The sequence below is a fragment of the Streptopelia decaocto genome (genome assembly GCF_964273445.1).
Source record: "Streptopelia decaocto genome assembly, chromosome: 7".
Lineage (NCBI taxonomy): Eukaryota > Metazoa > Chordata > Aves > Columbiformes > Columbidae > Streptopelia > Streptopelia decaocto.
In genome coordinates this window covers 65,040,424-65,328,781 of record NC_138661.1, presented here as the reverse complement: position 1 = coordinate 65,328,781, position 288,358 = coordinate 65,040,424, and the positions used below count along the sequence as shown (strand labels likewise).

Below are 288,358 nucleotides of genomic sequence, written 5' to 3'. Positions count from 1 at the left end.
TCCAGGTGCTCCAAGGGTGACCCAGCTGGTGTCCAGCTTTACGGGCAGGGAATAAAGCAGTGAGCACAGAAGGTAAAAGAGGCACTGCCATGCCAAAGATTTCTTCTGGACCCTGAAAAGGTTCTAGGAGCCATACGCACCACTGTAAAATTCACAGAATATAAGACAACTGTGACACCTTGAAATCACTGAGCAAAGAGCAATGAAACTAATTTACCTTGCTCATTATTCAGTCATGAGTCTGGCTGACGAGGTATCTCAAGGTATCTTACAAAAGAAAGATTTCATCAACTAGATTATCCTGCACCTTGAAATCACTGAGCAAGGAGTAATGAAATTAATTTACTTTGTTCGTTATCCAGTCACTAGTCTGGGTGACAAGGTATCTCCAGGTATCTCTTGTGTCCTCCCTAGAAACAGAGATTACATATGAAAAATGGATAGGTGTTGCTTTCTCATTGACATATAGAAGCTGATTTTATTTTTTAATAAAAATGCGGACTCTTTAAATGAGTATAAAAATATATATTATCAAGCCACATGAATTTCCCTCCTAAGTCCTCACACACAAAAAAGGGGAAAACACAATAGGCTCATTTCTAAACAAAGGGTTGTGCATTTTCCCATTTTAAACTGTTTATAAAAAACTAAAAACCAGTTAAACTATACTGAGAGAAACAAGGGCTTTCAATTCATCCATGCCCCTTCCTTCAAGCGTGCCTCTTACCATCTAAGAAAATCCCAAACAATAACAACAAACTAAAAAGCCCAAACTTTTGGCTAAGTTTCCAGCTGCTAATTTTGTCCTTCATGAGCTGCTATTGACAGTCTGAGGGAGGGATTGTTCCCAACTTTAAATAAAAAAGAAAAAGTAGAAGATGCAAAATATACTCCAAGTAACATCTGTGTTTTCTGATTTTATTAAAGCATTTTGTCTTTGTTATACAGAAATAACAAAACACTGAGCCCTTCCCATCAGTATTCATGATGTCTGCCTTTTCATACAAAACCCTCTGAAAGAAAATTCCCCCTGGAAGAAAAAAAAATACTTTCCTTATAAAAAAACAGATTGTGAGACAGATGATTGCATTGTTTAATCAAATTTCCATCTGAAAACTCTTTTCCTAGTTTTAGATTTAGCTCACCCAGTCAGGCACAGGCACTAGGAAACACGTGGAAGTATAAAGTAGCAGCTCCTCCATTTTATTATCTCCCTTGAGCTTTGCAATTGGCAAATGAAAAAGAAAGTGAGGAACAAAAGTAGGGGACATAAATTAAGCCCTGCTTTTTAAAGTTCAAACTGAATTTTCTTTAGTTTTCTACAGCTGTCAGATAAGCAGGGTAAAACCACTAACGCATGTTTAATATATAAAAAACTCATAATGTTCAGTAGTACGACCTCCATTGGAGACATTAGTTCAGGCCAGTGAACTTGGAGTAAGCCAAGTGTGGAAATGTGGAATTGGGCCAGTGACCCCCACCAGTGCCTGTCATATCTGCTGAAAGCAAACTTGTCAAATGTAGAAGGGGCAGAAGGAGGACAAGAGTATCCTTAAACCAGGGAGCAGCGACAAAGCAAAGATGCCCGTCATCTATTCACAGTTGTCTGTTGCTCAGTAATGGCTCTGGCCGTCTAGGGAACAAAAAGTCTGGTTATAGCCTCAACCTTTCAACCTTGGCCGGTCTGGGGGCCTTTCATTTCACAGGCTCCCCGAAGCTGATGAGTGATCATAAAGCTATGATATGCTCCATGCTGTTATCATCTCTTCAGATGTACTTGGTACCATGCAGAAGAGGAACAGAGCATTCCCAGGACTGCCGTAATAAAAGAGCCACTGTTCTTCCCCTTCAGCTACAAAAACAATCTTCAAAAACAGTTGATGGGTTGCATTGTTAGTATTTCCTTATAATTTTGGTTTTTACAAATCAAATCATTTAAAATACCTGCCTTACATCCCAACTAGTTTTAATTTACCTGTTGTATACTTGTCCTTGAGCTTTGGCTGTAGCCTGCTTGCTTTCTGCCCCCTTGGTTTCATATATTCACTTTTCTTCCTCAGAAAATCAAGATGCAACTGCAGGGAAAAATTCACCATGACCATGGGATTTCACAGACAGGGAACCAGTTAAACCCCCGTCATTGTCAACAGGAGACAGAGAACCTACACTGACATCGTAAAAATACCAAGAAATGTCTAGGATGTGTTAACCTCTCATATCAGCAAGCGTTGAAGACCTCACGAATTAATCACATTGCTGTGACTAAGCAGAAAAAGTGACACTTCTGCCTGCTTGGCAGCGCTTTGCCTCTGTTCAGTATGAGGATTCCAGCTTTCAACAAGCTCAGATGTCCCGCATTTTTTTCCAGGGATCAGGTGCCACAATTCTTGGACAGCACTGCACTGCAACATCTCCTCTCTTTGTTAGGAAAGTCTTGGAAAGCACAATAAATAATATCCACATATTTCTCCCCTTCACATCATCACATCCTTACATTCCTCCAATATTACTCTTCAGTGTTTATTTCCCCTTTTCAATACATTGCTTTTGTGACTCTTCTTCTGTATTTCTAATTCTCCTTTAGAATAAACATGTTGCAAGCAATATGTGGCGAGTGAATTACCTGAGATTCCCTCTTCAGCAACATATCAGTTGCTGCTCTTCTGTGACAGCAGATCCCTGGGGGCTGTTTTCACCTCTAACTCCTGTCACTTGTCCTACTGATCTAATCACATATCAGCAATTTTATCAGGTGTGAACGAGGAATACTGCAGTTCCGCTTTAACACAAGAAAGTCTGCTGGTGCTTACCATTTCCAGCTCAGAAATATCAAATTATTCTTTCTGTTCTGGGGTGGTCTATGCAAAATAAAGTTTGATTTCAAAAGAGCAGACATAATTTTATCCTCTTCAGTATTAATTCCTGCAGATCAGATGAGAAGCCTGTTGTTTGTTGCTTTACAAAGCCCTCTTTGAATATGTCCCCAGTATCTTACACCATTCTGTGCAGAATCCTTACATGTTTGGTTTTGATCACATTTCCTTATCCTAAAGATAAGTTATACTGTAATGATTTTTAGGCTTCTTGTGCCTATTTCCAGGTTAGGTATTTTTTATGAAAAAGATTAAAGATTTTCATTTAATTTCCCATTTTTGTTTATTCTATTGCATGAGAACTGGAAGTAAGTAAACTTGAGTGTTCTGTATGAACTCTACCAAAACACATATGTGCAGTATTTACAAACACAATCTTGAACAAAATACATACTGCCATGTGTATAACTTCCGGCTTCAGTCCCAGAAAGGTAGCTGAGGAAAAAAAAAGAGGGGAAAAAAATTAATCAGGTCAGTGTATTTAAGAATAGATTATCAATTAAGATTTCTACCTTAATTATCTGTATGTGAACGACCCCTCTTGAGAGAACTTCACATACTTGAGAGTAGCTGCAGTTCTGCATCTGTGCTGAACCCTCCTGCTGCGATATCTGAGGGCAAATGCTCAATTCTGCAGGAAACTGAGCTCCTCTACATCTATCGTGTCATTTAAGTGCGGTTACCTTTTCAATAAAATGTAGAGTCAAACACACAACAAAACCCTGCTATGACTGTAAATCAGTCATTAATTACCAGAGCAAGATTTTTGTAGTACAAAAATGGAGAGAAGTAATTTCATAGGTGCACAAGTGATATATTCCATATATACTACATTATTTCCCCACAGTAACCAAGTCTACTGAATGACAAAGAGGAAATAAGAGGTGAGCCCATCTAATGAATGTAATCTGTATTTTTAGGAAAAATCTGGGAATGTAATTATTGACAACCATTTTCCAAACATATGCTTTCAGGCAGGTCTGCTAACACTATTAGGAGGCTTAGTTTATTATTTTTTATTATTGTTATGTATATCATAGAATGGTTTGGGTTGGAAGGGACCGTGAAGATCATGTAGTTCCAATCTTTACCCAGACCTGGTTGCTCAGAGCCTTGTCCAATCGCTCTTGGACACTTCCAGGGATGGGGAATCCACAATTTCCCTGGTCAGCCTGTTCCACTGCCTCACCACCCTCATGGGGAAGAATTTCTCCTTCATACCCAATCTAAATCTACCCTCTTTCAGTTAAAGCTGCTATTTGTGTTTATTCTGAAGCTTACAGACAGTACTGAAAACATTTAGAGGATCCCAAAGCAGAAGACAACTGTTTGGAGAAGGCGGGTGTGACTGGCAATTGAAGCTGGAGAGTAGACTAAGCCAGATTTGGCCCTCAACTCAAACATAGCACCTGCATCTGTCTGCATGAATTTTTGGGGTACTAACCTGCCAGACACAAATACAAACTGAGAGTATAAGCAGAGCTGTGAAGACTGAGCTATCATATGGGCATAGGACTCAGACCAAGGAGACTTTACTGAAACATATCTAGGGTGATACACAGGGGTTGAGAACTGGCAGAACTGGAACAGATTGGAGAACATGGACCAAAAGAGAAGTTGCAAGATGGACAACCAGGAAATCAGCCCAACAACTGTAATGCAGTTCCCACCACAGCCAAGCTTGGAGGCTCCAGGCTGTTGATAAATAAATATCTCCAAACATGTTCCATGTGTGTGCGCACATGCTACAATTTGCTGTTCTGACCAGAATCTCTGCAGCTTGACTAGTCTATATGCTGTATTTAAAATTTGAAACCATGTTGGTGAACCTGTGGCTGCCTCAGAGGACAGCAGGTGGAAGATTTAATTATGTATATAGTTTGCTTTTTTTCAATGGAGGAGTTTACAAACTATCTTATGGAAACCTTCAAAATACAGAGGTGTTAAAAAGATGGCAAGATCAAGTTCTCAGAATTCAGAAAGACTGAAAAGTCAGAATTAAGGTTGACCACACAACCTTAACTGAACCCTCTGTATGAATGCATCTGAAAATCACCTACCCCATTGGCAAGCCTTTAGACCCCTCACTTATTCCTCACCTTCCAGCTGGTCAGGATGCAATCCTGAGTCTTCAGTGCTTAGGCCAAGCTCATTCCTGAGCGGGTCTTGTTTTGTCAACAGCCCTGTAGAAAAAACATGCAAGATCATGCTATTAAAGACTACATCATATTACCTCTACACAAGTGGAGACAATTGGTGTTCAACAGACAACTGAACTCAAGCCTGGCATTTCCTAAAGCCAGAAAGTTTGGGTCTGACATTTTATAGTTAAGACTGGATTTGTGTGTATAGCAACATAAATGCATATTCCACAGCTCTGTCAAGCTCTTTGGAGGGAGAGGATTCTTTGGCCACACAAGTTCCTGTCACACAGCTGGATACTGCGGAGTACTTGGCTCAATTTCACAAACTGTATGTGCATGTGCCCTTGTTCTCCTTCATTTTTTCCCTGGGACAGTGCAATTCGGAAGGTTTTGTGATGTTCTTTTAACAGATCACATTTCCCCACAATCTACCTCCCTTTAGATTTCTTTTCAGTTTGTTTTCTGCTTGTTATTTTGGGGGAATGAGGTCGGAAGTGCTTGTTTGTTTCTGAAGGGTTTGGCTAGGTTGGTTGCATACTTGACTCATTTCCCATTACCCTGATATTAAACATTCCTATAAACCCTAATGCCTTTTCCTATTATATTCCTAGCTCATTGACTCCACGTTTTTACTCTAGAAAATATGTCCTTTCTGTGCAACCTGTTTATCCTAAGATAAGACTTCATCAGTTTTTCTAGATGACCCTGTAGATAAGCATTTAAAATACAGGAAAAAATATCATAAATTCTCGGGGCTTCAACAAAATAAATGAAATTTGAAAGGCTTTTGACAGTGCCATTTTGTAATGACTCATATCTCAAAAGGGCTGCAATATTTGATTCACCATTGTCCCTAGCAAGAGTTACATAGTTCTTTTTTTCTTGCAAAGATATCTTTCTTGATTATTTTTAAGGTTTGATTTTTTATCTGGTTCAATGACAGTAATTCGAATATACTACTTTGGGTTTTTTTTAAGACATTTATAGGTCCATTTCAGTGTCAAATTTTCAAGACCTTTGCTTGCACATTGGTTTATCTTTGATGTTATATATTAACAAAAGGTAGTCAAACTTATTAGGTAAGATCAACAATATTTATCTGCAGTGCAGATGGGTTTGTATGGTCAGAGCTCCTCCACATATCATGACTAAGTCCTTGCTCTATCTGTTAACGTGTCAGCACCGGTCTGTGGTGTTCATTAAGAAAAATCCTACCCCTTAGGTGAAATTAGACCAGGTTGCTCAAAGCCCCGTCCAGCCTGGCCTTGGACACTTCCAGGGATGGGGCATCCACAGCTTCTCTGGCCAACCTATGCCAGGGCCTCACCACCCTTGCAATGAGGAATCTCATTCTGCACCTCTCTGCTTCTCCCCTGTACCACAAACGTGTATTTCATTAAACTACATAACATCCCTGTTTAATTACCCTTAGCAGACTAAAATTTGCCAGTTTCCATATGGCTGATTTGTTCAATCTGCCAGGTTTTTCATGATTTATTCGGGGGGGGGGGGGGGGAAAAATGGCAATTTACAAAAACAAATTCTTTGTTTCCTCACAGAAAGACTAATTTCTATTCTCTGAGCCAAAAAAAAAAAAAACCAACCCTAGAACCAAACAATATGCACAACAGAAGCAGATGTAGCTATTATAGTGTGGCCTGGTGCTTTGAGAAAAGGGACAGCATGAGTAAAATTAATGCATTAAAACATTTACTTCAATGCGTTTAACCTTTTCTACTTAACATCATTCATGTTATTCTTTCTAGTGTAAAAGAATTTAAACTTCTTCACCCTGGTTTCCTGGTCTGCCATCCCACCACCAGAACCCAGCAGTGTTATGTGTATAAAAAGGAAAATACTGGAAGTGCACATTTCTAAATATAATCAGCGGGAGCTTTCAGGTCATAAGCAACAATCTCTTGTTGTTGTCAAACTCAGCATTAAACCAATGGATCTATTTTGTATCAATACACTGTAATTGGTTTTCTGGATGACATCTCTACAGAATAATGCCAGGATCAGTAGTGAGTACCGGGGCTGTATTAGCAGAGCAAACATTGAGTTATTATGTCCCTTTCAGAGAGCACAAAAGTTACTCTAGCTTGAAGCCATATGGCCGAGAAGCATGTTGACATATCTCAGCAATAAAGGGTTATGTTACAGAAGGGCCCATGTCGAGAAGATCAGAAAAGCTGGATCGGCTACTTGACCAGTGTCACATCACTGAACCCGGCCTAAAGAGCTGGAACAAAAATGACATGAACTCATCTGCGACCACTGTCTAGGAGCGGAGACCTTTAACAATGGCAGCACCTGCCAGATCGCCGTCCTCCTCCCCAATAAAGTCACCAACAGCCCCCTCGCTGCTCCGTCATGTGCCTGGCACAAGGCCCCTATTGTTACCAGCCACTCTCACTCCAATAATTTCTCCTCTAAATGACACTGCACCACCACAGGTCATTTCAAGGGGGCTGAAAAGAAAGATTTTGCATCTGTTTTGAGTTGTAGGCACCAAGGGGGAGGGGGCTCAAAACCCCTTGATAGCTGGCAAATGGTAATAGCAAAATGTCTCTATTGTTTGTGTCTGAACAAACAACCATACTACATGAGAGTTTTTATTGTCCTCAAGGCAATCTGCCACGAATGCTCCCCTTTGCCCATATTCTACAAAGAGAGAGGGGAAAAAAAATCACCACAATAGTCACAGTTAGGAAACCTTAGTGAGAGTTTAATGACCAGCTACCAACTAATGGATGGTGAGTAACATATGGCAGAGCTTGGCCTCTTCACATATTGATTAAAAATAATTTAAAATTTAAAGCCAAGTTTGTTTGACGAGGTTCCAGCTTCTCAGCAGCCACTTAACAATCTGAATAAATCTGAAGGGGAAAAGCTTAAATTCTAACCCAAGGCAAAGCAGAACAAATTCATTGTCACATTACATAATTGAATCTGTTACATTCACCCAAGACTGACAGCCAACACTTGACGATTTTCTCCCTCTACCTAAAATATTTGCTGATGTAAACAGCAAAGCAATTCTTTATAATATTTGGTAACTTTTTTAGAGTGCCTTTATTAGATCCCCTTCATTAAACAAACATTAACCATAATCAAGAACTGTTTAGTCACATTCTAACTACATAATATTAATGCAAAAGAGTGATTCTATTCTCATGTCCTCAAAGCACCACTCGAGTTAAATGGTCATATTTTGATACACGTCTTTGTGTCCTTTTCTAGAGTGATGAATGTCAGAAGCTGCAGCACTTGAGATAACTGTTCTTACTGAATGGATTTAAATAAAGTCTAACTGGATTACTTTTTATTTGCTTTCAAAACCAGCTACACACACTAGAAAACAGACCAGATAACAACATAGAAATTACAGTACCTGTCTCTACCAAGAATCAGATGTGCAGATAAGAAGATTCCAAGCAAAAGAAAGGAACAAAAAAAATGTTGGTACTGATTTTTAATCGGTGATTATTTGGAAAAAGAAAAAGGGAAATGTCCCCTATAGCCCAGCTATACACACAGTAAGGATCTGGATAAAGACTTTGGATATTTGGCAACTGGCATAACTCAGAGGCTGAAGCACCATGGTGGTGTCGGGAGGTCTGTAACCTGCGCCCAATTCAGGCGCTGAACTGCTCCATAACCTTGGCCGTGTCACTTCGTCTCTGGCTTCTCTCCTACTCTTTTTGCAGTGACCGCTGTGAAATATTCTGATCTTTGCCAAGGCTCTACCTGTTAGTTCAACACTGAAGAGTTACAATAAAGAGGGTTCAGAGCTGAGACTTTCACTGGTCTTCGGCCCCACTGTGAACTTTTCCCTTATGTGACAAAGGCAAATGGCAGGCTTTAAAAAGCTAAAAAATTGTCTTTTGGGGAATGTTACAGCCCAAGTACTCCAGAGGATGCCATGGCCAACCTAAGTAGTGGTGAGGCCAAGTATCTGCAGGATATCCACAAGTTACTGTGGATCAGCTAAACTGGTGTAGACTGCAGTGTGCAGGGAGCAGAAATACTGAGAGTAGCACAGGTCTATTACGCCAGCACATTAGTCCATGACAGAACTTTGAAAGCAATTAAGGTACATCCTGATGGAGATAGACATAGAGTTCCTAAGCTGCCACAGGAGTTAAGAAGGACCTAACTTGTTTAAATGCTTATAAAAGAACAACAAAAAAACACTGGATACAAAACCAGTATCTTCAGTACTTATGCATGTGTCAAAATCCATCTATTAATAGTAGCCATGTATCATTAACTGTGGAGTGCTCCTCAGAGATAACAAAAATGATTGTTGCATTTTACTGGTTGCAAATCGGAATGCAGCGAGAGATTTTTCCAAGGCCACACAGGAAAATCTGTGTCAACATCAGGATTACAAGTGAGATCATCTGGCTTCCAGCTCCATAAAATCATCCTTCCTCTCAAAAAAAAAAAAAAAAGATACTTTTCTAATAATAAAAGCCGCTAGAGGAAGGGGTGGTCTTCTGGTTTTGTCTTTTAACTTCAGAAATATAAGGACTGATCAGCTCTGGTCCTCCCTGCATTTGGACTTCCAAGATGCTTCCTGAACACAACCAGTGCATGCTGAACACAGGAAAGAAGTTAACAGCTTCATTCTCATCACATTCCTTCCCCTTCGTGCTCCCAAACAGCAAGCAACATAAATTAGGATGTGAATCAATCTAATCCTTGGCACACCCAATTCTCTTTTAGGTATCTTTGTGGAATCTGACCACATCCCAGTCTTTAGTCTATTTTTCAAACCTACAAGGCAAGAAGTACCGCTCTCCATCAACTGATGGGGAAAAAAAGGTGTAGTCTAGTAACTTGGTAAAAATCAAACATGAGGGTGGGTTTTTGAAAGAAGTTTCCTAAACTGGGACTAGTGCTTTGGCTGTTGGATCCGCCTTCATCTCAAAATACTGAAGTTGGTAAGAGGGACTCTATGGGGATGTCAGGATCATCTTGTATTAACCCATGTCAGCCAAGCAGAAAACACCAAATGTATACAAATTTAGACTATTAACAATTAATTTTGGTATTTGTTGTATATTTGATAGATAATATGATATATTTGATTTTAATATTTATGACAACACAAGTGTGCCACATTGGCACAAACACACAACTACAGGACTGCAGCTGCCGTGGGAGCTTTCTAGCAGACCATGGGTATTGACTAAATGTCTACCAAAATGATTTTCATGACACTGTCAACCCAAACATTTCATAAATCTGGGATTATTACAACAGAATAAAACCGAAGAGCTTGTAGAATGTACATAAATGCCTTCCACATAAAACATGTGTAGAGCATCAAGTGTGCCATCATTTCTCCCCATGCAATTGTATATTGCCCATAAACATCAGAGTTTGTGTGTGCACAAATGAACTCTGAACTATTTTGCATTAAAGTTAATTAAAATGTCCTGTCTGAAGAAAAAAACAGTACAACCTGGCAGTGCATTTGGAAGCCATTATGGACGGTCCTTGTGCTCTGTTGTGGGGCACGTTGCAGCTGAAATAACCACGTATTAGCGCAAATGCGGAGGAGCAGAGAAATGCAAGATGCTGAAGAAGGGCAAGGGGAGGTGGAGGATAAGGGCTGTAGCCATCGCATTTCTCAAGGACCTTGGGTCTTTCTGCCAAACACTGGTATGCTATTTACATCACGGCAAATATTCTCCAAGAGGAAAGAAAAGCTGGATTAAGGAATCCTTGGTGAAAAGGTCCAATCCTGCAGCTTGCTGAGCCTAGGAAGATAAAAAAAGAGCTCAGCACTTCCCAGAGAAAGTCAGGGAAGCACAGGCATTTGCATAACATTTGTAAAAACTGCTTCTGCCGCAGATATTTTAGGGCCACGGAGGATTTCCTCCTCCCTTCCTTGCTCCCTTTCTCCCAGCAGGTCAAGCAGGAGTCTGCTGCCCTGAGCAATCTTTCTTAGCAATCTGATTAACATATGGACACACTCTGGCTTACTAAAAACAGGAAATCAATTTGAAAGGCAAGACAAATATTATTTGCTTTCTTCCCATCTGCTGTGATATGTGAACACGTCTGCTTTCAGCAGTGATACGGTGTTATTGATTTAGGATATTTATAGTGTATCTGCCCTTATCAGGCCAGCTATCAAAGCGCTGTAAGGAAAGGCTGTTTGACCCTACAGGCTATTTAAATATGTAGTTGCTTGAAAAAAAGTCAGATTTTCTTATTCGACTTGACAGCAATACTATTTCATGTCATGCCTAAAGATACCATTTCCTGCTCTGCCATCTACTTCTGTTTGATTGCAAGTCAAATTAAATGTAATTGTTCAAGGTCTCTCCTGTCTGCATGGTGACCCCAATGCATTTCCAGGCTACTGCTTTGACCCTCTGGGTCTGCAAAAAGCTGGTTTTCAGAGCACTATTGCCTTTTTAACCATAATCAGGCTGAGTCACTTTGCTAGATGGAGCACAGAAAGCCAGAGGACCCTTTCCCATAAGCACATGCTATCTTTTAAACAGATGAGTTTTAAGAAGTCTATATGTAAGTAAGCAAACTCAATCATTCTGGAGTGGCCGCAGATAACTATCTAAAAAGAGATAGCACGGTGTGCACCCACTGGCAGCCTGGGCTGAAATGTGAAATACTGGATTGCTGCTGTACGTATATAAGCAATATCTTTCATAATAATATTTCATTCAATCCATAATCACTTCTCAACGTTGCTCAGGCCTTACTAAAAAGCCCACAAGTTGTCAGGAGAGCTTGTTTTACAATGTAAAGGAAATTAATGAGAGCCTGTGCTGATATGTGGCTCCATAAAGCAATGTGAGGCTTTACCGAGGGACATGGTTCATACCCATCATAGTGTCTCACACAACTATAAGCTGAAATGTGCTCTAACTTAAGCAAGGGCTATGCTCACCTGGTCAAGAAGCAAACATAAAATGTTAAATATACATCCCATAAATACACATCAGCTTTAGGACACTCCATGCTTATAAGGAAATCCTCCAGGACCGGGCCATATTTTCCAAAACTTTTGCAAGCATGAATTCATGTCCAGGAAAACGAATTTTTCCTAATTTGCTGACCCTTCATGTCTCTCATATGGTTAATGGTTCATACCACTTGTTTTCCAAGATGCAGGTGAAAGTGTCTATATTCCCCCTTTCTTAACTCTTTCCACAAACTGTCAAGTGTTGCTATTCAATTTGTCTTCATCAACTCGGAATTATTATTTCAGACTCTTTGTAAATTCAGGCAGAAATCCACACTTTGGTTTCCTTCACATCAAAAACTTCTTGCCTTTCACCTACCAAGGCATCTTGCTGTCCCCTCATGCACAACAGCGTGTGAAGGATTTCAGTCTTTTCTAATAATAAGCGTAATTTACAACAAAAGTCGCAGAATTAATTTCAGGGTCAGGCAACCCTCATGTTTCAAAGGCTCTAATATTATCATGGGAACTGCTTCTCCTGACCGGAAGAAACATATAATAGGAAATCCTGACATCTGGAAGAGCACATCTGGCAACCATAATGTTTCCAAACTTGCTAAGAGTCCTTGTCAGCCTTTTACACCAAATTATTACCAACTTCCTTCTGTTGTTTCTTTACAAGGTGTGCTCATATCACTCACCTTCATCCCACTGAGCAGCATCAATTAAATAGTAATCACATGCTTATCTGTAAGCACGGTGAAACTTTTAAGATATTCCTGGTGCTGGTGAAAAGTCAAGAAGTTTACAGTCAGTTGCTTCTCAGTTGTTCGGAATTATATGGCCGTTGAAAATATCCAGTCCAAGCTAATAAAAAGAGCGTAGGAAGGAACATAAAATCTTCTGATTCAAGCCTTGTGCATAGCAACAAAACATACTGTTTTTGCTCCAAACGTTTACCAAAATAGGCCAAACTATAATGCTTTTTGGACTCTTATTTAATCAGGCTTTCTGTTAAGCCAAGTATGAAGTAGCACCTGAGACTGGATGTCCCTATGTCTGGCCCAACACTTTTTTTTTTCTAGATGGACTTAGTTGAGAGGATGGGAGTCATATTTACATTATTCTGTGCATCAACTAAAATGACAATAACTGCGTGATGCTGACTGTTGATTCACAGAGCCCTGAACTGGCTAAATGTTTGCTTTTCACTCTGCAATCCCAGGTAATTCTCTTCACACGTTACCTTCAAGTATCCGCGCACTGACATTCCAAGAAATACCAAAGATACTTTCCCCAGCTCGATGTGTGTTCCCTGTACAGACAGAGGGCATTTCACAGGAGTCGGTGGAACAGAAACATAAATAAACCCCGGTGCCCCGGTGAGGCCTCTGAACAGGAATGCCAAACACCCCCCCTGCTCTCTGTCACCGATACCTCCATCCCCATGGGTCACTGCTGGTGGCCACAGCTTTTAATCACGTGCTGGGCCTCCAATGATTTATCGCCCCTTAATAGTTTTTGTGTTGAAGATTCCCAGTTGGCAGCTCAGCTCCCCTTCCCCCCCACCATGTACCATTACCCAAGAGCATCAAAACCAAAGCAGGAAAACAGACTGTCCATGTGAGAGCAGAGTTAACTCTGTTTAAGAAAACTATCTGTTACTGACAGGTGCTTTTAGCAAATAATTAGTGGCACAATAAAAGATTTTAGGAATTATGCAAAGGTTATAAAGCTAAAGACTTGAAACCTAGCCCAGTGTTTCCAACAGACTGCGTGGCTCTCTGCCGTTTTCTGCGTACGCATTTAAAATCAGTCAGTCTTGTGATAAATTCTTGCTACGAGGTTCGGTTTAGTTTTCAGCCCCAAGTTGCTCCAGTGGAACTTCCAACTTATAGTGAACAGAAACACCGTGCACAGGAAAAATTCCAGCACTTATAGAGCGCCAGTACATAACCAAGATTTGTCTCATAGGAAACACTGATACACCATATTTCATCCACTTTTCCTGCACTTACCCCCACTTCAAAGCTGAGCTGCCTTTCCAATTCACAGAGCGGGATGTTGGCCGAACCATGGTTAAAGCAAGCTTCCTTAGTCCCAGTTTAAAAGCACTGTGACAGATCTAGACACGTCTCAGAAGCAGACTTTTTCCACTTGATCAGATTCATTGGGAAGAAATGGTGATGATTCCACTTCGAACAAAGAATAAACAACTTCAGTCTGTACCAAGGGATTCTTCCCACTCAGGTGGCAACAATCCCTGAGATGGTGGAGCTGGCAGTGACGAGGATAACGTTGGTCCATCTTCTTCTCCGTTGGATCCAAACAATCCATCTAAGCGCATTTTTCCCCAAAATAAAGCAGACACACTTAATTTGTGGGTTCTGAACACAGTTAACACACATTGTACACAGGAGCCACGTTAGTTTAGCCTTTGAACAGAGGAGTTTAACCATTTATTAGGATTTGTTCCAGTGGAAAAAAGATAAGCCCTTTATACGAATCAGTCATATTTCACTGCTGCCTCTCTTCCTTGCATATTTAACAGTGTTCAGTGGTTTAATCAAACACAAATAATACTAACAAGAGAAGAATAAGGCTGAAAAGTTAATAAAGTAATAAATTTCAGTGGCAAGCTTACACTCAGAAAACCTGCCAATAAATACCAAAAGGCAACAAAATCCAATGTGTCACTCAAGTATCTTGGAGGGGAATTATCTGGCATGAATGGAAGCTCTGCCATTACCCAGGCTGAGAAAACAGCTTCAGCAAGTCACACCTCCCCACCCAGCCCTCGGAAAACAGGGATGGAGACCTGTTCAGATCTCATCCCAGCATGGAGCTGTGATGGAACTGGGGACACATACTCATGTTAAGAGCTGAGAAATACATGCAGATGCTACATTTTAGGTATAGCTTTACCACCTGCCAACATTTTTAAGGTTCTTTACTTGCGTGCAGCAATTGTTATGCAGATAAAGTGTATTTTGATACATTTAAACATAATATCCATTGGTTTAGTTTCAATAACACTGAGCATCCATAGTCATACACAAAATCATGCTACTCTTGGTGACTACAATCTCTAAAAAAAGACTCTCTGTTATGTGTAATGTTATTATCTGTAAAACAATAATTCAGCATGTATCTAAAGACATCTAAATACAATCACGATTTAATTCATAAAAACAACATGCAATGCTACATTACAAACACTAGTGCCCATACACAACATATAACTTACCCAGGGAAAAAGGCAATCCACTCCTAAAACAGGATTACAATACAGGCTGCCTTCTCACATCCAGCATTTCTCATCACTGCTACATCAATTTACAGAGGAAGGGAAGGAGAATAATTCAACATGATTGTTCAAATCCATGGCTAGCACACGATATATAAATAGCATTTTTGCATTATGTCATACAACTACAATTGCCCTACATGGTAACAGGTCCTTAATAAATAGGTGTATGTGAGCCCTTATAAAGCAAACTGCTGCTTTCTTACAGTTTTACCACTTGCCATAGCCTGTGATAGAAGTGCTAAAAATCTAAAGCTAATACACAGGAGGTTTGTTTATTGCATTGTATGGACCAAAGAAGAATTTCCTGCATATGACACTGAAGGCTGAGTGTATGAAAATTCCTCCAAAGTCTGCAGAGAGCGTTGAACAGACCCTCCTCTGTATTAGCCTTTTTCTCACATGTCTGTGTTTCAAATTTCAACACAGCTGTGAAAGGGGAAAAAAAAAAGCAACACCAATAACCTTGCCAACTGGGCATTTAAATGTCAGAGACAAAGGGAAGTTTGGTCAGGAGATGAGTTTGCTGTGGGCAATGACTGTGTCAGACGGCCGACGACATCGCTCCCCGCGCTGTCTCCATCACGATTTTCCAGAACGGGATTACGGCGATGACAGATTCCATTCCAAAACTCCCAGGCAGCTCTTTACATAGATGTTCGCAGAACAAAAGCATTACACGAGATTTCCTCCCTCCGTCAAGCAGCATTTGATATTCTCTAATCCTCACCTTGGGAAAAACATTCGAGAAACATGCGGACGTGCTGAAATCACATGGGATGTCGGAGATAAAACTCATGAATTAAGGAACCTCTGTGGGGTGGAGAGGGCAGGGAAAGTAGGTTGTGTCTTTTATTTCCAAGAAGAGGACAAGGATACCCCCCAAACTGTGCACATCACCATCAAGTAGAATTGCTACACTCCCCATAGAATACTATTCTGGAGAATTCACGGGGCATATTGGAGTAGAAAAACACAAAAAGCATCAACATTACCTACTGTATTAGACGATTCTTCAGTAGCCAGAAAAAAAAGTGATGGAAAAATAATCAAAAATTTCTTCTACTTTCATCTTTTAAAAATTCAGTCCTCCAGTTGTACCAAATTTGGCCCGTAGCTGGTTGACTATGGAAGTGTAGGAAGTCACAGTGCTCAACATTTGGATGGAAGCTTTTATTTAAAATTAATAACCAACATTTTCATGCATTTTCACCAAAGCTGACCCAGTAGTTAAGAATGTATGTGTTCAATTCATCCAGTTCCCTTTTCTAACTCAATTATTTATTGACTTTTAACATTGGCTACAAGCTATTCAGTTAATATTTTTACTTTAATGGAAACTCAAGCTTATTTGTAGCTATTGCAAATAATATCATCTTAAATAACACCAGCTGCATCAATTGTCTGTAGTCTATAGCATTTATCCCATTTTCATGCTCTCTGTATTAGAAGAATGATCAGAAGCTAAAAGCAAATAAAACTAATAGCATGCATTCTTGTAGAGATACTGCTTTTTAAAACTACACTTAAAATGTTGTAGCTCTATCTTTTTCTCAGCCTTCCATACTCATATACCTCTCCATCAATATTCAGCTAATGGAAAATCAAAGTATGTTTAACAGGTGTTATTGTAAAGAAGCCTTAACACTTGAGACAACTTCTTCATGGTCATTATCTAAGTATGTCTTGCGGTTTGGAGCCACACTCGAAAGTTTAGATTTCTTACATAACCCACATGTTTCAGATATGAACTCACAGGAAAGCGCCTCCTAATTCAGAACTAGCAATTGATCCAGGTCAGTCTCTGCTTGTTGTATAATTTTTCTTTTGTCCCCTGTTGTATTCTGGGTGTATTCTGGTACTTCTGCACTGTGATGAAATTAATTCTACAGCTACTGTCATGCTGCCCACCCCAAGTGTCTCAGGCACCTTCTGCTTTGTTACAGTGATCCCCCCAAGCCCCCAAGATTTATCTGTGCAGACAACACAATTGTAATTCATCAAAAACTGCAAGGAACAACTGGGTGTATCAGAAAATATTTTACTTTTACCTGCAAGCAAAGGGTTGTAGAAAGAAAGTATTACACTACCTGGCATTAGCAGGCATGTCACTGCAAGCAAAAACAGTTTCACGTCTTGGGTAGTTTGAGACGCAGACAAATTCCATGACTGTCTTTTTCTTCTTGATGCCCTTGTATAATCCATCTTGAGCTAGGAAGTTTGCATTCCAGCAGAAGACTGGATTAAAAACCTAGACCAACAACAGTCAGCCATCAATCTTGAGGCCATCCATCCTATCTGCAACCATTTCTATCAGCCATTAGCGATTTAGTAAATCTAAGTCTCAAGTAAAGAGATCATCTTTCAAAGAGAATAAATGCTCAGTGCATATCCCCATTCATTCCTCCTATTCTTTTGCTAATTCCTATCTATTACTCCCTCAGCACTTGCACTGAAATCCCATGCTCATTGCTTCAATCATATTTATACACATTACTAAGCATGAGAAAAGAACTAATTGCTTTCTTTTTCCAGATACAATTTCCTAACAAAATTTGCGTGAATTTTCCAAAAATATCACAGATCAGAATGCAACAATTAATCACATCTTCAGTGTATATCTGTTACTACGTGCTTCGCAGTTATATTGATTTCTCCTTAACAGTATTCCTGAAGTGCAATGTGCACCAGGGATAGCAGCATTAAATACAGTCTCACTATAAGGGATCTTTTTCACTGCCAAAGGAGCGTAAAATGAGAGGTTAGTTAATATAAAAGGCCTTGTATTTGAAAAGGTACCTTTGCCTAAGATCCTCTTCTCTTCTTCAGAAATGTCCAGGTTGTTTTTTGTGTGTCTGAAAATGCTATAATTGCAAATACCTACATTTTACTAAGAAAACATTTCAAATTTGTGTTGACATTCTCTTTCTGCTATACTCTAGTTCTCAAACTATTCCATTCTGTGACCCGTTTTATCATCACAGACTATCTCTCCCAACAAGCCAGTGTCTCTACACACACACAACCCATAACATTAAAAAAAGCAAAATGCTCTTGGGCACCAAGAGCTTCTACCAAGGCAGCCATGCCAGTTGCATCTTCATCTGAATTACAGAAGTCTCAGGTTTACAATGAGGGTGGTGAGAGCCTGGCCCAGGTTGCCCAGAGAGGTGGTGGATGAACCATCGCTGGAGACATCCCAGGCCAGGCTGGACGGGGCTCTGAGCAACCTGAGCTGGAGACGATGTCCCTGCTCATGGCAGCGGTGGCACTAGATGAGCTTGGAAGGTCCCCTCCAACCCAAACTATTCTGTGATGATTCTATGATTTCAGGGTGTTTTTACCACCCCCTGCCTCTCCCCAGGCACCTCCCTGCTTCATCTAATGCCAAAAGCAGCCTCATCAACCAAGTTTCTTGCTGTGTTTGAGTCAGAATTGCAAAACTCAGCCTGGATTTCTGTTCTTCCATCAGTACGAACAGAATAAAGATACTATTACCCTTTCCTGTGCTGAGATGGCCTTCTTCAAGTCAACTGGTCATGAGCGCATCATACAATGCATGTGTTGAGAACATCAACACACAGTGTACATGCCCTGCTGTATTTCCAAAATCTATTAGTCAAGCTAATCATCTTAATTGTTTAGGTAAGAATTTCCAATTGTTAGCACTCCTCTGGGGTTTTCCCATTGGAATTCTTGTTCCTAAAGAGCAACAATAGACTAAAGAAACTTTCTTTACTTTGGGACTGGTAAGTACCTTTGTCACATTGTTTTCCTTTCTTTTCAGATAATAACAGGCTCTAAAAGGTTATTTCTTTTTTCAAGTACAATAAATTGGAAAACTTCATAATTTTCAGAGAACGCGCAACATTTATTTTAATTTGCTTATGTTTTTTCACTTAGTGCAATTGTTGAACGATTCCTCTAAATACACCCCAGAAGGCACCAGCAGTGCCAGGGATGGTACCCGGTTCTCATACACACTCCCTTGCCGTTCTGATTGCATCTTCTTTGCTCACAAGAGCAGAGATACCCAACTGCACACCCCCCGGCAGGCACAACAACCCTGGCTTCATCCTGCAATTCAGTTAACTGAGGTGCAGAACAACAATAAATCAAAATGCCTGAAGTTAATCACATCACAGTCAGAGCTCTAACCACATTTCTAAGGCATCAGGTTCACAACACTTTCTGTTAAAGCTAACAGATTACTTGAAATTGATTTCAATTTATGAAAAGTTAAACAGCATCTCTTGATCGAGCCCGTGAGAGATGCAGTTTTCGAAGTCAAGGGAAATATCTAACATCTAATCATATCAAGAGTCAAACCTTACAAACCGTTATTTAAATTCCTAATCTATGCAGTCATATTCTTCACCAGCAACAGTAATACTGGAGAAAAAAGTTATGTTATTTTAAGTTATCAATAATATAATAAAGCTTTTTTTTTAATATAACTTTTTCCGGCTAACCTTACTTTAAAAGCATTTTGTATGCAAAGCACGGGCCCAACTACATTGTTAGGAATTTAAGTGTGCTAGTACTGACAAATCACTGGTGCTTAACAGTTCTGCCTTAAAAATCATCCTAACTTGACTTCAGAACAGTGCAAAAAACTAAAGAAAGATTCTTAAGAGCTGGAAAATGACTTTTCTTTCCAAACTGGTCAGAGTATTGTACATCCATTGTACTTTTGAAAGCAAGGTGACTTGTGAAACTGGCAACTTTCCCATCCATAGCATCTTAGGGATGTTTATAGCACATGGTGTTTTAATTGCCCGATGACAAAATTATTTGGAAATAGATCAGTTTCACAAAGCATTTGCTTCAGATTTTAAACCAAAACCTATGAGGTTTGAATAACACTAATATTTGGACATAAGCCCAACAAAGCAACAGAAACATTAGGGACAGGTGTCCATAATCCATCACCCCAATGCATCCATGAACCATTCATGAGCTCAGGTGTTACTGGGGATTCAAACTGGCCCAGAACTGCCCAGGTGCTATAGACAGGCATCATGGGTGAACTTCATGGTCCCTCGTTATGGTTTGAAGTTTATTCTAGGCCATGTCTTCATAAGGGTGGTCTTCTTAAGGGAGTAGTGGCTACCAGAGACCAGCATTTCTTTTTTTGTGCTGAACAAAACCCCAGTAACTTCTAAATAACTACTGAGTTTAAACTATGGAGCTACTGAGCAAAGACAGAGTTACTCAAGAAATGTATTCCATCATTTTGCAGCCAAATTGCGATACTATAGTCTGACCTGCATAAGCTGGGCCACAGAACTTCACACTGTATGGAGGAATTCAGTAGAGTCTCTCCCTAAACCCACGGGACATTGAAAATATCTGAATGGGCTGTCTCCTGCCTTCTGAGTGAAGTTTGCCATCTTTGTTTCGATGTATAAAATCCTAAAATGGCTTTGAATACACCTACGTAAGGGACTGACCTTGTTGCATTCATAAATCTGGAGTCATCTTCTTTATAGAAACACTAATAAACATGAAGTTGTACACCAGCTTCTGCAGTTTCGGAATTTATGCCTCACTTTCTATAAGCACATACGTAGAGATAATCTAATCTGTTAACACACCCCCTCAAATTTCCTCTTAATATCCCACCTTTTTAACAGATAGTCAGGAAATTTGCCTAGCTTGCTGAATACCTTCAACACAGAGGGGGTAAAAAGGGAGAAAACATGTTAACAATTTCATTTTATTGCAGCTTTTTAATTGGGAAGCTCCTTCAATTTCTTAAGTTTCTGCTCATTTTGTTTTACTTTTTAATTGTCTTACCAGGTCATGTAGGTAACCTTACAAGACAAATTGAAGTTAAAAATAAGCAATAAACTTTCCTCAATACAGAGCACAATTTAGTCTCTTGATACTGTTTATACATTATCTTGTGTGCACAAGGCTAAATTTATGAGCTAATGGGGGTTTTTTTGTTGTTATTTTACAAAGCACATATATCATACGCTGTAGTTAATACACACACAAATCAAGACATCCGATCAAAGTCCTATTAACTGCACTTAACAATTAGCAAATGTTGGTCCTAATGAAAGTAAATCCTCTTATGAGTATGAACCTCAGTTACAGCAGGTGAAGATCTAACCTGTAGATAAGTCTTTTATAACTAATTGTATATAGAAAAAACACAGATTCCACTCCTAAACTGGGATTTCACTGGAATGCTATTGTGGAAAAGGATGTCTGTAGCCTTGTTTATCAGTTCAGTAGTGCTTGTAAGAAAAAAATGCACACATATTCTACAATGTACGTCACATCCTTACAAGGAACGAGGGCAGTCAGACACCCTGAAATATGGAATGTGCATTAACAAGCGTGGTCCATAAAATTTCAAAGCCTGAGATCTTTTCACAGCCTGATTTTTCCCATCTAGATTTCCACATTCCTGGTGTAACCCAATACAGGCACCGCAGGCTGAATGACAAACAGAGACTCTTTCAGGAAACCTTGAGAAAGTGGAGCCTCGGAATATTACAATTTGCTCTAACTATTCCACAGGTGACTGTTAAGACTGCATAGCCCATTTCTTCAACTCAGTAGAACACAGGCAGAAAAAGTGAGAATGAGACAGAACAAGCGACTAAAATGTCTATTAATGAACTATCACCATCCTCGAACAGTATATTTTACGGAAAATAAAAATACTTCAGTACTTTCAAATCCTGAAGAAACATTTTGGTAGACACATAATTTTAATAATATTGCTTTTGCATTAGGCGCATCAGTAAATTTTGCTGTAAAATGTGTTTAGAAATACCTGCAAACCATGAGAAGCGTGAAAGCATATTTCTACTCCTTGAATCCTATTCCTTCTATTTACCAGCTGAGTGCGTGCCAGCTATAGCTTATATGTATACACATTGCAGCCCCGGCCACTAGCAATGTGCATCCAACACGTACAAGCACTCAGAAAACATGAGTCTCGCCAGAGCAAGGCTCTCGGCAGCACTGAAACTGCATGAAAAGAGCCTAAAAAGATCGTAGCCAAAGCAAGTAACACCCTACCGGGGCCCTACAGACCATGAGACTGGTGATTCTCCAGGTCAAACCTGAGTGTGGAGTGGAGCATCTTCAGAGTTGTTCTTCTTTACATCAGCTGTCAGTGATGTAAAGAGCGGCTGCAGTTTTCAGGCATCATTGGGATGTTTACACCATACTCCCTTGTTTATAGCTTTGCGTCCTATGTAGGATAGGAACTCGTAAGGCAGGGTGACAGCAAAATATTGCTTTGCCAATAGACTGTCCTTCATGGTACAGATCCAGTAGACCAGTGCAAACTAACTACAGCATAGCCAAGAACCAGGGCCAGGATGACTAACAATGACCTCCCGAGCAGCCACAGTCCAAACAAAGGATTTTCAAACAAAATAATACATAATATCCCACAGTCACTACGTAGTGCCCATATTAGAGCTGGGAAAGCAAACTTCAGCTGGCAATATTTTCAATAGCTGTTGTGATCAAAAGAGGGAGTATGCAGTTCCCTATTTTACAAAACCTGTTGTGCTTTTTATTCAAAATTATCTGTTAAAAAGTACATGCAACCACATGGATTTGGGCAAAACACTGAACTGATCATACTTTCATCAGCTGTTATTCTTGCTTATGATGGGACAGCCAAATCAGACAGTATTGCCTCTGTTCTCTTACCACACAACTACGTGACACAAAAAGGAAAGACTTCAAGATGTCAGCTGAACAGTATTTTCCAGGCTGGATCTTTAGGCAGCCACAATCTGCACATTATTTTTAAGATTTTTGCTCCTTTCTGTGGTGAAAAAAAAAAAAAAACAACAAACCCAACTATCAGACTTTCTTTAGCATTCATTTAATTTTTGCTTGCACACAAATGGAGAAAACAGGTTCATTAATTATAAGACACCATGTATAGCTTCACATTCTTCACATACTCAAACAATGAGGTCAAAATGCTAAATGGCTTACCCAAAATTTTGATATTTAGTACAAACCATAGGTATGTCAATATTTGGTTTAATCTGGGAAATTATATCCTCTGTACTATAAAAAGTTGAATACAAAGAAGGAATATCTCATCCCTCCTAGGTACGTTGCTTCCTGTTCTGGATCAGAAATAATTCCACCACCGTCAGCAACACAACACTGTTATGAGAGGTTATTCATCTCTGGTGCATGTAACTGCCTAAAGTACAGCCTGTGTTATATAATGATTTCCACTGATGGAAGTAAATATCAGGAAGTAAATGCAAATTCAGAAGATCATATTTTTCAGCGATTTTGCTCCCACAAGGAATGCAATGAGCTATTATTTGCATGAGAACTGGCAGGATTTCCAGCTCTGCTCTAAATGACATCAGTGTAATCTGAAGACAGGGAAACAAAAAATATTCAAGGGAGGTTCGTCCCTTTCCATACACAGCACTAGAGCACAGCATTAATCCCAGCTTGTGAGGTATCTCCTGGAGATACACTTCCCATGCAGCTGAGGGAGAACTTGGCAGGAACCAGCGCCCCAGCTCTGCCAAAAAAAGGTTAATATTTAAAAGAAAACCACAAAAATTATCCTTTTACTCCACTTAATAACATCTTTCCCGCTTTTATCTAGAGACAGAGTTTAGCATAGCTAAAAATTCATAAGATTCACATGGGAAAATGTCAATCTCACATTTTAGCAAGACGGAGCAGAGATTTGGACTTGGTCTGCCAGATGCTAGGTGGCTGCGTAAAGGAGCATTAACCACTCCAGAGCCCCGAGGCACAGTTGTCCCACTTAAATTTCATGTAGGGATTAAGTACATTTTTCCCTCAAAAAAAAAAAAATATTTATCAGACCTTTTCCACCTTTTGCATTTGACAAATTAGTCTCCTCCTTTTCGAAAGCCTCTGGTGTCCAGAGACAAAAACTCTCACATTTTTATGCGTCATTTCAAAATGCAACTCGCTGCCCCAATCACTTACCTCCCGGTTTGATTCGCAAAGACACAACTTGTTTCCTGCACGTAGAGCTGCTGGTCCTGAGCTTTGCTCCCACAGAATGGCAAAGCTCAAAGGAAAGGAAGGCATTGCTTTATTTTCTACCTCTCTTGCTGATTACCCAGATGAGTCCTGTGAAAGGCCACTGGAAAAGATACTATAAAATTCATGCAATTCATTAGCAAAGAGCAGAGAAACACTGACTCCTTTGTAGTACTCTTTGGAGGCTCTAAACTTCAGCATCACAGCAAGTCATACAACAGGATCTCATGTTTTCAGAGCGCGAGGTATTAAAATAGAAATACTATTAAATGCATGGCTCGGCATAGAGGATCACCAGTCTGAATCACATCAGCAGTTCTGGCAACGATCATAATTGTGTTTAAGAGAGATCTTAGAGCTCCTAACACTGATCTTCGAAAAATGTTTTGAAGTAATAGAAAGAAATATTATCATGGGCTGTCCAACCTGTGCCACAGCCTGTAAATGGTAAATATGTATTTGTACATATACCAAAAGGTTATACATTTCAGAGTCATTATATACTGCTGAAGTTATCTTCTTGTTGATAATATTACAGTAACACTTATATAACAGAAACTGAATTCATCACCAATACTCATGCACTATTTTACACCAAAAGTAAGTTTAGCTGTCTTTATGGTGAAGAACTACACTTTGAATAACTCTGCACTTTTGGAATCTGGCCCAAAACCTCAAAAATTTTCTCAAATGAAACTATGTTAATAAAAATCCCAAATTCATCAGCACAGACGTTACACATACTCTTAGCTAGAGAAAAACATGAGTAAAATTTGGGAGAGATAAATTCCCCCAAACGCATCAGAAACGTGATAAGCACCTTTATTTTCACATTCAGCAAATCTTTTGCTGTCTTACTGAAGAATGATGATCATCTTTATATGATTCAAAATAAATTTGAAATAGCATTTTTTGAAGTAATCCACTACTTGAACGTTCCAAGTAATTCACACAAGCTATGAAAATGCCGCACATAACACCAGAATTTAAAAATCATCCATGATCACAGAAGTTGCCCAAACTGCCATGTGCACACACAAACTCCACCAGCAGCTGAAGATCAAGCCACAGAACAGGTGATACCACCATGTGGAGCCTTGACTGCTAAATGAGGTCAACTGACAGGCATTATTCTGAATTAGGAGGACAAAATGGAAAGAAGAGCCAAGGTTGGAGAAGCTGCTTTAGGAGGCTGAACAGCAGCATCATGGCCAAGCTCCTTTTGTGCTTGAAACAAAGAATTTGGCATCTGACCTCTCCCAGGAGAAACCCAAGCATCATCTCCAAAGTAGGCAGTGAAGCATGGAAGTGCACTATACACACAAGAAACAGATAAACTAATGCACAGTGGAAACACAGATAAATAACTGGACAGCTTTGAGAAACCCCCAAAGATTCATGCTATGAGAAACATTACTTATAGATCATATGAAAAGTTCTGAAATATCACTGAGACTGCTCCTATACCCCCAATTTCACAGCTCTGTCTTGCATCTTTGTACAATTTCTTGACCTACTTCTCCATAAGACGGAACTACAAGCCTGATTCTTCTATCAAGCAATGTTAATGTGGGTAGCACTTTGTACTACGCCCACATGTGGCCAAACAGGCCATTTATAGGATCATTTAGAATCATAGGATCATTTTGATTGGAAAAGACCTTTAAGACCATCGAGTCCAACCACTATATTTTAAAAGAGAATTTAATGAATATTCTTTCCCATTATTACAGCTGATAGAGGCCGAAGACTGGAAGCAAAGACGGAAGCATTCATTGCAGGCATACCCATTGCAATGAATGAATCTCAATTCATCAAGCTTAATCCAGAATGACTGTTTTTTCAAGCTAAATCCAGTAAACCGGACAGGTTGCCTTACAAACAGACAACTCCCCAAGTAGCTACTTTTCGTTTAGCAGATTTGTGCAGTAGGGAGTGTTTGCTTGTGCTGAAATGGTTAAAAACACATTGCTACAAGTGTGTATGTCCCATTTTAACCTTCATCCATTGAGTGCAAGTTGAGCATCTTTAGCTCTGAAAACCAGCTTGGGTACTTGAAATCTGAAAGAAACAGTATTTGAAGATCTGGATGCCTGCCTAAGTGAACGTATCAAGTCAATAAAATAGTCTGAGCAGAATTCCAAGTTGGTTCTAAGGTCGTGCCTTTGGCCCAGAAGGCCAGCAGAGAGCAAACAATAAAACTCCATTACCTTGGGCTCTGATGGAGCAGAATTCAAAACGGAAAACTTTCGAAAGTGACTGGATTTCCCACACCAATATTTTCAGTCATGGCTTCTTCTGTCAATTATATATGACCAATTGGAAGGCGGATGGAAAAGACCTAACTGACCTGAGGCTTCTAGCAAGGAATCCTGTCACACAGACTTTACATTTAAATTTCTCTTCACTGCCCTGTAAATGCTCACATGCAGACTGAGGAGAGGTAAGAAGGCTCTTTTTCCTTTTTTAAGTACAGTTGGCAGCAGATCCTACTCATGGTCAGTTGCTTGGCAACAAAACAAGTTTCTCTGGCTACAAAATAAATATTCCACATCTGAAATATTTGAGAAAACACTGTTTTTCCTAACTACATTCCATAGTACTTGGGCCATGGGGTTTCCCAGAATAGTCTAAAACGTTAACAGGGTTACACAAAGGACGACCTCCAATTAGAGACAGATACAGATATGTCCCCCTACACAACACTATTGACATATGCTTAAAATAGTATATTAAACCTATTCTATGATCTGTAGCTCACGTAAAGTAGTTTAACTGCCTAGGAACAAATTAGCAAACTGGATTCTGCGCCCTTTTAAATGTAGGCGTGGTGGGAGACATTTTGCAAGGATTAAAAACCTGGAAGTCGCTATATTCGGTCTGAGATGCATGCCAAAGAAAGCATGTCTAAAGAAAGAGCCAGCAAGGGCAGACATAAAATCAGATATCAACTACCAGAGGTGCAGAGGTGTGCGACTGGAAGTACCTGCTCTGGGATTGGTATAGAAAGGGTTAAATTAAAGTCATATGTCCTCAGGTAGTTCATCATCCTCGCTGCCATCTTCCTCTTCATCCTTTCAGTACTCACTGTTTTGCTGGGGCTTCTTCCAACCCTCTATAAGCATTTGTCCCACTGACCAGTTCTAAATAACGTAAAGGACAGGTTCATATTTTTCAGATGCAAAGGCAGAGTGTCCTGGACCTGTAAAGAAGAACCTGTAGAATCAGTAAACTCTGCACCATATCCCACCATGATCAACAGTAGATGTCTAAGAAGAGACTAAGAATAGAGCAAGCACACATTTATACTTCTTCAATATCCTCTTCAGATTTCAACATTCTGTAGCACAAGGATGTCCCGCATTGGTAGCCCTTGATGAATCCTTCTTCCATGAACTTGTCTTAATACAAACACGTGGGGAACTCGGAGAATTATTAACACATAAGGAAGTGTGTTAGTCTAGAAAACAGTAGTAATTATTTGGGGATTTTTTTTATAACCTAGTGGCAAATAAACAAATATTCTTAAAAGAAGAAAAGAGAGACTATCCACCTCATGAGTATCAGTTAGAAATTCTGATGAAGAGTTTTAATTAAGGTTGCCAGTTCTCAAAGGGGAGGTGGTCAGGAAAATGGTCTCTTAAGTCACATAGGCCAGTCCTAAGTTCAAGCACTACTTTAAATATGGGACCTGGGCTCCAAACTCACCTGGGCCTGGGATTTCGGCATGTACTACTGATATGCAGTCTAGGGATCTAAGACCAACATGCAAACCTCAAACCCTCCCTAAATGCTATGGATATCTCTATTCTACATCAAATTTTCCTTTTTTATTTCTTTTGCTTACACCCAGAGCACTTCCATTTCAGTGCTGGAAGCTCCACATCTATCACACACTCAAGCTTGAACTAGATCTAGAAACTAAGTGGTACTAGACATAGCTGGCCACTCATCTCAGGAGAAAAAGCTATTTCCCCTCCATTTTGTTACGCTCATTTGCCATGTAGTTTATTTTTTTTCCAAGGTATTCCAGCCATATTCAGCAGACAGGATGGATAGTGCTTGCTTAATGAGTTGTCATGTTTTCTTCATCATCAGTGCTTGGTCCCTTGTGCAAGAATAATTAATTTCCTCCTGAATGTCCTTTAATGTTTATGTCTTTTGCAGATGTTGATTAACATTTGTTATATACACGATATCTCATTTGGCAATAAGAAACCAAAGTACAGAAGACATACTCTTTTTGTATCTATTTATTTCAGACGTCGCAATTCAGATTCTCAGAATTTGAATTCTCAGTGTATCAGTTTATTTGTTAAACTGGTACTAGTTTATTTGTTAAACTGACAATCTGCAGCCGCTAGTGCTTGGCACATAGGCAAATTAGACCCAGGATCTCCAGGTAAGCAGCCAAAAAGCAAAGAAAACAAACTGCTAAGTGTTTTCATTTAGAACTTAATGACAGGCAAAGACAGAACTAATTTCCTCATCACTGCACTCAAAACTTCAGTCTTCATAAAGCTCTGTCTTTCATACTCCATCTTTCCATTTCTGGAACATTGAAAGCCTTGTTCCCACAAACTTCAATCCCAGAGTATTTCATCCTGCGCAATAATTCAGCAAAAGAACCTGTGGAAAAGCGCAGTTTAAGGCTGTATCATAATACGCTGGGAGCAGAACAAAAGTTACAGGTAAATTTCACTGTCTTAATCTCAGAGCTCAAATTCATCACACCCTGTAGATGCTCAGCATACAATGCTCCACTGGCACTTCTGTGTTTCACCTACAAAAGCAGAGGGTACAGATCCAGAGCACTTTATGCTGGAGGATGAGTTGTAGATGGATGGAAGAATTTTTGACAGTTAAGTTTCACAGAGATTTGCTCAGAGGCAAAAACCAATGAAGCCTGAGTCCCAGGACTCACAACAACATTTTAAAAATGAAAGAGGTCCAGCAGACATTTTATTCCTTTGACAGTTCCCTGGAGTTCTTGTCCCAGGTGCAATCACTTTGCTCAATAAGCCTTAGCCTCCCAACTTCAGCCTTATCATGCATTTCAAACTCCACTTTTGTCCTGTCTGTTGGTCCAAACTATTCTAATTTCATCCAGTCTGTCTTCTGCCTCAGCTTGGTGTTTAGTCAACCACTCACCCACTTCCATGAAGGTTTTGCTTTCAGCCCCTATCTAGAATCATAGAAAAATTTTGGTTGGAAGAGACCCTCAAGATCATTGGAGTCCAACTATAACCTAACTCTGGTAAAAACCATGTCCCTAAGAACCTCACCTCTTAAACACCTCCATGGATAGTGACTTCTCATAAGACCCCTCACCAGCTTCATTGCCCTCCTAAATATCCAGTATCCATGTCCTCACTGGCTGTTCTCATTTCAGCATCATTCCCTCCATCTTGCAGGTCTCCCTGCTACACATTTGTTCCTTACCCTGATATCCCGTTATTTCTCTGTCCCAGTCCCTTGGCCTGAACAGTCCTTGGCTGTCACCACAACCCAGTGGCTCCTGCCCACCTTCTTCATCTCTGTCGCTCATTCATGGCACCAACCTTACTACCTGGTGCCATCCAGCTCACCTATCATCAACTATGCATTGCCCACTTTCCCTCTCTACCTAAAACCCTCATTATAATTCCTTTTTTTTTTCCCCGCCTATTCCCTTATCCTCACCTCTCCACGTAAGATTTGGTCTTGTCCTCCTTGAATTTGAAGTAGGCAGTTAGGTAATTTCCTCCATGTGAACAAGAGTTATATATCCCTGACAGGGAAGAAGAAAGTCATCTCCCAGAATGGGACAACATCATCTTTTCAGAGCAAACTATTGCCAATAATATTTTAACATGGGTAAAACAATGTCTTTTTATCTAGTCTTGTTTTTGGAAGATGTTAAACCGCTCTGGCTGAAAATTGCTGAAGAGAATTCAGCCTGAGGCAGACACCTAATGCAACATGGAAAAATTTACTTTGAAAAGCTACTTTGACAAAGTCGTGAGCAGCTGAAAATAGGGCTTTAGGACTGGAACTGCCCGGCAGCCTTAGCAATAGGTGCTGTTCCTAGCCCTGATGCACTGAGAGTCAAAGGGCCACCCTACAAGCTCACCCACTTTGGTGACAATCAAGCATAAACCAACTGCATTTTATGGCCAAACTCTGGGTTCCTCTTAACATAACTGAGCCAAGATTCCTGCCATTTACTTGTCCAGCAATTTGATGCCTACATGAATCCCGATGGAGAGATGCTAACAATACTTTTCCGTATTGTATCTACTGGTTACAAGGTTTTCTCTGAGCCTCATTTTATGATGTGTCAGCTCACTGTAAACAGTTGGCAAAAAAGTCACTGGGCCCCCAGCTGCTCAGATTGCTTCTGCGAGAGAAAACATAATTGTAGCCTGACTTGTGTCTTCAGCTTCTATACTCTGAAATTGGCTGTAATGGACCTACCTAAAGTAATTAGACCACCTGTTGCAATGCCAGGTCCATTTAAGGGAGTCTTACTGCAGTTTGGTTTACGTGGTTTGACAGTAATTGTTTAAGTGGATGGCACTGAAAAAAAAAAAGTCATATTATTCTAATCAATTAATATAATCACATGCTCAGACCATGAGCTTATCTGTAGTTAGTCCTCCATACCATAAACAGTCCATAATGCCAACTTTTTGCACCTTACAGGATGTTGGACAGAAATTACATTTGCAGATGACAGGATATTTACAATCAATTGAGCTTTTAAAGCTCAGATTTTGAGGCCTGTAGAGGCAAATAAATAAATAAATAAATAAATAAATAAATATGAATAAATAAATATAAATGAATATATATATATAAAATTGGTTATACTGGTCACCACAAATTAACAGAGTCCTAACACATCAATGTAAATGTCATTTTGCAATTTCAGTTACTTAAGCAGCTAAATTTATCATTTTTCTTTCAGAACTACACAAGATTGAGCAGCTTAAAGTGGGAAAGGCTGCTATCATATTCAAATATTAACATTCCTATATGAAAATATAGGTGCACACACATACCTGTACACACATCCACACACATACCTGTATGTACTTAACTGCTGAGTGTGCATAGACAAAGTTCATAAACTCTCTACAACATTTATAAATTGATCTTAATATCACCTGCTAGGCAGAACTTCATTATAAAACCAGTCTTATGGAAGAGGAAATTCAAACACAGAAAGTTACTATAACCTTCCTAATGTCATCACAAAATAAGGAATAGTACTTATGCACTGACTCCTATACTTTTGTTCAAGTTGCTGCCTAACACCAAAACAAAGCATAATCCTATGAATGTATGAAACATACAGTTACACTATCACAGTAACAGTTCTGCATCCATACATCATACATTGGCCAGGACACTTACAATCAGTGTGAAATTCATATAACTAACTTAGGGTCCAAATCAAATTATTGAAATAGACAAATACCAAAAGAACCAGCCCACGGACAGCCCGTTCCCCATATCTGCAAATGTTAAAGGCGTTAACCCACAATTTCACTTGTACCATTTCTCATTACGTCCACATTTTTAAACAAATTATATGAAAACGACAGTCAAGTATGAATTACACATAGTTGAAATAAAGGATTAGAAGATTTTTTCCTAAAGGTACTATCAACTTATCTGCAAGCTTTGCTTTGCATTCAACAGCTAAGAATAGCAATGAGTAATTCAAAGAAAAAAAATGGTTTGCTGTGTCTATTTTTCCATTTACTTATTATCAAAAGTACGTGTGCACATCAAGCAGACATTTCACTTTCCCTTCGCGGTCTGCTGGCGTTGGGAAACAAAAAAATAGGACAGAATCATTATTAAAATTAAGAACCACCATTAAAATTAAGAACCACAGAACTGGACAAGGAAGTTAGTTGCATCCACATTTAATTTATTGTCATCTGGCTAGATCTCAAGTCAATGGCACACATGTTTAGGCATTGTAGACTGTTTTGTAGATTGACCATCCACCACAAATAAAATCTGAGACTGAAATCAATTGACCTGACATTTACCCTGCTCCACCACATAAGCACATACCACCTCTCATGGCTTCAAAAGACAAAGTGATAAGGGCTGATTAACAGTTACTAACAAGACACACCTGTAGGAGTGTGCAAGTCATGAATGGGCCAGAAAGTCTTTATGGGAATGCTGTTGTTTTTTGTAGAAAAAAAGAGTTCTTAAAAGTAGATGTTAAATTGAGTTGTATAAGCAGTAAGATTTTTGGATGTTTGACTTAGTATGATGTTCATTTGAAAGCAGAGAGTTCACTTGGAACCCATTATGTCCTTTTGCAAGATGAGTTAACCAAAAAATTCAATGTCACTATGACCCTGATGTCCTTCGATGTCCTAATAAGTTCCTTATCAAAGGCTAGAAATGAAGGTATTTTGCAGGGCTTTGGAGTCCAAACTCAGCACAGATCAGTTAAAATCATTCATTCAGTTCCACATCCAACTGATCAGGAGGAACCACAAGGAATTTGGTAACAAATGAGCCAATCAGGTAAAAAAATCCACTCCCGCGAGTCCAGAGCACAGCACATGGACGCTGAGCTGGGCCGGGGATCTTCAGCTTCACTGGGACATGGTCACTTGTTGCATCCAGGCAGCTGAGATCTTCACATACAGACCAGCAGTCAGTCCAATGGGCAGCAGGCTGTCCCATTTCACACATCAAGACTGGGCCACGGGCAGGTTTGTCTACCCAACAATAGGATTCCTTCCAGCTTGTCCAGATCATTCAATTGGCAAAAGTCCACAAGTCTGTTTCCAGCAACAAATTCATGCCCCAAGTTTGATAGGAAGTCATTCAACTCAATCAGTTGTCATTGTTTTTTTCCCCATTCTGTCAACATGAGGCTTTCGAAGAATCTTCACTCAGTTGCAACCTCAGCAGGTCATTTCTCTCTCATCAGATCCCAAGGTAAAATCTGCTCTAGCTCCATTTACCTTATCCAGTTCTCCCCATTGTCAATTTAAAAATGAACAAGCCTTTTGAAGTCTCTTAGTCCTCTTTTATTGCATCAGGAAACCTTCGGGACAGTTTATAATCTATATAAGCACTAAGACAGGACCACAAAATGAATCGTATTAATATAATTACAACCAGCAAACCCATCAAAAGGGCTGATTCCATATTTAAGCTAGAATAATGAGGTAATGCGAAAAAAATACTCTGGGAGATCTAATTATATAATGCAGCATTCAGTTCTGCACGGCCAGCCCAGCAATTCCTGTAACATTCCAATCAAAGTGATCTCACTAGCATGTGAGAGAAGAGTCCAGCTGACAGATTTGGGACATGTAACGTACTATTTAGTCAAGAGGCCCCATGTGCTATTCATAAAGAATTAACAACTCTTATATCGACAATGACAGTATTGTCAGAAGAACTTTGGAAGGGGGGGGAAAAAATCTCCATAAACTCCGTCTCTGTGAAGTTGGACTGGGTTTTTTTTGCCCCTTTTTTCCAATGCTGATGTAATCTCCAAACATCTCCAGCAGCAGCTGCTCGGCGAAACCAGGCACCTTCTCCCTAGTCCCTTTTCAGCAGCACACGCAGCACTTTCCAGCTCCCTCAAGACAATCAGGGCCTTTCTTTCACCAATTAGCTATCACTTCAAGAGCCCCGCGCTGTCCAACGAGCTCTTAAGAATGGTCTTTGCAGGAAAAAAAAAACACTGGAGAAGCTTTTTTTTTTTTGTTTCCTAGATGAATTAAAAGGGGAAGAAGGGGAGGGAGAAGGGGAAAAAAAAAAAAAGCACAACAAAAATCAGAACACAGAAGCTGCCCAAAATGCATCACTCATTTAGTACATCGATAAATGCAGAAATGTCCTCAAGAGCCAACGCTAGAGCAAGGCACACACAAAAAAACACCCATGCTTCGGCTTTCTTTAGGAGATAGTTTGTTTAGTTGAATATGTTAAACAGGTTTTATAGAAAGAAGGGCTCTTGTTGCAGCAATTCTCTGAGCTACGCGAACTAAAAGGGAAAGAAACTCTCCTGGAAGATTATGTTCTATTTCCTTATTTGGCTCTCCAAATGTAAAGCAGCATTATTTGAAGTAGACACTATAGGAAAGAACTGGGTTTAGCTCACTTTAAATATAGAAGGATTGATGAAATGAGTAATTACTGGAACTGCTAAGATCCTTTTGAGCTTACTCAACTAGCAAGCGCCTTTGCCCAGAAACCACACTTTCCATCTAAAAAGAAATCAAAGCCTGATTCAGAGACATAAAGCTCTGGGAATTTTACATTCTTTTTCCTTTAAAATCAGGGAATAGGTGCAGCAATACCTTGGCATCGCCATTGATGCCAAGTCCCTGTTAGAACAAGTACAAACTCTAGGACCCAGTTCAAGAAGAAAACAAGGAACTTTTATGGATGTTTAAATAATACCTGGACTGAGCCTGGACTTCAGCAACTGGACCTGGACAAATGGAGTTGTGAGGACAAAACCGTGGAGGATCAGCTGTAGATGGAACAACTTAGACAAGGTCCAACCAACAGCACTGTGTCAGAACTGCTTCCCTGATTTCCAAAACTCTGCATTAAACTAAATGCCATACCAAACTATTGTCAGTATTCTCTTACAGTACCGCTTTCTTGTCAAATTTGTCCTGATTGGGGTAACCTTGTGAGAGTCAATGTGTTGCCTTCTACAAGGACAACACAAATACATTTACATTACAATTTAAAAAAATAGTCTATTCCCTTTTATTGACTGTGTATCAGGAGCAAAGCGCCAGGCTCTGTAAACAGTTAAATGGCAAAGCAAATACTTTAAGGGGTTTCAGGAGTTTGTTCACACTAATGGGTGTTCTTAACTACTACAGGGATTTTTTTTTTTAAATGGAGTTGGAAAGTGTCAGAACTGATCAGGTTGCTTTAAGGGACAGAAAGTTTGATGTGTTACTATGTGTATTTATGAAGGAATGTGAATCAACTCAAATTCCTCCTCACAGGACGGCCCAACCAAGGGATGAGTACACACAATCAGGATTAAGAAGGAATTTTTGCAGTGGTGCACCAAACAATGAGTGTCTTTTCATACCTACAGACTTCAAAAGGTGCTGAGTTTTAAGGGACTACTCCTTTCAACTAGCAAAGACACTGCTGAAAAAAATGCAGCAGGCTGGAGAGAACAACTGTATATATGTATATATGTTACTTGGGCAACCTCCAGCTATAGGAAAAAGGATGCAAGGGACCCAAAAGATTTACCAGCTACCCCGAAGCAAGATCAGCTATGCCATTCCTGAGAGCTGTTTCTCTACCCTGTTGTTTGTTTTTTTAAGAGACCTACAACCACACAAATGAGAAGAAATAAAATCTGTCTCATCTGAAAGGGATTTAAGTAGGAAAAAGGGTTTGACACATCGTTCAGCAGCTCTATCTGCTACCATACAACCACTGTAAGCCCGCAGCCAGAGGCTCTACATTTCATACTTAGGCAACCAGCTCATTTTGTGGCTGTAATTTATTGGTTGAATCAATTATATCTGCCCTTTTTTCCAGAAAAGCGCATATCTGTATATCTGTCTCCTCTAGATGGATGCAATTGTTATACCTGAAATCTTTATCTTTTGTGACACCCATCTGCCCTTACCCTGGTGCAATCCTGCTGTCCATCCTCTATCAGGATTGCTGAAAACTCCCAGTAGGATTTTACGACGTCAAGAGCAGCTGATGGGACCGTCACATCATCCAGCACATCCTATGCCTTGGCCACCGGCTCCGGTTCAACCTGTCGGTGCTGAGAAGCCCCGTGGTTATTCAAGGCCCCATGAGGAACGAATCAGTGGCTCATTCCCATGCCAAGTGAACAGGTGTCTCCTCACAAGTGGTTTCTCCAGCGTTCCCCGAGAGGTGTCAAAGCCGGAACAGAAACCGCAACAACCCTGGTGCTGGGCTTAGCTTAGGACAAGCTGCCACAAAGCTGGGTCAGATCCCACCACGGCCGCCTGGTCAATGGAGGTTCTATGGCCCCACATGCCACGGCTGTCAGCTTGGCACTCCTCATCGTTATTTCCACAAAGGAATATTGCGTTTCAGTTCCTGAAGAGGGAAGGATGGTGCTTCCCTGCTTAGATTTCACTTCTTAGGAGAGATTTCCTCCTGTGGAAAATTAATGGCACAGCACAAGCAATGCAAACCTACGTGCCAGATGAAAATATTGTGTGGCTCTATTTTAGAAAATGCAGTTTAATAGACATACCTGTTCTTCTCTCCTTCGTAAAGTATTTTGAGACTGAGTTAAAGCACCATGTAAAGCCTCTATATTGCTAATTATTATTTAGGTTTTCCGAAATATACTTTTTCACACAACAGATGTTCCTCATGCCTGGCACCGTTTTCAATGATCTGCCTTTTCAAAGAATGCGTGCTGTATCACACAGGAAAACATCCTCTCTGTTCAGAGTTTATTTTATTAAAGTCTTTTTTCAACTAATCATCTCTCTAGAGAACAAGGGCATGATAGAACAGTATTTCCGACGGGTGATATTTTATTACTAACACATGTTTTCATCACATAACCAGCGTTATTACCCTCTTGTGGTATAAATATTTATTAAAATCCTCTAATTTGAATTGATTTCCAAGACAAATTCCATCTTCTTTCTTTTAAATTATCACATAATTAATTGTCCTGCTAATCAGTGCCCCTGGAAGAGTAGTTTAGCACAAAAAGGAAAAAACCCAACATATTATGCATACTTGTTGACCTTTAAAATGTAAGGCAACAGATTTCACATCTTATTTTCTAGTTCCAATCATAAAGCACTCCATCTCCTAACATGTCACTACATTCCTAAAATCTTAAAAATAAAGTGAATTTACAAGCAACAAAGCAGACAATACAACAATAATCATGAAACATCCACTCTTATCATCGGTTTCAAACATATCCAAATACAGAAATAAATTCAAATTTTAAAACAGGATATTTGACTTACTGGATTTGCAATGCATTCAGAAGTCAGGATACCTACAAAAGAAAACAGCAAAGAGTTGCAGGTCTCGGTGTGGCTAACAAGAAGTTCCCAGTTCACTGTTAAGCAAAGAAAGAAGAATTCAAGACCAGCACTTATCTCCCAGCATCATGTGCCTTCTGTAGTTATCAGAGGCAAAAAGGCACCTTGTTCCAGTTTACACACGTGAAATCTCCTGAACAAGCATTCTACATCACACTGAAAACAAAATAGTGCTTAAAAAGAGCTGGATCAAGGTATTCGTAGCTTTAGAGGACAAAACTGTGACATTCAAAGTCAATTCCTGCTTTGAATAACTGGTGATAATGTGCACGTATCAAGATCATTCAATGTTGCATTGAGTCAAAGGAAAGCAAACACCTGCCCCACTGGTTTTCCACTGGAAAATGCCCAGCAAATATACTCCTCCCACTACAGTCCCTTCAATATTTCCATCATCAAAAAAAAAACAAGGACAGAAACAAGACACTTCATTTATTACGTATTTCTTCTCTAAGAGAAACTTCAGGGTCCATAAAACCAGAAGTGTTTGTAAAACTCGAGCTCATCCTCAAAGGCCTCACAGTCAAAACTGCTATTTAAAAAACAGAGCACAGATCATATGCAAAACAATAATAAAAATGAGAGAAAAGCACTGGGAGAAATTAAACAAAACCTTATAAATCAGTCTTAAAAGCAATTACCTGAAGAGATCTGCATTTTTAAGACGACTTGATGAGTTATCACCTCCATATGCCCAGCAGTAAATAGCTTATTTCCCTTTCATTTATAGGAATTCCCTGTTAGGAGTGATCAGAACATGATTTAGAAGTAGCAGACTAGAGCACGCACATGCCATGATATTTAATAACATCAATTATTTAAAAGATTATTAATATCCAAGTCATCTACCTAATGGCAAAAGAACATAAAAATACATAAATATTTAGTTACTCAAAGGGAACATTCCTCACGTAAATATTTATAATTTATGTTACAATGTTCAGAATAGCTTCTTAACAAACAATTACTCTGTCTATTTCCATCTTTGGTTGTCAGAGACCCTACACAAATTAAGTCTTCACACTCAATTGCATCATTTTTTACTTGGGAAGAACCGCTGGATTTTTACTGGTGAAATTAAGGAATTATCACTGAATTCAATTGGACATAATGGATCTCACCATAACCCATCGTTTCTCGGTGCTCTCCTTTCATCAGTGATTGTTTGGTTGGTTGGGGTTTTTTCCTCACTGAATTAATAGAATTCACATCAGTCTAGTAGAGAATTTTATTATGATTATTTCTGACAAGAGTGTTTCAATCACAATGCCAGTTTTTCAAATCCAGAAAATTGGCAAAGCACGCTCCTGCTTTGATAAAATATTTGTCAAGAGCTGATTTTCAGATCAATAAAGTTCAGAATCAGAAGAAAACAGAAAGACAGATAATGGTCTTCAAAACATTATATAGTCAAGACAAGCTCTGTGGCCACCAAACTTTGGGCTCTTGTGACTTATAAACCTTGTTTCCAGCTCACTGTGTACAAAACCAGACTGTCATCCTTCATAAGTGATGGGAGGTAAATATTTCACATGCTGCACTGGCACAGCTGCAAATCTGATTTTTCTATTTAAAAATGCCATTACAATATCTGAAAGGTATATTTGAAATATTTCTTATAAAGGTTTACTTGGAAATTAACAGGATTTTGGAAACTTTAGAGATAGATGATCAAAAATATGCCTGCATTCAAAAAGATCCTTACTAAATACATGTGTAACTAGAAAAAAATAACTTTAAGTTTATTTAAGGCCATGCGAGTAACACTACATTATTGAACCTACCATATCATGCTAAATTACAAAATAATAATAATAATAATGGTGTGGGATTGCACAGCTTAGGCTTTATGCTTTGGCTTTGTCTCCATAATGGTTTGCTTTCTTAAGTCTCACTTGTTGTAGCCACAAAACACTCAATTTTCAATAAACACTGGCTGATCTGCCTATCTATTATTTTGGAGTTTTCCATATTCCCGTCTGAACTTTGCATCAGCGGCTTTGTGGCCGGACCCAAATCAGGGATTCAGCGGACTCTATTGTCTTTTGAACAAGTTTTTCATTCTACTAACAGGTTATCCCGCTTATTTTTAAAGTCTCTTTGCACACAAAAAGAAGGGGAGCTGGGGCAAAGAAGGAAAGAAAAGAGTCCATTTGAAAAAATTACACTGCTAGATTACAAGAGTTGAAAGCTGGTATGTAACTTTGCTCTGGGTGATCAAACCGCTAATCAGGAATGCTGTCAGGAACAGAATGGAATTCCAAATAAATTAGCCATGTCCGAGAAGCCAATACAACACAGGATTAAGGCTCACAAAGAAAACAAATTTATTCAGCCTACTTTATCAGAATTCTTAATAACGCGGACGAGTTTTTCTCATCGCAGTCTGAGCTTCCACTGGAACAGTGTGGAGAAGGAAAAATGAGTCACACTTCATAAATCTCCAACTTGTACAGACACCTAAAAATGTTACATAGAGCAAGGCACACAATACCATTAGATATAAACACATATGCACATCACAGTTACAATAGAAATGTACGTATTTATTCCTCCAAATGTATTTCCAATGCTTCTGACCAAAGACAAGACACTATACACTCCTGTGAAAATGTACAAAGCTGAAGGAAAAGGTTAGAACTGCACTGATCTCCACATCAAAATGAACTTCAATACCGTAGTATATCAACTGCTGAGTTAAATAGCCAACTGTGAAAATAAATCTCTCTCCTGCTTGACCATGCCATGCATCATACTTTTATTTATCAAGTATAATAAGAAAAATTCTTATGTGCACACATTGCAGTGAGGAACGCTGTGGTTGAGGTACTGTCTGCAACTCAAACGCATATTCTATTTTTGCTTCTGACAGCATCCCAGAGAAACTTTTCAGGGTAGTTTATGCCAAAATTGTAGGAACGCTAAAATGTGTGGTTAAGTTTTTGCATTTCCTTGAACTGGGATTTTAATCTTTATCAGACTGTTTTTCCTCCACCTATGAAACAGAGGTGGTAATAGGCTCTTACCTGTGCAGTCCATAGAAGACAGAATTATGGGTTTTGAAGCATTTTTGTAGAAGTAAAAAAAGGAGTAAAATCTAGGCATGTCCAGCAAAATTGCCCTTCGAGGGAAGTGCAAGTATCATCTTGGCTTCTGGAAAAAAAGTTAAAAAATAAATTTAAAAAAAGCATATTCTAACTTCAAGTCATTGTCTAGTACACTTATTAATTGGAAAATAAGGCACTGGAAATGGGACTGTCCGCATTACCATGACTCTGCCATGCTGCCTCGAGAATCCTGCACAGATTTCCTGTGATAAAATCCATCAGCAAACCACAAGTTGAGTGTTAGAGATTCATAGGTCTGGTGGTTCCCAGACTTGGCATTGCCCTGCTCTCCAGATGACCACCCAGCACCACCAATTTGATCAACACAAGTAGCATTAGGTATTTTCTAAAGATTTTCTAAAACGTTTTGTCCCAGACAACTGGGACTCCCTCTAAGACATGACTTGTGCCCCCTCTCCTTCCCATAATGAAACAAATCAAATGCTATTTATTATTATCATTGTATCCAGTATCTTATTCAAGCACAAAAGCACATATTTCTAACAACTGTGACTTCATACAAGTTTTTTTTTTGTCAAGTGTTTTTTCCTCCCTGTATGAAGATATTTGCACAAATATGGAAAGAAAAGCGTATGTCCCCAAATCGCCTTCTCTGTAAATGCATCTCCAGAGGGTGAGGGTTAAATGACACAAGCCATCAAGAACCATCAAGACACGGGACTGCACGGTTCTGTCCTCACCCCGACACCTCCATTAGAGGCACATAAATAACCATTTGATTTGAGCAAATTATTTTAGAGGAAATACAAGCTACGATGTTTTCCTCAGGAAAATAAACCAAGAAAGCAAAAAGCACACCCAGAAGTTTTCATAAAGACCGAGGAAAAGTGTTGATTTCAATTTTCGAAAGGGTCTCTTTAAATAGGAAAGAAATTTGTATTATTAACTACTGAAATGTTTTGATTCACAGAACAGCAGGAAAGACGTTTTTCCAGCTAAAACAATTTTCCAGCACTTTGGTACACGTTGACAAATAGCCCCGAATAACTTGAGACAACACTTGTGGCACGTGAACCACTGGTCTAGAAAACATTAATATTACCCTGTTCTACCTTCATCTGCCAAACAGCGTTGTGTATATTCTATATTAACGGACAAATCCTGTGCTCAAGCTGAGCACACGTGCAAGTGCTTGAAGAATTGGGGTGGATTTCGACATTTCCAGGAGAGAGACGCTGGATTTTGGGAGTGAAGAAAGGAGGGTGATTGCTGGCAATGAGCGGCGCTGCTCCATGCACTCACTCTTGGCTGATCATAGACTGATGAGATGTAATCTGGGTCACCACATTAAATATTTGGCTTCACAAAATAACGTCATAAATTATAGCTTGATCAGCAAGCGTGTTGCTCTTGTACCCTAAAAACAGTGTGTTTGAATTGCATCTGAGATTTTTTTATTCCTTTTAAAAACACAGAAAATAAGGCAAGTAGGTGAAAGGTAACTGTATCGCTTTACAGACACAAGCTACCCTCTGATTACAACTAATTAAGATATTCAGCAGCCTTAAAACAATACCTTTTTTTAATCAATGAACCCAGACGGCATTCACAGCTTTTTGCGATGACAAATGCCCTTTGAAAGAGTTAATAGGCAAAGGTTTGTACTGGCAATGAATAGGGCTACCTTTAATTGATCCAAGAGCCTTAGAGAGCCGTCTTATAGCATGATGATGTATTTGGGTTGCAAATAGGCCAAAATAAGCATAAAGAAAATCTGTAAGACCATGAGACCTTTCATTTTTTTCATCGCAGGGAGGGAAGTGGGGGGGACGGCTGGGGAAAATGAGAGAACTATGATGGGCTTATCTTTGTGCTCCGGCACTTAAAATAGATAAAACGGCAGAAATTTTGAGGAAAAGAGAGGAAGCGATCAGGCCAGAATTCTGAGAAGAAACGTCAGGATGCATGAAAATGTACAAAACAAGGCTTCTTCAGAAAAAAAAAAATTAATTAAAAAAGAGGAGATGACCTAATGGTATAAAGAAACATTGATTAAAGAAATACCCTGAGGGAGAAAGATACTCCATCAGCTTTAACAACATGGCCCTGCTTTCCCTCTAAACTCCTTAAGCGAGGAAGAAAAAAGACGCGTCTGGAGAAGAGGCAGTCACATGGATCCATTTATAATTTTCCCCCTCATTCTTTGTTCATCCTTCACACGGTTTTGTTCAAGATGTACAGGAAATTTGCACACAAGAAGCGGCTCACAAAATTAAAGATGATGGGTTAGTAGTTGCATTCTTCCCTGGGCAGCCAAAGAAGAAACAGAAACTCATTTTTATAAGCAACATAAGACTCATTTAGTAATATTTTTCTCTTTATGAGGCTGATTACGCACTCGTGTTACCTAATAATTAATTATGAAAAAAATCAGTCTACCCACACTGAAACCGGCCCTTCATTACAAAGCAAATTTTGGCAGAATCCCTTCCTCATTTAGCAAAAGCTGAACCAATTTCCTTGAACTTCCACAGGTGCAAAGTTTTTGCCAAGGTAGAATTTTTCTGGAAAGTCTGAGGTAAATCAGACAAGGAAATTCCTAGACTAAAAGACCATTTTAAAATGGAATTACTGTGTAAGCATATCATCAATAACTCGGGGGGGAGTCAAATAGAAAGTTGCTGGGGTCTGAGATTTTCTTAAAAGACAAATAGAGGAGTTAGAAAAACACACTTGACATCAGTCCTTAGAAAAAGCAGAGCAATAAAATATTGTGCTCCTATATATGCACACAGGTGCGTTAAGAAAAGTCGAGTCCACTTTCAATTTGGAACAAGGAACCGATAAACTCTTCTCAAATTCTGCTCATCCTACAGCCATAAACAAGTCATCATATAGCAGTAACTAAACAGCAATAAAAAAAACCCACAAAGTCTCCATTGCAGGTTTGGGTAAACATGAAGAAGAGACTGAATTTACCTCTCTAAGACAAGGGAGCTGAGATAGGATGCTCTGAACAACAATACGTTCCCATTAGGAATATTTGCCCCCTGCGAGGAGTTTTCACCTGTGGTACAAAGCTGTGAGGAAAATAAGAGATAAAAACCTTCTTGTCATAACTTCAAGACATTTTCCTAATTGGTTATTGGAAGCCCACATTGCCAAGCACCACAGAATTACAACCACAGCAAGGTGAGCACCAGCTGCACCCTACCCAAAAAACTCACTTCAAAAAGAACCTCATTTCATGGCACAAGCATCAATAGAGAAAGAGGAGAATTAAGACACACAGATAGTGGCAACATCTTAAGAAAAGTATATGCTGGGCTGTGCACAGCTTTACTTCTATGTACAGTCAAAATATTGTGCTGTGGTTTAAGTTGGTTTCATTTTTTAAAGAAAAATAATAATTTTAATAAAGTCTTCTCCTTGCTCTATGCACTTCCAGTTCAGACTGTTAGAATCTTCCTTTGTAATTCAAAGCCACTGTATCAGGTTATGTGTAAATTCTAGCTACTGTGAGTTTTCTAAAATAAAATTTAAAAAATAAAGTTAGTATATACAAGGATATATTTAAAGGGCAGCAAGTTATTGAATAACACTTCAAAATCAACTGTTTTTTGCGCATAGGACACCAGATAGGCTATCCATCTCAGTCACCCCAGCCACCACTGGTTTATAAAATAGAAAACTATCACATCACAAAATAACTGTGTCCAGTAGCTCACTATTTGACAGAAATAAGATAGTTCAGACTCTGCTATTACACTTGTAGCTGGTAGGGCTCAGGGAACGCAACTAGGATCTCCTCCAAAGGATAAAGTCTTCAAAGCTGGAGGCAAGGTGAACCCCAAGGGGGTATCTTTACATTAGCCCAGGAAAAATCAACATGTTGGTGTATCCTCTTTCTCTTATGCTCCACTGGACTGACTCTCATCATAAAACCTTCAGCAGCAAACCGTCCCCCAAGAAATGGTACAATCACCCTGTTTGTGGGACACTCCGTACCATTTGAGATCGTAATTCTACTGCTGCCCTGGTAGACAGCCTACAGAAAATACAGAAAAAAGGCCCATATTCAAATCCTGTTCATGCACATTCAGTTTCACTAGATAATACACTGGGAGAAAAGGGCACTTCGGTGCAAAATCTGAGTGATTTTCCTGAATCAAACTTAAAATTATACATCTGTTTACGGAGTGACACCCAACCTGGAAGTGTGCAGGAGCTGTTGACGAAAGGCACAGAGACAGAGCACGGCCAGGATGGCCACAAAGGAAAGACGACCACAGACTGCTGGAAATATGTAACTATTCATATATTTCCAAGGCTGTCAGACTCAAATTGTGAACTCAGCGAATAAAGCAGTGCCACACATTACTGAACATACGCGCATAATATGGTCTAATGGCAAAGTTCCTCTGCACATCAATTGATTGTCGTCATTAAGTTTACTCTGTGCATCCCTTCACAGGTTCACACTGACCACCAATGCCAAAATTGTAAGAATCCTATATAGATGAGCTGAGCTTAACTTTGACCATGCAAATACTATACTGATGAGGAACTGAAGCACAGAAAGTCTGAATAGAAATGAACCCAGATTTTCCAAGCAGCATCTATTTTACAGCTGCCTCCTAAAGCCAATAGCAATAACATCTTTTTGAAGTCGGTTCACAGTTTGCTCTTAAAGGAATGTTTCTGTATTTGGTTAATCTTCACCCTTGCATGCACGTGAACACGCACACACCTGGAACAGGTGAAATAGAGACTTAAAGGTGGAGGAAGATAATACATAAAGAGAAATAAATGGGTTTTCCAGTGCCAGAGGTGGCCTCAGCTTCAGAGACAGGATCAAACACTATTATATTTTGATCCTCAGACCGATGTTCAGACAATAGTTTCCCAGGTTCCTGACAAACTGAAATAACCCTAACTGCCCTGAGTATTTTATTTTTTATAAGGTAATCTCCAGCAAGCTTTACTTAAAAACTTGTTGAATATCTTTGCAAAATGAGCTGTTTAACTATGCTTTAACTACCCTATCATCTACAATCCCAGGCCCAAGCATAGCACACAGTGAAATAAAACCCACAACACTTTGCCGAAGTAGGCAGGAGGAGTTTCCACGCTGCAGCAGAAGCAGCAACAGGCGCAGATAAAGGAAGAGTATAAATCCTCAGCACCTTCACGCTGACAGAAACCTCACCCTAAAAGCTCCACGGATTCTCCTCAACTCGGTTGGGACAATAAGAAAGCAAATTTAATACTTTTTTTTTTCTAAATATCTTCCTCACAGCCCAACATCTTTGATGGAAATTGTTTAAAAGACTGAGATGGCATCAAGTCAGGGACAGCATAGAGGGAAATGTGTTTCCATCCAAGGGGGGACCATTAGTAGGAAGGTTAATAGCCCTGGGCGTGCGATCAAATTAAGGTTTGTGCCAGTTTCCCCCAGGGTTTCCCTTGCCACCACCAGCTCACCCTCATCTTCCTCCCAAAGACAGCTCTTAAACAGAAGCACAACAGCCTGCTGGGGAGAAACAGAAAGATAATCACATAATTAATTTAAACGGATAAAGTATGGAACAGGGGGAAGGAGGAAGCCTTTGAAGAGGTACAAACTTGCTGCACACGCAGCTTAAAAGACGGGGAGGGAGCAGGAATTCGGCCCTTCCCAACATGTGGATTGCAGCAGCGAGGCAGAACCCGAGGCTAAACAAGGCTGGAGTTTAGCATTCCGAGCACACAGCCCGGCGGAGTATGGGAAAGGGAGAGAGCAGCCCAAAGAGCTGGCGCCACGAACTGACGAGCAGAGCGCAAGTGATAAAGATTTACTGCGAGAGAGGAGGAAACAGTCCGCTGGCCCGATTAGAGCTGTGAATACCGAGTTGTTCAGGGAGGATTTTGCAGCTGACTGATCACAGGCTGTCGGAGCAGGCTTCGGACAACAGCTGCAAGGCTTGCTGGGCTGCGGAAACAAAGGGCGCCTAGCACGGTGCAAAGAAAGAGTTGACAGGTTGTTGTTAGCAGTGGCAAATGTGTGAGGTATGTCACTGTGTGCGAGACGGGGTGGGTTGGGTTGGTGGGGAAGAAGGAGGGCAAGAGGCACAGGCAGCACTCAAAAAATAATAATAATAATTAATATATATATATATATATATATATATATATATATATATATATATAAAATGAGGGGTTTTGGAGGGAGGGAGCAGAGACACAGGCTTGGTCAAAGCGTTTGCCTAAAATCAGGCCGGTGTTTGTAAGGAGGACAATCACAAGGTCTGTTTACCGCTGCCAAGATGAATTAGCCCATCGTCTCATTTATAGGACGAATCCGGTGGCACAGACTATAAGGTGCATGGCATTAAAGGGACTAATTAGACGATTCCGGCAAATCTGAATTAAGACCCTTTCTTTCTTTGAAAGCTGGAAAGCATTTCTCAGGACTCCAGTCAGATGGCTTAGGTTTTGTCGGGCTTTTCCTTTCAGTGCTGAGAAGGGATATCTCGTGCAATTCCCTAACTCACAAGGGTCTGCTCTCAATTCTGCTCGGAGCCTCAAGAACAGTTGTTAGGAAGCTGCTGGCATTTACATCATATCTAAAAAAGGTCCAAAGCAAAATCCCGGATTCTGCAGGAATTCAGCTCCCAGTCCAGGGACAAACTTTGCAGCTGGTCCCTCCTGTTACAGGGGGCTAAAGCAGAAGCCCACATGTGAACATACCTGAGCTAAGAGCCTACAGCTGAATTCTCACTCATACACATAAACAATCCAGGGTTTTTTCAAGAGCTGGCTTCCAATCTGACACCCACCCCCCTCTCCAAATACAAGGTCCGTAGCCAAATGCTTTTCCCAAGCAACACGGTGCTTTCTGGAGCCATGGTTCACTAAGCTTGGGAGCGCTGGGTAGGAATGTATCAATGAAACTCCAGAGATGATCAAAGGCAGAAGCTGGAACAGAGGAGAACTTACTTCCAAGCTCCCTGTTTGGCAAGCTGAGGATTCGGTTCTCGAAATCTGGCACAACCTTTTACTTGGATTGGGACAAAACCGAAATGTTAGGAACACCTCCGAAGCAGGGGTGCATGCTGTTTGCACACAACCACTATATTACAGTGGTCACTATTAAAATGTTTTACAAGCGGTTAAGGTTACCGTGGTGTTCACAGTGTACTAAGTGAAGGGAATACCATGAAAATCACAGAAACATCCAGCGCTGCAAGTATCAGATGTTTCGTAGTAATTAGTGACACTTTGTCAAGTATAGGCTCCTTGTTTTTTAGGTACGTATCTATCACTAACCAACAAATAAGAGACACTAAGAAACTGCAGTGCCCTTTATAGTATCCGATCAACTCCACAAACTAACCCTATTTTGATTTTTCTCTTCTAAATGGTCTCTGGGACCCAGTTAGCCCAGTCCCAATGGGCAGCACTTGATATGCTGTAAAGGGAATTCAGAACAAGAGGCATTTCAAGGCTTCTAACACAGCTCCATTCTCCCCAAATATTTAAAAAAATAAATAAATACCAGTGTGCAGAACACTCCATCTAGGGGTAGAAATGTAACCCAAAATCTCCTTAGCCTCTGCTTGGACATGTGTTAACCTCATTCCACTAGGACCGAGTGCATGAGAAATAATCAGACGCTTCACAGAGGTTCCAAATAGTTCTTCCTCAGTATGAGTCCATAGATTTTTGCTTTTTATTATTTTAAATACAGAGCTTCCAGCCTGAGTTTCCGCTTCGCAGTGATGAAGAACACAGGCACTGCTTTTCTATGTCTACTAGCAACCAGATTGTACTTCAAACTACAAATATTATCTTAGGAACAATTTATAATCCATTGTATACATATGCTGAAAATTTTCAGCTGAACAAGGGTGGCCAGTGAACTCAACTGAAAAGAATAATGAAATGCCTGAAGGGCTCTTTAGGTAACTATATTTTTGGATGTAATTAGGCTTCTACTAAAGTCAAAGCAAGGTCTGAATTGGGATTTGGAAGGGAGCAGAACTGGCTTGTGGCAGGGGCATACTTCTGAATGAGAAATTCTCTCTGTAGGTAGATAATTCAATATCATTTACGCTTAATATTAGCACATAGGATTTGTTCACCAAGTGTAGTTGAGAGCAGTGTGTACAGCTTAGAAGCTACAAATTCACGAGTTCAGGAAAAAAGAAAACAAAGAAGAAAATTGTAATAATGCCCAATAACTTTTTTTTCTCTTTAGAGAAAAAAGCAAACAAACCAAACCAGCAAGTATATCAGGCCCTTCTCTCTGCTTACATGTTTTCTTTATACAAATGGCTTTCAACTAAGAAGTCTGCGCTAACTTTCCTTAGCAAGCAATGGGTTACGGCTTGTCCATAGCGTTCCAGCTTCCCACTGCTCTTTGTCTCGCTGGTACAGAGAGGCTGGTGCAACACTTGCGAAAGCAATCAAATCACTTCCTACATTTGCTCTCCTTAAACACCTCCGTTTGATCACCTCCGCTCTCCCCGCCCAGCTGCAAAACCCCATAAACGCAAAGGTTCTAATTCCGTCAAGGCAAAGGTTCGGATACCCAAGACGCCGCTTTCATTTTTCAAATAGCAATCTGATTACCCGGTGAAATTGGCACACGCGCCCGGGTCCGCGGCGCCTTGGCGCTGCCCGGGCTCCCGGCTGGCAGTGATGGATGGGTCCCCCCTTCTCCCCGCTCCAGCCTCCCGGCCAACGCCGGTGACCACATAAGGAGAGCGCCTGGCAGCTGCGAGCCTGAGGTGCCAAGAGGCAGATTGTGTTCTGGGATCTGGGGCCAGGACCAGCATCCTGGCTCGGCTTTTGTCAAACCTTTTCCATGGCCTCTAGGTTGGCTCTGACGAAGCCTGTGGAAATGCCTGCAGGGAGCTGCTACAGAAGAGATTTAAGTCAAAATGTTTAATTTAGCTTCTAAAGTTCAGCAAATGTATATTGCCCTTCTTTTTTTCCCCACCCTGTAATTATACTCCTGCCACATTTAGGCAAAAATACAGTATTCATTCAACAATAGGAGGGCATTAACGGGTATGTCCGCACCACACATTGGGGCGAAGATCCCCACGCCAGCCTCAAATCACTTCGCTGCAGAACCAGGAGCGATGTAGCCGTGTTTGCTCGGTGTGACACACAAGCTAATTAACTATGTATGGTAGTAACAGAGCTTTACTGTTCCTGGCACTGACGCCAGTATCCCTGTGTGGTGATCTACCAGGCGTGCCAGCTTGCTCGGAGGTAACCTGAGGGCTCCCCGGGCTGACGTTGCCTTGCACTATAGAGATATATACATTTAGGAAAGCTCCAGGGACCTCTTTACATCATGTGAGAATGGTGAGGCTACAGATGTGCTCACAGTAAATCCGGACTGTTCTTCCTCCATCCCATCCACATTCTTTCCTTGCTCACAACGTGATGGTTACAGAGCATCTTTGAGTAATGTGCTCAGCAGCTTGAGCAGCATCTGTCACATGTGGTGCTCTCTGAATTTCTCACTTCCTCCTCCAGGGGCTAAAAGCTGGACAAAGATATTTTAAAGTATTTCTCAAACTTGCCTTTTTTGTTGTTGTTGTTTTTAGGGAAATTTGGGTCTTAGCCCATAAGTGAACTTCTTCGGACTATTTAGAAAGCCATTTTCAATTATTTCGATGTAGCAGATAACAACTTCCTCACAACAGGTTATTTTTTTTCCCCCATCTGGATTTTTTTTTATGATCTCCGAGAAACTAACTATCTTAAAAAAAAAAGTACAGGTAGCAAAGAACAGAGGTGCACTATGATCCCTGTAATACCAACGGGCTTTGGTGAAGGTACAAACAAAACTCAGCAACCTGCCAGCTATTCCTCTTTTGGAACCCCACCTCGGGCATACCAACGAGCTACTGGAGAGAATCAGTTATTTGCCCAGTCAGTTCCTCATGCAGATGGTAGTCCGGAAAACATCTGAGTGGACTCTGAACTGCACACAACGGAATATTTAGTCGAGTTTCATTGCTTGAACTTTACTTATGAGCACAGTTGTTTGTCACTGACGGAATTTTTCTTCTCTTTTTTTAACCAGGTATATTGACAGAGGTACTCAATGGGATCTCTGAGCTGTGGCTCTTAGATTATATTCAATTAAATTATCCTTATATCCTCATTTAAGAGCTTTAGCAGCTGGGCTGCCCTTACCAACGTTCACCTTGTTTAATATCTGCAGGTAGACAGGAAGCCTAAGGCCTTCTATTGATTTTCTAGATGACAAAGCTTAGTTATAATACCAAGAACCAACCTCAGAACCTGAGGACTTGCTCTTCAAATCTAATCACCCCAACTCTCAAAACTGACTACTCACAAGGCAGCAAACACAATGATAAATTTTAATGCATCTAAGCCTCAGACTTTCCATCGGTACAAACATATACAGCTGTGATGCAGCAACGTGGATGTAAAGTGTGATATCTGAGCGTGACATCTTTATGCCTTTGCCACAATTTTGTGTGGGTTACTTGAGGAGACATTTTCGACAAACACCACTAAATTCTACACAGACTGTACTGGTAACACATTTAAAATAGGGATTTAAGACAATGTGGGTGTTAACGGGACAATCTCATTACATCTAGTCAACCTGCTCATCTAATCTGTAAGAATGGGTCTGTCCATCAGAGCCTAATGAGCTGCCCTGGTGACTGCAGTGCCCTGCAGACACCTTCTGAAAAGCAAACACATCTTAATTCACAGATTTTAGACTACGTTCAAGAGATCCCTGGGAATCCTTGGGCTGATTCTAGGGCACCAGTGAAGGTAAAGTACACGCAGTATTTGTAGGCTTTGTAACATTATTCGGGGGTTTGTACCTCTGTATTTCAGTGATGTCCAAATGAAGGGCAAAAACCGCAGAGCTGCAGGTGACACACAGCCCTGTTGTCATCTTCAATATCTTCTGCAGGAACAGGGAACTCTGGTGGAAACGGGACTCGTACTCCTGGCTACGGGCCTGTAGGACACAAGGAAGAGTTATTTATCCAAAAGGGGCACATGTGCTTAACACTGGGCATGTGAATGTCCCGAACGCAGAAAAGCTGACATGCCAAAGTTAGCAACATCGCCGTAGCCAAGCTGTGCTGAGAGTTAAGCATGCACTTAAGAGCTTTGCTGGACGGCAGCCACTTACAGATGTGCAATCAGTGCAGAGACGTGTAGGCAGAGACTTCCTTTAATGGGTCCACTGAACTCTCTTCTTGAAGATACATACTTGGTTATTTTCATTAGCATATTTATAAACCGAAATATTCCTCTTCTGATTACATTTCAGGCATTATAGCACACGTATCACTTTGCCTGGAGTGCTTTGTTTACCGCATTTCTTAAAAATCTAGGGCCAGGCAAACAATTCAAAACCAAAAGAAAAAGCAACTGGAATCTGATAATACAGATGTCTCCTAATCCCTCTTCTCCTCTTGCTTCATCCTTGATGTGTTAGATTTGAAGATGCTGATAGATGCTTGTTTGCACATAATGATAACTACTAAGAGCAGCTTGATGAGTAAGAGGAGGGAAAGTGGGAGAAAAACAATAGGAAGGGCATTAAGGGCACTAAGTCACTCTTTCTGGGATGAGTATCAGGCATATGCTCGCTGCTCCAGTCACAGTGCAATCCAAGCTGTCCTGTGCCACTGCCAAAAACTGCAACAGGTGCCAAAAGATTACAGCATCGGTTAAATCCACTCAGCTCAGGGACTGATCCAAATCCCAGAAGCCAATGACCCTCTTTCCCCAGCCCTCAATTGTTTTCAAATAGTTCCCCCTCTTATTTCCAGTGTGATGCTGGGGGCTGGGGCACAAATAAATTCAGCTGCCAGGAGGCAATCCTCCGATTTCACCACCGCGAGTCTGGAGAGACGCCAAAGCCACATGAATATTTTATATTCACAACAATCAGAGACCTTCATTCACCGGGAACTATTTAAGAGAGTTTCTGGTCCCGTTCCCCCCAGCACGTTACAATGACAACTCCACGCCAGCAGCAGCCGCACGGCCTCAAGGTGCCAAGCTGGCACGGGTCCCTCTCTCGCAGCATTTGGCATCTCCAGCCTCTTGGCAAAGCCCCCAGCAGTTGTGCTTGGCCGCTTTGGGATCCGTCATGCGGTCCAGCCGCCGATAGCGCGGGAGGGCGCTGCGTCCTCGGGCACCGCCGCGCTCCGGCACCTGTCTCATCCGCAGGAATGCGCGCACATGGGGAGCGAGATCCCCGCACAAATCCGCCCGGACACCCCGAGCGCATGCTCCGTTTCTTACTGGAAATGATCATTTCCTCAGAATCATAAGTGCTTTTTTAATTATTATTGTTTTTTATTTCCCCCCACGTCCTCTTCCCCTTCACATATCCAGCCCTCAGAGGGTCCTACATCCTGCCATGCATTCCACATGTGGTGGAGGTTTGCTCTGTGAGCCAGGAATACAACAACATGGCCTTTTTTTTATATATACATATATATATAATGAAATCTCATATTTTACTGTGCTCCTATAAAGCCGTTTCTTTGTGAATGAGACCTTTTAATTCGTGACATTTTAACGATCTACAAATGTTTGGTATAGATGAAAGGAAATGATTATTTCCAGGTCACCTTGCAGTAATACTTTTTGATAGGCACCATAATTCCAATTAAATTGAGTAATAAGGGAGGGGGGGAAACCCTTCAAACATTTGAAGGGCCACTGAAACAGAGGGATTTTAAAAGAAAAACATAAAAACAAGCATACGTCATTCACCACAAGGCACAAAAATATCAGAGGAGCACAGATAAGAAAATTCAAAGCCCCTTTTCCACTGGAGACTAACAAAAAAATAAAAACAAAAATAAAATAAAATAAATAAAGGGCTTGTGACATGCAGAATGTCAGAGCATAACTCTGTGCCATGCAACATTGTAGTGAATGCAGCAGGTTTTGTTGCAGGATTGGGTCTGACTTGGTGTAAAAATGACCCAATGTAGTCTTGCAGACTTGTCAAATCCAAAACTACCTCCCGAAACTGAGCAGTGAGGCCTGGGGGGGTGTTGCAGAGAAGTGTGTGAGACTTTGCACCAACACCTCCCCAAATCTGTGCCTGTCCCAAATCGCTCCAGCCCACCCCACATCAGCAGGAACAGTGGCCTGCACTGATTCATCCCGGGCATTCCAACACTTTTGAGGGCGGTTATCTTCGGATCAGCCGCTCTCTAAAGCCTGCGAAATAAACTCAAGTCTTCGGTTGCTAAGCTCACAAAATACCCGCTATCGCTCGCCTCCGTGTACCCGTTTCACCCCAACTGGAACGGGCACGTAGAAGCCAGGACTCCTGTGTTCTACTTCAAGCCATACCCTTCACCTGTCACATTGGTTTTTGTTTTAGCATCACACTTACGGCCCACGGACACCAGCCAAGGCCTCCCTGTGCCAGGCAGAGCAGCGGTACAGACACAAACCCTGCTCGCTGCACGTAATTTTGCACCCATTGGTATTGCCATGTTTAGACATCTGGGGTTTTTTTTAAACAAAATAAAAATAAAACATACAAATAAAACATACAAATAAAACATACAAATAAAACATACAAATAAAACATACAAATAAAACATACAAATAAAACATACAAATAAAACATACAAATAAAACATACAAATAAAACATACAAATAAAACATACAAATAAAACATACAAATAAAACATACAAATAAAACATACAAATAAAACATACAAATAAAACATACAAATAAAACATACAAATAAAACATACAAATAAAACATACAAATAAAACATACAAATAAAACATACAAATAAAACATACAAATAAAACATACAAATAAAACATACAAATAAAACATACAAATAAAACATACAAATAAAACATACAAATAAAACATACAAATAAAACATACAAATAAAACATACAAATAAAACATACAAATAAAAAAATAAGATGGAGATGAAAGAAAAAAATTTAAAAGATAAATTTTAAAAAAAGAACAAATTTTAAAGAAAAAAAAAACACTAAAATTACGAGTTTGAGATCCTCATACTAAAACAAGGTTAAATAGAGCATCGCAATCAGATGGTCACTGGGACTGCCCACATATAAAATAATCTTGAAGTTACTTGAACAGGAGCTGGGATAAAGCATTTATGACATTACTCTCCTCATGGCCCACTCTGCCATCAGAAAAGTCACTTGTTTTGAGGGAGCTGGCTTTGGGTTTGGCTTGTTGGGGTGTTTTTCCTTCTTGAACTGTTCTTCACTATCTATTATCTATATTAAAAGCATCCTCTCTCTCACACCCCTCAAAACAGCTTTCCTCAGAACACCGGTGTGGCACACGAATGGACACTGGGACCATCACAAACTGAAGATCCAGCATCTCAAAGGCTTTCCTGGCCACAAACCAAACATTTCTGGAAGGGAAAAATATTTTCAGTATGCCATTTTCAGTAACAAATACAGTATATAACCGTTGGGAAGTAAGGAAATATCTCAACTTTAAATTGTCATTCAGTCACATATAAAAATGTTATTTTGGATATTTTTTTAGTGCTTTCTGTAATTACATTATTTCCCATTTATTACCTGGGCAATTGGTTTCATTGTGATTAAAGCACCTGGCTCTTGGAGCAAGGGAGAGGAAAAATAAGCACCAAATAAACATTTAAAGCTCTCTAGCAACATTCCTGGCATAGTTTTTCTGCAGAGTACACGGCACGTTCAGAACACATGATTTTGGAGGACAAAGATTTGATTGGCTTCACTGCTCAGTGTGGTCATCCCAGGTTCACGCCAAATAAACCCACCACGTCACATCGTCGTTTCTTTTCCGTCTCTGCACACACATACACTCTGAAAAGCAAGTTCCCAATTCCTGCACAAATTCAGGAGCTGCACGTGTGTTATATTATCTTCCCTTGAAAGTGATAACGTAAGGATATGTTGCTCTTGGCAGCAAAAGTGGGAACAAGTACGTACGGGACTTCAGGAGAGCCAAGAGAAGGACAAGAGCCGGGCAGGAGGATTTGTCTCCAACAGGTCCTTCTTTCTGCAGAAATGGCACCAGGAGCAGCCTCAGCTGGACCGAGCCCTGGAATCAATGCACCACACAGCACAGCTTATATAAAGTTATATGGAAGACCAACGAAAGCAAAAAAATATAATGTCAAAGTCAGAAAAGCCTCCAGTTTCAATTACATATACGCAAACCTCCTACACGAATAGACCTTGCCAGATGTTTCCTTATCATAATACACTTCCCCTTATCAACAGGACTAAATAAATACAACTTACCCAAATCAAATCCTGACCATTTCCCCATTTTAAACTTAGGTTTATGCACTTTTTTGGCGTGCAATCTAAAGCCAAGAGCTTCTTCACAAGAACACGCCTGACAGGGGCTTTTATTTTATTACTTTTTTCCCCCCAAAGAGTTCTTGTGCCATGACACAAGGGTAGAACACTGTTTTAAAGGGCTGCTGACTCCGGACAATTTATATGCTAATTTCAGAAGTGATTCCTCCTCCATTAAATAAGGAGCTAAGGAATGTTCCAAAGGTCTAGACAGACCACACCATTAACAGATTGGGTAAATCAACGCTAATACTGCCCACAGCGTGTCACGCTGTGTGAACTTTCTGCACTAAGTTTAGTTCCACGTGGTAACTCAGCTGACTGGCCAAAATATAAACTACACCAGCTCCCTAAATCCTCCCTGTGCCCATCTTGACCTTGGACTTGCCTTTAATATTAAACTTGAGGAAAAAAATGAATGGTCACACTTTTTTTTATGCAGGGTACATTCACAAATGGTTTATAAAGTGATAACAAATGATAAATAGATTATGAAAATGTTAAAAAAGTATCAACAATAAGGATAGCTGTCACACACCTAACGCTAAATGATATTTAGTAAAGTACAATACAGACAGATATATATTTTAGCCTGAACTCCATGAGTGTAAAGGCTCCATTTGGCAAACAATTCAAATATCTTCAAACTCTTCTGAGCACTGACAAATCCCGCAGTATTTATGAACAGTGTTCTGAGCCTATTCTTATTTTAAAGGACAAGTCAAATCTGGCTCCAAACTTAGACTCTGTACAAACAAGCTGTTATAAAGCCTTAGAATAACAGAAAGATTTCCAGTTTTTATTTTACTTCCAATAAAAATGATCTTTAAACAAATTCTCCTATGGCATATGTAATGCTAACAATGCAGAACTGAAAAACTCAAAATGAAACAAGCATCACTAAATCAAAATAGAAGGATCATAAAATACTACGATCAATTGAATTTTTAAAATTCCTTCCAGTTTTATATTTTAGTTTACCAGCTACTCTGCCAAAGCAAGGCATTGAGGCCAAGTGTGATGCTGAGTGGTTAGAAGTAATAATCTCACTAGTGATTAAATTGTGGTTTTAGAAATTAACTCAAATCAATGTCCAGAGTATTTACAGTATCTTGTGCATTATCATGGTGTGATAAGTTCTTGCAATGTCATTTATTTGTAAACTCTAAGGTACTAAATACTATGAGGTACCTTCACATGACAAAAATCTGATTTCTGTTGAAGAAGGAGCTTCCAATAGACTTTGTTTTCTTTTTCTTGCTGCTTAATTGTCTGAGGATTATACTAAACACAAGTAAATCACACAATGTCATAATTCCTTTCTTAACAGATACAGTCACATTTTGGGGACACAGAGTGGAATATTAAGTTAAAAGAGCACTGGGTAGGGATTCAATAATGGAACTTCCATTGAATGCCAAGGAATTGGATTAGGAATTCTGTTTATAGCGTGGGTGCTAGCAAACTCTTCAGCTCCCATCACACACACAGAGCCAAATGAAAAAATAACTCCAAATCCATCTCCAATCTGCATTAAAAAAAACTAATGTTTCATGTCCTCACTTTTTTCTGAGCACTTCAGTAAAGATGCTTAATACAAAGAGAATAGGCCTTTGTTTGCTTTGGTTTCTGAAACCCAAGAAAGTTCCCAACTCACCTGTTCTTTTTCCCCATCAATGAATGAGGAGGAAATGAATCAAAATTTCAAGGTTAGACTATAACGATTTTGAGATACCAAAACCACAAAGCCTCACACTCTCAATTTCTTTCGGAATTAGTAAACCTTGCCCAGAAAATAACGTCTCTGAAGAGGGACACAAAATGTTCACAGCTTTAAAAAAGGATTTTGGGGCCTCAGAAACCAAAGCTGTAGCTGGGCTCCGTGACATATGTCTGCTATTAATCACATGCATGCATGCGTACATACAAATATATGTATATATGTATAAACAACCTATACTTTTCAACATAAAAAGGAGTTATCTCCAGTCTGAGACCATTTAAAGGCCCAGACTCAGGACTGTCTACCCAATTTATTTACCTTTCTCCCCTCCTTTCTCAATTTCTTCTCCTCACCCTCATTCCATCATCTTTTATCTCCTGTGCAGGTTCAGCAAGCTGCTTTCCTTCACCAATCCACTTAAGGTATCTTCTGGGGACAAACAGCTTTAAAAAATAATAATAAATTAATATTATTTTATTATATCATTGCTTCTCTGTATATCCCTTTCCTCTTGCTGCCACCTTTTTAGATCACTGTTTCTTTACAACAGGGATTATTTACTGTTCTGTGTACCAATATAACACAGCCCTGGTCTTAACCAGCCTCTAGTCACCACCATAAGAAGATGAGAATAAAAAGAAACTGCCTTTGCCATAGGTAAATGCTCTCTAGAGTGCTGTCAACCATATTTATCCATCTTTGCAAAAGAAACCCCAGAAAGCGCATAACAAACACACCAAATGTCACAGAACCTAAATCTACAATTATTTTCAGAAACATCTATTTCAAATAAATTTTACACAATGAAAAGTAAGCATGTTTTTATGCTGGGCAACTCTGAAACATTAAGTCATGGTAGTAAATTTGTTTGTAGTCAGGTCTTGCTAATTTATCTTTTCAGGATACTTAGAAGTAATTCCTACCTGTTCAGAATCACTCCTTTCTCTTCATTGAGCTGCCTGGATACAATTAGTAAAACATTCAATTCGCAAAAACTATCCTATGAGAGACCATATTTGGATACAGAAGCATTTCAAAAGACTCATGAAGACACCCTGATAACCATGTTTCTGAACATGTTCAGCATTTGAATATTTTTTACTGGTAATTTTATAACAAAGATTTACTTAATTTTCTTAGTGTCAGAGTACACGGAAAACACAAAAAACTAGGTTCTCTGTATGTTCACAATTTGCTTTTAGGGTCAAAGAAAAAACCACAGTGAAATTGTCTGCTATTTCATAATACATCACATAGGCATGTGATGACCAAAGGCCACTGAAACCTATGGAAATCTTTCAAACTCTTCAGTGAACTTAGCATCAAGAACTAACTCCCTCTTCTGCAGAACAACTCAAAAGCAACTTCCCCACAGATTCTGAAAAGTAGTAGATGAATTTCTACCACTTTTAAGAAAGCAGGAACTCAGAATCCCAGGCTTCTAGTCAGGAAAAACTTACTGGGTCCCACTCTGAGATACCAAAAGGAGTTGTTTGCTTTCCCATGAAGCTCAAGTTTCCACGTCTGGCTACATTCTTAGAATACAAGGTCCTGTTTTTATCCCAACTCAGTAGGGCATGCAACAAGGAGAATGGAAGAACCTCCCTGAGTGTGCACTGAGCACTCAGCCACAGCTGCTGCAGAAAGAGACCCCGATTTTGGATCAAGATGGTCCATTATAGCCACCTCGTCTAAACATGAATTTCCAAAGGTCTGTGGGAAAGAGCCATAAACCCCTGATTTGTAATTGGGCCACCAGTTCACCACTGAACAAGGGTAAGGAGTCAGGACTTAAACAAAAACTTTCAAAATGCTGAAGAAGAAGTTCACATATTTCTTTGGGCACCTATGACCAAAATTTATCCAAAACACCCTAGACTATATTACAGAAGAACTCATGGTATTAATGCAACCACATGGATTAATGTCAGCTATTTACTACGTGCAGAGATAACTGTACCACTACCTGTCAACATTATAGGTGAATTTCAGCATAGATTCAAGCAAATTACAATGTTTACATTAAAGTTGTCCTGGGAAATCTCTTCCACCATGAGGACAGAACACATGCTTGGACACTGAGGCACTTCAAACTGCCAGATGCCACTAGTACTCACATGGTCACATGTAAATTGCTTTTCATCTCTATACAGAAATGCCACCTCAGAGTAACTCCATTTCACCTCAAAGTGCCCCAAAAATACACGAGTGCTTCGATAAATCGGGGTTACCTTCTGCAAAAATGGCAGGACACTCTTTTCTCTGTTTGCTCAAGAATTTGTGTAGAGTCTTTCCTAATTACGCAGTCTGAAAAACTAAAATGAACTTTCATTAGAACAGGCAAGTCACTGAGCCTAAAAATCACCCTTTGAAACATGCAAGGTTTGGATGCACTTTATTGGAATCCAAGGGAACCTTCAGGAATTCCTGCCAGTGTTTCTAGCAAATTTGACCTTTGGTTGCAGCCACCAAGGCTGTAGGGACCAGCTTGTGTTACAGATCCTCGTGCTATTTTGTTAACATGATGTTTTGACGTGTCCTAGAGATTTGACCTAGGATAGCATCCTTCACAACAGCCTGCAGAGCTACACGTGCGATTATCACCCACTGCAAATGATCAGATCTCTTGGACACAGGGATGATTAACTGGGAAGAAAGGGTGGTGACGAGAATGTCATTGCAAACTTGCAGGGAAAAAGAAAGTTTATCCATTTTCAGCGTGTAAAATAGGCACAGGACAACAGGGCACTGTGGTTTTCCTGCAGTCAGGTTGACAAATCCCTGAATGGGACAAAAATAGAAGCCAGAGGTAATTTGTTCCAAAAAGCTGGTAATTAACAAAGGGTTACAAAGCTGAGATTTAGAGAGCTAACCCCTCAAAGAGACAGAAGTTACACACAGTCTTCAAAAGGGCGTGAGACATCAGTACCAAAACACTCATAATGGACTTCTAATAAATAGCTTTATAAGTTTTTCCAGTATCAGCCTCTTTTTTAAACCACTGTCTTTGTCCAAAAGAAAATAAGAAAATTCTGCTACATATACTACAAACAAAAAAAATGGACAGCTCTCCCATTAGTCACCTTCATTTTATACCACCAATTCTCTTAAGCACCACAGACCGACATAAACCCAAAGTGGCTTCAAGTAACTGTCTACAGATTAAACACTCAGTGTTGTTTCTACCATCAGTTTCTCACTGATGACTGCGCTTTAGTGGCAAAGAAAGGTATTACAAGAGTTTGCACACTTAACCTTCAGTACCATAATTCCTATTATTTCCACCATAATTCCTATTATTTCCAGTCTACACCTTAATGTTCTGCAAAAGCACACAAAGCACAGAAGCAAATAATTAAATACTGCACGAGGGGACATTTTCCCCCTGTATGAATAAGCACAGAGCTGCGTGGATGCCACAGTTAACAAGGGAATCACTTCAGCTGATAAGAGAAAATGGCAGGAATGAGCTGAATTCACTACAGTTAAATCACTGCAGATACCATGAACAAGATTGTACATACATTGTAATAACCTCACAACATCAGGTCCAAATACATGGAATGAAGTCTCACTGTCATTTCCATCTTTCCCTGTTCTCTGTTTCATGCATTCCACTAGGCAGCTCGCTTCACTATAACATCTGCATCCTAATTGCTCCTTACCTGATGTGGTACCTTACAATTCTCACAGAAAGCACGTTACTTCATTACTGGGAGAGATGTGCTCTTTTTTACCCACCAAATCAGCGCTGGTGCCTCAAAGACTGTCCCCCCCCATGTCACCATGACAGTTGAGATCACCTGGAACATCTGCACTTGCTACAACATCCTGCCCTCCTGGTTTCAGAAACAGAGGCACAAACACACAGCCATGGGGTTTCACCACAAAGGATCGAGTCTGTGTACACTTGGTGAAGACTGAAATTGTGGAATTTGTTTTCTGCTTTGAGTTTTCTGGAGTTCACCTCCATGCAATGTCTTCTTGCTTGGAATGGGTGAGTAAAATGAAAGACAACAATAAGCTGACCTTCCTATACACTGATTTCATTCCACACATTGCTCCTTGCCTAATTTTGTAAGCTTTTCAGGGGACATCTGATATCTTTGTCAACTGATGCATTACCTTCTAATAACCCTTTCCAGCAGTAATAGATACAACTAAAATAATAACATAATTTTAGAGACATCTTTCTTTAAATAGTTCCCAACAGTACTCAAAACAGGGTGTAAAAGTAGGTTTTATTAAGCTCTGCAGGAGCCAAGAGTCCTTATTCCTTGCAGAGGCAACGTGCCACCAGTGAACAAGGGATTAATGCTCCCAGGCAGCCAGGAGATGCTGCTTCTTGCTGGTACAAGACAATAACTTTTGGAGATGCGGGAGCAAGCCCTGAATTCTGAGCACAGTGAGAACCTGGAACAGGGTAGTTGTTCTTCAGAGGCAACAGGACCTTGTTCCTATGGGTTGTGGGCCTTGGTTCCAGCAGGGAGTCCCAAATTCAGCCGAGTTCTGAACCCAACAGAAATCAGCGTAGTTCAGAAAAACTCAGTATCACAAGTCACTCTCAACACGATTCTCAAGCCAGACTGTGATGCCTGTAGAAGTCTGTGGGGCATCTTCTTATGCTTCCTTCAAGTTCCCTAAATGTGGGTATTTGACCCCAAGCTGCTTGTATGTTTATCTTCAAAATAAGAGCTGGCTTTGCAGCTCAGCATCACACACATTGTAGTTTTCAGCCCGTGCTTCTTGGCGGAGTGCTTCCACCATTAATTGTTAGTGGGACCTTCCAAACTCAGCAGGAATTACAAGCTGGTGGTGGAATACTTTTCTACAGTCACTCATTTTTTAAAATTTCTTATTCCCAAGCAAAGTAGCAAAAGAAAGATGTTAAATTCCTTTCAGTCACTGAATTAACATTCGCAGTGGTACTGCCCATAAAGCATTTGGTAGCGTTTCCATAAGGGTGATGGCAGAATGAGCAGTTAGAAGGTGAGATACTTACAATAGCAGCAACTCACAAAAAACCTCGCAAAAGCCAGCAAACAAACTTATAACTTCACAATGCGTATGATGAGAAAGAAACACGCAGGTTTGGACACACACGTGCTGCAATTCGTGTCCTCCTTAAGGCCATCACACATTCCTCTGTATGAACTACATAGCGAGCTGTACAGCATCAGCCCTCGCCAAGGCTGATGTTAAACACAAGACAAAACCAAATTTTCTCCCTCTTCACTGAAACAAACACACCCAAAATACAGTTAGCTTCTAGCCCCAAAAAAACGACCATCTTTTCAAAGTCCTTCAAGCACCGTCCACTTTATTCAGCAAAAAGACTCAATATTTACATTGTAGAATAAATACGGAGAGGTCAACTCCTTCCTAAAAGGATAATAAATACTAACTGTCCTGCTTCTCATACTTTCATTACAACTAATATACAAACAAATCACCAATTTTGGTGAAAGTGGGTCTTGCTGGCCACATTCACAGACCCATTTGATTCCTTCCAGCAGAAAAGTAATTTAGAACCATTACACAGCTTTATTCACACCGGCACCAAGTTATATATCTTGGGAACAAGCTTGAACAGTCAAGGGTATAGAATCTAATTTGGGAGATTTCAGTTACATTAATAGTAATCACATTAAAGCTATTTGCTACTCTATCACAGAGCTGAAAACTGCGACCCCACACAGAGACATATTTTTTATCTGCATGTGTGAATATACATTTATACACAATTCAAACAGATGGACCCAATTGCAGAGATATAGTGATTTCAAATTGGGTCCATCTTTTTGAAACATCCTGTATATTGCATATATATATATATACACACACACATATATACATATGTATATATGTGTGTGTATATATATGTATATATGTGTGTGTATATATATATATACACACACACACTCGTTTTCAGTTACCTGTATCAAAATCACACAGAATTACAGCCCTTTCTGCCCTTATTTGGTTGGGGTGCCGTGGTAAGTGGTAAATGCTCTGCTGCCACCTAATGACTTTTCCTGGTATTGCCCATTTCCTAAATCCATTTCCTCCCACTCACTAACTAACTAGGCAAAGAAAAAAAACATCAAGTGAAATTGAAGGCAGCACTTGGAGCTGAAGTGCTTTGCATACCTGTGGTCCCTTGCCCCTGTGGAACATGGGACATCGCCGCCTTTCTTCACCTGTATGCAAATGCCCCCTGTTCTTTTTATCGTTCTGCCAAGAGAAGCAAAAGTTTATCTGAATTCCCGGTCACAAAACCATCATTGTGCGCTGGCAGTTAATTTTTACGGGTTTACAATGTACTTGCCTTTATAGGAGAGATAATGCCAGCAAAGCACCGCAAACCTTTCACACAGCTGTTATGTTTTATAGTTGATCAAAGCATTGATTTCGCAGTATTATGTTAATGCCAGACACGCCGATTCCACTCAGGGACTGTTCAGTTGCTTTCTTTGGTCTCTTCACAAAGTGCAACTTGCTTTAGTCCTTACTACTACATCTAAATTAAGTTTGCAGTGATAGATAAACACAAGTGGTGGCCCATCAGGTTTAAGTGCAGAAGGGAAGGGCTGTTACTCATACCTTGATGTTCACCCCACCTACAATTAAGTCTTCATTTAAACACTTCAGTTCTCCTGATGTAAAACGCGGATTTAAAGAAATTCAAGGAACTAGATGTTCAGTTCTGAGGAATTTGTCCTGAATGCTTAGAGCAGCAAAATGTGCATCTGCTCAAATCAGCATTATTTAAAATTTGCAAGGCCAATATATACAATAAACTACTTTTAAAAAGTGGTTTGCGTTTTCAGTTATCAGCTTAAGACGGTATAAGAGACCCTGATGGGATGAATGCTCAGCTGAGAGCTTATTGTCACAGAGGAACCACAATTACAGGTTGAAAGGAAGACCAACAGTGCTTGATTTATTTTCACATTTGGTTATTATTCTTATTTTGGCACATAAGGTATATCAGGATGTCCTTGCCATCAGAATATACAGGTCAAAGAGTATACACTAAAAACCTAAATAAATCATTAACTCCTTTCCTGATAATTGTCTATGAGAAAATTCAAGCACTGAGTTAAAATTTAGAGGCTATTTTCAAAACATTTTGTCCACTGCTGCTCACTGGGGTTCTGAAAGACCAGAGATCGTTTGGAGACTCATTTAACTATATTTCATTCAGACAATGAAACTGGATTGGGCAGCTTGTAAGAAGTTTCACTTTCCTGCTCTTCCATTTTCGTACTTCAGGCATAAACGCAGAAATGTTCCAGATACAAACATTTTGGTACAGCAGATGTGTATTACAGATAATTCACTGCCTCAAAACATACCTTCTTACGTTTTGCCATAAAAAAACAACACTCGATTGTATTCCAAGCCCTTGATCCAGGCCCCTGCACTGAACTATGCTGAGAATGTTCCATTAAGTGCATCCAGAAGTGGTGACCATACAGTCCAATCTGCACGGCTGGAGGCTAAAAATGGGGTCTTGAACTCCCTCTGCTGGCTAAAATCAAAGTAGAGGATTTTTTTTTAAATCCTGTCATGCCAAAAATAATAATAATAATAATTTTAAGTATGCAGAAAGGAGCGGGGAAGCTCTGCAGGTGAGTCCTGCACAAATGATTTCCTTCTCATGCAAGAGAACACAAAGAGGATGGTATCTGTGGTGAGACAACCAAGATAATGAGAGGACCTTTACAGGAAAACGTGGGAGAACTGCTAACAGGAAAACCACTGTCATATTAGTAAATAAAGACATATTTGCCAAGGACCAAAATTACAACTTTATGTCAAATTTACTGGGGAGAATGGTCCGCTAGAGCTACCAAAGGGCAAATGTGAGGTTTGGGTTCAGTCCCCACTCCTGAGAGAAATCCTGGTGCCCAAATCCATCTGTCTCAGTTCCTTCTCTAGAAATCGTTTTTCACTTGTCTTCTTCCCTTCATCTATTAATATTTCAACTGCAAAAGAGGAGATTTCTGCCCCAAGGAGCTTACAGAGCAGACCTGGTGCCCCCCAGTGCCTTCTGTGGTGGGTCACATAACTCAGCTTTCTCAAACTTATTCCAAAAGCATTTTTAGAGCATTGTGTCTGACCCTCCACCATCTTCCACATTTCCATCATTTCTAAGTCACAAATTGTGTTTTCCGGTAAGTCTGTTCACACACTAACACGTTGGTGGCCACAGAAAATGTCCCTATAATGTAATGTAGCTGGCACAGATCTTATTAAATTCCTTCATATATGATGAAACTGCCTTCCTCCCAGTGGGATTCTTACACACACTGATGGATCACCACCTTTTTTTTATCTGAACCACCATCTTATCTATATGGGATTAAATTCAACCCTTCCTCATTCAGTAAACAAGATGTGGTTGTCCCCAAACTCCTACTCATGAATCTCTAGTGACAACTCCTCTCTGTGCACACCCAAAATCACACGCATGAAACTTTGGGGCAGAACTGATATAAGGTGCTCCAGATCTAAATTTTACAATGGCCACATATACAGTATAGGTGATTTTTATTAAAAAAAAAAAAAAAATAAAATTAAGCCTGAACCTTCAGCCCACAGTTCACTTTCCAATATCTGCGCAATTAGGAAGTACAGGAGCCTGCTTTACGGATCTCCGGAGGACTATACCAGGGTCACTCGGGAGACCAGAAAAAGAACCAAGGACTTTGGAAAACGTCAGAGGCAAAAGCTTAATAGTCACCGTGGAGGGTCTCAATCAAGCAGATGTTTCAAACGTGTGCCTAATTTCGAAGCGCTGAGTTTGACGGCTGGAGATATTACAGCGAGCACCAACCCAAGCCAGGGTTAAGGAGAAAAGGCCAAGTGGACAAAACAGGATGAAAAGCAAAGCACAAAACCCAATTTTTTCATGTGCACTATTAGCCTGTAATCTACCCTAGAGAGGCCCCAGCAAGTTAACTTCAGACCTCAGTTACAACATGTGGGCAATTTTATTGCCCAACAAAAAAAGTACATTAGACATTTATGATCTCGTTTCATTAAATTCTCCTACTTATGACGATCACTGTTGGGTGTGTATGTGTGCAAGGTTGATACAGAAATCTAGACTGTATTTGTATATTAACAAGACTAAAAGCTCACCTGCATGGCAGGTGTTGCTGCGGCCACATGCTTGGGTTATGGATTAACCAACTGCTATCGAAAACTGGGGTCTATCAAAGCAGGTGCTTTTCCTACTGATCTAGCTGAGGGCTCTGATTGAATTTCATCAGGAAATAATAGCTTTGCTTTCTTTGTGATTAGAGAGAGAGGTAACACCTTACTCAACATGGTGAAGCTTAAAGGACAATCTGCTCCTCTTATGGCCCCTTCTGCTGGCTACTTTGATCTAAGTTTTATTGTCTGGGTTTAACACCTTTACCTTTGATTTTACAGAGAGCTTCTTTAGAGCAGTTTTTCTATCCCAAGTAATTGTTCAAGTCTTTTCAGAGAAACCAGCAATTACCCAGGACGCTGGAAACTAAACACTTGTAGTTTTGGTGAAACACAAGCTTATTCTCACTGGTATTAAATACGTAAGGGAAGACACGCTAAAGACTCAAGTTTTACTTTCTAAGATCATTATTTAATAAAAAAGGGCACTGGAAAGAGCTCAGCACACTTTGTGTGGAACCAATTCATTCCTAAACGCAAGACGAGACCCAACATAACAGAATAATCCAGGCTGGACCGGCTTTCCTGCGCACCTCAGTAGGATGCTTGTTGTACAAGGTCACTGTTATGCTACCGCTACCCAGTTCAACGCTATAGTGTTACCGTTTTGCATCACACACAAAATCCTAATTCTTCTCTGGAAGCTGCACAGACCCCCACCTGATTTTAGCCAGAATCCTACACAATAACCCTGACTCGAAAACCAGGAGGGATTTTGGTTTTTATGCTTACCTGATGTGACAGGCTGTGTGACAGAACCCGTACAGTTTGACTCGGTAATTTCTGCATCCAGCCCAGCAACCTGTAGTCCTATCAGAGATTGTATTTCACACTACACAGACACACACCTGCTACACAACAGAACCTGGTCTCAAAAATGGTCACCATTTTTTATATTGACCTGAATTTCTCTTCTCTCCAATGCTGATGGGCCTTTGTCAGCAAGACCATGCAGGGCAATTGGTCTCTTGGACTGTCTTCCAAATTCAATACGCTGTTGCAATCGCCAGCTCTGAAAAGTCAGACCACTCACCTCAAACAACAAAATATAAGCAGTACAAAAGAATGTGAGCCTAGAGAGAAACTCGAGCATCCTTGGAGTTTCAGGTCTCAAACAAGTGCAAATTGGAGCTGTCAAATAACTGCTGTTTAGGATGGTCGTCCTGCATTTCTTTCCTTTATTTCTATACAGCTACAGTAGTACCTTAATTAGTGGGATCTAGTAGTTCATTTATATTTACTAAACTTTAAGCCTCCGATAATCCTGACTAAATATTTATAGATCAGATGGAAAATCATTAATAGTCTTCCCTCCTCTTTTGGTGAGGTGGGAACTAAATGGGGTTAGAAGTTTAGAGGTTCTGGGATTTTTCTGCTATTTTGAAACAAAGTAAACAAAAAAAGTTATGTACAAGAATAGGCAGTAGTAAAACTATAAACCAATTGATGTGGAAATGTCAACATCGTCTTATAAACATACAACTGAAGTTCACAGCTGTTGCAAAGGGGAAAAAAAAAGGTAATATTGGCTGTTAGCAAAGGCAGGGAGCAGGAACTGCAGGTTTTAGTCTTAACTCTCCCACGGATTTCAAGTTCGGCTGTGGGCAGATCACCAAATATCTCAGCTGATCAGCTACAAAAATAAGGACAGTAATTTTTTCCTATCCCAGCAGGATGTTTTCAGGAAAGTACTTGGGAGGCACTCAAATAATGCAATGATAGGGGCCATGAAAGTATCTGTACAGAACAAAGACAACACCTGCTCGACCGGCTTAATGGAAAAAAGATGGCTGAGACTGTTATAAGGGATTTTTAGCACTAAAGGACAAGCTGCAATTGTCTTCAAGTTACAGTTTGAAGTTTAAAAAGCCATCACCAAACCATTTTTATACAATTACTATGGAAAAAATCTAAGTATAGAACTAGATGTGAAAATTGATGCAAATAAACGACATAAATGGCTGGAATTGTAAGCCACAGAAGACATTTAAGTTTTCTCTTACAGTAGGTAACATGAATAATTCATGACAAAACTTCATTTTGCTACCTTTGGTAAACAAGTACATATATGACAGAGGTAACCATATACCATCACTTTTCCTCCAGAATTGCAATAATTTTAGTTCAGTAAGACAGCTTTTCAAAAACACACACTTATTATGCCTTGTGACTCCACTTTATACACAGTCTTGAAATTCTTCTCCTATTTTTTATAGGAGATAATGACAGGTGGCTCCTCCAGTCACTTGCTGTACACATCACTATGTATTTAGTACTTGAAGGCGGCCACCTCAGCTTCCAGGACTTTTCCTGAAAGTTTTGTCTCATTTTACGCTGGGAAAATAGTAGCTCTACAAATACAGAACAAAAATATTGAAGTACAGGATGAAATATGAGGTTTGCCACTAAGGAAATCTGAGGATCTGGTGTTTATTCCTGAACAGATTTCCCATGACCTAAACTTCTTATTTAGATATTTCATGATCTATTTTATCTTAAAAAAAAAAAAAGTGCTGGTATCCCTGGAGAATGCTGGAAAACCCAGTTCTGAAACGCATTAGCCCCTACTTCTACAAACTGATGAAGGATGCTAAGCATGCTTAAGTCTCTGGACCATCTCCTTTAGTCCCCATCAGAGTTAAGTGCTCAGTTCTCATTGAAAGGCTTCAGATCTGAATCTGCCTTAGATCCAGCAAAACATCAGACCGATTGCTATTAACATAATTCTCACAATTACCTTTTATAAGGCATTTTAGCTGCTCCTAGGAATTACACAGCGTCAGTCCCCTGGTAAATAACTTCTGAAATTGATTCACCCAACCAAATCTGGTGGATGATCTGAAGTGTCAAAGATACAAGTGTCACACATTTAGTGACAACTGGTAGCGAGTGGCACCGAGTGGAAAGATGAAGTTACCTGACTTGCCGGTGAGCAAACACAAACTGGGAGTAGGGCAGCTCGTTCCTCCTCTTGCCCAGAAAGGGAAGGGATGTAGAAATGAGATTAAAGGGAACCCAGCACAGAGAACTATGGGGAGACAGCGCAGGGAGCGGGGGATGCTCGTGGAGTCTCAGCAGAGCACACACACCAAAATCTCAGCTTGCTGTTCACAAGGGGAAGCCAAAGGATCACTTTTTTTTGCTATCCCTACTTGTAAAACACTTGCGTGCTGTTCACATTTGTAAGCCATTAGCAAGAACCAACAGCACATGCTGGAAGAACAAAAGCAAGGTTTGTTACAGCCGTGGGAATCGTGTCCAGTGAAACCAGAGAGAGGTGGGTGGGACAGGATCTCGGGGACCAGCTGAAGCATCACAGAGCAGGGGCAGGTTCACAAACATCCAAAGCTGTAGCAGGTGATTGTCAAACCCTTCCTAGGGGGACACTCAAGGGAAGGGGAGGCTGTGACCTCCCAGAGCACAGTTCGGAAGCATCCCTCACTTCTAGCAACCCCTTTTGCTGAAATCCAAACTACAATTTGTCCTACAATCAGCACACAACATCAACAATTTGCTCCTCTCGACCATTAACATCCTTGAATATCTTTTCTTTGCCTGAACAGATTATTTCACAGAATCACAGAACGATTAGGGCTGGAAGGGACCTCTGGAGATCATCTAGTCCAACCCACCTTATTTCCCTCAAAGTTCTTCTCAACTCACACCTTCCAATTTTCTCAAGACCTTTGTTACTGCCCTATAACAAATGCCTCCCCCCACCTGTTTATTTTAAAATGCAGGGCCCAAAATGGGAACAGTGGGGCCCAAAAGGAAGTACAATTACAAATCACAGCAAAGCAATTTTCTTTTGATCTCTTTCAGATGCTGCTGGCTCATTCCACTTATAGTAAACTATAAGACCTATATTTGTCTTCTTGCTCGCTATTATGTCCTTCTATATTTTGTGCTTATAAGCTGTAACAGTCCATATTTAGCTCTTAAATTTTCCTTCAATAATTTTGGCAATTTCCTCTAGTTTATCAGGGTCATTTTGAAAAAGGCTCCTATATAGTGAAGCGCTTACAGATGGAACAGAAATGAAGTCTTACCCTCTCATATATCCCCGCCAAATTATTTCTACCCAAAGTTTGCATAAGAAATGGCTCTGAATGTTCACAAAGACTGGAGAGCAAGTCAAAACCATTTGATTTGTGGAAAACTACCACTGGCTTTTAATTAGACAAAAAAAATCTAGTGAAAGAAAAAAAAAACATCACCACACATTAAAAAAAACAACCAACCAAACAGAAAAACACCTATTTTCCTGTTTTCAATAGAAACCCAAGACTGAAATGACTTCATCTGACTCAAGTGATGCTAAATAGCAGAAGGCCTGGTAACACTACCTAATGCTCATGATATATTGACAGGTGAAAAGCTAAACCATCTCACAAAGTAAAAAATGCCTTTCCCTCACATTTCAGAGGTAACAAAAGTTACTCTGGCTGCCCTATTTGTAGCTCTGACCTATACAAGCTTTTTAAGTTTCTTCATATTTAAATGTGGTTGGGAGGTTTATCATTGTGTTTCTACTGAAAGAATCAAGAACATTCAATCACCTCCACCTTCTCCCTCTATTCCTTAATCTTTAAGCAACACAAATTCATGGCAAATCAGGAAGGAAAAAACAAATATGAGGAATCTCAAATTAACCAATAGCCAGGTGATTAACACCCTCCTTCAGAAGCCAAAAACCTGAGGCTGATTTAATAATGCGAGATGATTCATATTCGCTTTGGCTTTCACATGCTCCACTTAAGCATCAGCAACAGCCATTGTCAGAGACACCAGAAAACTTTGGCCTTTAGCTTGACCCAAAATTGATTTTGTTCCGTTCTTAAAAAAAAACCATCTAAAACAGAATCTGTTTCTAAAGAATGCCATGGACAAAGAGTGCCACATGATGCGCAAAGTGTGTCCCCAGCCAAATGCTATGAGAATGTTTATTGCACCGATTGTTTCAGGTCAAAGAGATGAACAAATACCTAGTTTGCAGATGCGAAGACTGAAATGCAGATGGAAATCACGCTGCTCACCCTCCACGCTCAGTTCCAACCAAGTTTCGCCTTAAACATTAATATATCAAGTACCTACAGATGACGTTACATGCCTCTAAAGCTGGAGAATAACGGAGCAGAATACTTTAGGTCCTGCATTTTGAAAGCAGACTGTTGTGTCCCATCTCCACGTCACCTCTTCCATGGGCACAGCCTTCAACTAGTAGAGATAAAAGGAGCAGGGATGCTGAGCATGACAAATCAGTAGCAGGGGAACAGGAAAAACAAACCACAAGAAACATTCCAACATCCCAATTATTTTCATATTTTAAGAAGGAGAAGGAATTTTTAATGATGCAAACCTGAAGTTTTACCCAGTTACATACAATCATTTTCATGATTTATACAATTATTGCTTAAGACTTGTGGTCATTTACATCTTCCAGTACAAGTGACATCAGGTACCGCAATTTGGTATTAAATTCCAGCTATACTTTCAGTCATTTATGTGAAACAAGAACAGGACTAAGACTATTCCCTTCAAAAAGCATAATGGAGACATTCGTGATATTTATGATAATCCTACACCAACTTGCAGGTTGATAAGAACTGGCCACTTCATTTTTGGCAAGACAAAGCTACTTCTTCAAGCATCCAGAAAAGTGGAAAACCTTTTTCTTCTGTAAAAAGGTAAAACAGACTATTTAACCTCTTTTAATAAGTGCCAATAAACTGGTAACAGTGATGACATCCCACTAGAAGGAGTGGAAACCATCCTGATATAAAGCCATACTGCAAAAAACTAACTAAAATGTAGAAAAACTGTGTGCTGCTGCCTTTATCTAATTGCTATGATGTGTTTTCTAAGTGCATGACTGAAAATAAGCACGGTAGTGCCAACAAAACCAGTGCAAGTGAGTTACCGGGTAGATTATTCTGGAACACAGAGGCTGAACACAGACATGAGCACAGCTTAAGAGACAATAATATAATAAGAAAGCAAGAAACTAGGAGTAGCTCAGAGCTCAGCTCAGATTTGCTCTACACATATGCAATCTACAACACACATTGTTTCATAGCACAAGGAGAATATAAGCAGAAGATAAAGAAATAGACAAAAATCACTACGCAACTTCTGAACAGTGAGACAACAACGCAGAAATACGCTCTTGAGCTCAAAGGCACCATCATCCCAGAGACTTTTCTCTCCCTTATGAAGGACAACAGATGACAAAAGAGGAGAAAAAGCATACAGGATGGCTGCTGAGCACTTTGCAAAAATGGGGTTTTGTCTAAAAAAGGATCAAATAACTTCTAAATAGTCGCAGTGGTTTCTGACCAATATCTCGCCCAAGCTTTAGTCAATGTAGAGATGATCATATTGATGATCATGTTTATTTTGGTGACAAGTGTCTCAAGGACAAGGCAGCACCCCAAGGCTAGTTTCAGTTTTACAGATCAAAGTCATAGTTTGGATTGATTCTATTATTCAAAGTGATTTACCAGTTTTGTGACAAAGATTCACAGAGAAACACCTTTTTTAGAGGAATACTAAATTATAAAAAGCACGTGGACATGGCTTACTGTTAATTCTCCACTTTAGATTTGTGGACAAAATTATTCACCCCCAAATTATTGCCCAGGTGAAAGTTAGTGCTATATAGCATGTGGTCATCAAGCCAAAAAAGAATGATCTTGCAATACCGCTTGAGCACCTTCAATTCCCAGATTCAAATGAAAAATTGAAGTGTTCAGCATTTCAATTGTCCCATTTTTTTTATCTCCCCCTTTAATGGGAGACTCACAGCGATCACGGTGCTACATTCCAGCCAAAGTTCATTCCCCTCAGCTTTTCCATGGGATACAGTGTAGAACAGGACTTGGAAGAAAGCAAAAGGAAGAGGTTCACTCAAAAGCAACAAGAGAGTATTTACTCCAAAGGAGAGCTCGGTGTTACCACATTGAAAACCACGAGTGCAACTGCTCCACTCAGAGCTATAACTGCTCTCAAAGTGACCAGCATGATGCAACCAGCACAAACCTGAGGTCAAAAACAAAAGAAAAAGACAATGTGTGCAAAGCAGACACTCCCTGTTACTAAGCCGAACTTGATTGTGTTCTGAAGTGATTAACTCCTGAAAATTTGGTAAGATACGCTGGTGTTACATTTCAATAAAAATAGTGTTTCAACTCTCACTACAAAAAAAAAAAAAAACAACACAGGATTTTGCTCTTGTCCTGCTTAATCCGTTCATGAATTGCAGGGCACAGCCCTTGGCACACTCGCCTACCAGAAAAGGCAGTTCCATGTTCTTGTGCTGAAAAAAAAGGTAGCAGGCTTAGTGGTTAAAAAGTTCATGATTTAAAGTGCACCGTTGTTTTAAACACGCTTTCCCTTCTTAAAAGAAGAAAATAAAAAAATTCTGATGCTAAGTTTATAAAAATAACAGCTGCAATATTCCTCTAAAATTGCAACTTAAAATCAAGGCAAATGAGCAAGATTCAAATCTTTTTCAAAAAAAAAGATAGGAACCAAAAATAAAAAAAAACCTCTTTCTGCAGAGAATTGCCAAGCAAAACCTCTCGTGCTGTCCTACGATCCTCTCTCCTCACAGAAAATCCATTCAGTTTCTTCCAGCTGACAACCTCAAGAAAACAGAGGTCTAAATGAATCGGTCCTTCCCACCAGTCACCTACACAACTGCAGGTGTGGATGCTGGTGCAGCTTTTCCATCAACTCTTCCTCTGTAGGTTCTTCCAAAACATCTCTACAAAGAAAAAGCACGAGTCGTTAGGGGCAGCAAAGGGAACTTCTCAGCATTTGTTTTTGCAATGCACATACTGAGATGTAACGGGTTCTTGTTTCGAGAATGAAACGAGGAATTAAAGTTACAATAAGCTGATGCTCCCTAAAGATGCATCTACTTGCAAGCGATCCATCCTTTACAGATGTGTCATGGAAACCAGCAGCTGTTTTCCCATAAGAAGCAGGGAAGCAATTTCCTGCACACAGTACAATACAACCGAAGGTCAGTAGATTTGTTTTTCCTGAAGAAACTCCCAAATGAGAACATGTTCCCAGTGCTACTATTGAATATCCAATGTGCACCAGAAGTTCCACTTGTGTATGATCATCAAGTATCAACTCACCACCCACAATTTCATCATAAGCCAAGAACGTGCATCACTTTCCTCATCTTCCCTTTTCTTCTCTCTCTCAGCAGAGTCCTTTTTTCCCCCCACACACAACCCCAAAACTCCTTCTCCATCATGCCAGGGCCTAGCCTAAAAAGGTTAGGCTACCAAGTCAGCTTAAAACAGGCCTAACTAAAGCACTTTCTGAACTTATCCAGACTAACAGACGAAACAGTTTTCTTCAGAGGGAGGAAATAGAAGACGAGCCTTTTACCCTTTTGCAGCCAGAACATTTTCTTTAAAACAGATGAACATAAAAGACTAGATTGATTTTTAAGCCTAGTTCAGCTCACCTGAACATCAGTTCAACTGTCCTCTGGTATTCAATATCTGAAAGAGGCTCTCGATGACAGCGGCGGTCCCACTTGTGAATAAAGTTCTGGAATGTAAAAAAGGAACAAGGGGGGAAAAAAAATAAATAAAAAATAAAGGAATGAAATAACTTTCTTATCACACACTGAAAGATCAGCAGACAGCCCTGCTGTCTCCTACTCCTAGCAAGGACTGCCTCCCCGAGATAACTATGTGAACTACCCACACGGGTTCACCTGCTTTGAATTGTTTCCTCTTTAAAAACTCAGCGATATATAAACACACTCCTAATTCAGGCATCGCAGCTTAAACTCAGCTTCTGCTTTTGTCACGGTCCCTTATCCATTGTGAATATCCTAACAAATCAATACCTAGGGAGTAGGCAGACAGATTAGGCAAAAAAAAATAGGAGAAAAATAGTGATCTCTTGCTACAGAATGATACGTCTTTGCTCTTCCAAACTTGTGGTGAGCACAGAAAAGACCTCAAAGGATAATCCTCCAGCTAGAAAATAGTCTTTTCTAGAACACCCATAAGCAAGACTGAGGCTCAGCATGAGACTCACACCTAGGTTTCTGTCTAAAAGTGCTTCATTTTGCCTAAAGTAGTAAATTTTAGTTCTCAATGCAGTCAACAACAGGAGCATCCTCAAGAGAAGTTTTCATAGGTTTTAAGATGGGGTGAAGTGCTCTCTACCAGTACTCAGTTTCTTCCATGACTTATAAGACACATCTACAGTGATTAATCTGTAGTAGATGGCCATGATGAACATTCCATTCAACATCAAAATTTGGCGTTTGGATTTGTAGAGGAGTACGCAAACATGAGAAACCATGGGAACAACGTGTTCTTCACACCATTACTCAGGCATCTGCATTGCCACAGCTTCTTGGTAAAACTCTAGAGGATGATCTCTTCAAAATAAGTAATCAGTTCCACTCTTCTGGTGTGGAACCGAATATGGGTAATAATTCAAATTGGGGTAGGAAGAAAGACAAGACAACCAAATCAAATAAAAATGTAAATTATAAAGTGCTAACCTCACTTGGTGACCCATCAAAATGTAAAACACCTGCAGCTTGGATAACTAAAGTGGAAGTTAATTGCTAATGCACAAAAGACAAGCAATTTTATCATACTTTAAAAATGAGCTATAGTGACAAATGAACACACACAATGAAATGCAACCATATTTGTGACGATGTTGCAAATAAATTATACAACTGTCCAGGAAGAAGAAAATGCTTCCTCGACATCTCAGGGGAAGGAAGGGAAGGAGAAAAAGAAAGTACATACAAAGTCAACATTTTCTCCAAAAAAAGGTGTCAAGGTTCTTTTCATTACCCACACAAATCAGAACCCATTTTCAGGATACAATACCAAATAAACATACGCACTTCCTTACCTCTAGAAGTAAAGCTACGAAGAGATTAACCCAGATGACCGAGGAGATCAACCACCAGGCTACGAAATAGATCTTTGCCCACCTGCAGATCAGAGTAACACGCAACAGATAGGCAGTAAATAGCCTCAGCCTGAAAGCGACCAAAGAGAGCCATAGAAATCACATTTTTCCTTAAAATTTCCACTCTTCACCAGACCACGTTTAACATTTATCGCACACACCAGCCTGTAGAAGGGCATTCTACAACTTTACACGCTGGGTTAACTGGCCAAGGATCACTGGAACAGTTGAAGCCAGAGGCTATCCAGTTCATCCAAACGTGCCCATAAGGTAATTAAATACAAATGAATTATATGTCCAAGGTTTTAAGTCTATAATAAATTGTTCACCCACAGGGAAAATACAGAAACAGCTCAAAATTAATTACAGCGATTCACTAATACCTCAGAGAATGGCTCTACAGGAAGAGCCACCCACCCAATACTTGTTGCAAGTCTGTTTATAATCCACTTAAATAATTCACTTTTTTGGAACAAGACAACTACCAGGCCAGTTGCCAATCCCTTCTAAATGTGATCACAGATTCTGTGGCATCCACTAGACCAACCATCCAATTACACAAGGAGTTTATTCCCTATATACATGAAAGGTAAGGGGCACCCCTCTTAGTAGAATTGTGCTGTGTGTATAATCCCTACTCAGTTACCTTATAAACCAGCTTTATATAGGACTTTATCATTATTACTGCTACTTACGGACTTGAGTATCTTGAAAAGGCTTCCAAAAAGACTTGCCAGTTGTTCACCACCATCACGTCCCAGAGGGTCACCACTGCTGCCTAAATAACGGGAGTAAAACAGAAGTTGGATGGTTATTTCACACGTTTGAGCCTCAGAAAATCAGGGGAAGAGACAGAGAGGGAAAGAGGGACAGATCATCATTACTTACAGCAAAGTCATCAAAGTTGTTTGGCCAATATTCCAGCTGCTCGTAGGTCCCACACTTCAGAGTGCTGTTGTCATAGGTTGTATTGACAGCACTAAAAGAGAATTACAGGCTGATGCGAGTGTAGCTTTCTACGTACTTTACCTTAAACACAAAATTCTTCTGAAAGCCTTGTATTGAGTCAAGTATCTCACATGGGCAGAAAACAAGGGAAATAGTTTAAAATGTATTTAAGAATGTATTTCAAGCTACGGATAAGCATTCCTGCAATTTCAATATAGCAAGAAGAAAAAGAAGGAGCATTCCTGCAATTTCAATATAGCAAGAAGAAAAAGAAGGAGTAACAGATGAAAAAAACTCTGTGAGATTTAACATTAAAAGAAAGGTGGCTCCAAGAAGAAAATAAAGAAAACAAAACACAAACACATAATCAGAAAAAACCATAACCACAATGTTGGAGGTACCAAGTTGCAGATGCTTTTGGAAAAAACAGATTTATTTTCTGAGCAGTGATGTTTACCTGGTATTTCCCAAGGGAACAACAGCACCCTGAAATAGCATTATGCCAGTTATAGCAAATGCGTAGAAAACCACCTGGAAGAAACATTAGCAAGTGTTAGTTTTGAGTATTTCTGTCACTAAATATGCATTCCGTGTTAATTACATTGTTTTCTTATTAGGACCACAGCTACAGGTATTTCAGCAAGGACAACACCTGAAGCTATTACAGTGAAAATGCTTCACACTGTCTGTACTACTTAACTGTTTCCTCTTAATTTTGAAAACCCTATTTAAATTTCAGTTGTTAAAATGCATTAAATCAATTTGCTGTATGAACTGTTTTACTTTTCTGTGTCTCAGAGTGCTGATATTTAACCATTAACATGGCAGGAACGGGACTTCAAAAACAAAATCAAAAAATAACACCTGTAATTCCAAGGAATAATCAAAATATCTGAGGCATCTTTGCTAGATTCCATATTTCTGTATTTTGCCACAAAACAGACAAAAGAGGGAAGTCTGGGAGGAGTAGAAGAGAAACTGCTTAGACCTATGAACTTTGAACATGACTTGAATAAGCTGAGGCTGACATTCCACAGCCTGCCAGAAGATGGGGTATCTGCCTTGGCAATAAAGCATTAATTTTATTATTCGAAAAAGATATATCTAGCTAATTTCTCAGGCACCACATGATTTAATCAGTTACATTACTTTATCATCACATGTCCCAGTTTAACATTGGGAAGGATGTTTTGCATGAGCTGGTAAAGGAGTCAGGACTTCTCTGCACTGGAAGATCAGTGATGGGTTCCGTGTAGCCTCAAGTAAAAACAAATTAAATTGACCGAAGCAGCGAACACCATGGCACACTTGCTTCACAATAGGTGAGTAGCTCGGGGTAAATTGCATGCTAAATATATAGACTACAACAAGTTTTTACACAATATCTAATACACGGCGAATCTTTGCTCTCTAACCTTTACCTCAAATTAAGGTATCCTATAAAAACACAAACACAAACTACCCAGTCACTTATTTACTGGAAAGACACTGTCACTAAGTCAGAAACGCAAGAGCTGGGAAATGGAGGATTTATGTAATGGATATAACATGATGATCTATCCTTTAATCTCACGTTTACAGAGTAAATGCTCCACACAGACACACCTGAAACAGGACGGCAGAGGCTTTTATAAGTCAGGTCCAAAAGTGCCACCTCAAGAACTTCTCAACTCAAAACAATTTTAAAGTCGCTTTGTTATTTAATTTAACATAAGCAAGGCAGGACAAGGAAAAATAGGCTGCTTTTAGCATCAGATTAATTTTTATTTGAAACAAGAGTACCCAGCCTGAGACAAGCACTCGAGTGAGTTGCAAACAGCCTTTTACAGTCACTCCTAAAGGAAATGATAAATGAGTTACTGTCACTGTGTGCAGCCCATAGCAAAACAGGAGTTTGTTGTGGCTTTGCAAGAAAGTGCCTTGGAGAAGAAGCGGCTGATTGAGGTGAAACGCTATTGTTTGTGGTGAACCTTGTTCACTTTGTTGATGACATGCCCTTATTATACTGCTAAGCATAAGAAAGGAAATTACAGTCTTGCATCATGACTCACCACAAGGATTCCTGCAAAGGCTCTCAAGTTTTTTACCAGATCCAGCAATGTAGTAACAACCAAAGCCATGAACTAAAACAAAGCAGAATTTTATATGCACGACATTAATCTTACTTGCAATCTGTATCAAATTATTTTTACCAAAAGCACAAAGAAATACCAACCAGGAAAGTGTGCTACATCTAAATGCAGGATATCTTTTATATATGAACAATGCTGTAGTTCTTTTCATACACTGACATTATGGTAAGCTTTAAATATACACAGGCACTGTGACTTAAAGGGCTTTACGTCTAGTAAGGCTAGAACAGGAAAAACATCACAAGCAGCCCACAGCTCCAGAGTGACTGCTTCATTTCTAGTTTACGCTTTCCACTGACATTGTGACCTCCAATTACATCAGGTTATTATTTATTACTTATTGAAGTAAGTATTGAACGAAGTTCAATAAGTCCTGCACCTGACATTAACTCAGGCTTCACTTTCAAGTAAATCTAAGCACGGGATTATAACAAACAATCAAATAACTCAAAGCGATTTCAGATTCAAGTACACATGTTCTGGTGGAAATACCCATACCGGGAAGCAGAAAGAGGGATTAATGCCAAATAACCCTTTGCATGACTAAAATGCCAGGCAGTATCAAGCAAAAACAAGTCTATCACCTCCTGAATCAAAATTCTTCCAGGATATCGTATCTACTCGTCCAAATAAGATTAAAGCACTGCACAAGTTGCACAACTGTTTCTGGATGTGTTAGAATATTGGCATCAATTCCATTGACATCAACAGAACTCCCCCACCACCTCGACAGAGAAAACCAGCTAAAGAGACAGTGAGTTATTGTGTGCAATAGTCTGGACAGTTAGAACTGCGCTATAATCCCACTCAAATGCAAGAGAATTCCAATCTACCTCTTATTCTGAAAGGACTTAATAATGTACTTAATTTGATCAGCAAAGAAAACAGAAGAGTGGAGGGATAAACGCAAACCTTCATATTAGGAATAATCCGCAGGAACCTGAACACAATTAGCATGTTCCCCAATCGCACCATATCCCACAGGGATAATAAACCCATGAACTCGGGTCTCCTAGGAAAGAGGGAAGAAAAGAACAAATCAGGCAAATAGCTCATGACAAAGTTAAATCTGCTGGGCTGCAGGTAACTGTAAATTCCCCACAACTTTTGGTTAACATCCATGGTACATTAAAAGGGCAAAATCAACCCCAAATATAAGAAGTTAGATCAATAGTTAATGCCATTAGATTGTTAGCAATTAATATGCATATGCCAACCACTGCTTTTGAGTGACAGGAGTGCAAGTAGTGTTCAAAAATAAACCCATGTCAAGTCTAAGGTCCACCAGGTCTCTTCATAGATATTAGTGTAAATTAAGGAAACTTCTTGATGGCAACACAACAAATATCCTGAAAAATTAGGGAAAGCCAATGTCTTAAGAGTAAGCTCATATTAATAAATAGATAGATATCAGAATGTGTTATGAATCACCCCTGAAAGTAAGATGCAGGAAATCTTCCAGAAGTCCTTTGCTTTCCTTTTTTGTGTGGTAGCAGTTTCCAAATTTTAAGAGACAAAACAATGATTTGTATGTTTTTGATAACAAAAAAGATCAGGATAGTTATCCAATAACTGTTTGACCTTAATGAAAACAAAACACAATTGCTTGCTATGCCAGTACAGATAAATAGTTTAAGTCCATGGGAATTATTCTACTTAATTTTACAGCACAAAACTAAACTCAGACTTCAATCTACACACAGGGTTGAAGGAGCTTTGTCAGCTGTTTAGGAATTCATATAGTTGGGTTTATGGACAATCTGATACTGAAACACACTGGGTTAGTAGCTGGTTGTGTATGTTGTGCCAAATTCCCTCTCCTGCACCTTTAGTAAGCATAGGTCTGGTAAAATAATATTTTACAACAGATTACAAGTAAAATGCATCCTTCTCAGAACATCTAAACAGGAGTCTAAATTTTATGAAAGAAATGCGTATTGCATGGCCTCTAGTGACTACAAGGGTGAGAAATCCTACTGGGTTTGGTAAGCTAGGTAGTTACGTATGGTGCTGGCAATTATACAACAATGACAAACCTGCATACAAATGCGGGCAGATATTCACCTGACCCACCCCAGACACCGAGCAAAGTGCAACAGCTCGAGGAGATTACATACCAACCAGGATGAGGAAATCCGTACACAGCAAAAGTTGCTATCTCCAAAACCTTTAGTTACCGAAGAAAAAAAACACAAACAACACATCAAGCCCTTACTCTGTAATGCTGAGTTTCAAAAATTACATAAGTTTCTCGACAGGAAGCATTTTCAAGAGCTTTAAGCTGCTAATCTGACTCACTTTAAGGCTCTCAAATCATCATATTTGACTAAGTATTCCCCAAATGAATCCAATGTACACATATAATCCATCAGTGGCACATATAAGGATAGAGTGAATTACATTAACTATTAATTTGGCCTCATCTGCCATATGAGTTTCACGCTTTTACCAAATAATGACAATCATCTTCAGCCACTTTTTTTTTTTCTTTTAAATTCAACAAAGTGATTTTTAGCTACGTAACAGATCTCATGTAATTACAGCAAGACATGAATGTTTCCAAGTAACGTTAAAAAGGCTGCTTATAAGAAACCTCACCTTTCCCACCAATTTCAAGTCTGCCTCCAGAAAGGAGGCCCTAAGAGAACCACGTGCCACCAAAATGTTTAAGCCACTACAAATCACAACACTGGCTCGTGCTGTTTAACTCAACACATTAGTGTTGAATAAAAGGCAATTCCACTGGCTCTTGCCATTCCTGAACACCCCAGTCAATAAACCCAGCAATACAAAACTCAACAAAAAGCTTACCAGCAAAATTACAGTCAGAAGTCCGTCAAATCTATTGCTTGGGTATGACAAGTATCTGTTCAAGCCCATTGCTAAGATTTTCAGCAACATTTCCAGCAGGTAGTATAGAATGAAGAAGCAGTTGATAGCCTTCAGCCCCCAAAAATAGAAATAATTATTAGAATTATTGGCACCTCAGGGAACAGCAAGAACTGTAGGAACTGTCACAACTCACCCCCAGGAAGAAGTCGTCTCTTTCAGACGGCTGCTTATCTGCATCCATCACCAAAACCACCTTAAACAACAAGAACCATTTTATAAATCCACGGCCTTACTGATGCATAAATCAGATTTTCAAGCACATGAACAAAATAGAGTCCTTTATTCTTTGCAAAGACCTTTTCAAGCAGCTCAGAATAGATATTTTAAGGGCAAGTATTCTCTCTTAAGACCATGCAACTAAAACATGGGCATCTGCCATAAAAACTGGTCAACAGAACAGAGACTAAAGAACAAAAACAGAACTGAAGCTTGTAGCACAAGGGGAAAAAAATAATATATATATTTTACTTACACATATAGAAACAATGTTTGCCAGGGCTACAACATTCCCCAAGTAGCCAAAGTAGGGATGGCCAAAGGCAAACTGCAATTTCTGCATAAAATGGGATTGGTACTCTGGGCTGGGAGGATGCTGAAAAGAACACAAAGGGTTTGCTGAGACACCAGGCATAAGCATTTCAATAAACACACCCCATTTCAAGTCTCAGAAACAGACATTTTCAAAGCAAAACTTCAGGGCCACATGCTAATTTTGACATTTCGGTAGGAAGGTGTTTTCACGGTCTGGCTATTAGCAGCAAGAGATCATTTCTGATTAGCAAATGGATTGATGATTATGGCACAACAGAAGATAACGGCAAACAAGGGAGATAATCCAACCTCTCTCCAATGCTCCAAGCAGGTAAACCAAACACCACGCTACTAATTGTATACATTTCTTCCTCATTTCCTAACATTTAATCTCCCTTAAAAAATTCAGAAGTCTTAGTTAGATGCAAGAACATTTTCTAACTCTCAAAAAGTTTGATTTGTTTGTTTTCTTTCTTCATCCAAGTGGAGAATCCTGCCTTCTGCCCATCTTCATCTGAGCACTTAAACAATCCACATTTCATTCTTCATTCACAGACTGGAGCAAAGACTTTGCCTGAGTATATTAAGACTAATCTATGGTGGAGATGCATTGATTTAATAAAGGACTATCATGACAAGTCAAATCCCTTGCATTTCATCAAAAAAAATTTACTACAGAGGTACCCATTTCTCCACAGCACCTTTCAGAAAGTCTATGCTGGAAGTAACTCTTATTCTTTGTTACCTTGTAATGAATCTTCCTATTAAACACACACACAAAACCCTCATCTATTTTGTCTGGCCAAGTCTCTTAAAAATGCATTTTGTATATTTAACACTACCTGGCAATCCCAAACTAATGCTGTAAAAGCCCCCAGAGCAATGTAATTCATGACTTTAGGAGCCATCCAACTTAAAAACCAATGACACTCCATCACTCCTTGCATTCAACAAGCTGTGGAGTTTGTTTATACACTTCGTAGTGGAATTTTATCACTTATTTTTGCACGAAGCCCCACCCAACTTGTGACGCTTTACAAACGATTGCCAGATACATACTTGCTTAATGGCATCTTTGTCTAGTTCTTCAAAGAGCTTCTGGAACTGGGCGGCTGACAAGTGGTCACAGGAGCATATTTTGAGTGACTTTGCGTGAAAGAGAAGAAACATCCAGATCAAAACCTGCAATAAGTGCATCTTCAAACGGTGCCAAGACACTTATCTTAAGAGTTTAGGAAGAGAGGTGTAATACAACCTACACCAGGGTACTAGAGGGAGCTTCGCATTGCTTTGCTTTAACACAAAACTGCTGCGTGACCGGGATTTCTCTTGCCTTTTCCATTCTTCCCACTCTGGGATCACATGCTGCTTAAAAAGGAGCATGTTCTTTTGATATACTTGAATTTTTAGCCTCATCTAATATTGCCATTATTGAGCTGGGCCTCCCTTCACATTCTTAAAGCAAGCAGCATGAAGGAAGCTGAGCTGAAAGCTGCTATTCCTGGACCAGTGGTGTGATGAAGGAAATTTCAGCTTCCACAGTTGTGCCATCAGATGGTTTCATAGCCACCAACACAAAGAAAACGCAGTTCTTACTCTCATGATGGCTTGCTTGCAGCGAGAATCCATTTCAACCTTCTGCAGCACCCGTAGTAAGGCCCCAACACTGACGTAAGACCTATTTAAAAGAAAACAGGATTAGTCCTGAAACAAATAACAGTCTTGATGGCGAGAATGGGTGTTCCAAATCCATTCTGGCCTTTTTTTTTTTTAAGAGCAGATAAAATTAGAAGTAGAAATCAAGAAGAAACAGACCACATAAAAGTGCATTATAAACATCTAGTTAGAGAACAAAACAAAAAAAATGAACAAACGTTTTTCAACAAGGGATCCTCAGTAAACATAATAAACAAAACTACCAAAATCTTCTCTTTTCTCCTAGATAATTTACCGTTTCAACACTCTTCACTTACTGTTGTGCATTAGCAGGAGTGTCTTTCAGGGAGGAAAGCACTTCAAACGCAGCCCGGATTCCCAGTCGCCTCCTGAAGAGGGAGGATTGAACCGATTTCTGGACAGTAAAAACACCACAAAGGAGACAACTTACACTTGTTCAAAGGAAATCCAACTAGGTGATACTAATAAAACCTGCAATTATTTGCCCAGCCCGCAAGCCTCAGAAAAGGCTACATCTGTTCACCTACAATATTTTTTCAGGAAAGCAAGATATTGTTTTCTTTCTCCTACCGCTAAAGTCCCCATCATGAGCCACTAAGGTCTGGTCTAGATACTGGTTCCAACTACAGATACTCCACGGTTTAAAAGCAACACCATGAAGAATCATGGGCTGGATTCAGTGAAGCTCACTCCTAGCAGAAGGACTTGGAGAAAAATCAGAGTTACCCAGTTCCCCATGCAGCACTATGACCTGTGGTCACAAAACGTCCTGATCTCCTGGCACAACCCCCAGACTTGTGATTAAAGATCAGAAAATAAGACTTCTCCGGGCCTCATTCCCCTGAAGAACTCGGTGTCCAAGAAGGAAGGAAGGAAGGAAGCAAACAAGGCTCTGGAGTTCAAGTAAACATCCAGGTCACAGTTTATTCTTAATCCTGGATTGCATAGGCACATGCCAGTTCTGGAGACCACAGCAACAGCAAAGCTTGAGTATTCACTGGAATTCATACTGTTGTGCAAAGAGGAGAGTTACACAGTTTGTCCAGCTTCTTGCCAAAGAGAAGCAAGCCAGAGCCACAGGTTTTTATGCTTCATTTTTCTCTTAGTAATCACCTTCAAACTCAGCTACTTGATCAGGAGTCAGATTATGCCATGGGAAACAGGAAAACGGAGAAAGAAGGGAAGAAACAGGGCAGGATGAAAGGATTACAAAAATTATTCTTTGCACATATTATATCTAAACAGCACTCGCCCACAGGAGGGTGGAGGCCATTCCTTTGGGTAATATTGCCTAAGACTTATTATCCAACCAACTTTACCTTGTCTCTGAGCATTACCAGAGCAGCTATTATTTCACTTTTTCTGCCAAGCCCTCAACTCCACTCCTCTCAAAGGCTGAAGGAACCACAAGACTATGTAAGTAAGGGGACGGAGCTATTAAACTGTATCTAAGTTAAGGGGGAAGTAATGGAGGAATGATAAGACTGTGTGTAAGGGGAAAATGACACTTGAGGTCAAGGTCACCGAGTTTCCCCTGCCACCGAACACAAAGGAAACCACGGGCATGAGAAAAGACGAGTTGGAACCTACATAACCAGGAATTACTGTTTATTCCAAGCTACAGAGGCCAAAGAGACTGTACTTGCACAGAAGGAGAAAACTTAAATTTCACGAAAGAGGTTTAGCTGTCAGACTCCAGCGCTTTTGCATAGCGCTGCCCTGACCCAGCTCTACCAAAAATATCACCGTTGAGCTGCCAAGTTTAGAAAATATGCACAAAGACAGTAAAAAAACACATGTGGAAGTGAAACTGTTGAACTGTTAGGGCAGTCTGCTGCCCTACTCATTCTAGCATCACACCCACCATAGCAAGGACAGAGTAAAAAAATACCAGATGTGAAGATGTTTTAGTCAGCAACTCTTTTTTTATTGAAGGCTTCTAATGCTGTGCTAGTCAGAGAAATTAATTGCTAGGATTTGCAGCAATAGCCGTCTAAATAGTACCGCAGGTTTTCTTCAGAGACCAAGCTTAAGTTACTGGTTCACTTGTCCAGTTTTACAATAGTTTGGGTTTTTTCCCCCCCTATAATAGTCAAAGTTGCAGATCCACAGATATATACAAGCAGGTAACGTTGTCACAGAAGGGGATGAAGCTACAACAGCATATGTATCTACATCAAAGAACTTTTAGTATCTTAAAATGGTACCTATAACCAGGATGGGGACGACAATGCTTTAATATGCAGTTGAAGCTTCTAATACTTCAGGCTTTGCAGTTTTAAGCTTATGGTAGAACACAGAAATTAGGAACGCGTTACTCACCAGAAGGTATCCTCGAAACTGGTTGTATATTATTGCTGTAAGCAAGTTCATCAGAAACAAGTTGCCTATTGGAGGAAAAGAAGCAGTAAGAATTATTGAAATACATTTCTGTTTCAATGTATATAGTATTATTGAAATACATTTCTGTTTCAATGTACATAGCAAGCCAGGTGTAAAATTTTAAAAGGATTCATTTTCTTGCGCTTGTTTTCCAAAATGTTTTTACTGTTTGAATATACTGTAGCGTATCCATTGCCCTATGATATTTTACTGAAAAAAACCACCAAACTGTAAGTACTTTCCATTAAAATTATCTTACAAGACACTACACAGTAACTGGAAGAAACACAAAAAATGAGCAATTTGTTAAACTTTCCTAGAAATATCAAACATTTAGCTGGTACGTACAACCATAAAAGTTTAAGTGCATTTAAATTACTGAAGACAAGAGGTCACTTACCTAACACAGTGAAGAGTATGAAGAAGATGGAATACGCTCGATTCTTAGAATACGCAGGAATCATCACTGTATCACATTTAAAGAAAAAGGATGTAAGAATTTAATGCTTAAGATGAAAACTGGAGACCTCCATCGATTTCTGGCAATCAGTACAAGTTCTTATATTGCTCCACTTTTGGGTTGCACATATAACTACACTAAAGGAAAGGCAAGAATCAAGTTACTAAATTCATGACAAATCTTTACACAGCCCTTACTACAGCTGGAGGGAGGTTATCAGCTGGAAGAATGGTTACAGTAGTCTGAGGCTAATCTTACTGTATAATGTTGTAAAAAGAGAGAGGTTACACCTGACAGACTGCTCACCATCAGGATTATTTGCAGTAGTCAGCAGGACCAGCAGCGATGTCAGTGAATCCGGCAAATTCCTGAAATACACCACCCACTCCTTATCCTGCTGGCCATCCTACACAGAGAGACATTCCTTGTTAGACAAACACTGGAGAATCACTACGACAATAATAATATTATTATAACAATAATAAAAAATAGATCAGTTAACAATCAATTTCTCACACACACTATCAAATCTATTCAGTGGAAAAAACATGAAACAGGCATAAAAATTAGGACAATGTGTAGTAATACAGTGCAATCACTCATTAACAGCTGTTAAAAGAACAGAAGGAAGAAGAGCAAGCTAAGACAGACACAGGAGGCTCAACACAGAAGTCACGTCTATTTAACGCCTCAGACACAGATAGAACAATAATGTCACAAACAGACAATATAGGAATCTGAAGCCACCTTTGCTTAATATAAAAAATATTACCTCTTAGCCTGCAAGTGGTATTAGTGTATTGGAGCTAATCCTAACCATGGTTTTAAAATACATACATAAAAATCACAATAATAAAATGCCATCTTGAGTCTCAAATTGTATTATAAAAATCAGAGTAGAGCAGAAGCTGCTTTCTTTGTCGGTCCAGCTACAGAACGCTGTACCTCAGCATAGATAGAAACCTCATCACCCTGAATTGTGTCCAATAGCATTGCACTTGTCCAGAAGTATAATACGATTTGAGGAAAATATTAAAATAGATCGGGTTTATGCTGAAGAACAGAAACACAACAAGGATGGCAACACCTGGGTGACCCCATAAACTCCTCAGTAATGAGGAGCTGCCTCAATAACTACCGTGCTACAAGAGATAAGGATTATTTGCACAAAATTACTTCCACTACCTGGAACAGAAGTTTTTTCCCCCTTCTCCAGGTATTATTGTAATTAAAGAGAAATTCCTGAGTTTGTAAGATCAACACAGAACACAGCCAGACAAGTTTTAGGTCCCTCTTCAACAATGTACATCAAGATGTACTTAAAGTATTACTACGAGGATACAGTCCTCATTTTAAAGAAAATAAATATATTTACACAAGTAAGAGGACACAATTATAGCAGTTTGCTATAACCAGCATTAGTGCACATTACAGTTGTCGGGCAGGCGGAAAACACACAACTGTCTTTTTGAAAAGAATATTCAAAATTCTATGTACAGTATCAATGAAAACATCACAAAGAGCTTAAACACCTTGGGAGAAAAGAAATTAAATCAAAATGTGCTAGAGCACCCAAAAATACTTGCAGACATTTGGCAACTGAAGTCAGCAAATTATTTTGTGACTCAGCAGAAACATCAGCTGATCTGCTGAAGCTCTGATGGTATCAGAATGTTCAGCAAAAACACCCTGGGAGGCTGATCTTGGACCAGTCACATATTTATTTCTTCCCTGAGGTCAAGTAGAGACGGCTAAAAAAGATACAGAGTGAAAACAACACAAACATCGATCACGTAGATCAGAACAAACAGCCCTTGAAGCTGCTGCAAAGACTGGAAAAATGTACCTTAGAGGACATACACAAGACAGCACAAAAATCTAGAGGCATTTATTTCATTATTAAATGTATTTTTAGAACTTGCTTTCAGTATTTTGCTTTGCTGGATAAAATTAGTTTGTAGGGGTATTAGACCAGCAAAACAAAAAAAGGAAATAGATTAAGACTGCTCTCTAGTTTGTTATTTTTCCCCTAAATGTATACAAAATTGCCTGGTTCAGGTATAAAAGTTATACTCCCATCTTCTGGGAAAGCTCATAAATGAAATTAGATTTGACATACAGAGATAATACAAAGACACAGCATGTAAGTAAAGAAAAGGGGGAAAAAATAGAGCTCTGCTTCTAATTCCAGAAATTCTATAACATGGGAATTGAAGGAATTTGCTGATCATGAGGAAGCAGGTTCAAGTGTAAAACGGAGCAGGAATGAAGGTGTAAAGCTGCCATTAAGGAGAGGACTAAAATTACTGGGAGATACGCAACAAATCTTTGTGCCCACAGTAACACATTTATGGAAGGCCTTAAAAAGTATGGACAAAAATCAATAAAAATCTGAGTATGATACGTTAAGATACAGGAAGTTTAGGGGAGAGGGAACATACCAAGAGCACCAGAAGAGAAAAGTTTTAACGACTAATTTTCAAATTTGTTTTTTGGAAGCAGGAAAAGTAAAAAAAATGAGAACAAAAAACACAGAGGCAAAAACCAAAGAGATCAGAAATTAAAACATTGGAGTAATGCAGGCAAAAATAGGCAAAAACCTACCAAGGCATGGCCAGGAATACCAGTATTGGAAGATAAGAAAACACAGAAGAAACTAAATTTAGAAAAGCTAGATAAGGAAAAGAGAAAATAAATGAGTGATAATAGAAACAAAAAAGTGACAAGATTAAGAGCTCTGAACACAGAACAGCATAGAAGGTTTTAACAGAAAGTAACTCAAAGGATCAAATTGGAGAGCTGTATATAGAAGCCTCTTGTATGAATAGGCTTCAAATTTCTCCCCTGTGATAATGGCATCAATATCAGTAACATGCACAATAAGCAAATAAAGTACAGAACCATCTAAATTAAATTAATATGCCAGAGTTTACAGCAAGAGTGAAAGTTTTGAGTTGCAGACTAGGCAGGAACGTTATCGCTTAAGAAACAAAGCGCAGTCTGGGAAAAGTTCTTCATTAAAGGATGAAGAGATTTCTAACATTATTCTAAGGAGCCTTCTAATGCCCACTTCAAAAAACAGCACTATACATAAACGCTACGCACACGTTAAATCTCTCTAAATAGACTTTAAACTCATCCCAGTAAGTCTGAGAACGAGACTTTTTTGGGAGAAACAAGTTTCATCAGTTTGACTATAAAACTAGACACGCAGCACCTATGCAAGTGAGATCTACCAAAGCATAAATACACCGGGTTACCTTTGTTCGAGCAAACAGCAGCATGGCAAACATGGTAAAGAGAGACAGATGAACGGCGAGTAGTAGAACAACACTGTTGGAAAGAAAACAGGTCATATGGATCAACGCCAACTTCATCTTAATATCCTTTACTAAAAATACAAAGAGATGCCATATAAAAAAAAACAGGGGTATTTTTAAGAAGCTATATGGAGTCTACAGAAGATTATCTAAGCTTTGATTAATAAGAATCACATTTGTTCAGGACTCCTCAGCTTGAGCTTTGACAGTTGTGAGGTCAATGAGATCCCAACACTTGTTTTTCTACAGTTCGAACCATATTGATACCCTCCGATCAAAACACAACATCTTGGCTTACGCACACCTTTGATTCTCTTGGGATTTGTTAGTTAAAAAGTAATAGGTAAGGACAGCGAGTTCTATAAGCTGTAAATATACACAGAACCCATGTCACATGAAGAAATCTTCAAAAAGCAGGACGCTGCCTTGTTACGATTTCACCAGAGGGGTTTCCAGTTCAACATTTCTAGTAACAGTAAAATTTAATATATGTATTGCTAAAACCATTTAGACATGAAAAAGCTGAAGTAAAGCACTCTGAAGATGTAAAGAAAGAGGTATCTTGTTGTATGGCACCCATGACTGGAAGACAATACATATGTTTCTACGTCCCGTGCCAGAACATTAAGGGTAACCACAAGCTTGCTATGAAAGGCTAGTTCTTTTCTGTGCTGTTATCTACCTTGCCATTTCAGGCAACGTGCTGTTGATGCTTTTTAATGTTTTCTTCATCATAGAGGAATTCTGAAGGAGAAAGAAAGGACGAAGAATTCTTCTTATTCTCACATTCTGAAAAAAAAAAAAAAATATGGATCAAACACTGAGTTCCTCTAACACACCAAATATTTTAAATACAAGCTTGGCAAAACACACTGATACACATATCAACAAAGTCAACAGTTTGGCATAAAAAAAAATCTGTGCTCAGAAGTTCAATCTGTCCCACTGAGGTCCTATTTTATACATATGGGTGCCTCATTAAAAGAATGAGAGATTGCTTTTAAAAAGCACATTGACATTTCAACAGCCTCATCAGGCCACTAATTATAAACAATCTAACTTTACTGCCAGCTGGGTAGACATAGCAAGCAGGTCAAGAGATGGCATTTTCATATTTTCTGCCAAGGTCCATTTCAAGATGGGAATTAATAGCAAGCTACTTTCAATAAAAACAGATTGACAGTTTGAAAATAAGTGCTTGATTTCAATTTTCAACCTTTTTTTCTTTTCACAATTGAAGGGCCTGCTTATTACTCAGTGATTTCTGCCTCTGACAAGACTCAAACAGGTGATTGCCTTTATTTTCCTTCACATACACTAAAACAATTCAGCTGTTTGATTCTTGCATTCAAGACACTTGCCAGCCCTCAAGTTATTTCTGTGACTTATCAGCTGCTTCGAGTATTTCAGCATCCTGCATTTTAGGATCAGTCTTCTCAGGGTCACATATAACAGCAAATTAATCACTTTTTTCCTCGATATTCCCTTGTTCACACATCCCAGGAGTTAAACTGCTCCTCTGCCACTGCTTTGTATGGGAGGCTCCTGTTCTAACTACTTGTCCACTATGATATCTAAAGATTGTACAATCATTTATTTCCAATACGTATTCCTCACATTGCAAGCAAAATCTTCATCCTAGATAATTAATTTCAGACACACTACATTTATTTGGCTTGAACATGAAAAGTGCATATGCATGTTTTTTTAATAGTCAGATGCTTATAAGCTTAATTGACATATTCTTTCGACATTTTAAGATTATCTCTTTGATACCACATCACATCCTAGTCAACAGTGACCAGTGATTAACTACAACTACTGAAGCACGGAAAACTAAACAGTGAGTTACTAACAGCGGCAACTGCATCCAACATAATCCTGACTAATCCAGACAATAATTTGAAATAGGTTTGAAAATCACATGCAAGCAACAAATAATGGCTTTGACATGAGAACTTACACAAGAAGCTGAAGTCAAGATCTCTGCCTCATTCACTTCCCACCATTTTTACCATATTAGTGTTTTCTTAATGATGATTGTAAGTAAACAACAACCAATTTAATGCAGTTTTATGCCATGGCAGAGAAAACCAAGTGGGAGATCACATTATTACATAGAGGAGGAGACTTTAAGAACCGTTTCACAAAACTTACATTCCTCTTGGGATGCAATTGTTTTGAACACAACACAGCTTCATCTTAGAAAGCAGCTGTTAAACTATACAATTGACTTTTAAACTATACAATTTCCTCTTATTTAGACATCACTACATGGACTGTGCCATTGAAACGAGTTAAGAACATAATTCTCCAACTATAAGACAAAATTGGTGCTATGCAACCCGAGTTTTCTCTCTACTCTTTGGATGTTGACAGACTATAGCAACAAACTGAGCTGCTGGTTGTTCCTGCAGGACACGGTTCCTACCTCTGCGCAGAAAAAACTCAGCGACACGATCCAATCAGCAAGGGAAACAATTAGTGTCAGTATATAAGCCATCAGCCATTTGTTTTTCCAAAATTCTTCCCATCCGACTAAGTAACTCTAGGGAGGAAAAACAAACGGCTTATTTTAGTAATAAATCCCAATACCGTAACAAGTCAGCACCGATTGTTTTGTGTTTGTAATTTTACATTAGTGCTCATAAAGAGCTCCCTGAAATCCAAACGAAAATACACTAATCAGACAATTTCTCTACAAGAGCTGAATAAAGGCCAGTAGAAGTGAGAGGCGCACACAGGATGTGTGAAAGGAATCCTTTGGATGAAAGAAAAATGTCTATTTAATAACCATTAAGAGAGATTTTTCCAGAAGTAAATATTGAAAGAAAAATCAGTTTTCCCCTGAAAGACCTCACTATAGCAAAGCAACCTCACCATGCAAACCCAAGATTTGATTAACAGTTCTAAAATGTATCTCAGAATCTAACGGAGGAGATCCACACTGCCTACACCTGCTGAGCTGCCCGACACACCTGTATTTCATTGAGGACCAGAGAAATGTGACGCTCACCTTCACCGACACATCAACCATGAATACGATGAAGTAAAGCAGCTCGATGCTTTCGGTGAGGCCGCAGGGAGGGTTCCAGGCGGGAGCGCGGTATCGCACGTCTGACGTGACGGTCAGGGAAGAAGGCTTCTCAATGAAAGCCAAAGCCAGGATTAGAGTGATGGTTAAACTCAAAATCCTGTTTGAATTGAGATAAAGTTATAAAAGCACAAAACAAAACAGGAAACAAGAAAAAAAAACAAACCCCAAAACCCACAAAATGAGTCAAAAGAACAACAAAATACCTACAGTAAAGCAAATTTTTATAATTAAACCAAGCTTTATAATATCATACTTAGCACACATGGCTTGCCTGCATTAGAATAACGTAACTGCTGACCATCAAACAACCGTGGGTGGTGTTCTTTTGAAACTAACATCAACAAACAACCTCCCTACTATTTAATATGTTTAGAAATAGACACTTGGGAAACTCTTAACACACAGGGCTGTAAATTATGGCAACAGTTCATTCACACAACAGTCCTATGGCTGTTCAAAGAGCCATCTACACTATAACATTTTCATCAATCTTGTCCCTTTCCACTTCTGTCACATTCACAAGCAGCCAATCCACTTGCTTCCTGCAGTACGTTCTTATAAAAATAAAGCCACAATTACCAAATTACTTAACAAAAAAGAAATACAAAGAGTGATTTTCTTTTTTTAATAAAGACTTCCTCCCAAAAGAAAAAGCAAAAAGAACACCAAGTTCTTACCACTGGCAAGTTCTGGAGTAGTACCATCGATAAAGCCACAGGGACCTGGAGTCCATACGGTGATTTATAGATCGATACTGAAGAAAGCAAAAAGGATGATTCAAACATTATATTCAGTCTGTCTCAAAGATCAAGTTACCAAAATAAATCGAGTTCTAATCAACAAAGCCCAAGTCTTCAGACAATTCCAGTTTCACGATAAGTTATGGTACACGTTATTAATTATTGAAGTGTCGGTCACCAATGAGCACAGCTGCGGCCCAGATGTGTGCAATGGGAAAAGCCAGCAGAATGTGTGACAAATACCCAGCATGGGAAGCAAAATAGCTAACAAATGAGCTATATTTACCTGTATTGCATCTTCAATAAATACTATGGCTTGGTTTATATAAAGGTCGTTATCAGCTGCAGTACCTACAAAGATAAAAAGAAGTAAGAACCACTTACTGTATTTCAGTTATCAGAAGCTCCACAACCGTGTTTCTCATGATAAATGCCTCTGTACACACACAAAGTGAAGACACAGCTCCTGCCATGTTTGCTCCATTAGTAGCACTGTGCATTAAATTAAATGAATAATAATCTCAAGTACATCATACATCTTTCCGTATGCTGTGAAAAGATTCACTCTTACATTTACCTTAAGTACCAAGACTACACTAGTAGTTAAACAGCTATCACAAGACTGAAATATTTCTACACAGAGACAAGTCATAAGTAACACATACTGTATTATTTCATGACCCTATCTCCTCACCAGTCTTACCTCAAGAAAATTACCCCTAATTAGATGGCAAAAATCCATTTCTATTTAAAGAGGCTTCAATCAAATTATTCTTTGACAAAGTGTGCAGTCAAGTGAAGCTGGAAAAAACAGACACCAGCATTCTAGGAATTTTCGCTTTCATTTCAGAGAGGTACTGAGGTTTAGATTCATCTCATTCCCTCCAACACCAACAGAAACCTCCAGTCAGATGAGAACAAAATTAAGTCCTTTTTTAATTTGTCCTGAGAGCTGTTATTACCATATCAAACCAATCAGAGTTCAAGACACAGAAAGAGGTAAAAGTACGCAATGTGAAGTAAAATATCACCAAATCAACTACTATGTGTGATTTCAAAATGCATTACTAAAAAGTCCATACAAAGATATATACATAAAGTAAAAATAAAAGGCAATTGCATGCGTTCACTTGAATTCAGACCTTGGAGTGAGGAACCTGGTGATTAAGTCAACAAGAGAGTCAAAGGTAGCTGAGGTGAAAATGAGGAAAAAAATAAAAGAGAAAGTGGAGAGGGTTAGAGATAAGAATAATATGTAGAGATAAGAGCAATATGTGCTAGTGTAACCTCCCCACAAGGGGAAGAGGCCTAAGAAGCCCTTCACACCATCTCCTTCCCCAAGATTACAATCCCAGCATGGGATAAACCCATCACATCAGTCCCAGCACTAGAACAAGCCCATCCAGATGCCAACCAGCGCCAGAAGCACCGTTGATCTGAGTCCCAGATGACTTGATGTTCCACATGATTCAGCTGCATCAACGCTCAACAAAGGCTGCAAACAGTTTTTAAATGTCAGCATTTATCTGAGCATAAGCAATAACACGGTTTTGTACTGATTCTGATATGATCCGCGGTACAAGAACGAACATAAACAGGAGACAAGCGAGGCTCATACGCAATAAAGATTTTATCTTCCAAAGACATGACACACCAGCGAGATACAAATAAACAAATAAAGTTGTTTAAGGGAACAGTATTAGTTAAAAGGGTATCAAGGACAACAAAAGCTTTAGACTCGTGGAGCACGCAGCACAAGCCCAGCGTTAATCCCAACAAATCTGAAAGCGCAGAGTCTAAGCAATCCTTTTAATGTAACTGCAAGAGGGAAATTAACAAGAACAGTTTACTTTAACAACTTCATTTTTTTAAAGAAACACGTTCTCCATGCACACTGCCAAGGATACTCAATTTATTCTGCAACTCTTAGTCACAGCAAGTGACCCTGAGTCACAAGCGATGATTAAAGCGCTGCTCCGCTGGGGTGTGCGGGGTCCATCCCAGACCCCCATGTGCTCCTGACACCAAACAAACGGGCAACAAAAAGAGAAGGTTCGTTTGAATGATGCGATACCCTGAAAATACAGAACCTGAGGTCTCCAAGGGAGCCTTTTCTGGGGGAACTGAGAAGTCAGACGTTTAATATTAAATTAGTTAGAGAAAAGAATAGTCAGAAGCTTAAAAAAAAAATTAAAAATTAAAAAGGAAAATGAGCCAAGCCCGAGGCTGAAGGTTTGCAGCAAAGGTCGGTGATAGCGGCTCAGCGTGTTCAACCAGCCCGGGCGGGCGCAGCCGCCGCCGAAACACCGGCGGGGGGACCACGCCGAGCCCCAGCCCCCAGCAGGTTCCTCCTCCGCTGCCCGACCCGCTCCCCAGGAAGAGCGGGAGCAGGAGCGCCAGCGCCCGCCCCAGCCACCGGCTCCCCCAGCGCCGCCCGCCGGGCCCGGGGCGCGTAGCCACCGCCCGCCCCACGGGCACTCACCGTCCTCAGCGGCGGAGCGGACGCCGCCACCGGCCCGCCAGAGCCCCCGCCCCGTTCGCCAGCTCCGCGGGGGCAACAACGGCTCCGCCTCAGCACCGGCCGCCGCGTCCATGGCCGCGAACACCGCGACCCCGCCGCGCCGCCGGGATGGGACGGGAGCGACGGGCGGGGAAAGGGGCGGGGCCTAGAAGAGGGGCGGGGAAAGGGGCGGGGTGTTTGGCTCCACCCCCTGGAGGCCCCGCCCTCTACACGTGACCGGCGGGCGGGAAGGCGCTGCCTCCGGTCGCTCCCCGTTCCGGGTCATCGCCAGGAATCGTCTTCGGTCACTTCAGGCGCTGCCCCCTGACAGGCTTGTCCCTCTGGCAGCAAACGGAGCTCCGTGTCGCGCCCCGGCAATGACTGCCGCCTCAGGAACTGGTGTTTTTAAGCGGCCGGGGGTTGATGAAAGACGTGACAGTAAGTCTCTGGTAAAAAGTGTTGCTCTCCACCTGGAGAGCAGATCCCAGACGTTGTTTACGATTTAAATATATATATCGTGAGGAGCTGAAGCTTTTTTACCTCACATAAGCTGAGCAACCAGGCTGGTGAGGGGCTGGAGCACAAGTGTGATGGGAGCGGCTGAGGGACCTGGGGGTTCAGCTGGAGAACAGGAGCTGAGGGGAGACCTTCTGATCTCTGAACTGCCTGAAAGGAGCTTGGAGCGTGGAGGGGGTTGGTCTCTTCTGCCAAGTAACAAGCGATAGGATGAGAGGAAATGGCCTCAAGTCACACCAGGGGAGGTTCAGATTGGATATTAGGAAAAAATTCTTCACTGAAAGGGTTGTGAAGCACTGGGACAGGCTGCCCGGGGAAATGATGGAGTCACCATCCCTGGAGGGGTTTAAAAGATGCATAGACAAGGTTCTTAGGGACATGGTTCAGTGGTGGACTGGATCTGATGATCTTAAAGGTGTTTTCCAACCCAAACGATTCTAAGTTCTCTCCTCAGCTGCACACACCTCCAAGCCAGTCGCCAACACCGGCCATGCAGGATCTGGCTTTAGGATGTATTGAGAAATAATAGCGAGGTTAGAAATTATTGCTTCCTGCTAGTATTCACATTCTTAGATACTAATTCACAGCTCTGGTCACAGCAGGTATTTAATTTCTATATAGCTACCTAGGCACCCCGGAACCAACTAGGAACTTGGCTTATGCTACTTTGTTAAAAGATTCTTCACTTTTACTACCCTTCCCCTTTCTTCATGGTCCCTTTTATGCACATTTTGACTGTTCAATTTCATAAAGCTGCAATTTCAAAAGGGTAGGTGTCAGGATAATTTTGTTGCTAGACAGGCCAAAAGAGCTGACCATGAGGCCGACTGGAGAGTTAATATTAGACAAGTAACAAATGAGATGTCTAGCAGTAATTAACTTTCAGTTGCAGAACAAAACCTATTCCAAAATTGACAGGTCAACCATGGACAGTTTATTATTATTAATTGCCAAATTTTGTGGATGTGCTTAACCTAAAGTGAACTTTGCTCATTATAATATCATTTGAATACAAAACCACACCCCCTCATTAAAGGCTACCTGCCTCCAGAAGACCTCTGCTCAGTGAGCATGTGTAGTAAGAACAGTGTTATATATCTTGTATGCAAATATTGTAACCAATCAGCCCTCCAGGACAGCTCTGAGGGTGTGCATATACCGATGGCATTTTGTATAAATGAATGAGACATTTGCATTGCTGGTACACTAGTTTGATCTAGCATCCAGACTTGTACAACTCTGCAATAAAACCAGCATCTCATCTCTGCGTACAGAATTTCAAAATTTGCATGCACACCGGGTAAAGAACCCTGGTTTAGGGACAACAATATGACAAGCCTACACTCTTTTCTGCCACAAACTGGGAGCTACAGCAGCATAACAATAAACAGGAAAGTGTATCCATCCCTTGATTTGGTGTTCCAACCTGAGCAGTAAAAGTAGGTCTGTCCTACACTGTTTAATTAGCAATGGGGTAGGTTTTTGCCTTCAGCTGCACAACTGATGGGTCAAATATTGTCATTATACAGAGGCTTCTAAATAAGTCAGGGTAAGATCCAGCCTTTTTGGGGAGCTTAAGATAAAAGGGAAAATGCCATGACATTACTGTAAGAGTCATCACTAGTAAAAAGTGAACGGCAGCAGCTACTCATAACAGTTATTTCCCATTCTCAGTAGACAGCAAAGCACCAATAAAATTTGAGTTATTATTGGTAACAGATAAACTAGAGGCATCAGATGGAACAGGTACAGTGAAAATTTCAGGATAGTAAAAGGAAAGTAGAGGTGAGCTAGGACAATGTGTATTCAGCAGTAGCAGGCAAGAAATAAAATGCACTTCTCACAGATGCTCTAAGTGCCATTGCTAAAATCCACAAATGTCCTTTTGCTAAGTGTCTGAAACATTCAGGGTAACCACAGTAACAGGAAGTACATGTAAACATTGTATTGGTTTTGCTATTAATTTTATTTGAATGAAAGCAAATGTTTCCTTCTTTCCTCTTCTGTGATGGTCAGGAAGGAGAATCAATAACTTCAGGAAGAAAAAAAAGAAATAAGAAGCCTTCAAATATACAACGGATTCCTGAACAGCTATTCAAAATTCATCCACTCCCTGCGGCTGGAATGGGAAGGGGAAATGGCCAACCAACAGTGAAGGAAAGCAAATCTTAACTGGGGTTTTCAGTCAGACGAACACAAACATCCTTAGTATCAGCAACATCCACTAAGGTAAGCTATGTATTTATAAAATACCATATAATAAACTCACCAAGAATAATGCAGCATCTTTAACTCCAAGTGAATCAACTCTGTGTTTCCAGATTGTGGAAAACAAATGTGGAGAACATGCCCTTTAGCAGACATTTGTCATTAGCACAATGTACAACCATTTTAACAAAAGTCTTGCCTGGTCTAAGCTTCCCGGCTGTTGTAGTTATAGCATGGTTTGTCTAGAACCTCTGAAAGCATCTTTCAAATCAGATTTTTAAAAAAGCAACAAAAATGGCCAAACATTAAATGAACAAGCAGAAAAGGGACTCAAGTTACCCTTACACATCAAAAATGCCAGGAGGGAAAAGACACCATGCCAACTCTTTTCAAAATCCTTAAAATACAGCTGAGGATCTTGGAGAGCAATAACCATTAAACAATCCCTGAACAGACTAATGAAGCAGGTTATTTCTCCTCTCTGAGAAAATTAAGTCAGAGATTTTAAAGTTAATTGTCACAAGTTACACAGCAAGTAGATGCAAAACAAGAAGCTGAACTCTTAATTTGGATCCCACTAACAAGATAACCCATCTGCTTCAAGTTAGACATGTTTCCAGTACCTTTCTGAATTAGACCTTACGTGGCTATTCAAAACACTGGTCCAGTGTACACAGCCAATGCTGGATTAATAAAAAAAACAGTAAAATAAGAACGGAGTCAATTAGCATTATAAAATTACAAGTTTATTGCAAAGCAAAATGAGCCTTTCCCCTCAACAGCACATGCCAGAACTGTTAAAATTTTATACTTTCGGCTGAATGTTACTCAAAAATCATATCCGAATTACTAGAATGAATTATTACACTTTCACAAAAAACTACCCTGTATTTATGACTGATGGGCTTATCCAAATATTTTCAATTAAAGGTAATTAACTCCAGTAGTTGAAGAAAATCCTTAACAAATGATTCCTTAGCCAAACTATGGTTTAAGTATATTAGGAACAAACCAGGGAGTCAATCGAAATAGAGGAGTTTATTACAAATCCTGTTTACAATGGTCATCTCAACAATTGTTTGGGTCATCTCTGCTCATGATCATCACAGTATACTCCAGTTTTGAACATTCTGCGTAGCAAATTAATTACCACAGCTAAACAAGACAGCAAGTCAGTCCACGTCTTCATCTAGGGAAATTCCTTCTTTTTTTTCTAGCTTGGATACCTGCAAGTTAAAAGGAAACTGATTCAATAGTAAAAATACACTTGCATTTAGCGTCTCCTGTCTTTTCAGACTTCCATCACAAAACAGTGGAGAGCCCAGATTTATCAGGAACTGACAGCGGGAGACACTCTAGGGGACAACTGAGCTGAACAAGATGTTAGTTGCAGCCAAATGAGAAGGTCAAACTTTCTACCTACCCTCTTAACCTCCCCCCGGCCACAGGCTCCCATCAGTTCTTAGGTTTTTGTCAGTTCGGTGACTTCATTTGGCTGCCCAAAGAGTGAGACGAGCACCAAAGTCATCTCAAAAGCCAGGAGAGACAGGAAGGGAGGCAGCGCTGTCCGTTTCAGTGACAGCTGTCAGATCAGATCAGGCCATAACCTGGAACCCTGCCCCTAAGAGCCTAGAATAATTTAAACAAACACAGGGAGTGCTTTCCATGCACACACACACAATTTTATAAAACTGGCCTTCACTGTTCTTAAAACTTTAGAAAATTAATTACCTTATATTAAGCTAAACTGTTGCTAAGGCTAACAGTATAAATTGTTTCAGAATGAATTCTACAAACTCAGGGATGATAGACCAAGAGCACAAACTAAACATGACGTTCTGCACGTGACCTCTAACAGGAAAATTTAGATTTATATTCCCTAGACCTATGGGGATATATAGGGTGGGTTGTACTATAAATTCTCTGTTCTTATGTTCGTCCTTCAACATCGGCTGCTGAGAGGCACAAAGATACTCAGGTTGCTCAGTCTTCAGTTTGACCCAATGTAGCTTATCTTGTGGTATGACCAGTAAGCACTAGAAAAAGCAGAAGACAGACTGCTGGTACCTAACCCTTGGGGGTAGGTGTGCTAGTTTTCTTCTGAGCTATGTCACAGTTCCTTCAAATTATGCCAGCTATTAAAATCCCAATGAACATTCTGGCACTTAGAACCTGTTAAAGTGCACGGTCTGACCACACATCGTTTACCTCATGCATAACTTCACAGCAGAACCTACAGACAGTGCTACTGCAGTTTCCAGGGTCACTCTAAACCACTAGAAATTCCATGACCCAGGTAGAGCTGAATGATACCAAAACTCCAAGGGCAAATCAGGCAATTCCCAGCAAGCACTATGAACTCAGCCTCCTCTTACCCCTGTACCTTCTGCAGCAAATGCAGAGGGAATTTTGCAGTTAGAAGAGTGGATAACTAATTTGGCTTGACTACACTACAAACATCCAAAGTAGAAAAGCACTTTCCACAAATCCAACAGATTTCTCTATCGTTAGCACACAAAACCATTTCCCTTCACAAATGAGCTCAAGCTGTAATGTGAGTCTTCTATAGGAAAACCTGGCATTACCTGCCTAAAGGTGTTTTCTGGCAAAATTGCATCATTTAGAGTTTATACCATATTTTCACAGTCTTGTTACTATGCCAGAAAAACCTTAAGCGCAGATTAAGTCCCAGGAGCACAATTATCAGTAAGACATTGTCCTACAGAGTAATTCTCCTCAGAATTACTATTGTACTGAATATGCACAATAAGTGGAAACTCTTCCAGTATTCCCTTTCTTGAATAGGGCAGATTTAGCTCACATTATTGCAAGTCATTATTTTCCAGTCTTGCAAAAAACTATCAGTTATCAGTTCAGGTTACTGTTACCTCCATAAAAGATTCTTCCCCAAACTTAAATCCCAGTTTTCAGGAATAAGTTGCAATGACCCTTGCATAGCACAACTGCTATTCCATACAAATGTAGTTAAAGAGTGTATGAGTATTCTGGATCATGAAAATATCTTAATCACATTTACTGTAAGCATAAAATAATTACATTTTGGTCCAGACCCTACGAAAATAATTTTACTCAACTCCCACTGGGGCCAAAAAAACCCTTTTGTCCTGGACTTCAGTGGGGAAAAAGTCTAAAATGATTGAAAAGAAAAAGAAAAACCACCACATATGGTAGCTTTTATCCTAGGTTTCAAGGTAATAAAAACACTATTACAGCATGTCTGGCACTTTGCAGATGAGGGAATTAATATTTTATTACATATATAAACATATCTTAAAAGCAACTGAGGTGTAAAAATCGCTGGCAGAAAAATTTTCAAGGTGCTAAAATTCTTCAGCCCAGCACTTTTGCCATAAAAATGTGCATTAAAGTAACATTGAAGGTGTGACTAAAAACTACAAGAAGCACAGTTCTGATAGCAGCAGGTGAGAGAAGGGTTCACAGTGAATTGCTGCCTCTTACGGGCTTTTCCCACACAGATGTAGGTCAAGTCTCAATCCTGCAATTAAACAGATCCCTGCAGACACGTCCTGAACTGAAACTGAAACACAGAAGCTTGTTCTCTGTACTAGCACAAGACTTGATGAGTATGGGTACACCTATTAGTTTCCAGCCTCAGTACACATACTCTGTTTTTATCTTTTTGCTGTACTTAACAATTTAAAAAAACTAAAAAAAAAAAAAACAGCTTACACTAAAACCAGAGAATTCTTAGCCTCACAGTGATGTGAAAAGATCAATCACACTTATTTCTGTTTTAAACTATTATCCTAAACCCTAGAGGGCTTTTGCTGGATGTTCACTGGAGTTGCGCTTGTCCCATTTCAAGGGCTTTAAATACAAATCTGTACAAGAAGCAAACAGCACTTACCTCTTTATCTATACACCTAAATTGCCAGGACCACGAGGTGTTATAAAGAAAAGGCCTCAGGTCAAACCGGTTGTCATCCGGACTGTAGTTTTCAGCGTGGTAGGATGGTGTGAGAGTGGTCATTTTATGTCTGTTCATGGAATACATCCTGAAGAAATGCTTGACCTTGGATGCCACCTGGTGTACAGAGAATATAGCTTTTAATCAGATGAAGGTTCTTAGTATTGAAAAATTTAGCTGAGATTGTATTCTAGCTTTACATACCTGTTTTCTTCCACTAACATTTACATAAATTATCTACCACTACTGGTATGAATCACTGTGGATCACCCTACCTATAAGAGGCATTTAAGACCATTTCCAGACACCGCTTCCCTCTCTGCACCTATTTACTATAAAAATAAGGAGGTGCCACGTACAAAATCTAACAATAAACACTAACCTCCACAATTCTGGTGTCAATCTGAACTTTTTTCCTTCGTGCACAAGAAAGGACAAACTGCGTAACAGCCAAGAGGACACTTCTTCAGTGTAGACAGTCCTTCAAGGCTGTCGCGGAACACATAACCAAAGGCTTCAAGAGCAGTCAGCCACATAAATTGCAGAGAATAATTTTCCCCTGAAGGTACAGTTCTGAACTAATTGTTTTCAAATTACCCGATTACCGTTATAACAATTTGCAACACAGACAACAAGGTCCATTAAGAGATGCATACCAGTTTTTCCAGTGCATTTTGCTACAGCTGCGCAATAATCTCTAAACATAGAATAATTACAATATCCCTTTCAGTTAAAAGGAAGTCTGTTTGACCTTTCTCCAAACATAGTCTATTTTGGTAAAGAAATTACATTTTTTGATTTTTTTTTAATATTACCTCTCTTGGAGTACAAATTTCCTTCCACATATTAATCAGCTTACAGAACATACTGTATGGGCCAGCCTTTGCAATTTTTCTTAATTTGCCATAGATTGAGAGCTCTGCATAGGTCATCCCCATGTCCACCTGAAATCACACACACACAGAAAGTCACTGAAAATCTTTACTATGCAAATTATAATTACCAGCTTTATGGAGCAATTACAACAACCCAGCTCAGTCAAGGCAAGACCAAAATGAAGTTGTGAATGATCAAAAAGACAAGGAGATAGTAATATTGTGAGCAGAAAACAAACAAAAAAAGAAACCCTGGAATCTCTGTGACATGGGAGATTAGAAATTCTTCCCTGAATATATTTGATTTGGCCAGTGAAAAGATTTCTTCCTGCATAACATTTGTTCATTTTCGCTTCTAGGTAGCTTAAATGTAGCATGTATCAGTAAGGTGACGCCAAATGAAGAAAACCATCAATTCTAGTTCAGCAGCTCTTTGCTTTATCATAAGAGTTTTACAGTAGCCTGCAGTTAAATATCCAACAGCCTTTCAAGGTGGTGGCTTGGCTGAGCAGTCCTGTCTTACACAAGTGGGTAGCAAAGAGAAGGGCAGGGCAAGAAGAGGGAGGGCTTTGCCATTTTCATAGCAGTAAGGCCCTTTCTGTCTCTCTTCTGATGTTAAGAAACTTTAGAACAAACTGAATATCAGAACACACATCCTTCTAAGTGCCCAAAATATAAAATTATTCAAAAAATGTTAAGTTGCTCCTTTGGAAACCACTGGTGTGGCACACCAAGGCCTTGTCAGTGGCTTTAAGGTTGTTTATAACATGCATAGATGCACACAAGAGCAAACAATAGCTGTTGGACACAAAACAAGTTTTGGGATCAGGCTTACCAGAGCATTTTATAGTCACTGCCCATTACCTCATCAATTTGAGCCACGTGTCCATCTACCAGGGGCTCTAATTCTGGAGTGGGTGGAGCTGACATGATACTGTACGGAAAAGGTAAAAAGAAAATCATTAATTCTACCCAGTGTCAATAGTATAGTTAACAACCAGTCTGGTTTGTTAAAAATCAAATGCTTTATTCAAAATTTTTTCAGGGCATAAGCTGCTAAATGATCAGATAACTCTAAAGAAGTTGCACTTGCAAGCTTTTCCAGGTTTAAAAAGCAATGCTTTATACAAAAAAAAAAACATAAAGCATCTAGTTCAAACAGTTCCTTCAGCAGAACTAACAACACAAACACTTGCATTCGGTCCCTCCTAAGACTGGTGGCATTTTCAGCGCCCAGTCATTTACACTGTGAAGGGTACAGAGTCATTTAAAACCAGAAGGTCATGCAGAAGACTCTTCTTTATTAGCATTTGCAATATTACTGCAGCTTAGCTGTTAGTACAGAAAATCAAACTGTGAAGTCCACAATTTGCTGCAGACAAATAGAGTCACCAGATATCGCCGCTTCACTACTCACCTTCTGAGGGCCGTGAGCTGAAAATTTTCAATGCAATATTGTATGAAGTTCTTCAAGTCAGTCTTGCTGATTCCACCAATGGGGTTGATATCAGCACTTGAGCAATCGTACTTCGTCAAGTAACCTCGGAGACTGAGCGAGAGACAAAGTTTATAAAGTAACAGTAAAGAATAATGTAACATTAGTATAATAAATAATGGTTTATTCTATATAGAATATATATATGTCATATAAAGACAGGGAAAAACAGACTGCATATTGTTAATGTATTTATATGTAAGAGGCAAACGGGTGTTCGGCTGCCACAGGGTTACCCCAAAGCCATGAAATTGCCAGGAGGAAGACAATATTTTAAACCATTATGAAGCATTGCTAAACTGCCCATGCTAAGGTAACATATTTGATGCAAAACAATTAAAATACTGTCCTGACCACTTAAAAAAGTAAATCCCAAAACACCCATAGAATCAGCATACGCTGCTCTCCCAGCTTTTGAGATTATCAATCCCACAGTCTCATGGGGATTGCTTTAATCTTCAAATAGTCAGCAATAATAACAGTACTCCAGATTTTGAAGACATTTTTCAACTCGAAGTGCACAACTTCATTCCTATTACAGTGATGGAAAATACAACAAATAACAGATTGGAAAGTTCACCTGGTAACCCCACAGGCAAGCTCTACTGAAAATGGCTAAGGAAGGAACAGCAGTTTATTGGAAAACTACGACAATACTTGGGGTAAACTTCTGAAAAATACACAATTTTCCATTCAGGTCAATTCAGCTACTTAATTTCACTGCTATCAGTGTATTCTTAGCTTGTTACCTCTTGTAATTTACGCTGGGATTTGGTAGAGTTGCAAGGAAAGAGGTGCCCTCTTCCCAGTTCACCTGCTTTTAGATTTCTAATTTCCACCAACCTCTCATCCGCATTGGTTGATCCCAGCACCAGGAGTCCCCCCGGCATCCCCCGAGCCCAAAGCGTCAGCTGAGCAAACAGGTAGGCAAGAACCATTCTGATTCGAGCCTGCAAAGCAAAATGGAAAACAGAACGAATTCACAAAGCAGAATAATTTCTCCTCAATCATTTTTATTAGTCAGTTCCCTGAACAAACCCATAAAGAACAAAATGCGAGAGGGGAAGTGTTAATGCAAGGACAATCTTGTGGAGAAGATGCTCAACATAGGAAGGCCAGGTTCAGTATCTGCTGCTGCCACAGACTGACACACCTGGGCAAGTTTATTCTACTCTGAATTGCAGAATGGAGAGTAATTGCAATTTTCTGCCTCCTAAAAGCACTAGTAAGGGTCCAAGAGGGATAAAGTATGCAGATGAACTATATGTCTTACACATCCTTTCACGGAGTATTAAACTAAAGGGATTTACTTACAGAAAATTTGTAAAAAGTTCTCTTTGCTTCTGTCACCATTCTGAAACTCTGCTTTTTCTACGGATGGTAATAACACCAAGCAGACCTGAAATGCAAACCCAGCCCTGGCCACAATTGTGTGTGATTTTAAGCAAATCATCATACTTTGTGACTAATGCCAATCCCTTTGCCAATAAGCTGATAAAGGATTCAATGTTTGCTTCCAGAGGAGACAGCTGGAGCTCTCCAGTAACAGCAGGGGAAGAAAGATCAGGTTCTGAGCTAACAAAAACTATCAAATACAGTAATCGACATTTAGCCAGAATTAGAACAGACTTTCTGGATAGGTTGGAAGCCAAAAAAGAAAGCTCTCCAGCCAAGGAAAGGTACAACTGGAGCCAGGCCTAGGAGTCACCAGGCAGTTGTTTTCTGTGGTTCTATAGGATAGTTATACCAGTGCTACCCAGGCACAGCACCAATCTGTTCTGACACAATGAAAATGAGTAACTGGAAATGTGTGTTTGAGCTGTGTTTCATAAGGCCATTGAAGATCAAATACATTCTGATGATAAAAAATAAAATTATTTTTTACCTTCTAAAACTGAGGACATCCAGGAATTAGAATGGCTAAGACTGACATCTCAGAGCCTTTTAAAGGCTGCTAATATTCACCATAGGAAAATCTACTGTACATCAGCAATATTTTTGAGTCTTGACCTGCCACAATCCTACTGGACTCAGACTTGTCTATAAAAATCTTTTGCTGCTCATTTTCCTGACCTGGCAGCTTTCTGTTGGGGCACTTTTCTAAATATTGATGCTATAGATGGGATACAGGTGTATATTACTGCTTCCTGACCATCCTGTAAAAGTTACAAACAAAAATTATCTTGGTCTAGTCCTGAGTTATGTGGGATTGTTGATTTCTGCTGCAGACAAGCATTTACTGGAAACCCAGGAATCTTCAGGGATGTACCACAAGTTCAGGTTTTCACAGCAATGCAAATGAAGGGCCCCTTGCTACTTTACCGTTTTGTACTCTTTAAAGGAATAAAAATAAATAAAAAAAAAAAGGAGGTTCTGACCTGATTCAGCCTACATGAAACATACCTGCACATTCTGGAGTGCCAGGTTTTCTCTGCTGCTCCCTCCATAGACAGAAAAACAGGGAGTTCGACCTGTCACCATGATGAAAATTCCCACAACGGCTTTCACAGCCGCATCTATGTTCAGATTGATGTGATAGCTGAAAAGAATTCAAGCAGAAGTGACTCAACTAGCACAATCTGACTATATAAAATGGCATTAAAAAAAAAAAACCCACCCATAAAATGATATTTGAAAGGCCGCTACCAGCTCAGATCTGGCATGAAGAAACTTAGGAAAGAATAAAACTTTCCAGCGTCTGTTTCCAAATTTCCGTGTCCTTTACTAGATGCTTATAAGTTTGCCTCACATTTACCCACTTAAAAAACATCTGTAATACTCCTACTTAACACACCTACTATCCTGTTTTCCTCTTTTAGTTTTATATGAAAGACTTTGCCAGAAGGTGATTTTTTTGCAGCATCTTGTACCTGCCTATTTGCTCGGCCAGGAGTTTAGCCCTGTTGCGGGTATCCTGGGAGGAATTCTCGCTGGCCATATAGCAAGTGGTAAAGATGCGCTTGCAGAACTCTCGAGGATCCTCAGGAACATAGGTCTCATCATTCACAATCTTGCGCACATCAGCCAGCACATCTGCATCTGAGTCCAAAGCAAAAGAAACAGAACAAGAGTGGAAATTGTTGCAGTCCTGCTATTGAGGATTCATATTCCAATTAAGCTTTACACTGCCCCTCGAAAATGAGATGATGCCATCATCTAACTCTCCAAACGTATTTTCATATATTGAATAAAAGAAGTTCTGATTTCACTCCTAATTTTGAAGACAGAAATACTAAATCCATATGTTCTATGCCTCAAAGAAACTTGATGGAAAATACGATCCAATATGTACAAAGGCTTAGCTAAACACATGTAGTCTATTTAGAGCCTGTTGAAGAGTTTGAACCATGTCGAACCACGTTTTGTAGTGCTGAATTAAATAGAAGGAGAAAATTCTCATGATAAACTGAAATACCAAAACTACATTGGCCAACATTTTGAACAATACTCCAGACAGAAACTAGTCTGAGTTCCACATCCAATCCTGAAAACCAGAATGAAAACTATTAAACCAATTCAAAGAACCTGAAATGTGGACACACATTGCTGGAATATCTGATACAAAGGATTCCATTAGAACAGCTGGGCAAGAGTTTACCACTTATCATGTCTTGCATCTATGGCACCCAGCTAACATTAAGTTGTCCCAAATGATTAGTAAGCGTGGCAAGGCAGACGTGCACATCTACTCACTTCCATTCTTGACTGCCAGGCAAACCTGGTGACACATGGAGTACACGATGCAAGCTGTAGCAGAGCTGTCAATTCCACCACTAAGAGGTAGGAGAAATCCTGCCTTGAAAACAGAGCAAGGAAGACATTCCAAAGAGCAAAATTAGAAAAATATATATTGTGCCATTCAGAAACATACTTTTCTAAAAGAATTGCATGTGTATTGCTCAAGTCTGCTTATATTGTACCGGGGAAAACCAAACCAACCTGACCGAGCAAACCCTCTTAAACTCTTATCGACTGGGTAATCAAACATGTAGTCAGTGTAAACCCTTTGGCTAGAAAAACTTCCAGTACATCTTTATCCTCTAGTAAGATACAAGAGCTACTACAAAAGATGATTTTTTTCATATATATTTCACTTTTCAACTCAGTTACTAGTTCATGTCACTCTGCTTATTTTAAACATCTCCATTATGCCATTAAATATTTTCCTTACCGAAAAAACAGTGTTACAAAGAAAAAAAAAACTCCTTTATTAGGTAAGCTTGACTGTTGCTTCCAAAGAAAGCACAATTCCTAAGGAAAAACTCTGAAGAGTACGTTGAAGTCACGCTTTGCGTACGAGTTTTAAGTCTGAATGAGCCACCAGTGAAAAACTCCAGTCTTACACCTTGGACTAACGTAACTTTGCATTAACAGTAGCACAGGAGGGGACGTGTAAGCCAAGGCAAAGAACAAAAACAGTTTTTCTTACCTGTTTGCTGCGCCTTAAATAGTCCCAAAGCCAACATGCAGGCCCAAGGCTGAAAACAGAGAATATGCTTATTCCAAGAAGGTTATGGACTAAGACCTAAGCAAGTCACCGTATTTACTGTGAGATATCCAGTGAGATACTTTCTTTACTTAAATATAAAATATAAATATAAATAAGATCTGGGTTTGGTTTGGTTTTTTAAACAAAATGACTTTCAAGCAACAGATTCAGTATGTTCTTACCTGATCTCCTCCTCAGGACTATGATGTCTCCACTGGACTGGCACACAAGTAGGTACAGCCACATCATCAGAACACGACAGAGCAAAATCCACTTTTATCCTGGGATAAGGATTCACTTTACTGGCCTAAGCAATAGTACAGAAGAATTGGGAAGACATCAATTTTAGCATAGCATGTGCCTATAAAACAAGAAATCTAGTGAATACTATGAAAATCAAGACATGAAAATACTTTTAAAATTCAGTAACTATTCAAACTCGGCAGAGTTTCCAAACGTAACTCCATAGAGAATTCTTACCGCCAAGTTACGAGATGAAATCTCTGCTCTGTAACTTCGAACATCCTCCAAGTCCAGAGTGGCAACCAGCACCTCCTATGGAAAGGCTTTCAACGTTAGATTGGTTCTACACAAACAAATAAACAACGCTTGGACTACAAAAAATGTTGGAGAAGAAGAATGCATGCAACTTCTTTCAATACACAAACATTTTCAGGAAGCTCTTGTACTGTGAGAGCTCTTCCTTGCTCTCAAGAGAAGGCAATTTTACTAGGAAAAACCTTGGATCTTGTTGAATAACATAGTAAAAATAAATCTTTTTTAGTCTAGAGACATGGACCTAATATCTGGAACATCTGGGAAGTGTTGAGCATAAATGCAGCAGTACTAATTTCAGCTGTAACCAGCAGCTATAGGTTGAATATATTACCACATCATCAAGTGAAAACTGGGATCCTTGTGCGACTGTTTCTCCATTCACTGAAATCATGGCACAGCCATCATAATACAGACGATCGCCGTCACAGCCTTTCTGGTTAGCTAAAATATATATTCCACCGTTCTGGGAGGAAAACAAAGATGCAGACAAAAAAAGTGCTTTTCAGAATATAGCACCTGACAGAATGTTAAAAGGCAAAATGCTATTTATCTGTTCCTGCCCTTCTTATCATTTTCCTAAGTCTTTATATTGTCAATGATTTACAGCTAGGACACTCTCTTGTCATTTGTAAAACTACTTTGCATGTGATATGCACAATGGAAAGAAGTAACTACAAAAGTAAATGTAGTAACTGAGCTGTATCCCTTTCACGTTGTTGGAAGACAGGAGTCTTCTGTTATTAGCCCAAATAGAGAGGGCTGCACTTCTAAATTGAAATTCAAAGTCCAAATTGAGACTGAGAAAAGCAGGAAGATGACAAGAGGTGTGTTTGGATATCTGAGGACAAAGCAGATGCTGCTAAATAGAACCAAAGCATGTTAAATTACAATGACAAAGCAGTTATACAAATAGAACATTTTTCACAGTTTAATGTACATTCATTACTTTGGTTTGTCTCCATCACTTGGACAGGATTACAGTCTAATAACTAAATGTCTGCTCTTCTTTAAAATAAACAGAACCTTCAAAGTAGAAAAAAAAAATGAATCTATTTTAAGTAAGAAGATGATGGGGAAAAATAATGAAGTCTGAGTTTAAACACTTACTTCTATTTCCCCTTTCTGATACAGTTACCAGTATTTCTCCAGCACAATGTTGCTATGTGAACAAAAACTGGGAAAGAAACTGACATTTTAAGGAAACAAAAGAGACTTTTGGATGGTTTTATATGTGCTAGGGAAATAATCCCCTTTGTTGACGGAACTACAAGCTGGCAATGAGCTGGCAATTCAGCACATAAAGTCAGTTATTCTGATGAACTATTTTCTACCCATTCTATCCATTATACATTTATCCATGACATATATATTTTTTTTCTTCTGTGCTTAACAGAATTAAGACTGAGGACATCATATGCATTTTTTGGAGCCTAGGTCTCCAGAGCTGGGAGTTATCAAGCTGTTTTAAGGTATTTTTAGTGTTTGTGAAACATACTATACTTGGCATGCCAGTGCAGGACTAGATGCTCTTCTGGTCTGCTGCTCCACAGACCAGACAGAGCCAACATGCAATCAAACAGCTTCTGGCATTTGGGGTCACAGGGCTGGAAATAAATTAGTGTTTCACATTAGAGCAAGATATATAGCAGGGTGCCCCAAAGAAGTACAGTCCCCCCGCCAGAGAGCTCTGCCCCTATAGCTGATTCAATCAGGGAAGGGAATTATAGGTAAGAAAACAAAAAGCTAACAACCAAGTCTGTCAAGGCCTCCACATTCACATAGGAAATGCTACATCCTGTCACAAGAGAGACAACTTCTGAAATAAAGTGAGGCGCGTAACCAAAACCATATTATTTTACTAAGCGTATACCTTTGCTGTGGCAGAATTCACCAAATCCACGCGGGTGTGAGCCTTCCGCAGCACGTGGTGACTCCCTGAAGAGTTAGTGAAAATTTCCACGCCGTCAAGCCCCATTTCAATATGAGGGCTGGCAAAGCAAAAGGCAGGAACAAAATTCAGCTGGTAATACTACGCTGTGAGTACTACAGGCATCATTTAAAACCACCGACAAGTAAAAACATCTGTGTCGTTGCCAGTTTGCTGCATGTCTATCCAAATAAGGATAGGACTCACAAAAACATCTGGTTTTTTTGCATTGCCTGACTCTTCTGTCAAAGACCAGTGGTGGCTGCAAAGAGCAAAAGGGTTTTTGCTCCTTTTGCTCTAAGTGAATGTCTGTAACTGGGAGATTTACAAAAACATCAAGAATATTTTGCTTATTTTATGGTAACTACAACAGCTTTCATGTTTTTTTGTCTCTCCACCCCCACCCCTCATCAGACCTTTGTGAATGGGATCTTCTTTATTGTTGGGAAAAACTTTAAATTGTAACAAGAATTAAAATAATAACAGGAAGTATTCAGGGCACTAGGCTTTGCTTTTGTTGTTTCCTTCTGCGTTATCTTCATGCATTGTCTGATGCTGCTTAAAAAATAAAGCAGAAGGATGAAGCTAACAGCTAAGTAGGAAAAATGAGTTACACACCTCAAAGTGATGTTGCCTAGAAGCCAATGCTCTAGCTTGTCTAATATAAGAGAGCTCTAATTTGTTAAGTGAAATGCTTTGGAGGAGTTGGTCAAAGCCAAAGATAAATAGAATAAGGTCATTAAATAAAAAGACCTACTAGTAGTTTCAAATTCTTGAGACAAGGTACAGTAAGTGGGAACAATATGGGATTATAATTACTACACAAAATCAATACTACAAATTGATACAAAGTAAACCTCTGTCACTTGGACCCCAGATCAAGTTACAGCGATGGACCCAGAGAGGACATTTCAACCTCAGGATGAACCAAAAGCTGAACAGTATCTGAACACGAGCACTGGAGTTTTCTGTCACTTGTTTCCCCAGGTCGCCCTTTTCATTCCACTTCTCAGTATTTCTCTCCTACCTTCTGTTTCAAATGAATTCAGCTCAACCACCTAAAACTTCTTTCTGTATCCAGCCTAGTGAAATTTTTCCCCTGATGCATTTATTGCTCCTAGTTATAATTTAGCTACCTGGCACTTCCTGAAACATTTACCACATAGAAGAATAATAAGCAGATTTTTTTTCAAACATGTATTTCAGGCAGGAGGTCCAGGGATGTTTTAGTTTACTTTGCATTTCTTCTTCTCCTTTACCTGTTTGGTGCCCAGAGTTCTTCGCATATTTCTGCCCCTAGGCAGGTATCTTTGGTCGCTAGCACTGCGTCCCCAAAAGGAACAGTTTCCTGAGGAAAAACAACAACATCCTTGCACACATCACATAGAAGACTCTAACAATATCAATCACATTACACCTTCATTTTATACCAAGGTTATATCAAGGTTAAGTTTAATTTCTTTTTACCTCAAAATACATACTCATTTCTAGTCTCAAGCACAGAAAAATATGAGTGCCAGAACTGTGCAAAATAAGACGATCTTCAAGGTCCTGTATATACAAATAACTGAGGCAAATTTAAAATGCACTTGTTTTGCTGCCAAATATGAACATAAACAAGGTTAAATTATGTTCTCCTTTAATGTAACTGAGAGCTATCACTGAAACCTATGGTTCTGCCACAAGACTGACAGCACAATTTGGTGCATTACAGTTTTATGCCACCAATTCTATTCATTTAAATCGCTGACTCTGGAAGATGCTAAAGTTAAAAAGAAAAGAACCCTTGACAAACTTACCTGTCCAGTCACTTCCTGAATAATCCTGGGTAGAAAATATTCCTCCACATGCCTAAAGCAGGATTATAGGTTGTGAATACATCATTATGTAAATTACAGCATAAAAACTGATTCTTATCTCCGCATTCTGCCACCTTCTAACATTGAGAAAAGAAATTGCACTCAGTTGTACAGGGCTGTGTATGTTTAAAAAAAAAATTCAAAAAGAACCCTCATACTTTCTGTGAAATTCATGAGAAATATTATCAGGTAGGAACATCCCACTTTGCTTCAGAAATGCATGGCGAACAACGTTCCATCCTAGCTATAAACTAGACCTAATAAAGAACGCAAAATGCAAGTCAAATACTAAATAAAAGCTTTTCTTTTTGCAGTGTTACTAGATGAGCAACTTGGAAGCCAGCTGGAATTAAGAAGGGCTCTCCCAGAAGCACTTAGTCCTGAGACCAACAAATTGGAACATTCTGTGACTCGAGGAGGAGCACATGGCATCCGAAACGAGCATCACGCATAAGGTGTGTAGCCTCTGCAGCTGTTAAAATTCTGACACGGCGCATCCATTTCACATTGTTTTCCAGTTTAATATTGCATAGGATACATCAATCAATGGAGCAAATAAACACAGGCTCTTCCAGTCCTGAACTGCCCAGACTAAAAAAACAGAGACAAGGAAAATGCCACTACTCCCCTGGCTGCAGGATCGTTCAGCCCCACTTTTCCTTCTACCTCAGTAATTCAGAATTTGATTACACTTAATAAGCTTTCTAATTGAGCTTCAATTACGTAGCTTAGCTGGCTCTGTCTTACCGCTCACTCTGGAGCAGCATCGCTGGTTTGCTAGAGAGGTTTCAGTCTTTCTGCTGTGGCTGCAAACGGCAAGCCCTGGTTTTGAATACAATTTTAAGGGTTGTCAGCCTACCTCGCTTTGCTCCACGGCGTAAACCATCTCAGTTCCCTGTAGTTTCCTGCATTTGCCAATGATATTTTCGGTCTGATCAGAAGAATTTTTCTTAAAACATAAAACAGAAAGGGCAACTTAAGACCTGATGTACAGCCAAACAAGACTAAGGACACTGATTAATACCAGCTCTTTTTTTCTATTACGATGTACATTAAACAACTACTACATACAATGATTTTTAAAGTTTCAGTTTGAAGACCTAAGGGTGGAGGCTTTTTTTCTGGAATCTTTCAGAAAGCAGTGGAAATTTAGTTTCTACAAATGCAGAAAGGAAAAAGTGATAATGGAAAAACATTAGTTGTCTCTCTAAAATTCAGCAGACAGGAAGACAACTCCATCGCTCCACATAGCACTGAAAAATCTTTCCTGAAGGCCCAACAGGTCTCTGAAAGGATACACTAATGTCTCACAAAACCCATGAAGAACTACTTACTTATTTAAAAAGATCACTCGACAGCTGTAGCGAACGTTTCTGTGCAGAACAGGCCTGTGAAAATACAAAGCAAAGTTACCAGCGGCTAAGCTCATTAAATGAAATTAAGAAAAGCTACAGAATCTACTCCACTGCACACTATATTTTTAAGACAACACTTACAAAATGATATATCAAGTCTTGGCTTCTATTTTTTTAAATTGAAATAGTTGTTTGCAAAAATCAGAGTTACTGACCACGCTGTCAGTCTCACATGTATGAGCTCCCACAGGACTGACACACCTCAGCAGCACGAGAAGACCAAAAGAATCTTCCTGGCTGGGCTGATTTATTTAATCCAACCTGTAGGTGTACATTAATAGGATTCTCTTTCAGAAAGTGTTTGTTGCAGTCCCAGTCATGGTAATTAAAACGGAGAGTAGCGCAGTTCCCCAGATGCGTTTAAAAGTTCGATGCGGCATTTCTAAAGACTCACCCCTTTATTTACACACAAAAAAAACTTACATTCCCACATCACAGATAATATCTTGAGTGGCTGGAGACTCCAGAAGCTTTGCCAGAACTTGGAACGAATGCAGGAGCGTGTCAGACTCATAGTAGTGATCCGAGCAGCCGTAACCACTGCATGAAAAAACAAAAGAAATACAAAATTCAGCCAACGTCAGCAGCAGAGCCAGGGACCAGAACTATGGCAGGCATGGAACACTCATCCCAGAGGCAATATTTGCAGAACGTGCAGGAGCAGCACTGCCAACATCATCCAGCACTGAAAACATTGCGACATTGCTGGATGTTCCTCACAAGGGCAGCAGCCTGGCCCTAGGAGAAGTCAAAGTACAATGGGTTCTGTGATGGAAGACTGGCTGAAATAGGCCAAAAATTAGCAATACCAGTGACATTTCCAAGAGAAGAGCACCCATCTTGTGCTTGCAACTGCGATGTTTTTCTTTGCACTGACAGCTGCTTTAAATAAGGGGGCTGATTTTTTTACTAACCATTACCTGGGAATTATTTTTTTACTGATCATTCTGCAGTAACTACCTGGGAACGGACCAAACCCAGCACCAACAAAACGCTCTTACCAGATTTCAAGCTCTGGCCCCAGCCGGTACCGGGCTCCTCGGCTCTTGGCGATGTCAATACCTGGAAGAGGCTCGGATTAAACCCCAGCCAGACGCTCCGGACCGGCCCCCACGGCTCCGGTAACCGGACCGCACAGCCCAGGCCTCCGCAGGGCTGGGGCCGCGCAACCCGCGGAGCAGCCGCCCCCACCGCCCCCCCACTCACTCCTGACAATCCTCTCCAGGTTGCCCTGGAAATCCAGGGCCCACTGGTTGAGGGCGCAGGTGGCCACGGTGACCGCTCTACCCATGGCGGCCACGCCGGCTCCCCCGCCGCTTCCGGGGCGGGCCCGGGCCGCTCCTCCCGCCGCCTGCGGGCCAACCCTGCTGGGGGCGGCGGCCGGAGCGCCCGCCCCGGGAGCGGGGGAGGTGCCGGCTCGGTAAGAGCTGCTGCCGAGCCGCCAGTGGGGTTTTCTGCTGCGTCCCCTTAGCCGGTTGCTGCGGTTTTGTATCATAGAATCGCAGAATAGTTTGGGTTGAAGGGACCTCCAACGCTCACCCAGTGCCACCTCTGCCATGAGCAGGGACATCTTCACCAGCTCAGGTTGCTCAGAGCCCCATCCAGCCTGGCCTGGGATGTCACCAGAGTGGGGGCATCCACCACCTCCCTGGACAATTTGTTCCAGTATTTCACCACCCTCATGGTAAAAAAAATTCCTTCCTCATGTCTAACCCGGATCCCCTGAGCTCACAATAATGGATGCAGGTCTAGTCCTTTTTTTTAACCCTGCAGCTCTTGAGGGGTGTCCCTCAAAACAAGTTCAGAATGCAAGTATGATAGAGGGAACTAACAAACACTTTAAGGGTGCCTAGTTTAGAGCTTTACATAAAGCTCTGAGCTTCATGTTAAGAATTATGTTAAGAAAAAACAAAACCTCGTCGAATGCCAAGATAAGTTTTACAGCACCTCGACGTAAACTTAAGGCACCTAGCTGTAAACTTGAGAAGATGAGATAACGAAGATTTACAGCAAAAGGGGGGAACAGTCTGGTTTCAATCGCCTTGGCACCTTGGGTTCTAGTCAATTCAACATAATGAGACGAAGGTAAAAAGTTCACTGTGACGAAGCTGAAGGAGCCTTCATCCAAAGACCCCCAAAGACCCCTCCTCAAGACCACCAGATGGCACTGCGCAGGCGTAACAGGGAGGGGTCAAGGAGGAGACTATGGAAACGATTACCTGGGACACATTTTAATAAGCGGGGAGAGGTTATGAATATGTATAGGCATTCCTGGGGTCATTATGAATATGTAACACCTTACTGTATTTAAACACACCTCATATCGTTAGAAGTTGCGCATGAATGGTGGAACGATCCCCCTTGCGCCCGACGTCTAAATAAACATAGCTGCTTTATAACCTTGTGAGTTGTAAAGTTTTATGACTTTATAGGTTGTAAAGTTGTTTGCACGCATCAAATACCGAAGGCAACGGCAGCAGGATCCAACGTTTTGCGCATTTTTCGCATTTCAGCATCATCGCAGCAGCTCTTGGGGTACAAAACTCTGCGGAGCCCCGGCTCTCTCCCGTGTCCTCCACTCATTTGGCTGCCGTGAGCCTCTTCGCATGCGGGATCACTAATTTATTCTGTACTAAACTGTCTCCTTGGCCGCCAGTTCCTTTTCTTTCAAAACCTTTGCTCGTTTTAGCGATTTCTCCCGCGCGGTGGCTGAATCAAAACCCCCGAGGCCACTACCGCCCGTAGCGTGCGGGCTCTAGGGGATGTTCTCACGGTAACTACACGTTGCTCTCGCAGTTAAAATCCCTCTGTGCAAAACAGCCCTGACTGTGACTTTACAGGCTGCCGGGCCGAGCGCTGCTCGTCCTTGTCCCGCGGAGCCACAGCGGGACGAGCGGCCCCGGTGCTGCTGCCCCGCTCGGAGCGGGGTCGGCGCAGGGACCGCGATGCGGCCAACGTCAAGCCCACCCCGTCTCCTCAGCCCATGGGTTGAGTGCGCTCAACCAATCAGGTGGCGCGGAGGGGAGGGGGGCGAGGTGCTGATTGGTCAGCGCGGCGGGGAGGGGAGGGGCAGCCCTGAGGTGAGCGTCGCACCGTATCGCATCGTGTCGCCGTCGGTACCGGCGGGGCGGGCAGCGCCGGGTTGTGCCTCAGTGACCGGAGAACAGCGGGAACAGCAGCACCGGGCGGGTGGTACCGCGGAGCTGCTGCTGGTAAGTTGGCAGCGGGCAGCGTTCCCCCGACCGGCGAGTCCAGCCGTGCGCGGGGGGCTCGGGCTCGTCCCTCACGGAGAGCCGCGTTGGGCCTTGTCGGGAGCGGGTGGTGCTGGGCCGGCGGCTCGGAGCTTGTGTCTAATTTGTGGGGTACCCCCCGATAATGCTCCCCAAGTGTGAGGGATGAGCGGCCCGATATGCTGCTCTGCACCTCCTGCACAAAACACGAGGCTCTGCGGAATATTGCACGTTAGCGAGGTATTTTCATTTAAAATATATATTCATGAACGCGACTCTGCCTTGTTTTTATAGAACAAAAATCTAAAAGTGGGAGTTTTATCACAGATTCCCCTCACTAAGTCTGGAATGTGCCGATAAGAAGCACCGAGCACATGTAATTAATCCTTGACAGGGCTTTGTGTGAACTTCGCTCTGTGAACTCATGTCAGATATGTGGCTTGGGCAGCAGGCGGAGAGAGCGTCCATGTGAACTGGGTGGCTGGCATGATTATGCCTTTATCACAGTCTAAGCAGTAATTTATCATTAAACCCTGATGTTTGGACCCGGAGGAACAGTGCATCTCTGGAGTTCTCTGTGCAGGTGATAACTTGAACTGTGAATTTTGCTCTGGCTCTTGTTAAGAAGCTGAGTTTAGAAAAACAATATTTGGGGTGTGTTTAGCAGGGCAACAGGAAGCTTGCGTTTACAGAAATTGAAATAGTTACTAACAGGAGTATGACTTCAGTGGGAGCCTTGATCCAGAAATAGTAGCATGTGTTGGGCATAGTTCTGAACACGAGAGGTTGTTACTGCCAGCATAGCTGTCTGTCAGACTGGGGTGTATGTTTAGGGGAATATTCCTAAGCAGGCACTTGTTTAAGTTCCTTTGTTGAAAGGCAAAATTTGGTGGCAATTGTTGGTCTTTAAATAGGTTGGAAGCATGGACCCCTTATACAGAATGGCTGGGGTTGGAAGGGACCTCTGGAGATCATCCAGTCCAACCCACCTGCTAAAGCAGGTCCACCCAGAAATGTGTCCAGGCTGGTTTTGAATGTCTCAGAGAAGGAGACTCCACAGCCTCTCTCGGCAGCCTGTTCCAGGGCTCTGGCACCTCAAAGTAAAGACGTTTCTCCTCATATTCAGATGGAACCTCCTGTGCTTCGGTCTGTGCCTGTCACCCCTCATCCTACCTCTGGGCACCACTGAAAAGAGTCTGGTCCATTCTCTTGACACCCACCCTCGAGATATTTATGAACATTGCTGAGATCCCCTCTCAGCTTCTCTTCTCCAGGAGGAGAAGACCTGTTGAACGCCAGCCTTTCTCATCTAGCCAGTTCCCAGTTTTAGCAATTGGGATTTTCTGCAGCGTCTGGTAGGACTAATGGTAAACTGGGTGTATGCACAAACTGGGTCTTGCACGAAACCACAGGTGTGGCCAGTAGCTTTGCACAAGTGCTCAGCAGACTCAGCATAGTTTGCAAATCTAGTACACTGAGCTCTGCAAAGCTGCTGCGCTGTTTGGCTACTTAAGAGCCTGAAACAAAACTGAGCACCATGAAAATTCCCAACCTAGGATTTATTTGCTGGATCTCTTAGAAAAGAGGCCCAGTTTCTCAGTAGGACTGACAAATCATGTGGAATCCTTGGAAATATTCAAAATTTAACTGGGCAAGGGTCTGAGCAACTTGTTGCAAGTTGTCCTTGCTCTGAGCAGGGGCCAGTGAGGTCAGGCTGAATGACATCAAAGGTTTCATTGACCTAAATATTTCCAATTCTGATGAATAAGAGTCTATCTTGGCAAAATTCTTACTAATATTGTAACCGTTCTTTATAAGAATTTGCATTACTGTTACTAGGCAAATGTAAATAACTGAAGTAAGCTCCCACACTCTAACTGCGATACAGTGGATCTCCTGTCCTGCCTCTGTCTTCTTGTATGTGATCAATAACCTCCTCTTGAGGTTTGTGTGTTATCTGCTTGTCATGAAAGTATTGATACCTGGAAAGATGTAGACTTCTGGCTTAAATCTGAGCTCAAATTTGGCTCAAATCTAAGCTGTGAGAGTACAGCCTGGTAGTGTCCTCAGGGCCATGACAATGTGCTGTAATCTGTGTTTCAGTGGAAATAACTGATAGTTTCTGGTTTGAGTTAAAACAGCAAAGCCTGAAAAGGTACAAAACTAACAAGCGTTAGCAAATTCCCCCTGAATGGCAAACTACAATACCCCATGTGTTTTAGAGTCTGTATCTTCCCATGAGATAAAGTTCAGGAAAAATACCATTTTTTGAATGGAGGATTACCAGATGTTCAGACTATGAGATGATGATCTTTGACAAAAGTATTTAAGCAAAGCAAAAGAAAGCTACAATGCATGTCCAACAGAGAGGATAATTTGTTGCCTAGTAAGTTGTTCTCTGTTCCCACTAATTTCTGATTTAGATGGGATTATAAACTGTCATCTTGTTTTCTCTGGTATCACTAATGTATGTGGAACAAGGGGCCAAAGGTAAAGTACATAATTTGCCAACGTCCAGTACATGTAATGTTACTACAGTAGTGATTTATCTAATTAAGGCAAGTAATCAGTTACATAACTTTATTTTCAGGGATTTATAAGAACATGGCAAAACAGAAAAGTTTTTTTCCCTTTGCATCTCACATATAAGTATTAAGCCGTATATTATATCCAGTTAGCAAGAAGTTTAATGGACTGCTTTGACTTCAGTGTTTGGTTATGTTTTGCTGAATATAAGATCATAAGGAACTGGGAAAGATTTTCATCCTTTCTACCCTCCTCCCCAAATTTCTTGTAATCAGAAGGCTATATAATAATTTTAAATAACTTTTATTAGTGTTTCTCTTCTGTAGAGACATAAGAATTACTGAGAACCAGATGGAGTAATACAACAAGTATTTTCTTTCATACAAGACACCATGGCAGCCCATCAGGACAAAAAACCTTCTGGAGAAAGAAACCGCAAAAGCACCCAAAATGGTTCTCGAACACCCCAAGTCCAGTGGGGAAGAGCATGGTGAGAGAAACTGATGACCCTCATTAGTCATTGCAAATTGGTTCATACTTACTCTTATAGATACTACATTCCTTTTAAACCTCCCTCTATAAGTAACAGATTATTACATTGCCCTTCAGTTGAAAGCTCATGGGTAATGAGCTGCAGTAACAGATGCCAAAGAAGAGTTCTTCAAAAGGTTAAGGATGTAGAGCTTCCTAGATGGCTTGGGTTAAAACACAGTTATCCTTGCAAAAAAAGTAGAACAAATAATAAAAATCAGTGAAATTTGTAGTTCCTTCAAGGGCTGAACAAAATATTGCCTGAGATTTTAACAAACAGGCATCCATCAGTGGTTTTGCCAGCTGACATCTCCTACTGTAGCAAGATTTATTACTCATCTCTCCATTCTCAAAAAGTTGTGCGAAAATTAGCATTGTGTTGCGGCTGGAAACATCTGTGGGTGTTTATAGGGCTTCTTACCACAGCGTGTGGTAGAACAAGTTCAGCTTCTGGCTGTTCACGGCCCATCTTTTCTGTGTTTCCAAATTTTGCGTAATATTCTTGTGACTGTTACCACTTCCAGCTGAACACTCTACCAGTTACACCCATGATTGCCATCAAAACCACAAAGGCTGCGATAATAAACTGCTTTTTGGAGGGGAGTTATTATTTATTCTGTTGCTCTGCTTAACTAGCATAGATAACAGTTTGTGGTAAAGTACGTAACATGCTAAGTTATTTGACCCAAAGAAATGTATGTGCCCTGAAAACATTTTCAGTTTTCATCTCGTTAGTCTAGAAGGTGAACTGAAAAATTGCCTGACCGTTCTAACCGAAAGCTGGAGAAAACAATAAAGCTGTGTTTGGATTACAGGGAGGTGGACTGGTTTTCCTTGGCAAGCATCATTTTCCTGCTCATGTTTGCGCCCCTTATCGTATATTACTTCATAATGTCCTGCGACCAGTACCAGTGCTCTCTAACCGATCCACTCGTTGACTTGCTGACGGGGAATAAACATCTGTCTGACATCTGGAACAAGACTCCTGTGCTGACCTATAAGGCTGCTGGCATGTATACCCTGTGGGTCGCTTTCCAGGTACATTATTGAGTTATCTTGATGTAGTGGCTGGGTTTTAAAACAGCTGTTCAATTAATCCTTTTACAGGAAGGATAATGGAATGTCACGCTTGCATTTACTCTTTGGTGTTTCTTACTTGCCATGGCTTTTTGGAATCCAGACGAAGCTTACAAACTCGACAAATAAATACGTAGGGAATATACACAAATATTCCTTGTGTGACATATTCCTTGATGTGGGAAAAAAAACCCAACTATGTAACAACAATACCTATTTGTTTTAAATAAATACACAATAAATATATCACAAATTAACACAGCAGAAGGGGTGATATATTCTATAGACAGTAAAAAAACATTGACATCAGAAATATAACTTACATTTGTAAAATATCTTCAAACTTAGCAAACTACTCCCTTTTTTTTTCCATTTTGGAAAACAACTTACCTATAACACAGATGAAGTTCAAAATAAAAGGAGAAGGACCTGACTCTTGTTACTAACTGTACCGCCTCCCTACCAAAAAAGATTGACAACCACGCATGAAGTACAAGTTTAGAATTGTTTAATAGCTTGCACATGTTACTAGTCTAAAATCACAACAGCTAAATCTTGCCGTATTTACTTATCCAATACTTAATTGAAACTGCTGTGTGTAACATTTGATATGTGTATGAAAGGGGTAGTGTCTTGGGGGGTTTTGTCTTGCCTGTTTTTGCTATTAATATTAATATATTCTATGTCTTCTAGGTGGTTTTGTATGTGTTCATTCCTGACTTCTGCCATAAATTTCTTCCTGGATATGTAGGAGGTGTCCAAGAAGGTGCCATCACCCCTGCTGGTAAGTTCTTCATTAGAATACATGCACACCATACAATCTTCTAAAATTATAGTATTTTTGTACTTACAATCTGTAATAACCCACATGTATCTGGAGGAGGTGTGGAAATAAGTGCTTTCACCTTCCTCTTATATTTACTTCAAACAAAAATGAAAGCAAGCTACGTTGTCTTTTAGAATAAATGCTACAATTTCTATCTCTTGCTGTTAGTAAAACTGTTGATATGGCAGGTACCACACTGGTATGGGAAAAATACAGATTGATAATTTTGGCACTTAAAATCAGCAGTGGACTATTGCCAGTATTCGTCAATGCAGTTGTACTTGCCGAAGCTAAATTAACCCACAAGACTTGAACAAAAAGCATGGTGTGAACTAAGTGTGAGAAAGGGTGACTTGTTACCTTAGTCAGTTTTAGGGGAGATGCCAAATTCAGTGTTTTGTGAAGAGGAAAAACTCAGCCTAACAAAGCCTGGTGGTTATAGCAGAGTCAAATGAAACTTTCAGAAAAGTGCCACAAGACTTTTAATTGGGAGAGTGAGGTTGTTTCGTTTCGTATTTATTTGAGCTTCTATATATTGTATGCATATCTATCTTAATAAAAAGCTGTATTAGTGCAGTGTCACTAACATGCAATTTTTTCTTCATCTTTTAGGTGTAGTGAATAAGTATGAAATCAATGGACTTCAGGCTTGGATCATTACCCACGTACTTTGGTTTGCAAATGCCTATTACTTCCACTTCTTCTCACCTACCATCATTTTTGACAACTGGATTCCTCTCCTGTGGTGTGCCAATATCCTGGGCTACATAGTTTCCACATTTGCCTTGATTAAAGGCTATTTTTTCCCTACCAGTGCCGCAGACTGGTATGTGATTTTCAATAATAAGACAATAAGACACTAGGTAATCGGACATATAAATCAAATGCTGCAAAGAATAATAATGACAGGATATATTTTATATATGACTGTGGCTCTTTGCTTTGTTAGCACCATGTGTTAGCACCATAGCAGCACGTGCCATGTTATCTTATCTTTCACAACATTATACGGTTTTGTGATTTTTATTATCATTACATCAAGTGCCTTAGGAAATCATCTGGAATGTGTAGTCAGGTTAGTGATTACCTGTATTTGTGTATAACTGCGAACATTTCTATTTTTTTTAATGCTTTCTAGCAAATTCACTGGCAACTTCTTTTACGACTACATGATGGGGATTGAATTTAACCCTCGAATAGGAAAGTGGTTTGATTTCAAGCTGTTCTTCAACGGGCGCCCTGGTATTGTAGCTTGGACTCTAATCAACCTTTCCTATGCTGCTAAACAACAGGAGCTGTACGGTCAAGTAACCAACTCCATGATCCTCGTCAATGTCCTTCAGGTAAATTCAGAGGAGAGAAATAAGAAACCAATTTGGAAATAAACTAGGAATAAAGTAGAAACATCTCCTTGCATTGAAATTGAACTTACACAATTTTTCCTGGCCTGACCAACCTCATTGAGTGATGATGCACTGGGACTTGCTTCTTTGGACACTTGTATTCATTTATTTGGACACTTGTACTCATTCCAAGTGCCACCAGTGGCACAGTCATGTCTGCACCAGCAGATTTCAGTGTAAACTTAATTGAAGAGGTACTTTTCTGAGCCTGTGTTCTGGAAACAGGCATAGCCTGATCTTGGATACAAAGAGAACAATGATGAATTCTTATTTGGTTTTGTTTTCTATTGTTGTTGTTTTGTTGTTTCACTTTGTGTGTGTCAGACATGCAGAACTACACGTCTCTACACCTAAAGATAGCTGAAGAAACCGCAAAGTAATAAGTACAGATAATAGTTTGGATTTATTCATTACTATGTGTAAATGGGTCTGTTCTCCCTCTCTGTAAGCATGTGACTCTTTAAGCTGGATACAGGGATGGTCAAACACGACTCTAATCCCTAAGCACATGTCCTTATAGTGGCACACTTGCCTTAGTTATCTTCGTTAATATTGCTTTGCATTACTTATTTGCTTTATCTATAGAGACGTATTTGTGTGATATGTTGCTTTTAATACCCTTTTTTGAAGTGTTAAAATAAAAGCACAAGTCGGTTTTGAGGTCATATCACAGGATAGCACAGAAAAATTAGGCTGATGCTGTTAAACAGGATGACTGGTGACAGGCGTGTGTTGTTAATGTGAAACTATTCTGTTTCAGGGTATTTATGTTTTGGACTTCTTCTGGAATGAAGCTTGGTATTTGAAAACCATTGATATCTGCCACGATCATTTTGGCTGGTATTTGGGCTGGGGAGACTGTGTTTGGTTGCCTTACCTCTATACTTTGCAGGTAAAAATGTAAAACTGTCCAGAAACATTATCCCCAGCAGTTTGGTTTGTATCCTAAATTGTTGCTAGACAGTTTGAATGTTGAGTAACCATTATAACATCCTTTGTAACAATTTACTTTAGGAAGTCTTACTGTCCCTGCATGGAATTGACATCTATTCCTGTCCTTTCCTCCTTTTGTGCCCTTTTCTGTCACTGTCTATTGCATCTGTATATTTTTATCAATCCTTTCAGTGTCTTTTTGTATTCCTGCATGTTGAGAGTTTGGTTTTCGGTGGCTGGTGGGTTGGTTGGTTGGTTGGTTTTTTACTTCTGTCCTGGTTTGTGTGCATCTTTGCTCTCTCTCTCTTGTTCCACCTACAAAATGCTATTTTGGTGAGAGACAGAGAAAGAAAACGTGGGATGCAGAGTTTTCTGAAAATTGTCCATGTTTTTACTGGTAGGGTGGATTTTCCTATTCTTTCTACTAGTCTGTTCTGGGTCACTGTAGGTCAGTGAGTTAGTCTGGCATCCTGAGCGTGTATTTAAAGTAAATCACTGATTGTCTCTTGTTTTCTGCCCCCCAGGGTTTGTATCTGGTTAACCACCCTGTCCAGCTGGGCACAGCTAATGCCGTAGGGATTTTGATGTTGGGTTTGATCGGCTATTACATCTTCAGGGTGACCAACCACCAGAAGGACCTATTCCGTCGTACCAACGGCAACTGCAAGATCTGGGGGAAGAAACCAGAATATATCGAGTGTTCCTACATGTCCATGGACGGGACCAAGCACTACAGCAAACTGATGACCTCGGGATTCTGGGGGTGGGCGCGACATTTTAACTACACGGGAGATTTGATGGGCTCCCTGGCCTATTGCCTGACTTGTGGGTTTGACCACATCTTGCCTTATTTCTACATCATTTATATGACTATTCTGCTGACCCACCGCTGCATTAGGGATGAACACCGTTGCTTCAGCAAATACGGGAAGGACTGGAAGCGCTACACTGCTGCCGTGCCTTACCGGCTCCTACCAGGAATATTTTAAAGCGAACACGGAATCCGGGGGAAAGAAAAAAGAAAATTGAGATTCAAAGAGTTTATCCACACAGTTGTACTAACAAAAACACTTTGTGAAGGACGCTTGTACTGCTCTGAAGGAAAAAAGGTGGCTGAACAATAATCCTTGCTGTACTGAAGGAACATGTAGGCAGACAGTATTTAAAGTAAATTAAATGAGACACTGAAATGATCTAATTTTTTAGGAGACTCTTTTACTTGGAACTTTGTTCTTTTTTTTTTTTTCCCCTCTCAAAATTAACTTGGAATTGAAGAAATCTTGTGTGAATTGAGACTCCTGACATGTCCCAAAGCTGGGAGGAGAGGCCTCACCCTTCAGAGTAGCAGGGTTCTAGAACCAGTTTCCAGTGACTCACAGAAGGAAAATAATGGCCTGATCTCTTTATGAAATAACTTGTATGATGTGGTTGCTTGTGAAAGTCATAACGCACAGTCATTAACTCCTCAAAGGAGGTTTTCTTGTTTGTTGCTTTTCAAGAGGTTAATTGGGGTAATACTGAACTGGGGAGCCTGATCCTAAGCTGCTGTGTGGGAATATTGTTACAATGTAGTATAAATATTTGTGAAAGCTGGTGGAAGTTGTTATAGGTCAAAAGTTACATTAGTTTATAGCACCTGAGAATATGGTGCATGACTGAGTATTATTTTAATACTGAAACCAAACTTGGTTTGTGAAGATACTGAGCATACAATGACTTCTTTATTGTGGGCAAAAAACTGCATTCTCTGTTGTTTGTATAAAATCATGTTTGTTACAATTTAATAAATAAATTGGGTTTCAAGACAAGTAAAAAATACTGTTAATTCTCCTTTCAGCTATTTCTTTTCTCGTTGCATAGTTGCATCTCAAAATTACCAGATTCAAAAGCAACTCTTCAAAGAGTGTAATTACAGGTGCTGCTCCAAGGATGCATAAAGGAGAAACAAATAAAAAGAAAAAAGGATCACAGTATTAACCATGCATCTTGTAACAAGTTTGGTAGCTATGTTCAAGCCAAAAGACTTTTCTTTTTACACATAAATATATAGTTGTTTTTTATAGGAAGCAGATAACTGTGCAAATTTGTTTCTCGTAGGAGCTGCCGAAAGCACTGATCTTCATGGCAGATTTGAATGAGCTGCGTTGGTGAGTAGCTGTTTTGGTTTTGCTGCCGTTCTCCCTGAACGGATGGTTTGGACAGGACTAAAAGAGTCTCGAAACATGGAAAACGAACATGTCCTGTAGTTTGTCTTTGTTTCAGAGCTGTGGATGGACAGGCATGTGTAGGGATGCCTTCTTAGAGAAAGTTCTTCTAACTGTAGCCCCAGCACTATCTGTAGATGTGGTAACTATTTTATAACCGTTTTGCAGATAACAATTTCAGTATATTATAGTGTTGTTAGTAACTGTTTTCATGGGACTGAGATTAGCCATATCTGACAATTTCCACTCTTAAATCCCAAAGCATTCACATGGAATAACAAGCTCTGTGTTAGGATGTCTGGTAAGAAACTTCATAATGTCTTTATATTGCCAGATATTGCTTAAAATCTGCGTATTTAAGCACAGTGAATTGATGATGCAACTGGCAGTAATGAACTTGATATAAGTGTTCATAATTTCAGTTTTATTGAAGGTCATAGTTCAATCTTTCTGTGTGACACAGTTCCACACTGAGCTTTATCATATAGGTTGGTATCCTAGGGCTTGTGTGTTGTTTTAAGGATCATTAGCACTTTGAGTAATTAATACAGTGGAATAAGAGTTTGTGTAAGTCCTGAACATCAAAGCTCATTGAGAGCTCACTTACCTGCAGCTCCTGATTTCATTTGAACTTCCAGTTTGGGGGGGGCTTATAAACGCTTATAAAATAGTTGATTTGAGAGGAGTGAGTTCAGAGGAAGGGAAAACTGAGGTTTCTAGTCCCTGTCACTGTGTTTCTTTCAGCTGCCCCTGTCTCTGCTGGAGTAATTGGGTATTTTCTTTCCTCAGCTTCCCTGAGGCCCCATATGTGCATCCTTTTCTTATACAGCCTTGGAAATTGCACTGACACTTTGCTGTTAATGCCAAGGCTATTTAAATATAGCAAAATAATCTGGACTTTAAATCATGGTAGCCTTGCAGGGCACAGTACACTCCCTTCTTTTCACTGATAAATCCTGGATGATTAATAGGAGAAATTGCTCAATTAAGACCAATAAAAAAAATCAGCTCTTTAAAAATAGAATTGGGAAATCTGAAGCGAAACGTCAGTATTCTGAGTAACAATTATGCATCCAAATGCTTCTTGTAGGCAATTTCTGTTACAACTAATACTACTCCAAGGATTTTCCGTATTGTCTGACACTGGAGCGTGGAAGCACTTCTGTGTGTCTATTTGATGGAGGCTGCTCCTGCTGGGAGTACAGAACCCTGGCAGACAGAATGAGTCAATCTGTCTGGAAAAGAAACTACTAATCCCATTCAGGTTTGTATTTCTTATAAAGAAATTGTTTTTGGAGAAGCATGAAAACCTTTTTTAGCTATTTTGTAAACTTAATCCTAACATAACCAATGTGTAAGCAGTGCTATAACTGGCGTCCAGCTAATGGTGCTCTTTAAAACTTAATCATGTGAATGACTATCAACTTGCTCATGTTCAGCTAAGGTGATTCCTGTGTCACATTTTGTGTTGTATGCATAGCAGCGCTGTTTAAACTTATTTCTTAAAAAAGAAACAATATATTGCCTTGAAGGATTTATGGGAGTCTGCACTAGTTTAACCTTTGTCCTGATATTTCATATTTCCTGACACTGTGATGTCAGTATCACCTATGAAGTTTTAAGAGAGTATGTCTCTGTAGTATGCTGAGAATTTCAAGTATAGAATTGCCAATATTTGTAAAATGGTACTTAACGAAATATTTTTGCATGCTGTGTAAGTACTGGAATAGAGAATAGCTAACTCATATGACATGGCTATGATTTTCCTGGTGTGATATGCTTCACACTGCAGGAGTATTTTCCTCAAATCAGTAAAATCTGTAACCATGTGTTCATGATCATCTCTCTTCGTTGAAAACAAAAGCGCACCATCTATTTCAGTGTACTTAGAAGAAGGCCCTTAAAGAGGTGACCCAAGTACATATTAAGAAGTTTGTCAATTCAAGTCAGAATTCATCCCATTATTATGTCTGTAACATTAACCGCTCTCTTGAGAGAGAAACCTTTTTGCAGGCAGCAAAAGAAGCGTCCTGGTGGAGGGGAGCACATTGAACTGCTCACCGTCTACAGCGGGTGGTGCTACAAGACCAGTCACTCATGAGGAAAAATGGGGTATCACTGCCAGAATAGCAGTTATGCTGAAAAATGAATATATCAAGCAAACAGCTATCAGAAACTTCCAAAATATCTTGCAATGCACCCATTCTTTTTCCTTAAGTCGGTAATAAGTCACCATCTCAGTGTCTGGAAAGTAGGTTTTATGGTGATGTTGGGCTTTCCAGCTGGCATGTGTCAGTAACTACTGAGGATCAATTAGTGATGGGTTTTCTCTGTCACCCCGCAGGTCGCATATCCAAGAGTCCTTATCCCCCTAAGTCAAGTATAAATCAAGGTTTTGACGCAGCCTTTGCGTGCGGGAGGCAGCTCTGGTGGCCAAGGAGACGTGGTTCACAACTGTGGGTGTCATTAGGTGGAGATGGAGAGAAAGAAAACAGATGCTGTAGGATGGTGAAGAGTTGCTTCTTATTTCTTGCACCCAACCAACAAAAAGCATTTGAATTGTTTTGCTGAAATTTTCCATCTTTCTCATTCAGATTTGAAACTTTGGCAGCCGAGAAACTTCCTCACAGGGGATGAACTTCTTAAAGAACACGATGAGGAACCGTCCCATGTCCAAGGCAGCAACATCGAGCTTCTTCTCACCAGATCAGAAGTCCAAAAGCCCCGCATGCAGCCCCTAAAACTGTTGGGGTCTCCATGGGCTGACACCGCATTGAGCAGGCGATTTTCCCGTGGATAGAGGAGAAAAAGAGGGTTTTTTTGACTGAAATGGTAGATATCACTCTACGGGTACGTAAGTCTTGCTATAACTATACAAAAGAAAAAATAATAGTTGCAGGAAACTACATACAAGGATACGCCTAATAAATGTTATTAAGGTTGCAACATCAAACCCTTGTGCATTAGATGATGGAATTATGATTGCCTTAATAACCAATTCTGTCCATGCTTTATGATGCCGCCTGCTCACTCCTCCTCCCCCCCCAGCTTTAACCAGTCACAAACGAGGTGTCGCTTTTTCGTTGAAATGTGCTCAGCATCAGGATCATTCCTTGGTAGCCTTTCAAACTGCAATGTTTGCTTATAATAACACACCAAGTGTCAAAACCTTTACGAGCTTTACAAGGACCACAAAGTCCTTCCCCGGTTATAAAATCGACTTGTCAGCCTTTGAACTCTGCGCTGGTTCCAGGTGTCCCCTCATCTCCTGTTGTACAAGGTGTGGGATGGATTCCAACCCTGGTACACGTTCTGGTGGAAACAAATAAATAAACTTCACAATTATACTGTTAAGCAGGGATTCTTTATTTTATTAGCACTGGGGATCACCCTCCACAAGTCCTCCAACGACTGGATGCTCTTGCTTATATTCACACAATTATTACATATTCATTGCAACTTTCAGAAATTTTTAACATACCTCTACACCAAGAAATAATTGATGTAGTTATACTTGATTAGTTTCTTACTTATTAATTATTAGTCAAATATAGGCTAAGCTCTCTGCTTCTAATTTTATTACTTAATCTGTCTCCCTCTTGTCATGCAGAAGGATCTCAAATTTGAAAAGCACCCCCTCGTTTTGCAGGGGGTTAGAAAGCATTTATGGTGTTAATTGGTTAATCAATCACAGCATCCATCAATTTAGCAGCTCCTCTAAACCGCCCAACCTGTTTGTGCCACTGCCACAAATTGCTCCTTGTCCTCCAGCATAGGGGGAAAGGTGAAAAACACGCACCGAAGGGATTTATTATCGGTGAAAACGGTTTGAGACGCGGCTGAAGAACGCGAGAAGCCGCTGGGCTGCGTGTGCGAGCGGAGGAGGCCCCGCTGCCCCCGGGCCGGCTCCCCCCGGCTCCCCCGGGGCGGCCTTTCCCCGCTCCCCGCCCCGGCCGCCCGGCCCGGCCCCGCCCGGCGCTGCCGCTCCCCGGTAACCAGGAAGCGGGAGCAGGAAGCGGCCCGGGCGGGATGGCGGGCGGCGGCCCGGCGGTGAGGGGAGCCCGGGGAGGGAGGGAAGGAGGGATGGTGGGTGGGTGCTGAGGGGGCGGCCCTGCCCCCGGTGTGCGGCGGTGCGGGCCGGGGGCGGCGGGTCCTGTTAGAAGGAAGATGGGAGCTTGTGTGTTTTCTAGGTTTCTAGGCGTGCTTTGGGGTGCCCTTGCTTTGTAAAACGCGCTCGGTTGTCATTTCTGGTGTGAAAGGGTTGCTGTGGGTTCGGGTGGGGTGTGGGAAGCAGCTCTGTGAGGTGTTTAGTGCCTTTGTAGTTTCACCTGATAGACCGTAACCATGTCCCTTGGAGTCACGGAATCTTTTTGGTTGAAGAGACCCTCGAGATCATAGAGTCCAACTCTAGCACTAACCCGTGTCCCTGAGAACCCCATCTAAACACCTTTTAAACCCCTCAGGGGAGGGTGACTCCACCACTGCCCTGGGCAGCCTGTTCCAGTGTCCGACAGCCCTTTCCAATAAGAATTTTTTCTTAATATCCAACCTAAACCTCCCTGGCACAACTCGAGGCCGTTTCCTCTCATCTTATCACTTGTTACTTGTGAGAAGAGACCAACCCCCTCCAAGCTCCTTCCAGGCAGTTCAGAGATCAGAAGGTCTCCCCTCAGCTCCTGTTCTCCAGCTGAACCCCCAGGTCCCTCAGCCGCTCCCATCACACTTGTGCTCCAGCCCCTCACCTCATGTCCCCCCATGTCCCTTTGCCAAATATAAGGATTATTCTCTTTGTCAACGGGTTTCAACTATGCTTTAAATTAACTTCCTTATTTGTATTAACGCAACTCAACGAGTAGAGCCTGTGTGTCTAGTAGAGAGATGCAATGTATAGTGTATAAATAACATTCATGTTTTGCTAACCAACAGTGTAAGAACCATTGCCATGGGCCTCACCGACCTCACATGCACAGCTGCCATAATGCCCATGGGGATAACGAGCTGCCAGTGCTACCAGGACCGTATCCCATCATTGAAGACCCCAGCACCTGTGACATTGTCACGGCTACACAGTACGTACATGTTCTCTGTGTGTGCGAAATGTCGGAGTAGATGGGAGTGTCCTCAAGTGGGAGCCAAGTTTCTTATTCTTACCAAGGCAAATTCTACAGTTTCACTTTCTCCATGTAGTGAAAGAAGAAGAATCGCTCAAAGCTACTATTGTAAATATTTTTACCATAAACGATTTTATCTCAACCAGGTTTGTTAGGTAGAAAATTCTACCCATCAAGACTCAGCCCAACTCCTTTTGCAAGACTTGCATTGAATGCAATGTGGAATTTGATCAAGTAGGAACTGCTGGGTGATGCTTGTTGAAATTGACGTTAGTGTGTGGCTGTCTCTAAACTGGAGGATATTTAACAAAAAAATGATAAGTAAACCGATATTTTTTTTTTCCTTATTTAAGGTATGGACTATTAGAGCGATGCAAAGAACTGGTAGAAGCAGGATATGATGTTCGACAACCAGATAAAGAAAATGTGACTCTTCTTCACTGGGCAGCCATAAACAACAGACAGGAGCTGGTTAAGTAAGCTCTGGAGTCCTTGTTAAAATAGCACAGGTGTTCTGCTACTGCTATAGATAATCATTTTGTTGCTATTATAGAAAGGAACATGATGCTTGAGAACAAAAGCATAAAATTCAAATTTTAATCCAATTGCCTTTGTGAAAATGTCACTGAAATGTCCAGTTACCACAGTTTCTTTATGTGTAAAATCATGTACATGAAACCATTAGATTTTTCTGGGTTTGGTTTGTTTAAGAAACATTAAAACTGATTTTATAAGTGCCTTGCTAGTTATTATGTTTTTCCTTAAATGTGTTCTCAAAACATTGCTCTTTACTGCAAAAATACTCTTGTCCATTTGCTTATCTAGTTAATTTTTAAAATTGTGAGTTATTCACTATCAGAGCTCTTTTATCCTTAGTGTAATATTTTATTATGTTAATTCTTAATTGTATTGTGTTGCTGTTACACAGATACTATATTTCCAAAGGTGCGATAGTGGATCAGCTGGGTGGAGATTTGAATTCAACTCCCCTTCACTGGGCCATTAGGTAGGCTGCTTCCAACTGCCAATTGTAAACCAGGTAGCATTAACAGTTGTGTTTTGTGTAGCACAGCAGAGGGCGTCTTAAATCAAAGCTACATGTTTAATATAATTTTCTGATCTAAACTTTTCATTTTTTTTTTTTTTTTTAAAAAGTAACTTCCTGAGTAAAAACACAAGAATCTGAAGGGAAAATTTTTTGCAGTGGGGGTATCTATGGGAATTATTAAGGTGACGCTTTCAGTAATATTTCCAGCTTTTTTATCATCGCTATAGTTTCACTCCATGTATCGTTACAGACAAGGACACCTGCCTATGGTCGTGTTGCTGTTGAAATGCGGAGCGGATCCCACTCTCATCGATTGGGAGGGATTCAGCAGCATTCATTTGGCAGTGATGTTTCAACACATGCCCATCATAGCTTATCTCATAGCAAAAGGCCAGGTATGTTGGTGATGTCCCAAGTCGTCTTTTCTACTTAAGAGTAGCTGCCTGTGTGTATGAAACATTTCAGAATTAACTGGTTTGTTTTCTAGATGATAAGCAGGTATTTCACAACTGTTTCCCCATGCCATAAGTTCAGAGAAGCTTAGATTTTTTTTTTTAAATATATCTTTTTAATACTCTCCCCTGTTCTTGTCATGCCTGTACAATTCAGTGCGTTTAAGGAGAGTTATTTAAGGCTATGCAGATTTGTGGTGCTGTAGAAACAACAACTGGCTTTTGGGCATGATGAAGAAAAGCAGTAAATGAAGTATATACATCATGAAGTATTTACTGTTTGATTACAAATTTGTAACTAATAAGTGTTGTTAGCATGCCTATCTTCTACTAAAAAAATCCAAGTGATTAAATGTTTCTTTTAAGTAGATCTGCTCTTATGTAATGATGATTGGGAAGAAGGAAATGTGTTACCTAATCTTCCTTCTTTTCATAGTAGACGAGTTATGCGTTTAAATAATTATGTGTTGAGATACATAATCCTTTTCTGTTGTTTTAATGAACCAGTTTAATGTACTTGGGCATTCCGGCAGGTACCGCTATTTACACCAGGAGGATGGTTAACATTGCTTTCCAACGTACATTTTATTTACAGCATATTTGGGTGGAAGAGGACAAGAAATACAGTTAAGATGGTTCCCTTAAAAATACCCTTAGTGAAGCCTCAGCATATTCAGAAAGGAATGACATGCAAGACTCACATGGAGGGGAAAATAAAACATTTTAATTAGTTTTGTCTTCTTGGCTGGTATAATTTGTTTTCTTTCCTGTACTGCAGTGAAGCTCAGCCAGTTTTAGAGCTGCAAACCTGACCATTTAACTCTGTTTCCTGAAATCGCTGGTAATTACTTGCTTATTATCTTTTTCTTAGAATGTAGACACAACAGATGTCAATGGACAAACACCTTTAATGTTAGCAGCACAAAAAGTGATGGGGTAAGTAGAGAATCCCTTGGAAGCTATTTTATTGTATCCAAGAAGCGGTGAGGTGGATTTTTTATGAGAACCTTTTGTTAAACTGACATTCCTTTCCTTTTTACTGGTGCTAAAATATGCAGCACTTCAGAGATCAGGAGTTAGGAAGTAGCTAATTGGATATAGCAAAGAAAGTCAAAATAATTTCGTAGAGAAGTTCATGTTATCGGTGAACCAGCTGCAGTGTTATTGTGCTTTCCCTCAAATTAAGATAAATGGAGGTGGACACAGTAAAATGCATTTAGAATAAATACAATGTGGAGATGTAAGCTGATCTCCACTGTTGTAGGAAGATATAATCTGTGTATATACCTTGTGTTTGTTAAAATGGTGAGATAACATAGTCTGGAGAAAAAACCTTCAGGGCAGGTCCTGAATTATTAATATCAAGTCAGATCTATGGTTAATTATCTTGTTCTGAGACAAGGCATTGAGTACCTGCTGTTATTTCATATATGGGAACAGTGTTTTTTAGAAGGTGTTCAAAATTTTCATCTCCAGTGTAGATTATCTTCTATTCATTAACTTTTGTACTTTATTTTCATCTAGACCAGAACCCACGAGGTTTCTCTTAAAGTTTAACCCCTCTCTCAATGCTGTAGACAATGCTCAAAAGAATTCTGCGCTGCACTGGGCAGTCACAGCCGGAAACCTCAGTGCAGTGGATCTGTTGCTGGAAGCTGGTGCCAGCCTGGACATCAAAAACGCCAAGGTACCATTTCTTTCATATTTCATTAACATAATAAACAAGAAACCTCCCCTTTCAGTAAGCAGGTTATATTCTAGCAGTTTAGTGTTTCAGGTTGTTGGGGACAGTCCAGCACAGAACTCAAATGGGCGCAATCAGTTTGCAAGTGTTAGTTTTTAGAACTACAAAGCACTGCATTAAACATGTTGAATCTCTGAATTCAGCTTACCCTTGCCTTAAAAAAGAAAAAAGCAAGGGGCACGGAAGCAATTGTCAAGTTATTGTTGTTTTACCTGTATTTATTTATTGCTTCTGTTAAACAAGAAAATGTTTATGTGTTAAATGCATAGAGAAATAAAGATTTCTGTTGTTAAAGGGAGAGACGCCGCTTGACCTTGCGTATCGAAGCCAGAGTCGCCACATGGTTTATATGGTGAAAGACGAGGAAAAAATCAGAAGCAGAAGAAACAACAGGTTATTGAAAATTGTAGAGAAATATGAGGTAATTTCAGGGGTAATAACGAATGGCAATAAAGCTACAGCATTCTGTGTTTAGAGTAATATGTAATTTAACTCTTTTCTAACAAGAGCATCTTCTAAAGTTTCTGAAACTGGGTGCACGATAATAAAATGATTTAAAAGCACACAGCAGTGCTTTGGGTGGGAGTGTCATTCCCCCCAGCTTTGATGTATTGATGAGTCACTTGTCATACCTACCTTTAGTCTTTCAGTGTTTATTACATTACCTGAACACTTTTGAAGTCAGTCCTGCCCAAATACTTTGTCATATTTCACCCATGATCATTTTGACAGCTCTTCCTGCTGTTGGCGTCTTCCTTGACATGGATGTGGGCCGTAGGATACGTGATGAACTTAAATTCTGACTCTTGGCTTTTGAAAGGAGTTCTGCTGCTCCTTCTCTGTGGGATGGCTCCGCTTACGAGGTTTGTGGCTTTTTCTCTCCTTAATGTGTGTTTATTTGTTATAGATGCCATTTAAGCTATATGATGCAGTATTCTTTTCAAAGTTTAGTGTCACTTGGCATCAAAAATACCTCCTGAGAAATGGCTGCAGAGTGTGTGGAGGATTTAAATAATCATTGTAGAAATTATATGTCTTCAGGTGTGCAAAATAATAGGTCCTCATCACTGAAGGACTTGAGAAAGCATTAAAGTGTTCGAGTAGTCTGTTAATTAATTGTTACCATTGAAGTGTTACTGAAGGTGTGCACCTGCTAGACACTCAGAAAGGTGTTTCTTCTTAATTTTCCTTCTGTATTTGTGACACAGAATGAGTTTTAATGAGCCATTCCCTCCTTGTCTGCTCCCCAGCCCTCCCAGTGTTATCCTGAGCTGTTTCATGGGTCTTCTGCTTTCTCTGGTGGTTACTGCAACAGCAAATGTTCCTTCAAACGGCCGATGCTATCAGAGTGCAAACACACAGAGATCCCACTTTACACCTGCTGCTGCAGCACTTCTGGTACATAATATTAGGCTGGGACAGAGCCCTCTTCAGTTTTATTTTTGCATTGTTAACCACCTGGATAAAAAAATGCTTTGGAGTGACAGTTCTTGATTGCTTTAAGAGATAATTGAAGTATACGGTGTGTGTGAAGTGCTTAAAATAACGAAACGGATAATTTATACTCGGTGGAGTTAAATTTTAAATGCAATTTTTAAAAATACTTTTTTCTTTTCCTATTCTTTCAGGCTGTTTGTGGGGCTCAAGAATCTGCGGTATCTTCCCACAGCATTTCTGCTAAGTTCAGTTTTTTGGATGGCCGTGACCTGGTTTCTCTGGTTCCTGCCTTATATCCTTTAGACTCAAGAAACTCTCCATACAGTTCCTAATAAATCTAAGCCTGGTCGTGCAAGTGGTGATGAGCAGTCCTAGATAATTCCACGTGATTATTCACGTCTGGTAAGATTGGTTTACTTCCATTAGACAGGGATGAAATAACTTTAATTTAAAGTTATATATGGAGTAAAAATCTGTACCTCCTTTGTCTTTAGCAGATTTGTGTACAGTTCAGAGCTATTTCTAACATTACTGGAATATCAAAATGAAGATGTCTTTGTTATAAACCTAATTGTCTCTGTTACCATCTCCATGTGACTCTGATCTTCATTGAAACTCGTACAATAATGTATTTTGGCATGTACTATAACTGGATAACACATGCTTAATAATAATTTTCTTCTTTCTGCAATGACAAGGATTTGACGGTTAGTGGTGTTAATGCTTTTAAAAACAACACCCTCCAAAAAACAGGGAACAAATGTCATGTCCCTCCAAAACAGATCTTCCAGTCTGTTATCCTTCTTTATTCACAGTTTGTGCTCAGTGCACAGGGCATGAATTTCTACCTTACATTTCCTTTCTTTGAAGAATGTTTCGCAGTGCTGAGTACAAAAGCATTTGAGTAGTTTACACTCACTTTCCAGCGCCCTGTTCTTTTGTTATGTGGCGGCCATCTATTTATTTGTTAAGTTTTGTGAAAAGGCCTTTAGGGAGACACTTAGAACTGTAAATAATTTTGTACTAAACCAGCTATAATGTATTGCCACACAATTGTAATTAATTTTTTAATTACTGCATCCTCTAAGTGACGTTTTCTTTTGTACTGTTCCCAATTAAGACGGACTTAATAGAATTATCAGGATTAACTTCGATGAACTGATCAAGTCTATTCCCTCCGGGAATAGATGCATATGCTTGTCTAAATGAAAATCATGTTACTCAGTGTTCCATTGTGAAGCTTTAAGGTTTCCTTGGTGTCATCTAAATTATAAGATAAAAGAATTCCAATGACAGGGAATTGAGTGAGACTTTACTGAAGATAGTGAGTGCAGTGATGTTCTTGAAGGCCCAACCATAGCTTGGGGAAATGGGCAAATGGATAGTTTTCCATTTCGCTGTCCAACCCTTTTTCTCATTAACGTGTTTTCCTTCTGGAACCGGTCACAGATCTGAGTGTTAGAAAAGTGTTCAGTATTTTATTTACCTTATGTCTGTCAAACTGTTTCCATAGACTGAACAAAAATTGGACTCTGATCCTCGTGGGTCCCTTCCAATTCAGCACGTTTTATGATTCTAAAATCCACCCGTTCTAATTAAGAGCTTCTCTCAGCTCTAATAAAACAACAGAAGTGCAGATTGCCCAGCAGTATCCACAAGAAACGCGCCGTTGTTTTGACCTGTAAGTGCACACACTGCAGTTGTGCCATTAACAAACATTGCAATAAGACCAGTAATATCACCAATGTTTCATACTTTATCATCTTGATTTTAATTAGAGCTATTTGCAGTGGTTTTAGTTCATAAGGCAAAACAACCTTGAGGTTGCAACACTGGATTTTTAAGATTTATTTGCATTTTATATAGTGGCTGGGTGGTCACTGGAGACAGAATCCTAATGGCTGTACAGCCTCTTTTGTATCATAATAATAATGCATCTGCTAGAGAACTTGTAGCAAATAAATATATGTAGTGGTATAAAAGTATATTCCTTAACCTGATTATTACATGTAACCGATGCAATTCTAAAAATCACTGTCTTGCTCAGCATGATGGGTTTTCTTTATTATTTCTATAAAACTTGGAGAACTGATCCCGGATACATTAAGACTTCAGAAAAAGAAAGAAAAGAGGTAGGTGATTTCGTAGAAACAAATGGAATGGTTAACCTGGTGGAACGCATGGTTTCGTTTTCATGTGCAGCTTTGTTAAACTTGAAAGTGGTGAAATCCTCTTGGTTCTTTTAAGAGGTTTTAGTTCTGATATTGAACACCATAGGCTGTACGTATTTTTTTCCACCACTGGTAGTTTCCTTATCTTTATCATTCCTCACCTCCGTCTTCCCATTGAAATGTGAGCTTTGGCCAGATATCACACAGACTCACACCACTCTTGTTATCTGCGATATAAATTCACATAGAACTGCGCTTAATAAGTAGAAATTTTGTATGGTTTGCAATCCAGTTGTCTGAGATTGGAAAGAGATATTCACAGTGCTTTTCTACACTTCTCCGTGCTCATAAACCACACCAAGGCTAGAAATGGCTTAAACTTTGTCGAATGCTTTGAAGATGCCTAAAGTGGTTTGATTTTTGTGCTCGTGGTGTAAATGACAAGCAATTTCCCAGTGTTATTTTAGAATGGCAAAAAGCAATCACAGCCAACCGATCAGTAGAGAATTTAGTATTTGCTTCCCCAACCTGTGGATTAAGGAAAGTGTTTTGTGATCTCTTTGCTCTCCATGAGGTTGTATTTCTTCAGTCTGTCAGGGAGATAAACTGCAGTTTTAACTTGTTGCCACAGGACTAGTAAACATTGTCTATCTAGTACTCATAAAGGAGCAGTAAATACAGCAGCTCTCCTCATCCCTCTGAACTCTGTATGAGAGGTACCTTGTATCTCAACACCATCTCATTTTTTAGAAGTATTTTTCATTCACATTATTTATAAATTTTGGCACTATAGAGATACTTTTGTGAATAATCCTGCATGGCTGAAGTTGCATTAATCTTTGCTGGTTTGCGTTTCTCGTGGACCTTTTAAACAGCGAGTACTTATTTCCGTCAGTGCTTGGCACTCAAAATGCTTATGAACTGCAGAAGGCCTAATGGAAAAATCCTCAGATCCCCCTGAAAATGTGATCTGTATCCAAGCACAAATTCCTTTGTCTTTCAGAACATTGTAGCTCTTGCAGAAGCAGGTTGCTTGGACTTCAGAACGTTTTGCACGTCGTGTCTTGTAAGTGAGGCTTTGGTATTTGATTTCTTTTTGAACCTGGCTTTTCCTCATTGCTTGTAACGCAAGCGTTACATGCGTGGTTTGTTCTCTGTTACTTAGATTTTGTTCTTTTAGAGAAACACTTTGAGATCCTTGGACTCTAATCTTAATAAGATAATAATAATGATTTCCACCTCTTTTTGTAAAATTAAGATGTATTCAGTGTTCTGAGGTCTGTTATACAAAATATGATGGTGACCATGACCTGATGCTTTAAACTCTCAGCCTTTGCTCTGACTATGTTATTTTCCCTCATCCCTAACGAGGTCCGGAAGCCTGTGAGATCCGTGCATTGCCTGGCATGTGATTCCTGTGTAGCCAGATACGACCAACATTCCGTGTGGATCGGTCAGTGCGTAGGTGAGACTGTTTGTTTTTATCCCGTTTGAAAATACTGCATATTTCAGAAGTGGCAGAAATATCTCCTTAGAGAGAGAGCACACCTGATACAAGAAAACACAGATGATACTGGGGGGCTCACTGATCCGTGCCAGAGGGAAATTAGTTTAATGGCAAAGAGAAAGGCAAGTAAAATTAGTGAATGCATGGAGTAGTCACCCTAAAAGCAGAGACCAAGAAACCTGGGACTCTTATTTTGAGAGAAGAAGGAACAGGGGATATGATTGAGGCTTAAAAAAAGCATGAAAATAGTGGCTAAAGTGAATGCAGAACTGTTAATCACAAAGTTCATCACACTAGAACTGGGGGAGACTCCATGAGAAGAAAAATTGGTTTTGAAATTGGTGAAGAATAAGTGTCTTTGTAGTGAAGTTTTGGTGCCTGCTGCTGTGAGGGTTTGCAGATACTGGCAGCATCAGGATGCTCAGGAAATAATTAGACAATCTTTAGAACAACGTGTCTGAAAGTAGATACTGAAAGAACTAGACAGGGATGTGCACTCTGGCATTTGAATTTGGTAGCTGTGGATGAGGAGGGGCTTGTGTTGCCTGTCAAGGCTGTTGGAGCCAGCGAAGGGGAGCAGCATTTATGTTCTTGAGAGAGAGGGAGTTGAGAAACTCTTTCTTCCTTTCTGTCTCATTGCTGGTGATGCTCAAGATAGAAAGGTTACAGCTTTACATCTGGAACAATATATTTTTAGCATGTTCTTTTGCCAATAGCTCTTTTTGTAGTGTTAAATAGTTGGAAATGTTTTCGCAGTGTTTGCTGTTTACAAGGCAGTGAGACATCCTTGTGACGCGTCGTTTCAAAGCTTTGAGCAACACTGATTGCAATTTAAAGAAAAATCATTGTACCTCTTCATGTAACAGTTTCTCTGACACAAGTCTGCTGAGTTTTTCTAAGCACGCAAAGGTCAAACAATTAAATTGAATAGCTCACATTTCTCAGTCATATGAGACAATTGTACCATGTTTGAGGAGAGTTATGGTTGCGTAATTAGTCCTCACCCAGCTAAACCAGCAGAAAGCACGTGCTGAAAAAGAGGCAAATCCTCAATGGCTTTGTCAGAACTGAGTCTGTTATATAAATTGGGATGGCTTACAGGAGGCGGGTGAGAAAGATCAGCCTTGTTAAACTCTCTTGAGGGCAGCAGAGGTAATGAGTGGCTTTGATTCTTTTTACTCATATTAAGTTGAGGGGAAATGCAAATACTGCTGAATTTTAAAATGTCTTTTTTCTTTGCTTCAAATTCAGGCATTGGGAACCACCGTTACTACCTGTTGTTCCTGTTTTTCCTCACTCTGACAGGTGTCTGTCTGCTCCATGGAACTCATCTGTGTATGTATCCATGAATTTAGTTTAACGTAGCTTTCAAGGATGTATGTGTGTAATCTTAATTTTTCAGCAGTGATTTTATCTTTTAATCCTGTCTTTAAATTCAAATACATCGTAACTGCCTTTGGTCAAATATCTGATTATGTTTGTGTTGAACTAAGATACAGCTCTAGTGGAATGTCCATTGGAAAATACAATATCAGAAAACATCTTTGTTGGAGATGAAGCAGGGAAGCCATGGGGAGGAAGGTCAGGTTACAGGTTCTAGTCTGGATACCATTTACTGCGATAGAAAATAAGTTTGTAAATATGTTATTGCAAAGGCTTTATTGATTTTTTTGTTATTTGGCAATATCTATATTGAACACCTGTGAAAGTTTATTCTTGTTTTTAATGTAGTGATAACTTTGAAAAGAGAAGAACTGCATGTCTCAGTAATAAATCCAAACTATTACTTTGGATAATCCAAAAATTCTTGGAGGAGGGAGGAGAGCCCTTATAATAGAATTCTTGGAGATGAAATAACAGTAACGTTTCCAATATAGTTAGAGGCAGTTAGTTTTCTTTTATATTGCTTTACATTATACTGAAATGAAGCGATATTCAACACAGAGTGAAGTGAACCAGCTGTGGCAGCGGAGGACACAGGCTGTCAACGTTTCAGTGGTAGTCTTACAAATGTGAAAAGCCAATGATTTTCTCCATTTCCCATGTGCGAAGGAACATGGGAGGAGAAACCTCTTTATTGTTCTGCTCCTACAGAGGCGAAGTTGCTCTGGTTTTAGTGGTTTTGTTTGGTTGGTTTTTAATAGGTTTAATAGGCTTTAAGTATTGCTTGAGAAATTTACAGAAGTTGGACATTGCAGTTTATGTCTATCTAGTAGTGGTAAAACATTTTCTTGGCATTGTCAGCATCATATCGTCTTTTGTTGATGATACTGTTTAAGATAAGAAATAAATTCTCACTCTAAAATTGCAAAGACGCACGAAGCAAAATTGCAGAAATCTTGACAATGAGAGTTGGTGACTTATTTCAATATCATTAATTAACTTTAAAAAAGTACCAAGCAGTGCCTTGAACTTTCCTTCTGTGGATTATGAATGGATAATGTAAAGATAAGCAGCCAGAACAGCAAGCAGTCACGTATCTATGTGGGTACTTTTAAGTGGCAATGTGATACATTAAATGTGGGTTTTATAGAGTGTATTGCCGCGTAATATTCATTCCATGCAAATAATCTTTGTTCCGCTCTTAAGTGGCCTTCAGACGTAATTAACTGGTTGTGTGTCTTGTCAGATTGGACAAACCATTGCACGACAAGTTACCATGAAGATGGACTGTGGACGTGCTTCACGCAGATCATGTGTTGTTCTCCATGGGTTTCCTACTTTGCCGTACTCACGTGTTTTCACACTATGTGGGCGTCCCTGGGGCTGACTGTTCAGCTTTGTCAGGTATTAGTTTGCTTCATTGTATGCTCTTTAAGATGGATCACGTTAAAACTTTTCTCTAGCTGGTTTGCTCCCATAAAAACTTCGTGCCTGCTTTTCTTGACTAATTAATGTCACACCTAATTGATTTTCTTAAATCTCAGGTCAGTCCTTTAAGTTTGATGGATACTCGTGCACTCAGCATTCCTGTGTTAAAAGTAGGATTGCAGCTTGCAAATCATTCCTATAAGTGAATTCTGTGTTTCCTACTCATCAAAAATTCCAAAACTGGAAAAGATGTAGTTAAAGCCAAGAAACTTATTTATATAATTTATACATTTATATTTAGAACTGGTACTACTGTCCCGGAAGTGGCGTTTTGTGTACAATTAGTCCTGAATTGAAAATTCCACGGCAGAGCTCAGCAGTGCATCATTAGACTGTATTAAATCCCGTTGCTACAATAAAGATGTATTACCTGGATTTTATCATGATGAGCACTGTCGAATTTCCCATTTCTGTTTTTCTCAGAGCTTGGCTGTGCAAACAAGCCTGAGAAGAGCTGTCTTAAAACATCAAGGAAACAGCTTGTTTAGCAGCTTTTAGGGAAGATGTGTCGTTTTAATGTGTGCTAAGCACATTGAGCTAAAGACTTGTTTTCCGTCTTGTTTAAAAAAATAAAAATGCACCATTTTAAATGTGTACTGCTGGATTTCTGAAGTGGCCAGACACTGGGGGAAAAAAACAAAAAACAAAAAACAAAAAACCAAAAACCAAAAAGTCTCTAGGTAGGATTTTTACAGTTAAATACTGTGTTTTGCACACAGTCACAGAAACCCAGAATGTCAGGGGTTGGAAGGGACCTGGAAAGCTCATCCAGTGCAATCCCCCCATGGAGCAGGAACACCCAGCTGAGGTTACACAGGAAGGTGTCCAGGCGGGTTGGAATGTCTGCACAGAAGGAGACTCCACAACCCCCCTGGGCAGCCTGGGCCAGGCTCTGCCACCCTCACCAGGAACAAGTTTCTTCTCAAATTTAAGTGGAACCTCCTGTGTTCCAGCTTGAACCCATTACCCCTTGTCTTACCATTGGTTGTCACCGAGAAGAGCCTGGCTCCATCCTCCTGACACTCACCCTTTATATATTGATCCCCAGGAATGAGTCACCCCTCAGTCTCCTCTTGTCCAGCTCCAGAGCCCCAGCTCCCTCAGCCTTTCCTCACATGGGAGATGCTCCACTCCCTTCAGCATCTTTGTTTCCCTGCGCTGGACTCTCTCCAGCAGTTCCCTGTCCTGCTGGAACTGAGGGGCCACAACTGGACACAATATTCCAGGTGTGGTCTCCCCAGGGCAGAGCAGAGGGGCAGGAGAACCTCTCTGACCTACTGACCATCCCCTCTAACCCACCCCAGGTACCATTGGCCTTCCTGGCCACAAGGGCCCAGTGCTGGCTCACGGTCACCCTGCTGTCCACCAGGATCCCCAGGTCCCTTTCCTCTACGCTGCTCTCTAACAGGTTGTTCCCCAACTTATACTGGAACCTGGGGTTTTTCCTACCCAGATACAAGACTCTACACTTGTTATATTTCATTAATTTTTTCCCCATCCAGCTCTCCAGCCTGTCCAGGTCTCTGATGGCAGCACAGCTTCCAGTGTCAGCCACTCCTCCCAGCTCAGTGTCATCAGCAAACTTGCTGATAGTCACTCTATTTGTAAACGTACTGCTTTATGATATTTAGTCTGTCATTCAGCGAAGCAACCTTGCAGTCATTTATAAGGGCTTAAAAGATTTATGTCAATAAAAAAATAGGAAAAGGAGTAGGTAAGCAAAAATGGAGAAAAAGCACATAAATCTCATGAAATTCAGTGAAAGAATGCATGAAATCTAGAGAAAGCAAGTTATAGCTGAGTCTCTGACACCTACTTCATCTTTTTTGCTAAGCTGCTTTGTCTTTTTGGGGGGAATTATTTTTCTACCAACTTGCGTAGTGGCATAGAGACCAGATCTGAGGAGACGGCTGCTCAGCTGCTCTAGAACTTGTACTTCTACAGACATTTTTAAAAGTATAGTCTTTAGTCTTCCTAATTAAGCTGCCTTCTCAGTGGAAATGTAATGTTACAGCTTGCCGGGTTCTTTTTTAGTCCAAGTGACATCTAAAACCATACTTTTCAGTCATTAATTATGGCAGTAGTTACTTATTTGTTAGATGCGGCTGACTCCTTCCCTTCGCAGTAATATCTTTTGGTATCGCCAAAATTTGATTGGTGATGCTCACGTTTTAACCGTTACTTCCACTTTAAGATCGCATTCTTGGGATTGACCTCACGTGAGAGATCCAACCTCCTGATACAGAGAAAATCTTGCAAACATCCTGTTTCCCTCAGGAGAACCCCATACAAGTGAGTATTAGTGAGCAGTGTGTTTTAAGCACCTGTCTCTTCAACGTCGATTTGCTTCGCTACTTCATAAATGTGAAAAAATGGTGGTCTGTGGAGGTTCTAGTCACGCCTGAGTTGTGCTAAGAGGAGGAAATGGAGCTTATTTTCCTTGCTGAGAACTTTCTTCGCCCTAGAAAATCAGCAGCTGGCCTAAGAGCTGCTGTGGTTGTGCATGGCCACATGTATAGGACAAAGATGTGCCCAAATTAGTGCACAGCTCTAATCAGCAGGTGCTGGTTTGGGGGTGAGGGGTGCTGTCCTTTAATTTGTTCGTCAGCCTCCGTGTCTGTTCTGTAGATTCAGAAAGAATTAAGGTGCGAACCGGCCCCTTCCTGACTTCTCTTGGAGTAATTAGCTCTACAGAGAAACTGGTACTGAGCTTTCCCTGTTACACGCAAAGTCTGTGTTTCCTCACGAGTCCTGGCAGATGAGATCTTACTGACCTCTAAATATTGGAGTTGAACGTAAATGTGATGCAGGTTGTAGAAGTTCAACAAAGGAACAATGCTCAGTAGAGAACTGTTCTTAGATTTCTTCTCCCAGAGCATTCATCACTGACAGCTTTGTCTTAAGTGCTGTCTCTCTAAATGTATATTTTTGATGCCTGGTAGGTTTATTAATGGGTCTTTCTCTCATTTTCAGTCTCGGATGCTTCCAGAATCTTGCCGACTTTTTCCAGTGCAGTTGCTTTGGTATGTTCAAACCCAATACAGTTGACTGGACCAAGCAGTACAACCTTTTTCATCTGGCAAAGGAGAAAAATGTTCATTCTGTATGAAGTTTTGCTTTGTTTTGGTTGAGCTGAAAGCTAAATAAAACTGGTGGTTTTGTTAAAAACAAGCAACTTCAGAAGAGTTTGTAAGAATTATTGTTATCACTGTTGCAAATATTAAACCTGTGTTGCGTAAGCTACAGTGGGTGTACGTATGGAACAATCACTATATGTCTGTGTATACATAGCTTGAACTGAAACGATTTGAAATTTTACGTGGTGACACTAACAATATATTTTTAAAGGTAAGTTTTTAGGGCAGAGTTTCAAAACCATGTTGGTAACCTTTGCTTTATTTTGGAGATAATCAAAGAAAATTACATTTGAAAATTAAGGGGAATGTTCATATTTAAAAATTCAATATTACAGTTACCCTTATGTTATGAAAGCCTCTACTAAGTCTTTGCATTTGGAGGGTTTACATGTAATAAAATAGAGCTTTCACTTCTAAGTGTATTTTTCCAGACCAAAATTGATTCAAGGGATGTGTGACCAATGAGGTATTTAAGAACAGGTAAGCATTAAACCATACGAAAAAGACCGATTATGTCTCACATTTTGCATGTATATATGCGCTGTTAGTGTATGGAAATGGACAAACTGATGCTGGAAAATCGCAATGTGCATAAAGAGAGGGAATTGGGCATCAGGCTGGAGTGGCCAGCTGGGCTGTGTGGGTTTGAATATAAATCAGAGTGGGGTAATAATGAAAACTATTGGGGAAACGGATCAAGATCAAAAAATTCATCATCTAGAACAGGTAACATAGGAGTGAAGTAGTGTAATGAAACACAATTCCTATAGTTAAGAAATGGGGGATTTAATTCATCTCAGTGAAATGCATTTATCTGTGGCATTGTAGAACATAAAAGCACAAACAAATTCAAGTAAAAATAAAGTGAAGCAATATCCGTACTTTATTGTAGCTTGAAAAGATACAATAACAAAACACTGTATTCTATGACACCATTGTTTTTCTTCAGAAATACCTCCCTTTGAGAGAGAGAATTTCAAATCCTTTTTAATTGTCTCAAAATGAATAACATCTGTTTTACCATACAGAAATAATGTCAACATGTTCAAAACACCACTAGGAGATGGATAGAAATACAGACATTACACAACATTTGGAACAAAGGAAAATACAGCTTAAATCAGAACACTCCATAAGGTATCTCTGTCTTAACAGGACAGTAAGCTGAGTCTAAAATTCTAGTCTAAAATGTGGTAAATACTAGTTTAAGAAGCAGTAGTGTTCCATGAGGATTTTTGGCCTTATTTACTGTACAACAAACATGAATCTAGTTTCATTTAATCTAGTTTCATTAATATCGCTGTACCTTTTTAAGCTATTCTAAGAATTTCTTAAGATGTAAGTTCACAAGTTTTTTTTTTCCTGGAAGGTGGAAAATAATGAATAGGTTCTTAGCAATATGTGATGTTTAATGTTTTACTTGACAACTATCACTTGGTGGCTTCAACAGCAGTTTGAGCCCGTCGCATCCATTTCTTCTCATTCACACTCTTTCTTTTCCACTTGAGTGAGGCCACCGAACCCGATTCCTTTAGGACCGAAATTTTTTGCATAGCAAACTGCAGAAAAAGGAGGGAGGTAAATGATATTCTGAATGTTTTCATATAGAAGTAAGTGATTTTGGTTTTAGTCCTGCATCCAAACTTAATAAAAGGAAGGAAATTGGAAATAGTGTCTTTCTCAGAAGCATTGACAGGTTCTAATCGTGAAACTGGCATCACGTATTTGAATTAAACATAAGTCACATCTAATCTGCTCCTAAAAGAAACTGTGTTTAAGGTCTAAGTAACATTTTCATTAAAGCTCCTCTTCTGTCTGAAAATACTTGGTAAAACTCTGTCTGTATGAGCAATACAGACTGAGTACTAAGTCAGAGATTTTCAAAGGAGGTTGAGATAACTAGAGTGTAGTCCAGAGACTTTTGATGGTAGTTTAAACCATTCATTTAACTCTTTATTGCCAAGTGTGCACATAGTTATTTATCACAACTCTGCTAAAGACGTAATAATGGTCAGCATATTCCTACAAATACACTAATTTGAGTACTTGCAATGGTCAGACTGTACGCAAAGTCACAGAACGTTAGTATTCTTGGTTAGTATTGCCTATCAAGTTTAACCAAGGATATGAAAACTTTGCATATTTTCCCCCTTAGGCTGTTTCTAAGAGTCAAGTGAAGTCTGTGAATTTTTGATCTGAGAACATCTGGATGTATAATTTAGCATTAACACGTTGTTATCTTCTCTGCTGCCAGTATAGTTGAAGCATCTTTTAACTTTTCCTGGCAAGAATACAAACTAAGGCTGTGACCTTAAAGGGATGACCTTTGAAAAGGAAATTTCCTGAAGTTGTTAAGCGTGCAATAAGGTAAATCACAATGGCAATTCCAGGTCTAAAAAGACTTAAGTTTGGATGGACTCGGTAGTTCAGCTCATGGCAATTCTTACCTTTACAGTAGAGCTCTCCGTCTTTGTCCGTAACGTTTGTCGATTCTAAACTCTTCCCGCAAATAGCGCAGCGGAAGCACGTCTTGTGCCAAGGCTGAGGACATGGAGACAATTCATTGCACGTTACAGAAAGCACACAAATAGCAGATAAAAGAAACAAAGATCTATTGCTTTTTGATGGTATGAAAAGCTTAAAATTGTTTATTGGTCTTATGGCTTCAATTTTTAGCTCTTCTAGGCTAGTTTTTTGGTGTGCAGAGATAATATTTTAGTGTGAGTTCTTACTGAGCTAACGTGTCATATAGGCCAGGCATTTGGTTTTCTAATCATAGGATCTCTTTAATATATCTGCAATTACCACTACAAATAAAGGTTTAAATTCTAAATAGCCCCAGAGATGACAGTAGAATAATGGTGGTAGAAGAACCAGCCTGTACGGTAACCAGATGCAAATAGTTGAAGGTGGCTGATGAAAAGCACACGGTTTTAAACCTGAAACTACATCCCATTCTCACGCTATTTGTTGATTATTCCTTATGTTTTCCTCATTGAGACTATGAGTAAAAATGTAAAACACCAAGGACATATTAGCTGTAGTTTATCACCATTATAAGAGTGTGTTTGTTTCCTAGTTCTGCGTTAGCCACTTACTTTTCCTCCTCCCATGATCTTCTCCGCAGCGTACACCGATTTGCCACAGCGGGGACATTTATCCACATCCACCATCTTCTTGGCAAACTTTGAAGGGTTAGTTGGTGTCGAAGGACGAGCAGACTTCGGTGAACCCCTAAAACAGAAGTTCTCAGGGTTTTAAAATGCCATTTAAAATGTTGCCTTCATTCTAGATATACGATTTCATGAGTTTTTGGTAAGGGAGAAAGAAATAATTAATCAGTGGTCTTAGACATGCAGAATCAGGGGGGAAAGACAAAATTGAAGTTTTCTATTGAGTTCTGCATTATATGGTTGAAAAGCCGGTGCTGTGACTGCTGATGTTACTTGTTTTGGGCTGAGTACATGGAGCCACGCACAGAAAAGATTATATTTATTGAAAAGTCAACAAATAATGTTGTTTTATTGAGGGACAAGGGGGAAAATACAAACAAAAGACCCCTCTGTTCTTTGTAACTGGCTCTCTGATGGTGCTCAGTGAGTGGAAAGACTTTAGATGTTTCATGCAGTTATTTCATTAGTCACTGTAACATTTGGATGGGGAACTGGGGTTCTTAATTGTCTAAGGTCAAGAGCACATCAGAAAAATTGCTTTGCTTTGTGCTCCTGGACTTCGTGCTTTATGTCCTAAAGCCTTTCACAGAATGACTTTTGAATTATAGGATTGTTGGCCTGCAACAGGTCATTAAATCTCCAGGACGTGACAGGTTTTGATACAGAGCTCTGCCTGTCATGGATGCTTATCTTACAAGGAGCTATAGTTAAATACATTACTTCAGCTTTTATTTCCTGCACAGTATCTTGGTTGATTGGTTTCCTTATAGCGACACCAGAAGAAAGCAGTGGATTTGGAAACGTGCAGCTTTGAGAATCATAGAAAAATACAATAAAACTGGACTGTCAGAGGGAATTACGTGCAGCTGAGGCTTTTGGAAGATGGTATCCCATTAGAATTCCTTTGTTCAAACATCTTGTTGGTGTGTTTGTAAGTGTTATTCGAGCCACAGGGAGGATTTAGAAACATTATTCCCCCATTTAGAGGAGAGTTAACAGTATGTGTAGCGTGATTATTTCTCTAACAGTAAAAGCTAACTGTATTTGATAGGAAAAGAAACATGTTCTGTGGTAAATGCGACTTTACCACTGGGCTGCTAATGGCAAATTACAATTGCAGTGAATATTTACATCTGGTGACATGTAAAGGCTGTTCTGCAGAATAATTGCCTGTTGAAGGAGGAGATAGATTATAAAGCAAGCTTAAAGAGACCCAACATCATTAAAAATTGGTAAATTACTGCATCCACCAAAGCGAAGGTTGTAGGAAAGTCTGCTCTGCTACTCACACTGGGTGTTGTTGTGGAAACAGGATAAAATATCTGAAATACCTTATTAAGTGACAAGTAGTACCAGAAAAACCAAGCGTGTTGCCGCTGGGATTTAACTCACTGTTGCAGATTCAAGCCCAGGTGGTCACCGGTGTCGGTGCTGAGACATCCAGCCCCTTGGCCGAAGCCGATCCCTTTGGGGCCGTATTTCCTCCCGTAACAGGTTTTGCAGTAAATTTCCGACTCGTGAGCTGCCACCGTGGTGCTGTCCAGGGCCTTCCTGCAAGCCACTGCCAACGGGAAGAGAAACGGACACGGGAGAAGGATGGTGTTAGTTGTTGTTGGTATAAAACTTCACTGGGCTGTTGCAAAGGTAATTGTGCGCACAACGTGCTCTTCTTTTGCCACTTGAAAGTTTTACTCAAGCCGTAGGAAAACCATGGGCTTGTTGAGATGATTTGTCTAGATCTGTGAAGCTTAAGATGGATTTGAGATCATCATCCTAAATCTTAAATATATATATATATATATATATATATGTATTTAAAAAGGGGGTTGCAGAGGTGTTGGTTCCACTGTGCATCTGCACCTTTGGAAATAATGGCTTTCTCATCTCAGCCCGTGCTAATTTAATGTTTCTAAAAGGGGATATAACGTATGTGCCGTGTCCAAGGCACCAAGCAGGACATATTTTTATTGTTTTGTTTGACCTGCAGTGCAAGGCGAAGCCACGATGCCAAATCACTGGTAGTCTCAGCTCTGTTAGACTTCTTCTAGGATGGCAAGAGCATGACTAGAGCTGTTCCAAAAACCAAGACCTCTTCATCCTCATGTTTGTTATCGGGAAATCCTGCTTGGCTTAGCTCACTGGGAAAGGTCTTGGAGACTTTTGGGCAGAAGGTGCCATGGGAATGTCCAACGTTTGTAGTGGAATACACGTTTTATCCTCCACGGCACCACTTCAACATGAGCCTCAACTTGGAAGGACCAAAAGGTAACGAGCGCCAAGAGCTGCTTATTCGGAGATCTCGGGGAGCAAGTGTCCATGTTTTGAGAAGCACAAGCCACAATTAGAGCTAACGAGTGTTGCTGAGCCCGGTCTCATGTGGTTTTTCTCATCAAGTGGCTATGGAAGGTTGATCGCTCCCTCCCATAGTTCTTTGCTCATCTGAAACATGATCAGTATTTAGAGGCTGAATTCTACTACTCAGCCACCCCATGGAGAGAGGATGAAGCTTTTCTGTTTGGGGTGTCTGTAGAAAAAAATCAGGGGTTTGTAGTATGCTTAAAAATCAAAGTTTCAACACTTCTTATAAATCGTTCATTTTTCTGCAGCTTCTCTTGAACAAGAGAGCATTCCAGTCATGTTGATAGCTTGGAAAAGAAAGTTGTTTAGTAACCAAGAGAAACCTGTGAAATACACAAATAGTGGAAGTGGTTGGAAGTTGAAGCTCCAGAAGAGCCAGCTGGGTTTGTGATTACTCCCTTTTCCCTACGTGCTTATTGTATTTGTCCTGCTGCGAGTCTAGAATTCATCCACACCAGAGAATTTCAGCTGGTGCTGGGACCTCTGCAGCTTTAATCCCGTCACTGAACCGCATAGAGGGGAGAAATAATTTGCAAGGACCTTTATAGTTAACGCAAAATAAAACGAGGGGCTTCTGTAAATGTGTGAACCTGATCTCGTCGTGCTCCAGTCCCTTCTGCTTTGAGATGATAATTATGTTTGCCGAGGGAGTTAAGGGCTGATGGAAACTCTAGCAGCAGATAAAGCGTTTCTATTTCTGGCTCCGTAGGGTATCAATTCACCGCGACAGATGGAGCAAAAGCCCTTGAAGTGCTGTTGTTGAAATAACTTTTGAGACCCGTCATCTGCCAACAGATCCCGGGCAGCAGCCAGCACGGAGAAGGTCCAGGTTGGTGGTGTGAGGTCCTGCCAAACGTCCCTCACAGCTGTGGTTCCAGTCCAAGCCGACCGGGAAACAAGGTAGATAAACGGGAACGAGGGTTTGCTGGAAAGAAGTTTCTCTTTTGTCATGTATGTGGCTAAAATTATGGAGTGGGGAGGGTGTGATTTGTAGTTTAGCTTGTCTGATTCTTAATGCTTTAACAGGTTGGTTTGAATCATTTATTATTTTGCCCAAATTGGACTTTTTGGTGGGAAAATACTGGTGCGTCTGGTTAAATATAATTTAAAATAATATATTTTAAATATATTTAATATTAAAACTCAACTAAGTAGGTTAACTCTTTCTGTGCCGAGATTAGGTCAGGGAGGATCATCTTTCTTCTGTTGAGGAATGAAATCCTATAATTGGTTCATTGAAAAGCCCATGAACCTGATACTGAGTCGTCCTGAGCTGCTGATTAGTGTGTGAATCATGGGAGAAGTAAAGCCAATTAACATACCTCTCCTGTGCCAGCTGGGCTTACATGCATCTTCAGTTTCTGAGCTTAAACATATTTCTGCTGGGAATACATTTTTTGCTATATAAACTATTAATAATTTAGTTCAGACTTAGAGGCAAACAAAACAAAATCAAACCTCCTAATAAAACAAAACGAAATAAAACAGCCCCATCTCACCCAACCAACCAAAACCAAACAGAAGAAAAACAACAAAAAAACGAAGAAACAGCAGAGCTAATGGATGGATGTTGTTTGTCATGAATTATTTATGCTGAGAACGAAGCTTAAACATGTTCCAATATTAGGTAGGAGAGAAATATTATTAACTATGCCCTGTTAGGACAGCTGTTTATTTTTATTAGACATTAGAGAGTCTACTCATTTGTCTTCTTCTACCGTATCGTTTTCTAACATTTGATAAAGCACGTCAGTAAAAGGTTTTCTCATAGTTATCACATTCATGTCCATCTCTCTATAGTTTCTCTGATATTGTTATAGGCAGCATATGGAAGCAATAAGAAGCCTCTAGTTCTCACAAAACAGAGATTTTTACCATTCTGCAAGAACTGGCTGAAGGTTGTCAATTAAATGGAAACTTTTTTGGGGGTTTCTTTCTTACTCAATGATTTGGGCATCGCTTGCAGGGCCCTCAGAGCAAGGAGAGAAGACTGTGGTGTGTCCTCTGCTCCGCGCTGCCCCATCTCATCTGAGCATCTAATGCTGGTCTCATCCTCCCAAGCAGAATTCTCTGTCCATCCAGGAAACGAAGGTGAAAATTGGATTCAGCACCTTCTAAGCTGGAATTTGTACTGCGAAGGTACTAAACATCAAGCATTGTCTGCAAAATGAACTATTTGGCGCTCTGTAGGTCTTAGCAAATTGTTGACTCTCTCTACAAAGAGCGAGCAGAGCTGAATTGATGCCTTCTCTCTAATTTTTCAAGGGTTAACGCGCCTGTAGAGAGCGGGATTCCTGCAAGCCAAACATTGCAGAGGTGAGAGGAGTAAAACATTAAGTGATGTGGGACCATATGGAATATGGGGAAGGGGGACACTGAGGTACTTGTGGAGAGATTTTGGTGACAGCAGGTTAATGTCTTTCAGCTTTCCCGTGTGAAATGAACTAATGTCAGGCTTCGCCATAAAAGTAATAATCTCCTATCATATCCTAATAAGACGTATTTCACTTTTAGGAACACTGTTTAGTTCTTCTGGAATTTTTAACTTGAAGCAAACCTGCAATATGCCGTACTGTGGGACAGAAGGTCGCGTTTCTTGGAGATTGAGGTAGATATCATAATTCTGTAGTATTCTAATGTCCCTAATAAAAATCATCCAAGCCATGTGTGGAATAAGAAAAGCCTGAGAGGCAGATTGCTCAGGATAAAGGACTAGAATTGATTATTAAGAGCTGCACGCTGGCATTTCAGAAAACTAAGTGATGCTCCTGAAAACAGATGCGGTTATTTTCCATCCTTCAGCTACTAACAGGATGGGAAAACAGGTTTCACCCATAGGTATTTATAGAGCGCTGGACCAGAATCCGTCTCGCCGTGCTGGGATGTTTAACGTGGGACTGCCCTCTGCTTTAAACTTGCCCAGAAGTCAGATGAATAAGCTTCACAAAACCTTCCCTGTGTGAAGCTGAGTCTGGTGCTGGTTGCTTGGATTGTCCTGTACGTTGCTTATGGTGTTTAAATCCAGCCGTAGGTGTCCTGTGAGCAAACGTGTTGAATTGGGGGAACTGTGGAGCTTGTCTATTGCATGCAAAGTAATACAAAAGTAAATTTGCTAGCTGTAAAGGGGGGATTTTACAGAGTATGGGAATACTGGGGGGTTAAAACAGTGCAGCCCAGCTTACTGCAGAGGAAGCATGTCTTGTGGAAGCTCCTTCCATTGCACTGGATCTCCTCGGCGTGGTACACCGTCTTCTCACAGGCACCGCATTTGGCTCCACCTCCCCAGTTGGGCATCCTTGGATCTGCAGGGTAACCCGGAAAACCAAGTTACAAAAACAAATACAACAGCAGAAGGGAATTATTTTAAATGGAACATCCTCCTTTTTTGTTGTTTTCATTATCATTTTTTTACCCCCTTCTTCAGGCAACTCCTATCGTACACCTGTAATATACTGCACACCTGTAATATACTGCACACCTGTGCGGTAGCAGGAATGTATCCCATGCATGGGTGAGGGTGCAAGCCTGGTGCTTTTTGTGCTGGTAAATATGTGAAAAGATTATGAGGTGTTGCGGTAAAAATATGTCAGGGTCACTCAAACCTCTTCAGATAACCAGCAAACAGTCATTTTCCTTCAGTCCTGCCCTCCCATGTAGCCCAGCGTAGCCTTTTCCCCTCAGTTTTTGCTTTATGTGTGTTGTTCTGATTTTGTGAGGCAGGTTTTTATGGCGCTAACAAACACTTAGAAGCTTGAGTGGAGTTCAGGCAAACGTATGGACAGTATTTGGCATTAAATTTTGTACAGCACAGCGTTCCACCTAAACTCTCTGTTCAGAGACAGCATATAGTGCTGTTTATACCTCTCCAAAGCAAGTCCTGGTTCATCCAGTGCCACAAGAGCTTCCTCGCTGACATGTAGAAAGGCAATTTTCTGTGTCAGCGTGATATCATTCTATACAACTCACACCTGGGTAATTTCACCGTAATGTTTAACAAATGTATAATGTTATTTCAGCGGACACTTGAATAGAAACAAGTTGTTGCTTTGCTGAATTCCTCGTTAGGCCGCTGCAGGCTCCCTGTGCTGCACAGCCACCGTGAAGTAATAACAGATTCCTAAGGAGCTTAAGGTGTGGTTTTCTTTGTCAATTCTTTTTAAAATCTGAGGAAAAAAGGGTAGTGGTTGCCGTCCCTGTTCTTTCTGTTTAAGTGACATGCCCAAGGTCACACCAGAGGGCGGTGTCGGAGCTGGAGCTGCTCCGGTCGCTGACGGCCGGTTCTGTAACTGCCCTTCACAATCTGAACCAACCCCAACCTGCGCTTTGCCCTTTTGTTCTCCTCTTTGAGTCATCGTTTCTGGAAAGACTGGGACGTCACCTTGTCATCTGCACACGGTATTATCGGCTTGTTCCAAGCTCCTGGCGCAGGCCTTCCTTGTCCTTCTTGGAAAACCAGTCAGCACCTTATTATAGTGCTTTTGAAGCTGGCTCGTGCTATTTGCGTTTAATTCAATTCACCGCAAGATATTCTTACCTAACAAAAAGATTTTAAATGCTGGATCAGACCTGAGAATTTTCTCCTGAGGTCAAGCGAGATAAGGGAGTTTATCACAGCAGTGATGTAACATAGCTGACAGCTTGCATTTTAGACTAGCGTTTTACTATGTGTGGACATGGGACACTAGTGCCATGTGTTTATCGTCACCTCAGTGACTTTTGTGCTGTATCCTGAATTTTGGAATGAAACGAACAATTCCTATATGCCAGCTCCACAAGCTGAACCCAAAGGGAATTGTTTCTGGTGACTAACACTACAAATCATGCGATATTATAGAAGACACCCCTGTCCAGCAAAAGGAAGGTATCATAGGAGTGTGTGCAGATGCTGAAGCAGTAGCAATGAAGATGGAGTAACGTGGGCACACTTTAGAACCTTTGGAATAATGTCCCCAGGGAAGTGGTGGATTCCTCAGTGTTGGACACTTGCAAGACTCAGCTGGACAGGGTGTTAGGCCAGCTTGGCTAGACTGGGCTTGCACCAGGAAAGGCTGGACCAGGTGGTCCTTGTGGTCCTTTCTAACCTGGTATTCTACGATTCTGTGTTTGATAACCACACAGATACCAGCACATCCAAACATCTTGGCTTTAGTGCTGCAGTTATTAGTATATCCTTAACCATCTCTAATTACGTATTCCCTGCTGTGACTGTCACCTGAGTAGATAAATACCTGTCAGACCCTGCCAGTTTCCTTGGGAAGCTGTTTGTGAGCCAAACTGCTCGACACAAAACAGTAATGATGCAAAAAAGGCAAAGCAAGCTCGGCTTGCCTCTGTTTGTTTGTAATGCAAAGAGTAAGAAGCAAAAATCTGATGTAGCCAAAATAAGAAAAATGACTGCACGCGTGGAACAGACTATGAATTTGGTCCCTTCTTATTCAGCAAAGGCTTTACTGAACAGCACTGTGCAAATCCTTTTGGTTTTTGTTTCTTTTAAATGGAGATAAAGGAACTGAGGGAAATTTTCCACGTAAGTAAAATCTTATTGTCTCATTCCGCCATCCTATATTTCCTCCTGTTTTTAAAGTACTTTTTTATTGGTGCCATTTTTCCCCCTCTTATAAAAATAGTCCAAGCAATGCTTTAAACATTTTAAGGAAGAGCAGTGGGAGATAAAAATCAGTTTTGCGCCACTTTCTTGAAAATTACAATGGGGTTTTTTGTGTTCACAATGTTCCCTTTCAAGTGCAGTTTCCAGTCGAATCCCTTCGCTGCCTGGGAGGAGAACGGTTGGTACCTCCGGCCTCTGTAAAACCGCTTCTGCTCTTTTGAGCTCCTCTCAAAGCCACATCAAGCATCTCGATCCGTGGCATCGGGAAACTTCTTGGAAAGCAGCTCTAATTACATCATTAGCCAAAGGGGGGAAAAATATATATATATAATCTCTGAAACAGTCTGATAAGGGGCGATAGTGACCCTTGTGCTGTGGTTAGAGCTCTTAAAAGAACCATTGCTCCTGAGGCTAATTATAGCAGCGTGACTGGGCATGCACGCACGTTTTCCATGTCTTTTTGGCATCACCTGATGGGAAGCTGGAGGAGAAAGCAGTCACAGTGAAAACGTTCCCGTAAGAACAGTGATGTCCATCTCTAACCCATGGCCATCCCTGCGGATGCTGCTGGTGCCGCAATGCACCAAGGGCGAGTAAATCCCACGGGCTGCATGGAGTTCTTAGTTTTTACTCATCTAAATGATAACAGCGGATAAATCTCCATCCTTACGATGAGCAAGTAGAAGTTGGTCTCCTACTTGTCATAAAAATAATATCCAGAGGCTTAATGTGGACTAGATGACCTTCAAAGGTCCCTTCCAACCCAAACTATTATATGATTCTATGAATTTCACTCAGTTTTACAGGTGGCAGTATCTAAATCCCCTTGAAACTCCCTGAACTTCGTTGTCTAAATCTGGTTAACTTGCGGTGACCACGGGGGGCTTGTTATATTTTAGTGATCTAGTAGGGTGGGCCCCATCTAAATGCACAAAACAGGTGACAGAGAAGCTTTTGAGCACGAATATTGCGGCGTGTTGGCAGCCACGCGGGTACTGTTAAGCTGGAGGGGAGTTCTTGGGCTTGTTTTAATACCATTCAGCAGCTCATATCCTTCCTTTTAAAAAAGAAGCTATTACGTGGAGTTTATACACATGAGCTGTGCAGCCAAGGATACGTGCTGCTTGTTATTTAGAGCTCGCAACCTGCTATCCGGGCTGCAGGGAAGCCTTTGGAGTGTTTCTGTGCTCTGCATCAGCTTGAAAAAATGTGAGACGTCTTCTGTTAGCGAATCTGGATGTCACAGAGCGTGTCAGAGCGCTGGTGATGAGAATATAATCCAAAAATGTATTTAGATCCATTGATCTAGGTGGGAAGTGGATGCGGTGCTGGCTCAAGGTGTGTGGAGGAGGAAAAGGCGGCGCTGGTGCAAGACAGCAGGTGAGAAAGGTGTGGAAAATAATACTGGTGTTTCCCTGCTAAACATGAGGTTTTTCCCTTCTAAACGCTTGCACGATAGTCTGGAGCTTAAGTCGTGTGTGAATGGGCCGCGGGAGTCGCTTAGTGTGTGTCTGGGAGGATTATCTCAGGCACGTGTGCTGCAGGGTGAATTTGGAGTGATAGATGGGATGGGAAATGGTGGTAGAAATGCTGAACCAGGATCTATGGATAGGACGTGCCTTGCGTTTAGTCCCAGCTCGCTGTTTCATCAGTATAAGAATACTGATTCCTTAGCTAATAAATAGCGATAATATCAAATTAATTGTCTGTCCATGCATCGGGGCGGCATTCGAAGATCTTTTTGCCAGCTGAAGCCTGTGGGAAGTGCAGCCAGGACCCCATCCCGGTATCTAATCACTGCCGGCTGCTGCCCTGTCCTGTGACCACCAGTGACTCATTCCACTGTCCCCAGTGTCACCTCCCCAGCACTGTGGCGGTAACAATGTGCAGCTGCCTTTAGAAAAGCAGCAATAAAATGCTGCTGTAGCTTTTTCTCTGCAACTAACACTCTCCGTTATATTTTAGCTCGTTGTATCTGTGGTGTAAAGCCGCATCTCCCAAAGCCCGAAGGTGTTTTTATCTAAATCCGTTGCAGAAAGTGTCATAGATTCACAACAGGGAAGATGTTTGTATTGGAAGAGTGAGCTTGTTTCATGAAAGATGCAATATTGTCATATATTTATATAATCATAGTCCTTCTATCTTGATGCATTCAAAGGACTATGGATACAGAGTCATTCATTCAGCCTCCAGCACAATCTCAGGCTGATCAGCGTTTTTCCTTTATTTCTACATTAAACCAGCACGTAGAGATCAAGAGATGGGAATTTCCACACCGACCCAGGAAAGTAAATACTGATTTTTCATTGAGTGGTCAGTCTAAGTTAGACAAGCCCTTTTAAAACAGAAGATGGTCAGCGAGCTGACATGAAGCACATGATGCGCAAAGCTGATAGAAAAACGCTGAGCCCTTTGCTCCAATCAGTGTCCTTCCAATTACCTCTTATTTTCTAGCATAGTAACACCACCTTTCTTTTAAAACTTCCTTGATCCACACTTTTGTGGAAATTTAAGATTGCACTTCCAAAATATAAGACACCCTGACGCTAGAACTAGGTACTTAGTTCTGGCTTAAAACCCCAACACCCCCACACAGACACATTCACACAGAATTCAGTTGGACTCTTGGGGCTGTGGGAAACGGCATCTGCTCTACAAATGTGTAGAATGTGTACAAATGTGTGCAAATTCCTTTTTCCAGACCTAATCCCAGACTATCAGCTTGCGCTTGTCCTTCCACAAGATCCTTCTCTAAATCCTTATCCCCGCACTAAGGCTTTTAAGTGCCGAGCTAAACCGTTGTGGGTTGTCAAACGGTGCCGTGATGGTCGAGACGAGACACAGAATTATTTTATCTACGCACAAGGCTTTACTCTTTGAAATAATTTTACCTCTAGGTAGAAAGCTTTTTAAAGGTTATATAGATAAATATGTATTAACCATTGGAGCTTTTCCGAAGACTTGACCCATTGTGCTGTCTTTTAATGCCTTTTAATGCCTTTTATTTGAGAAATTATGGAAGCGTGTGAATTTGTGTGCTTTAAAAAGTGTATGTACAAGCTATTTGTGGAAAACATAATTCTGTCGCTATTGAACAGTTTTATTTTGAAGATGCTGAAACTTCTGTTTGCATGTGTCTCGTTAAGGAGGATCTCACAGCCCCATTCTTGTACCACTAGTAACTACTCAACAAGCTGAGAAGCCCAGAAGAATCTCTTCTATCACTTCTATCTCTTCTATTTCTTCTATCACTTGGGTTCCCCAAATGTAAAATCCTTCTCTAAGACTCACATTTCTGTATCATTTCTACACACTTTTCTTTGTCAAGCAACAAGCTGTATCTACGAGCTTTTAAGACAAAATAATACTCAAAATACCCAAATGCTGCTATCAGGTGGTGTTGGCAGAACCCAATCTACTAATACTTTACTTACCGGAGTCGCTTGGTGTTTCTCTCTGGTTTGTTGGGCCTCCAAGGGTTTGAACACGAGGGATTCCTGCTCTCTTTAAATGCAGCGGCTGCTGTCAGCCCTATAAAAGCAGGGAGGGGAGGGGAATGGGGGCGAGATCCAGGGATCTGAGCAATGCCACTGCTATCAGGGGGCTGAAAATAACCTCTGACAAAAGCCTGGCATTTCGGTCCCTTACGTCCACTCGTGAGTCGCTGGACAACAATGCAGCCCCTCGGGTTATGCCTGGAGGGCATTCCTGACTGCAGCCTAATGGGGCAGAAATAAAGCCAGGGTTCAGTCCTAAACGCTCGCGTTGCCAAAAACCATTGATCAAAATAATTATTAAAAAAGCCCGAGCACCTGTTTGTAGGAAGCTCTGGAACGCAACGGTATTAAACCAAGTCGAATTTCGTTCAGCGGTTTATCATTTCATAGCTACAACTGGTGTGTCTTTTAGGGTACAGAGAATTAGGCTTCCTGCTTTAAATTTTTCCTGGGTTTAGGCATTAAGATGGCTGGTTAATACCCTGTTTCTCTGAAAATAAGACAGGGTCTTCTATTAATTTTTGGTCCCAAAAATGCCCTTTTTTACATGTCTGGACATTATTTAAATTGACTTTTAAAATGAGCTGTAACTAGGGCTTATTTTTGGAGTAGGGCTTATATTTTGAGCATCCTCAAAAATCCTGAAAAATCATGCTAGGGCTTATTTTCAGGGTAAGGCTTATTTTCAGGGAAACGGGGTATATGTAATGTTTAGCATGTCTAATTGTTGCAGTTATATTGGCCATGCCTGGCTGAGCCCCTTGGAAACTGATGAAGCTGCAGACACATCAGAGACATAAAGTAAAGTATGGAGCACTTAAAGTTCACTTTTCACAGGATTTTATTTTGAGTGCTCTGTGGATTTAGAGGGTAATTCTCATTTTCTGAAGGGATGTCTGAATTTGGAAACTTTGGTGTCGTGGACTTTGCTGGGTGTGAAATGGCCGAGGGGTTAAACACCAGGAGGCTGCAGTTTAGTCTCAGTTCAGGGACTTTTGTGGCAGCATAAGAAAATTAGACGCCAAATCCACATCAGACTTGAGGATTTTAGGGGTCTGTTCGCTAATGTAGAGAAAGGTCTTCGATGTGAAGTTGTGGGACTAGTTTTTCCTGAGCAGGAGAGCTGGGCTCCATCCCTTCTTGGTCATTCTCCATGGATGGTTAAGGGAAATCTGTCTGTGTCAAATAAGGTGAAATGCAGAGGTGAGGGTGCTGTGGATGTGGTTGTTATGATTTGTGCCCACTCTGTGTTTGCACCCATGGGGATTTATCAGTTAACATTTGAGGGAACCAAATCTTTATCGATCCTCACTCACATTGTGCGTTAATACTTGGGAAGATCTGCACCATAACCAACTTTGCAGGGAAATCTATAGAGAAAGATTTTGCCCCAAAATGTCAATAAGTATTTTCCCTTTGAGTTTGTCAGAGAATTTAAGGGGAAAAGGCAGGGAACAACCTTTAAGTTCCCCAGTGTTGCTTCATTCCTGTGCATCTGCGCAGATATCGGGTGCCCCTAAAGGAGCGACTCAAGAGGCTCTTTACAGCTCAGAGCAGTCGGACCCGTACGAGTTAGTTGGAATTCCATTTAATCCCTACTCCACTGCGGCTTTTGGAAGAACAGACTTGAAATATGCAACGGGAGCCTACACACGTGTGAATTCTTATATTCCTGGTGACGCAGGAATCAAAGGTGTGGATTAGAAAAGCCTGCTCGGAGAACTGGAAGGGCAGCGTATAAAGAAGTGAAGCCTGAGGCTCGGAGGGATTTTCGCGGAGCTCAACAGGTATGGGGGTCACATTCTGGGGGTGCTGGGGCAGGGGAGCAGCAGCGAGCTCAGAACACAACGTGGGTTGTCCGGGCAGTAAAATGCACTGAGAAGTGGTGGCTTTTCAGCGTGAAAAATGAATGAGAAAGTGAAGTTACCGAGCCTGCGCGGAGCAGCTGGTAAGAGGGACACCCGGCAGCTTTTCCAGATAGAGCCAGTTTGGGAGATCATTTACTCCAACCCTAATTACTGTAGTTGCTTATCCTGTCACCTGTTATGTCCGAAAATGAAAGGTTTGTAGTTTCCTTTGGGTAATGCAGGTTTCTATAAACCTTTGTACTTCTCAGATTAAATTGATAGCATGTTTAAGGATGATCAATTATCTCCTCGCTGCTGCAGTGAGAATCCCCCATTTCCAAGCCTTTATTCTTCTCTCCCACTCGTGTAAGAGTATTTAGGTAGTGATCCTATTCTGTCAAATGTGTTTTGTATTATGATTTTGCATTAGTAAAATCAAGCCGGTTATTTTTACCATACTAGCCCTTTTAACTGTGCTTTTTTACCCAGTCCAAGCCTGAATCTTGGGCTTTGCTCGTGTTTCTCCGGGCCTAATCGGGACAGAAAAGCACCTTTCACCTGGGAAGGCAGATCCAATGTATTTTCCTTTAATTTGTTAGTTATTCCTTCTCATCTAAGATGCGTGTGAGGAGGCTTCATCTTTTTCCTTAGGGCAAAAAGTTGCTCTTAGGCTTGAAGCTTCCCCAGTGTCGGGAGAACCTATAGACTATGTATAATGTAGTGTACACCTCACTCCAATTCTGACTTTAATAGAAGAGGTGATAAGGATACTCTGATTTCCAATCTTCATTTTTTCCTCTAATTGGTTTCCTCTAATTGGCATTACTATGAAATGTAACCTCTAGTGATGGAGTTCAGGATACAGACGGAGTTACTTAAAACCCTTTCTGATTAAATACCGTTTTCTCTTTCTTCAGTACACCCGGCTGATAATAAGAAAGGAATTAAGATGCTGGCGAATATACAACGTATTACTTAAGTAATTTAATTAGATCAAACAAAAAAAAGTCCAATTTTGAGTTTGTTGTAAGTTTAATCTGAACAAATTGATTAAAAAATACAGTATAAATAATCCTTAACTTATATAAAACTTGATTAAGTTTTTTTTTTTCCTTTTTTTTTTTCCTTTAACTAACTTTACAAAAGAGCATTATTGAACATAGGAGCAAGACGTTTGAACTATGGCCTTTTTGTTAAGACATAAAATATGTACATGCTCACAGTACTTTTCCTTGTGCAAAATACGTACTGACTGATAAACTGTACCTTTCTGTACAAAGACAATCTCAGCTTACTTTGCATAGCAGAAAAGCAACACAAAAATCCCTAGATACATAACTTTGTTGCTATAATACTTCAGGTAAGCCTTTTGAAAAAAAAAAAATAGACATTAACTTTCTCATTAAGAGCCAGTTTTAATTCTAAAGCATCTCAATAAGGCTATTCCAGTCTTGCCAATACACGTCCAAACACACATTGTCCATCGCACCATCCCAGACCTGTGCAGAGCGTTACCAGTAATTACACCTGCTAACGCATTCAGCAATCGGATATCCCAAAATTAGTCTTGTGACACTTCAAGTTTTCGTTGAGGAATATACAGAGTCCCTTGAGAGATTCTCTCGGTACCATTTGAGTTGGCAGAGGGCGAAGATCCCGTGTTTGGTCCTCCTGGCGTGCGGAAGAAATTCTCTGCGACCGGTTGGGGCTCTGGGGGTTCCTTTGGAACAGGAGGCTGAATAGGAGACAGAATGTTACTTTCCTTTATGAAGAAGGAAAAATATAGTGAATTCCAGTTGTAGGTTTCCACAGGATGTTAGAAAAATACTTGAAAATTTAAAAACTTAACTCCTTACTGAGAAAAAGATATTCCTTGATGAAGCTATATAGATAAAGTCAATGAAATAAAAATCTGGTTTCTCTAATCCTCTCCTATCTCCTTTTTTTAATACCTTAGGCAATACAGTATTACACAAAATATCCAGAAAAGCTTCATGTGGTAAAAGAAATATTTCAAAATCCTCTACAATGTCATCCTATTAAAAAAAGCTAAAATTAAATGCAAGAACTTGAGAGCAGATAAGGAGATTAAGGAGGAAAGATTAAATAACAAATGGACAATCTATTAATAAGTATCCTCTCAAATCTATGCAAAATCCTCCTTCTAAAGTAGTTGTATCTGCACATCTCATCGTCTTCCAGCCGGCTCCACTTCCACAGCAAACAAGACACAAGGCAACAAAGATGCTGAAGGGAGTGGAGCATCTCCCGGGTGAGGAAAGGCTGAGGGAGCTGGGGCTCTGGAGCTGGACAAGAGGAGACTGAGGGGTGACCTCATTGATGTTTACAGATATATAAAGGGTGAGTGTCATGAGGACGGAGCCAGGCTCTTCTCGGTGACAACCAGTGACAGGACAAGGGGTAATGGGTGCAAACTGGAACACAGGAGGTTCCACTTAAATAAGAGAAGAAACTTCTTCATGGTGAGGGTGGCAGAGCCTGGCCCAGGCTGCCCAGGGGGGTTGTGGAGTCTCCTTCTCTGCAGACATTCCAACCCGCCTGGACACCTTCCTGTGTAACCTCATCTGGGTGTTCCTGCTCCATGGGGGGATTGCACTGGATGAGCTTTCCAGGTCCCTTCCAACCCCTCACATTCTGTGTTCTTCCTTTATAACCTCTTAATCATATTGTACTTACGCTGCCCTTCACTGCCAGCTCTTTTCAGGCAGTGCTGATTTATAAAGATTAAAAAAAAGTGCATTTAAAAATTCTACCTGCACCACTTGACCCACCGCGGCCAAGAAGCTGCGATGTATTTTTATGAATTTACCTTCTCCTCTTGCAGGTTCACATTTCCCGAGCTCCGGCCGACACTTTCTGGTTGCGGCACGTGCTGGAGCGTGGGATTCGCGGGGACCTGCACCCCAGCAGGTATCAGTCCTACGTGTTGCAGGGTGAAGTTGAGAATGGAAGGACTCGGATTTTGGGCAGAGCCGGCGTTGCTGGAGCTGAGGCAGGAGTTGCTCAGCATGGGTGCGGCAGCGATAGACGTCGGGGACAGCATTATATTGAACGGTGTTATGTGAAAGGCAGGAATGTTAACTGCTTTCAGTTCAGATGCCGTCACTGGAATGACGCCTGAAACAGAGAAATTAAGTATTGAAAGGGATTAAAAATTGAGAATCAATCGCGTTGCGATTTCCTTACCTCAGTGGGATAAATCTGGCCCACAGTTCTTTAAGCCAGACTCCTGTAAGCCTGTTCAATACTCACCAGCGATGGGAGAGCTGTACGTAGTGTGCTGTACCGAGCAGATCCCAGCTTTCTCCTTATTAGAAACACTGGCCTTGTTGCCGTGGGTGCACTGAGTCAGAGGAATAAGATAACCAGATGGAAAAAATGTCTGGAAAAGAAAAGGACAAAGCCACATTTACCCCAAACGTGTAATAAACAAGCATGAAGTTTTTCTCCAAAGTTGCATCCCTCTTGCCTTGTTCCTCGTTATCCTCCGTATCCCCAGGATCGTTTATTCCACGCCTGTACCACTTTCTGTCTGAAATTAGACACAACTGACTCTTTAAAGTACAATTTCTGTGCATAAGTCAGCTGGCTCTGCCTGGGATTGACACAGTACTATTAGACCAGACAGAAGAGAAATCCTCAGCCTGAATATGTTTATTTTTTTTCCCAGAAGAAGCATCCAGCCCCAGCAATCATCACATCACCTCACTGCTGGACGGTGTTTTTCATAAAGCAAATATTGGAAGACAATCCTTTTGCATTCACAAGTTCTGCTTCTGTCAAGAGAACTGTTCTTTATTCTGGTTCTCCTAACTGTAGAGCTCCAGATTTTACTGATGAAGAGAGTTTCATGTGATTCTGTTTCAGTTGAAAGCAAATACACACAAAGAACAGGGGAGGTGAGGGATCTCAGCATTGCCTTCATTTACTTAGTTGTGATCTTCCTCCCAATTGAAGCCTGGGAGTCACTTATGTCCCCCCATTTGAGTAGAAACAGAAGCCCTACATTCCTACAAAGGAAGGTTTGAAAAGCAAACTACAGATAATCCAAGTGCAGCCAGGCTCACCTCGGGAGCAGGAATGGCAAACGCTACAGCTATGTCTTGTTTAGTCTTGTCCTCATCTTCTGGAATATCTTCTCGTTTACACTGCTCATAGCAATTTGCCGTGTTTTGATCTGAGGTTTTGGTTTTGTTCTGTCTCTCTTGCTGGAAATCGTCCGTTTCGTGATTTACTTGTGAGCTAGTGGAAGGTGGTCGTTCATTCTTAATAGATTCTCCCTTTTAGAAAGAGTAAACACAAAACCAAAGGCAGACATCGTTAGGACTTTACATTCTCAATTACAGGTCTACAATGATATTTATACATTTTAAAAACGAGGAAGGGAAGTTTCTCCTGTCTCCCAAGTCTGTGCTATAATAATTTCTAGTCAATAAGACAACGAGCTCCACGTCCCCCCCCTTGCTCCCTCACAGCCGGGGGATGTTTGACACCACTCATTGTCACACCACGCTGATGACATTTCACGACTTTTGGCAAGCGCAATTAAAGCAGCCTAATGATTTACAGAGGCACTAAAACATTTGGCAACCGAGGAGTAGAAAGCAATCCAGACCCAGCTTCTCCATGTGTATCAGGTGTATCCGAACCTCGTATTCTCTTGATGTGCTGTATCGTTATGCCGACAACAATACAATATTAACAGTGTGCAACACTGGAAAGAAATATTTAGAAGGTATTGGGATTTTGGGACGTTCCCTGTCCAGTGACTTTTATGTGTCCACTTTCCTTCCTAACACCAAAGCCAGGAATGAGTGGCAGCCACTGGATGAAGATGAGCAACCTGAACTACTCCAGGTAAGTTTGGAAATGTTTTGGGAGTTGTTATATTTTGACTAACGTCTGTGCACTCCAACACATCTTGGAAATGGATATTTGGAGGAGGAAGTGAGGGGAGCAAGGAGAAAAATACAGCCTGAGCCTGGGCTGGCCTTTCAAAGATACGTGTTACATTGTGTACTGTATATTCTGCCTGATGCTTCGCAAACGCCAGCAAGATTATGTAAAATTTATCTATCTATCTATCTATCTTTGTATATATCTATAACTTTTATATATATATATAAAGTCAGCCTCCTAAACATCAGCAAGCACAACAAATGAGCATCAGCCCTTCAAGTGTAATGTTGCTTTAAACACCTACACACACTGGTAGGCTCCTAAGCCACTTTGAAAATGAGTAGGTGGCAACATCCTAAAGCTATAGAATGGCATTTAAAAATAATTTAACTTACCAGAGAAGTATCAAAGTTTTCCTCATCACTTCTAAACCTTTTAATAGAATTATTCTCTTGTAATGCTTGTGATCTTTTAAGGCACCTCTGTGACGAAGTTTCTGATTTCACAGTCGCTCTTTCCTGAGCTGTCAAGGACTTTGTGGGCTCATCCGTAGCAATCTGACCGTCCCCTTCCTCAGTGGTTGTGGTATTTAACCCTTTTGAATTCACGCTTTTCGCTCCGGTTACGTTAGCACACGGTAGAGGCTGCAGCATGAAACTCGGGTTGTAGGCGGTCACAGTGTGGGCTTGAGAAGGATGCAGATAAATGGCGTATGAAACGCCCGAGTGAGGATGAGGTAGAATGAGCGGGGGGACCGCGCTGTGGCTCGGGGGACACAGCCCCAGGCTGGGCTGCTGGGAGGGGGTCACGTTCTGAGGAGCTTCGGGTTTGGGGGCGGCCTCGGGTGATGAGGACGCACTGAATTCCAGAGCAGATCCCGACAGTTTCATTTTCAGCTCTTTCGCTTTCCTGAAAAGAAAAAAAACCCCAAATATATTTTAATACACAATGCCCTGACAAATTATTTCCCACAGTACAAAAATAAATATAATATAATATAATATAATATAATATAATATAATATAATATAATATAATATAATATAATATAATATAATATAATATAATATAATATAATATAATATAATATAATATATTTGTACTTAAACTTGAAACTTTTAAAATTCTCACTAAAATGTTTGAATTCTCGTCAAAAATGTTCAAATTCCCATCGAAATTTTTCAAATTCCCGTCAAATTTTTACAATTTCATGTCAAAATTTCTAAAATTCCAGTTGAAATTTGTAAAATTAATGTTGAAATTTTTCAAATTCCCGTCAAATTTTTACAATTTCATGTCAAAATTTCTAAAATTCCAGTTGAAATTTGTAAAATTAATGTTGAAATTTTTCAAATTCCCGTCAAATTTTTACAATTTCACGTCAAAATTTCTAAAATTCCAGTTGAAATTTGTAAAATTAATGTTGAAATTTTTCAAATTCCCTTCAAAATTTTTCAATTCCTGTCCAAAATGTTCAAATTCCCATTGAAATTTTTAAATTCTCATCAAAAATTTTAAAATCCTGTTGAAATTTTTCAAATTCCTATTGAAATTTTTACAATTTCACGTCAAAATTTCTAAAATTCCAGTTGAAATTTGTAAAATTAATGTTGAAATTTTTCAAATTCCCTTCAAAATTTTTCAATTCCCATCCGAATTGTTCAAATTCCCATTGAAATTTTTGAAATTCCTGTCAAAATTTTTCAAATCCTGTTGAAACTTTAAAAATTCTCACTAAAATTTTCCTAATCCCCGTCAAAATTTTTACAACTTCACGTCAAAATTTCTAAAATTCCAGTTGAAGTTCTTAAAATTAATGTTCACATTTTTAAAGTTTCCTTCAAAATTTTTAAACAAAAAAATAACAAGTGGAACAAGTAGCCTGTAGTGTGAGGGGTGACCGGTTTTTGCAGACCGATCACAGCTTAATAGCCAGTAACAACAAAAAGCTGCTCACTTGTGCAAACTTACTTGGATTGTCCTTCCAGCTGCTGTTTAGCGATTGCTGGAACCACAGCCATTTGACTTGGGAAAGCTGATAAATTTGGATCAGTACCTGCTTGGAGGGGGAAAACAAAAGTGTTAATACATCAGACATAGCAGTTACATTTTGTCTTGAGGAGAGTGCGTTATTTATTGAGAAGACATACAGACTCCGTGTTATCCTCAAACTGCAGCCTGGGCTTGATTTGATCAGTTGGCTGCCAGGTTACATCAAACATAAGTTTTTTTCCTCCAAAGACACCAAACAAGAACATTGTTTGGCAATTTTCTGCCAATTTTATGGAATACTGAACTGCTTAGATACCAAGATCTAAAGCGCAGCTTATACAACAAGCCAGGCTTAGAGCAGTTCATAAAGATACAATACCCAGAGAATCAGCTCTACTACACAAACAGGCACCACACCAAGTCAAAATAGTGACGTGTAAAAAAGGATTTAATATTATTCTTAAAGACGAAATAGTAATATACTTCTCCTTGTGTATATTTAATGCAAGAATACATCTGAGTTAAAAACACACTTAGAAAAAGATACAGAAATGTATTTTTCAGCTACTTACTTGCACTTATTTTAACTGGGCTGGTCGGAGCAGATTGGATCTTTCTTCTGTCATTTTCTATACTTTTAACTAACTTGATCAGAGACGGATGCCGAGTGAAGTTTTGCTTCCCTCTTGAAGGAAAAAGGTTTTTGGAACACTGTTCTTTGGAAGCGATGGAGTCTGAAATAGGCGGGGGACAGGTCGTAGAAGTCGTTTCAAGTTTTGTATCTAAAAAACAGCAAAAAAACCTCCAGAAAAATCAATACATATAATACGCAGACTCAGTAATTAAAAGCAGTTATTTGAGCCTGGCTTATAATTATTGATTATTAGCAAGATGCTCAGTATGAGCCCATCTACGATGTAAAATGACAGAGACACCCACCCTGAGTATTTGGCAAGACTGCGGGTCCTGTCCATTTGAACGCTGGTTTTCTACCTCTCTCCTCTGTCACATGAACTTTCTTGATAAGCTCAAGGCTACTGAGAACATTCGCTATGTCATAAAGTCTCCTAATTTTGGCTGAAACAAAAGAAACAAATGTAAAGTATGGCAATTCCAATTAACAAATTGACTTGTATCAGATGAAAAATGTTATAACGTCCTTTTAGCAGCTAAAAGGAAAAACCTTTGTATTTTTTTAATAAGAACAATTTTGTGGAACGGGTGTACTATGAAATCATATATCACAATATGGTTTGTATGTAGAATAGAATTACACAGGTAAAGATCTAGAAGAGAGAATAGTGCTAAGTACATTACGCTAAATATAGAAATACAAAACCATTCTGAAAACAAGCTGGGTTCTCTGCAATGGCCCAATTTATACCAATTCTGTAGTGAAAATAAGTAGCTTAAAAGGCAAGTATGCACATGGAATGCTGAATATGGGAACTCAAATCCAAGAGGATGATCATCGTCTACATTCTGAGCTGTTGTCAGGTGGAGCTATTGGGGAAAAGCTTTAGGCAGCAGTAAAATTACAGATGACTTCTCAACTGCAAAGACAAAGCTGCTGCTCCTGAAAATTTACAGTCCAGCAAGTCATGGAACTTGGGACTATGTCTCTAAACCAAGAACATGGTCAAATATGTAATGCCCGAAATGGTGTGGAATGCCTTCAAAATGCTTTTCGTACAAGACAGACCTTAGGGAGGAAAAAGAAAGAATGAAAATGAACAAGAAGCTCCTCTTGACAACCCACCCGCCTCTCTGTGTTGTCATGATGCGCTGGAAAGGAAATTACGAACTGAAACCAGCCAGGAGCAGTTTTCTTTTTGCATAGATACAATTCCACACACACACACAGAAAAAGGAATGGAGTCTGTCTGAGGGTGTAATTTTCAATGAAACCCACCATTAATTCTAGATCCTTCAAGAGCAGACCCATTTTTGGTTATTAAAGATACGCAGGCCTAGACCTAGAAGTACCTTTTTCATTTGAATGGGGAGGGAGAAGGGGAAACATGCGGGGAACTGAGAGCAGGGTCACAGAATGAAGAAAGAATTGGCAGTTACAGCACGAGGTTTCACTTCCTCTCACGTGTGAGTTATTAACAGGACTTTCACAGAATTTCTTTAGATTTCCAACAAGTAAACTACAGGACCACAACACAGATTTGCATGATTCTGGGGCATCTTTGATGAAATGATGCTGAAATCTTTGACAGGCTGCTTGAGGAAATTATTACCGATAAGAGGCTTTACTTAACGAGAGAGGATTTAATGGACTTTTAACGTGATCAAGATGTCATCATGTATCAATGACTACGCACAAGCAGGTCCCTGTTAAAAACTGTGCAAGGTGTTGAGTGGGTTTTTGGCAGCTCAAATGTATTTATGGCAGGAAGATGATGGTATTTTACACTGTATAGACTTGTACTAAAATAGTTCATTTAGCCTCCGCTTGATATTCCCACTTAGATCAAAAAGCAGACAGCTACAGCAGCGTTTTACTTACTTTTAAACTTGCTTTTATCCAAGTCTTCTAACTGGTCTTCTCCAATCAAGATTTTAGCAGCGACTTCAAGGCTCACGATTTGAGGGGTCGACACAAGAAACAGCATCACAAACTTCTGACTCATCACTCGCAAAGACTTGTCTTTCCTGCTATTCACTGAGGCTGCAGCAGACAGGGAAAGGATTAAAGTCATAAGTGACACGCCAGCTACAAACGTTTTCTTTTAAAAGTGAAGAAACTTGTCAGTAACGATTATGATAAGAACAAACAACACGGCAACTAGGCAGAGCCTACGTGAACTCCGGAGTCACGTCTCTACATGGCAAGAATCAGATAATTAGGTGGGTACCAAGTGTAAGTACAAAGAAGAGAGTGTGATGTCCCCCCCGTGCGTATTTCCCATTGTCTGACAATTTGTACTCTTAAAAATGTTTAACTGCAGGTTATACAATGTATTTAACAATCCTTGACTAACATGTCTTCTACGAATCAAACCTAAATTAAAAAATAAATTAGCGGAGTAATTTAGACTTTTGTTTTCGGTAGCATTCAATGGTAACAAATCCTGCAAGCGGGTTTTATGCTGGGGGTGTTTTATAGTTTCACTGATGCCCCCTTGTTCTCGCACCATAAAAACAAAATACGTGTGCAAGAATCGAATAAATAAGAGAACTGAAAGAGTGCAGAGGACTTCTCACCACAAACAGCTGGGGTGCCTTTCAGGCAGTAGCATTTCAGGAAATAAGAAGTCCCATCAATGTTTTTTCCAAGTTCATAGATATCACTACAAGCACAAATTATTGTTGGCATTATAGAGAATTCTTACCAGCACGGAATTCCATTCCTGGGAGCTCGACAAAAGACATTTCTGAATGCTCAATGGAGCCAAAAGACCTCGCCATGTCTTCATTCCTTTCACCATCGAAATCAAACTCGTGCTCATACTCCCTTTTCTTGATCATCTGAATTTGCTGGGTGTATTTGTTCTCCTCTCCAACTTTTTTCAAAGCCTGCAGGGTTTTGGAGAGGTTGTGTCGCCCGTGCCAAGCGTACCTGTTTTTGGCAAGGCGGCTCACCATGTGGAGGCTCTCGAGCACGTTCACAATGTCATAAATGCGCCTACGTTCCACATCTGAAAAATACATTAAAAAAGATTAACATGACATTTCTACTATATAAAACGTTTCGTTGTATATTTACCTGAATAATTGCACAGAGAAGGGATCAGTTTCCTATATTTCCCTCTACTCTTAATGTACGTCTAAGCAAGTATATATTACAGCAAGTATATTATTATACTTCTAAGGCACTTTTCCCAATTCCTTGTCATAAAGTTTTCTGAAAATAGCCCTCAGAGATCTTGCCAGCAAGGAGAAGAAAACAATTCTTGCTTTAGATAGGAAGGACTTGCTTTTCCACAGTTATCCATGGTTTAATGCATTCCCTGAGAAATGAAGCTTTCTGTTGCCGGAAGAGCCATTAGATGGGTTTCAATGCAGCATTTTTACTTATTCATTGCACCAATTTTAGATCGTCTCATTAAATACCCTTGGAAAGGCAAGGTAGACAACTGATTTGTAATGGTTTTATAAGTTATTCTATTAACACACTGTCCTTTTCTCTTTTGTCTATTGATTTCTTGGTTTTGACTGGGCATTTTCCAAAAGAGAGGTTACTTTGTACAAATAGAATAAGCGTTTTGTTTTATTTGTAATTTGTCCCTCTTCCCCAAGATATACCTGAGGATATAATGACACAAAAATGACGGTGTTATAATCTGTAGAATACTGTAATTTCATAGCTCTTTGATTAAAAAAAAGCTTCAGTGTTAGCAACCTGGACTCATGGTAGATCATTTGCACAATACAAAAATAGTGATAGAAAATGAGAAAGTTAAATGATCACAAAGAGCAGAAAGTAGTTTCTTGCTTTGATGCCACAACTGGACAGGAACTTGTGGGCTCAGTTTGAAAAACGCTGGTTCCTGCCGCAAAAATCCAACCTCTAATCTTAGTTACCATCTCTGGATCCAAAAAAACTGCAGCCGGTTATTTGTGGTATCAGCAGTAATTTAGATGTTTAATATTAAACGTAATTTGGAATTTCTCCATTCAGCTCACTGAAGAAACTTCAGCTTTTTAAAGGAATCGCTCTAAGAATGAAAAGTTCAAAGACGGGTTTAAGTAAGTTTGAGAGTACACATTACGCACTCAAAATTTTACAGAGCAAAAATGGGAGGTTATTGGCACGTCTGTATGAAGGAATATTTAACATATAAAGCAACTTACTAAGCTCTTCGGCCACTTCATCAAGGCAAATGTAATTATTCTCGGCGGTGCTGGGATAATCAGGATATCGAGCTAAGAACTTATGACACAGTAATCCCAGACTTTTCTCTTTGCGACTTGGATGAGATTTTTCATATTCGTCTCCTGATAAGTGCTCCTACATGGAAATAAGAAAAAGAGAGTCTGAAATTTTTTTATTATAAATAAAACAGAGGTATTTAACAGTTTCATTGTGAGCGCTGCCAAAGGCCCAGTGTTTTCTATTTGTCCTCAACAGCTGTGAAATAAACCCAGCAAAATGTTACCTGTTGTAACTGGTCAATATCCTGACTTATATTTGGTAAATACTCCAAAATGAAAACTTTAAAAAAGTTGTAGTGTGTTAACGTATAACTTTTTACACTGAATAAACAGCCTTCGGCTAACTTTAAAAAGTAAATAAAGACGACCCTTTTACAACATACCTGCAAACAGGGTTTTGCCGGCAGGACGTCCCTTGCGTTGTTTGACAGCTCCCGGCGCTGGTCTCTGCTCCTAATCTCGGGACTAACGGCGCTGATCAGCATTTTGAGGTTGGAAGTGGGTGTCCATGGGTCGGCCGGGGGGGTTTCTTTGGGTTTCGGGGGTGTGGTGAGGGGCTGGATCTCCGTCAACACCGACTGTGAGGTAGCTGCTTGTTTCAGAGGGGTTTCCAATACGTTCCTGTGCGGCTCAGAAGAGTGATTTTCCTACAAAAATTGTGATGTTAAGAACCAGAAGCGTTGCGATCCATTTATTGGTAACGGTCAAAGCGGGACAGAAATTAATTCAATTTTTTGGGTAACTTGAAGCCAAAGGTTGGAATCTGACTCTGACCCAACAAACACCTTCCCTGAAACCATTTCTTTGTGCTTTTAGCTTAAGAAACAGAACCCTTCATATTCTGAAGGTAATTTTCCTTGAGGTAATTTTCCCTTTTCTTTTTTATTTCTTTTTTTTTTTTCTCTTTAGGGAAAATACAGTCGGAACGTTAATGCGTAGGAGAAATGAATGAATGAAACACCTTTTATTAAGGAAAAAAGGCACGGGGAGCAAGGAGTCCTGCTTGTTATGAAATCGGCGGATAAAGGTGGCCAGGTAAAGTTTTTGGTATTTTTTTAAATGCTCAGAAATTAACGTGGAGGTCCCAGCGCTCCATCCCGACCACCCGACTCTGTTTTTTATCCCGCGTTCGTTACGAGCGAAGCGGTTCCGCGGTTCTGCAAACGGCTGCGAACGGGCAGCCGGCGCTGTCACCGACCCGCGTGGGGACACAGCGGCCCCAGGGGGTCGCCGGTTCGGTTCCCCGCCCCGCCGGGAGGAACGCGATGCGGTACCCAGGACGTACCTTGTCGCCGGTCCCCATGTCCCCGCCCGCCTCTTGCATTCTCCCGCCGCCGCGCAGCCTCAGGGGGCGACACCCGCCGCCGCGATCCGCATCGGTTCTGCGGGGCGGGAGGAGCGGAGCGTTAGCGGGAAAACCGGTGGGGAAAGCGGCGGGACCCCCCACCCCGCCCGCCGTGGCCGGTTCCCGTGGCCACTTCCCGCTGCCGCCCGGGACCGTCCCGGCGCCTCCCGCCTCTGGGCCCGGCCCGCGCGCGCCCGGCGGCCCGCGCCCAACGGCCCGGCCCCGCCCAACCCCGCCCGCGCCGCACCGGCCGCTCACGGCGCAGCGCCGCCGATTGGCCGCCGCCGGCGGGGCGGGGTCCTTCCGGGATCCGGTTTAAACATTTGGCGCCGTCGCTGCGCTTAGAAAGCTGCTCCTCTGTGCTCCTGCTCTGCGAGACACGCGAGAACCGGGACCCACCGGGAGGGGTGGCGGTGCCGCCGCCCGGCCCCGTCCCGCCCCGCCGCGCTCCCGGTGCGGATTTGAATTCAACCCTTTGAGCCGCCGAGGCAAAGGTGGGGCGGCCCAGCCAATCGCCTCGCGTCCCTCCGCCCCGCGCAGCCAATGGGAGCGCGGCGTTCCGCCGTCCGTTCCCTCCTCCCGCCGCCGCCGGCTCTCGGGCCGGGCTCGGGGGGGAGGTTTGGCGGGTTCGCGGCGCGGGAACCGGGGCGCGCGCCGCCTCCCGCCTTCCCCCAACGGCCGCCGGCGTGAAGGGACGAGCCTGGCGAGGGGCGCCAATTAGTTTAATGCCGCTAATTATCTTCTGGCGGGAGGGGATGGGGTTCCCCAGGCTGAGCTCCGAGGCTGAGCCCCCCCGGGGAGGGCTTCACCACCTCATGTGGAGCTGAGCAGTCTAATAACTCGCAGGCTCTGAACTGTGAGGAAAAGCACTTCTCAAAAAGAGAAAAAAAAAAAAAACAAAACTTAATGACTTACCTATTGCATGTGTTACTGTGGGGTGGGATCAGCAGCTGTTGACTTTTGGGCCAAGAGGTTTTCTTGGTGCCCCCTCAGATAAGATTTAGTCGCTGTGTGGTATTAAAACGGGCTGTTCCGCTTATCGCGAGGGTTACGACACGTTTGGGGTTCAAACCCACTTTACCTCAGGCAATTTTTGTGCTAGAGCTAGGACTGCATAAAGACAAAAGCTTTTTTAATGTAACCATGTAATTTTCTGAATTCAAACGTAAATTCAAACGTAAAAATTGTCCGGCTCACCTTCACTCCCTGGTGCCACCAGCCATGGAACAGCTGGAGTTTATTCTCTTGCCTCCCCTCAAACAGCAGGGTTTGCATTGGGTGAATATTTGCTCTTTTTCCGTGTTTGTGCTTTGATACAGTTATGCTGTATTGGTTTCTTTTTGTAAAAGGTGCACGGGGAGGTGTAGTTCTGCGTTCTGCTTGGTGTGTGACTCAAGAAGTATAATTATAAACAGTAAAAAAAATGGGGGGTTTTGTTTGTTTTCTTTTTTTCAGGGATGGTAATATTTGGTGGAGTTAGAGTTACTTAAATGAGGAGCAAATGCATCCCTGTATTTCAGAAATCAAACTGGAAACAAACAACCTTCGAGCTGTTGCTTGATTACTTTTTTCATTTATGCTGAGCTTTGAAAATTACCCTTATCCCCTAATCAAGAAGCCATTATCCCTGTTCAAACACATCGTAATATCCCTCGTGCCCTTTGCTCCGGGGACATCTTTCTGAGTCTCAAACTTAGCCTGACAGTCTGTTCGCTTTGAGAGCGTCGGCTGTTTTTAAGTGAAGGTTAAAAGAATCGCTAACGTTATTACAGTTATTGAAATAATTATTCTGCTAGTGACCTGCGTGCCTCTTGTGTGGTCTTCCTTACTGTGCTGCTGCCTTTGTCTTTTCGACATCATAGAAATACACGGAGCAGTCGACCGGAGTGTCCATCTGCAGCCATTCACTTAAGCTGTTTGTATTTCTTGCTGCTCATGCTTGAGCTTCTCTCTGTAGCCCCAGGTACAAGATGTTAAGAAATACATCTTTTAATGGATGTCCTTGAAGCCTTTTGCCTGATGATTCTCATATGGGCTGTTTGCTAATTGCAAGGGATGTGCTGAATCAAGATACCACCTGATGCCAGAAATAAGTGATTTTATCTATGCTGGTTCAGCTAAAGAGTTACTTGAAGCACCGTCATGTGGATTAAAGATATGTGTGATATATCCTAGTGGTTTAGCCAAATCCAGCGAATGATAAGCTAGGATTATAGGTAAGGTGGTAAATAAGTCAAGAATATGCAATTTGAAGTTGCTTCTAGTGCCTGTATTGTAGTTAAGATGCCTCCTTATCTTGCCCATAGATATTTTCTTCTCCTGTGCAATATGCTGAAGAAAGCACTGATCTGCTTTGTTTTGCTCAGAGTTGTAGTTTTTGTAGGAACATATGTTGTCAAGAATGGGTTTGTTTTCGTGTGATCATAAGGCAGCAAAGTTCAGCATCTTGTGCCTGGTGGATGTGATGCTGTGCTGCTCTCAAGTGGAATTGTAATTAATGGCGCACATAAAACCACATGCATCAAGAATTTTACTGAAATAATCGGGTAATTCCATATATAATTCACAGGTAGCCCAGGGAAGTGGTGGAATTGCCTGGCAATTACATCTCTGACTGTCATCTGTTGTAAAGTTTTTTAAAAAATCACTGGTATAATGTGAATTTCAAAGATTCTGTGTTTTGTACAACCTTCAGAAAACCAAACTTTCCATGGATTTCTGACCCGCTGCCTGATTGGTCAGACTATTTTGGGTTGTTTTCCTTAGCGAACTAGTTCACGACTATTCTTTCCAGGTCTGGAATTACAAATTTGTAAGCAATAGTCGCCTTTGGGAGCTTTGCCTCAAAGTTCTTCAAGTTAGACATCCCGATTCTGTTGTTGAAATACTACTTGTGGGAATCCCCGCGAGTGCTGCTGTTTATTGCGGATGTCTCTTTAAATTGTCATGATTGCTTTTCATATTTCTTTTATTCAAGCGATTTTTAAAGGCAATAGATAGACCTCTTTTATTATACCTTAATTCTCATGTCTGATGGGTATCAAGGAGAAACTATGGTCTTCTGCAGATATATACTTCTAGTTGAGAAGTGCATGGTGTAAGCAGACCCTGAAATGCCTCAGTAACCTCTTGATAGATTGGTTAAAATATTTGATATATTTTAAGTATAGATAAATATTGTATCAAATGAAAATGAGAAGGCAGAGTAGATTCAGAAGTACAATGTAATAGTCTCAAATCACAGCTTTTTCCTTATTCGGCTGCTTCTGTGAAGTTAATCTCTCCAGTCACTTCAAAATTCTGTGGTAATTAGAATTATAATACTTATCCTTTTGTTGTCCTTGTCTTTGCTTTGGGTTATGTTGTAACAAAAATATATCTTCATTTCAGAGCTGTGAAGGAAGTTTTCCGGAGCGTGAAGATAACTGGAGACTCTGCCTCTTGCAGGAGCCGTGTTGAGCGCTTGGGTTCACTAGAGGTCAGGCTTATTTTACTCCTTTGCATCTACAAGACGAAGCTGCTAAGTCCTGGGGTTGCACTCGCAGGCTGCATTTATGTCATATTTACCTGGCAAAATGACATTTTTAAGTCTATAACAGCACTAAATGGCTTTATTTAGGTTATTTAAAAAATACTTTTAAAGATTAAAGATATACAATAGGGAAATGACGGCAAACAAGGTGCTGCAGACAAAGAAATCACAGCATCTAAAAGTGATCTCACGCCAAATCTGGGTGCAGGACACAGCACCGGGGCAGTGCCTGGCCAGGAAGGCACCGCAAGTGCTTTACTGGAGCCTTACCTAATCTCATATTCATTAGCCTGCATAAAATTAAATCATATTAAGGCATATTATTGCACAAGTTGATTCAATTTAGCTCCAGTTTATTTGCTTTCTGTTGTTACATTATCTTTTAAAATTAAGCAAATTAAATCAGCTGGTCAAACTCAGAGGTGAGGGTGGGGAAGGAAACAAAAAAGGCTATTATGGAAACGTGGATTCCTAAACAAACAAATGCCTTTTTTCAGGCATGCTAATTGCCGGGCATGCTAATTAAAACTTAATGCATGCACCAGAAACTACAACGGAAGAATATTAATAGCATGGTACAAAGGGAAATAGAGAGGTGGAGTTTTGGTGCTTTACTTCTGTTGGTAAATTCTTTCTGCTAAGACGGATTATTAGGAAAAGAAGATAACAACAGCACAGATGTGTGTATATATTCAAGAGCAAACACTTTTGAAGTTCAGCAAGGCACTTGGCACTGGTGCTGAGCCTGAGAGCTCAGAGTATTGAGTAAAGGGCACGTTTCTACTTCATTCTGTTCTTCGTAGTTAAACACTTTCCTGGTAGTAGCATCTAAATTATTTTAGTGTATTCTACATTTTGTTCTTTCAACATTTCAGATCTGAGCAGGCTCTACAAAGAGTTGAGACTTGTGGCCATTTAAGTGAATCAATTTTTTTTTCTTTTGAGAAATGAAGAGGAATAGTGCTTGCCAAAGAGACACACAGACGAGTCTTTCACTAAGATGTTATTTCTTGATCCAAATCTAAAGTGTAAGTTGGAGTGAAGGCCTGTTTGCTTCATGTCCTTGAAGTAGAGGATTAGATTTGCAGGGTATTTCAAAAAGATAGACCCAGTTTCAAAGCAGTGATTTTGAATTGGGTCCAGCTTTTTGAAACACCCTGTAAATTACTTTTTTTACTGCTTTGTGTCCTTTCTACCCAACTCAGTGAAGTCAGAAGTACATGGGCAGGCTAAAACAGCAAACTCTGTTCCTGAAGAGAGATTATTATAATAGTGACAGAACCCACATTTTATTTTTATAGATATATACACATATACTTTATAAAGAAGCTGCAGATCCATTGGACGTTGCGTGTCTCGGTCTTACAAGGATCCACCCTGCAAGCTGCAGTGTCCATCAGCCCAAGCTACTTTGTGTTATGTGTTCTCCCAGCGCTGCCTTTTGCTGGTGATTGAAAGGAAGATGAGCCGGTGAATGCTCAGAGAGGATGAGACAGGAGCAATAAAGATGACGGGTGAATAAATGTCTGTGGGATGAGAAGCGTCACTAGTGCTTGTGTATAAACCTATTCAACAAAAAACTTTGAATGACTGTACAATAAGTTAATTCCCTACCAGAGTGTTTTATGTGATGGAGGAAAAAATTTGCTGTTATTTTGTTATTTGCAGGAGCCTTTGGAAGGTCTGTTTCACTAAGTGATTGTGCTACTGAAATGGCTTATATTTATTTTATATTTCTTCTGTCATGTGTTTATAGTGGAATCTATTGTGGATTCTTAAACCAGCCTGTAAAGCATTTTTCCTAAGACCCAATTTCATTAGGTTCTTGCCAACAAGCAGCATCTAAGTTCTTATTCAAAAGGTTTCCTACTGCATGGACACATCCAAAAGTTAATGTTCATTCAAAACACAGATTCTTACACAAGTTCCATCCCCCCTCAATGCTTCAGCTGAGAAATGACACACATAATATTAAATAGCATGTACTGTAGGATTAACAAAACTGACATTTTACAGACACACCGTACTCCTCTAGTTCAGCTGAATATATTCACAATCTTGTCTTGAGTTGTTTGGCTTAACTCATTGAGTTGGAAGAATGTTGCATTCACAACAAGCAGTACGTTTTCCTCTAAACTGACTGGTTTCAGAGGATTTACATCAGGACTGACTTTGATTCAAGAACATTAATAGGATTTTTTAATCTGAAGATTTTTCTCCATTTCAGTGAAACTCTCCTTTCCTTGAATTGTTGTACTGCTTTGTATTTGAAAGCTGTTTCTTTGAGTTTGCTCTTCAGGTGTCTCGTTTTAAACCCTCTGGCCAGCTCTGCCCTTTTCACGTGAGCCACCTTTTCATCTTAAGGTGCTTCTTGCTCTGTAGATTCTCTTGCTCTAACTTCTGGCATCTCATTTCTTTCACACTGACTCTCAGACCTGCTCTCAGAAAATCCCATCCTGTTGGGTACCACATGATGGGCACATGATGAGCACCTGCACTGGGGCATGAGTGTGTGTGAGAATTATTGCTAAATTTGTCACATGCTGATGAACACGTGGAACTCAACGTTTCTTCTTTCTACCTGTTTTCCAGCTGAAAGTTTTACTTAGCGAATGACCTTCTGTGATGGGATAAGTCCAGCTTTTCCAGAGGAACTCGGCACCGTGTTCCCTGTATCCAGCCTCACTTGGAGTAAGTACATCTGAAAGTCAGACTCTTTGTGCTGTGTATTCCATGCTGTGGAATGAGTAATAAAAATTCCTTACTCCTTGGTGCATTATAATGGCATGAAGGGAACAGGTGATTCTGACTTTCTCCTCTGTTCAATTAAAAGTAAAATTCTGTTATGAGTTGAAAAGAGACTTGTCTTTCCATTAGCTAGTCTTCTGTGTCTTTTCTGCATTGAGGGAGTTATTCAGCACTGCACACATAACCTTTTTCTTTTTCCCCTAAGAGAATGCTGCTTGAGCACAGTAAATCCCCCACAAAGCCCATAATATCTGAAATAAACTTTACTCGCACCTGCCATCGTCTGTTCCAAATGCCATCTCTATTGAAACACTCCTCTATATTCCGCATGTAGCAGCTTAACCAAGCTGAATTATTTCATCTGCCACAAAGGGATTAAACATGTCAACAGTAATTATCTTTGCCTTATTCTCTGGCAGTTGTTCTTCCTTAAATATGCTCAGAGGTTCATTAGAACTTTCTCACTAAATCTCTCGATGCATAAATCTATCAAGGTATCATTTGCTGGCATAGCAAACACTGGCACATGTGCCTGCTCTTGCAAACAGGAGACAGGAGGGTTTTTCTCAAATCCCAGCTGAGTTTACGCTCTGTTTGGAAGCCTCTTAGGCTGCTGCTAGAAAGTGATTCTAACTGGCGAGGTTTTTCTGCAAAGTTTTGTGTTATTAGTAGAAAATACTTAGTGCTTTAAATTCTAATGACGGTTGAGCTGTACTTTTAAGTAGAACCAGCAGAGGTGAGTGAAGAGAACAGAGCAAACAAGGAGAATGACTAAATTGGTCCCTAATTTCATAGGTTTTAATGAAGATATAACATTCCCAGCAATGGACTCCTGAGCTCTGTGTGTTTCAGTTTATAAAATAACTGAAGAGTTTGTATACAAAACATTGAGTGTTATTTCTCTGAAGCTGTTTGTCATTCTTGTTGTTAAAATAGGTTTGATTTCATGTTGTGATTGACTAACAGTTGCTGTTACTTAAAATGACTGTAAAATGTCATTTAGCAAAGCCTCAGAGTGAAGGTTTTGTTTAAAATATCACTGAAGTTAAGAGAAATGAAAGATTTTGTTAATATCAAGTTTGTTTTGTTTAGATTTGTTTTTCTCCCAAAGCATCAAAGCCGTATTTCACTCTTTTGAAGTATTTTTATTGGGAAAAAGAAGTATACAGTCAAATATACATTAATTTAGACCTGCATGACAAAATAACTCACAGTTCCATATTATTAAAGGAAACTTGTGTTTATTTTCGCTGGTTTCCTACTGAAAGCTCAGCAATTAAGGCTAATAGCTCGACAAATACATTTAGGATACTCTCTGGACCTTATAATATTCCAGATGAGGCCGTTGGAATAGACAGCACAATGCGGTAATGCTCGTGCTCCAAGGAGACAAGGAGGATGATAAATACACATTGCGCTGTACCCATCGACATAAAATCCAGTTTGCTTTGCTTGGCAGCCTTGCCAGCTCTTCACAGAAATGATAATTCTCTGAGGATATTTTCTTGTGAAGATACAAAGGGAAAAAAGAAACTTAAATGCCTTTGAATATTAATTTCCTAGCTAGCTTGTTCTGTTTTGTTTCCTCCCCCTTGGAGAACGCAGGGAAATGTGCGGCGCTTTAACAAAGAGCTTGTTTTGCTTCTGAACAGCCTGACACGGGGGAAAATTTTGCATCCAGCGAAGATTATGATTAACTGAGGTTTTCGCCGTGAATTCCCTCCTGGGGGAAACCTGCCCTGTCAGTCAGATACCCACGATGTGCAGAGTTTGCTCCTTTTTCCCCTGAAGGGACGGATACGGTGTTTAGCCACAATGGAGAGTTGTCCATTAAAATGACGCTCGGCACGCTGCACTCCTGAGATGCGGCATGCGAGGCTCTTAACAGCCGCGTAGGCACCTTTTTCAAGGGCCATTTATCCTGAAGGAAGCTTGCTGTGCATCCTCCCGAGCAAGGAACGCCTTCTTGTTGGTTTAAAAAAGGGAAGCCTCCTCTTTAGAGACAATTTTACCACGTGAAATGATGCTCAGCGGTGCGAACCTGGCAGGGTCAGACTGTGCATGGGTTCAGGAACCGCTTGGTTTTACACCTATTTGCTGTTGCCGTTTCTTGTCTGGGTTACAGTAGCATCAAAAATCGCAGCTGCAAAATAAACAAGGAAGGGTTTTCCAGTAATTATGGTGCTTGCTTGAAAACTGGGCCTAAATCTTCTAAAATCCCTGCTTAACTCAGTTGATCACAGACTTTAGATACCGAGTCCATTCATTTAGCCAAGGATGTTCCAGCTTCCCCACTCACCCAAACAGTTGCTTCTGGCTGTGGCTGGGCTTATTTTAAATTTTCTGCATGATGAATATTATAGATAAGCAAACATTTATTGGGCCAAAGAGTGAAAAAGAAAATCTCACAGCAAGGTATTCCTTGTGACTCAAGCGAATATTTCAACAAAATCCCTCTATGTTGTTCCATGTAGGGCAAGAACGGCAGGTTGATACCCTCCCTTTTCAATTGCACTGTCTGTCTTTCTCTGGCCTGATAAAAAGTCAATTATGGCCTATGAGTGAAAGCGCTTCAAGATAAAAATGGGCAATACTCTCCTGGTGGCCAAGGCCATGCTAAAGATATAGAATGGAGACATTCGAAAGAACTTCAAGCTTCTTATTAGGGAGGATTTCAGATTAATTTTGTGGTGCAGAGCCTATGTAGCTACTGAATTTTAGGAGAAGGTGTAGACTGAACATCCTGAGGGAAAGAAGATGCTACTTATAAAAATTACAAAGGTGAGGGTGAAGCTTGTTGAATATATTGACTGCTCAGCTTTTCACTGTCTCTCAAGGTTGTGGGTGCAAGAATATGTCCTCTTTATGCATTTAGCCAGCATATCCATTGCTTTCTTAGTCTATTCAAATGACAATATTCATATTAAGTACAGGTGAAATCTGGGTGTTTTTTATCTAGGGGGGTTGAAAAGGCGAGGTACTGACACATCTCTATGTTATCCATTCCCCCAGATTGAAGAAATCCATGGAAAATTAGAAAAGCCAGCACCGCTGCTGTTTTTTATTTCACTTCTCAACAGCTGGATTTCATATGAAAACATGACTAACGACAGACACTATCAGGTAAGTAAGGCTCAATATTTTTCCTTTAGACATCACAGTATGTACAAACTTGCATTGACAGACAAGTTTGGAGAAATTAAATACAGGCAGGGTCAGGTTCACTCAATTATGAAAAGACAAAACCTCCCCATCCTGGGAATATTGGCATTGTCATTAACAGAAGAGAGATGGGGCTCGCAAAACTGAAAATGGATTTGGAGGATGGATGGGGTATTGGCGTGGAAAGCTGCTGATTATGTCGGAACAGACACGATGGGAGTTTGGACGTGCCGAAAACCACATCTCTCTGCAATGGCCTTGGTGACAGCACAAGCAGTGCCCTAAGTGGCCGTTATACAGGGGCCAGATTACTCTTGAAAACTTTGTTTTCCTTCCCATAATTGCTTGAATGAGGCTGAGGGACAAAGCCTGACATGGGGACGGTTTGCTGCGATGATTGACAGTTCACTGGGTTGGAGATAAGCATGTTTCTCCAGTTGTTTGCAGAAAGTCCTGCCTCATGTTAAATCATTTAACTCCATAATCAGTGAATCACAGATCAAGATAAACACTTGTGCGGAGTCAATAAAACTAATTTTTATTTTTATAATTGGATCTTAAGGGCCACATGATTTTGCATTTAATCAAGACTATAATTTCAGCAGTAAACATCTGATATTTTATTGTAATGAAGAGGCTAAGAATGAATAGAGCCACATTTTTGATTAACTAGAATTTTGTTGCCAGGGAATTAATCTGTTTTCTCTGTGGGAAAAAAAAAAAAAGAAACCACCAACCAAAACCTCTTTAAAATGAGTTTCTCAGCAGGGATAATGAAATGTTGAGTGAACTCCAGCAGCAGATACGTTTCAACATTTCTTTGTTTTCCTGCATTAAGGGGGCAAATGGGAGAAAATAGTTGATGGTTAAATACTGAATATGGCTATTATTTTTCCTGAACATAAAGTAAGAGAAGAGCTGGACCTAAGACTTCCTGGTCACTATTTCTGGGTGAGATAAGAGTGAGTTTAACTCGGGCTGTAGTGGCTCAGACCTGTATTCACATAGAAACAGCTCCAGGGTGGGAGTCTGTCCTAGTCAGCTGCTGCTAGATCAGCCGAGGAGCTGCTGTAGTGATACCTCAGATGATCCTTTGGACCGATTCCCGTCTTCTTCTGAGGCAACGGGTTGATGCCAACAGAACTGACAGGCCAAAAAAAAAAAAAAAGAGTTAACCGTACCACAGGAAACTTTGCTGAATTTCTTGCGATTTATAGATGTGAATCCGTTTGTGCACATGGCAAGCTAACGTGTAATTTCCATGGGTAGGAATAAATAAAGCAACCACTTAGTGTTTTTAAAAGGTTGCTTTCTGTCATTGCTTATGGCAGCAGGGGATGTGTTTCATTTCTTGTAAGTCTAAAGGAAGAAAACACTTTTTCTTTGCTAAAAAATGCTTCCACACTTCTGTGATTTGGAATAAGTAATGTGCCAGTTGCCACATTCCCACTTTATTATGTCTCTTTAGGATGCAGAAAGCCGTGTTCACCGTAATGATAACTGGTCAGCATTAGAAAATCCAAAAGAATACCGTGTATCAGAGTGGGGATCCAAATGCCGCGGTTCAGGCTCGTCAGTATTGGTAAGTGTTTTAGATGTGACTCATTGAGACTTGCTGCTGCCGTGTGCTTCTGGCGAAGCGGGAAATTGAGGCACCAGGTGACAATACCCGAATATGCGGATGACTGTGGTCTGAGGGCTTTATTGGGGGGACTGTAGCTTTTTATTGCTCTGTTACCTCCAAGGAGAGAGTACAGAAATACCTTGGGGCGAGGACGCTTTGGGTCCAAAACTTCATTTTACTGTTAAAAAAACAACCAAACGTCAAAGTCCTGTGTAAGACTGATTAATGGTATAATAAGCAGTTAGGTCTTGCTATTAGAACAGTTGAGACTGTACTGATGATATTTTCGAATTATGTTCTCTGGAAGACGTGCACTGTAATTTTTCTTGTGCGAGTGATGACATATACGGATTGAAAACTTGAGTACAATGATCTGGACTATTCCTTAAGAAAATATTTGTGGTTAAAAGAGAACTGGGTTGTCTTCTTCTCCAGCTCACGCTAAGCAGTGCCTGAAGAGCTCTTCTCACACAGAGGAAGTTATTATTGAAAATTGTCTCCTGTATTAATCATCTCCTCAGTTCTAGGGAGAGGGAAAAGGAAGGAAGAGTTTTTTGTCCCTAGAAAAGCCACGTAAAATAGCCCTAAATAAGTTTGCTCAATAAACAAAGTTCCTGTCAATAAGATATTCTTGTGCACTAGGTGCCTAAATACTGGATGGAAAATCTTGTATCTGTATTACAAGGTCATAGACTATTTTGTGTTAGTAAGGTGCTCATATAATGGCTTGAGAAATGAAAACAGTTTCCTGAAAATGCCTCTGTGTTCAGACCCCAATTAGAAAAATTGGGGAAAATCAGTTCAGCAGAGTCCATGTGCCAAAAGAGGGAGAGAATGAAGAGAGGATATGGCTGAGCTGGTTCTATCTGATCTTCCAGTTATTCAGGGTAGAAGACCCTGAATGTAGCAACCCCCAAAGACAATTTATAGCTTGCCTATTTGAACAAGTAACCTATGGTATATTTTGAGCTACACATTTTTGTGTAAACCCAACTTTGTATCCTAGAATAGGCATTGCTATTTCTTCCCTGTCTGGTCAGCTACATTTGTGTCTCATGGAAGCAGTGAACAAGCACTATTTAAATTAAAGTACCTCAATATTTATTTATCACTTCCATGAATTACTTTTTAGAAGAGGATAAAATGTTGTACACATCTTAGAAATTGCAGCCCAAAAGTCTTTTCACTTTAAGAGGAAGCCATGAATCCCTCAAATCCCAGTCTATTTGTGTTCCTTTTCCAGAAAGCGAGTCAGTTCAAAATTCAGGTGTCCTGCTCGAATTCATGGTCTGCCTTAAGTCTAAAACCTTTCTATATATTTAAGGTTTATATAAATAAGTATTCTGTTATGAAGTGAAACAAACACCAGGTTTAGCTTGGCTGCGAATTTACAGATATATTCTGCTTTCTCGCTTCCTCTGTTTACTATCTTAGTCTTTAAACAATGTGACTATTGTTATAGGAGCTATATCATGAAAGAATGACAGACCATGGATGAGGAGGACCTTTTTCACAAATCATTTCCCTTTGCAATGCTTCTATTTTTCTCCTCTTTAAAATAGGTAAAAAGATTCTGTTTTTCCCAGTGCTAATAAGAAAATCTGTAAAGCAAAGGAATTCTTTGATTCCGGACAGTTACATATTATCTACTAACCCTCCAAATACAGAAAAGGCATCAGAAGCTTGAACTGGTGTCCCTTCCTGCCTCCTAACAGATTTGCTTCTTTCTTGCTTTGTTCAGAGATATGTGCGTTAACCTTTCCGGTGTTAATATTGAAATTGCTATTTTTGGTTAAGAGAAAAAAGAGGCTTTCAGTCTATTACAGTGCTAAAGTATCATTTCATTTCACAGCCTACCTCCTTAAAAGGTTGTCACAGCAGCAGTAAACCAAAGATTTGTTAAAAGCCATGACAAAAATTGTAATTTTATTCTTAACATTCCCATATATAAGAAAATGGGCGACAAAAGGTTTCCGCCCCACTGACAATTCCTGCTCTCTTACATCTTCTTAACTGACACTTAGTGCTTGGATAATAGTCAGAACATAGGAAAAAAGATTATAGCTTTGCGTTAGTGACACTGGAGTTATGGCTGAGGTGCTTTCATTCTAAACCATCATTTTCAGACACAGCTTTCGGAATATATTTCCCTTTGGGCTCCCATTACACATGCTTGCTTTCATCCCAAAGCGGTTTGGTGGCTTTTTTTTGTTTAGTCTTTTTTCTTTATTCTTTCATTACATTTTTCTTGGCCGTTTATTTGATACCTAAATATGCGGGGAAAAAATATCTTCATGATTTCATCAATAGTTCAGATTTTGTATTCTGGATGTTGGTGCTTCTGCAGAACATCTGCCTTTGATACAGCGGAGGAAATTCCTTTTATAGATAACTATTCAAAGTGCTGAAAACCTGCCTGCTCTCTTTCGGTTTTTACTTCTTGAAATAACCGGAGAATTCTTCCTTAAAAAAAGAATCCCAAAGCGTGATATCATGGTTAAAAATGTAAATGTGTACGAACTTATTCATTAAATTGCCCCATGTGAATAGTGGCTACACATATCTGAGTAATAAGAATAGACGATTTCTGATGGTTTAGAGCAGGATTCCCCTCTCTTTTATGATGTGGTGGGAAAAAAAGCGTCTGTTTCACTAACAAATGCCATAAATAAAAGCCGGACTTCATACACAGCTTCAGTTTTGACTTCCCTAACACTCGCAGACAACAAACCCCCCTTTGTTTATGCGCAGTGTCGATTAGCAGCTTGATGTGGGAAAATGATGAGGAACTGGGGAAGTCGAATCCGCTGCGACGGAGCCTCTGTCAGTCCACAACAATAATAATTTCACTCTCTTGGCTTTCGATGTAAATGGATTAACTCAAAAGATGAATTAACATCGAGGGGTTTTGTATTTCGGCAAGAAACTACCCTGTGTGCTTGTGCACATGTGCGAAGAGAGTGAAAGAGTGAAAGATCAGCAAAAAGAACCAAAGATCATTAAACCAAGCCCAAAACCTGAGTGGGAAGTTTCTCTAACGTGACCCTGTCTCATCTACAGCCATTCTTCAGTTATTTAGCATTGTTTATTTGAGAGAGCGTATAGACACTTTACCATGTTACTAAGTACCATTAGGTGCAGATCCAACAATATATCAGTATTGTCCATTGAAATTCTGAAGCAAAATGAGATTTGTAGAGAAAGCAAATGAAGAAATAAAATAGTTAATTTGTGCAATATCTGTGTTCCCGGGGCCAACTTTGCCACAGCGCTTGACCCAGCGGGTACTGGTGGCAACACCTGGAAGCAACACACACCAAGCGTATCCCAGCAAGGTCCTGCTCACCCTCAGGGTCTCTCTGAGGCCACAACTTCACAGTGCAACTGCTCCTGGCAATATAACTGGGAATATGTGTTGGGGAGATTATTTTCCTAGCTTGTTTTAAAGAAATAAACATGAAGATTTCAGCGTTCCTATGTCTCAGACAGTGGCCTTTTACTGCAAAGCTAGAGCCCCTGAAGCAGGACAGAAACTGATATTAAGTTTACAGAAATACCATCTTGTTTTCTTATTTTCAAGCTGCCATAGGGCAGATGAAGGGAAATCCAAGGCTGTGGAGCTCTGCACACTGTGAGCAAAAACCCTGCCGTCGGGAGCCTGAGCACGCGGCTGACTGTGCTAAAACAAGGAATAAGGGTTAGTTACAGTAGAAATGCCATAAAAGCCATGGCCTTGAAAAGATACGCTTTTCATTTAAAGGAAATATTGAGCCTAAGGTATAGTTTCATCCTTTCTATTCCTCCTTCTCCATCCTTTTTTCCCCCCCTCTCCTTTCCCTGCAATCTCTCACAGTAGCTTGGTCAACAGCGTTTTCTTGCTTCATTGGTTTTGAAAAGGACTTGCTGTTCCCTGCTGGTAGATTATTTCCAGCAGACTGTCTCAGGTCAATAGTCATAACATTCTTTGCTCATCTCCCTCTTTCCCCCAACCCAGGCAAAACAAAACAAAAAGATGAAGTTGAACATCAATAAATAAATATCTCTATAAACTTGGGAAGTGGTAAAGGGAAGCATGTTGTTTTTTACGAGTATTTTTGGTATGGAACCGTCTTTTTCTTGACAAGTACCTGGTCTTTGCATGTAATTCCCATAGAGCAATTTCTCCTACAAGGCATAAGCAGCGAGGTTCCAGGTTAAATTACCAAAAAAATATCAGGACCTTTTATTGGTATTAATTTTATTGCAGTCTTCAAAAACAAATTACTTGCTCTAAGAAGTATAGGACATGTTGAATGTAAAGAAGAAATGAGCCAAAATAAACATGATCCAGTTGCGGTTACCTTGGATATTAGTTCTTTAGGTCTTGTTTCTACTCTCCTTCAGCTTTATTTTAGCAGTTTATAAAAAGACAGAAAGGCTAATATGCGTGCATTATAACTCAGGTCTTGTTTGCTTTTCCTAAAGTGTGAAATGAGCTTCCACTTGTAATTGCAGGTTTTCTTGATTGATGTGAAGCTATTTTCTCTGTAAGCAGATACTTCTCATTTCCAGCTCTGCTCAAAGTATGAATAATCAATTAAAAAAAAAAAAAAAACTTGGGGAAAATAATTCAAATTGCAAAGAGGTTCATTTCCTAATGCCCCAGGACAGCAAGAAGTTTGGAGATTACAAACTCTTAATGCAACCGTTGACTCTTCCACTGACTGAAAGCTGCACATCAAGAGAGCTCTCTGTCATTATGTGATTACAGTGCATCATTTCCCCAGAAGATACAAGGCATTTTCCCCTTGGGTCTTGCTTATGAATTTTTACAGCTCAGAGAACTGCAAATATGTTTGATAGGGAAGTGTATGGAAATATACATACCAGTGGAAATATAAAAGGGGAGGAAAAGTTGCAAGACTTCACAGAACGCCAGCTCACCTCCCGAAATGCCGTGTCCTTGTGCATTCAGACGTGGCTGCTTTCTGAGGGATGCTGTTTTATCATTGCACACGATACTGCGTCCTTTGGGATGAATTTTGCTAACTATCAATAGAATTATTTATAAACCAAATTTGTCAGGTTAGCAAAGGCACAGGAATTCGGCTGGTCGTTAAAGATGCAAAGGTATTTTAATGTATTGCATACTGTGCATTTTCCCGGCCTCTATTCCAAGCCAACTCTACTGTCTTGGTTACGTCATTTGATACAACTTTGCATGTTGTAATACGTAAAGCAAATCTGTTTCCATGAAAAATATGCTGTAAAACCTCTGTAGGCTGAAATGAAGCTTAACATGTCCAAAACATTCCATTTTTTGCAATCGGATCTATTCCCTGTAAATTTCTGCTACCACTGTTATCATTGTATCTAAACTGGCTGTACATAAGCAGTTGTAAACACTTCCTAACAAGTTTTCCAGCACTGCGAATTGCCTTGAAGGCACGTAGGATATAAATGAAGAGGAAAATAGTGGATTTTCCGTACGGTCTAAGTACTATATGAAATTTCAGGAATGCTCTTTCCTATTTATATCCATTCACCTCTTTGAATTTCAATCTTTAAATCATTACCCTTTCTCTCAGGACTGGTGCGAGGCTTAATTCATTAATGTCCGTAGAGTGCTTTGAAATCCTTAGATGAAAGAGATTATACAAGTGTGAAATGTTAGTATTAAAGCAAAAATGTGAACCCATAACCTCTCTCTTTCTCTCCTTTAGCTCACCTGTTCATGAAGATCTTTGTAATCATATACACTTACCTTAGAATCGAGGCAAATACATTTTCCTTTGATGTACAGACAATGTGAGGTTGTAAATGCCCATTTTTTTTTTTAAAAGAATCTTTTTCGTATTAACAAAGTTAACGTAAAAACTTCTTAGCTATGTTTTTAATCTTCTATTCACAGCCTCTGTGCGTCCCCAATTAAAATGTGGTCCTGGTTAAATCCAGCTGAATCTTGTAGGGCTGCATCAGTGTTGAAAGATTGATGCTGCTCTCTCTGTAGGAAAACAGAAGTTCTTCCATCAGGTTTGTGTAACTTCAGACCATAAAATAACTGGCATCACACAATCTTTTCAAAATGCATCATTTGTTTTCTAGATGGGAACCACCTTCTGTGTCCTACCATCGACATTGGTTTCTCTAAAGGATATTCTGTATTTCCATAGGATGATCCATGTTAGAGTGACCTCGGGACTCCAATCTTCTGCTCAAATCAAGGTCAGCTATAAGATCAGACCAGGTTTCTTAGGGTTTTATCCAGTCAAGGAATATCTTAGCCTGCCGACTTTTATCTGGAGCTGCTAGATCATCCGTGAACCCACCTGCTTCTGTTTCTGTTACAATCTAAAACCTATGGAACCTTTTGGCAATAACACTGAAATTAATACCCCCAAATCCAAAACACCCTTCACAAAAACTCATGTAGATATTACTATTGGGACACAAGGAATTTTTTTTTCCATCTTGACAATTTATCTCTGTAGCCACAAGATTGTCTATGGACCTTGCCAGTAACTTCTTTTTGCCTGTGAGGAAAATCAGAGAGAGGGTAAGAACTGTTAACAAGGCTGTGGGAGATAAGCCAACTGACAAAGAGGATGGAGAACTCTATCAGTGGGCAAAAACCCCCACCCAACCTGTATTCAAAGCTCACAACATTTGCGATGTCCAGATCGCCTGTGACAGAGCAGCCGGTCATGTTTTTAAAATGATACCATCTTGGTGTCTCTCATCATCCCACTGGAGTTCATGTGAACCTTTCTGACAAATGCTGATTTGTTGCAGAATTAGTCCTTTCTGGGGCTGCTGTGCCATCATCCTGCTCTTCCAGTTCAGCCGTTCAAAGTCGCTAGGAAACTCTCATGACCTCTTTATTTGCAGACAGAGCAGATATCTACAAGCCAATTGTGGAGAGCAGCTAGTTTGAATCTATATTTAAATACTCAAAGAAGCATATGTTTATTCAGATTTCTCTTTAAAGTTCAGGCTCTGAAAGTTGCTCCTGTATTACATATGCATGTGTTGATATAATCTGGAATTTTGAGTTGATTGTAATATTGCTACTAGATATTAGACTAGAGTTGTTTTACCACCACTTCTTCCTCAAAGGAGAATTAATCATTGACTTAACTAGAATGCTAATATGAATGATTGCGTTGTTATGCATTTGTTGTTTTATTTAATTTTTCAGCCTTCTAGGTCCCTTTTGAAAACAAGCTTAGCCAACCAAACTTAACAAGCTTTTACTTGAGTGTGTCTAGATGTTAAGTAAACAAAATATTTTTGCTGCTAATGCTTGCGGTATTCAGCTTCATTAAACATGTTTATATGCAGCCTGTAACCTTTTTCAGCATCCACAGCTAGCTTGGAAGGCAGATTCTGTTCAGATAAAAGAAGACGACACAGAAAATGTATTTTGGAGAACTTGTTTGAATGTAGATCTCCCGAGACGCTCTCAAGGTGACTTGTTCAAGCCAAAGGCCTCAAATCTTGAAAACTGCGAGGGGTGTAACAGGTCAGGTTGGCTTTTCTTAGATAGACTTTCCACTGAATATCAATTAATAAGCATTTTGCATTGTGAAGTTGTCTGTGGTTCACAATGTCTCTACAGCCGAGTAGGAGTCCCAGTTACACAGCAGCTGCAGGCTGAGGGTTCGTACACCCCACTTCCCCCCAAAAAAGGGTTTTGTTTCCAATTAGGTGTCCAGGCTCATGGGGGCAAGGAGACACCAACAGCAGAGAGAGTGTCAAGAATGCCACCACATCTGGCAGATGTGCAGGGAAGACCCCGGGAATGCAAACAACTGAGGTCTGCTCTTCTTCCTACCTCTGTTTTATCCTAAAGCACATCATACCAAGATTTTGATGCCATTATGCAAAGTAAGTACTTGATAGTGATGGAATCATAGTGTAGCGAGATGCCACTTGCTAAAAAATTCGGGTATCCTGAGAAAATATACATGCTCGTTAAAGGAGAGAGCAGGCTGCTTCAGCAGTGAGCAGGACTGGTGAAATCCCAGGGCAAGGACTCACCACAAGTCTAACTAACCATTGCAAAGGGTTTTTATTGCAATAACGAGTGACCATGGAAAGTTCTGGCTGCTCATGGATACAAGCCATGGATGAAGTTGACGGCTTTGAGAAGTTGTGTGTTCCAGCCATGGAAATACAGTGACAGCTCTGAGGATAAACAAGATGCTCACTAGCAATTACAGTAGTTGAAAGAGGGTTGTCTTAGAATATTTGCACTTTAAATATAAGGCACTGTGAAGCAAATTTTAGTTCAGTTAAACTGCTGTAGAGACATTGCTTAGTAAAGTTTTACCCCATCTAAGCAGCTGTGAGGGATCGACATGGTTCTTACCCAAAAGGTGGGGGTACCCCTTGTAACAAGTGCAGCATTCTCAAAGAACAGCTGCCCCTTTTCTTTCAAAACCGTAGTTTCATTTTACCAGTTTAACTTTAGTCTAATGGTTTTCAGATCACAGCAGAAGTAAATGGGTGAAGCAGCTTCCGTTGTTCCATTGATCAAGTGAGTAATTGATGTCATCTTCCAAAAATAAACTTTATTTAAAGAAATCTTTAAACAAACACAACAATCTCCCCCCACCAAAGAATACAACAAAGAATGCCAGCCTCAGACTGTCCTAGAGGAAACCTATCAGCTATCTCAAGAGTTAATCTTTCAAAGATTGTATTGGATTTCATAAAGATAAAAAGATTCTCAAGATGCATTCTATCCCCAAAAGCAACAACATTTCTTAATGTACATGCATTATACAATAACATCTTAAAAATGCAAAATAAGACATTTTTAAGAATTTGTTGCCTTAAGTCAGAACTTATACGAACATTCAATTTGATTAGTTACAGCTAAAAGGTACATAACGGAGCCTGAAAAATTAATGAAAGCTTTGCTATTTTAGTTTAACATGCCTGTTTTTCTGCTCTCTGAACATCCCCACCATTGCAGCCATCAGTTTTGGAACACAATGTTTTAGCAGACCCTGCAGCAGACGCACAGACACATGAACTCAAGGTTGTCCTGAAATGTCTGTGAAAACACCTCAGGAAATGTTGACTCTTACGGTCTAAGGATCAAAGCTGAATTATCTCAAGTTAAATGATTTAAATTCTTTAGACGATGAATTGCATGTAGCTGTTTATTAATGTTTTGTTTTCTAATTATGAAACTTATTTTTTACTTGCTAGAAAATCTAGTTATGATTAATATTCAGTATTTGTAGACATCTTTTACTGTTTTAGAGCGGAACTTTCTGTGACATTTTGTAGCATCATAAAATAGACATTTGCAAAGGAACCTCATATTTTCAAATGTTTATGGCAAAGAATGTGACGATGGCATCGTGGCTTTCACAGCATTTCAGTACCTTGTGTTGCACTGGTAATTAAAAGGCCAGATCCTGCTGTCCGTGCTGAAATCACAACTCCAAGCCACGTTCACTATCAGTGTGCGCGCTTAATTATTGTGGACTCCGTGCCTAGAACTTCCGGCCAAGACCAAGGGCTCGTTTTATCAAATCAAGTTGTCGAATTGCTCCTGGTTTCAGTTCTCACCACTGAGACGAGAGCTCAGGCTTTGATTGTTTTCGTTTTAGAGTCCTGTAACTCACCACACGATTGCTTGTTCCCGTCTGACAGGCTGGAACACATCGACGGGACGAGAACCCACAGGAAGGGAACAGCTTGTGGTGAAGATGCTGATGTTAGTTGGGATTTTGGCAAATTCCTCCCATCAGCTCCATTCTGTTTCTGAAACAGAGATTAAAATATTGTCTGGTTGCAGTGTTTCATTGTTTATTTGTTTGTGGTGTTGCTTTTTCCTCGCCTTTATCTGTCTAGATGGTAGGCATTTAATCGATAACAATATGCCTTATGCTTCTTTGATGTATAAAGTGCTGAATGTCTCTCTAATCTGAGCTAGAGACCAACATGTATTTGCAATGACCTTTAGCTGCAAAGAGTAGATCTGTGTCCCTGCCTTTCAGCTGAGGAGTGTGAATCCAGTAATGCAAATTTTCAGGTTCTCGGCATGCAAATGAAGCAAAGAGGCGGCTGTGCACCCGTCTTTTCGAAGCTTAAAGCATCACACGTGCACAGGAAAAAGAAATGAAAAAGGTTGCCCGTCTGTAGCTCTCTACAGTCGAGCATTCTTTCAAAGGGAAAATCCATCACTTTGAAGAATTTACAGAAGAAAACCTCCACAGCAACCAAAGCTGCAGGCAAGCGAGTGAAAGGCAAAACGCAACTGCTGGGAAAAATAAATAAGGGCCTTTACAGCAGTCCCATTGAATTGGAATTTTCCTTTATCACAGACTAGGCTGTTATAATCTTCTTTTCTACCTCTAGCCACGTATTCTAAAAGATTTTCTAAATGTAAAGATGTACTGTAGAAGCAGAGTTTCTTACTAATCAATCTTCTGTACCAAAGCACCACCTTAATTTGCCAAAGCACTGATTCAGTGTCATTTCTCATTCCTGTTGTCTGCGTGTGAGACACGGATCAGATGTGAAAAAGTACAGGGGGGTGACGGAAATGTTATTTTCCACGGGCGCTGATGTTCAGCAAGCGCACCCAGCGCCGGCAAAGGCTTCGAGCACGGATGAGACCGAGTCCTGCAAGACACCGTGTCCCCAAAGGTCCCACAGCAGCCCAGGGGTTCCTGGCGTCTTGTTTTTCCAGGCAACCTGATTTCATAGGCTGCTTTTTACACTTCAACATTTAAATGAAAGAAATGAGATGGAGATATTGTTTGCCGGTGCTCGGTGTTTGCAGACATCCTGAACGCTGGGCTGAGAGTCCACAGCCTTGAGAGTAAAGCTAAAAGCAAGGTGAAACTGGAGTCATAATTTTGTTTGGGGGGATGCTGCATTTTCTTTCCCCTGGAATGAGAACGAATCGCATACAGGACTCCCCAGGAGTAGTTTGTGCCCATTGCCCCTCGACTTTCCCATGTATAAGGGCGTCTCCATCTGCTTTGTACCCACGTTTTAAACACCGAATGTGGTGCTGAGGTCTCTCTGCAGCCGCTTCTCCAGGCTGAACCAGCCCGGTTCTCTCAGCCTTTCCTCCTGTGGCAGCTTCTCAGCACTTGGATCATCCTTGTGCCCTTTCGCTGGTCCCTCCCCAGCCTTTTTGTGCAGAAACTGAACACGGCGTTCCAGGGGCAGCTGAATAGAGCGGGATAATCCCTGGAGACATCCCGGGCCAGGCTGGACGGGCTCTGAGCACCCGGAGCTGGTGCAGACGTCCCTGCTCATGGCAGGGGGGGCACTGGATGAGCTTTGGGGGTCCCTTCAACCCAAACCATCTGTGATTCTGCAATTCTGATCACAGAACCGGGGCCGGTTCTGGGCAGGGTGGGGCAGGGTGGGGCCGTTTTGGGGCGGGGCTGTTCCCGATGGGGTGGGGCCTGTTCGGGGTGTGTCCCGTTAGGGGCGGGGCCAGTTCGGGGGTGTGACCGGTTAGTGGCAGGGCTGCTTGAGGGTGGGGCCTGTTTGGGGCGGGGCCAAATCCTGCCGGGGCGGGACCGGTTAGGGGCGGGGCCGGTTAGGGGCGGGGCCGGTTCCCGCCGGGGCGTGGCCAGTTCGAGGTGGGGTCTATTTGGGGCGGGGCCGATCCCAGTGGGGCGGGGCCAGTTCGGGGTGTGGCCGGTTAGGGGCGGGGCCACTTCGGGGTGGAACGAGGGCGTGGCCTCCAGGGCCACGCCCACCCACCCCGCCCCTCCCACCCCGCTCCCGCTTGGAAAGCGCCTCCTCATTCACTTCTTTAACCGCCAGCGCCCGCCTCCCATTGGCCTCCCGCCCCCACGTGTCCACGGCGGGCGCCCCTGTGGTTGGTCGGCGAGGGGCGGCGCTGTGCGGTGGGCGGGGCCAAGGCTGGTTTTGGGAGGGGGGGGGGGCGGCGGTTGCCCGGGCAACGGCAGAGTGAGTAGCGGCGGCGGCGCGAGGCGGCGGGGCCGGAGCGCGAGCCGCAGCCGCGCGTGCAGGGCGGCCCCTGCCCTGCCCCGGGCGCGTGGCCGCCGGGAGCAGCCGCGCGCCGCCCTGAGGCGACTGCAACGGCAGCAGCAGCGACCGGCAGCGGCGGCCGCACCAGGTACCGGCGGGAGCGCGCAGCCCGCGGGAGCCCGCCAAAGTTTGTCCCGGCGGCGGCGGCGGAACCGCGGGCACGGGCGGGGCCCCCGCGCTGCGCAGCCCAGCGCTGCGGGAGCCGCCGCTGCCGCCGCCCGGTCCGCGGGGAGAGACGGCGGGAGGATCCCGGCGCAGCCCCGCGGGGCCGCGCTGCCGCCCGGCGGGTGAGGAGCGCGGGGGGGGGTGCGGGGGTTCGGGGTCCGCGGGGCCGGGAGCCGCCCGGTGCTGCCGCCGCCGCCGCTCGTGGTTGTGGTGGTTGTTTTAACGGTCGTTTATTGGGGGGTGTGCGGTTGCCCCTCGGGGGGACCCCGTGAGGGGGTGGGGGGGTGTCCCCGCTTTGGGATCCGGGTGGGTGAGACACCCGGGAAACTTCTGCTGGGCTGGGATTTTCCGTGTAAAAAAACCAAACCAGCAAAAAACAACCCGAAATTAACAAAAAACATCACCCCTACAAGCCAAACAAACAAACGAAACCCACAGAAAAGCAAACAAACACCAAAATAACCCAAACAACCAAACAAAAAGCCTCTAAGCAAACAAACATTTGCGCAGAAAAGACCCACGAGTGTATTTTTGCTTTGGTTGGTTTTCGTCAATTGCGGGAACGGTCAATTTCCAATGCTGTGACGTTGCTTATATATCTATATTTTTAGGGTAAAACCAAACAAACAGAAGTTGTGTGTACCTGCTTTGCTTTAATGAAGGATATTGACCAGGGGGAGCTGCTGGGGACCTGGTTCTGTAGGGGGATTTTGCAAGTGATGCTTTGGGCAGGTGTGTGTCCCCTCAGGTCTCTGTGCAGGTGGAAGGACCTTGGCTGGAAGGGCTTAAATTAATGTGTTAATTAATCCCAGGCTCGTTGGGGTCGGTCAGATGCTCAAGCCTGGTCAGGTTTGGGTTCTGGGCTCTCAAAGCTGTTTTCTCATGGAGGTTTTTCAGGATGGAGCCCAACAAAGTCCTATGGCCTCTGGGTGTTTCGATAGTCGGAAAATGAGATAATGGAGATTTTTGGTCGCTTGGCATTTTGTTGGTTTTAGCGTCTCCGGCTTTGTGGTGATTTCCCCAGCAAACCCTCTTCTTATCCATTCTATCTGGTTTTCAATGCCAGTTTCCTGCTGACAAATCTCAGTGGTGGGGATGAGCATAAATAAAAAGTGAAACTTCATTTTGTTGGAGCGGGAAAAAGAATCAAGTCAATCTAGATGCTTAAAATGTTTTGTTGTGTGGCCGGTTTGAATTAAATACCTCTTCAAGCTTTAGGATTTTTTTTTCCTTGTTAATGTATATATTTTTAATATGAAGTTTAATGCCACTAACTCATTCAGTGGCACTAAATACTCATGCATGCTCTAAGGTTACAATCATATACTAAGTCATAGAAATTGGCGTGTTTCCCCAGAGACGGTGGTTAAAGCCTTAACATTGAATGCACAGGAACTTGCACTTTGTTCTTTTTCTCCTTTATTTTCTATTTCTCTGTGGTTCAGGGCCCCTCTTGTGCGAGCGCCGTTGTCCTCAGCTGCACCGGCTCTGTCACGCTGCTCCGCGGCATTACACGATGTGACTGATGCAGCCTCATGTGTCACATCACTGTGAAATCACTCGAGGGAGAAAGTTTTCATCGGGGCGACTTGAGGATATTTGTAAAAGTTGGTCTTTTTTTTTTTTTTGCGTGATATTTGTCATGAAGGTCGAAGGCCCTTTGCTGCCTCCGAGCTACCTGTGTGTCGCGGGTTAAGATTGCGGGGTGACAATAAAACCCTGGCAGATGTATTGTTAACCTCCCTCTCCCCCCCCCACTTCCCCCTTTTTTGCCCCTCCCTCTCCCCCTTCCCACTCAGGACAGGCGATCGGGAGGGAAAGAAGGACAGAGAGAAGAGAGTTGGAAAAATTAACAATGTTTTACTAATGCTACTGATAAGAATAGAGAAAATAATACAAAATATACAAAACCAATCTTGAAAGTCTCAGCAACTGCAGAGCTGGCAACCGAAGTCCTGGATTGGACTCTGCAGCCAACCGGAGCTGGATTCAGTCTGTCACTAGGGCTCAGTTCGCAGGGACGACTAGCAAGGTCCTCTCCTAATGTCAGCCATAAGGAAAAAAGGGACAAGATCCTCGTGATCTCCCACTTTTATATGAAGTATTCACGTGAATGGAATGTTATACACAGTTGGTCAGTTTCTTGGTCACTGGTTTCTCGTTGCCCCTCTCGCGAGATCTCCATCCATGCTTATCAATAAGTTTGCATTCCATTGCTAGGTTTACCAAAACATGTGTCTGGTTCTCCAGGAAAATGCAGTTAATATGAAGCTTTAGCTGACAGGCAAATTCACTAAAAGAGAAACTTGTTTTTAACAAAACCAGGACACTGTGTGATTTCGGCAGGTGTAAAACCACCGGCCAGGAGGAGATTGCGGTTCAAAATGGAGTTTGAAGCTGCTTGTTTCCCTATCTAGTGGGTTAGATGTGTTTTTTAGATGATTTTCGAATGGCAGAGCGTCACTGCCATCACTCGTATTCTTCCCTGTGCTGGGTTAACAACCCATAAAAGAGCATTTGTGGCAACAGGCAAAGGCAATATTTCTTTTGTATTTTAATTTTTTGCTTATGAATAACACAAGACCGCACATAGAACAAACCTGTTCATGCACATCACGAAAAATCGTATCTAACTTGGATATTTGACTTGGGTGTTCAGGTAGCGCTGAAGCTTTGTAGAAAGATGTGAGTGTGATATAGATATCCAGTTCCTACTATGTTTATGGAATAATCTATGTTTCATGCTACCAATCCTTTAGTGATGGGAGAATGTCTGATTATTAGAGTGATTTTTCTTTTTTGTTATGTTCTTTGTTGACTTGGGACACTTAGGTTTGGGTTATTTTGGTGCTCGTGTCAACACCATACAGCTGAATTTGTGCCCTTGTGCTGAGCTGTGGTTGTTAAAACAGCTTTAATATTCAGCCTTTTTAGATCTAGAATCCAGCTTAATAAACGTGCTTCTTTCATATTGATATGAATATGATTGTAGCATGCTGATCAGCCTGCTGATATTGATCCCACCTTACAAATGAACTCAGGAGATGACTGGTCTCTGTTGTGGTGAACTTGTGCTTCTCGTTAACAATAAGAACAATATTCTAAGGTGGTTGAGCTGCTAACCTGTGATTTCAGGTAATAACGTAGCCTGTTCATTCACATATTCTTGTGCCCAGGATTTTGGGAGGTGGCACAAAATAACATTATAAACTGTGGGGAGGGATCCCTCTGTACAGTCCTATAATTTTGAGAGATTTGGATGAAGAGTGTGGACAAAATATGTAATTATTGTATCATTTCTGACCTGTGGTGGGTGAAGAATATCAATGTTCTTTCAAACTAGTAAAAACTGCTTTCCCCCCACCTTTTAGGTGTTTGTTTGAATACATAGAAGAAGACGACAAGCGTGCATGGATGGTTTTACGTAATTAACACCTGCTAGATTTGCGAAAGGCAATTATCGCTGCGAAGTGTTTACATTGATTTATGGGAGGAAGGTGGCCCAAGAGAGGGATGCTGATAATATCAACACAGTGGATTAAATGCACATTTACACCTTTATTGACATATAAATTACCCGTGCCCGGACCGCACTGAAAAGGCTGCTGATGGAGCAATAATGTGGCACGAACCCCTGGGTTTGGATTCGGCTCCGTCATCCTGCTCTAAGGTGCGCAAATGGGAACCTTCGGCTGAGCTACAATAGGATATGGAGCCTCGCGGAATGGCTGCTCGTTAAGATAATGAGCAAACAAGAATTTAGAAGGACTATAAAAGAAACATGGACAAGATTTGAAGGGATTTTCTTGCCTTTTTTTTTTAAATTATTTTTAGATTTTTGTTGTTGTCCGTGCTATGGATTTTTAGGGAAAGTTTAAAGAGCCTGGAAGAGTCTTTATAGCTGGGAAATGGAACCTGGCTCCGAATCCAGCCAACATCAGAAGAGAAAACCTGTGACACATGGACTGGAAGATCAAAAAAGGGTAAGTGACAAAAGGTGGAAGCGCTTTCTGCTTAAATTGCTGAATGAGATACAGAAGAGCTCCTCATAACTCTTTCATCAATGGTGTTGCTGCTCGTTACGCTTAGCCAGCTGTAGGTCTCTTTTTCTGGTTATATATTTGAAAAGAAGCGTTTGTTTTTTCTCTTCAGGCTTGTTCAATGTGTGGCACAAAGAGCTGATGGAAGGGAAAATGGTAATAATGAGTGAAAGAAGGGAAAAATACACAGAATTTTGGGTAGTTGTTGATGGAGAGACTTAGAAGTATACTGCCTCTTGCTGAGTCTGGACAGATTATTGATTCATTACAACTTTAACGTTTCTATTGATATCATTAGAGAGGTTAAATTGTTTTCTTGGGATTTGGTGATTAAATTTGCTGGAAATGTTGCGTGCTTGTCAGTATCATTGTCCTGATGGCAGCGATCGCGTTTTACTGCCGTTTCCAGATGTGACTTTGACTTGAGACAAAATGCACAGTGGAATGTGTTGAATGTCAGCTGGCGGACCTTATTTTGTACAAAAAGTGCGTCAAGGTGGTCTGTATTATTTAATACTAATGCATCGGCACGTTAAGTTGACCTAAACGAAGCTGCCGTCCCAGACAAACTGTGGCTTGTGAACAATTGGGACTTTAAAGTTGTTTTCTCGGCAGCAGCCAAGTAAGCTGTAAAACCTGACATGTTTCTACTGTATGAATCATTTATGTCGTTTTCCACGCGGATTTGATGGGTGGTAGAAAACACCGTGTGTTCAGCTTTGTGTGGAAAGCTCCTTTTTCTTGTAGCTCATACATATGATTTTTTCTATTTCAGTTGATAAGCGAGTTGGAAAAACAATTGACTGCCAGCTATTATTTTGCTGTTGAACAGCACTGTCTAATTTTGGAGAGAGGGGTTTGTGTCACAATTGCATCAAGTCTGCTGAAGAATAAAAGCGGGTTCTCTGTCACCCTGTTAGAAATCTAAGCAGCCTGGAAAACTTTGAGAAATTGGATAAAATGCAGCTGTTTCCTTAGAGAGAAACGGCATTTGGGGAATGAAATAGAGGTCCTAAATGTATAATATTTTAATTGCACCAAGCGTGATCTAGTAACCAAGAAGCTGCCTTTTGCTCTTGTCACGGAAGCATTTTGGGACTAAAGAAAATCAATAAGGGTTGAAACCAAATCCTCCCATCGACTTAATTCCTGGAGGCTGCTTGTACACATCTTTCTCCTTAAGTATATGACGTTATACCTCATATAGGGTACGATGGGAACAACATCTGGGTCCTGCGGCACCAAAGCGTCCTGTAATTGTTCTGATGCACTGAAATTAATATGCAATTATGTCTGTGTCTGTGTGTTGATAGGTATAGAAAGCTACATCTCCCATCTGCTCCTGGCTCTGGGTGCTTGGTGCACATGTAGGACGGGGCCTCTGAATATATAATATAACCCCAAGTGAGGCTTGGTGGCAGCTGGGATAACATCAATTGGTCATGCTTTGCTGACACTCATTTTATCTTGAACTCTAGCCGTCATGGAGATTATTAAATTTATAATGATATATGTAAGATCCAGTTTAATGACTGTGCATGCTTGGGTGATCTCTCTCACTTCTGTTTGCAAAACAAGTCTTAATAGTGTGTTACATTTCATTTCCTACTGAATTTTCCAGGGAAAGGTTGGTGCTTAGACAGGGAAAAATCAGTTTGGAATATAAGTGTTGGTGCAACTCAGTTGTTATTGTAGAGTTGAATAGGAATATGGACTTTATTCTGAAGCTTAACGTTCTGAGATTTTTTTGGTTGAGAAAAGTGGGTGTGCGATCAAGGGCCATTAAAATTAATCATCAGTAGACACTTTTGTTATTGGAAATGAGGCTTGTGCTAGAAGAAATAAGACCAAGCTCATTTTAAATCGGGCAAGTGCATTCTCCTTTTTATAACGATATATTTTATGAGTGTAATGTCAACCCTTGTTGCATTAAGAAACCGGTGTGTATATGTGCACCAGTCAATGGTGCATCTGACATGTCCTTCCCAAGTCAAATACAAAAAGCTAGGTTTGCATTTGTGGTATAGAAATAAAGCTTAATTTGCCTTTTTTTTTTTTTTTCATGAGTGTATTTCTATGTATCTACTTAATAGCTATATTGATTAAAGCAAGACAAGATTTAGTACTTAGGCTTATTTTGTAGAGGTACGAGGCTTTGCTTTTTGTGTGTTAGCAGATCTTCAAGAGCTGGAAAATGGCCTCTGTCTGATATTGCTGCAATCAACAGAAGCCGGTTCTTGTCCTAACCCCGTGTTACCTTCCCAGGCTGAGTTTAAAAGGACTCTACTCTTAATATTTGGGATAGCATCGCATCTATGTACAGAACTTAGGCTGGCTCTAGTGGGGATTACACAGCCAAATCCCATGCAACTTGTAATAGGGGAGTGAAAAAGTTGCTCAGGTTTAACACTGTGTAAGTGGACCGTCCGAAGGCTGTGGGATTATGAACATGAATGTGGATAAAGTGAGTCGGCTTTATGCCAATATATGACCGTGGCAACAAAGTCTTTAAATACAGGAGTGATACAGATGATGCTGGGTTTGTGTGTAGGTTCTTGTTTTGATACCGAAAATGGATGATTGCTCATGGCCAGTAAATTCACTGATATTCTTGGAGGAACTTGAGGAAATCACTGTAAAGCAGATAAAAACTGCTGCCGAAATGATCTACTCAGGTACATTTCAGCCATCCTCTGTAATGAAAAATTTAGTACTGCCCCGTGTTCTGATTAAACGCGTTTTTTGTGCTGATGAGCAGAATGGAATATTTCTTCAGTTGATTTCTATCCCTCATTCCCATTCTTTATGATTTCTCATTCAGATCAGTAGCTCTAAATTAATGGAACATGGTAGAGAAATGTCTGTGCAATAGTGACAGAAGTGTCTTCTGCTCTGCCTGGATGAACCCTCTTTGAATGAGTAAAATATAATTGTGTAATGAATTCAGACTTCGGGAGAAACTCTATGAGTGCATATTGTATATGCTTCTATGTGTGCTGTTGTCTGTCTAAACTTTTGGCGCTCATAAAAACTGAAAATGATAAGATAAGCAGAGGTTTCTTTGTGCCTACCTGGTGTATTAGGCTGGTAGTTCTTGGGAAGGGATGTCTCATGTTGCACCTCATGGGGCTTATAGGTGCTCGGTTGCCTTTGTGTGGCTTTGTGGTTGATTGGTTTTGGTTTTTTGACTGTTTTTTGTCATTTCCAGCTACTTGGCCATGCTACCACAGATGTGTGGTGATCTGGCACTGGACCTTGTAAAGCTGAACTGATTGTGGACTTCCAGTAGGATTCCCCCCCACACACCTTTCTTCTTGATAGAAAACTTCCTTTTTTTTTTTTTTTTTAAGAGAAATGTGTGAGTTGCAGTTTTACAGTGTTAAAATCAGACTAACACTTTTTTCCGTGGGGCTTCTTCTCTCTTGACTTGTTTTTATGGAAACAGTCGTCACGATGCACACGACTGGAGCCGTATGCTGTCGCTTTCTCTTTAGCTCGTGTTACGTTTTTCCTGGGTTTTTATTGATACACTTCATGTTTGCTTGAGGATACTTTGCTTCTGCCTCCCTATCAAAGGTAATTTAAAGAGCCTAAGTGGTCTCGCATGTATTGACCTTCTCATATTGAGAATTTGTGTTGTTCAAAGTGAGGCGATGTTGGCCAAGCACCACATTTATTAGTAGATTTTTGTGCTGAGACATTAATGCAGTTGATGTTTGCCAGCGTGAAAGCACTCAAGTATAACCACTTATAAATTGCAGTAAGGCTTAGCTTATGAAATTACAGCCAGCTGCTGGGTGGTGTTTTGATAATGTAACTAACTGGGCTTTTATGGAAAAAAGAAATGCAATAAAAATCCACTGAGCAAGAGAACGGGGAGAATTTGTGAATGAAACAGCACATTGCAAAGGATGAGACTCTGTTAAAAACATCTAGAACAGAGCATGGGGATGAATTACATACGAAAGCCTCACACCTGCTTTCCTGAACACGCACCAAATGCACAACAATTATTCTTGTGGGTTTATTCCAAAATCCTGGAAAGCACGAAACGCTTCTGCGAAAGAGTATTTGGTAAGTACAGATACCATTTTAAATAGAACTGTGTAAAATCAGGTAGGGATAATTTCTATTTGCTGAAACTGCATTGAATAATACAGAAGAGTTGGTTATTTCCAGTCCCAAAGGAGTGAGGTTAAGGCTGATGAATACTTTATATAAGCCACCCTGCAAGAACTTCCTTGCTTGCATCTATGTGTATATCTATATAGCATCTAAAACTGGCACTAGAGATGATTATCCTTCTTATCTTAGATAGCTACAAGTATTAATGGCCATAAATTAGCTGGGATATTGTAAACGATCTCCTGTATCTAAAAGCTTTAGGCTGTGCTGGATTTGCACCATGTTTGTTCCAAGGGCTAAATATCATTAGTCTTATTGTGTTTGACCAGGTCGGGAACACTTGTGCTTCACAACAGGTTTTATTTTCTTCCTCCATCATCTGTTTCCCCTCAATTTTCTTTATTTCTTGAAAAATTTGCTGATAAATTGAAGCTCTGCACATGCGGGGGAAACAGGTCCTACCCTATGAAAGCACTGATTTGTTCCATGTTTGTTCCTAATGTTGCAAACTGAGTATGGAAAACTGGAAGCGTGAAAATGGGAAAATGAAGGAAGGGGCTCAAAAAAAAAAGGCACAAAGAAAATAGGAATTGCGGCAAGCTGAGCCTAAACTCTTAAAATTCCTTAGGCAGAGGATTTGATGGATAAGATCCTAGTGGTTTCATCAATCTAATTTCAATTAAATGGAACCAAAAGGATCAAGCAGTAAATACAGGGAAGTGCTATGTAGTATAGTATGTATTTTATTTTGAACACTAGTTTCAAAATAAAGTGAATTTCTGATGTCAAAAGCCTGCTCCGTTTGTTTCAAACGTGGGTTATAGGATGCTATGCGGAGCTCCCTGCCCACTAAGACGTTTTCTTCTGTTACTGGTTAAACTGAGAACAATTTACCCCAACTTGTCAGATTCCAAAGTGTTGGAAATGTTTCTGCAGCTTTGAAATGCACCTCACCTGTCCTTCCACTCTCCAGCACTGATTTAGCAGAAAGGGCTGCATTTCCCTCATTCTTTCTGCGTTTCAAAGGTGGCATAAACCATATTTTCCCCTGGTGCACGTCTTCGGAGGCCAGCCCGCTCCTGCTGTCTTTATATATGTGAACAGTCCCATGTAAACTTCTGAATTTCAAGTGAATCAGGACTCATTTTTGCAATACTATGTGGTTTTGTTCATTTAATAGGACAAATGTCTCTGTCTGGTACACAAAAGGTACAAGCAAGTAAACATTAGAGGTTGTGTTCTTAATTGTTTTTATAAAGCAGGTGTGACTTTCAGATAATACATACTAGAACTCATTAGCGTGTAGTTTCCTGCACACCTCCTTAGAAAAATATGCTTTATTATGCAAATGGCTAGCCTTTGGAGTAATTGTGATATGGAATAACGTCTGGGCCGTGATATTAAATTCTTCAAAACCTAAATAGCTGGGAAATCCATGCCGGACAGTCAGATATTGCCTCTCGTGACACATTTGATATCCCTGCGGTCCACTATCTGTTTTGATATTCCTGCTGAAGGGAGGGGTAGGAAAGGCAAAGGGAATGGGAAAAGGCGGGAGGGAGTGTAAAGGAAATAGTCTCTGTGGTAATTCTGATTTATTTACTAATTTTAGGGCATATTGCAAAGCTAATCTTACCTTAGGGTCTTTGGGAAAGGGAGGCATTAGGGAGAGACAGACACAGATTTGTCAGTATTTATTTTTAGGCACCGAGTCTTGGGGTTTTTTCTGGTTGATTATAGTCCAGTTTGACACATTTATTTATGCTTGTGCACTACAGCAATTTATAACAACGTTAAGAAAAAAATACTAGTGACAACGTCCAGTAGCAGTAAAGCTATAGTATAGTCGTTAACAAAGAAATTAGGTTTGTGTTAAGGTGTACATCCAGTACTACAGATGACTTAAAGCATATTTACTGGTGCAGTTTGTGGCTCTAAAATAGGTTTCAGTGCAGGTGAAGGAGCTTTTAGCAAGTGTGAGAAATGTGTGTGTTTCCCAGCTATGTATTTCTCTTTGAAACGCATTGTACATCTGTATGCTCTCAACTTCGTGTATCGCTTTCAAAGGATCACTAAAAGGACTATTTAGAAAGTAACAGAACCTGGTAGCAAGAGATGTTACAGATGAAAACAGGTACCTTGTCCTGAAGGTATTCAAGGTTACATTGGTGGAACTTTAACTAGAAGGAGACTGCTGGGCTAAGTTATTCTCCCAACCTGAAATCCCCTTGCAGCGCAGTATTTTACTATTTGTTTTCTAGATGAAGATGTAATTTTCCTTTTCTTTGTGGAGGAAAACTGGGAAGGGACATAATTTCTGAGTTTCTCGTTTTGCCCATCAGAGAATTCACACTCCATTTCTGCTCTTCTTGCAATGCAAAGTAACCAAGAGGTAGGAGGTGACCGAGGACCTTTCTGATGGGAACCAGCCCTGTCTTTGGAGCTCCTGAGAGGCTCCCAAACATCCCAAAAAGTTGGTTTCTATATTTTCCTTAACAGAATTGTGTTGTTCATCCTGCAGAAGGGAATGAGCCGGCTCACAAATTAGCCTGTCTTTGCAGCATTCAGAAAGAAATAGCACAATATTGAAGGCTGTGATTCCTTTTCTTGCTAACAGGGTATGATGCGCGGATGTCTCTGGGGGCTATCGCACATTGATGGTAATAAATATGTACTCAGGCTTGTGTAGTGTTCTGCACTAAAAAAAGGAGTTTTATTCAAAGGAGCTGAGGGGCAGAGAGTAGCTTGTGAGATGTGATAACAGAGTAAGTTGAGAAATGGATAGAGACAAGGTAAGCTTGTTATGGAAAACCTCATTTATAGGTGGAAAACTGGAGCTCTCCGTGCTGCAAGCATTCAGCTGATAGTCTATTTTCTAAAGTCTTTCAGTTCTTCATTATGATGACAGCGGCGACTGTCAGATCTTCAGTAACTCAGGCGATTTGTTTGGGATAAACAACATGCATCTGATACTCCAAAAGATGGAGTTGCCTGTGTTACTTGATTGTCTTTGAATTTTTTCCTATTTAAATGAGTCTTTTTCTTTTTTTTTTTTTTTTTTCTGTATTGTACCAAACAAGGTAATTTTTCAAATGTCTTGTATTCAGTGCTGTGATACTGAAAATTTCTAAGCAAGTCCTGTGAATGCAGTAGAAATAAGAGAGGTTAGAAATGAGGGAGATGGCAGAAGATCTTGCAGACTAGAACACAAGGTATGCACCACGAAAACAAATATAATGCAGGCATTCACCCCGTGTAAGGAAATCTGCTTAAAAATTGAAGTATATGCTTGTCCTTACTTCTAAAAGGAAAAAAAAAGTCTATAGTCTGTAAATTATTGTCACTTTCATTTCTTCTGCCTTAAGGTGATGTATCCTGACTAATAACATCAGCTGTGCAACAAAAGCAGGTGACTATGGAGTGCAGAAGGACTTATTTATAATTAAGGCTTTGGTCGGAGATGTTTTGAATGTCTCTGAAGAGGTGCATGTCTAAACCAATTAAACAGGCTAATGAGCTTATCTTCCTTGGCGTCTTCAAACTAAACCTCTAATTTAAGTCATGATTTTGGATGAGGGAGTAGTGTAAAGGTCTCTCGCGTCTATGAACTCCAGTAGCAGTTATGGTTGCAGCTTTTCCATCAGCCTTTCCAGTGGGTGTACTTAAAATATTCAGAGTGAAGAAAAGTTCTTTTTTCTTTTAATTTTTCTAATTTTCTTCAGTGAATCTTGTCTGAGTGGGAGAGTCTAAGTTTGGGAATGGCCGGAGGAGGACAGAGTCTATTCTTTCTCAGCCCTGGCCAGTACTGTGCGTACCACAGTAAATATATTAATACTTCATTTACCCAGTAGATTATCGGGCTCACATCTGTTCTTGGGGTCAGGAAGACAACCCCCCCATCCCTGATGAACATCAATATGTGCTATTAACAACCTCACCGTGCTCCGAGTGTATTGTAACCCCAACCATGTGGGGATGTGCCTTGGGAAGAGAGGTAATACAAAGGCTGTTAGTTCGGTCCTGGGAGGATACAACAGGATGCAATTACTTTTCCTTAAAGCTTCCACATATTTTTAGCAGACTTAAAGGGTGCCCAGATACCATGCCCAAGTTTTTTGGGAGTTTGGAGTGACTGATTTTTATTCTGAAAGAGAATATTATGCTGAAATTATTCTATTGCAAGTCAATTCCTATAATGAACTTTTAAGGATATCTTTTGTTGCCAATTAAGATTAGTAATCTACAGTGCTTTTTACATTATAACTGTTAATTTCTAGTCTTATATTAATTCTTACTAAACTAGAATGTGGATTCTAATTTAAGATTTTGATTTTTTTCTGATATGTAAATTATGAAAACGCTCAACCTGGATTTCTGTTTAATGGCTGGATAAATACAGTTTGCTTTTGTTTGTAATATACTTTCCTTTCCAGAGAGTGTCAAAGGTAACATAAAACAACACTGACTATTTAATAGCTTAGTTGAATCCTTAACGCTCGAGAGGAAAACATGACCACGCGCTTCAGCAAATTCTTCAAAATCAAGTCTTGGACTCCAATATCTGAACTATTGTGTGTTTAGGATCCCAGCATGTTGTCAGATGAAAACCTTTGTCACAGGTGCTCCATTAACAGAGAAGAGTAAAACCCTCCTAAAATTAAGGTTTTCCCGAGGCAGATCTCTGCAGTATGTCAGATACTTGAGTGTTGAACTTTGGAAGCTGATAACTATTCGTAACCATTGATGATAACTTAATATCTTTCTTCTTGGCCACCTGCCCAGATTCTATAATGACGAGCAGTTATCTTTGCAACCTTTCACATTGTTGACAGTGATTAATAACGTGTTGTGCACACTTCCATTGCATCGAGTACCCTTTTTTTGGGTAATGGGAAAAGAATATCTAATTAGGGAACTAATGCGAATCACTTCACGCATTGTAATTCAAGTATTGCTGTTGGGAAAGCAATGATATGAGTTGTATGGTTTTTATGTAGTTACAGGCGTAGAGTATTAGATGATAGGTTCATTTCTATCAGTTTCGCAGTGTATAGTGAGCATAGGAATATAGAAGCATATTTTTAAAGGATTTTACTCCAAGGAGGAGAATCTTTTAAATCACTAGATGCCTCATATCCCCTTTTTAATGGTAAATCATAAAGTGATAAAGATAGCAAGTGCTTGTAAAAATGAGATGACTATAGCTCAGAAATCTTGTTTTTATTGCAAAATTGCTTGAAATTGCCAGTGGGTGCACTGATGAGCACCCAAGACTAGATATTAGACTCATGTCTCAGGCAATGTGTAAAACTGATGACTGGAAATTAAAAGATGGGTGCTATTCTCATACTTGGGTACTTTTAATGTAATTACACTTCCTTCAGTTGAGATATATGTATATATATAGATATATATATTTACTGATGGCATTCAACCTGAAGCTTAACTTTTTTCTTTTTGACGGTATTTGATGATTTCTATTTTGATGTTATTGAAGTAGATTGTACTTGAGCGTATCTACTCAAGAGAAACTGAACTGTAAGTCAGGTCACCTATGCTGATTTTCCACACCATTTTCTATCCTGAAATGAAGCTGCACCATTTGCAGAATTATCTGTTAAACCTCATCACCTTTCAGCGTTCAAGGGGTTTTTTGTGGGTTGGTACAACTGCCCTGTTTACTAACGCAGAGCCTGTAGTTGTTTCATGATTCAGATATTATCTAAGCGTATATATTAATTTCTCTTCATGTGGCTAAGACCTGACATATTTAACTGGTATTCTTTCTGGTTTATGTCATGGTTACTTCATTAACCGTGTTGAATTATGCTATAAATGTTCGCAGCAGCCCAGCCTTTGTAAGCCATTCTCTGTGGGGAATTTGCATTGATATTGATGGGGCATCTGAGTACAGAGAAGCTGCTTGAATGGGCATCATCTGCTCTTTCAGGCAGGCAAGCTTAAGTGGTAGAATATATATATATATTTAACTGCTAATGCACTGTTAGGGCAATCAAGGGTGATATAAATGGTGAGGCGGGAGGGGAGTTGATGTTCACCCCAACAGTGGGTATTTTGAATGCAGAAAAGCTCTGGATAAAAGTGGCAGCAAACAGGGGAAATGCAGGAATACTTCGGTAAAACTAAATAATGTGGGCTGATAGTGATGGGAGGGATGCAATAAAAGCCTTTCGTTTGCTCCTTCCTAAGCGTTTTGAGTCCGTTAAGAATATTGCACTAAATGCGATGTTGTAGAAGTTTGCTGGGATATGTGTTCACACACAGCTACGGGAACAGGGGAAATGATTTGTGGAAAATGAATTTAAACAGAATTCACACCGCAGTGAAAAATCTCTATACAGAGAAATGCAAACAATGAGGAAGAATGATATAAATTTGCTCCCTTTTCTCCCTGCAGCCTTGCAAGGAAAGGTGCTTGAATAACAAATCTCGTGCCACATGGAGAGAAAATGCAGTTGGAATAAGTTAGTTCTGCAGACACACAATAACAGCAGAGAAACAATGTTGTGTTCTCATTAAAAATGATAGAAACTGTTGTCTGCTCTGTCTGTTTGGCTCTGACCTGTATTTCATGAGCGTACACCCAGAGAATGAAAACCTGTGTTAAATTGTTCAACAGACAACCTTGCATCTTTGCATTTTGCTACATCCCACAACCTTCATCCTTATATTAGTCTAAATAGATGGTAAGATCTCTGGGACAGGGGCTCCACTATTTATTTGTGGAAAGTTGCATGGCAATCTTAAACCATAAACAAAAAGTGGTGGTTTTGCCTGGATCCTTCTGTCTAGAAAGATGCACTAACATTTTTGTGACAATAATCGTCTCAGCTCCTTCCTTCCCCACCGAGGCTGTGAAAATGGAGAAGCAAGATGCTTGGCATAGAACAGCTCTATTTTTGCTCTATTTTGGGGTATAATCTTCCCAGTTTCTGGATGAGGTGGATCAGCTGTGTTTGTACCGCGCCACCTCCGTGGTCCATCCGAGTCTGAGCAATGAAACACGGGAACTAGTGAAAGAAATGGGAAGAGCTGAGGCATTGGTGTTTGGTTTTCAGTGAAGGGTTGGTAGGCTCTGCCACAATCCAATTCACATTTTACTGGAGACTGCCGGTGTTATTTCCCAAGGTACTTGGAACTAATATGTCTCAGTTAGACCCTCCCTATTCTGCTGTGAGTTTCCCGATGTGATCAACTGAACAATTTTCTGTTTAACAAATGTAAGGACTTGTGATTATGCTAATACACTCTAAAGAAAAATGGATATTCTCCTTTGAGCCCTGCATGAAGGGCTTTATTTTGCTCTCTGTTAGTTTTAAACTTGAAGTATCTTTGCCACCATAGACCCAGGGTAAGATCCTAAAATATATGTAGGACTCGTGATGAAGGTGATATGTGCACATGCTGAAGACCAGATAGTCTGCAAGTTGGAGTAATATTTCATTGCTTTTCTTAGGCTTTTCAGGTTACTAAAATGGGAAAAATATTTGCTTGGTATTCTTAGTCTTTTCAGGTTAATAGCTTAGTCTGAAATTCTCATACTCTGAAAAATTTCCCTATCAGATGGGGAATTGCTCATTTGTGATATTGATTCTGACAGTTTGGTGTGTGTGGTGTGTTTTTCTTGTTAAAAACCTTTGTTTCCTTATTGAATTCAAGGAGTGGGTATGATGACACTGGAAAATGAGTGCTGTGTCTATTGCCAGTTTGAGCATTCAAATGGTTGCACTAGAGGCAACTTTCCTAATCGAAAAATGTATGTGAAGTGTTGCTCATATTATTTTACCACATAAAAGAACCCCTTTTAGTACTATGAGTTCATGTAAAATATACATTGGTGAGAGAGTAAAAAACCCAGTAGATAGAAAGAACTGTTTTCTACTTGCTTAACCTGTAAGGCTGGGGGCTGAAATACCCGTCTTAGGCAAGAACAACCTGTATGACTTGTCCTTGAACATGCATTTTGAAAGTTAGCCTGAAAGTTTAATCCATTAATGTATGTTTTGATCATGTGCTGTCATCTGGTTCCCCAGCAGATTCTTGTGGCTCTTCTCTCCTGCTTTAACATGGTCCTTGTGCCTCTAGTTTAGTGGTAAGGTCTAGTCTAGGCTTAGGGTTGGCGTTGTGGGCTGCTGGGAAAACACCAGAAAAAATAGTTCCTGGGTCATGTTATGCTGCTTGATGCAAACGTTGGATATTTTGAGATCAAATTAAAACCTTTACTCCTCATATTCTTAATTGTATTTTGTTTTTTCTTGATCCTCATTCCAGACTTTTGAGTGATGAGAACGAGTATGTGACTAAGTAGCACTGAAAATACTAGGATGATGTATATAGATATAGGACCGTAACTAGAATAACTAAATCTGTGATTGTTGCTACTCAGGTTCACAGTGTAACCATTACTATGATATTTGAGCCTATAAATAGTCTGAAATAAAGCTTTTTAAGAAACCTCTGAATTCCATGGGCCAGTATAATAATTCCATGGCCAGGTAATGGCAAGGAGGGACCACATAAGACTTTAAATAGTGCTTTTCTATCTATATCCTTTCATTTGAGCCTGGTGGAAGCTTTGTATGTGTCAGGGTCCTGTGTTCAGTAGGACAGGCTCATAAGTGCATTTAGCCTGGTTTCATGATGAATGTGAAATTTGTGGACAGCATTCCCTTAATCTTTACAACAATTAATTTCAGCAGAATTTGAAAGTGTTCACAATAAGTTGTCATATGATAGAAAGAAAATGTGCTTTGCTTGTGTAAAAGGCTTCAGCCAGAGTTGTGCCTTTTAAACACTAGAAATGTCAACCACAAAACGTGAATGAGTGGGAAACTGAATGACTTTAGTTTCTCTGCTCGTGAATGTCAATAAAGTTTCGGTATGTTGTGAAAACATTGAGATGCAAAGTTCTGTGAATGAAGGGGTGGAAGGAGCTCTTCTGACCAGGGTTTTGTGCCAACCTAACTCTTCCCTGACCTTCAGTCTGACCATGATCTGAACCCACCTGAAGGAAAGTTCTGGCCTTCTCAAGAAACACCTGTGAAGCTGGTTGGTGTGCTCTAATGGGGGTCATTCTTTTCAGAGATGACTTAGTGCTTCCAGCTAAGTGAAAATGCCGGCTTGTTTGGTCAAGTTAGGTCGAGTTCCAAGTTCTGAAGATGAATTTACTTGAAACGGGTCACAACCCACTCGACAGTTTTGTCTTTGAAATGCCTCTTTTCAAATCTGGATGTTCTCATGGAATTATTTATTTCCCATCTAAAGCTCAAATGTGGAAATTATTTAGGCCTTGGGGAGAGAGATACCTTTTATCAGTAAGGCTGTTCATCTCCATTTTTTCCACTTTTGCCATTTATAGAAAGAGGAGTAAAAAAAGTGAATGACTACAGAAATTAGGGAAGTGAAGGAGGGCACCCAACAAACTTGTCTTGTAAAGCAGTCCTTCGGAGAAGTGCAGTGCTCTGCTTCTGAGCCCTTGGGAATGTACTCAACTTCTTCAGCTTGTCAGGTTTCATCAGAAACCCCAATATTAAGCTTTGTTTTAAAAATAAGAGACCGTTGTCTTGTGAGCAGCAGTACCTGGAGAGGCTCTTTACTCTTTGTGGCCTGTCTGGCCGTCCCCCAGCTCTTTGCCATGTCCTCTGGCACAAGCTGCTGCCACCTTCTCCTGGCATCTTCCCTAGGACTTTGTTTTAGTGGTGGAACCTCAAGCCTCTTGTCTTTTGAAACCTTTATTCTTCTTTTTCATTGAAGTTGAACTGAAGGGTTAGGAACTTATCGAGGGTGACAAGCTGGGCTGAGTACATGGTTACACAAATTGTCAGTCAAACTTTTTAATATGCGTCTGAACTAATGAGACAAGACTGGGAGCTCCAAAATGCAGAATACTGTGTTTTCCTCGACTGGTGTGATGAGGATGTATTCCTGGAGAGAACGTTGTTGAAGAAGTGTTTTTTTCAATGGACTTCTAAGAGCAGGAAAACATCTCATGACCTTCCTCTGAAGGATGAATTGGTTCAAGCAGTCTAGTGATACTCATTTAGGTACAAATAGAAGCCTAGCATTTTGGTTTTGAAAGTTTGCATACGTTTGCAATAGCCCAGAAAAAAGAAAACTAACCCTACAAATGCGATTGTGGACCAGGAGATGATTAAAGGATCTAAGTTTTATCAAAAATGTTTCTTCTGTGAGAGACCCTCCTAGTGAGAACCAGACTGGTGCATTTGTTGTGCATTTTTTGTTCTCTTTCCAATATGGGCTGAATTATGAATTTGGAACACCTTCAATATTCCTCTTTGCACAACAGCCATGTAAAGTAGGGTAAGCGCTCTACTTTTTCTCTTTTTATGCTTATTTAAGATAAATTGTGCTGCTCTCTGGCATAACTGTGGAGTTGAAGATCAAATGCAGAGATTCAAGGAACCTTTGCAGCTGCTCTTAGACTTTGTAACTGAAGTCACTCCAACTGTCAACTTAAAATAATTATTTCTCCTCACAGGAGTTAAAATAGCTTTGCTGGTGGAAAAAAACAGGAGCAAGAACAATATAATTGGTTTGCCACCCTGAGGTCTTTTTATTTAGCGAGCTTTCCCAGTTACTCTGCAGTGAGGCTTATCTGTGTGTTAGATCCTGAATATGAAATGAATAATCCTTTGTGTAAACACAAATAGATAACATTTTATCACTGAGTACAGAGATTTTCATGTAGCGAGTTGCATCTGGAATCCAGACCAGCTGATTAAGGAGGAGATAAGTTTGAAGATGTTAGTAACAGCTTCTGAGTGAAAACATGAGCAGAACACTGTAGGAAGGACTGTAAATATAATAATGAGGGTGTATGGAGGTAAAGATTAGGGTAAAAAGGCAACTGGAAACAAGGGACCTGGTAATAATGTTGGAAACACATAGTCCTGCTGCGTTCTGTTGTGTTTTGGGATGGCCTCTTCCTGGCTGATTCTTTGTGTATGTGATGGGACTATGGAGGTCCCGGCTTTCCTGTCCAACATCCACCTTTCCTGAAGTCACTCTCCTTGACTTTTCATGGAGTTTGGACCTATCCCAAAGGCAATTTTAAGATGCGGTATCCATATTTGACCTACTTTTCTGTTGTGGAATGATAATATACTTTAAGAGGGAAATGGTGTGATGTCCTCTGCTGGGAAGGGGTTGGGGTGGTTTGTTGGTGAGAAGATCCCATCTGTTGTTATGAAGGAGAGCGTGATCAATCCACAGCCCTGGATCGCTGTGGTTCTGCTGGCAGCCAGTGGAAGATGTATTGCCTGGGGGAAGAGGCAGCGTGCTGTGGGACTATCCGTGTCCTTTGAATGTCTAAAATCTAAGTATCTAATGCATATTTACTCCAGGACAAGAAGCACAGGGTTATATAACAGGTGCTGCTGCTGGGGGTGGGTAATCAGTGCTGTGAGATGGTGTTCAAGGGGCTGTAGTGTTGACAGTTTTCAAATCTGGGTGAAGGAACCCTATGGAACCCCATGGAACACCCCATGGTCTCACCATGGTACAGTGTCTCCCAGGCTTTTTTCTAACCTCCCCGCCCCTCATCCCCAAATAATGTGTTTTAGTCCAAGTACAAGTAAGCGTTAGTTTGAGAAACACATTTCTTAAAGAGATCTTGTGCTTTTTTTTTTTTGTTCCGTCTTGGCTGGGATGGGGCAGGTGAATGGATGGGTGCAAGTCCTCCAAAAGCTGGTCCTTTTCTTTGGCCTTTACCATCGTCCTTCCTAACCTGGCCCCCTGTCTTAGACTGTTTTGAGGCGTTTTGAAGCTGGTGCCAAGTTGTTGATGAGGATATGTGGCCAGAAGCTGGACTTGGCTTTGGGAGTACTCCATATGAATTAAATTGGTGCTAATGCCTGGTAGTACCTACTACTTGTGCAGAGTAGATGCATATGGACACCTGAGCTAATATTTGATACAGAGGCACTTCTGGATAACACAGCGAGCTTTTTCTCCTGTTTACTGCCACGTTAGCTTCTGTATTTCAGATGTGTACACAGGTTTTCCCTACCCAACTGGGTATTTACAGTCCTGCGGAAATATTTATAAAGCACTAGAATTCGCTCTCTCTGAACAGCTTGGCACAGGCTCCAGGGGAGCGCTGCTGCTTGGATTTACTGATCCACCGAAGGGCTCAAATTCACCTCCATTATATTAATAGAAATGGAAACAGCAATGCTATGTGGCTTCAAAAATGATTTTTTTCTCTTTTGTTGGCTTCATAAATATGAATACCTGCTTCCCGTGTGTCAAACGTGGCTGTAGAAAAGAGATTATTCGAAAATTCCATTTTCTTGTTGCTGTCTAGATGTTTACCGATATGTTGGAAAGTCTGTGGGTCTTCCTAATCTTTTACTATTACTTCCTAATCTTTAACTATTTTTTTTTTTTTTAGAAAATAATGCTTTGCAGTTTCAGGTGACAGTTTTACCCAATGTTTTGGATATGCCAAGCTTTTCTATTACATTCTAATGTAAAACCAGCACTTTGGCCTTCTGAGGGAAGAAATTAAGAGCAAGCTGGGTAGGTCCAGAGGTACTAATTGTATCTGAGGTTACATGGGGATGGAGGTTCAGTGATAAGTTTGCGAGTGCTGATTGCTTAATTTAATTGTGTGTGTGTATATATATTATGTATATAATCCTCAATTATAATTAAGAAGGATATACATGCTTTTAAAACCAGAACCCCAGACTTGTCTCTCTCCTCCCAGACAGTACTTGACTTTTCCCTCTGCAAAGAACCTCAGACGTTTTTATCTTCCATAGCTTCTGTACCTTCCCTTTCCTTCCCTGTTGAGTGCGATCGCAGCTCTGAAGGAAAAGCCCCATCTCAGTAGCTTTGCAGTGATATCAGAGCTACCGGCTTGACTCTTCTTTTGTGTTTCGCTGCCAGCGTGGATAATTCAATACGCTCCTCAGGAGGACGGAGAAACCCCTTGGTTGGAGTTGCAAAGGTCATTTTTAACCCTGACACCACTGAAATCCAGTCCTACTGGGACCGGGCTATAGGTGCAAGTGTGTTCTTAGGGTTCCATTTCTGCCTTGTTCGATGAGAAGGTGACATAATAGTATTGGAGCCTTAGTAGGAAAAACATCTTGCAGCAAACAGAGCTTTGAAGTGATAAATATGCTTTATACTAAATCATTTGAAGGCAGAGCCTGTAAGAGTTGATTAATAGAAATGTTTTAGCCTAAACACAGGACAAGGAGACAGGAACGTGTTCAACTTCTGGGCTGTAGTGATGCAACCAAAAATATATACACGTGTATATATCTTATGCATGTGTGTTTTGTATTCAGAGTCTCTGAAGTGTAACTCTACTGTGGATTTGGAGCATGAAGTGTTCGAGTGACTTGGAGGGAGATGTGGTGAGGTCTGTGCGGTGCTTATGGGTCAGATTGTGTGGCTGTGCTCTGGCAGGTGAACTGATGGTCAGCACTGTTCCAAGCTGCTCAGACCTAGGAGTTTGAAAATGCTATCAATACAGTTGTCAGCTTTTATTTTTAGAGGTTTTGTTTTCTTTATTTACCAAAATTCTCTTTTCCCTCAATTTATCTCAATGCACTGGCACGAGGGCAGAGTCCTCTCACCTTGTATTGCCACTAAACCCCTGATGTGCAAGTGGCTGCGTGTCAGTCACGTTCCTGGTAGCTGGTTATAGTATTGCAAATAACAGAGAAGCGAAAACAGATGAAATTATTCCCGCTAGTAATCTGGAGGTCTCAAATACAAATAGAAGACAACATATGTTTTTCAGTGGCCTTTTCTTTGACTTAGAAAATCCTCATAAGCTTTTGTGACCCCAGCGTGATAAATGGCTCCTGCTTGGAATGGAGACTTTCTCCAGCAGCGTTTGGTACTATAACAGTGTAGGAAATGTTGTAGCTGATGCAGAATGAACAAGGGGAGGGAGACTTTTCCACCTCCAGTCCAAGAGTGACCTCTTGGAGCAGTGCAGGTTTTAAAGCTTTATTTACTTTAAGAGAAGAGTAGGAGTTACACCACAAACCAGTTTTAACAAGCTGTGATAACTTGTTTGGCTTATGTAAAAGATGCGGAAAAAGCTTTATTTTCGTGAGAGCCGTAATGCTTATGCGTGCACTGTGTGTCCTGTGTGTGTTTGCTATGGGGAAGTCAAAAGTGTTTTATGACTTCTAAAGAACAAAAAACCCCACACACAATCCCCAAACAAAAACCCCAGAACACGAAATCTCTGTGAATCTCTCTTCACTCTTCAAACTCTTAATTTTGGCTGTATGAAAACAAAGGTTTTTCATATATTATCCATAGGACTAAATACTTATTAGGTCAAAGCACGGGCAACAGTTGCTACGTTTATTTTCTCCGAAGGATAGAAGAAAAGTTGTCATTGAAGTTATTTCAAAGAAATATTACATTCATATACCATTTTCTTCCTAATTGAACAATGGAGAGAATATGAAAGAGGACGTAGATTTCAGGAACTCTGTGTATTCTTTGAGTTAATGACATTTCAGCTTTTTGGAAGAAGTTTGGCTAAGTAGAAATGGAGTCATAGTTTCCTCCTATTCAAAGTAAATATTGGAGAATTGGTAGACAAAATGAAGCTAAAATGAGCTACTGCCTCTTTCTTTATCACAGTTACTCTATGTTCTGTTTTTGCTGCTGGAAGCAAGTTTAAAGTCTTATCTTCGGCAGTTTCTGAAGGAAAGTAAGCAGAAGGGACACAGTAAGAAAACTCATGACATTAATGTCATGTTTGTCATCTGGTCTGGACTCAAACATTGTTAAATCAGAAGTAAACAGGACATACAAGACAAAACACAATCTTCTGGAAAAAGCTGTCCTAGTAGCTGTTGCTTACAGACTAGTGGCCTCTAAAATGCAAACTTCATTATCAGTAATGATAACAGCTGGAAATTGCTTGCTCTTAGAATAACTGTTACCACTTCACTTGAATCTCTTTTCAGATATCTAGCAATTTAAGATCAAAATAGCGCTTAATGGGTTTAAGTAATCAATAGTCCCAAAGACTTCTGAAGATCTTGGCACATGAAATATTAATAGTTTATATTTGTCTTTTAAGAAGCTACTCAGCTTTGTTAACACATTGCAAAGTGCTAAAATTGCAAAGTGCTTCTATTAAATGATGATAAAATGCTTACAACAAGCACAAGATGCTTGTTTTATGTATTGATGTAAATAAATGCTATTTCCATTCTGTTGAAGTACACAGTTACTTTGAAGTTCAATATCGAGTTTGATTTGCTGACAGGCTCATTTTACTGCAGATGGAAAGGTACATCCTTAATGTCATTTTTCTGCAGTCTTTATATTTGAAACTACTTAATATTTCTCATCTGTTTACAGAAAAATATCAGTACAACTCAATTTAATCTGAGGCTATGAGTAAGGTGTATGGTTAATAACTGTAGCTGATTAAAGCACTATGAGCTGAGGAGGAAGAGAAGCGTTTGCTTGAGTGCAGGTCGATGGAAATCGGGGTCTGCTGTTCCCACTTCTTTTGCTGTATTCTGTTGTTATTTAACCTAAACCGAAGGGTACGTGCCTGGCACGTAAGTTAGCAGTGATAAGAAGTTGTTCTGAAATTCCCTGTGTAGGAGTGAAAATAGAACCGATGAGGTGTATAGAACTGCTACAGAAGAATGGGCAAAAGTGAACTACAGCAAGGAGATTTTCAAGAAACAAATGGGGATTGGCGTGTGTTGTAGTTCAGGTGTATTAGCTTTCATTTGGAAAGGTAGATCCCATAATGTAATTAAGGGCTTAAGCTAACAAAGAATATGCGTCAGTCTTGGCTTAATTGTCTTATAGGGTTGATGTGACCGGGCTTCTCCGATCTTCCTACAATGAACCCAAACACCTTCTAATTCCCTTTTAGCATCCCATGTCTAGTAAATGAGATAGACTGTACAAACCATTTTCTCTACTGGAGACTAAGCATCTCAAAGAAGGATCTTTTTCTTTAAAAACGCACGTGCATAAACATTCAAGGGGAAATTGCTATTGATCAAAAGAGCAGGATGTTTCTATCTGCTCAGCTTTCTGCATGACTACAGCAGCTATTTTAGTCACATCATTGGCAATTTTTATTTAATGGCCTCTCAATCTTCGTGCTGTGTACAGTAAATGAAAGCGATTATGATATTTTTGTTTCATTGATATTCAGCTGCTTTCAAGGTGCAACTGAGTATGGAAAACAAAATGCACAACTCCTGCCAGACATGGCTCGACTGTGGGAGCATTTGAAGACCTTGACTTGGAGCATATGGTATGAAATTGCTGCTGATAGGGATGTCTCGAGTTTAAGCATAGAAACAGTCAGATACCGTCAGTCACTATCTGCCAAAAACTGGAATTTAATGAAGCGAGCTTTAGCTTGCATACCTAGTGAGTACCTGTCTCTCAAATGTCACCTGCGTACAAGATGAAAGATTTTATTTTCTAGTGGCAGATTTGTACTGAAACCCAACAGACCCTTTAAACTTTACTTTTGTTTCCCCTCTTAAGCAATCGCATAGTGTTATTTATATTGAATTGCATTGGATGTGAAGAATAGGAGAGGGGAGCCGAGACCTTGTCCCATCCATCTTTTGAGGGTGGTTGATTTTGATGTTTTAACACATCCCTTGGTTATGCAGCCATCATGATGCCAAGCTGCTTCTCAACAGCTGTTTCTCAGAACCTTTAAGGGCACCAGTCAGTTTTTGTTTAATCTGTCCTCAATCCCCACCCCTTAACAAGGCAAAAAGAAGGCATTTTGTCCTCCAGCTGAATTTCTCTTGGCTGTAACGCTTCCCTCGCTGCTCCGGGTTGTAAACACCGCGATTCTTGTTATCTCCCTCCTGCTGGCAGTGAGGTTGGAAATGGTGCCGGCTGCTGTTGGGATTCGGAATCCTGTTATGACTGTCAACTGTGAACCGTGAAATATCGGAGGACAGAGGTTGAGAGGGTATCCTGCTTATCTATCTTAGATTGGGCTTTCCTTTTGCTTTGGGAGAAAAAGGCTGGCTCTCCTAGTTTACAAAAAAATAATAAATAAATAGAGGAAAACCCCTGCCTGTTTGTGATACAGAAGTGGATTAAATAAAGCCTCTAATAAATTTCCTTTCTTGTGCATTATCTCGTTTCTGACTGGCGTGCAGAGAAAACATGATTTCTAGTAAGCACTGTAACCTGTTCTGTTGGTGTCCAAGCGCTGTACTTGTATAAACCGGTTCCAAAATACAAACCCCCCATCTTCCTACTTTATGTTATCAAAATATCTCTTGCTTCCCAGCTGTTGTTGGAGTTTGCCAATCTGTGCCTGTAAGCAAACATTAAATAACGCTTGGTGGAGGCCTTAGCTCTTATTTCTGCTGAGAAAATCCTTTGTGTTCTCTTTTAGGACGGTCTATGCAAAAGGCTTAGTTTTGCCTGACTAAATATTTTTAAACTCTTTAATTACACTGATAACCGTACATCCCCAACATGAGCTTTTCCTTATAGTGCTGTGTATTTCGGCTTTTCCTGTGTTTTCCAAAGCAGAGATATAAGCAATTTCTTGAGCCTCTGCTGTCAAGTCTTTCTGCCAACCTGTCTGCCTGATGAGAATCTCCTTCAGACCGTTTTAATGTTTGTAAATAGGCTTGATCTAAGTCATGTCACAGGAAAAATAATGAAACCCCCTGTATTAAGTGCCATGGTAGCCCAATGAGCCTGATAAGATCGGCTCATCTCCACATCAGTGTAATTTAGAGAAATAGCTGTGGTGTGAATAGAATTTTAACAAGAGGTCCCCATGGAAAAAAGGGTAGTTAAATTAAAATTATGTTTAAATCAAAATAGCACAGAGAAGACATTGAATATAAATTGACTACATTAATGGCAAACAAAGCTAATTTTGGAAAGCACGGGGTGAGTGAGAGGCTTCTGCCTTAGTTTTGCTTGTACCTATGCGGTTGCAATATGACTACTTTAATATTTTTTTTTCCCTGTGTGGATTTTATGTCAAAATAAATAACATCACATCTTTTTAAATGTCTAAAGTCAGCTTGACCGTGAAAATTAATAGCTACTATAGTGCAGAGAGGAGAGGAGAGGAAAAAAATCTGCATGTGAAGAATTAGTAGGCGTTAATAACCTGTAGGATTTTTAAATTCTGTGCCTTTTTATTTCTTGTGGTTTTGTTGTGGTGGTGTGGTTTTTTGTGTGTATTTTTAAATATATTTCAGATTTTTGTATCTGAGCAGGGAGGTGAAAATGAATTGTTTGGTTGTGAAACAAGCCTGTACTGTATTTTGAACATGAAATGAACTCTCCCATCTCCAGATATAAAATAGGGGACCCAGATTTGTGTTGATCTTTGTGTCTCAGCAAAGTGAAACAGAGGGACTGCGAAAGGTGTGGAGAATATTCCTCATGTCTGGTGAGGAAGGATGGGACTAAGGACCACTCGCACGCTCCCACCACCCAGGCAGCTTCTGCTTGTCCCTCTGAAGTCCCGGTCACAGCTTGTGACGTTGTCTGAGAGGATCACAGTCACTGCACATCGGTTCCGACCTCTGCTGTTCATGGGGACCTTCCTCTGCACTCACTGCTTTCAATGGCTTGAGCTAAACAACATACATTAACCAACAAAACTTGACATTTACATTTTTGGCTGGGTTGCGTTAAACACGGTGTTGGAGCCAAGCAGCTCCTGGTCAAGTCTTGGAAGAGCCTGGAGATGCTGGGCTGGTGTTGCTGTTGTGCTGGAGAAAGGACACAGCTTGTGCAGAGCTGGGAGGTCTCTGGGGTGCTCCCTTGTGAGCCCTTACTATGCTGACTTGAAATAAAATGCTAACAAATTAAATATTCCAAAGCTTTTAAACTTAGGTTTCTTAAATCTGGGCTTTTTGAAGCTTGGTATTTTTTTTTCCTCTGACTATGACCGTATGAGAACCTTCCTTTTTCCCTTTGTTCCCCTTTAAGTAGTCACAAGAGCTTAGAGACAGGGATTTCAATGGATAAGTCAAATACTTTCTTAAATGAAACTGAGATCTGGGGAGAAAATGGGTGGACTGAATTTCATAAAGCGCATTTTCAGGTGACTACAAGACAGGTGCAGCTGGCTACTATCCTGATGTTAATTTGAGCATTCTCTTTTGGATTAATATTATTTTTTTCCAAAATCCGGAGCTCAGGAGCGAGGTGGGGCTGGTATGGCAGTGGGGAGAGGCCATGCTGGATGAGAGTGGAGCAGGAGAGGATGGGGACAGCTGACATAACTTATGCCAGTCTGGGTTCCCAGGGGATAAATCTGCCGCTGGTAGGAATTACCATCATTAGCGCAAGTGGGGGATGTCAGGCTGTCCCCAGCTGTAAAACCTTGGGTGGACAGTATGGCTGGGTGTTTGCGTGCGTGTTCATGCGTGTGCATGTTTAACATATAGAAAATGGGAGTTGGAGACTTTGCTGTGCGATCACAGAAGGGCAGCGTTTGGATTTTTACAAGCAGGGGTTAAGCAGAGCAGGAAAGATGCTGCGTCCTTAGGGGTCCCTTCCAACTTGAATCGCACAGAATCACAGAATGTCAGGGGTTGAAGGGCCCTGGAAAGCTCATCCAGTGCAATCCCCCCATGGAGCAGGAACACCCAGATGAGGTTACACAGGAAGGTGTCCAGGTGGGTTGGAATGTCTGCAGAGAAGGAGACTCCACAACCCCCCTGGGCAGCCTGGGCCAGGCTCTGCCACCCTCACCATGAAGAAGTTTCTTCTCTTATTTAAGTGGAACCTCCTGTGTTCTAGTTTGAACCCATTGCGCCTTGTCCTATCATTGGTTGTCACCGAGAAGAGCCTGGCTCCATCCTCGTGGCACTCACCCTTTATGTATTGATAACCATAAATGAGGTCACCCCTCAGTCTCCTCTTCTCCAGCTCCAGCGCCCCAGCTCCCTCAGCCTTTCCTCACACGGGAGATGCTCCACTCCCTTCAGCATCTTCGTTGCCCTGCGCTGGACTCTCTCCAGCAGTTCCCTGTCCTGCTGGAACTGAGGGGCCCAGAACTGATATTTTATGATTCTCTTTGCCTTTTCTTTTAAGCTTTATCCTGGCTGGTGCACTTCTGCTCTTCCCTATTGCAAGGCTGGACCTCTTTAAGAAGAACCTAATGTTACAGAGGTTTCTGAAGTCTGTATTTCAGGCTGAACCCTATTATATATGTCTACCCCCTGATCAGCATGCTGTGCATATTTTCTACTCACTGTTGTAGTAAACTGCTCGTGGTTTTGCGTCGCACCTCAGAAATTCACATTCCCAGACGGGACATCCCATTGGTGGTGTTGCTGTGTGCCGGTGGATTCTGCTGAAGGAGAAGCAGGCTCAGATCTAATCTGAAATGCTTTGATGAGCCATTTCCCCAGAGATTACAAGCTAATGGTTTGTCCATAAAGCCGTGCAGCTTTTCCCATTTCTTTTGGAAATGAATAGAGCTGGAAGAGAATCATATGCTGCATTGTGATAGCCTAATGCTCTTACAGAGCTGTGTGTTATTACCCAAGCTGCTTTAGTGGACAAATTAGACATGCAGAATTTCCAGATTTTACCTTATTCAGATTTTAATTGACTCAGTGTAATAAGCTGTAAGCACATTAATATCAGCAAAATACTTTGTACTGTATCTGTTAATGTTCAGATGAAAAAGGCAGAAGTATTGTTTTCATACAAAGACCAGTGAAGCTAGAAATAATGGGGATCTTTTTTAGGAGCTTGGAACACGCTTTTGAAATAATCCTGCTTTTTCAGTGGTAGGTCCCAAAGAATAGCTACACAGCAGAACGTGCTTGTATGGGATTTTTAATATCACATGCATATTTTTTTCTTTTAAGTTTATATTTTAAAAATTGATGGATTCATTTACATTCACAAGCTCGACCAGATGGCGTGATCCGTAACAAAATACTCCACAGCATACTAAAAAGGATCATTTCAGCACCTATCCCCTGCAAGCAGCTTTCATCCAAAGAACGGGGGAAAGCTTTCAAAATACAACCTTCTCACACAGGCCTTTCCAAGGTAAAAATGGTGGAAAATACCAGCTGAAAAAGAGCCCTGTCCTGCATTTGTTTAATAATATTTTATTGGGATTCGGGAGTTCCTCACCTGCCAGTGGGATTGTTTTGGGATGCAGGTGACCCTGTGGCACGAGATGCTCAGATCACTGCTGTGTCCATCTTATTTTTTATCAAAAAAACCCCTACATTTAAAAGATAAGAAAAAAAACCCCTGAGTTATTGTTTTCCATCATCCCTTTAGCATGGTTTAGTGCTGCTTAACATCTGGAGAAATTGGAATAACTGCAAATTTGGAATTGGTCTCAGTAACCTCCATTCTGTCTCATTTGTGTTGTGTCTTCATTGTACATGGGCACCAGGCAAAACTTGATCATCAGAGGATTTTTTTTTGATCAAAATTCTTTGGGGAGGCCAATTATTTTAGTAATAATTGGAACTTATTTTAGTAAAAATACCACTGGAGTCCTACTAAAGAGGACATCTGTGGTCACAAATTAGGGAAAAAAATGTTTCAGATACTGCCAACTGAGCAAAGCTGCAATATGTTCTCAAAGTCAAGCTGTGTTTTCTCATTTTTGCACATCATAACCAGTAATAAAAGTCTTCGGAGCTAAATTAGGTTCTGTTTCACTTTTGAAATCTCAATTGCTTTTCTATTGTCAGCAGCGGTGGCAGTGCAAACCAACCTTGAGAAAATAAGATTTCTGCAAGGTTTGGTGCAAAGATAATTACTAAATCACTTGGAAAAGTGTCGACTGGTACAGGAGGATTTCTTGAGGGTCATAGTCCCGCAAAAATGCTTCTCAGTGCACTGCAAACAGCGAAGAAAAGAGCTTTAAAGTACCAGAGTGTTGTCTTAAAGAAATGTGTTGTTATTTTTAAGGTGTAAATTGGTTTGGATGCTTTTTTGGGCCACAGGACTCTAAAATTAGTGGAGAGTTTTGTATTTTCCAGATAAGCGGCACCAACCAGAGGCTTCCATTGCACAGGTCCTGGGGACCGTTCATATTGTAAAATTGATGGGATCATGAAATGGGCTTGTTAAGTTCTGTAGTAACTCAAACCAGGATTTCTTAGTGGTAGGTTGAGATCAGAAGCGTTTTACTTCGTTAGGAAGCAATTGCCTTGGCGCAGGAATAAATACTGGATAGTTAATAACAGCAGTGATTAACCTGGTGATTTAGCTTGCCTGAATAACTGCTAATGGAAACGTAACTGCAGAAATATTGAGAGTTGGGGAACAAGTGTTGTAATAAAACAAAGCTTTTAGGCTTAGGAGGGAAATCCGGAGTAAGAGAGTTTTATGTGCAGGAATGTGGGTGCAAATACTGCGGCAGAAGCTGTAACATTGAGTGGTGATTTGGGATTGTATTTGACAAGTAGTTCTGTCTATATGGAGCTATGACATTTAATGATTTTTTTCTTTAATGATATGATTTTGGAGTCTTAATTCTGGTCCTGAAATTGATTTTGTTTGTAGCACGGGTGTTTCATAGGTCTGAGGACCTGATGGGCTTGTATCCTAACAAGGAGTTGATGATTTTTGCCATTCTGCAGGCTTGTGCTCTATATCTTGTCCTGCTTTCTCCACGTGTATATTGGATATTAAGCCACTCGGTTGATGCCCAGTTTCCTGCTTGTATGCTTTGATATTAGTTAAATATATGCTGGCAGGAATTATTCTTTATTTTTGCCTTCTGCTGGGCTGGTTTCTGTAAACACGTGAGACTGTCATGTCCAATGCCAAGCACGGCTCTTCTGCTTTTAGACTGGGACCTAAAAAATATATATATATATACATATATTTGTTGTAAAGAAACATCTTGTAATTTCAAATTAAAGATGACAGTTATATTAGTGATACTCCACAAAGATGACAAACGGAATCAGTCATGCTCTTTAAACTAGATTGTGTTAAGCATTTGGACCATTCAGTTCATTGATCCTTTAGTCAATGAATCCTTTGATTAATCCCTCAGTTGCAGAGTTTAGTTGTCTGAACTGTAAGGACGCTTGCTTTAAATGAAAATATCTAATTTTTCCTTTTCAAATCTTTTGTAGCTGTTGTTTTCAGTTCAATGTAAGAAACTGGAGCACTCCACGTGTGTCCCAGGGTGTATTTTCAGCATTAGGGTTTGGATGGTGGACTCGGGTTTGTGGTATCTGGGTTTGTTTCGAACTTCTATCAGACTTCTTGTGTGAATGAGTGAAGTGCTTCATCCTCCTGCACTTTGGTTCACAGTAAGCAAACTACATACCATAACTAGTTTTCCCATGCCTGTGTGTATTGTGGCATATATATATATCTATATCTATATATATAAATAAAATAGTCTTTCTGTTTTTGACACAATTCTGGCTCATCATTTAAACCACCCTACTGAATATTGCTTTTCAGAGTATCTTTTTGTTAATAAAGATTTGATAATCATTTGGTGGTATGTTTCCAGTTGAACATATTGAACAGCCCTTAATTTGAAGCCCATCTAGGTCATCTGTCATCTACTGCCAACACCCGCGTCAATTATTTTGTTGTTGGTTGGTCCTTTTGATAGTTGCAACTGCAGCTCCCAAGGAGCACAATGGACTGAAGGTTTTAGTGTTTCCTCATGTCACCCAAGAGAAAGAATTTCAGATTGGTGCAGCGAAATTGAATTTAATACAAAGGCAGAACAACTTCTCAGCCTTTGAAACAATGCGTCTGCAAATGGGAGGATGAAGTTATTTAGCAAAGTTTTGTTGTTTAGTAGTTGAGCTGGCTTTATGTTGTGATTAAGGCAACACCAGCTTATTACTATAGTGTATTATAGCAATAATAACCTGGTGGTTGTGCTGTTGAACATGGGGCGATTAGTACTTTATGTGAAGAAGGGCTATCCTGTTAACATGCTATTATAAAATCATGGTTAAGCTTACAGTTTTCTTTCCTGAAGGGAAGAAGGCAACTGTCCTACAGACTGGAAGCACGTGGAAACCTGTGCTCCCACCCAAGTACATAATGATTAATTACACTGTCCTATAACAATTTGGAAATAAGAATTGATTAAACATATCAAAGATGGGACTGGCTTCTGGCCTTTTCACTCTGTGAATCATGGAGATAACTCTGCTTTATTCCCAGGTTTCTGTGTTAAATTCTCTTCTGCAAGCACTTGGCGAGGTAGGTCTGTTGTGTGTGTCAGCTTTATTCCTGGCTTCTCTACAAAAATGCATTGTGAGAAGTAAAAGATGCTCAGTGCTCTGTAAAGCATGCCGGGGCCAAAAATCAATGCAAATAAATTATCAATTGATTTAGCAGATCTACCAGTCAGGCAAGTCGAGATCTTTAACTTCTAATTAGTGACCTTGATTGGAAAGAGAACATAGAGGTAAAAATAAGACTAAACATTTAAGTCTCAGATGGAGGCTGTGTTTTTCCTTTCTTAAGGTAAGCAGAGCTTGTTTGTGCCCTGGTTCAGCACACAGAAAATAAATGTACGTGTTGGGCTAAAATGCCTTCAAAGGAACTGGGATGAATGCAGTATTAGAATTTCTGGTAGCATAAAGACTGATTAGAGCAGTTATTCAAGATGGATTCAGATTATTAAGTAATATATGGAACAAGCATCAACAAAGAAGATGCATGCCTGTAGGAATATCCTGACAGTGATTTATTAGACCTTCAAGTCTAGTGGATTGCTAATAACCTCCCTTGGGGTGCTGGACTGACCCCCCTTTGAGAACATTTACAGGTGGGTCAGCGGCAGTGGGAGCAAATGCGCCGGAGACCTCATGTCCCTTGCCACCATTCCTTAACTCATCTTGGTGCTAAACGAGCTAATAATAATAAATATTTTAACTATTTTTTCACAAATATTGTCATCAACCTGAAAGTAGCCCTGCAGATGGCACAGGTGATATAATCATTGTACTTAAGTTGTTTCTTGAAGAGGTCTAAAGGATGCTTAAAACATGCTGTCTGAAGCTTACAGTAAAAACAAAGCATAATCTATAATGCTCACTGGCGTTCTGTTTAAGAGTTCATAGTTGAAAATCATGATTTGTATTAAAATCTTCAAAGAGAGCGAGACCTCTTGGTTTGGATTGTAATAATGCTTCGCAATTGTAACCACAGCGTGGATTTTTTTTGTTTTAAATATTTACCTCTTTTTTTTTTAAAGCAAATACCTAAAATGCGAAACGTGTTTTCACTGTGGTCCATGTTAGTCTGTGTAAACATAAGAATATCTTAGGGTATTATTGTGCCATGGTAGTTAATTCACAGAAGGTCATAGAATTCGTTGTGGTCTAAACTTCTTGAGATCTTGTTTTTTGTGGAATGCAGCATTTGAGTTGTCAGAAGTGAAAAATGTATCTTATTCTTGAAGAAACCACAACATATTCTCCAAATTCGAAGTTCTTGGTACCAGTAGGGCCCTTGTGTTTGGAGCCCTAGTGACTAATATTGGTGTTCCTGCCATCAGGAACATAAAAGCACCTGTTTAAAAAGAACAAAACCTTTTCTAAACCTCCCTCGTTTAAGTCTTATTTGTGAACTGAAGTCATTGACGTGATATCGTAGAAGGTGTTTTTAGCTGTGAACTATAAACCTCAGGCGTTATCAATTCTAGAAGCAGAAAATGCACTTACTTAGAAGAAGCTTGAAGATACTACTTCAAGATATTATGGTGTGAGAGATCTCTGACGTGACCAACCCCAAGAAGAAGGACCTATCAAGGACCTTCTAGTAACAACTATAAAAAGTGATTCCATCCAATGCAGCTGTTCCTTCTGTTTAAGAGCAGTAAGGCCGCGCTTTTCTAGTGTGTGTTCCTGGGTTTTGCCTGCTTTCTGGTGTGTGTTCTTTTTGTTTGTTTTTCCTGCAATGTGTGGGTCAGAATTAAGAGCTCTAATGTAGCGTTGAGGCATCAGAGTCCTCTGTAGCTACTAGTGAGGGAAATGTCATCATTTTCAGTAACATGGTGTTTTATATGTAGTTTTGCTGACTCCTAATGATTTGTATAAAGGTTATATCTTGTTATTTTATTCGGTATACATCTCAGTTTTCAGCAATTAAAAACAAGCAGTCAAAACCCAAACAAAAAACTGAAACTAAACAAAAAACCCCAAACAAAATCCAGACACAAAAGACCTATTTTGTTTTCCTTCACATTTTACGGCTTAATTATTGGCAGATACTTGCTGCGTTGCGTGCTGCATTTATTGCTAATTCAACCCATCCAGTAAAGCAACACGAGGTGCAGGTCCTGATTCCCGTTATCTCGATTTTAACATCGCTATTGGGTACGTGGTTACTTCTGCGGCTCAATAGAACCCATCGGAAAACAAAACGCCTGCGTTGTTTTCTGATGGTCGCGTGTGGGCAAACAGCAAAACCCACGTTTTGTGTTGCTGTCATTAGTTGGGGGTGAGTGAATTGTTGAACTAAATCATTTTTCAGAGGGAGAAATGCCAAATAAATAATTTGTCTTGTGCAGAGTGTAGGGAGGAACCTGGACCTGCACAAGTTCTCTCACCTCCAGCCCAGTGACAACCTCTCACCTTTAATTCCCCCATCTCCTCTAATGAGATTTTGCTCTTTTCCTGCTGGCAATCTCACCTATTTTTATTATTTAGCTAAATCGGCCTTGCAAAACATGATGGTTGGGTAAGGCGCAATTTTGTTTTAATTATGATTAAATTACTTTATGAATTAACAGGAGGATCTCATGGGACTGGAATCTTTTGACACACGAGAAAATTGCCTTTCTTTAACAAGCTGCTTCAAGCATGCAAGGTAATATTAGCATTTTTCAGTTATAGCTTCAGGGAATTAAATAATAAGGGGAAGTATTGTACCTACAATTACATGGTGTGCATGTGTGCGTAAAAGTCTTAAACCCGAACAGACACTGAAGAAATCACTTGAATTGCTGAACCTGTGACATTTTGCAGTGTGTGTGTGAGTAGGGATTTTGTTTTCTTCACGAAATGGCTTTTTCAGGCAGATTTTTCAGCAAACCTGCCAGGTATCTGAGGGATTTTATTTTGTAGTCTTGCGAAGGTTGGTTGTCATTTGAATACATTTGGCAAAAAGAAAAGCGCATCCTTAACTCGCTCCGCCTGCATCACCTTGAGGATAAATGACCTGAATGCAGCTTGAAAGGGAGAGAATGGTAATTTTCATGTGTGCTACTTAGTTTTTACTTTGTGGAGGTAGCAATTGTGGTAAAGTCAGTAATTTGATGTTAAAGGATGTATTGCACAATTAAACTTTGTGTGAAGTGGATGCAGCAGTGCATGCTGATAAGTAACATCCATGATGCATGTGATGTGGTCTCCAAACTACAATATCCTCTGTTTTAACGCCTGTAAATGCATGATTAAAGTCAAGTGTTTTTTAGATATGCTGTATCTGATGAGTTGAAATAGTTCAAGGCTCTGCAGAAATAAAAAATGTCATTTATTTAAAAAAAAACAGAGCTGAGAAATAACACAACAGCTTGTGTCAAATTGAGAAGGAATGGGACAAGTTAAGTTGTGCGACCTCTGCATATGTTGTGTTGAGTGTGGGTTGGCACCTGTGTGACCCTCTGTGTTTTTGGGGGGTTGCGACTGGCTGGTGGTATCAAATCCAATGAAGTGGAAAATTGTCAATAAGGGGTTTAAGCTATTGTTGTCCTTGCCCCAGCTGTTTGGTTGTTGTCCTGGTGACAGGATTTATTAATGTTCTACACAAATCCATAAGATAACCGTAATTAGTCAGAGCCGTAGAAGTTGGGGGGATTATACAATGATATGAAACCATATAACAAACAGAAATTGCCTAAATGTTGCAGCAGTTCTGCTGTAAAAGGAAAATGTATGCGTAATATATACTTCATAGTTTAATAAATATTATAGATGAATAATCGCTAGATTTATTTGAAGGAATAGACAAAACTGTGCCTGTGCAACAGCAACCAGCAGCAATGTCTGTGTGCAAATGCTCTCAGCAGTGATTTTCTCACATCTATTTTTTATGTCTTATTTATTAAGTGCACACTAGGCATTACAATAGTACCATAATATAACCAAATCCAAAACCTGAATGAGATTGATAATTTTAAACCTAAACCTATTGTGTGCCAGCAGAATAGTACAGTAGCTAATGGTCACAATATAACCAGTGTGAATGACGACCTTACGCAGGGAAGAACAATTCAGTGTTAATAATTAATTGATTGTGTGTGGCTGAACTTTGTCAGAAAATTGGAGAAATTGCATGCACCGATTATTTTTAAAATTATTATTATAACTGTAGAGACTGATGAGAATTCATATGGAAGAAGAACAAAGCCCTGTACTGTGGTTGTGATCTAAAGCGATTGTTTCACTTTCGTGTTCAGTCCCTTCCTTTATACTTTGGAATTGTTCTCCGTTTGTTGGTTTTGCCACCAAAGATTCCCTTGATGCTGAAGGGACCTTTATGCTTTGTGCAGATTCAACCCAGGGCTCCAGAAATTTGCAGTCAACAAAGCAAATCATCTGTTACCTTGGATAAATATTAGCTCTGACAAATTAAAAATGCATTTTTCTGGTGTGCATTACACTCCATCTCACAAAACGGCAATTGTTGTTACTGTTATTGCTCTCGCTTGTAGCGAGACATCTGTTTATCGTCTAATTGCTGGCATTCAAATCCCAATCAGTTTAACTTTTCAGGATTTTAAGATAGGGTATCCAAAACATCACAGGCGTTCTCTGTTTGTACCTTTGGAGTTTTTGATGCGATTGTACCTTGAAGCTGGAAATGCGTTAAATGACTTTGGATGCTCTGACATGGCCATGCGTGAGTTATGAGTGACGAGCTATATTTATTTCTTTCTCTTTGACAGTTAATCCTTGTTATTTCTTCAAGCTGGAATAATCATCTTCCTTCATCCTTGTCCCCCGCAGCTGGTTCTCCTGCTTTTCTTCTCCCTGTCCCCTGGCTGTTGTTGTAAAAATCCTCTTTAGGGTTTGAAGACTGTACAAGCAGTTGGGAGCTGGATCTTTTCTCGGTTGTCCTTGAAGGGTAAATTCTCTCACCTACTGAGAGTGTAATGATGATACAAACACAAAAGTGCCAATTTTCCTGGATTCTCTGGGATTGGTGTGGGGATTTTCAAACTTCCGTCACTGCCGTCTTGTTTTCCCCTCGTCTCCCATCAATAAAACAAGAAAATGCAAAATTTAAATAATGAAAATTCCCATTGGAAGAGATGAAAACATTTCTAACACTCGAACGAAAACCAGCGGGGAGCTGCTTGGGGGTGTGAGGGAAGCTGCCTAGAATGAAGGGTTTGTGTCTTTATAAATTTTGTAGCAATACAGTACCAACTGTACTGAAACTGCTGTCAGCCGTATGTATCTCCAGGGGATGGAGGATCGTGTTTAGAGGTGTTCCTATGTAGCTTTTGGAGGCCATCGTCTGATCTGGGTTGTTCTGGCTGGAATCTGAACCCTTCAGGTTCCCCGATACCTGCAGCGCTCCCCGTGCTCTGACTTTATTCTTTTGCCCCTGCTCACCTTTCCCTGCTGCTTTTGTGTGAGTATGAGGCCACTTATAATCCCTCCTCCTCGCGTATTTATTCATTAAGTCCTCCAAATTAATTCTGGTCTAATATTTTCCTTGGAAGGGGTGGGCATGGCTGCGCAGTCTTGCTCAAAAGAAAGATGCTTTTAAAATGCCACATTAAGCATAGATTCTCTTCATATAGATTCCTCTGCGAAATATTCCCTGCCCTGCAGCAGAACAGTCTTTTGCTTGGCAGGTTGTTGCGATGATTCCTTGTGCAGTTTTCTGTAGTAATTGCTTGAGGTATACGTTGTTGTGCCTTTAGGATGAGTTTGTTCGTAGACATACAATAAGAACTCTTATGTGACCTTACAGTGAAACTTTTAGATGTATATATAAAATAAATGACTGGTTTAGAGTGTGTATGTATGCTCAGGAAGGCATGCATACGTGCATGTGCTTCTGTTTTTGTTATCAATGCATTATAAGAGATAAAAGAACGACTGGGCCTGGAGAGCAGGATTCCTGTGCTGGTGAAAGCTGGTAGTGTGAGCAGAACAGTGGGTGCACAGCATGACTTAGAATTTTATTTTACAGGTAAAAAGTAAAATAGTAATGTGTTCTCTATAAACACTTATTCGTCGTCCACTGCAATAAGGCTGCCCAGCAGGATACTGGAAAAAACATAAAGGTTATAACTGTTTGGGAATGACCACTTTGAAAGTACTCACCCATATCACTCATAAATGTATTATCCCATAATAATACTATTAACATAAAACTTCTTGTAAAGTTTTCAGTAGGAATTTTACAGTTGGGGGGAAAAAACAAACAACAAAGGAATTAAGGGATAAGAATCAACTTCTAGTTTGTGCTGAGAACTTCTGAACCTGTGTTGTTTGGAGTTGTGTAGGAAATGGGAAACAGCTCTTTGCATCTTCACGTGCAACATCCAACAAACGTGGGGTGCATCTATTGGGGGTCTTGGCAACTGTTGTGAGCTCTGGTAATGGCCAACGTAAACCTGCTGTGGGTTTTGTTGCTTCCTTCCCAACGCATCTCAGTCTTAAGAATTTGGTAGGCACGTTCTTGAATTAATAGATGATACAGACGTAAGCAGTGATTTATTTCATAATAGGAGCAGTAATTGTGTTTGATCTGAACGAAAGGGGGACAGTTCTCTCCTTAGCTGCATATTACATGATGACAGCTTATTGGAGAGTTTCAACATTTTCATCTCCCCTGGTGGAAGCTAGGAAATAAAAATGAAGATAGTTGTGTATTAGCTTTCTGAATATGAAACAGAAGATGGTTTTCCTATCGTCAGTCGGATGTTAGCCAGCGATAGTTGTAAAAACTCCTACGCAGAGTTCACTGGATGGTGCAGCTGAGCTCTGTTGGCTTTAGATCAGGTCAAGGGGGATAAATCACTTTTGCAGCGATTATTTTTGTGGCTGTTAAATGCACATAAACTTAAAACTACCCTTCCTTACACTCAAAATATTTTTACCCTGGGTGAATTCACCCGTCCAATTTATTGTTCAGCCACAAAACGCAGGAAAGGAAAAAGCGTGGGGATAGCAAATACACCGCGATACTTGCAGGGGTAGGCGGCTGCCTTTGGTGGCTCTGCTACGTTTTGTTGCTTTAAATTTATAGGAATGTATGGCAACACTTAAACAGCTCGTTGTTTGTGTTGTGCTGAAATAGGACCATGTCCTATGAGATGCAGCTTTGAAGTTGCATAAGGGACTTGTGAAATTTCTCCATGAATAATCCAGAAGCGCTGCCTAGGATGGGTCAGACACTTTTCAAGTGGGTCCTGGAACTCCAAAAGCTGTATGTTTTGGGTGGATATTGAGAGCATTTTTAAGGTAATTCTGTGAAGGGGAGGAGTGTCACTGATAGAAAAAAAGGCTCAAAATGTGGCATAATGCATTAAACTGTCTGCAAAGAGCGGTACTATTAGTACTTGCACCAAACTGGCCCATGTCAGTGGCCGTAAGTGGGGTGTTGTGTCCCAAGACACTTTCTGGCGTTTGACAAATTAACAGATGGTTTTGGTGACAGTGTCCTGGTTTCTGATGGTCAGAGAAAGCGCTTCCATGCCAGCACCTAAGAATTTGTGTTTCCTTTCTAGTCTAAACCTTCCAACAAACCACAACTTGCATTTTCAAGCTAATGGCTGTCACTGCCAAGTAATGACTCACATTCTGTTTTACCTGTGCCTAAAGGAGCTCTTCCCTCCTCGGGTTAATCATCAAATTAGATTAATTATGCTTATTAGACACCAACCCTGACTCGTGTAACTCGTCACTTCCATCATAGCTGTCCGGAATGCGGTGATTAAACCCTTTCCAAACTCATCTGGAATGAGCTGTTGTAGTGACTGGTGCTGCAACATCTCAGGTTAGAACTGCCTGGAACTGTGAACTTTCAGTGCAGAAAAATAATATGAGTAAGCCACGTATTTTTCTTTTCCAAGTTATGTGTCTTCTATCACCACTTCATTAAACCAGGTTAATCAAACTGCTTTCTTCCTACCTGGTTGTGGTGGTGGTTGGTCCCGTTGGGGCTTTGATGTTTCTGGTCCTACGTTGGTTTTGAATCCCTTGTAAGAATGGCTTCTATAGCTCCCTGTGGCTTTTGCACCCTTGGTGGACTTTGTGCCAGAAGTATTGCTAATGCCAGGTTTTTGAAAACTGATAACGTGTGGTATATCTTGCTGTTCTCAAGATTACCACGTGGTATCTCTGTTTGCCTTGTGAATTGTGAATCGCAGGAGTCCTGTGTGTCCTCAGGGGCTGGGAGCCCAGGGGCAAATCTGGTGTGTTCTCAGGAGTTGTTTATTTAAAAAATAATAAACAATAAAAAATTTGAAACCTCTAAATGTGGCAGGACTTGCACTTAAAATATAGAGACTCAGTGCTGTAGTGATCAATTGAGAAATCAGGTATATTCCCTAGATTTCTTCTGTGTATTTTCTTCTCGTCCATGGACACATTTCCTTGGCTAAAAAGGAAAACCGATATGTGTTTCAAAACTCAAGTCTTTACATTTGTCAATATTTACATACGTAATATCTAAACTGGGTTCAGGTTATATTACAAAGCTTTCATATCTAAATCACTCTAGGAAGAAAGCAAGGAGAAACTGTGAAATAGCCATACTTTCACAGATAAACAGATTTCCAAAGTGCAGTTCGGTATCTGTTTTGTTTTGTTTTTCTTTAGCTTTTGTGGAGCATTATTCCAATTCCTGCCTGATCATCTGTTTCAGCCCCTTGCCGAAATGTTGATAATCTCATATCTTGTCATCTTAGTCTCGTTTTAAAAGTCTGGAGGAATGGAGCCCTAGTAAGAGCTACCTTGAAATAACAGGAGTTCTGTGTGTTTGTCCTAATTATTCACAGTGAAACATATGCCAGATTTCTCTGGGTAAATGTGCCAGACGGGCACAGACTGTTGTTATTTGTGCCCAGGATAGTATTGGGGCTGCGTGGCTGCTGAGCTCTTGCTTGTCCAAAAAAAGGGTTATTCTTCCCTTTGTGTCTGTGCCTGGCTGCCCTGGGAAGTGTAATTAATCCAGCTTGAATTATCTGCTGTGCTGTAACTTAATATTCCTTAAAGTCACTTCATGAACAGTAGCTGTTCATCTGATGGATGAAGCAGATCTGGGGGAATGGCTCGAGTGTGGGCAGAAATGGGAGAGTGGGAAGAAATGGGAGATGTTTCAGCCCAGAAAATGCCACATGATTACGGTGTCTGCCTTAGGAACTAAGGGAAAGGCAAGTGTCGCGTCTTTTGTTGGAGGTTTTGGACAGTAACTCCTCAGCTCTGAAAAGAGATGCTAAAAGTGCAAGCTCCTCACTCCGCTCCACACATGTGAGGCATAAGTAATATTTATATTAAGATGGTGCATCAATGTGTGTCTCTTCATTTACTTCAAATGTGTGTATTGGATGGTAAGTTACATTTATTCCTCTACATTAGTCTTACGTTTTTATTTCATGTCAGGTTATTATTTTTTCCCCACTCACGTTCCTCTTGCTAAAAATAATTTCTAATCTGAGGTGGTTTTACTGCTATGGGGCCGACCAAAGTTTATTCCTTCCATAGATACCATCATTGTGTTTTTACAGTGCGTAGTCTCTTGTTATTCAAGCCCACAAAGCGGAGGAGCAGCAGAAACCATCCATCTGTCCCGCTGCCAAAGGCTGGTGCCCCAAGATTTGGCATCCTCGCTTGGGAACACATGGAACGGGAGCACGTCTGCTCCGCGGCCGGGGAAAACCCTGCCAAGAAAGCAGCAGCAACGCGAGTGGCAAAGGCTGATTTGCCCATGGAGGGCAGCGGCGGGGGCTGGAGCTGGGGATTGTTTGAGTGGAGTAGCGATATCTACGTAAACCATATGCTGGGTTGGGAAGGAGCGGAGGAAGGTTTGGATTGCAAGGGAGAGGAGCAGATGAACCGAGTTTCCTTTGGCAGTGCTTATGTGACTAAATAAGTAAGACTGTGGCATAGAAGTTGTGGAAGGACTTTTGCGCTCTGGTGTCAAGTTTGGTACAATAGAAAAATAGCATAAATTTGAGTTCTCATCCTGTCTCTTGCTCTTTTACTCCGTGCCTTAGGGTGTCATTTACAGTGTGATTTTTCTTAATTTTCTTTTAGCTTTGGCCTGGTTTAGATTAGAAGACATTACTAGGGTAAGGGATACTGTGGATGCTGTTGCTCTGTAGCACTTGATGAGTTATGGATACAAAATATATCTATATCTATCTATATCTATATATATATTTAAATGAACCAAAAACCAGCAATGAGGTTTCTTCCTTCTCTGCATTTATTTCAGTACAAGCTTCAAGGCTGTAAGCTTCCCTTAATATCTGTGGGGAAATTATTACCTGACAACTAGATATCACACTGGTCAAATATGATTTATTATGACTTTCAGATGGTTTATCTATTAAGGGGAAATAACTGTGGTCCTTCAAAAAACAAACCAACCACCAACTCTGTAGCGCTTCCAACTAATGTCGTACAACATTGCCGTTCAATAATCCATAACATCTAATGTAAATGATAACTGTTAGGATTTATAGTATTTATTTTGAGCCCCTGCTTGGGAGAAGATCGCTGCTCACTCCACGGACCTGGGAGCTGCAGTGATGTGAAATAGGGAGTGTGTTTCTCCTCTATTTGGAGACAGTTGCAATATTCTATATTAAATGGAAGTGTTTTGGTTTGTGATCGAGGTGCTTTCAGTAAAGCCCAAAAGGCAGAGACAGATGATTAATCGTCAAACAAATGTTTACAAGAACCATATATCGAAACTCAGCAATGTAGAAGAGCGCCAAGAATGAGTGTTAATATTATTTTGAAATGTCGTAACAAAAGGAAGGGCAAATAAGGTGGTTGTTTTTAACTGTGAACACAGGTTCTGTGTATTCATTGCATCCTGCAGTGCTTAGGAAATGATGCAGCTGTGTACATGGGTCATACATAATTCTGTGCTAGTTAATCCTGGTATTAATTATCCTTGACATTAACCCAAGAATGGAGCAGATTTTTTTAATAAAACACTAAAACATTTATTTCTTTATGGAAAATACTTACTTTAGATTCTCAAGATAACTTATTATCTTTGAAGGCTCATAGGTATGAAAGATAATCCTGCAGCTCAAGGACTGAGTATTTCTGATATTCTCCCCCTATTGTTTTGCTTTTTATTTTGCCCTTCCGTTCTTAACTGCCTCCTCCTCTCATTTACTTTGGTATAAATCAAGAACAAGTCTTTTGGAACTGACAGGCTGAGCCCGGTGCAAGACTCGGGTAGGAAACGTTTTAATCAGGGTAGGGTACGTTGCCTCTAATGGGAGCCCTGATGGTACCAGGGGAGGAGCAGCTGGGGCCTGGGGAGGCTGGTGGCCCGTTCTGCTGCCAGCTGAGCAATAATTCATCTGCCAGCTCAGTCTGCCTATTGGAAGTGCCTGGGAAAGAGGGTGATGAGCAGGCCAGATATATTTGCAGCGGACTGTGATTTTTTTCCTTTCATGTGTCAAATTATCCCTTTCTCCTTCAACACCTAAAATACACGGATTTTGTAAAATAAGAGTACTGGAGCCGTACTTAAGAGAGGTAGCACAGCTGATGATTTGGAATAAGGACCGGTCCTAAGGGCTGAGCTTTCTGGGGTCCCGAGTGTCGCTGCTGTGGCTGGTCGGGAAGAGAAGGGGACCAGCTCCTTCTGATTCTGGCACAAGAGCCGGAGGAGAAATATTCTGCAAGACTCAGCTTAACTCCCTAAAACCCACGACTGTGTTTTCCCTCCATTGCCGCTACTTCAGGCTCCAAATCCCACCTGTGCACATATTCCTGCTGCTTCGGCACCTGATTTCATACATGGATAAGTCTGTGCTTTCTCCCTTCCACCGCATTTCTGCCCTGGCTGGATGTCTCTTAGAGCACATCTTGCCCTTGTATTCTCATCCTCACTCCCCAAACTTCTGCAGGTCAGAATTTATTTCCAATCCCGTTAGCCAGCTGCCTTAATTTAACTTTGCAGGACAGTTTTGTAAGAAGTGGTTGGCTTCTTTCTTTTTCCCTTTCAGATCTGGCTCTTTCCATGGAGCTGCCTTGCCAAATAATGAAGTTCAGGGGCTTTTGTCCCGTCACCTTCCTGGCACGCAGGGTAGGGGATGGATGGGGGTTTTGTCATTCTGGGGTTGCCTTGCTGTTCTTTGAGGCATTTGTGACGAACACGTGCGTGAAATTGGGAAGAATTCATTAACTGTACATAGGCAAATTCCCTCAATCGCTTATCTGTGATTTTATTGTTTTAGCGTTGTGATCTCATGGCTAAAAATCCATTTTCTCCTGTCGACATCATTCGTTTCCTCCATGTCAAATGCCTCTTATGTGTGGCAGAAGGCCACTAATGCACATTAGATGTACTGAACCTGTGAAGAGATAGTATTTCAAGCAAAGCAGCTTACGATTTATTGGCTTTGTTCTTTTTAGAACCCTTCTTGTTTTTCTCCAGAGCTGTCGAAGAGAAGGTGAAAGATTCTTTGCAGCTTCCATGAGCGCGGTCATGCTGAGAGCAGATGGTCCGCTCCTGGAAATGGTCCCAAACGATGGATTACGCGTCTGATGCAGAATGATGCACCAGAAAATTGCAGATTCATTGGGACCGCTCTTCGGCTCCTTTCGGGCTTTGATTCTTTTAACTCTTTGGTTTTACTTGTCTGGTTGCTCAAAAAACCTTCAACAAAATAAGCTCAGCCAGAGCCATAAAGACATTTATAATTTAAAAGGGAAGCAAGTACAATGCATCTGAATTGAGGGAAGACTTCGGAAGCATTAGTTACTTCTATTGTGTGGTTTAAAACAAACAAAAAAAATCAATTTTCATTACAGGTGCCAGTGGAAAAGCAGCAGAGCACAAGTATAATAGATTATTTTGCCCTTGTCGGTAGTATCACTTATTAATATTTCACTTACTCAAACCTACCATCCAGATCACTTTTGATGTAAGCATCATTTTGAGTTTGAATGCAATCTTCACTTTTAAGCCACGTTAACAGAAAAAAAAACACGTTTGAATTCTGATACAGGATTAAGGAATAAGCAAAACAAGGCAAAAGAAGCTGAGAAGCTGATTATTATTCACTGTAAATGTATTCAGTGAACCAATCGTTCTGGAATCTGGTGGCTCAGGGCATTGCAGAAACTCATCTGGTGGGGGTATTTCTATGTTTCTAGCTAAGTCCCTGGCTGATTCTGAAGGGGTATATATTTTTCAGCTTTGGAGACTGATTTACAAGAGAGATTTCACTGCTTTTCCTGAAAACTTCTAATTTTCTCAGGACCAAGGTACTTGAATAGATTGTTAGTGTTGGGGTTACGCAGGCTCTGTTGTGCCTACACAGACACAAGCAATTTGGCCTCATTTTACTTTCATTTACCCCAATTTAACTCCATTAACTAAAAGAGAATTGATTCTTTCTTCCCTCTTCTTTGTCAGAAACAGAGTTACCTGGACTATTTTTAATCCATTGAGAATTTAACTCTTCAGGGCAGTGTATTAATACCACTGTTCTCTCCTTTAAAGACTCAAGAGCAGAACTGGTTGAAATGAGTTAATTATCTATAAATTTTCACAAACACCTTTAAAATAGGTGTAACGTTATTTGAAGCTATAGCTTCACGTTATTCTGCACCATTCTTTTTAATATGGTATGGGAGAGGTTGAGGTTTACATGTTCATTTGTTATATGCATGTATTTTAATTCTATATATGAATGAAAGAACTTTCCAAGTCTGTTATGGTTGTTGGTCGTACCATGTTGGCTGTGGCATAGAAAGGGATCACTCTTGTTTAATTGGTTCCTAAACAAGTAGATCTTTAAGTAGATATGTATGAGATTTTTTCCTTTATTTGAGCTTTTGCAATACATGTTCTTAATTACACGTCTGAAATTCTCTCATTATAATCAATCATATGCTTATTTCCTTGGCAAGAAGGAAGGATGGCGAGGGCGAGAATATTTTTCAGGAGCAGAGTTTGAACAAATTTCATCATTAATGTTTGAATCTATACTGTATGAGGTGATGCACATTGCATGAGGTTGTATTACGCTGTGTTCATCCTGTGCTAGACGCACAATTAAAAACCTGCAGGACAATTGGAGGAAAGCAAAGCCGTGCTGATATGTAACGCTGCAGTTTACTCATCGGTGTGAGTTACTAAACCCATGGTTTGCCGCCTCCCAGAACAGTTCTGCCCCCTGTGTGAACCTGATCAAATATTTTTAGCTTTACATCTTTCACCTTCAGTAACTTTAAGGTAAGACAGATCCATTCTATAGCCATTTTTAATCAATTAATTTCCATTTTTTTAATTAGAGGAAGCTTGTGGCCAGGGAGGCCAATGGCATCCTGGGGTGTATTAGAAGGGGGGTGGTCAGTAGCTCAGAGAGGTTCTCCTGCCCCTCTACTCTGCCCTGGGGAGACCACATCTGGAATATTGTGTCCAGTTGTGGCCCCTCAGTTCCAGCAGGACAGGGAACTGCTGGAGAGAGTCCAGCGCAGGGCAACAAAGATGCTGAAGGGAGTGGAGCATCTCCCGTGTGAGGAAAGGCTGAGGGAGCTGGGGCTCTGGAGCTGGAGAAGAGGAGACTGAGGGGTGACTTCATTAATGTTTACAGATATATAAAGGGTGAGTGTCAGGAGGATGGAGCCAGGCTCTTCTCGGTGACAACCAGTGGTAGGACAAGGGGCAGTGGGTACAAACTGGAAAACAGGAGGTTCCACTTAAATTTGAGAAGAAACTTCTTCATGGTGAGGGTGGCAGAGCCTGGCCCAGGCTGCCCAGGGGGGTTGTGGAGTCTCCTTCTCTGCAGACATTCCAACCCGCCTGGACACCTTCCTGTGTAACCTCATCTGGGTGTTCCTGCTCCATGGGGGGATTGCACTGGATGAGCTTTCCAGGGCCCTTCAACCCCTGACATTCTGGGATTCTGTGATCTGACTTGGGTGCATATGATGGCTACATGGGAAATGGAGGCAAAACCGATTTTTTTAGTTGCAGCAGCACAGCATTATATTAAAAGAAAACTTAAAAAAAAATATTATGCACTCAAAGTTGAAGTCATCAAACCTAGGGAGGAAAAAAAATGTGATGTTCCAGTAGAATTAAGAGATTTGGTTGAATTTTTGTAACTCTTAATAATCAATACTCTTAATTTAGGGAATGCTAATAGTTCAGATCGGATCTGTGGCGGTTTTATCTACAAACTGTGGATAAACTAAAATCCATTCTTGGTAACTTTGAAATTTACCCTGTAAATTATTCATCCCACATTATTCATCCAGCCTCTGTGAACAAAAAGTCATCCCAATACTTAATTCCTTTTGTTCAGACTGGTTTACTAATCACCATATTTTCAAGGAATTAGAAATGTTGGTTTTCCATGTTGTTCGTTTGTTCTAAGCAATAGAAGTGCAAATAAGATTAGTATTTCATGTTTCTTTCAGACTTGTGGTTGCGCAGCGGAGATGCTGCCGGCCCCATGGGAGAAAATGTGAATAACCAAGATCAGAAAAGCAGAAAAAAACCCTCAGTTTATGAAATGTGTGTTCCAAGCTGGTTTTGAATCAGTTTGAACATGGGGCCGCATAGTTAATTAGCATGCTACCCCAGTTTTAGACCTTGTATTTACATAATTTTTCTGTTTAAAACTAACAAACAAAGATAAAATCTTTGGATGTTACCACCCAGTTTTCTGAGCAATAATTTAGTGAAGGTTTATTTCCCTGAAGCAACTATCAAAAGCAAACTGGTAAAGCCCAATCCTTTTTGTTCAAAGCTGGTTTGTGCCTGGACTTTTGGATCCATAAACCGGGCTCCGTGCCCTGCTACTGCCATTGGCTTGTTCTTGGGTTTGGTTTGGTTTGCCTTCTCATTGTTAAACCCAGAAGATTTGTTTCCTTTCATGCCAGAGGGAGATTGTGACAGCTGAACTGCTGTAAAGCAATGAGATGGCAAAACATGATAGGATATATATAAATGTATAATTTCATTTCGGGCAGCGAATGTCACATCTCCACTCAAGTTGCTTACAAAAACTAATATATATTAATGTAAGCCCGCTGCTTGCTGAAGGAGATGTTATTATAGGTCAGGTTTGGACGAGTCTGTGTCTAAGATCTGTAATATATACACAAACCGAAGCGTTTTCCAGGGTGGATTTTGGAGGGTGTGCGAGGGCAGGATGGTACCCGATGGCTGTCAGACCAGAGGGACACAACCAAGAGCTCCCCATCTTCTCCATCTTCCCTTGGGACCCCCCCAAAACCAGGAGCATCCGCAGTCGCCTTTCTTGGCACATCACAGCGGCAGATTGTGATCTTTTCGAGTGCAAGGACAACGCCGTGCGGACCCATGGAAGTGTTTAGTATTCAAGGAGGCGCCGGGTGCAGCTTCTGTGCATTGCAGGGACATCCGCAGGACTGGAAGCGGGGCTGGGGAGGCCTCTTATAGCTGGTAATAAAGTCAAAAGATTTAACATCGACTGGATTCAGATGCGGTTACTCTCCTTTTCTAAGGCTGTGCAGGATAGATTCAGTGACACAAGCAATATTGGCTGAGATTTTCATTGGTCTTTGTCTCCAATATCTATGGTGACGTGCACTGTAGTTAAAACTCCAAAAGACTACTTTTTATTTTTTTTTTATGCTTGAAAATTATTATTTATTTTAGCAAATTCCTTTGTTAAAAATATCGTGGACTTTTCAGCATCATAACTGTGTGGGTTTTTCTTTACAATTGCCTTTTGCTGAGCTGCAGGCAGCAACATCACTGGCAGGTACTGGATGTGCACCCCTTGTCAGACCAGCAATGCTCATTCAGCTGTAATGCTCTCTTTAAAAATGAGCTTGTTAAATGAGATAATAACACTGTTGACCAGGGAAGGGGAACAGAATTTTGAGTCAAAGAGAATAGTTTTTAATTGCAGACAAGCGCGCATTCTCAGAAAATTTTCATATTAAACAGGACAGTGATTGTGAGGGTTATTAAATTCAACAGCAAGGCAACATTGACAGTCAAATCTCTAAATAAGTGGGAAGGAAGTCAGAGATATCGTGTTTGCTGATTATTTGAAACTAAGCCATAAATAAAACCTAATGCTTCCTTTCAACTGTACTATTTACTTCTCTCCTGATGGGTATAAATTAAAGTCACTGAATCCCTGTCTGGGCCAAAGTGAACACAATTCTTTGTAATGTGCTAAAATCGTCAGCCCTAATCTTTTCTAGGCTGTTACTGCTAATGGATGTGGACTTTACATTATTTTCTTCCATGGCAAAATACATTTCCATTTGTTTAAGACAACTGCATCTCTATATGACTCAGTTGTTTCCATATCCTAAGTGGAAGAGGAATAATAATAATAAAAAAAAGTGTCAGTTTTAATCAATATCATCAGACCTTATGGGAATTCTACCTTGCTGCTAATATATTAGGTATATTCTGCTTTATCTTCTCTTGCAGAATTGATTTGCCACTATTCAGTTCGCTTGGCCCTTGTCATGCAAATTGCGGCATTTCTCCCCCATTGACTGCACAAACCGAGATTAGATTTGAAAATCGAGTCTCACTGACCAGCTGCTGCGTTATTTTTCATGTGATTTCTCCTTCCTTCCCCTTACCAGTCCCTGTCCCTTGTTTTCACCTTCTCGGCTGGCAAGGCGCTGATAAGACGGTCTCGGGGGAGCAGGGTGGGAATGGTTGTGGGTAGCCGGGGGTGAAACCTGGGATGTGCTGCTCTTTTTAAGTAGCTCTGGCTCCTGGCCCTCTAAACTTTGAGGGAAGGGGAGAGGAAAATGTATAAATAATTTCTTGTATTGCAGTGGGGTGTTGAGGATATTCGGGGTGGTCGTCTCGGGTGGTGAGGAGCGGATTGTATTTTGTCTGTGCCCATGGAGGTAGAATGAGGTTTTAGGGGAGAGTTTGCTGTCTTCCCTGTATGACCACATGTCAAGCAGGTCACTTTAAATCATTGAATAATAAATAAACCGAATAAATAAACTGAAGCTGTGGATGCCCCATCCCTGGAAGGGTTCAAGGGCAGGTTGAGCAACCTGGACTAGTGGAAGGTGTCCCTGCCCATGGCAGGGCGTTCGAACTAGATCTTGAAGGTCCCTTCCAACCCAAACCACTCTGCGATTCTAAATTTAAACAGGAATAGCTGAATGCAAAATAAATATCAGGACTTAGTCCATGCTTACGAATTTTGCTGTATTTTGACCGCTTCGTCAGAGCGCTGATGGCGGTGTTTAGTATGAGTGTTCTTCTCACCTAGTTACTGGAGTTCAGGGTAGACAGTAGATAAAATATTTGGCCTGAGAGCAACAATTAATGACAGAGTTTGCTCTGATCTAAGCTTTCATCAGCTCTAAAAAGTGGAGGTCAGTGGTTTAGTGGCATGTGATGGGAGATCTTGTTTCCCACGCTTGAGGCCGGGGAAGGGAGGGGAAAAAAGTGGGGTTTTTTTAGTTATATGCGTGTTATTGAGCCTGTTGCAGCAAGAAAAATGTTCGAATAGAGCAACTCAAGTAACAGATTTTTAGATCTAATACTAAATTTTACAGAAGACTTTTCCTGAAATGCTGTTAATCATGGTTTTATTTGTAAATTAGATGTAACTGTATGTAATGTGTTACAACTGTATATCCAGTCTCAGATAAGTGATGTGTCCCTTGGCTCCAGCAAATAGGTACCTGTGGTGCTGCACACAAGTTAAATGAATGAACAAGTCTCTGGGTACCGGCCGTGCAAACCCTTGTGACCCTGTAGGAAGGGGTTGTCTTGACCTGGAGAGACTGATGCTCTGCTTGCAGCACCTGCAGCTACTTGGTTTTAAATAAACTGGACTTGAGTCACTCTTAGACCAGTGTGTTTTTCACCCTTCGTGCTCCCCAGGAAAGGGTCACCCTGTAGATGTGGAAGGTCAAGTGACTGGTATCATCCTCTTGCTGGAGGAACTAACGGTCCAGAAGTTGCTTTTCACTTTAAAAGATGCTCATTCAGGTTTCCAGGCAACCAAGCCCATTTTCACTTCCCCCCACTGAGAGATAAGAGCTGACTCCTCATGCAGGGAGGAGAGACCGTGATGGATTTCGGCAGCCTTTAATTTAAGCTGAAAATAAAACGTAGCCCTTAAATGTCAAGGCAAGTCGGCTTTAAAATAAAAAAAAAAAAAAAAAAAATTAAAAGAACCAAAAAAAACCCCAAATCCAACCAACAACAGCAAAAACTGGGAGTGATAAGGAACAAATTGCCGCTGCTAATTAAGGGGTGGGATGAGGTATCGGCAAGAGCCACGTGCTCCTCAGCCCTGCTGAGAAGGTCTGTCATGTCTCAGTCCAGGTGTCCGAGGCAGCTTGGAAGGGGATGTTTTCCTTCCAGTTGGGCTCTTTGCAGCTGATATTGGATCAAACAAAGGCGACGTTCCTCCCCATCCCCTTGGCCAACTGCTGGTGCTCCCTCCTTCCCGTCCGCCCGTGCAGAAGATGCCAAGACCTGACCCACCACGGCGTTGCGGATCAAACAGGGGATGCTGTGTAAACATGACAAACAGTTGCTTGTGGCAGGATGGAAGAGGGATTTGAGAAGACCTGGACATGTCGCAGCAGCATTTGGGCGGTGGCGTGATAGATGTTGAAGGAGCTTCTAAACGTCGTGTTTGGAAGAAGAGATTTGGCAGTGTCCCTTCCTCCGGGAGCTCTGTGTGCCAAGTGGTCAGTGTAATGGATGTTGGAGGTGTTGGCGATTTTACTCTTGGGGATGTTAAGGCAATTCAGCACTTAACTAAACTTCTCCCTGTTCTGAACTGTGTTCTGTGTACCGATTTAATTGCCAATCGATCTGAGAATTTCCTTTAGTGCTGTGGTTTTAGTACTTGTCCCAAATTGTGCAAATTCTGCTGCACCCTTGTTGGCAAAGCGAAAGGAAACTGGACTGGTTCTCCGGCCTGCCTTCTACCCAGCAATTGTTTCTAGGTAAATGAATTTATCATCTCAAACTAGTCTCTGCAAATGTTCAGTTAATGTCCTGCATATTTTATAAATCCTCCCTTAACAAGGAGCTACTTTATCGGTGCCAACTGCTGCGTGATACAGCTGCGGCGGTGACAGATACTGGCTCAGTGCTGGCAGACAGAGCAGTGACCTGCAGGGCTGCTGCGAGGGGCGAGCAGATGAGCCGCTGCCGCAGGTGCTTTCACTCCTCCCCGGCAGCTTTTGCCCGCGGATTAAAGATTTGATTCCCTGGTTTCTCCTGTAATCGGGAAGACAAAGAGGGATGGATGCTGCTGGGGGCAGGGGTTTTGTTGTTCTGTCTGAGGTTGTGTTTGTCCTGGTTTATTGACATATTGGTATTCATTTAATGTCTTAGAGAGTCTAAATTGAGGGCAGAGGGTTAAATGTTATCACAAATTGTAGCTGTGTTCCAGTATTCATCACCCTCCTCAGCTCCTCTGTTGTGTGCGTCCTCTGGATGAGTCTTGTTTTATTTGCCTGAAATGGATTTTCTTCCTCTCATTAGAAATCTGTATTTTAGACGTTGCCCAAAATATACCGTTCAAATTAATTTTGGTACCGCAAGAAGCGCATTTCTGCAAATAGCGTTAACTTAGTGCATTTGTAAGTCTTGCACCCCCTTGTACCTGCAGTCAAAGGATTCGTAGCTGATATTCTTGTGTAATTGAGTTTTTAGTAACACGTGGTTTAGCTGTTGTAGTTTTGGGATTAAGTCTGCTACCTTTTTTGTATATCCTCATATATTTCTGTTGTTGATGCTTTGCTGCGGTGTAATTGGCAAAACATTCCCAGGAACAGCAGCTGTGTTGGTTACAGAAGTTGTTTTTACGGTGATGCCTTCGCTTTAATTTGAACTATATTGTAATTTTCAAAGGTAAACAAAGCTATTCTTTTTCCCCCAAATCAGTCAATATTTCACTATGTCTCAGTTTAAAAAGAAAATACTTTATTGTTTTAGCCGTAGCCCGTAACTTTTATTAAAACTTTACATATACTTCCTACATAACTTTGTTTTTCAAAGGGTACATTGAACAACTCAGTGAAAAGCGTTGAATCTGATACAATCATTGTATTTAAATGAGATGTTAAAAATAAAACTCTCTTGTTAGCAGAGACAGAGAAGCCTATTAGGCTGTTTGAGTTTTCACAGCAGGAAAGCAAATGTGTAGAAAGACTAGTAGACAAAATGGGGCAGTTAAGCACTGTGTGTGGTACCTGCTCTTTACTGACCTGTTTTTTTGGCTAAGTTTTTCTTATATCGTTATGAAACTGGAAAAAACAGAAGGACCCCCTGTGAGAGACCCAATGATATTTTAAATTACAACTTTTGCCACGCAAGGTCAGACTCTATGAATAAAATATTTTGATCTTGTACTTCAATACTGTTTGATACTGTTTCAGTGTTTTTGGCATTAGATGGTGAATGAACTTGAAGTTGTGTGGCAGCTGGAGTCACTTTCAGATGTGTATTTCATTTTGGTAGATTTAATTACTTATACCTACATCTTTGGAGTTCTTTGGGCAGCATCACAGGGGGCCGCACCATTGACTTTTACAGGAATACTGAAGCTTTGCGCTTTCACAAGTTGAATAGGCTCGAATAGTTGTGCTATAAAATGTCTATGAAATAGAATTACAGGTTTTTTCCCAGTCTAACATGGATATACAGTCACGGTGCAAACTGCTCGTGTTCTGTCCTGTAAATTCAGCATAGGTCAAGTTACCATGCTGTTTATGATGTGCCTATAGTATAGGCATTTTGCTTGATCAAATATGCACATGTATTTAATACCAATTTAATATCCTTTCCTACTATATGTGTGGGTATATAAAAACCATTGACACTGGTGATGTGATCACAGTCCTTTGATCAAACAGCGTCTCAGTCCTTCTCGTAGAGTGCACAGTACTGAATATGATGGGCAGTTCTGTTTTATTAGACATGCAAACCATATGAGTATTTTAAAATTCTATTTCTGTTCACCCTTTCTTCCATTTGCACCTTCTATTAGAACCTTTTCTCATTCCTTGCTCGCAGCTATTAAATGATGGGAATAGGAACTAATAAATCAACGTCCTAGAATTGCTTCCTTACTCCTCTTCAAGTAACAGAGTGAAATAACACCGAGACAGGGTTTCTTATGTTTTATCCCCTTCCTTAAGGTTTTTTTCTCTCCAGGAGAGGTAAATATACACTGATGCTTTGCTGGTTTATATCTGACCCACTTCGCAAAGCTTTGCCCAAAGGTGAGCACCAAGGACCGTTTTCATGCACTTGCTAGTGACAAGATTGGTAACAGGACTTGTGCAAATTATCCAGTTTTATTTACAGCTACAAATACTTACCACTGCAGTGGAAAATGTGATGGCGAGTCCCTTCCATGTGGGATTCACATCATGTTCACAAGAGTGTGATCTCAAAGGCAGTGACCAAAAAATGCAAGTTTGTACTTTCTCCTGCCATTTTATTAGTATTAGGGAATTCTTCCTTTCAGCATCTATTATGCTTCAGTTTTCCCTGGCATTATTAGGTAGGGGTGATAATTCAAAGCTTTTCTTTTTTCGATGAAAAGCTGGTCTATATTCTCTGCTTACATGGTGAAAATGTCCTTCTTTTTCTTTCTTTGGGCAGAGAAAAGCGAGTGGGTTTGTAACACAACACATTCAGCAAAGACCGCAAATCCTATCTGCACACAAAGATAAAACATACCCCTAAAAATGCAAATTAACCCTCTTAGTCTCTAAGCTGATTTTCATGTGTATAGTGGAAACAAAACCATAATAAGTAAAGATGTAGCTGTTTAACCAGATTATCTTTAAAAAGCGACAGAGATCCGCACTGGCTAATAGCCAGCGCCCGGCGAAGTGTCTGCCTTACGAAGCGCATTAGGGCCTTTGGTTCTCGGAGCAGCGCTGTGCTTTGTGATCAGGGCGAGACAAAGAGTTTAATTCCGTTTTGTTCTGCTGTGATAAACTGGATGTCCTGGCCCAGCCACCTCGTTCTTCACACGCCTCAGGGGCCGTTTGGCTGCTCGAGGAGGAGGAAGGAGAAATCTCGTTGTGTCGGGACCTCCGCTCGCAGCCGTGTTAACACGGGTTGCGATTGACCGCTCTTCTTCTTAGACAATGATTTCTCGTCATGCCCTATTAATCAAAGTATTTCTAAACGTTTTAAATTCTGAGAATCCATCATGGAATATTTTTCTGTTGTTGAGGCTGTGACAACTTCTAAGGCAGTTTTGCTTGGATAGATGCCACCTACGTTGCTTCTGGTGGAGATGATGGAGTGTGTAAGGGAACTGTGTCCCACCAGAAGGCAGTCTTGACTTAGGGACGTCGTTATCGTGGGTCTGGCTTATAACCAGCTACATGTGTTGGCCAATATCTGCTCCAGAACAGAAGTCATGGTCACCCTACAGCTATTTGGTGTAAGGGGAGGCAGAGGAACACTGTCGTGATATGAATTATGGACCAGACCATCTTGAGCTCTCATCTCAGACCATGAGGTGTTTAATTGCTCTGGCAGGTAGATAATGTACTTTGGGTCATGGGCTGGAATGGGAAAAGTACAGATATGGAAAACAGTTGATATGAGGAGGCGGTGATGCGAATCATTAATATTTGGTAGGAGTCTTGTCCAAATTGCAGGGAGTTACATGAAATCGCTTGTATCTGAAGATCTGTACTTTTTGCAGGCTTTGCTACTGGCATTAACGTGCTGCTGACATCTTTCCTCCACATCTTGTAGGGCACAGGGAGCGGGGGACGGAGCCGTTAGGATCCCAATGCACTAATTGCACATAACTCTCGGAACTGTGCTAGATGGGGAAGGCTCAGTTTCACAGTTTATCTCCCTTTATTTGTTACTTTTCATCACAACCAATGCTTTAGCTAGGATTTTAGGTAGCCAGATCGGTTTACAATGTATTTGCAGTATCGTATTTGTTCAGATGAGTTGTTAGTCGATTCAGTGGTTTCTGACTATTTGTGGACTGGTTTTATTCTGGTCATTCCGAGCTTGGCTGTATTCGTGTAGCACTGTGTGCTAAAACGACAAATCTGGTTAAATTGAAGAGGGGATATTCCCACCCCAGCTTCATTACTCTCAATCCTCTGAATCTGACATATTTGTATTTTGCTAACTTTGGAGCATCCTTACACTGATTTCTGTATTTCCATATAAATCTGACCTCACTTTAGATGTATTTTAATATTGTAGCTTATTTTGGAATTTAAAGTGGCATAGAGGTGTTGGAAGCGTATGCGGAAGAATGTTGATCTGTAACAATGTGAAAGTGCTGTTAATGCTAATGATATACAAAATATTTTAAAGGCTTGCTGCATTTTTCAGATTTTACGCTGTCTGCAAATTCTGCTCCATTTAAGGTATCTGTAATATCTTTCTTGTAAGGGAGGCCCTGCCAGACTCTAATCATTTCTGAACATCATTCATTAATGACTCGATACTGCTTAAAAAAGGTCCACGCTATTAATGTGCATGTATATTACCCACATTTATAAACTGGGAAGTGTAATTCTTTTAGCATTTGATAGGCTCTGCCTATAGATTTGCTTAAAAATAGAAAAATTAATGTACTGGAACAATTTTGAAAGGCCCATAAATAATGAGCTGAGGACCGAAAGCTTGAAACATATCTAAGGTTATGTTAATTATGATAAATTGCTTTGAGAGGTTTGTTAGAAGCCTTTTAGCAACTACAAGCCCTAATTATTGCACATCAGCGAGAGCACAGAGACTACAACTGATAGATCTCATCCTGGCTGAAGGTTTATCCTCGCAAATTTTGTTGTAATGTGCCTTAAATACAGTACACATGAGCTTAGTTCCTGGCTGTGATATGGCTTAGAAACTCTAATGGGAAAGCTTGAATAATTGACTCTGCGAAGCTGAGCCCGTCGTGTTTTACATGTAGTGGTAGAGCTACATGACAGCAGATAGTCAAACATGCTGTGGCTTTATTTTTTAAAGCAATTAATGAGCATCTTTCTTCTCCATGTGGTTAAACAGGATGCAGAACTTGTTACCCCAAGGGAAAGCCACACAATATCAAAATCTGGGCTGTGTCCCCATAATTATGAATGTTAGGGTGATGTTGAATAGGAGGAGAGGAAGAAATGTAAGAAAAAGAACATTCAGAACTGCCATCCATTATTAAAACGCTGGTAACACCAATCCACATGTGCGAAGAGCAAGAGGTGCTTGTTCTTTTTTCCTCTTACACTAGCGTTGTTTAATCTGTATCTTCACCAGGGAGTTCTTCTTATTTCACTAAATCGGTTCTTTAAAAACAATTGAGTTAAATTGGTGCAAAACTATTTAATGTTAAATCTTTACATCACTGAAGAAATAGGAGCCTTACAGAAAATGAGAAGAAGGGAGATTAGATTGTGTGTAATTTACAGTGGTGTGGGGATTCTGTGGTGTGAAAAATACCAAATTGCACCTGAAGAGCAGGTGATTGGAGTCCTAAAAATCATTGCTGCTAAAAATGTAATTTAGGCATGTGAAATGTTCAGCTGGGGATTAAACAACCAACACCTCTGGGGGAGGAAAACGGGGTAAATGGAGGCAGCTGGGATATTTCTTATGTTGGTACTGCTGCTGAGCTCTTTGTGATGTGAAGCCACAGGCCCACGTGCAGTTTTGGGTGTTTTACTATATAGTTTTACTATAATCGGTTTAAAAATCAATGCTGATGCTGCATACTTGACACAAACAAGACGCTTATAAACCAACCCTATGGTGAAATGATATTAAACCCTATTTCTGCTGAAAGAAAACCGTGAGCATTGTGATACCTTGTCCATTAAAGCTTCTGTTTAGAGGTATTTATAATCAAAAAAGCAAACGAAATATCAAGTTGTGGAAGTGGAATAGTGCAGTTGGTGGTTCATAGTTTGTTGCATGGATGGGTGATGGGGACTCACCTGGAGCTGGATGCTCGTTATTGCACATTTCTCACAAAACAGCTAGAAGGAGTAGAGAAAATTGAAGAAAATAATCAAAGGCATGAAAAAAATCCCTTCAAGAGGAAACAGGTGAGGGCTGGGATGCTTCTCTTTGCAAAGCTGGAAATGAAAGAGTCTGAGGAAGGTGCATGAGGCACCTAATCCTACAGGGCAAGTAAATTTAGCATCTCTGGTTCTCCCTCTCACATCACAGCTCCAGAGGAGGAAACTTTGGAATAATATGATGGGATCTTCAAAAGAAATAGAGACAAAGCTCCTTTCTTTGCAGCCAGTTGTGAAGCTTGAGGAATTCATTGCTAAGCTCAGAAAAATAACATTATCAGAGATGATCTGCCCCAGGGGGTTTATCTGTCAGGCACGTTGCCCTCGGTAATTGAGAATGTCCATTCAATTCCAGTTCAAACAATAAAATACTCAGGCTGTTTCTTTCTGGGTCCAGATAAAGGGACTTTGGTCTGTTTTTCTATCTAGAAAGATGGGCAAAACTATAATTTAGGAGGAGGATATAAAATATCAGAAAACATTTTCACATTCTTTTCATCAGTGGGTCATCTACCGCAGCATTTTCCTTGTATCGAGACCTTAATTTGAGTATACAATTTTCTGTTCATTTTATATCACTGGGGAAGGTATTGAATTTAATGATTAAAAGTGACCACAACAGGATTTAGAAAATTATGGAACTAAAAATAATCTGTTTTCCTTAAGAAAGTCACACTGTAGGATTTTTTGACACTATGAAAACAAGACTTTAATTATTGAAGTCAGAATGTGACTTCACAAATGAGAAATAACTGAAAGCTTAAACTTGTCAAAGTGCATGACAATGCTTTTAAGTACACTATTTTTTGTAGACTGAGAGTCTGTTATCAGGAATGTCATGTATAGATATTAATGTTTTCCCTCTGTCTGTTGGGACGATGAGGGGCAAGGAGGAAAAGCAGCTCCCACTTAAGCTTGGCTGTGTATTTAAACATTGGATTGAATGCAAAATAAAGTATAAAGCATAGATCAGAATGGAAAAAAAAAAAAGCTGCTGAAGGTTTTCCAGCACAACTGTTGTGCTTTTGTGGGCCAGAAATTGTCTCTTGGTGACTGTGGCAAAATTCCACATGTCCACAAGTGAGTTAACATGCCTGGATTCATTAATGTTGTGAGGACTAGTGAACTAAATATCATAACATACTTAGACCTCTTAGAGATAAAAAAGAAATCATAGTAGGAAAGAAAAAGATAGTATTTTCTGTTGAGCAGTGAAGACTGAAAAGCCAGATATTCAATTTTCAGAATTTTTGAGTTTTTCTATAAAAATGGATTATCTGATTTCACTGAATTGAGACTCAACATTTCTCCCACTGAAACTAACAACAAACTTTACATTTTTAGCTTCTAATGGTGGATTTGCTCTTGCAAGCTCATTTCACTCAGTTACTTTGTGCTCCACACATAATTCCCATTAACATTAATGGGACATAAATGGGTGAATCTCTTGGGAATCAGTGCAGTTATATTGTGTGACTAGATCACCTATTTGCGAGCCACCTGAATCCAGAGAGAGGGGAAGAAATATCCCCCGAACTTGATTTTTTTGGCACTAAGAGAGAGAACGTGGTATTGCAGGCTGGGGGATCGCTGAGTGATGGAGAAGATGATCTGCAGCCTTAACCATGGCCACTCAGGATAAGCTGAGCTTAACTGGGTTAGTCTGGCAAAAGGAGTGGGAAACACATTGTTGTTGAAATGAGAATTCCCTGAACTGTGGTGTGAGTCATTTATTATTATCATCTGTGTGTGTGTGTGTGTGTATATATATATATATATATATACATTATTGTTTTTTTTCTCCTATTGAACCAAATTCGGTGTAGTTACAGTAGTGTTGCTATGGTGACCCGAAGTGACAGCCGTTATTTTGTGCTTCTCGGAGGACTTGCGTGATAATGATGGTCATTCTCCCAAGGGGGACGCATTGGTATTAAGAATAAATCTGAAAAGAAATTAACAGGTAGGATGTGAAAATCCATTCTCATTAGCAGTAATTAAACAAGCCCTATAGGATTCTAATGGGGGGTAAAGCCAATTTTAGATGGAAATATCTTGAACTACATGAATCTAAATGAGCATCATATTTGTTGTGAGGATGCAAAAAACTTCATGTTTCATTATGGTAATTCTCTGCCTACACTTGACATCCCAGTTCCAGTCTAGGGAACGTTTCTCCTTGGGCTGAATCCTACAAAACCACAAAAACCCCACATTATCCTCCTCTCAGATGAGGCTGGTTGAAAGAAAGCTTTTAAGAAAAAAAAATACATATAGACCTACTGGTTTTAAGCCATAAATGCACATACATGTACTTGCAAACTTTCCTCTGCTTCTCAGATATTACTGAAACTTAAGTGTAGAAATCCCAAAACATCATCAGATCAATGACTGAAAGCACCATCAGTGGTTGCTGTGACTGTCTCATGTTCTTCTGAAGGAAACCTAAATATTCCCGTTGGCTGGTTCTTGGTTGTCTTCCCTTTGATTGAGCGTCTGTGAACTTTGGAGTCAAGAGGAATCTCTCACTGGGGCTGGTAGCTTGGAAACGTTTGCTGTAAGCAGCTGTAAGTTCAACAGAATCCTGTCCGTGCTGTCATCTCGCCATGCACGGTTGTCCTGCAGTATTTGCTTGTGGGTTGAACATACCTTTTTGTAGAATCGTGGAATGGTTTGGATTGTAAGGGACCTTGAAGATCATATCATTCCAAGCTCCCTGACATGGCCATGGACACCAGGTTGCCCAAAGCCCCGTCCAACTTGACCTTGGACACTTCCAGGGATGGGACATCCACAGCCTCTCTGGGTAACCTGTTCTAGGGCCTCACCACCCTCACACTAAAGAATTTCTTTGTAATATCTAATTCAAATTTAATTTTTTCTTCCTGGTTTATTGTAACCATTCCCCTGTTTTGTTTTTTGTCTTTGTTTTCTCCTTGCTGCACTTTCAGACAGTTAATATGTATGGTGTTTCAATTTTCTGTATGTTTTGGAGCTTTTCTGCCCGTGGATCAGCTATTTGGGGTCATTGGAGTGTGAGACATTTGTTATGTCACCGTGTATAAATGGGCAATAAAAAAACAAATATCTATGTTTATATTTATCCTAATTGGTGCTGGGAAGCTTACAAGTGTGATAAAGTATTAGCGTTCCCAGTTCTTGTCCCACATAGCTTGTGATCCTCTGCAGTCTAAGGTGTAAATGCATGTTTATACGATCATAACCAGTTTACCCCTCATTACCCTTCTGAATATTGTTAAATATTTTACATAAATGGCAATATCAGAGATACCGGTTTACAAAGGAGTTGGTAAAAGCTTCAGTGTGATCACAATAAAAAAGGAAATGTGAATTTTAGGTCAAAATATTTAGACTTTCAGATTTGAGGTATGCGAATGGCACGGTCGTTATCTCCGTTGTGTGTGATGAGGAGATAAGAATCTATTGTTCTCTGTCTAACCTATTAAGTTTTCAATCAATACTGGGGATGAAGTGATGGTTGTGGATTGTTTTGTCAGATAGATTTGATGTTCTGCCTATCAAAAGAAATAAAGGTGGCTTGATTACAGTATATTAATAACTTCAGTGTGAGAAAATATGGAAAAGCTGTAACAAAAATCAACCCTTGCAGCTGAAGGCAGGTAAGCTGGGTGTGAAATTAAGAACCTGGAAAAGCCTTATCAAAACCTGCAGCACCTCTCTCTTGGTGCTTTTAATTCAATACTTGGATGGTTTTTGAGAGAGCTTTAATCAGTTTAAAGTTATTGGTCTCAGCTTGAAACTTGATGGCCAATGTTTGAGCAGGAAACAGATGGGCCAGAGGTCTCCAGTGTCCTGGGTCTCTCAGAAACCCCCTCTCCTCCCCTTGATTTTATGCCCAATACTGGGAGTCAGAGTCTGGTTTTGAGCTTTGGGTTTTTGCTCAGCACTGCGTATGCGCTTTCTGTCAGAAATTAATGTTTTCTGCATCTGGTGGCATTTCTAACCGATGGAGGGGACCCGTGTGCTGAGCTTCGTCCTATTCAGCAAGGGACCAGCTACTCAAACCATCGTAAAGATGATATTCACCACGTTAGTGAAGTGAGAAATACTTTATGCTATTTGAAAACAACCAAAACACCCCCAAACCCTGTAGTTAAGCTTATGAAAATGAGCAAAATAATCACGATGCAAACGTTTAGGCCAAAATCCAAGGGGAGAAGTTGCTGTTGTCTCCTGGGGTGCAGCCACTGGCAGTCGGTGATGCTCTGGATAATGGATTTGCCTCCTGGCTCATGTTTATCAGGTTTGGGGTTGTGCCGCAGAAAGCACATTTGTTTGAGGTCATAACTTCTTGATATGTGTTATGGCGCTAAAGGAATTTGGGGGATAAGACAACCACTCATGAAACATATGTTTGAAACACAAGCTGTGATGCAGAGCTCTAACTTTATTTTGGAAAGGTAGCTGAAAACCTAAAATAATGTGGTTTTTTTTCCTGTTCTTCCTTTGATTAATTTTATTAGGGCTACTTCACAAGTTTTAGTATTAAATGCCTTCTATTAATATAGGGAATATTGTTTCAACAGCAACTAATCAGCTGTTAAGTCCATAAATTAACATAGCTTCATCAGTCTATAGCACTGTCTTAAATATTTGTGATGGCTGATTGCCAGCTCCATAGAGTCTTTGAATATAGCCCAGAGCTCATAGAGAAAATGAGGGTTCCTTGTGGCTGATCAGCTTTAATTTCTGAACAAGAACTTGAGATATGCCCAGCTTAACTACTTACCAGCACCTCTGTAAAACACTTTGCTTGTCCTTTTATTTTTAATACCAAGAACAGTGTCAAACAAAAAACAAAAAACCATTTATTTGACATTTTGGAAGCAATAAAACATCGACGTAATGTTACTTAAGCAGAACGGCTTCTGCTTGGCAGGTAAAGCCTTTTGACTTCGGGGAGTCTTGGTCCCTTTATGGCATTCGCAGTGGCACTCTAATCTTAATTAGATGTTGTCCCTGTTGATTTTCAGTTAACCAGAGGCACCTGGATCTCCAGCTGAGAGAAAATTTACGCAGGCAGCCAAAAACCTTTTGAAATATGTGAAATTTGCCTGTTACGCTGTGGCTGCCTGCGAGTCGCCATCCAGAAATCTGTAGGTGGCAACTTTATGAGTGAACGTTTTATGCTCTATTACAGTTGAGTTTTATTGAGCAATTTAAGCTAGCTACTCGATATTTTGTTTGCTTTCACACCTAAAAGTTCGCATGTAAAGGGCAGGGCTAAAATATGAAGTAAAAATAAGATTTTACCCTTATCTTGATGTCCAGAATCAGTCACTGGAAGCATAAGAGTTTCATTGAGGATGGATGATTAATTCATATTTGAGTTTGAAAAAGCCTTTGTGATTTTCTTTAGGCACTTTCCTTAGGCACTTTTGGAATGAATACGTACAAAATTTTCTTTAAGATGAAATAAAGAGTTTAAAAAGGCTGAGTTGCAGTGAATAGCTTTTGATTTAAGAACTCAGTGGTTCCTCAGTGCCGAAGAGGGTGTTTGTATGTTTTATAATGCACACAGGTGGAAAAACTTAAACATGAAAGTATGAACAACACCAAAGCTCATGAGATACAAGGTTCCTCTTGCAAGGTCATCATTGGCTGTGTTCTATATGCATTCAGGAATTTATGTCAATATTAAAAGTTTCATGGTATATTGCATGAGATATAATATAGGCTTGATTGAAGTTCATCTAGGAGCTTCATAGTTCCAATATTTAACTGCTTTGTGCCTAATTTCTTCATGTTAATGTTGACTACTGTACATTTTTTTTTTCAACATCTGTGACTAGAGGTTTGTGTCAATCATTATCTTTAATTGTCTTGAAGTAATATGCTCATTAAAGCCTGCATTGTACATGCTGAAATGGTTTATAATACTTTACTGTTTTACAGTTATTAAATTACATTGCTGGGGAGGAAAAGGTTTTTATTCTTCCTAGCATGAGACTTCAGTAAATGTGTAGTTGTGTATGGAGCAGAGCACTTCATCCTTTGCCCAGGGAATACCTTGAATTTTCAGAGGTTTAAAGGGACTGGGTAGCGGTTTGGATGCTGAGAATATTTCAGAATGCATTACATGAGTAAAAGTATTTTCTGGCAATACACATAATAACTGTTACTGCTAATTTTCCCAGATCTAATTAGATGTGTTATTTTTTTGAATGGTAGATAAACCTCCTTCTACATTGGTCTTGACTGAAGACATTCAAAATGTTTTGGCTCTTAACTGCTTGGCCATGGATAGTTTGAAAATATTTTTTAATGTGTTAGCTTTTCATGGTTAAGTAAATATATGTCTTCAAACAGTGAATAATGATCTATTCTTTTTAGGGTTGTAATATATGGTAGACATACCTACTGTATCTGTTAGTATTGGCAAAATGAAGCCCTAATGTTATCCAGAAAATAGAAGATCTGATGCAATATCTTGTGTGTTGAGAGGAATAGGGCGACGCCAAGTTTTTAGGCAAACTCCTCCTCATTTCTTTGAGCCACAAATGTTGTGGAGAGAGCAAACAAGGCTCAGTTCTTTTATTATTATTTTTTTTAATCTAATAGACAGAAAATGTCCACGGGAACATCCATGTTTCTATGGTTACACGATTGTGGGCTGGAAGGATGATGATAAATGGAGATGATGAGCCTGTGCTACACCTGAAATGCCATAAGGGAACCAGGAACATGTCCCAGGTTTGCGAAATCCTTGGTGTCTTGGACCGGGGAACACGTTTAAACCTCCCTGCTGTTCCTGGGCTACATTCAAGTAGGAGCTTCTCATAAAGAATATTAATAACTATAAAAAATAGCACATAAAGGACAAAAGCTTATAAATGCATTCTTGCTTAAATGTTTGTAATTTTAGTAACTGAAGGAAAGAAGTTGAGGTTATTTTGTTTGCTGTTAGCTCAAGTGAAATGAAGATAAATCACTAGAAGAAAGGACGAAAACTTGATCAGACTTGGAAAAATTAAGTTTACCTCCTTCATATATCTCGTAGTGGTTTCTTAGCCCTCCGAAGATGGATGTGTTGGTTATCATGGATGTGTTGGTTATCATGGATGTGTTGGTTATCATGGATGTGTTGGTTATCATCTATTTAATGACCTTTTTTTTTCTTCATCTGATAGTGGCAGAAGGAATTAGCAGCTAAAATGGGGTTTCTTTTGTTGGTGTTTTTTTTGTGTGTGTGGTTATTTTTGTTTGTTTTGTTTTGTTATTTTTTCCATTTCTGTTTGGTGGCTGCAGCGTTTCAAGGCTTGGAGATACACTGGCTGTCCCAATCAGGTTCAGCCCATCAATTAGCTCTGCATAATACGAGTTAATTTTTCGTGCCTGAAATTCAAATCTTACGTGTTAAACTTACAATTATTAAAGTCTTGCAGACAAGAGAGTTTGCTGCTGGAATATATTGTATTTCCATTTGGCCTGAAACAACGTGATTAGAGCTGGGACACTTGTCCTAAGATAGAGCCACAGATGCTGGAACGTTGTGTGTGGGTCCCCAGCCCTGCGCTGCTCGTGGAAAACATTTTTTGGGTGGCAGATGCACCTGAAAATGTTGCTGATATCACCGTATTTCAGAGGATTTGGGTTGGTGCTGCGTCCACGTGGCAGAAATGCAAAGAACCTGCTGGGTGATGTTTCAGGTGCAGATGGAGAAGACCCCGGCAGCAAAAATCCGTAGGTTACCTACTCTGGAACTGCCAGGAATGTGCACAGACTGTAGCAACATGTAATTGGCCATGTAGTTCAGAAAATGTACCGCGGGGAGTTTGCTTTATGGACTGTTTACTGCTTCCATAAAAATAGGTGGTGGAGGAGAAAGAAAGATAGCTATGAGAAGAAACCCAGTTGCAGAGCTCTTGACTTCTAGGGAGGATCTTTACAGTTTACATCACTGGTAACCCAACTGAATTTTATCTTTTCATCTAAAATAGAAGTGTAAACCAAACCAAATTACTGCCCAAATCACGCCGGGTATTTTATTTCCTTAGAAATAGCTGGATAAGGTTAATTTTTCTTTTTATCCCATGTAAGAAGAGGATACGCGGAAGATACAGTCAATCTTTCTAATGTGGTTATGGCTATTGAAGATGAATCCGGAACAAAGCCGGGTCAAGAAGAGGAATTACGATTCTTCTGGAAATTGGAAGTAATGCTGCTCTTTCCCAGAATGAAATATTACAGGGTTACGGTGTTGACAGAGGGAGCTGACATGATGCTGCCGAGGTTGATTGGATTATAAAGGGATTAAGTAGTAATGGGATTGGGAGATACTTCTTGAATGAAAAGGCAGCTGTAGAGGATTTTGAAAGGAAGGTTTATCGGGTCGAGTCAGTTCAGCCCCATGGTCACAGCCTTGCATTGAATCAGCTCCGAGCTTGTAAAACCCAAGAAATAAAAATACTGGCAAAATCAGAATCAGAGCCCTTAATTCAGGGGGTTACACAGGCTGAAACAGGAACGTTTAAATGCTTAATTTAAAAAAAATATGTTCCATGAAGTTTTGTTTTCTAAGCAAGGGTGAAAATGTTAAACATCCTACACTAATGTGCTGGAGAAGATCGGTGTTAATGACATTTTATCCTGCTTTCACCTTTATCATTGTTAAACATTTGTAATAATACAAATAAGTTTCTTCCTGCAACTAGACCATAACTAACGGAGAAGCAATTTAACACCAAAGTGCATGCACCGTGTCTATGGTCTTTCTCTCTGAAAAGATTTGTGTGGGGTAGAAATATCTTCGATAGTCAGAGGTAAAACTCCTTTTAGTCTTACCCTGTGCTTGCAATGATCCCAAATGCGTTTGACTGGGTCGGATTCTAAGAGAAAAGGAGAAAATGGTGTAGGGGCTGGATTCTCAAAGACTATAAGGGATTAAAAACCTCATGGTTTCTGAACATGGTCCAGGTGGTGGGATGTGAACGAAGTGGTGGACTCGTAGTTTTGGACGCATTTGGTTGTGCTTGGAACTGAACAGCATCAACGAGGTGACAAAACAAGCGTGAGATGATGCATCTTAATCCAGGAGAAAAATGGGCAACTGCACTGTGGAAGAGCAGAGGGAATTAGATGTCTCCTTCTGCACCACGGTCAGTTTTGTGGCCGGCAGGAGGGAAAATGAAGTATTTTTGAATGTTTTTAGCTGTTTGAGGCCTCTGAGTCCGTTGAAAATGTGAACTCTTAGCAGAAATGTGGTCGCACGCCTTAATTTCTGTTAGCAGCTGCTCACTTTCCCCATTCCTTTCTGTTTTCATCTTCAGACCATTCTGCATGGACTGAGTTTGTAACTGGCCAGTATTCCTGTTGGTTGATACTGTAGGCTCAGTAGATACTAAAGTACCATAGGGACATCCTCATTCAGGGGGTACATCCGTGATTTTGATGGAACCTGTCGCTGTCAGTTCTGTTTTAGTATCCAACGATGCAAGGCTCAATTTTTCAAGTCATTTATTGCGTTCAACTCGAATCATAGCTTGAAGTCATGTGCGATTTTTGTCCACCGGAGACAAGATTTCCGCTTCCCAAGGTTAGTGCTCTTGTTAAAAGTGCTCCAGATCAGATTAGTTTTTCAGTATCAGATAGGAGATCACACTAGAGTGGGAAAAGTGCTCGTCTTCGTACGCTGGAGACTGTGGTTACCAAATTAGCCTTCTGTAAATAAAACTGCTGCTGGATTCCTGCATGATAAATCTCAGAAAACCTCTGTGTCTGTTGCTTCTGTACTTCCTAACACCCACATTACCAGAACTAGATAGTCCAAAATACCTGGGCATTCTAATCTTCAGCGATAAATGTCCTACTAAGCGCCACTCGAGGAAGTTTGTCATATAGTATTCCTCTTAGTTCAGGTTAGCTGTAAATGTTTATTATTTTTCTTAAAAGAGGTAAATAAACTTTTACAGCATTTGAGCTTTACTAAATGTCCCTCTGTATATAATAAGAGGGTGAACAGTGGCACCGTGTTCTGTACACAAGCTGCTGCCTGTTCTTAGCATTCCCTTCTTTATTTTCTGTTTTGCTTAAAGAAGTTCACTCTTTCAGAAATATTTTTTTTGAAATTGACTTGACGTATACAATGCTATGATAAGTTACAGAAAATAGCAGGTGTGGGCATCCAAATGTGACATAGAACCAGGATTTTGGAGGGGTCAGGACTGAAATTCCTAATGCTGAACCACAGCCATACCTTGGACATTGGTTTCAATATACTCTGAGTTATTTTTGGCTTTATGCTGACATTTTGAAGAATATAAATTCTCTGACCATATCCATTAGTAATTCTTTAGCGATGTGTCCTTACAGAAGAAGAGGTTACGGGGATGTGATTTAGGATTACCGAAGCATAGCAGAGGAGGTATCTGTATCTGACAGTCATTGTTGCTATTAGTTCGAGCAGCCAAAACAATAATATCCTGTGGTTATTTAATTGACAATTAAATCTTTGCTAGTGCTGCTAAGATGATGATAAAACAAAAGGAGAGAATAGCTAAAGCCCCTGGTAAATGCAAGATTTAAGCAGCACGGTTGGTAAATCCAATGTGGTTACATCAGTTTCTGTTCTCTTTTAATATTTCTCTGAATATATTCTTGTGTTTTTTATTAAAAAGAAGTCTGTAGCCTTGTACAAAATGACATTTAAAACCTTTTGCTTACACTGCCTTTGCTCCCCATACGTGCATTGTGGGGCTCGTTTTTTTTATCCTAACAAATACACTCAATATTTGGGACGGGGGCTGTAGACTAATTATGGTCTAAAGGAAGATTTGAAATGATGATGATTATGATTACGGTACGTGGAAAAGGGATGAAAAAGCGTTTTCCACCTTTTGACAGATTGATGCGTGTCTCGCGTAACCTTTGGGCCAGACGGCTCGGCCGTCTGATGAGCCTGAATTATTCAGAAGCCAGTGAAGATGAGTTTGATAGTGAGAGAATGTATTGATCTGCCAGCATTCTTCCTGCGGTGTTGAGCTTCCAAAATATTTAATAACTTTAAAAACAAGCTTTTATTTTGACACAAAAATGGCTGGCATTTTTGCAGAAAAGTTGCATTTTTATTCTAAGTCTTTGCTAGATGCTAATCTAACAAACAAACAAAAAAAGCATCAGTTATCAGAGTGGCATAAAATACATCTGACGCTGTCTTGCATCCTTCCGCAACAAGATCCATTTCTTTCAGGCAATTACCGGCTTCTCTTTCAGATAAGACACAGGTTTATTGAGTTTCCCGCTGTGCAATTACAGTTCTCAAGAAGAGACGAGTACGGACGAGCAGCCTGGATGATGGAGCCGATTGCACTGGGAGGATGTTGCAGTGGGATGGCTTGTTTTGGAGGTGATCTGGAATATATAGGGAAGAATCTCAGTGTTGTTACTCATCAATTTTTATGACCAGAGCCAACTGAATTCTTCCAAAAACTAATGACATGTGGAGCCGCAACATTAATTTCTTTCTTTAATATGGAAAATAGTAAGACGCACCATTAGCGTAAAACACACTTTTGAATTTCCACCCTGTAATGAGAAAGACAAATAATATTCATTTTTACAGACCTTTTGCAAAATAAGTTTGAAAAAACATGTTTCGGGTTTGGGTGGCGTTGGGTAAAATGCATTTATCAAAGATTATTAAATGTTAGGGACCCAAAGAGGGGCTCATTCACATGCAGACCCTGCGCTGCCAGGATTAACATTCTGTTTCCAACACCGACCGCACCAGCGTTGCCGAGTGGGATTGTTGCTTTTGGAAGGTGAGGACAATTATTGTAAAGGCTGTAGCAGGCGTATGTGTTTTTTTTAAACTATATCAGCTTAAATGATTTCTCAGGACATGTATCTTCTTCTTACAATTAATATATAGCTTTGTGGTTTAGAATAAACATCTCGGTGAAAACTGCTTTGTATTCCTCTGCTTCCCCCATATTATGCTCGCTCAAGTTATGGATTTATGTAAATATTTTTCATTCTGTCATTACTCTGCAAGGCTGAAGATTTAGTCAGGCTTTGCAAGCCCAGCTTAGCTGTTTGTGCGGGACTTAGGCCTCTGCTATGGGTAACTGTGCAAATTCCAGGGCACAACACATTCTTATACACAGCAATTTTTTATAATTTCAGTTTATGTTCCTGGTCTTAATTATTTACCTGATAGAGTGCAGTTCTAAGTGCTTTTTCAAAAGAAGGAAAAAGGTGTTTTTCTCAGCAAAAGGCTGCTGCAAAAGGAGTCTAATGCCATTACACCATCTAAGATTAATCTGTTAGAGCCAAATGGCCTTAAATTAATGGGCATTTTTGCTAGTAAAATAAGGAAATCTGGACAATTGTGGAAGATGGATATTGTTCCACAGAAGCCAACTGTTCTGTGCTTTAATTAAAAATAAGTTGCTTGGACAATTTTATCACGTGTTGGCACCTTTCTTATTTCTCTGTTGTTGAAGCATTAAATAGCTACAAAATCTCTGCTCGCCTCTACTACAGGGTGGGGAATATTGCCAGTAACGTTATAAATGTGACTCTAGTCAATCACAAATATTGAATATAATGACTTTTTGCCATCCGTCACCCATCCGACTCCCTTTATTTTGCCCCTCGGTAGGGTGGTTGTGCTGGTCCGTGTCCCTCACCTCCTCCCTACTGTTGTCCATCATTTTGAAGACTCTTTCAAGTGGTTTGCACAACTGATTCCACGTCAGCTACATGAAAAATGTGAGCGGCAAGTTTATTTTCTTGAAAATAAAGCCTATACTTGTCACTGGTATTTGGTCAAGTGTGAAGTTAGTGTTAAAATGTGGTTGTAACATCACATATTTCTGCCTTTTTTTTAAAGGAGAGAATAAATTCTCTCAAGTGCAGGAGGTTGTCCTCGTCTCTCCTTGCTCTGTAGCCCAATTTTTCTAATAGTAAGAGAAGTGATAAAAACTATAAGTCTGAATTTTAGTATAATTCATTTCAACTCTAATACTGCTTATATTAATCAGTCAATTTATCATTGTGTTCACATAAGGCTGGCACTTCCATAGAGGCAACTGTTACGTGTTGTAACCCTGGAGATCCCCGTCTTCTTTTTTTGTAAATAAGAATTCAATGAACAGTTGTAAAAGCTGGTAAATAATTTTTGTGTTGCCACAAAACTTAATTTGTTTAAAGATTTTAATTATTATTATTTTTTACACGTATCCTTTGTACATTTGCAATCTGGCAAACAGTTCTGTGCCACTCAACTGAGAAATATAATACTATAATCTATATAAACCATAGTGTTTGGGGTATGTGCTGTGAGGAGGCACAGCAGTGCTGGTCTGGTGGTTGGTTTCTAATCCAGCAGAAGGTGAAGCCTCCTGGGGAGCTCATTGTTTTGCTAAAGGTACATATTGCTGCAGAATTCTTCAGGAAAGTAGTTTCAATACAAGGGAAAGAACTTAATTTTGTATAAGTTAGTCCACTATGTATGTTCTTTTGGTCTGCTTGGTTCCACTCAAGTGTTCCACGCCACTGCTGGGCATCCTTGTGGGTCTGAAACCATCGTGGGCTGAGAGACAACTCGCTGTAATTGGCAGAAAATTTCTTGGGGTTCTGATTTTTGTTGTGTATTGGTCATTTTTTCCCTTCTTTGTCCTATACTGTTGGGGCCCAGTGTCTTCCCATTAATACCTTAACATGAGAGGAACGTACCAGATGCCCATCTGTGTTTCTGGAGGGATTTACTCTGTAAAACTAGGTGCCTAACTAAGAACTTTCCTGAACTTTGGATGCCACAGAAATGGAGAAAAGTCTTCAGTGGATCTTAGCAGGTTTGCAGCAATTAAAGGGCTGGCTTGGTGAACCTTCCTGCTTCAAAATGGAAAAATTAGTTGCTGAAACCTCTAGTGTAAGTCATTTCTATGTTGCCCTTGTAGATAAAACTTGCTTCTCCCCATAGACAACTTAGTGACATGGCCTTCTGATTGTTCAGCACCGCTTGCATCCCCTAAGTGTACAGTTTAATCAACCTCTGAGAATTTTTTCCCTTTTCTGTAATGATAGAACGTAAGGATTCAAAATAACTTTGCTGCTTCTGGAAGCAGATTCTGACATGAATTCCTGAATTTTTGAACATAAGTAGAAAATGCAAGTGCAGAGTAAATAATTGTCTGATGTAACAGAACTGATACAGTGGAAAAAATGGACTTTTTGCACCCTCATTTGGGATCCATGAAGAGTCACTGGAGAGAAGTTCATGCGTGTGCAGGGGCAGTGTGTCAAATGGGCCCTGGTAGTGCCATCCATGGACAGTAAGGAATTGTCTAAATGGTGTTTTTAGGCTCAGGATGTGGCACCTGACCCCTCTGCTGCTGCAGAATCGGGCACACGGGCAGGCTATATTTTAGATGTTAATGGCACTCAAGTTGGCCATCGGGCCGTTTGCATTTGGCTATATGTTCCTAATTATACAGATAATCATTTGAACATTGCTTAAAGTTTTACTTTGGGAATTTGTCTCTTAAAAGCCCCGTTTTATAATTAGTTTATTTGCATTCTATTTATTCCTTATTAATAAATCATGGTTCGGCGGTTCCAGCTGCCGACTTTGATCCCGGTGCCTGGTGATTCACGTCGGTTTCGTTCCCCGTTGACACTCGGCGTTGCGGCAACGCGAGCGGGCACGTCGGCGCATTTGGGAAGAATTAGCAATTCTGCGTATCCTAACATCCTAATGAATGACTCGCTCCTGTTCAGATGTGGTTGTTCATTAAGTGAGCGGGGTGAGGTCATTAGTTGGCAAATCCCCCGTGACGTGACCTCGTGGTGGAACTCTGGCAATGGGTATCGGTGCTTTCTGGCATCTGTTACCATTGATTTTTCTTTTAAAGCTATTTTTTTTTAAACTCCAGTAAAGAGGTTTCAGCCAAGGAGGAAGGAAACAAACATTTTGCTTCTAGGAAACTGCAATTTGGGAAACATTCTTCTAATGAAGGAAAAAAAAGAAAAACACAAACCAACAAATAAACCGATAATTCATGGGAAGCAAAGAACTTAATGAGAAACTTTGATTATTGTTGAATAATTCGACAAACGCTTTGACTTGTTTTAGGTAGGTATGTATCGGAGCACTGAAATTTCGTCCTGTTTATTGGACCCGTCTTCTTTCCTTAAGGTTGGCTGGCCTGAGGTGCTGCTAATCGCCTGCAGTACGTAGGATTGAAACCTCCTCTGAAGAAAACTGGTTGCAGTGGGATTGGGATGCCCAATACTGCTGGAGGTTGCTTTGCGTTCCCTTTTGGTCCCACAGAGGTGCCAGGTACATGGTTGAAACCTCCATTCCTTTCGCTGTAAGAGGGGGCCCATCTTCTCGGTACGTGTTCTGTGATAATAAAAGTAGAAATTAATTCTGTCCTCTTCTTTAGATTCAAATACTACCACTCCTAGTGAAATAAATCACACCACTCAAAAGGTATCGGTCGCTTGAAATAGGTTTTAGGCTTGTAAATCCTTCAGGGATCAGGTTCGTTTACCTGAATATACTCTGTGCTTAATAGGGATTGCTTTGTAACACCTCTTGCAAGAGGAACACATAGGACTCTTTCAGCTACATCAATGAACTTCTGTCTGACCTTCGATGTAATCTTTCTTTGCTATAGCTTCATTCTATATGGAGCAGGGAAAAATAGCAAGTGCTGCATCTCATTCACACAAGCGCTTTGAAGTTAAATTCCCTGTTATGAAACATTTTTAGATCCCTGGAGGGAAGATGGTAGACCTGCAAGCTGCTAGTCACTTCTCTATTGCATATATATAAAGGAGAAGGAAAGTTACATATACGTTGTATAATAAACTTTATCCAGGGGACTGAGTCTAAATATAATAGCTGAACAAAAATGTGTCAGCTCGTTATGGTTCAGTGGTATAAAACCAGCTTGGAAATAGGTATTTTTCTGAAAGAATTTGAAATAAAAATGCTTCAGGAAGAGATGCTGATCAAAGACAAGACCTGAAACAAGTGCAGGATGGTTCGTATGTGTGGACAGAAAGGACATGCTTTTCTTCCTACATGGTCTACAAACCTATTTCCTGCAAGCAGGTTTACGAACAGTGTACCTGTCTCCAGGTGCATAAAACCCCAGCTACAAATATTCTCAACATGCAGGGGGCTACATTTCACATTTTCAGCATGACAGATAGTTAAGATTTATTGAGGGATTAGGGCAGTAGGCGATTGAGAAGCCTGCCTCTTCCTTATTCCGTCTGCCTTGTTGTCTGATTTTTGTGCAAATTGAGTAACCCGAAGGCTGAGAGAATTATCTGTGGAGTCATGTCTCCCATACAGTTTATTGCAAGGCTCTGTTGTCCGATTTCTGCGATGAAATATAGGGAGTTGTGCTCACCATCCGTCTGAATATCTGCATCCCCGTCAGCCCATCGCAGCTGTAACTGGAAGGGCAGGAGAAACTTCAACATTCAGTTAAGTTCATGCAGGTTCTGTACATGGTGACTTGGTAGAAGAAATAGGCCCAAATGTGGTGTCTGTTGGAGGACACGAAGAGGAGAAGGTGCAAAGGCACATATAGCACCAATCCATATGCAAGCAGCTAATGCCATTGTAGAGTTCACATTTCAAATGGTTGAACAGCACATTCTAAGCAAGGAGAAGGTTTTGTAATATCTGTAGCTGAGCGGGAAGAAAAGAAACAGCACAACCTTGTTTAAATCTTGTTGCTATGTGTGTTTTAATGGCTTTGAGCAGCTTCCTATGTGAATGCTAAAATGAGCAATGGAACAGTATGCACAACTTGAATTTAAATCGCTTAAATGATTAATGTTTAATTTGTTCTTGCAATTAGCTCATTCCCAGTGGCAATGGTTCTGAGATGAGACTTGTTTGTATCATTGAGCTGTTGGCGTTCATTGTCATAAAATGCAATAAGAGATGATGTGTTCTTGAGTGAAAAAAATATTAGCTTGACTCTTCCCACTGAGAAAGTTCAGTATAATTGCAATATTGCTTTCTAAACAGGAGCAGGTTCACAGAACTGCTGTTCGCTATTTAATGGATTTCTTGTTGGGGAAAAAAATATTTAAGTACTAACAAGCATCTGTAATCTCTGAGTAATGATTTGGTTATTTTTAATAGCAATTGACTGTGGTGTTTTTTGGTTTTTTGTTTTTTTCCTCTATCTGATTTCACTGAAACTACTTAAGGAATCAAATTATCTGGTGATAGAAATTTCCCCTTTTGAGACAAGTGCGAGTCCCTGGTAGAACAAAGATACTGGAATTTCCTACCAGCCAGACCTTGCTGCCCTGCTGTGTCGCAAGAGGAGCCTCTTTCTGTACCGATTTAATAATTGTTTTAACTTAAGGAGTCGGGCTGCTTTTTTTGCCCCTTTATATCGAATTCTAAATCTGTTCTTTCCAGTGTGTATCAGGAAAATCTTACAGTGCCAGCAGCTACACCAGCAGTGAGCTCGGTTGACCCAAAGGTGCAGATGCGATACCTTGATCATCCTCAGCTCTTAATATGGGAGCAAAGGGAAATTGTGACCTATGATACTTTATTTTTTCTCTGCCAATTCAGTCAGCTTCTACCAAACCCTGAAATTTCTGCAAAAGTTTTTTTAAGGCCCTTTGAATTTAGTTTATTTGTGTTATACCTTGCCTTGAATTCTTCAATTTGTACATAAGCATGACATTTTTCTGGCTATTTGAGCAACTGCCCATCCCTTTATAGCATAGACACATAAAACTTTGAAGCATTTCTTATTATGTGCCTGCAGCAAGGAAGGATTTCATAGCCACAGAAGCAAGAGAGAACCATATTATTGAAGGATCATCTACTTTCCTGGAAAGTGGGGGGACCAACTGTGAAATGTGCCTCTAATGTTTAAATATCCCGACTATTTAAGCACCTGATGTATATATTTCAGCTGGCAGAAATGCAGGGGAGTTGTCAGCCTTTTTCATATTTGTAAATGGAACTGAAAAGCGAGCATGCCGTAATAATGTAATTTATTAAACCTGCTATTTGGTCGTTTAGAGATGGCGAAATCATAACGAATCTGCATAATGCGCTCACAAATTCGTAGGTGTTTCGGCAAATAAGAATCATCCGTTCTCGTGCGGGAACAGGGTGACAGGTTCACGGTAACATTTGTAGAGGCTTAAAATGCAGAACATGCCAGAAGAAAACACGTCCCTCTGATTTGTGGTGCCCACGGGAGCCATTTTCTGCAGTGGGTCATTTTATTTTGTAATAATTGGATGCTATCATTGATCTGAGCTGCAAGCCACCTGGCATCTTACTTAAGGACCATGTTTACTGTCTTAGATGACACATTTTTTCCCATTCGGGCCAATTGCTGAAAGTCAAGCTGGGTGGCTTATATGAGAGAACACTGCTTGTATAAAGCGACAGTGCAGCTCGGTGTTCCCCTAAGAAAATAGTCTTTATATAAAAATAGAAGTTGTATGGCTTTAGTCATTCTCAGAGTGTTTTCCCTCTACACAGAAATACTATTATTGCTCTAATGTAGTATTAAAAAAAATGAAATTCTGTCTTCACCTTGGAGTTCCATGAGAGATTACGTTTTCCCTTGGTTGAACAGTTTCTCCACTGACATCAGGGCTCCTCCGTTTCTCCGTGCACGGTGCCCTTTTTCTGACAAAGAGCAGAAATAAAGAATTTAAAGAAATGCAGAAATCCACAGACTTTGCCATGGAATCAAACATATATTGCCCGACTTGATTTGGTCCAATAAATGACTTGCTCTTTGAAACCATGATGATAGATGTGGAAAGTGATTAGACAGCTAATTAACAAGCCGTCACACTTACAAATCACAGAAAGGCTTAGGAAGTCACCAAAAGGTTGGCATCACGCTGCTTACGAAAACCAGCATGATACTTTATTTTTTTAAGCATTTTTTTAATTGATGAAGAGTAGGGTTGATGTGTGTGGGCTGGAGCATCAGATCTCTCACAGCTGAGTAGTTAGAGAGCTCTACTGACAATCAAGTCCCCAGATTTATGTGGACCTCAACAATTTCAGATATGGCCAAATGAAAACATAATAATAATGAAAAGGAATTCAGCTGTGAAATGAACTTCCAGCAATGAGCTAAGCTGCAGTTTGTCTGCCTCCAATCTGTGCTGCAGGAACCACTGCTTTCTCTTCGTGTTATAAATCCTTATTTATGGATTTAGAAGATAGGCAAGAGTAGAGGACCCAAATAAGCACATGGATTAGAGGATTTTATATATATATATTTTTTTTTTTTAATTTCCCCTCTTGCAATAATTTCAGGAAATACGAAGAAATAATATTTAAAAGGCAATAAACAGAAACAGATTCCTCTTAGAGGTGTTTGTGCCGTACACAAGTGCAGAGAGAATCAGGACTCGGTCATTGACACAGAGACCCCTGTGAGTAAAACTAGAAGAAATTGTAGGTTTTGTCTTGTGTAGCACAAACCAGAAGCTTTTCCACTTATGTTGTGCTATAAAGCAAAATAGATATAATTATAAAATTGTCTGGGCATGTTGCTGAGCTGAGATACAGCACTTTTACCCCATCTTACACTCAAAGCGGCTCCTTCCCTTGCGGGCTCCCAAGGTCAGGTCCCTTCGTTTGATGTTAATGGGCTTTGGAAACAGATGCAATCAATATCAGCTCATGCGCTCATCTCCTGCCCAGGAGTTCCCTTGGCAATTTCCATTCCATTTTACTTTTCTTGAGTTTAATGCAAAAACCAATACATCTTGTGAAAAGATGGCTGCATAAAGAGACAATCTGTGACTAATTTTGTAATTATCTGTCTATTGTTTAGTGTTTTGATAGTAATTATCTGTTTAATAATATACACAGCACCACTGTATAAAGAAGAACAAAACCAGGCGGTTGGTTCTGCCAGGTTAATTTATATTGGGAATGTTAATTTTTCAAGTCACCTGGAAACTGATGAAGACAGACTTAATTAAAAGCGCCGTGCATCTTTTTAAAAATACTCAATGCCGAGGTCATTCTCTTGGCCTGAAGCTCTGCCAACAGAGGACTAACCTCTGTAAAACCTCCCAGAGGGTGTTTTACCTGGTTCCTTGGAGAGGGAGGCTCTTCAGGACAGGTCAAGCGTGAACGTTTTGCAGGAAGACTGAAGATCCAGAGACTCATGAGTAAAATGGTTGAGACACTGGCCAACCCTGAGTAAGGCTTCTCAGGTCGATATGTCCTGGTGTGGTCAGGAAGATCCAGTTCCCACCATGGGGTTTGGGGGTTTGTGTTCCTGACTCTGGCTTTTGCCAAAGGGAAGGATGAGGTGACACCAGGTAGTGCTGGTCTCTGCTCAAGCTTGGGCCAAAGGTGGGTGTCCTTGGTTGGGGTGTGGGATGCTCACCAGAGTCAGGACTGGATCCACTCAGGGTCCTTGTGCAGGTGACCTTCGCTGAGATCTCCATCCTCAACCTCAGACTGTTTTGCTATCCACAGCAGAGTGAATTAATTATTAATCTGAAAGGGTTAAGTTGGGATGGGTTCCTTATAAAAGGAACAAAAAGTGGTCAGAGGGTGGAACACTTTTCTTATGCAGACAGGCTGAGAAGAGAAGGCTCCAAGGAGACCTTATTGGGGCCCTTCATGCTTCAAAAGGGCTTATGAGAAAGATATGGACAGACTTTTTAATAAGGACTGTAGCGACAGGACAAGGGCTGGTGGGTTTAGACTAAAAGAGGGGATATTCAGGCTAGACATGAGGAAGAAATTTTTTACCATGAGAGTGATGAAACACTATAATAAATTGTCCAGAGAGGTGGTGGATGCCCCAACCCTGGAGACATCCCAGACCAGGCTGGACGGGGCTCTGAGCAACCTGAGCTGGTGAAGATGTCCCTGCTCGTGGCAGCGGGGTGGATGAGATGATCTTTAAAGGTCCCTTCTAACCCAAACCATCATTTGATTGTATGAAAAGCTGTGTGACCAAAGGCTGACAGTATCTGGCACGAACCACTGGGCTGGAGCAAGTAATGCACGAAATCTGGTATTGCTTCCAAAGGTACTTTAGATTTATGCGCTGTGGGTGTTTTATTGCAGTACAATTTTTAAATCCCAGAACCATTAAAATCCTAACGGGCAGGTTTTGGCTACTCGATGAATTTGAGTGTGTTGTGAGGAACATCTCATTGCAGTTCTACACTGACTGTGTCTATTGTCCATCTCCCAGCGTGGGCTATTTCAGAAAGCTGTCCATCCTCTTGAAGGACCTCAGAATCTGAAAGAATATCCATTTCCATCCATGCCAGCAGTGAAGAGGCATTTTAGAGGATGTTACATTCCTATGTGCTGGGCACAGAGTTTGTCTTTATCAAATAAAATCAAATCGAGTATATGATTCGGTTGTCTGTCAGTTTTACGCAACATTGCTCTTTTGCAGCAAAGCATTTCCTATGGAAAATGGCTTCTTGACCAAATTAGTTTTACCTGCAAGAGCTGAAGGATCCGACTACTGTGGAGGTTAGAGGATAATTTCCTCTCAAAGGATTTGCTGATATGTCAACGTGAATATACTATTGTAAAAGCTTCCTTTTAACTCTTCGTAATTTATGTTTGAAAGATGTTTGAGGCAAAGATGTGACACATACGAACATGGTGCCTGGGCATCTGGTCACTGCTCGGGGAAACGTGCCATCTGCTGAAGCAAAACCCAATTCCTCCCGGTTTTCTTGATGGTCTCTCATGCACGTAATGGTTGAGTCCAACTCTACTTAGTACAGCGGATCTGACGGGATCCGTGGGCTGTAGCCTGTAGCGATCTTCCAAACCCATGTAATTAAAACTAAACATTTGTGGTGTCTGTAGTTTCTACTCACAATGGAGGTGTCATGTTTTCCCTTTCCCTGGACTGTCATCTCTGGCAGTTTGTAAGAACCTCCTATCCAGCCTCATTAAATAACCAGAACTGCTGCTTCCCTCTCTGTCACTTGTTCATCAGTCCTTTATCCAGTATTTTCCAGAACTTAACAAAGCAATAAAAACAGTAATTAGTGCTCTAATTGGTTATAAATAATAATATAACAGACTTACTGTCAAAATAACAAGCACAAAACAATCTGCTCTTTAAGAATCTTCCAAATTCCCAGCACTGATGCGTTCAAAGTGGTAAATTATATTACAGTAATTTGCTTCAAAAATATATATATCCCTTAAATGTATTTTATCCTGACAGCTGTGACAAGCTGTACTCCGAAGTACGGATATGTTTCAGGTCTGGCTGCTTATCTCTATTCTCCTAATCTGTAGTGCTGATTAAATGGTTGTGTCTACTCCTCATTTTGTATTTTTGCTACGTAACAAAATACATAAAGTCTGTATTTTTTATTTTAATCCTGGAGGAAAGAAAGAAATCTTATCAGCCTCACCGTGGTGTTCCAGGCCTGTTTTCTTTGTCTCTTGCAGCTGGTAAATTATTAATGAAGGCGCTGAAGGGGAGCGGGGTGTTCGATGGGGTGATGAAGAGAAGGGGACAGGGGCGAGTTGGGGACCCCCAGGCAGCTGATGGGGGTGCAGATGGTGGGAACACACAGTTCGGTGACCGTCTGGTCTCCCCACGTTTATGTTGTTTATTTTCATGCCTGAGGGCAGGACAAAGGGCACTTTGCAACAGCGATGACGGAAGGAAAACAGATGGATGGAATATATGAGAAGAGCTCGTGGCAGTGAGAATTCACACATTAGAGATATCGATAGTTTCGCATTCTTGATCTTTTTATTCTTGCTCAAGCCCCTGAAAACGGATCAGAATGTGATTTAGAGTCTCCCCTTATGAAGTTAATAGAAAAGCAGTGGGAGGAAACACATTTAATGTTCAATACTTGCATGCTGGTTTAGATGCTGCGCAGTGCTTGTGTCTCTTATTGACACTCAGCATTCGCTGTGATTCATGAGTAATGATGAGCTAATCTAGAGACTGGTCTCTTTCCACCCACCCAAAAGTGATAAATACAACCTTTGGCAGAATCCTCAGCTTGCTCATTTGCCATAAAGCCCTCGAGAAATCTCATGTATATGAGACGCAGCTGCAACAAACAGCAATATTCACTGCGTTTTGGTTTTTTTTTTTAGAGAAAGGGTGACAGTGTTTACTGAATTATTTAATGCTATGGGGATCTTATAAATATATAGACCTTCTTGGTAAGTTGATAGCATTTGATAATGTGTTTGAAGTGTGGTTTTAGTCTAAAAGTATCATAATTTACCATTCAAACTGCTAGGCAAGGGCAGGGAGGCTTTTTCCCCCCTTATCACGCTTGTAGGTGCCAGCACTGAATCTCTAGTCATTTTGGCTATTACATGAGGAGCGGAATAAAATAGTCAGCAGTAAGTCATAGCTAAAAGGCACAATGTCGGGTTAGAGCTGTTTCTTTTTCTGAAATACGCTGATTCAGGAGGAAACATGCCCAGGAAGGTTGACTCAGCTCTTCTTTATTCCAAGGCAAGGAACCCCAGAGGGTGTCCCACCGCGGTAGGATTTTATTCTCAATATTGAAACTAAGATTGTTTTCGTTTGCTCGCCGTGATTTTTGTGCCTGTCCTGGCATTCTTGCCAAGGTTTCTGGAAGCCGGGATCACAATGTTCAGACTTGTCTGCTGCCATCGCTTCGCCCCCAGCCCTGGCAGGGACTGGGTTCCAATAGGGCTGCAGGGATTTGCACATGATTTGACACCTTTTGATAGTTTTTTCTATTTGGAATTTGTATGCAGAGACTTATTTGGGCATTTTTACAAAACTTTGTCAAACTAAGGACGAGATGATTGTATTTAAAATTACAGAAGAAATAATAACTAAATAAGAGGGTACTTGTTCCATGGTACTTATTATGGTGCCCCAGGCACCCCAAAAAAGAAAGATCTAGACTGGCAATTTCCATCTGGTGGATTTGTGAAATATCTTTTTATTTTCTATAGAATGTTTTTTTTTCTCAATAACACTGTATTCAGGATGTTCAGTTCATTATATTAATATACGTACAAAGGTTTTACTACAGGTAAAGCGCAGTGAGCAGCGTGTGTCAGAGGGAGAGTACACGACGGGTAACATCGACAAACTGGATGAATACACCAAATACTTTTTGGTGTATTTGCTTTCCTTATATCATAATATATAGGTTGTAGCATACAAGGCGTTGCTGAGATAGGTAAATGCATCCTTAGGTGTGTCGACTCCCCAAAAGTGGCTGTGGGGAGAGGAGCAGAGCCCTTTAAAACATTGATTCTATTTGCCCTCACCACATACACATCCTCTGTGTATGTACCCGGAGACTGTCTTTACATATAAAATATGTTACCTAAAAAATAAGCTTTAACTGCGACTGTGCATATCAAAGATGATCCTTTCTTGCTAAAGGTTATGAGGCAGGAAAGTGTTGTATACCCTCCATCCTCCCCCTCTGCAGTGTTCTCGTTGAAAAGGATACTTGGTGAATGTATTTATAATTAATATTTGAATAGATGATTTGTATATCAGAGCAAAACCATGCAGTTAACTGCATTTGTAGCTCTTGGTTTGACTCACAATTAAAGCGAGTCTAGGATAAGCAGTTTGTCTTGTAAATTGGTCAGAATGTAGCTCCGGGTGGATATTGAGCTGTAAAAGGAAATTTAAATGGCCAGGTTTTGTCCTGTGCCCGTTGATTTGTGTGTACGCCGATTTTTTTGGCATTGAGGACATTTTCTGCTGGAATCTCAAGGAATGGTCTTCGCTGGGGTTTGGTCGCTGTTTGCAAGGACGGAACCTGCCCTCTGCTGGGTTCTGCAAGTATAAAGAATACAGATAATTCAGAGCTTCATATAAGACCAGTGAAGTGCATATGGAGCTTTAATCCACTTTTGCTAGTCTGTCCCAAAGCTACCGAGTTGTTGTTCTGTGTTTCAGCGTGCTAACTCTTTAAAAATGCCTTAAAATAATGCACTGAAAATGAGCAGGCGAAAAAAAAACAGTACTGTGTGCCTCAAGGGTGGCCTCAAACAGTTATAAATCAAAGATTAAATCTGGATATTTGAGTTTTAGCTTGACTGTGTTGATCACAACTTGAGCCAGCAGTCAGCAGTGAGTTTTTAATGTGGTTTTGGTTTGAAAGGTGTTGTATAAAGCTGGACTTAACAGTCTCTTAACAAATGTATACAGGCCAAAAGCAACCCAAGGGAGTGGATATTCAGAGCCTGACACAGAAATGAAGCGTTAGGGGCAAAGAGCTGGTTGGAAATAGATCTGGGCTGGTCCCCGTCCCATCCTGCGGCGTTATCTGTCTGCTGAGTTGTTGGCATGAGTGTTCTTGTATTTATTACATGAAAAGTTGGGTTAGACTCATTGCTGCGATAGAGACCATTGAAAACTGAAAAGGGGTTAACGGGGAAGACTGACGAGAGGCTTGAATAGCAGATATTGTTTATGGGAAGGAGGTTTTCTCTTTGGGAAGGAACCCTTGGTGGATGGCGCCCCGTCTCTTTGAGATGCCCCTTTTCCAGAGGTGGGTGAACCGTATCGCTCGCTTGACTTCCAACCAGAAATCACCTTTTGAAGCCAAAGCTAAGAAAGAGATCTCAGCAGCTAAATCCAGCCTAGTTTGATATTTAAGGATCATTGTGGTTCAGTAGTAGAAGATCTGATTGTGATACAAAAACTATATATTGTCCATTAAAAACCTAGGGACAGAAGCCTATGCTGACCCTCAGTATGAAAAAAAACTCATTGATTTTGTGAGGAGGGGTTGATGATTTGTAAAAGGACAGGGGCAAGTTGGGGACACTAATCAGTATAGTGTGGCTCTCAAGGCGGAATGCTTGAATTTTCCTCCTCTCCTACATCATATATGACAATTTTAACTCGAATCCCAGCTGCCACGGTACATTTGCAGTGAGGATATTAGTAGCTCCGTAGTGGGCTTGTTGGATATGTTCCGATGACAAAAATTAAATGTAATAAAACCTAGACTCATAGAAGGTAGCCCAGCTCTTCAGTTTTTTCTCTGCTTCACTATTTGTGTAGCAGAGAGAAGCCCAGATCAAGTAGGTTTAGGAAGCAGCTGTGGCAGCAAGTGAAGTTAAATAGCTGTTTCAGTTCCTCATTTACTGAAGTCAGTAAAGTAATTTTAAAATACATACACAATAATTGTCCTCCTTGGCCTTTCACAAATGATTTCGATAGTGCTTGTTGAACAGAAATCCCAGGAAACAACCCAGAGCTCAGTCCTGAAGACGAGCGCTCTGGCTGGGTCTACCCAAACCTGAGGGTCTCCCTATGGCCAAGGTTAAGCCCAGCCTTGCGTGATCTCCTTGGCAGGCTTTGGATGGTGTGGCACCTTGGAGAAGAAGCTTTCACTTGTGAAATGTGGTTAATTTAAGCTCCTGGGGAGTTACCAAAGGTTATGAGTGGCCTGAGGGTTGTGGTGGAAGGCCAGTGATGGGTCGGGGATGCCAGGACATAACAGTTTCCTCAGTGATTTAATTGCACACTGCCACTTAAATCACATCTGAAGTGACTTGTTCTAATTCAACCATAGATCTTTACAATTACTTTAAATCCAAGCAGTACTAGATACTAAAAATTTGGGGCTTTTCCCCCCTCCTGTATTACTAGAGGAGAAACAACCAAGCGGATGGTACAAACCAACCAGTCTGTGGCTTAGACATGTGATTTATGGTATGACATACTACGGCTTAGCTTTGCATAGAATATAGGAAGAATTAGGGGCCTACCTGAAAGGATGGTACTTTTTTCTACTCCCTGAACAGCGTTGTTTGTATTTAGTTTGGGTTCAGTTATCCTGAAAGAGATCTTTTAACCAACTCATTAAATCAGTTTCTCTTTACAACACCACTATAATTACTTTTAGTTTATGGGCACTGTTTATGTACGTCTGTCCCTGCATCTGTAGGGTTAGATGCCTCAATCTTTTCAGTGGTCCATGCAGATGTTTGACTGGCGATACCTCTTTAGGATGAATTCTCATCTCTGCAGAACTGAAACAGCATTTTCTAATAGCAGCACAAATGTTTCTTGTACGTAGCTGCGAGGATGGATAATAACGAGGCGGTAATTTCCTCCGCTTGCTTTTGTGTGATTCCCATGGCAGAAGTTAATGAGTAGCGAACAGCATCGCAGGGGAAAGGCAATGTAGACGTCCTGCCTGTGCGTATCTGTTGGGAACCCCATTTAAAACTGTTCTGAGTTAATTTGGTAAATACTTTAGGAAATTACAATTTGGAAATGACAATATGCTTAATGCTTCTGTGTAACACACAGTGAGCTGGGTTGGACTCTTTGCCTTTGGTGGCTACAGGAATGAAAATGTGCCCTCGGTCCGGTTTTTCTTTCCATTTACCATAGCGGCTGAGAAATGAGATTGAAGTGCCCACCAGGCAAACTGGCCATACAAATATTTAAAAAGAGTGTCAAAGTATAGATGAAAACATTACGGGAAGGTTTTGAACAAATAAATGAATAGATATATTTGGTTAAAATTCTGCTGATCAAAACCAGCCCCTATCACCTGGAAATAACTGAATTTTACATTTCTGAAATGGTTCTGATTTGTCCTGGGCTCTCAGGATTAATGGAGTGGTAGCCATAGGTCACAAAATGTAGTAACAGGAGGCTTGGAACCAGCATTAAAATCGATTTGTATTTTATTTTACGTTATGGTCCGTGTGTGTTCCCCGTTCTGAAAGCTGTAACATGTGCTTTGCTTTCCTATAGTGAATTGGACTGAAACCTATGGTGGGTCAGTGTAAGTGCTGATGAAACCCGGCATACGCATCCATGGCATTAATAGCCCTGGGGCCTCTTCTTTGGGAGGGGATGCAGGTCCTTGCTGGCTGAGCCACCCTCATCACCAGCCTCCAAGGAAATGGTGATGTTGGCCCATCCCCACACTCCTTTTCCAGGCACTTTTGCTTGTCCAGCCCAGCGTAGGAGGTTAAACTGGCAGAAAATGCTGCAAGATGCAGTTGCAGGAGCAAGAAGCTGGGCCAGGGCCAGTCCTACCTCTGGAAGCTGTGAACTTGGCTTAGCTGTGTTGTAAAACTGCCACCAAAGGGGTAAAATGTCACTTTTTTAGCTTTAGCTGATGCAGAAACACGTAGATTTCTCAAAGTCCTGATCTGCATGTTTTAGCA

General features: G+C 40.5%; 7 protein-coding genes and 1 long non-coding RNA gene across 17 annotated transcripts; 3 read left to right on the top strand and 5 right to left on the bottom strand.

The window, feature by feature from the left end:
* Positions 1-38,019: 38,019 nt before the first annotated feature.
* LOC309442207 lies at positions 38,020-52,078 on the bottom strand. Its single transcript, XR_014184563.1, has 3 exons — positions 51,304-52,078; positions 40,397-40,523; positions 38,020-39,830 (listed from the first exon to the last, which is right to left on the bottom strand). It is a non-coding gene; the product is annotated as an uncharacterized lncRNA (long non-coding RNA).
* Positions 52,079-72,078: 20,000 nt separating this feature from the next.
* Positions 72,079-97,554, bottom strand: TPCN2 (two pore segment channel 2). The gene is made up of 25 exons (XM_082058953.1): positions 97,397-97,554; positions 95,201-95,265; positions 94,852-94,928; positions 94,094-94,271; positions 93,509-93,625; positions 91,760-91,866; positions 91,018-91,090; positions 88,064-88,163; positions 87,698-87,763; positions 87,238-87,302; positions 85,212-85,309; positions 84,835-84,916; positions 84,298-84,384; positions 83,180-83,299; positions 82,841-82,900; positions 82,627-82,755; positions 81,933-81,982; positions 80,728-80,827; positions 79,735-79,806; positions 78,141-78,214; positions 77,624-77,714; positions 77,431-77,513; positions 76,676-76,757; positions 75,252-75,337; positions 72,079-74,531 (listed from the first exon to the last, which is right to left on the bottom strand). The coding sequence occupies exons 1-25, from the start codon at positions 97,506-97,508 to the stop codon at positions 74,453-74,455; spliced, it is 2,253 nt and encodes a 750-aa protein (XP_081915079.1). The 5' UTR covers positions 97,509-97,554; the 3' UTR covers positions 72,079-74,452.
* A 3,312-nt stretch (positions 97,555-100,866) lies between these two features.
* NADSYN1 (NAD synthetase 1) lies at positions 100,867-118,150 on the bottom strand. Its single transcript, XM_082058952.1, has 21 exons — positions 117,912-118,150; positions 117,707-117,767; positions 117,129-117,245; positions 116,625-116,678; positions 116,150-116,239; positions 115,231-115,282; positions 114,691-114,779; positions 113,375-113,492; positions 111,836-111,967; positions 111,427-111,501; positions 111,129-111,253; positions 110,887-110,935; positions 110,151-110,253; positions 109,328-109,496; positions 108,861-108,996; positions 107,301-107,407; positions 106,380-106,511; positions 105,827-105,896; positions 104,903-105,031; positions 104,028-104,204; positions 100,867-101,364 (listed from the first exon to the last, which is right to left on the bottom strand). The coding sequence occupies exons 1-21, from the start codon at positions 117,994-117,996 to the stop codon at positions 101,311-101,313; spliced, it is 2,124 nt and encodes a 707-aa protein (XP_081915078.1). The 5' UTR covers positions 117,997-118,150; the 3' UTR covers positions 100,867-101,310.
* A 1,629-nt stretch (positions 118,151-119,779) lies between these two features.
* Positions 119,780-128,480, top strand: DHCR7 (7-dehydrocholesterol reductase). 3 transcript variants are annotated; one of them, XM_082057685.1, is made up of 8 exons: positions 119,780-119,917; positions 122,788-122,951; positions 123,808-124,030; positions 124,763-124,853; positions 125,508-125,721; positions 126,034-126,238; positions 127,059-127,190; positions 127,756-128,480. In XM_082057685.1, exons 2-8 carry the CDS (start codon positions 122,854-122,856, stop codon positions 128,218-128,220), a joined length of 1,428 nt encoding a protein of 475 aa, XP_081913811.1. In that variant the 5' UTR covers positions 119,780-119,917; positions 122,788-122,853; the 3' UTR covers positions 128,221-128,480. The 3 variants fall into 3 exon arrangements, with proteins under 3 accessions (XP_081913811.1, XP_081913813.1, XP_081913812.1); XM_082057687.1 differs by having other exon boundaries at positions 119,786-119,917; positions 122,849-122,951; XM_082057686.1 differs by having other exon boundaries at positions 119,798-119,917; positions 122,772-122,951.
* A 4,922-nt stretch (positions 128,481-133,402) lies between these two features.
* Positions 133,403-148,935, top strand: ZDHHC13 (zDHHC palmitoyltransferase 13). Its single transcript, XM_082058056.1, has 17 exons — positions 133,403-133,485; positions 134,362-134,504; positions 134,900-135,022; positions 135,475-135,552; positions 135,845-135,989; positions 136,918-136,982; positions 137,571-137,733; positions 138,086-138,211; positions 138,523-138,653; positions 139,419-139,519; positions 141,235-141,359; positions 142,402-142,464; positions 142,770-142,863; positions 144,157-144,240; positions 145,535-145,692; positions 147,971-148,068; positions 148,750-148,935. Exons 1-17 carry the CDS (start codon positions 133,465-133,467, stop codon positions 148,883-148,885), a joined length of 1,854 nt encoding a protein of 617 aa, XP_081914182.1. The 5' UTR covers positions 133,403-133,464; the 3' UTR covers positions 148,886-148,935.
* Positions 148,936-149,794: 859 nt separating this feature from the next.
* Positions 149,795-163,544, bottom strand: CSRP3 (cysteine and glycine rich protein 3). The gene is made up of 6 exons (XM_082058394.1): positions 163,487-163,544; positions 157,627-157,746; positions 153,479-153,647; positions 152,012-152,147; positions 151,361-151,454; positions 149,795-150,472 (listed from the first exon to the last, which is right to left on the bottom strand). The coding sequence occupies exons 2-6, from the start codon at positions 157,736-157,738 to the stop codon at positions 150,393-150,395; spliced, it is 591 nt and encodes a 196-aa protein (XP_081914520.1). The 5' UTR covers positions 157,739-157,746; positions 163,487-163,544; the 3' UTR covers positions 149,795-150,392.
* A 2,814-nt stretch (positions 163,545-166,358) lies between these two features.
* E2F8 (E2F transcription factor 8) lies at positions 166,359-178,927 on the bottom strand. Of its 4 annotated transcripts, XM_082058266.1 has the most exons (14): positions 178,784-178,927; positions 178,477-178,573; positions 177,575-177,838; positions 177,111-177,267; positions 175,649-175,954; positions 174,823-174,984; positions 173,247-173,384; positions 172,880-173,089; positions 172,287-172,374; positions 170,712-171,225; positions 169,485-169,697; positions 168,670-168,799; positions 168,227-168,534; positions 166,359-167,131 (listed from the first exon to the last, which is right to left on the bottom strand). In XM_082058266.1, exons 2-14 carry the CDS (start codon positions 178,513-178,515, stop codon positions 166,958-166,960), a joined length of 2,703 nt encoding a protein of 900 aa, XP_081914392.1. In that variant the 5' UTR covers positions 178,516-178,573; positions 178,784-178,927; the 3' UTR covers positions 166,359-166,957. The 4 variants fall into 4 exon arrangements, with proteins under 4 accessions (XP_081914392.1, XP_081914391.1, XP_081914394.1 ...); XM_082058265.1 differs by lacking the exon at positions 178,784-178,927 and having other exon boundaries at positions 178,477-178,713; XM_082058268.1 differs by lacking the exon at positions 178,784-178,927 and having other exon boundaries at positions 172,880-173,041; positions 178,477-178,713.
* Positions 178,893-200,360, top strand: LOC309442416 (uncharacterized protein). 5 transcript variants are annotated; one of them, XR_014184606.1, is made up of 8 exons: positions 178,893-179,030; positions 184,661-184,759; positions 187,829-187,939; positions 189,447-189,560; positions 195,687-195,806; positions 197,289-197,397; positions 198,070-198,120; positions 199,251-200,360. XR_014184606.1 is itself a non-coding variant. In XM_082058269.1 (6 exons), the coding sequence occupies exons 3-6, from the start codon at positions 187,916-187,918 to the stop codon at positions 199,302-199,304; spliced, it is 312 nt and encodes a 103-aa protein (XP_081914395.1). In that variant the 5' UTR covers positions 178,893-179,030; positions 184,661-184,759; positions 187,829-187,915; the 3' UTR covers positions 199,305-200,360. The 5 variants fall into 5 exon arrangements, 1 of the variants encoding a protein (XP_081914395.1); XR_014184607.1 differs by having other exon boundaries at positions 197,289-197,468; XR_014184605.1 differs by lacking the exons at positions 195,687-195,806; positions 197,289-197,397.
* Positions 200,361-288,358: the final 87,998 nt, after the last annotated feature.

Bases quoted from the DNA above. Each gene is read 5' to 3' on its own strand.
- TPCN2 (XM_082058953.1), bottom strand. From the start codon at position 97,508: ATGGACGCGGCGGCCGGTGCTGAGGCGGAGCCGTTGTTGCCCCCGCGG. The intron at 82,901-83,179 runs GTAAGTAAAATA...TTGTTGTTTAAG, and splicing joins CAAACATTGTTTCTATATGT to GTGGTTTTGGTGATGGATGC. The intron at 75,338-76,675 runs GTAAGGAAGTGC...TTTACATTCCAG, and splicing joins TCGTAGCTTTACTTCTAGAG to AACTTTATTCACAAGTGGGA.
- NADSYN1 (XM_082058952.1), bottom strand. From the start codon at position 117,996: ATGGGTAGAGCGGTCACCGTGGCCACCTGCGCCCTCAACCAGTGGGCC. The intron at 117,246-117,706 runs GTAAGAGCGTTT...TTTTTCATGCAG, and splicing joins GGGCCAGAGCTTGAAATCTG to TGGTTACGGCTGCTCGGATC. The intron at 105,897-106,379 runs GTGAGTAGTGAA...TTTTCCGTACAG, and splicing joins CAGCTCACGGCCCTCAGAAG to TATCATGTCAGCTCCACCCA.
- DHCR7 (XM_082057685.1), top strand. From the start codon at position 122,854: ATGGCAGCCCATCAGGACAAAAAACCTTCTGGAGAAAGAAACCGCAAA. The intron at 125,722-126,033 runs GTATGTGATTTT...AATGCTTTCTAG, and splicing joins CCTACCAGTGCCGCAGACTG to CAAATTCACTGGCAACTTCT. The intron at 126,239-127,058 runs GTAAATTCAGAG...ATTCTGTTTCAG, and splicing joins TCCTCGTCAATGTCCTTCAG to GGTATTTATGTTTTGGACTT.
- ZDHHC13 (XM_082058056.1), top strand. From the start codon at position 133,465: ATGGCGGGCGGCGGCCCGGCG. The intron at 141,360-142,401 runs GTAGGTGATTTC...TTTGTCTTTCAG, and splicing joins CAGAAAAAGAAAGAAAAGAG to AACATTGTAGCTCTTGCAGA. The intron at 144,241-145,534 runs GTATGTATCCAT...GTGTCTTGTCAG, and splicing joins GCTCCATGGAACTCATCTGT to ATTGGACAAACCATTGCACG.
- CSRP3 (XM_082058394.1), bottom strand. From the start codon at position 157,738: ATGCCCAACTGGGGAGGTGGAGCCAAATGCGGTGCCTGTGAGAAGACG. The intron at 153,648-157,626 runs GTAAGCTGGGCT...TCCCGTTGGCAG, and splicing joins CAAGACATGCTTCCTCTGCA to TGGCTTGCAGGAAGGCCCTG. The intron at 151,455-152,011 runs GTAAGTGGCTAA...CCATGTCCTCAG, and splicing joins AGATCATGGGAGGAGGAAAA to CCTTGGCACAAGACGTGCTT.
- E2F8 (XM_082058266.1), bottom strand. From the start codon at position 178,515: ATGCAAGAGGCGGGCGGGGACATGGGGACCGGCGACAAG. The intron at 173,385-174,822 runs GTAAGTAAAACG...CTTTTGTTTCAG, and splicing joins GGATAAAAGCAAGTTTAAAA to CCAAAATTAGGAGACTTTAT. The intron at 168,800-169,484 runs GTGAGCCTGGCT...TTTCTTTTCCAG, and splicing joins TTGCCATTCCTGCTCCCGAG to ACATTTTTTCCATCTGGTTA.
- LOC309442416 (XM_082058269.1), top strand. From the start codon at position 187,916: ATGACTAACGACAGACACTATCAG. The intron at 187,940-189,446 runs GTAAGTAAGGCT...ATGTCTCTTTAG, and splicing joins CTAACGACAGACACTATCAG to GATGCAGAAAGCCGTGTTCA. The intron at 189,561-195,686 runs GTAAGTGTTTTA...TTTGTTTTCTAG, and splicing joins GTTCAGGCTCGTCAGTATTG to ATGGGAACCACCTTCTGTGT.